Source organism: Lichenostomus cassidix, chromosome 2 (genome assembly GCF_008360975.1).
Source record: "Lichenostomus cassidix isolate B80296 chromosome 2, HeHo_3.0, whole genome shotgun sequence".
Lineage (NCBI taxonomy): Eukaryota > Metazoa > Chordata > Aves > Passeriformes > Meliphagidae > Lichenostomus > Lichenostomus cassidix.
This window is the reverse complement of record NC_139482.1, coordinates 95,320,380-95,608,737: the sequence shown is the minus strand read 5'-3', so window position 1 is coordinate 95,608,737 and position 288,358 is coordinate 95,320,380.

Sequence of the window (288,358 nt, the reverse complement as noted above, 5' to 3'; positions counted from 1 at the left end):
TCAAAATAACTATCAAAATCACAGGATTCTAAGGCCTAAGGTGACCTTAAAAAGTCTTATGATCCATTTGACTACTCTTAGGAAGGATTAACTATAGCTAATCCATTTCTGACATGTCTAACCTGTTCTTGGACCTTCAGCGTCAGAAAACGAAGTTTGCCATTACTAACTTCTTTCCAAACATGATTATTCTTAACTTTAAAAATCTATGACAGTCTTTTCTTTCCTTACTTGAAACTGAAATGTACTTGTTCTGTCCTTTACAGATATGGAGAATAATTCTTCCCATTTCTTTGCAGTTAGTTTATTAAGAATTCAAGAACCAACTTGCTTCTTTTTCCCTCAACAAATCCGAACAATTTCAATATATTAGCTTTTTTTCCTTATAAGAAATCCTTTCCAGACCATGCTGTTAGACTTCTTTCAATGCATTTATATTTTTATAGCAGTATTGCACTTTAAACTGAGCCCAGTAGCTCAGGAGAGGTTTGTTTATTTATGAATAAAACAGAAACTTTACTTCCTCTGTCTTAGATATATTTTTGTTTTTTTGGTGTGGTTGTTAAGAGATTGGTATTTGTTATACTTAGATATATTGATTGAGAAAATCACCCATTAGTCTGCGTTCTTCTCACCTTGTTTTCCTAGATATGGCCTCTGCTGTAACTTGGTAGAGTTCTCATGTGGTTCATATATGAAGCTGCTATGCTACGTTTGAACCAGGCAACACACAGCAACTGGGAATGCAGGGGAGTCCCTCAGCTGGGGTGACACAGGTTTTATAACTAATTCCTTGTTCTTGCAGGACTCTCAACCAGTTTTTTCAGACAAGCCCACTCTCCACAGCCCTTCTCTTTCATGAGTGCTCTGAAAATAGAGACACAAGGTGAGCAAAACATGAATAATTAGTCACAGCTCTCCAGAATGGTCTGTCAGAAGCTGCAGAGTTGCTGAGCACAACTTCTCCTGAAAGGTCCTCTAAAACCACAAACCTGTGACTACCAGTCATTGCTAGAACAAAACTAAGAACAGTTTTTATTTTTTCCTTTTCCAGTTAGTGACAATATCTTCCTTATGAAAATGAGGTATTTAGGGGTGACTTCATGACTCATAAATGGACAAGCTGTCTCAAAGCTTCTGAATTTGTGACCACCCCATCTGTTGCTTACCTGTTTCCCTCCAAAGTGAGTCCTGACTATCCTAGACCAGCTGATAGAGGGAGGATTTTTTTGTACTAGTATGGGCAAATACGCATTGAAACAAGAAAGATCTATCAAAGAGGCAAATTTTGAACCACAGAGAAAATTTAAGAGGCTCCAAGTATACTCTTTGATAAAGAACTTGGATTCATTATATCATTACTGATCTTATTTTCTTTTTTTTTTTCTTTTCAATTGGAAATTGTGTTCAGAAAGAAAGCAATCATATTCTTTAAAGATTTCTGGAGTCCTTGAAAGAATAACCTTGCTGTAATGCCTGTGAAAAGGGCACTTTATAAACCTGTGCAAAACAGCAAAGCATTGTCCTTGCTTAAATCTCTTGTAACAAGTTTAAGATGTATTGATGACTAAAAAAAATTGCCAGCAGGTCAAACTCTCATCTGCTGTGATTTGTTCCTGTCATGTTGGCCAAAACTCTCTCACTGTTGCTCCCAAATATCTCCATATTGATTTGCTGTGTCTTATATGTAGATGTCAATCTCTGTGGGACAGAAATTAAGTTTTTACACTCTGTTTTTGCTTGGGATATCCCGTGAAGAAGATCAATAGGTACTTTGGTAATATGAATTATAGAAATCCCATGGCTGTTTTCTGTAGTTTTGCTATGTAGCCAATGTCCTGACAAATTGATCCCATCAGAAATGCTTCCAGGATGAGAGATTCATTCAGTTGTATTACAGATGATTTTTTACAGTTATCTTGTCTGCATCTAATGCAATTTGTTTCAATTAAACAGGGAAATTTCTCATCAAGCCCCTGAGCAGCTCAGTTTAATGCTGAGTTTAGCCCTGTTTCAGCTGAAGGAGGGAGCAGGAAATCTCAAGATGACCTTTTCACTCCAAATTATGTAATGGTCTACATTTGTCTTTTTGCTTTTAAAATAATTTTTCATTTTTGTTTCAATAAACTTTAGCTAGTGAGTTGCTACATTTTCATTTTGTAGGCAAAGATGCTGTACTGGTGGTTGGAAGGGCTGTTTCACTATTTGGTCTCTTTTCTGCTCAAGGGAGTGTCACAGAGATTTAATCTCATGGTTTCAAAGATGTAAGGCTCCCTAATGCCAGATTCTCAGATACTTTCATGGCTGACTCAGCCCTTCACTCTTTTTAGAAAAATAAATGTTTTTTCTTTTTAGAAAAAAAAAAGCTGTTTCTGTGTATGAATTTTTCAGTTGCCACATTAAAATTCCAATGCCGTAACTATTGGGACACTATACCTTTTTTCACTCCATCTTACTGCATGGCTTTTTCTATATAGAAAGTCATAGTTAAGTATCAGCCCTGGTCCAGCAATATATGCTTCTCAAAACATAGGAGAAAAAAACCCCCTTCTCTTGAATGGATAAATTTGGTAAGGTGCTTTAGTAGTGGAATAAATAAAAAAAGCTAGTATATTATTGGAAGCTTTAGAAGAAAGGTAAGAAGCTACAGTGACTGACCTTAAAAGAATCAATTTTTTAACAATCATTTATCAGACAAAATGTCAGAAAAGATTAAAATAAAGAACTTTGATTCTTCTGCATTGGATTTTTTAGACTCTTAAAGTCCAAGTTTATTCTGCCTGTCAGGAGTACAACTAATGAAGGGCTTTCTGAGGACTTTTGCTGTGATCCTTTGGTTTATAAAAGAAGAGTAAAAAAGGAATATTCTGCTTGCTCCAATAGTGATCTTCAGATATTCCTACAATGCCTTGGCTCAAGCTGCTTTGCAGCTGCTGCACAAATTTGACTTGGCATGACTATTAATGATTTGACCTTCATTCCAAGTTTACTTTGTGCTCACAAGAGCAGTGGGTAGTGATGAGGAATATGATTTCATTCCTAGTGGCAATTAGGTTGCTCCACAGCCATAGTGCTACTTACAAGGGGGGTGTCTTGTCTAAGCACCAGTAAACTTTGCTCAGAACATTTACAGCATTTATGGACTGTCATTCTTGCTCTCTCTGTGATCCTCCTTTTGTTCTCAGCAAGAGCTTTAAGTGCTCCAAACTACCACTGCATCAAAAAATGTCCGCAGTTTGTACCAGTAAATAGCAAATCTAGCATGCTCCTTGTGAAAACTAAAGATAGTTTTATGCAGATAAAATAAGACTGTCTATACTACATGCAGGATATAGAACAGTCACATAGTCACCTCATGGGAGCATAATTATCCTTTAAAGGATGTGCAATTCTACTGAATCCCTTAGAACTAGTTGCTGTGAAAGAAGACATGAAAAGAAAAAGAAAACAGAATAAACAGACTGGTGTTTTTAAATGGCCTGGCAATTTCTAATTCTCAAAACAGCAAAAAGATGTCTCAAAGTGAGAAAATGTTACCCTGTGTTTCTGCACACCAATAGGAAAGACACAGGAAGACACAGAGCATTTCAGCTGAGTTATTACAAAAGATTCTGTGGCTGACATTTTTGATATTTTTTTATAATTTAATGTAAAAAAAAAAAATTCTTCCTATTGTCTGTTACATATAGCTGATCAGCTTGCCCTGATAGCAGCAGGATGAATAAAACCAATTGCTGTGATGAACATTTATGTGTTTTGGGCTTTAGTCCAGCTGGACAACCTCTTTCAACCTGTGTCTTATCAATGTGTGGCATTCCTACAGGAGGATGTTTTGAAGTTTCTGTTTCTTCAAGGTGCACAATTTAGCGGTTAAATATTTAATTCTTCTCTTTGTTTAAAAATATGTGTATGACCACACATCTCTGTATTTATAGCCATGTCTGCATCTATCTTGATATAACTATACCAATATCTGTGTATATGTGTGTGTGTATATATATATATCTATATATATATATAGGTATCGAGGTGCATTTGTATATATTTGTACGCTTGCAGTGCAGACACACATATACAGATAAAGACTTTAGAGGTTAATATTTTTTGTCTGTTTTATATTCTATTGCAGAGATCAATCTTGTTTTGAAGATTCTTCCACAATATTGCTCTGCTTTGAAAATAACAGTATGTGACTACATTTCAGACCTTACAGAAAATGGACTCTGAAATACAAAGTCAGGAGAAGTGGATGGAATTTTAATCTGCTCTGTGAGAACATAAGGATGTTTCAGCTGAGAAAAATAATTTGATTTTCCTGTCCTGATGCCTGTCTTTCAAACAAGAGGCTTTTAATGACTTCTTTTTGGTTCATATAAGCTTGGTCCATGGTTAAAATTTACAGTTCCTCTGCTGTATCTAATATATACCTTTGCTGGATCTGGAGCACTGTGTGAAAATACTCAGGATAACTTTCTTTGACCTCCAATCTTCTGCCCTAGAGTTTCTTACTCAGCCTTTCGGGAAGCTGGTTTCAAATCACATCTTTATTTTGAAGGTGTCTGTGATTATTCATTAATTGTGAATATCTCTCTCTTGTTTTCAAATTAACCCCTTTAATCTGATCTCACTTTTATAGAGGTTTAGTGTTTACATTTCCATTTTGTCTGAGTGGCACAGTGGAAGGGACACAGCTACTACAGTTTATATAACTGAAAATAACATCCTGTGGGCGCTGGGGAACATCTAATGCAGATAGTGCAGTATATAACTGCAGATGAGCTAGTGTAACTATTTTTTTAGTGTAGAAGAAAAGGCTTAGCTCAGATGAATTTCATTTCCTTAACTTAGATTTTTCAAGGAGAGGTCACAAATCTGAGAACAAATGTGATACATGAAGGAAAATGCCTGTTTCTCATCTTAACAACTTTGGAATTATCTAAGTCCTACTGTATGAGACACAAGGTATCTGCCCATGTTGTGATGGCTTCTAGTACATCCCTGCCAGGCAGTGAGTGAGTTCATTCACCAGGTCAGTCCTGTCCTGACTGTGCCCTCCACAGGAGCACACTGCAGTTGATGCTGCTGTCGCTGGGATCACAGTCCAAGAAATTTTGACTGTCCTGAGCCCGATTCCCAGCTCCAGCCATGCCAGCCCAGAGAGTGGTACTGCTCCTCCACAGAGAGGGACATCTGCCAGCAGCTCCTCCTGAGCCACAGAGGCTTCATTTCATCAGGCTTAAGGTTTTGCAGAGAACCTTTCATTTAACATTCCAGTACAAGTGCATAGGGAGAGAGAGAAAGTGGGGAAATGCTCTGAGGAGTGAGGTACAGATGCTTGGTCAAGGGAGGATGTGGTGGAGACCACACTGGGTTTGAAAACTGAAATGTGCCAGACATTTATTCTTGGCAGTGCCATCTTGGTAGATTTTTCTCTTCATCTTAACAAAACGTTTTCTGAAATATTGATAAATGATTTTTAGTAATCTGTTAGCCAATTTGTATGTTTGAGAGAGGGTCCCTCCTCCCACCAAAAAACACCATGTCCTGAAACCAAAACATGTTCCACCCCCACCCTGAAAAAAAATAGCCTACAGGTTTGAGCAACATATGTGCAAAGAGGGAAAGAAGACCACTCCACCTCTTGTGGCATGCTTTTTCTACAAGTACATTTTTTGTGTTGTCTGTTGTTTCCAAAACTTTTCCTGGTATTATATTGCATGTTTGAATTGCAAGGTCAAGTGAAATGTAGGAGTCCCCTCAGGACTTCTGAGAAACCTCTCAGGAGGTTTTCTAGACCAAATCTCTCCTTTATGTACCACACATCATGGTTGAGATATAGAGCAAGATATTCTAGACCTTGAAAGGTCTCCCTCTCCACCTCTGGTATTTCCAAGTACTAAAATTCCTTCAGTTTTCCCTTAACATTTGCACCTTTACCTGCCTTTAAACATTTTTCAGCCATGTTTTCTGCTGAAAGAGTGCAAAAGGGCAGTGAGAAAAAAAAATCTTAAGTAACAGCTGAAATCTATCCCAAATATAGCTACTATGTCATATTATATGCATGGCAAATATTGCTACATGCAGAGAACACATCTGCCTCAACACATTGGAAAACTGATTCTGAGACCTTGGTTGCCCAAATTGTGACTTAGGTGCTTATCCTTAGTAGTTGAACATATTTACAATGCTCATTTCAAATGCGGAACATAAACAAGAGATTGGTCATGAATGTTTCTAATATCAAGGTATTACAATAGAATAATTTAACCTGTGAAAAAAAAGAAAAACCAAATACAAGTTTTAAAACCAATCGACTGAAAAATTTCATAAGATGAAAAAAAAAATGTTCCATTGTTTTCCTTTTCACTGCTAAAAAAATTGTAGTCATATCTGTTTTTTTTCTAGTGAAATGAAAGTTTGTGTTTTTAAACAAGTTAGGTATCGTAAGCAACCTGATAGGAACTTGTTGTCTCTTGTTAATGATTTGGTGAATTCCAGTATATGAGCTCTGTAGAGTTGTTCTAATGAACATCTATTTTTCTATGGAATGGCACAGAATTGACTCAAGTTAATTGGGAAATTTTTGCTTGCTGCTATTAAATAAAATTTACTTTAATGAATAGAGACTTAGTTGTCTGCAGTGAGTGAACAATATAAGCATTTTTCTGTATTACATAATATATCCCCCTCTTAAAAAGAATAAATTTTTGAAAATGGAAAATACCAAGAAAATAGGATTCTTTTTTTCCCATAAACATAAACTTCTAGGTCTTTTCGGAAGCAATTATACTATACAGATCACTTGACCCCTGATATCTTTCAGTGACAGTTTTTCTTGGAATCAGAAGGTGAAAGATCTAATTTTAATGAGTTTGTATTTGTAAAAGTCTGCACACACATAAAAAAAATCTCCAACTGTCACAACAGCCAGTAATTGGCAGAGAAATGCTTTGATAAAAATGGGAAGACATCCCTGCTGGTTCAAGACAGGTGGACATCAACTTGAATCCAATTTACATCTTAAAATGCACAATAGAAAAGATTTGCATTACATTGCCTAGATGAAAGGGAACTCAGTCTGAGAGCCTCATTTGCTTTCCCCTCTTCCTTTTCCTTTCTTGCCCAAACACTCAAACTCTCTGTAGAGAAGTTTTAATGAAGATAGCTTGTTCAGCTCCTGTTTGAGGCAGCTATTTACTTGACTAAGGCTCAAATCTGAACTCATGCTGGGCTGAAAAAGAAAACCCAAACTGATAATTGGGCAAACCTGAAATTGGATAACCTGCTTTAACCTCTGCTTGAATCAAGTAAATCCATCTTCTGTATCAAGTTATTTTTATTTGGTTGCCTGGTCAAGGTCCCTTGCAAACACTTACTGGGATTTAGCAAGAGACCTGCAGTGGAATGTGCCTGCTCTGAAAGGTTCAAAAAAGGCTCCTGATGGGCAAGTTTGGACTATCTAAGTGATCCTAGCTGCATGTTTAGACGTTTGATCCATATTTTAATTGTTAATTCAGATACAAACTTTTACTCCATCCTAAAGTTTTCTGAGTAAGAGTCCAACAGTATTAAGTGAGGGAAAAGTAGCTTTATTTTTTTCCAAAATGGATGCAGAAGAAAGGCAGATAGGGAATAGGTGGGTAGTCTGAATTTTTTTTACCCTGCAGTTCTTCCCCATTTGTGTCAGAACTGATGGAAAATGAAAGCATGCTCACAGAAGTTTAGAGTATTTTGTGTGTATATCTTCAGGTACAAATTCCAATCTTGCAATCAGCAGTGTGAACTCTGTAAAGGCTACTCCAAATTTATATGCGTACCTCACACTGACATTTCAGTATTTGTTAAATATTTGATCCTGAGTTGGCATTCCTTTTTTAAAATAACCTTTCCATTACAGAAAAGACTCTGTCTCTTTGAAAACACAAAGCAATAGATCACCAGTATAAATATGGTCCATTGTTTTTGATTGTAACTTCCTTCTTCCATGCAGCATGCAATTTTCTATTTTGTGGAGTTCCTTTAATGTGTGTCTAATAATCTACATTATTATACATTTTGTCTGTTTCTAATTTTAGGGAACTTTTATCTAATTTCATAATGCATATGAAATAGAGAATTGAAATGAATGGAGATGCTGAGTACTTTGGGGTGAAATATTCAGCCACTGAGGTATCTGAGTACAGACTATTTTTGAAAAGCCTTCAGAATCCTTCTTTTCTCAGGAGGAAATGTCTTGAATAGAAAATGTTGGTAAATGTATATTGTGTCGCATGTTTGTGTATTGGTACAGCCCAAGATTTATTTTACAGCTTCCTGCTTTAAACACTTTAAATGTGCTTTCAGATCTTCCCATCAGGAAAATCAGTTAGACTACCCAGAAAGAGCAGCAGGAGTGCATGGTTTCATCCAGCCTATCCACATGGATTTCTCTTCAGTGGAAACTAGAGTTTGAAGGCAAATATGGATATGGCATTTTTAGTTGTCTTAATAAAGAAGCTGCAGGAAAACACTCCTGAAGATGGGAGTATGTTTGCAATTCAAGTATTTGAGTTTGGTCTCTGACAAAAAAGTGAAGAATATTGCAGTCACTGAAACTAGATATAGAGTACTTAGAGTACAGATTACACTGCATAACCAATGGTCAACCCTTTTTTTAAGTGCTAAGGGAAAGGCCCTCATCCCCATTGGACAGGAAGAAGAAGCCTCTTTGCTAAGATCATAGTTTTTGTTCTCACATTTCCTTCAGTGAACATGTTTTGAGGCACAGCTCAAAACTCACAGCCCTCCTATCAAATATTTTACCTCTGAAAACTCACTCCTGATTTCTTATTCAGAGAAGAATGATCCAGATCTAGGATAATGGAGCTGCCTCCCATTGCCCAATCTGAACCTTATCAATGGTACTGAAGGAAGGCAGACTAGCAAGGATACATTTACCTTCACTCTTTCCCAGGTCCTTTCTTACACTATATAGATCCCTTTATAGATCCTATAGGCTGTAGGGGAATCTCTGCTTCAGCATCTGGAGCAACTCTTCCCACCTGGAAGAGTTCTCACATGTTCTCACTTCTCTTTTCTCTAGCTGCAATTACTGCTGCACAGGTCATTTTTCCCATCTTAAATACATTAGCCCAGAGGTACTGACAGCATCGCTGATGGTCTCAGCCTTGTCCAGCAGCAGGTCTGTCTTGGAGCCATCTGGCTTTGGCTCTGTTGGACATGGGGGAAGCTTCTCTCAGATTCTCACAGAAGCCACCTCTCACAGCCCCTCCTAGACCTAAACTTTGCCATGGAAACCCAATACACTGACCGTGTACTTGAGGAGTTCAGTTGCAGTTCCCAGATGTTATTTCACTGTATTTGCATAATTATTAATGTGAATGCAAGTGGTGAAACATTAAGGATTAGAAAAAGCAAAAGTATACTTTGTTGTTAATGTTTTATACTTTGTTTAGTCATTAAAATTTACTTGCGAGTGTTGGACTAACAGGCTGTGACTTTCTGTGAGGCCAGAGGCGTAGAGCACTAAGGAAAAAACCAAATTGAAAGCATTTGCTGATACCTTTGTTGTGCCTCTGCATGGTAATATGCCTATGTCTGCAGCACTCCTTGCTCTGGAATATAATCTCTGGTTTATTTTGGAGTCTGAAGTGAAAAAAAGGAGGGGGAAAAAAAAAAGGCTTACTGCTGTCATTTCTGATGTTATAAGGTTACAGGCTACAACCTTGGGAGATTTTACACTAAATTTGATTTTTATTGTTTCACAAAATGGGACCTGTTTTCTGACAGTCAATAAAACTGCAGGTGATACTCCTCTTATAATAGATGTGAATGGACTATTACTGTTTGCTATAGCAGTTTAACTGCAGGGCAAGCTTATAAGGGTTTTTTTTCAGAAAAAACACACAATCTTTTTTTAGCCACAGCACTATTTCTTTATTTTCATCTAGTTCCCTGGTAATATTGGTGTATACCCACCTGAGCAGACCTGAAATAAGCAGAAAGTTCTCTGCTTCTGAAGTTTAAAAGAAACTGAAAATTGAAAATCAGTATTGGTGGGCTAAAACAAATGTGGTTGTAACCCGGTATATAAATAGGTAATCCCAAGATTTAAAATAATTTACCAAGACAAATATTTTATGAATATTATACAGTAGCAGTAATGTAGAAACGACTTCATCTCTTGGTGCTTTTCTTTAAGTCACATTTTCTAGTTCTGAAAATCTGAAATACCAGTATGTGATATTCATACTTTTAATCACAGCACCACTGAGGTTGGAAGCGAGTTTTGGGTATGGTCTAGTCAACTGTTCTTGGTAAAAACAGGGTTAACTAGAGCTAACTACTAAAGGTTTTGTCTGGTTGTGTATTGAATGTCTCCAAGGATGGAGACTCCACATCTTCCTTGACCAACCTGTGCCAGTGTTCCAAAACAGTCATGGTGACAGATTTTTCTTACATTTAAATGGAATTTGCTCTCTGACTTGGTCTCCATATATATATAATTAGCAGGTGATCAGTAGATTGGTCAGGCATCACTTTCCAGTGATGGTTCCATAAAGACTACTCTTGATGAGCTTGTTCATATGGCTTACAGTATTACTTGCTTCATCCCCTTCCAAGGCTCAGGGTTCTCTGTCTATTCTACTGTCCTTGAAGAGAGCAGTGCCATTTGCTTTCTTCTTGTCCTCAGGCATGTTTCTCAGTCATGATGGCTGTTCAAAGATCACCAAGTGGTCTTGCAATGACAACTTTTCCATGTCCTCTGTCAAGATTCTGTGATCTTCAAGCAATAGAAAACTAAAGTCTATTCTCTGAAGCCTTGGAAAATTTTCTGGTACCAAATTCTATAGAATAGTGTGAGTTTAATGCGTTAGTATACCAGTGACAAAATAATTCACTCCATTCTTTTAGTTTAAGTGAGTTAAAATACAGATCTACTAGAGGCTCAGAATATTTATGAAGCTCTGTATCAATACAAATGCTTTGCCTCATTTAAGAATAGGCAAGAGTAAAGAAAATAGCCATTAATATTTATTTAATGATTGTGATATTTCAAGTATTTTAGTAATTTTAATTAATATGTCTTCCTATATCTTGTAACATTTTTTGTAAAGTTCTTCTGATCATTAGTAGGTGCCCTCTAGATGTCTCCTTTGTTTTCTTTTCTCAAGTATTGATCTACACTTATTTTTGAAATGCAGAATGGAATGGTTACTGGTATCATACTGGGAATCATTAGAGATGACAAATGAAGAAAAAATAAGAAAAGATGAAAGACATGAAGTGTGTGAAAGAATCAGATTTTGGAGTTTGAGATCAGAAAGCTCAGTAAAGCATGTAAATACCAGTAAATGTCAGCTGGCATTGACTTATATTTGTGAATCTCAAATGATGAGCTCATCATCACAAAAGTTTAACACCTCTCTGGTGGCTTGGTCTTCACCTGCAGCTTTCTGAAGTTTTACCTCTTTTATCCTTCCCTTAATATTTCTTTTTTTTTTTTCCCCAGACTTTTTGTTCATCATATTGGGATATTACAGTATCCTAACTCCAGGTCTTAAACTCTAACTACAGCACTATGCCTGAAAGCTGCCCTGGTTTGTATCACCCTGTAGCACATTTTACCCTCTCTGATAATTATAGAGGAAAGGCAACTCTGTACTCCCTCCACCCTTGATGTCTCATTTCTTTATCAAACTCAGTAACTTCTTGTGGTGGGTGTTGATCTGGCAGTCACCTCTTGAAAATTCTCTTTATTCTTTTTCTGCTGCTATGTACTTGCCATGTTTTCATAGAACAGGCCCTCTGGCTGGGGAAAAGTTGCCAGTTAAACTTGTGAGACTGATCCACTGTTTTATTATTATTTCTTTTAGAAGCTTTTCAGTGTCTTTGATGTTACCCATGCATTTGCATTAAAAGCTGTGAGTGATTTATTTTAATAAAATCCAATTATCCTCTTTAGTTCCTTGTGAAAAATTAAAGGCTATTTCCAGTTTAATTGTGAATATAAGCTCATGGAAGGAAATGCACCAGTTACTAATGGAAATGTAGCACTAATAGTGCCAGCAGCAGCAGTGAGGGTTAACAAATAACTAATGTGGTGCAGACTCAACTTCAATAACTTGTGCAGAACTATTTGGGTCCAAGGAGGAAAAACCAGCTGTTTTCAAGGACCTATGTTAGGATAATGCTGGAATATCATGTTTCTCACAGAGTTCAGTGTCTCCACATTGCTCTTTTGCTGTGTAGACATGTGAAAAGAAATGATATTTCCAGGAGGTGGCTTCTGCTTTCTAGGGTGATTTTTTTGAACATGATCTCTTACAACTTTGGGTTTTCTGTAGTTTTGCAAGGAAAAAAAATGGGAGCTTCAGTCTCCTGAACTGTTAAATCATCATGGTCTCAGGTGTGTATTTTCAAAGCTAGCTTTCTTTCTTCCAGCAAATCCTTGATTTTCCTATACTGCTAACAGCAGGAGGCTATGCTTCCACAAATATCAGCTTTCCTTTATCTGAAATATAGGACTGGCTCCTTGGTACTGCTGAAGTTTTCCTACTGGTGCAAAGAGAGAAAGGGGTGAATATCTCTCTGGTGTCTTAAATTTGGGCTGGTGTGGACTCAAATCACATTATAAAATTAATTGCACCAGGTAATCACCTGTCCAGGTTGATTGTGTTATCTATGAATTATAGTAAACTAGTTATCTTAATGCCAAAAAGAGGTTGGTTATAAGCAGCAGTGAGATTACACCAGTTTTGTTTGGGACACTTTGAAAGCTGAGATCATTTAGTCATTGTCACATATCCCACCTGAGACCCATTTGTGTTCCTGTTTGAGCAAGCAGCTGTAAGCTGAGAAGCCCATCAGGCCTGAAGTACAAATATATGTGTAACATCAATTTGTTTTCTCGGTGGTATTAGATGACAGCCCTGCTCTCCCTTCACACCCCTGCTGCTGTTTAGTTTTTGTAAAAAAATCTTGCTGTGAACCTCAGCATTTTTCCACTACCTTCTTTCTCCTGAGACCAACACAGGACCTGTTAACTAATTGGTGTGATACGTCTCTGTTCTTATTTCAAAATATCAGTAAAGTCTTGAAATGGAAAAGGATACTTAATGATTATCACTCAGGAACTATACTAATGATGGGCCCAGGAATGGCATTCAGCATCACAAGAAGTAAGAGACCTTAATTAAACACTTACCAGGGAACCTTACCCACAAGACCTATTTTAATAATTTTGATTGACTGATTTCTAATCTGTTAAAATTATCAATTATAAAAGAAAAAGCCCCAAATACAATGCAGTAGAAGGCATAAAACCTCAGAAAATATTGACTTTCATTTCATATCTGGGTAAGATGATACAATTCTTCTTTATCAGATTTGTAATGGGACTGGTCCACATTACTGTCTGTCCACCATATTATTGTATATAGAATTATAGCATGGTTAGGTTGGAAGGGACTTTTAAAGCTCATCTAGTCCAACACCCTGCACTAACATCTTCAACTAGATCAGGATGATTACAGCTCTGTCCAACCTGACCTTGTACCTGACCTCATCTGTCTCATTGTCTAATTAAAAGCTGAGGGTACTGTTCAACATCTACCCTGTATTGCTTCAGCTAAATTAGTTTTTCTACCTTAACCAGTGTCTCTCTTAAGCATACTATTGGTACTTCCTGTATTCATAAACTTCTCATTGTTTTTACATCAATACTTCTACAGAAATTTTTAAGCGTTAAATATAGATAATGATATGCAAAATGTAATTTAAGTTTCCTCCTTCCTTCCTTTCTAACAACCAAAACTTTTTATAGAGTTGACCTGAGACGGATAAATCTTAATATCAGATTAGTGAAAGGATCCTGTAGAAAAGGTTCCATAAATTATTAAACATTTCATAAAGCCTTTATTAAACAGTCTTTATTGAACAATGTCAACAACTTCATCAGTAATTTGTCTGGTGGTACTTGTCAGTCCTCTTTGTTTTATATGTGGTGAAAATAATTCAATGTGTGTCAAAACCAGTGAGCTTTGCTGTAATCTCTATTAATCTTTTTCTCAAATAGTAGGCCTTTCCAGGGTCAGCAAGACTTCAAAATGGCATAAAATGTCAGTGAGGAAATACTGACAGAAAATGAATTTTCAAAACTCTAGATAGGTTTGTTGGCGTTTTTCTTCCTCCTTACCTAAACTTTTTGTGCAACTATAATTGGAAAATCTCATGCTTGCAAATCTTGCAGTTGTGTTCTGTTAACCACAGCACAGAACATCTGCAGAAATGCTGTAGGGGAGCAACTGAGCTTTGGATGCTGCTGTGAGCCTTGACATTCACACTAGCATTCCCACAACCTGCTTGGGAATGTCTGCTCTGTACCCAGGGGGATTTCCAACTTCTGCAGCCTTGGCTAAAGCAGAGTATGTCTGTAAAGATTTAAAACTAACTGTTATTAGAAAACAAAACAGTTATTTATGGGTAGGGGGGCCTAAACAGAACTTTTCACAAAATGCCCAAGTTTATGGTGTAGTTCTAAAGACTGGATATGATCCAGCTTTGTATCTGTTGTACTACAGTCTTTATCATTTATATTGAGGCTTATGGCAATGATTGTTTTGAAGATACAGAATCCAAATGTACTTTGGAAATGTTTAGATAAAACTCTCTTAACTTCTATGTACAAGAATAATTTAAACAGCAAAACTAAGGAACAGGAGTTTGGACATAAGCATATAATGATGAATGTAATTTATATGAGAGAAAACATTCATATGAATTAATAAGAACAATAAAATGACAATGCACTGATATATTAAGGTTATATTCTTGAAAAGTAGACAGTCAGTATCCTTGCAAGACCTTTCAAACTGTATTTTAATGTACCTACAAAATCAGTATTTAACAGCATGTCATCACCTGTGATACAGCGTAATGAATGACGTAAGTATTATCCCCATTGCTAGAAGGAAATGTCAGTATCTTATGTCAAGTATCTAACCAATACACATATTTTCAAACTGGGGAACGAAAGGAAAAAGGATTTCTCACATGAGAATCTGTATACCTTAGAAGTGAACTTCGATGTGACTGTCCATTTAGTACTGCTCAGATGGGGTGGTGAGCATTGCAGCTACTCCAGATATCTTGTAATACTTCTTTAATCTTAGGAATACATACTTTTATGGTGCCAAGATACATTATTTCCCACAAGAAATTTAGAGAGTAATGTGAAAATCATGGTTTTGTTAAACTAATTGAATTATTTATGGCAAAACAGTTAAAGAACAGACATTTAGTTAACATATCTTAGTGCCAGAGCAAGGAGATTAAAGGAGACACTTTAATTGAACAAAATAGAGATAAATATGCATTCTGGAGGAAAAGAGATTACATATGTCTCAGATATCAGGTACACAACAGTTCCAGTAGTTTAGAAAAGGCATTGCTAATTTTGTTGAATAGGTTTCTCAAAAATGTTAATTAGTCATTACAGGTAAAAGTTATTGGAAAAATCCTTTCTAACTGGATTATTAACTTTAACAGTTTGTTGATGCAGAAATTTCATATATTCTTCACTTTTCACGTATTCTGGGCTTTAAAAAGTTGCATTTTGCCTGTATTAATGCATGAGATGGAAGCAAGGTGGAAGCTGGCATTTGTGCTTCAATGTTTTACTTACTAGGAAAAGGCACTCAATTAACACAATCTGAAAATGAACCAAACACCATTATTTGGAAGATAATTACTGTTTTTAAGAAGGAATAAAATGAATGTAATATTGAGAAAAATCTATTTTCCCTCCACCTGACTGTGATACAAATATACGTATTTCCTTTAGTAAAGAAACAACCTTTTAATAAAATTACTGTGCACTTTGGGGTTATGTTTTTGTGGTGCTTAAGCAGTGGAGCCAGCCTCAGACCACACAAAAGTCAGACCAGATGGAAGTGAAAAGCAATGTCCCTTCCATCTGTTCTGCAGGACGAACAGTGTGTTGCTGGGTTTCAGGTGTATTCTCTTTCTTCATGGTGTCATCTCTTTTTGTACAACAGGGGGCTGAGTTCTCAGAAAATTTTTTTGCATTGTAGGTCCTTTATGTTGTCTAGTGAAGGTGACCTATTTTCCAGCACTTTAGACTGCGTTTTCTTCTCTCACTTCATTGTGAATGCTTCTCACTGCACACCAATAATGATTTCAGTCCTCTGTGAGAAGTTTAAAACTTCAGACTCAGTGCTAAGTGTGAGTGTTTTTATTTGCCTCATCACAGTTTTTCTTCACAGAGCCAAGTTGCTACAATATCTGAGAAGACAAGGAATCCATAAAATCTGGTATTCTTTCAGTGAAGTAAAAATAGCATAATATAAAATGAAAAATCAAAATTGCAAAACAGGTGAATCATGCAGAAAACTTGTGACTTAAAAAATTAATGAATTAACACGTGGAAGAATTAACTTATTAATATAAATGCTGTTTCATATATTGAAGCCAAATAACCACCAAGTACTACAGTGAATATTTAACTTATGTACATCATCCATCTGTTGAAAATAACAAACACACATTTCAGAATTAGTAGAATAGTGAGTGTTGAAGGGATGGCAAGAAATAACTAGTGGGATTACACTCAATGAACACTAAAATCTGCTCCCTATGATCAGCTGGTTGAAACTAGCTCAGCCAGGGGTGTTGTACTCCTTGCTTTGATTGCAGATGAAGGGCTGACATTTGACTTTAGTGGTTAAAATACAGTTAGTACAGCAGCATCACACTCTGAAATTTCAGATCAAACGTATTATGGCAAATGCCATTAACTGCAGTGCTTAAAATGACTTTAAGCACCATTTCCTCTGTGCTATTATATGCTGCTACAAGTGTGACAGGCAGTGACCCACCTTTGCATGCATCTGTGATTGATTTCTTTGTAACCCTGTTCTGCACAACTGTGCTCACTTGTGATTTTCTACTTCCTGAAGGATGTTCAGATGAATGTCTGAATCATCAGTGTGAATGTTCGAATCGGCAGCAAATGAGATGTAATTTAAATAGCAGTGGTGGTATGGAACACTACACATCGAAAGAAGTCACAGTCATAAGCAACTTGAGCATCACACCTAAAATACCTCAGCAAGCTGTGAAGGAAAAAGGGTGTTATATTATTTTCTCCCCAGGTTGCTTCTGAAGATGCTGAAAGGAGCAGCTCTTGTAACAGGAAGGAAGAATATTTATTTTCTGGAAAAAGAGAGTACATAGTGAAAGCATTTAATCACTGCGTTGACTTGAAATTGATGTGAAGATAAAATGACTTTTGAATGAACCAAACTGCTACCTGATCCAGCATCTAAACCAAGATATTTCCCTTAACTGGAATGATAAAAGCATTTTTTACCCATTATCACGAGAAAAGGCTTATCAAAACAGTTGTCAGAACTAAGAGGTCTGTCTTATGAATGGGCTGTGATCCAGTAGAGAAGTATGCTGCAATGTGCTAACAGTACAAGGGCTTTGCTATCAGCAAGAGCATTTCTGCAACTTCTGAATGACACATCATTAAAATATAACAGCAAATAGTCCCCTAAGTTTTGTGGAAACAAATTTGTTTCAAATGATCTGGTCTATTAAATTTTTTATTTTCCGTTACACATTTTTAGTAATTTCTAAGAATATAGTACAGCACCATCTGAATCTTCTATGTGGAAACCCACTGGACTAAAGTATACTTAGGAGGACTTTGAAAGTCATGTTGAGTTCAGAATTTGTACAATAATGTCCCAGGAAAATGTAATTTTCACAGCTGAGGAAAGGGGAAGCAGAAAGCAAACGGTATTATTTGCTCTATTTCTGTTCATAGAAGATGAACAGAAGATGGACAGTCATAGATGATCTCTGGGAATTTATCCAGTGCATCTATACTGACAGCAAGTACCAGCTGTAACAGGCCAGAAATATAACTCTATTACACAATTAATCTGGTAAGAAACAGCAGGAAAAAGAGCATTTTAAAAGAAAATAACTAGCTGCCTTGAGATGAGTGATTTTGAAGTGACCTTTCTTTCTTCTTCCTTTTTTTTTTTTCCTATAGCAGACAAACAATCCCTTTGAACAAAGCTTTCTGAAGTGTCATTCCAGGTGTGAAGGGATGGAGAAGAAAGCCCTTGAGCTTTGACTGCATGGGAACAGATTCACCAAACTCCATGCAAGAGTGAAATCCTGCTGGGATCATCACTGGAACTCAGGTATAACTAACTAACAAGGCATAATCTGTTATGTTTATTTAACATTATCTCTTCTCTTTGTGTATGCTGAAGATGTTTAAAGACACAATACTCTTGACACACCCATGATGAAGTGACAACAGATTTGGCTTATTTATGGGAATCTGCCCAAGCCTGAAGATGTACAGTCTGTCCCTTCCTGTCTTCACACCATGCATTCCCAGGCTACATTTGTTTTGTTACTTTTGAACACTTTTAAGTGTAGATAATTCATCATTTTGACTAGATTTCTGTTATGTTTTGGGAAAAATGAGAAAAAACAGAAGCTGCAGTTGATACATTTTACTTCTGGCTGTTTAGTCTAATGGCAGAAGTTTCTGTGAAAATTTGACTACTCCAACCATGCTCTCAGTGCTCAAGTGTTAAAACAGTAATTTTCTCTTATTTCTAGGATACCCTGGGCCATTCTATTCTTGTTTCTGTGTTTAGGAGGTCCTTATTTACTAATGGCAGAAATGTTTGATTTTGCTTACAATCTAACACAGAGCATAAAATTGTATACTTCAGCCCATATAAATGCCACTTACATTAAGCAACATATTTATTACACAGACTTCTAATAAACAGACATGAAAAAAACCACCAACAAATCTCTCCATTTTAATGTATCTCAGCTCTTCTATGTGATGGGCGAAATATGGTCTAGCTCCTTGGAAAGGACAGTGTTAAGAAAAGGAGCAGGATTCCACCTCATACACCAGACCTCTGGAAATGCACTACATAGCTGTGCTACTGTGCTGATACAGAATATAATCAGGTATAGGCAGATCTGATTTGGTGTTTTTGATGATATTTTCTCTTCAATTGTGCTGGATTTTTTGGATTTCCCACCTTGCTTGAAATATTGCTGGGTTATTACACTCTTCTTCCAGATGACTTTCCAGATCTGAGGTATGAGAGATAGCCTGTGCAAAGTAGCCCATTCTGCAGGAGTTAAGCCAGTGGTGGGAATAAAAAATTATTTAGTCAGAGCAAGATTTTTAAGCACATATTATATTGCAAATAAATTTTCTTAAAGATGTATAACAAAGCACAAAACATTCCTATTTCTTTGTTTACTTTTGTCCCCCAAAACCAATTGCCTTTCAGATTTTGAACTTGTTTGGCATCAGATGGAAAAGAGTTTCTAGTGTCCTACTCTGTTTTGCTGTAATAAAAAGCAGAAATAAACAAAAATAATAAGCTTATCACTGCAATAAATTCAAACACAAATTGGGCCCATGCCACAGCATGAAAGAACTCATTTGGTTCCACTGACTTGCAGCACAGGATGTGAGTTTTCACTGGGGAGTGAAGGAAAGAAGGAGGGACTGCAACTCCATAAATTGTCTTACAAGAATCTTTTGGGATCCTCCATGCTGTCTCAAAACTTACATACATTTTCAGTGAGAAAGTTGTAATTAATATGAGCATCTTATTTTCTGGCAGTCTATTGACTAGCAATGAGAAGCAGACCTAATTGTCCTTCTTCTTTGCTAGAGAATCTGTCTAGTTCTGAAAAAGTGGATGAAAAGGAAGGTGTTTCTTTATGTGCCATGAACATATATGTAGAATACAGATGGTACAGACAGCATTTCTAGTGGTCAGAGGAATGCAGAGATGCCTTTGATAGTTTTTCCTGCTCTCAACCAGCTTCTTGTGACTTACAGGTTTTGTATCTCATCTCTTGAGGACTTCCTGGGTTGCTTTCAATTTGTGTTTGAGAATAATCAGTTCTTAAGCAAACCAACATCCATAGTTAGCCAGCCTGTGAAGCTGATGAAATCTATCCAGAGATATAAACAAGTATTTTCTATTTCCTCTGACATTTTCAAGACTTTACAAGAGAAGTGGACATTCATGCCTCATTTCCAGCTGTGGCAATCAACACTGATGCTTATAAACTTTGTAGTTTTAGTTATAAGCTAAATAGGCTAACAGATTGGTATCTTTGTTACGTTTAACACTTTTTTGGTCGTTTGGTGAATAAACTCATCATACCCAGCTGCAGAAGTCTCCAGAGAAAACTGCAAGAAGAACTTCTTTAAGCATCTTCCTAGAGAAAGTAGTAGTAGAAGAGAGAATCACAAAATAAAGATTACAAATACTTATTCATAATAAATGTAACTGGACTGGAGACTTGTATTTACACTCAGCTTAATCATGAAGATTTTTTAAGATGCATTGAGAAGATGTATAAATGAGAAAGAATAGTACAATGTGTGCCAAAATTATGTCACATTTAGAGAGTTAGACTTCTCATTTTTGAATTTAAAGAAACCTAAAAATATGCTCTAGAAAGTGAAGTATCTAAAGTGATTTCAGGTTGCTTCTTCAGTTTTGGGAATTATGATGTACTGGGCTTCACAAGTTTGTTAATTCATACAATGTATTACTTTTACCTTTAAAAATATGTGTTGTAGTTAAGAAAAAGTTTGTAAAATATATGTAGAATTTAGTATGTATGTTATAAAATGATAAGAAGCATTTTCTCTTACATTTTAGCAATTATATCTGGCATCTTTCCTCTTTGTCCTGTAAAAGCAGAGTAAATACTAAGTTTCATAAACTTGTCCTTATTGTTAGCCTTCAGATAAACTGTTGCTTTAAATAATTCAAACATTGATACAAATGACACTGTGTAAAATTCGTAGGTTTTTGAGGATACTGCACTGGTTTATATGTGCAATAAATGTTACAACAAAGTGAGGAATTATGGAGAAATTTACTTTTTCAAACAGGCATTTTATCTGCTCTGTAAAACTTTAGTATTTAAAACAACTATGAATTGTGTTTGATTTTGGTGCTACTGGTATTCCACTCCACACAGCATCTAGGGAGATTGCATGGTGCTCTGCATGAAGCAGCAGTCTTCAGATCAATGCAGTTTGATAAGTTCTGCTCATCTCCCTGGGTGTAGCAATGGACAAATCTCACAGTTTTCCCCTGACTTACATACAGAAACTGCTTGTTTTAATGGAGAGGAGCCTGATGGAAGTGCCTGAGTTCTGCTGGCACTAGTAAGTTTCATCCTTGCCCTAAGATGAAAAATTCTATCTGTGGTAACTGAAAGCAGGGCTTTTCAAGAGACCTCGAATAACTGGTATGTCCTACATAGCTCCATTTCCTTTCCCTCTCTCCAAATGACTGCACACTTACCTTGCTGTACTGCTTTGTGGTAGTAATTAAGGGAAAAGTGTGTGTAGTAAAAGCAGAGATAGCAGGAGAAACAGACAGTGTGGACCAGCAAAACATGCAGAACAGGGACTCAGTGGAGCTTTTTCAGGCAGTCTGTTCAGCTGGGATTGTTTATTTTTTTTGTGTTTGGTTGTTTTTTTAAAAAATACAATTCTGTGCACCCAATGGAGGATGAATTAGGGTGGTATTTTTTGTTTGTTTGCTTGTTTGTTTCTTTTGGCAGAGAAATCTGACTCCCTCTGAAAACCTGATGATATTTTCCATTTGTTTGCTGTTTTGCTCATGTCTGCATCAAGGCAGACAGACAGCGTGATTATTGGAGCTGAATCCCTTCAGAGTTCATCACTGATGCCACCGAACAAGCTAGAACTAAATACAGCTGGACCAGAAATAAGCTGCTCTCACCAGAATGAAAGAAAGAGGATGGGTAGTGTGAGAACCTTGGAAGCTGGAATGGTGGTGTCGTTTTTGCTTGATCTTGTTTAAAGAAGTCCCTAATTGAGACTGATTTCAAGAGGTGGCTCCACAGATGAGGATGAGATTTTGTCCTGAGTACACGCCCTCCTTCCAGCCAGGGAGTCTGCAGATGCCCTGTAAGTAGACTCTTCCCCGGATTTGATTTAAATGGATATTTTGGTTTGAATAAATATCTCTTTTGTGTATTTGTGCATTTTTAAGCTGTGGGACTGTCTCATTAATTCAGGTAATTATCCAGAGCTGTGACTGAATCTGTTTTCTCTGTTGCACAGCAAATTAAGGCCAAAGAAGAGCTTCTGAGGAGCCACATAACCCAAGCAATTCCCTAAACAGCTGCGTGGCTGCAGCCTCCAGACAATTTGCCCTTGCCTTGCCTATGCCTGCCTGAAAGTAGTCTTGCCCTGCTGATTTAGATCAGAGCATTAAGCTTTGTCCTGATAACTTTCCCCTATGAGAGCACATCCCATGTATTATGTCTTTCTATAAATCTTTTTCTGGCTATAAGAAACAAGCACACTGAAAATGTTTCTGTCATCTACTGTGGCTTTGAATCAGATTTACCAAGAAGAGTATTAGGACATAATAAAGCGATACCTCGGCATGTTTTGGATAATCTGCCAGTTTGTGCTTTGTACTATGATGGCATTACATAAAATACAAAACTGGTACTAATAAACAATAAAAGTTTAAAGGCTTCGGTGCTTTATTCTCGTATTAATGCCTCTTTAGGGCTGGGAAAGACAGAGGTTTGAAGCTGGCCGACTCCCGTGAGCTGTCGCTGTCACCGCCCTGTTCTCTGCGCGCTCCGAGAGCGGCAGAGCAGCGCACGCCCTCTCGCAGTTCCGGGGCTGACCACAGGAGGGCGCTGCGCACCGACGCTGGCTCCCGCCCTGCTGATCCCGAAGCGGCGGGAGCGCGCAGCTCGCTCGGGAATGATCCCAAGGGGTTCCCGCCGCGCTCTGCTAGCCCTGCCTGCATTAGCTGTGGCAGGATGTACTGGACTAGAATAGGAGAAAGAGTGAAAAAGCACCTCCACTCAGTAATAAGAGCTCAGTTGCTAAGTTCTACCTAGCAACTACAGGTATTAACAAAATTAAAAATTATTAAGCAGCATGCTCATTGCAAATATGTCTTAAGAGTATGCCATTTTTATTCATAGGATAGTCTAATACACACCATAAACTTGCAGCTGTATGCTTCTGTAATGCTGATGAGCATCAAAAAACTATGATTTTCTGCTTGCATGTTCTGCTGCTTTCCCCAATCCCCCCAAAATGCAAACTTCTTAATTGGTTTTAAAAATGAAACCTCTTGGAAGTTCCTGTGGACCTGCTAAAGTGTTTTCTAGTCTTACCTGGTAGAGGTGGGAATATGTTCTTTTTTACTCAGATTTGCTTTCCTGTTGCCAATAAAATGTGAGTTCAGAGGGCTCAGCAGCAGACAGATTGCCTAGGGAGTGTAAAAGCTGCACATTCACTAAGAGAGCTTCACAGACAGTGCAGATCAGGAATGAAATATTACCGGATAAAGTAATTCACAATTTATCAACTTTAGCCCACGGGACACCCTCTGAAACCATCCTAACCTGTTTTGTAGAATAAGTTCTCCAAATGTGTACTGAGGAGGAAGAGATGCTGTTCAGTTTAACTAAAGGGTGTGCCCAGTGTCATCCTGCAGCTGCAAGCTTTCAGTTAGGCAGGCTGCCTTTGTGGGGACTTATATAGCTTCAAATTAAGTAAATACTTTAAATAATTTAAAATAAGTACTTTATCTCACTGGTCATTACAGTTCTTGAGATGCAGCACTTCATAGGAATGGCTAACAAAGGGATATGGATAAACAGAAGATTTATCCTCCATCATTGGTAGGATGCTATAATAATGAATTGTCATGCTGGTAATTAAACAAAACAAAGCAAAAAATCTTTCAGATGCATGAAATTTTAAATGCAGAACATTTGTAGGAGTTAAATTACTGAGCAGTTGGCAATCTTCATGCCTGCATTTTTCTCTCTTGCTATTTATTCTTTGGTAAGTGCAACTTTATTTTGCCCTTGAAAGCCATAAAATGGCATTCCTAGTATCCACAGATGTCTATTCATTACTAATAGCCAGGAAAAAACAAATCCTGAATGGTAAAAAAACTTTTAAAATATTTATAAATTATATTATTCTAATGTATGGAGTGGCTGTTTGTCTTTTCATGGTGTTTTTCCACTGTGACTCAAAACCCAGTAGTTTATGTTTTCCTCCTCTGTTTTTTTTCTCTTCTTTCCTCTCACACATACAATCAAAGATATTTAGGTTTAGAGGTAAAGGTTCTATAAAAGACCTCAGGGTTTTGTGTTGGTTTGGCTGTCTTGTGAAGCACAGTCCATCCTGACAGGTTTCACAGAATCACCGAATTGCAGAAGCATCTGAGGTGGGAAGAGAATTGTCTGGTCCAACCCTGCTGCTCAAGCTGTGCTGCCTAGAGCTGGTTGTGCAAGACCATGTCCAGATGGCTTTTGAGTATCTCCAGGGTGGGAGTCTCCATAACCTCTGTGGGCAGCATGTGTCTGTGCTCTGTTGCCCTCACAGTGAAAAAGGCTTCTCTGGTGTTCAAAAGGAATCTCATGTGCTTCAGTCCTGCTGCTGGGCACCACTGAGAAGAGCCTGTCTCCATCCTCTTTACACCATCCTTTCAGGTATTTGTGTGCATTGATCAGATCTCCCTGAGCCTCCTCTTCTTCAGTCTGAACAGCTCCAGTTCTTTCAGCATTTCATCATAGGAAAGGAGATTTAGTGCAGGTGCTTCTAGGAATACTGTAATGCTAGTGTCTCTGCAGCTACTGCTTCTTAATCCAGGGGATTGTTGCAAAAACTAGAAAAAGCACATGCAAAAAATAAGTAAAATCAGTATTTAAAATAAAAAATCTTGGTGAAAAACATCAGCTTCATTCTGTAGAGTCTGGCTGAAGAGGAAGAAAATCCATTTATTATTTTATTCTTGATCCCCTGCTAGGCCAAGGTAAATGTCATACAAGGTATTGACATTTCAATTTATATTAGGCTATGAACTAGTTCAGAGAGAAGGTAGGAAAAAACCACACTGAACTGTGTCAGAATAGTCTCCAGTTGAATTCTTTGTATACATATTTTACAAATATCTGCCAGCCTGTGAATTTTTAGCATATAGTGAGTAAAATCCAAAACAACAGCTCGTGCAGCAACAAACTAAGAACTTCAACTAACTGCTTATGAGATTTGTCATACAAAGCTGTCATGAGCATGAACGCTGTATCTGCCAACACATTAAATCTGTCACAGATAAACAAGCAAATAGTATCACATTGTCATGGGTGAAGTGGGAGCTTCAGACAAAGTTGATTAGAGAAGCTCTCCCATTGAGTCATGAGGTGCAGGAAGGCCCCTGTTGCTTTCTAAACTCCTTCTCAGAGAGGAGCCTGTGTGCAGCTGCATCCAATCCTAGACCCAGACTTTGTCAGTGGTTTAAATCCAAGGAATCATAGGGGTGTGATTGAACCTTTGTGTATCTTTGTCCTGTAGGATTAAGGATGGCAAGCCAGATATATTTCTATAAAAATGAATGGCTTTCTATGATAAATTATTAGACAAAAATATCTTAATCAGAATTATTTACTACACAGTATAGAAGCTGAAAGTACTACTATAGTATAGTACGCTACAGTGTAACATATTAAAGCAATTATAGTAAAGCTAGCAAAAAAGAAAAAAATTATGAAGTAGAGATTGATGTTATTCACCCACACCAATGACCTTGGGCAAATCTCCTTTGCTCAGCCTTGAGGGACACCCCCACCCAAGGAAGGAATCTCCACACACAGTCCCAGGGGTATTTTAGAAGAGCTTGCTGTTTGAAAGTGGGGCTGATCTTTCAGAGTTTCAAATGATTGACTGTCAGTCATATGTCTCCAGGCCAGCTGTGACAGCTCAGCATTTTTAGATAAGGACAATTTACCATATCTGCCACATCTTCACCTTGATATCAGGGTGTTTAACTTTGGGGTTGATGAATCAGACTGGTTTTAGCATAATTCAACACCAAGGGCAGCATGACACCCCCTCTTAGTTCACCACTGATAGCTTTGCAAAACAGGGCACTGTTTGAGTTGTTTTGCCACATTCCAGGCAGAGCGTCCTGCCACACATATGACTGTCAGGAAAATTGTAATTACAAATGAAATTGTAATTGCACAGTGTGCTGCAGCATCCTACTGTCTATCCAGACATGTGTAATGGTTAATGTACTTTAAAGGTAATGCACTATTTTTGAGCTTTGTTGTTATATTGTTGGTATTGCATTTTCTGGATATACCTTTCTGGATGACATAAAAACCAAGGCTGGGAGGACTGTACAAAAACCTACAGTTTCTCCAAACTGAATTACTTTTCAGGATTTTCATTGATACTAAAATTTATATTGCTTCTAATATTTTTTTTCTGAACAAGAGTTTATATACATATTATATATATATACACACACACATATATATATATACTCTAGACTTCATAATTCTGCACTATTTTTGAGAAGCATGCATATATTTATTCTTGTTACTCATTACTCTGCTTCATTGAGTAATATAAAGGATTAGGCTAAAGAACAACAATAACAAAATTAGAAAATCAATGAACAACAATAATAAAAATTGGAAACATAAAATTATTTTGTAATTAAAACCTGTTTAAAAAATTCTGGTTCCAGGACAGAGCTGCACAAATTTCATAGGGCATTGAAATGCATGTCCATTATTGCTACTGATTTTGGTATATTTATACTGGTTTAAGTGAATAGGCAGAGGCTTAATACATTAGTAAGTCAGGACCTTTGTGAAGAAGCCTTTTTTTTCTTCTATAGACAGGGACTAGAGACTTTTCTTCCCAATATATGAATGCAGGTGCAGTTCACATCAATACCCCAGCTCATTTGGTCTGTGCAGTTGGCTGGTACAGTTGTTCCTCTCTCCTTGGGGATATATAACTATAAAGCACAACGTCAGCTCTTGTTTTAAACAAGAATCTCTAATACTTTTCTTTGTGAGAAATAATCTTCAAGCAGTATAATGTTGTAAGCCTGGCTACTAAGGTTGAGCCTCTTGCTCTAATGTGTCATTCTCTGAAGTTCAAGGCTCAGTCGTGCTCCCTGGGACTCTTCAGAGCTTTTTTTGGGACACTGTCAAACTTTCACAGCATGTATTGATGTTGGAAAAGAACATCAATTAAATTCACAGTTAAAGCGAGTTTACAGCATCTGGCAGTAAGCCCACAGAAGCCTTTTTGTTTACTATTAGATTAATTTTTGTTTGATTTTAAGCTTTACTGCAATCTATTCATGACTTGATATCCTCCCTGTATCTTATACTAGCAATTTTTATGTCTTTATTTCTCCCACTGCAAAGTGAGTGTAAAATTCCATCTGGTATCCTGGACTGGATATTGAACAATCACTGTCACAGTAGCTCAAGTGAAGTAATTTTACTTTGTAGCTGGGACAGGTTAAAAAATCATGAACCATACCTTTGGCTTTGATCTACTGACCTTCAAAATATATAAAAATTATGTCCAGTTCTACGGACAAAACAGGTACAACTATTTGAGATTCATTGCAGGAAATTAACATTATAGTGGCTCAGATCAAGGAAAACTCCTGACTTGATCACATTCCTGTGTAAAATGAAAGATGAGGGATATTTAACAAAAATCATACTGACACTAAGTCCAGAAGGGGGACACAGCCCTATGAATAATCTTGAACAATTGTATAGGCAAAGACAATGAAAGTGAAAAATTTCAGGGAGGTCAGGCTGTATGTGACAAATGTGACCTTTTTATTATGAAACAGGAAAAGCAGATTAACACAGACGCTGAGAGCTTTACTTTTGGATCCTTACTTGAAAAGACATATTCAATGCAATATAACAGATTTGGTAAAAATATTTTGCAGTGAAATTTTGCTGCAGTGTAATTGCTATGTGCACCTACAAAATTTGTGTCTGTGTTTCCACACCCCCCCAAAAGTTGGAGCAATTAATATAACAGACATCACTTACATTGTTAGTGTATGAGTCATCCTGTTCATACTTGCAATGAATATTTTCTTTTACCCAGCTATTGTTCTATTTACCTCCTTTTCCCCCTTCTGCCCTTCCAATATCACCTTCTCTTAAACCACTTTATTTTTTACATGGGCCCCCTTGCCTTCCTTTCCTATTTTTGGTGTATTTTGGGTGCCTTTAATACTTTCTTTTCAAAATATATCACAGAGTGCTTTTACTTTAGCTCAGGGATCTACTCAGAAACCTGGTGAAATGCTTGTTGATGCTTAGGATATGGCACACAAATACTATCAAAGTCCATTTACTTCTGCAAGACTGTGCTTAACAAATTCCCTTTTGTGAATTCTGTCTGAGACATTCAAATGTGTGAAGGTACAGTGGTCTTTAGGGACAAGGGCCAGGCTAAGGTGACACAGATTAAATCATTCATATTTTTTGACAAATCCAGAAGAAATGGGTTAGTTCTGACTGCCCTTCATTCTCTTCTGTTTCTCTCCTTCAAGAGTCAAACTGCAATTTGAAGCTGGGAAATGGCATCTGGTTAACCACAAAGGCATTTGATTAACCACACAGTGTTACCAGACAATCATCCTTTCTTGAAGCAAACAAAACTAAGTTACAGAAACCACTTCTGTAACGAACAAATGGCAAACATAAAAGGGCATTGCAGTTAATGTGGATCTTGAAGATTGTTTATCCTTACTAGTTGATCTTTGGAAGATCAGCTAGTGCAGTGCTGGATGGGTTTTAATGGCATCTAAATCGCCATGCAATTTCTGAATTACAAAAATTAAGGTGGTATCAACATAGCCCCTATGTGCATATGGTCAGTGAAGATGTGATAAAGAAGAAAACATTAGCAAGGCAACATTTCTGATGGCAGAAGATGGATGATGATATTGACAGCCATTTAAATAGTTGTAAAATGTGCCTATCAAACAGAATTGTTCCAGCCCTGGGACCATTTTACCTGCAAAAGGGGGCAAGTAAATCACATGAGACAGATTCCATTGACTTTGAGGAAAAGGAAAGACAAGCTTTTTTTATTGCTATTGATGTTTGCTCTTATTGACTAAGTGTTTGCCACGGACTCAAGTACCACCAGACACATAAATACAAGAAGAACCTTGTGTGTGTCCTTTATCTGACTGGGGGAAACAATTTGCAATTTACATCCAAGGGATCTGCAGTTTTCCTCCAACACACAGAACAGTTTGAGAAGAGTGTGCTGAAAATTGGTTCAAATAATCCTCCTGTCCTACAAAGTCCTTGCTGAGTTCAAAGAGAATGTTTTCCTTTATAGTGCAGAAGAAAACATTTGACACTCTATCACTGTGATTTCACTGCCTGAATTATCTCTGAACTTTGCTAAGTCACAGCCTGGCTTAGTCTGCTAATGTTGTATTTTGTGAAGATGCTAGGGCACAGGGTCATCTTAAAAAAAGACTGATGCAGGAATTCCCTTCCTTGTATATTTTTATAGGGAAAAAACAATTCTAATAAATCTGTGCAACAGAAAAGGAATATGAAAAAATTGTAACAGCCTGGATGATTAAGAGGAAGAATATTTCTGAATGATCAAGATACAAGAGAAAATCCGTTAAATATAATTCTCAGCTGTCACATCCCTCTCTGGGAACCACAGAGGAGCTCATATTTCCAGAAGGGATAACAGACTTCAGCTGTTACATCTAACAAGGTTACTAATTTAGCTCTGGAGGTAGAAATCTGTAATTTGTTACCAGGGGTTTCCTGTCCAGACCTCTCAGGAGGGTCCTTACAGGGAGCCCAACTGGGGATTGACTAATATCAAACAGAGAATACAGGCTTTTGGCCAGGGCAACAGTTGAAGTTCTGGGAATAGAAAGTGTGTTCTTTAAATTAATAACCATCTTAATGAGTCATTATTTTACAGAGTCCTCAACTTATCTCAAAAGAGCTTTACAAGAATAAACTCTTCCTATGCTGTCTGTAGTAAAACAGTTATCATATATTTCATGCTATACTGATACAATATAGGAATTCATATATAATTTACATAAAAAACTAAATTTTGGATTTTGTGATTTATTCATTGTCAAAACTTCAGTACTTGGAAGAAATTAAAACTGAAAAGAGATTCTAAGTCTATTTTCCTCTGCTGATGAAATATTGTACATTCTCTGATGGAATGCAGTGAATCATTACGAAGCATAACATAAGACTAAATTTGTTAGCACAGTTGGGCAGACAATATGCATCTTTTGGGCACCTAAACAGAAGTGTAATACAACCTCAGCTACAACAGTGGAATAAATGTAAGTAGTTGACTTGGCTTTTTTTTTTTTTTTTTTTTTTTAATTTGCACTGTTGGTCTGATAGAGATAACAAGAATAACTAAAATTCTATAACAAGAATAACTAGTCTGGTCAGGTCCAAATGTGTTAAGATCAGTAAAAATCACAGGTTACTGTGAGAAAAAGAACATGCAGGTTTAGAGCTAGGTAAATTATCTGGGCTAAATCAGCTTTCTCTTCACAGGGACAGCTGGCAAGCATACCTTTGTGCTTAAAGAGGGAATAAGTAAATTTCAGAGGGAAAGTGATGGTGTTGCTACAAGGATTACAAAGACAAACCTTGAAATATGGATCTGTATCTACTTCTGCAAGGTGACACTCCATTGACTTCACTTGATACTTGCTTTAGTGGGAATTGGTCCAATAGATTTTAATGCAGACAGTGTAACAGAGGAAAAAATTGCTTTCTGCACAGCTGATGGTGTAATGTTGTTTTAAACAGATAGGATGCATTGAAGCACTTTCCCTCCTTCCCTTTCTCGTTCGCCTCAAATGTTTGAATGACAAACATTTTCTGCACTTAATCAGCTCATAGATGCAAGTGGCTATTTTAAAGTCACTTTTACTTCTGTCAACCTTTGCTTGCATATTGCTGATAGGAGAACTTTCTAATCACAGCATTCCAATCTAAAGAAAATCTGTAAGAGGCAGAAGTAAGAGATGGCTCAAATCACCTTGTAGCTAGTGTTTGTTCCAAACAGAACAGTCTCTGAGGCATTTGTCATTATAACTAGAAGAGTTTTATGGCCTTAAAAGCAAAGGTCAGGGACTGTATATACTTCAATGCTGCACATAATCATCACTTACAATTGCACCAGAGTGTGAAATGGTAGTCAGATTTTGTTGGTTTTATTTTAACCTCTTCTCATTTAGTAAAGTCTAGGTGCCAATACGAAGACTGCAATGAAACTTTAAGACTTCTCTTTCAAGTGTTGGGTCACTATGCTCTTCTGAAGAGGTTTGCACTGCTCCACCTTGGGGCAGAAAAATAAAAAAGTGAAATAATAAAAATCCCAAGTTGTTAGACTGAGTTTTTGTGAGCCTCCAGGTATGTCAAAGTTTCCCATTTAGCACACAGTCCCCAAACAAATATCTGTTAAATGTTTAATGGATAAAGCCAAAGAGGAATAGACACTGATTGAGCAAATGTGTTAGAGCAGCCTGGGGTTTGTATCAGTGCTGCCACTTTGTGAGCTGTTCGAGATAATGATATTTATGAAAGTAATTCTGGACTTGACTCAGTATTTGCTGAAGACAGTAGAGGCACTTCTGTCTACTTTAGTAGCATTTCAAATAGGTTCATAACTGAGTAGGGAGCAAAGGCAGTTGGAGAGAGACAGTCTCCCCTCCCTAGATGTCTTCATTGCTTTTATATGTGTGGGTGTTTATGTATATAGAAATATTTAAAAAAATTACAGATAGCTGTCTTTATTGCTTGTATGGAATCAGTTGCCTGATACCCCAAAGAATATACTGTATTATTCTCCTTGCTTTTTTGGTGTATGGGATTTACACTAATCCTAGTGGCAGCAAGTCTTAATTCACTGAAACCAGCATCATAGACATGAGGATTTGTGGTTCTTGATACTTGACAATTCACAAGGATGTCACTCAGACCACTCTGTTCTCACGTATGTTAATTAAAAGATTGAATATTTATGTAGAGGTTATACTTTTTGAGAGATATTTTCTTGAAAACATGAATGTCTTTCACAGAATCCAAAAATGGCCCTGGAAGGGACCTTGGAGATCACTGAGTTCCAATCCCCCCTGGCTTGCACAGGAACACCTTCCACAAGAGCAGGTTGCTCAGAGCCCTACCCAGCCTTGCTTTGAACACTTCCAGGGATGAGAAGTTCACACCCTTTCTGGGAAACCTGTTCCAGTGCCCTCTGTAAGAGAGGTGAGGCACCTTTAGAAGACTTGTAACTGTACAGTACCTGCTGCTTGGCAATTGAAAGACTTGACATAAATATTTGCATTTTAGACCTTAGCCAATACTTGAATTTTACAACCTCCCTTGTCACATCAGCAGAGCCATGGACTGAAATTCGCATAACCTTGAATGCTTCAGCTGGGCTTGTAGCAGAGATTTACAGATATCATTTCAGCAAGGTGTGGCCAGAATCGCATCGAGGAATTTCTAAAAAACCCCAAAAACCTAAATATAAGCTCCTTTCCCTAATAACTCAGAAGATACATAGTAAGATGACCTAAAATCTCCCGTGAGAAGAGTGTTGAAAGGAAAAAAAATTGTCTTTTGGTAAGAACGGGTACAATTCAAACAAATATTCTTGGAGAAAACAAATTAATTAGGAATTTTGCAGCAGAAGAGCCACAGTACCTGGCAGACCCCTGCTATCGAACTGCATGATGCTTTGCAACACAGACCATCCCCCTAATTGTGATGATTTATTTTTATTCTAGAGCAGTTAAAACTCATTGTTATGCTGCCTGCTCAGCACTGCCCTTGCCTGGAGACTGCTATGGCTTAAACATCAAATATGTTAAACAAGAAATTGTAAATAGTGGCATGAAACTTTGGAAGAACTAATTGGAGTGTAAAAGAAGCATTATAATTTAAAAGTGGAAACTGTAAACATGAGCGCAGGTAACCTCTGTAACAGAAAAGTGGGAGGGAGAATAGAATCTATGGGATCAATGTGTTGCCTCATCATAAAATAAACATGAAACCCAGAAAATCACATCTATTTAAAAATATTTTGGAAGCTATATATTCCCTGAATACCTCATTCTACATTTTTGTGATAGAAGATAATTTTTTCCTGTGAAGCAAAAGAGCCCTTCTCCCTCCTCTTCCCAAAGCAGCCTCAGGGAATAAATATAGCAAAATCTTCTGATAAGTCCTACAAAGCCTCACAAGCTTTCTCTCTGCCTTGACTTTGCAAAAGGGTCAGCTAGTTTTGCCTTACATAGATATCAGCTCAATTAGTGCATGCAGATCTGTTGATGGTCTATCAAATTTCTCATCACTGCAACAGCTTCCCAATCAAAAAGATTACACAGAGGACATCTTATAAAAATGTAGTCATAATGTAACCTGGTATTTCAGCTCATATGGAGTGAGAAGGGTTGACTAAATGTTTATTCATGAAGGATGGTGCCAACCCAGGTTGTGTGAAATGACAGATCTTCTTTTGGGTGTTGTGGGCAACCATTATGTGTGAGGCATTTTAGGGCTAATCAAACTGTGCTTGATTCCCAAGCACCCTCAGGACTACTAATGGAACTGGAGGGTAATACTGCAGCATTGGTGAGAGTCATTCTGTACCAAAAGGAAAGGAGTTTTCCAGGTGGTGAGATTCCCACTATGGCTGTTGCATCAGCCTCAGGGTACCACACAGTGCAGATGAAAGAAACTCATTGATCCTTGGTGCTGTCCTGAGTCTTTAGGTGTCTGCAGAAGCAAACCAGTCACCTCTAGTATTTGCTGCCTCATTAGTTTGTGGCTTGGATTTGAGGACAAATGAGTTTGTGACACACGTGGAAAAGTTAACTTGATATTTTGATGCCATAAAATTGCCAACAAAGTTATAGTTTTTTATTGTAGCAAGGCTGTTGTAGTGAGATGTATCTGTTAGCTATAGACTGTGATCTTTTAAAGGGTGATTCAAAATTATCCTGTGGATGTCAGAAATATAATAAAATACAAATACATTTCACCAGAAATATTGCAAACTACAGCAATGAGCAGTTCTTAGTTTTACTTTGATTAACACAAAAATACACCTCAGTAATAGTGAGGTGAGGCAGGAAATAATCCTGGGACACAGGTATGAGAGACCCATGTCTGCTTAAATATGACATTAAAGTCATATAGTCATGTAAAAGAGTAAACAAAGAAAATATCAAAAGAAATTTTAAGCTATACAAGAGGAGCCAGAAGCAGTGGTAAGAGGAAGAGCAACACAGACACAGAAGTGATTATATTGTTAAGTAAGCACACGCTTGAGAGATTAAAAAAAGGTACTCAAAAATAAAGAGATAAGAATTAAAAAGACCAATATTAATGAACCAAGGGGAAAAATGGAAATAATCTGTGGTAAAAATTAAGCTTAGAAAAGTTTTAAACATCAGATGAGACTGTTGAGACTAGGCAATGTAACAGGGAGGCAAAGGTGAAGACAGATGCAAAGACTTCACAGGAGATTAGTAGTGCAGTTATTAATTTTTTAATTATCTGGGATACAAGAAATGTGGGACAACAAATATTTAATAAATGACCAGCGTTATTTATTCATAGAGGACAGAGCCAATGGAAAAGGAGAAAATATTAATTAATTTTTCTCTTCAGGATTCCCAGCAGAATGTGTAGAACAGATGTTGAAGGTAAACAAATCTCTTACACTGCAATTGGACTTACCATAGACAATTATAGTCGTGGAAGAGGAGTAATATAAAAACCTGTGTGGAAATCATAAAAAATTGGTTTACAGTCCGTAAACCTGTAATTCTATTTTTTTCTGCAATGTGTTATTTTATCAGTATTTATTTTGTAATAGTTCCATGTACAAACCTCTGAACAAACACTTTGGTCTTTGTCCAAATGCCTAATACCTCAGGCCTTACAGTGTCTTTCTGGGCCAGTGTTTCTGAATCCTTCTGGAATGAAGCTTGATTCTGCTGTCTTTTCCACAACTCCTTCCACCAGCTGTCATTCCCTGATTTATTCTCCAATCTCAGTTTGTATTCTTTCTTCCTGGGATTCTGCTGCTTTCATCTTGCTTTGCTTCATCCAGAAGCAAAAGCAGAAAGGGGTTAAATAAAACCCACAAAAAATTTGCACCAGACACAGCTATATATCACAGCTCACCTGTAATTTACTCCAAAACATCCTTTACCAACCTGTGTAACAACTTGGCTAGACACTTTATTCAATAGAATGATATAATTGACTGATTTAAACTGAAACAGAATAAAATTGTGAAAAGCACAACTCTAGGCCTGGATATTTATCACTGTCTGGTCCAGAATTGAAAGTGAGAGAAAGACTGGAAAAAAAACTTAGAGTTTTTCCAGAAGTTTTTCAGAGGTTTCAGTAGCTTTTGAAAATGAAAACCAAACATCTCAATATTTAAATAGTTGCCTAGGTGCTAGTTACCCATCTGCACACGGCTGCAGTTGCTGGAAGCTTTGGATCAAGTTCCAGGTATCATATGTGAAACACAGAATAGTTTTCCTCTCTAGGAATCAACTTTTCAGAACTGAGACACTTCCCAATATTGAAGTCTTTTGGATCTTGTTGCAGAGGGTACAGAAAAGAGAGGTGTTAGATTTTTCCCTTGTAGACTACTTCCTGATGAATAGGAAGTACTTGCATATGAACCACTGCTGAAATGATTTTTGGAAACGATTCCCTTGTGAGCAACAATTTGAGAGCTGGAAAAATTATGAGATTATAAATCAAAATCACTTCTGTTACACAGGCTGTCAGAGAATGAACTTAGACAAACAGGTATCAGTCACATTTCCAGAGTACAAGTGAGATTCCACCTATTTAAAAATCATAACTTCTTTCTTTGGGTTCATTTGATTTGGTGGTATTCCACAAATATCATTCATGCCTAAAAATAGAGAGTTTGGGTTGTTCATAGAGTCATTAATTGCATTGATATTATTAATTATTGATTATTCTCAGGCACATGGGAAAAAGAAGAATTTCTTCCCTGGAGAAGTTAGATGTTCCATAAATTCTGATTTCAAATGAACAAAACATCTTTTTCACTGTTCTTAAATAATGGTACCCATTTTATATGGAACAATAAATGAAGCATTCACAATAATTCCTTCTTTCTCAAGACCAAGAAATCACTGTGTTCTGGAATAATGGGTATGAAAAGCTCACAAATTTGCTGCCATAGCTCCATTGCTCCATAACACACTTTGCAAGAGATAGGCAGAAAAGCTTTAAATAGCACATACTATGTCATTTGAAAACTAAAACTTGACAGAGGAAGAAGTCCATAAGACAGGGTTTTATATAAGTTTTAGAAACTTGTTGAAGTTCCTAATTTAACTGTAGCCTTTTCTTCAGCAGTGAAATCAAGTTCAAAGAGGACCTTAGAAACCCAGCTCAATTTTGTTCTCAGCAAAACCTGGAGGAGGTCAAAGAAACACTTTTCTTTAGTCAGATCTTTAAGAACAAATCACAGTGTAATGGAAAGATGTTTAACAGGCAAGGAAATTCACTAGAACTTTACACATATCTTAAGTATAATAAAAAGAATAAGATTTTGACAGGAACTTGTCTTATTTTGCATCTCTGAGGGGACAACAACAGACAAAAGACCAATTTTGCAGGTGCCATCAAACAGAGACTTTCAAAGTGATCAAGTATTTAAGAATCTGTTCTATTGGAAGACTCATCCAGCTAGCTCTATGTCTCTTTTGTACAGTTCTGTGAGTCCTAGAATTTGACCAAACTTTTCAGAAGAAAAAAAGGTATGCTTTTTCTCCATTCTTTTATTGTATTTTGATTTTGGTTATCTTTTTATCCTTTCCCTCTGAGTACTTTTCCTCATTAGTTACAAGATAAGTAGACCTAGCAAGCATAAATATATTTTAAAATTGTCAAGCAGCCTCTCTGCTACCTTTTAGTTTACTCTTCAGTACCACCTTTTTGATATATACTTACTACCAAACTATTGAATTAGGTGATTAAATTCAAATTGTTGGTAAGATATTATTTACCTTATGTATGAAGTATGCTCATGTCTTCATGGTTCCCTCATTTCTCTTCCAGCTTTCAGTAGTTCAATTAAATAGTGTTTTGGCTATTTGTTTTCCAAATTTGCCTTTGGCCCCTATAATTGCTCTATTATTTATCAGACAGGACAGTATTTCTACTGCCTTCATGTTTAGTAATATATATGAACATGTACTTGCTTCAAGAAAATTAGGCATGTTGAATGTATGAATGTTTTTACTGTTTTGAAGGAAAATAGAGGATGCCATCTTTTTTTTTTGTCTCATAACTTCCTTTATTTTCTGGGGATTTTAAGGAAGTAAATTTATACTATGGAAAATAGCAGTTCTTACTTGATGTGTGGACATAATTATTTGAATTAATTCCTACATAGTTCTCATTTGGAATTATCAGACCTACCTGAATGACATTACCAGAATGACAGTAGCAGAGGCAGTCCACTGTGAATGATTTGACATCAGCTTTTATCAGCTGACAGCTGAAAGGACTGCCAGGTAGAAAGGCATAGAAATGTCAATAGACTTGAAATGGAGATCTGGGTTGCCAGATGATTTTGAAAAGTGACCACTGGATAGGGATGAGAAATCTGGAATAAAAAAAATATATATCATGCATGAAGACAAATATCAAACAATATCATTCTGTGGTAGTTTCTGGCTGAATAATAATTACTAGTGAGTTCTGAAAAGATGGCTGGTGATGCCTCGAATTCTACTCATTGATTACTTGCCTGGGAGATATATTCCTTTTTCAGTTCTGCTCAGTGATAGCTTACTTGCTGGGATGGATCCATTTTGATTTTTTAAATCAATCCCTTGTACAGCTCCCACTGTATACAGTAGCATTGCAATAATACTCTTTATCTCAGGGAAATGGGGTTGGAGGTAGGACTGTACCCTGCAGATAGGTCAGCCAGCCTTCTCAGAAAGATTGTGTCAAATATTAGTTTCTTCAGTCCTTGAGGTCTGCAAAGAATATTAACTCTAGCAAGGGAAGGTTCATACAGATTATGAACATCATACAGATTATAAAAAAAAATTAATTTGTGTACATAAAATTCCCAAATGATAGTAAAAGGAATTTGATGTGACTTTGGTATTCACCACATCAGACTAGAGAGGCACTTTTATATCAGGCAGGGGCTGCAGGAGTTGCTATGTATAGCTCCAGGGACACCAGCTGTGCCCTACATAGATAAAACTCATGTCACCAGGCTACTCAGGGATGCTGCAATGTGCTCACAAATGGCTTTATTTGTGGGCCTAGTGATAATCTACAAACTGGACATGGCCTGGCAATGTGCACTCACAGCCCAGAAAGCCAATCCTCTCCTGAGCTGCATCCAAAGCAGTGTGGCCAGCAGTGTGAGGGAAGGGATTCTGCCCCTCTGCTCTGGTGAGGCCTCACCTGGAGTGCTGCATCCAGCTCTGGGGTCCTCAGCACAGAAGAGACATGGAATTGTTGGATCAAGTCCAGAAGAAGTCAGCCAAGAAGATTAGAGTGCTGGAGCACCTTTCCTATGCTGACAAGATTAGAGAATGTGGATTGTTCAGTCTGCAGAAGAGAAGGCTTTGGGGTGACCTCATTGTGGCCTCCCAGCATCTAAAGGGGCCTCAAAGAGAAATGGAGAGGGACTTCTTAGAAGGGTATGTAGTGACAGGACAAGAAGGAATATCTTCAAACTGAAAGGGGGGTAAATTTAGATTAGATATTAGGATTATTCTTGTTTGTGAGGGTGGTAAGACACTGGAACAGGTTGCCCAAAGAAGATGTGGATGCCCCACTCCAGGAAGTGTTCAAGGCCAGGTTGGATGGTCTAATGAAAAGTGTCCTTATAGATGGCAGTGGGGTTGGAGCTAGATGATCTTTAAGGTCCCTTCCAACCCAGGCTATTCTGTGATTCTATATTTGTTGAAGATGTCCAGAATATATTTAGTATTACAGAAGCTCAGTATTCCCTGTTTCAGTTGACATGGTACCTTTCAGAGTCTGTCTAGGCTTGCCTTGAATAAAGTGACAGCATCTCCAAATCCCATTTGCTATTGATTAAGCAGCAGAGGAGCAGATGACCTCTATCAGCTGTTCCTGAGACACAGAAGAATGCAAATACCACCTCTGTAGGTTCAGGCTTCATGAGTCCTCCTCTTGTTGACAGCATGGAGATATGGATGCTATGCATGACAGCACATCACAGCTTTTCTGATCTAAACTTGTATGAGCCTTGCCATCTGACCAGACAAAGATCCATCAATTGTTCAAGCAAGCAGAAAGTGCTCAGTGTTTAGCCATGAAAAGATAGCGAAAATACTTTCACAGGCAGTGTACATGATACCTTTGTGAGACTTCCAAAAGTGCAACCTGCCACCTCTGATGGTAGGTTTTGCTCATGATTTCCTGCAGACTGCCTGTTACCCAGGTTTGGCTTTACCTGATTTCAAACCCTTCCTAGCTGTGTATCCATTGTCAGCATTGTGCAGCACATCTGAGGGGAGGGAGCAAACAAAGAGGGAAAGCACCCAAGGGGGAGGCCATCAGTTTGCAGAAGTCTAATATCCTCAGGATGATCACTGAGGGAAGCAGATAAATTAAAAACCTTTCCCAGCCAGAATTCTCCTGAGGGGCTGTCCGTGCCTGCCCCACTCCTGCTGCTCATCACACTTCACTTTCACAAGCAGCAGGCAGCCCTGAGATGCCTTTCTCCGTGGAGACCTTTTGAAAGGACTCATCCTTTCCAGCCTGGCAGCGTGTTGTTTATTTATGGTGCTGGTGCTGCAGCAGGCGTGGGGCCTCTGCAAAAGAACACACGGCTCTGTAAGATAATAAAACAGCCAGAAGGCTTTCTGCGTGTTTGTGTCACAAAAGGCTCTTCAGAGAGGAACAGTTTTAGTGTCTGAGGAATGAAGTGCTATTTCAGAATCTGGAGGCTGCGGGTTCTTTTAACAATGGAATGATTCGTCCATATTTTTCATGTAATAAAAAGAGCAGCACAATATGCCTCCTTGCTTGCCTAGAGACCATTTGAAATTTTTAATGCTTAAACCAGAGAGAGAGCATGGAGTTCACTGCCAGGTTGACATGAACACAGAAATACTTTTTTCTCTTAGCTGGGGACTGAAAGGTATGATGGAAAAGACTTTCAAAAGAATTGTGTTCAGGAGGATGAACTGGGGGGTTTATATTCAAGAGCTAACCCTAGTTAGATGCAGTTTCAGGTACCACATTACCATGGCATGGCTTTGCCTCCTACTTGACTACTTCAGTTGAAAAGTCTTTATGATTTTAATCCTAAATCTGAGAAATTAGGTTTTAGTGCTGCTCTTTTTTTTAATGCAAAGCTGCTTTTGTCCAGACCACATTAGATTGTCTATTGCAGCAGCCACTTGAGATTCTGAGTTTTAAAGAAAAAGAGATGAAATATTTTTTATCATAATATGGCAAAACCATTTTATTAAGATATTTTGGAGTCACTGTGGAACACTTGATGTAATGAAGTCAGCTTGAACATAGGATTTAATCCTCAGAAATAGTAAGGCAAGTTAACCAAGTGCTGAATGGGCAGTAGAGAATTTCACACAGAACAGAAATAATGCATTTTTAAAGTTAAATTTTATTTTCAATGAGCTGACTGTGCAATCAAAAAACTCTTTTGAAGAACAAAACTACTTTTTGAAACTGTATTTAGAAACATTGAAACTTTGCTGAAATATAATATGGGCATTGAAATAATAGTCTGTGTCAATCAATGCATTGCAAATCACTTGTAGGCAAAATTGTGTTTATAGTGGCAGATCCTTCCAAAAGATCATGATGTAAGGAGCCATTATTTTTTAAGTTTAAAATGTTCTATTAATTTTTACAGTTAACAACTTTTGATTTTCAATTATTGGTATTAAATGGTATTTGAAATTAAACAAATTTCCAGGTTGAATGCTCGTCCTACTATTTGCTGAAAGTTGGACAATTTTCTGTGTGAGGGTTGGTCACTCAACCATTCTGCGTAGACTCTTACATTTCCTGTTCCTAAATCAATTCTCATGGCAGGTGAGAGAGGCTCTGGTCCATTTTGGTAAATAGGGTGATTGGCACTGCTCATCAACATCCTGGTTTTAAGGCTTATTGTACATTGTGACCAAAATGCTTTTTTTTCATTTACAGAGTTTGTTCTGCAACTTAGGCTAAAAAATAAGTTCGTACCAAAGCATATGCTTTGCATTAATGGAACAAAGGTACACAAATAGATTTAAAAGCCAGTATAAGTTATTACAGTTATACTCAAGTGTGGGGATTTTCATTGCCTACACTAACCTCTTGCCATGTAAGGTACAGTATTGAATCTCCACACCCTGCATCATTGATTGCAAACCTTGGAGAATAGCACATCTTTTCACCTCCACATGACCAGAATCACACAGTGCAAATGCCTTGGGAACTTCTGTCCTCTCAAGATGGATTAACATCTTCTTTCTTTTCATTTTAGGTTTATATGACTCAAATTTGTTATGATTTGATGCTAGGGCATGGCATCACACAGTGTGGTGAAATATATTAATTCTCTCTCCTCTTCTTTCAATGTTAATATTACTGTTAGGTATCTCAGTGAGGTAATTGCTGGCTAAAGATTGCACTCTACTGATGGCTGCTCCTGCCTAAGGTGCATAACTTTATGAGCTGTATGTGAAGAACAAGATTCATGTCCTGTCTCATTACAAAATATGTGCTTTTTCTTTTGATACATTCCTCTCTAGTTTATTTGTATTTCTTAGTCATTATGTATCTGAGATATTTGTTTCAATTATTTTCAAAATAACTTTTTTTTAAAGAGATTATGAGTTTATTGCATTCATGATTATAATTTCAAAGGGGAAGTGCTGCTTGTGAAGTTAATAGCCATGTGTTTCATCAGTTTCTTTATTTTATGTATAAAGCTGGGGACTTAATTTTGAATAAGCTTCCCAATGCAGCTACCAAAATAGCTGTAAGGGCATAAGTCACTTTTATTTTTCGAAAATAAACTCCTATTGTTAATAAATCTCAACACCATAAAAACATCAGGTTATGAAGAATAAGAAAAGACTAAGCAAAGAATTATATTTCTATATTAAAACATTATTATTATTATTATTATTACTAATAATAATGAATTGGAGGGAGAAATGCAGTTATTTTTAGTGTAGCCCTGAGGAAGAGATACCATATTGATAATGCAGGTGAATGGAGTCCAGTGCTATATGGGCAATGATCAACCAAGTCTCTGCAGCTTCCTCTTAACTGTGTTTACAGCACCTCAGGCTGTGAAGTTTTAACTTTGAGCAGTTTGTTCACTTCAACACTATTCAGCTTATGAATACCTGAGGGAACCTTGAAACAGAACTGGTCATATTATTTCCAGCAAATAATACTGGATATGAATTTCCTCTGCTTTGTGAATCAGTCCTGCTTTCCTTTGTGGAAAAGTTCTTTAAATGACAACACTGTGCATTTCAGGTATCCTGGTTCTCTTCTGTCTCTGTATTATAACATATGGGTTTTATATCTAAACAAACATCTGTGGAATGGAGAAGTGACTCATTTGACTAAAAGCGTGAAAGCATTTGAGAGGCACTAAATAAAAACTTAAGCAAGGACAAGGAGGAAGTAATCATCTGCATCACAGGTCTAATGGAGTGGCACATTCCCCTCTATCCATTTGTATAATTAAAATATTTTCTCCATAAATTTAACTTCGCTATAACCACTGGGAGCTGAATAACAGCAAGAATACCTGAAATGACCCAATATGTCATCTCCGTGGTTTGGCTGCAAGTGCCTAACAGACTGCCTGGAAACTGTAAATGTGGGCTTCACAGGAAAAGAAATTGCAGTTTTAAGATGAAGCACAACAGTTTTCTAATTGTTGTGTCCCATTCCCGTTACCTCAGACACATGAAATTCTGATTACTTTGTTTACTGATTGTTGTATTTGTAGTCTTTAAGACCAGTTCCCAAAGAGAGGAAGAGCTGGTCAGCTGGGTGCCAGGCAAAGAGAGTTTAAGGACACAACAAAAATTGTGAATGTATCAGACTTTTAGGGAAAGTTGTCTGTATTTTAGGGTATACAGAAACAGTATAAAATATTTTCCACACAAGTGTTAACAAAACTGAAGCTTCTCTGAACTCAGTTTCTCTGAGTAACAAAGCCCTTTACTACCTCTCTTTACTATGAGAAAAGAAAATCTTTAACCACTGTTTGACTTGATTTCTGAGATACTTAAAACTAGGCTTTAAGTTAAAAAAAAATATTGGTAGTGATCCTTTCTCATTTGTTTCTTAAATTATTTGACGTCCTCTTATAGTTTCCATTTTTGATTAACTGAAACAATGCATGAAGCAAATACAGGGATAGGGAGTTTATACAGAATTTCCATTCTTCAATTTTACAAGATTTAATCCAGCAAGACAAATCCATTTATAGCACAGACTAACTTCATATTTTCACTGGTGCAGAAATCAATAGCCCGTGGCTATGAAAACAAAAGAGAAGCCCTTTTAATTCATTAGCAGGCCTAGGTTACTTCTTACAGTGTGGTCAGTCTACATTAATGCTCTCTGGAAGTGAATCAGAAAAGGTAGTTTCTGTAGTATACCAGATTGCATTTGGCAGAGAAAGAAATGTTTTGGTTTTGGGATAAACATCTCCATCACATCGCTAACAGATCCTGTGACTGAAAGATGTAGGACCTGAAGAAGTCAAAGGAAATCTTCTGCCCTCTTTATGACTTCTCTTATCAGGTACAGTGTGCCTTCTTGATGGAGCAGTAAGAGCATTTCCTCCCATTTCAATGTACTTTAACACTCACTGAAATCTAGAGGAGCCCTTTCAGAGTTCTCTCTTCCTGCACATTTCCCAAATCTGCAAGTGAAAACTGTGTATGTAATATATTAATTTCCTGCTGTTTTTCTGTTGGCATTTTTCTATAGTAAGTACCTAAACGGAAGAGTGGCTATTTTCCTGAAGTGTCAGCTCTGGGAAATTATATGTTATGATTCAGATGATAATTCTAAGGTTGGCAGTGAGCGTGGGAAGTAATTCATGCTTAGTATAATGATAGTTTTTTTTTTTATTTTTCAGTCAGCAGATGTAAACTTTCTTGCTAAAAATCTATGAACAAGCAATGGGAATCTTTATTTTCTGTTTCTTCTACTGTTTCAAAGATTAAGCTAAAATCAATTGTTATTGTTAAATAGGAATGCCACTCAAAGAAATGGCCCTTCTAAATGGCACTGAGGTGAAAGTTTGGCATCTAACATCCTCCTGAGGGTCACGTTAAACTGGCTGCTGTGATGGGTATGACTGTGACAGCAAGTAGCCATGTCCAGACATAGCTCATCCAAGCACTCTTGATACTGTTGTTTAGTTATTACTAAAACATAAATCTGCATTTCTTTTAGACATGAACAAGTCCAAACATAAAAATTTATTAGATATTGCATATATAAGTAAAAAATAAAAAATTTGTGGGAATTTTTTGTCTTTAAATAAAGCTGTGAAATATTGTCTATTATCATTAATTAAATTATATATATTATGAATACTTTGTAGCTTTTGCTCTTTTGATGATGAAATACCTAGTGTTTCCTGTTGACTTGCTTTGTACAGGTTCATGTGTTTTTATCACATATTGTTGCTCCTAAATTATGAAAATTCTGACCTAGAATAAGAGAAGCTCCCTTGTGGAAGATGTAGTTGGGACTACCAGCTGCTGTCTCTAGACTTAGTGCTTTGTCATGGATTTGCATAGCTCTTCTGTTGGAAAGTACTACGTCCTTCTCATTTTAAGTTGAGCTGTATTTTTCCACATTCACTTCATGACCACTTGCACAGCAGTAGTTTTGGTATTGTGTACAATATGGTGCAGAAATGGAAATAAATTTTGGCTGGAGAAATTTTCAAACTGGCAAATGATTACAAGAACAATGACAACAAATTGAATATCAGATCCCAGACTACCACATCCCAGACTACCACATCCATTTTCAGTGTAGAAACATGCTGATCTTTGGAGAATTGATCACCTGTAGCTGGACTACCTACAAGTTTTTCTATTTTTCTTGCGTTTCAGCCCAATATTCTGTTGGAACAACAATGTATTGTATTTCTACAATTTCTGACAGTAAGATACTCTAATGCTTCAAATTGTATTTCTATGCCTCTGACTTTGGTATCTTATACTGAGCAAATAAGTGTTATTTTCAATATTAGTAGAATATTAAAAATATGGAATTAAGATAAAACAACATAATATTTTTTTAAATAGGATAATTTCCTTTTTTACCCAGAGGAAGATATCTTTAAAGATATAGTTTTATACTTGCTTGTCTAATTTTACTTGCTCCAGAGAATAATTTGCCCAAGTTCATTTTAAAGTAATCAGGATTATTTTTATTAAGACTATATTTAATTCTAGGCATAATGAATAGCTATGCCTTGCTTATCAGTAAATAAATTACACTTGTTCTGTGTCAATCCAAGAATGAATTTCGGAACAGTTTGATATTCAAGTACTTTCTATTAAGGAAAAGAAACAAATACATATGAGTCTCTAGCAGTGGGTACAAAACTTGATGGCAAAGAGAAAAAGTATGACTAGAAGCTTAAGAGCAATATAAGAATTTGTGAAGGTGCGTAAATTCACAGTCTTGAGCAGTATTTTAGCAGTCCAAATACAATTCTTAAATAATTATAACATTACTTGGCAGACAATTTCAGAAAATAATTGTTGCAGACTAAAACCATAGTAATTTTATTTGTAATTTGCATGTCAAATTTAGAGAAAAGAATGTTTCATCATATTTAACCTGAAAAGAAAATGGCCCAGCAAAAAAGAAGGAACCTCAGCCTCAGAACAATGTGCCTGTCTGGTTGTATATGTTTATTCCTCACAGTTATATTTCACTCAGAAAAGAAAATAGCTAGTATTATAGATTTGATAAATAAAGATTTTCAAATGTGTTGGTATGCAATAGGTTTCAAAAAGCCTGTGTTATGCTTTCATTTTGAGTGAGTTGCTCCACAAGTCTCCTCAAGCACAGTCCTTTGAATTTCTCAGCAAACAAGGGTTAGAGACATGGGAGAAAAGGATGGGGCTGGAGGTGTATCTTCCCAAACCCCCTGCTGATGGTTCCCTGACATGTGCTGTCCCAGTTTTATACATTAGGAATTTGGTCATTTCAGACTCTAAGCAATGTCTCTAAGCAATGCTAGCTGCCTCCCTTTCTAACACTTCCAAGATGCTTTGAGGCTTTTCTAGTGTTTTGTTGGTAACATAACTGCAGAGAGGCACAGACAACTGACTATGGCAAAAAAACCCCTGCCTATTATTTACTAACAAACTAGATATTAATCTCCTTTGATTAAAAAAAAAATAAAAATCTTTAGACTCAAAATGGAACAGAATAAAGCTAAAATACCTTTGCTTAAAAGCAAAAATTTTATATAGGGAAGTGCTTCTTCTATGGATTTGTACAGTATTTGTCATATCGTGGAGCTTAGAATACAAAAACTCCCTCTTATCTTTGGGTTACAAGTGTTTTGCAGTTGCTTCTCCTAATCATGAACAGAAAATCGTGTTGTAAAAAAAAAGTGGTTATGGGAGAATAAAACTGTAAAAAATGCAGTTATGGGAGAAAAAGGAAACTTATGGGGGACGCTTGTTTCCTTCATATTGATATTCATATTCTTCACACGTGTTTTCCAAAGCATTCAGCTAAATTATTTGCTCAAAATGAACATGGGAAACACAGTCACAAAGAGAACCACTGGATGGAGCTGTTTGTTGTGAGTTTTATTTTACTTTGGGACACTAGACACCTATAGGCACAAACAAACAACCCTCAGGGAAAAAAACACCAACAAAAGAGGATGAGGTACAAATTACAGAGGCAATACACAATAAATAAACCAGACCCTGGACCTAATTAGACAAACTTGAATAGAGAGAGCTTGACTGAAGGGGACAGGATGGAGTATACTAGGAAACTGTGAATAAAGCTGAAAAGTAAAGTTTCTCTCAATCATCGCAATAAGATCCTATTCAGGTGTCTATCTAGATGTTTAGTGCTTAAGAGATTGTGTTTGCATGTATTTTTCTCTTCTGTCTTAAAAAAAATCGCAACACTTGCAATTTAGTGAAACAGGCACTTTGTTTTTAACTGAGAAATGAATGATAGGAACAATAATGAGTAATATATTTTCAAAGTTACACTAAAATTCCAGGTCACTAGGCTTGCCCATGTTTTCTTCAGATGCAAGTTCACTAACTGTAGTGTAAGTTGTTTAAAATAAAAAAGAAAAATCTGTGAAATGCAGAAATAAACTCTTAATCATATGTTCATTATTACTTTGGGAAGTTTTGACTTTTGTATTTCTAATGCTTGGAATTGCTAGAATGATTTGTAAGTTCATGAAAATGGTAATGGTGGTGTCGTATGTGGGGGAGATCTAATTCATTTGTTTTATCCATCTCACAGCAAAATGTGGGGAGGTAATTGCTCTGAAAAATAATGGAAAAGCCCTAGTAGAACCTCTAGACAAATTCAGTTTATTTGATCTATTCTAGAGTTGTTAAAAAATCCCAAGAATTAGCTGAGAAATTTAACAGAATTATTCTTAAAATGGTAAGTTAATTCCCACCACAATCAATACTTCAGCTTTAAAAAGGTGTGAAAGAGCAAGTATTAAAAAATAAAACTCTTAGAAGGATAGTTCAGAGAGGTGTTCATAGTAATTATGGATGAGAAAATCTAAACCCTAAGACCAGAGAAATTTTTTTGTTTGTTTTGTTTAGGGAAAATAAAATTAAAATGAAAAGAACCTCATTAAGGGGTTAGCATCTAAAAATAGAACTTCAAAAATGTGATAGTCATTGTCCATATGATTATTGTACCTTTTGAAAAAAGGAAGTGAGTTATAAAACACAAGATGGCAAAAGTGAAAGAAATATTTCTTTGAAGAGATCTATGAAATATTTATTGAAATTCCTTCTGTGTACTCAAGAAAGTACACAGGGCTAGTGACAGAGATTAAATGTTTGGCATCTACATTGAGATATGTTGAGGTTTTAATGTACTAAATATTGATTGTGTGACAAGTCCTAGAAGTTTGTTTCCTGCAGTTTCTTACAAGGGGAGGGAGAAGCTAAAACATCACAGGAGATTCATGTACATAAAGTAGGGTGTTAATGGCTTTGTTGAAAAGAGAATGCTCTCTTCAGTCTGTGCATGTCACTAATAATATCTAAATGCCTATCAGAATTGCTGAACCTTTTTGTTCACAAGGGTTGAGAAGTCTGAGACTCAGTTTATGGTTACTTTTAGGATAGGAGCTTCCAAATAAAATGCTGCAATCTAAAGGAGTCTCTTAAGAGAAGGATTTTTGTTTTGCTTTAGGTAATTTTTTCAGCGCTTGGGAAGTAAAAATTCTGTTTTTGTAAGAATACACAGTTCAAGAAAATTAATAACTGGCATGACTTGCAAATAATAAAAGTATAAGAAATCACAATTGAGCTGAGGCTGACATTCCTGGTATGGTCAGAGAGTTTTACCAACACAATTCCCTTGCTCCTATGATCCATTCAAATAAAATAATCTTCTTGATTCATCTTGACATTTTCTCAAGGTTAACAACTGAAATGATGTGAGAAAAAATGGCCAGCCCCTTCACTTCAAGAAGTAATTTATATCTCGTAAATCCATTGGCAAAGAACTCAGTTCTGCAAGCTGTTGCTTTCAAAAGCTGCAAGTTGAATTTGGCCTGCATGAGTGCTTCAAGCCACCTGCACTCTTTCAGTCACTGGATCTTGTCTCATCTTCCAGGAATCATTTGGACTCTGAAAAATTGGCTTCTATGGTTGATCAGACATCAGGCCCCCCACAGTAGTCTGCTGTCAGTGAGGGAATAAAGGATGCATCTCTAGGAGGTGGAAGGGGAGCTTGCTTGTAATGGTTGGTCACGCATTGTTTCCATTGTTCCCCATCTGCAGCGCCCTGTGGTTCCCTTGTGCCACAGCCAAGATGATTCTATAGGATAGGGACTTAGAAAGTGCTACTGCACACCTCTAGGTGGTTTAAAAGATACAGCCTTACACAGCTGGAGGGAGCAATCCTATGAACAAAAATGAGAATTGGAAAAATGTCTGTTGACTACTTCAATAAATACGGAGCTTGCATAAATCATAAACAGGCTTACTGGAGTTCTATTTTCTGTTGTTTTTTACTTAAAAAGTAGAATCCTTATTTATCTTCTCCCAATATTTTTAAATTCAAGAATTTAAAATTTTTTCCAGATGTTGACATGCAAATAATGACACTCAGTATCCATATCAACAATCTTTCTGGTGCTGACAAGGTTTTCACATGTAGGAAAGTGATCTGTTAACTCACACATCTGTTTCTAAACACCACTTTGAAAAACCATGGTTGAAAATCTATTTTCAACATGAAAATTAATCTAAAAGTGGTTTTTTTTGGAAGGAAAAACTTCTACAGGATATAAATTTTGCTGTTTCTGACAATAAAGCATGGTACTAGGCCAGCTGTTTGTTCTTTTCAGTCAAAGTTAAACCAGAATAATAATTCCAGTAAGGCTTGCTGATTTTTCTACAGAAAATGCCTTAACTTATTTCAGTTGAGATTCTGGTGAGCAATAGTAAAAAAATAAAAAAGTAGTGGATATTTTCTTACAAATGCCACAGGGAAAAGATATACATAGATTTTGTGGTGGAATATTTCTATATGCTGACCTGGACTCTATACAGTTTGTAAGTATGAGTTCATAGGTCCTCTGCATGGGTGGAGGAGCACAACACACCTACCTTCAAGATCTTCTCACTGGAGATATCCTTGCAGTGCAGTCTACCAGCTGAGCTGATCCATTTCAGCTCCAATTTGCTGGCTGATCAACTGAAAAAATACATCTTAGTCCAACAGGCTTATTTTGACTAAGTGGCTAATGAGCTATTAAGTAAACATTTGAGTTTTCAGACCCTCAAACCAAATTGAATTCTGCAAAATAGCTCCAGTCCCTTTCCCAGAGAGAGGCATATATTTGTGCCAGGAGCTGAATGCAGTTCTCAGTAAAACAATAAAGTAATGTAAAGTTATAGGACTTGCTAACTCCATCAGTCATGCCTGCACTGAAACGACCCATTGCTCACCCATGCAGAGATCTAAATATCTTAGTAGATATTACTGTCACTCATTTTTTGATAAGTCCTCCTGGCAGCAGGAAAAGGTTGTGCTTATAGATCATTCCTTTATTCCACAGGCTACAATTTACTTTTCTTTATAAGCAGGAAAATGGGAGAAACAAACAGTAACTGACTCATGTTGGCTGTTGAAGACTTGAAATATTGGTGCTTCCTTTACTTGAGCAGTTCAGCCTGCAAAAAAAAAGAGGAGACTTGGGTTCTTAATTCACTTTTCTGTGTTTGACTGCTCTGTGATGCTCATTATTAAAGAAAAAAGAAAAAGGAAGTTGATGAAATAAAAAAATCCAGCCGCCAGGAATCACAGTTTTTAATCATGTTTCTGTAGACATATATAAAGCAGGGAGAGTCAGAAAAAAAAAATCTCCTTCTGTCTCATTTCACAATATAACCTAGAAATCTAATGAGTCTAGAATTTTTTAAATTCATTTTCTCATGGCTTTTATACTATAGAATATTGTTTAGAACATAAAACTTTATATTTTTTACTACTTATTTAGAAATCAAGATATTTCTTTTATAATTACTCTTCAGAACATGAGACACTGTTCAGGCCAAAAATATGTCAGGTAATCCAAAGGATATATATCCTTTCTTCATAGACTGAGCATAATTTCAAAATATCTATATTCACACATAGTATAAAAACATACAGGATAAAGTTAAGAATCACTCACACTGGACAAATAGGATGGATTAAATCCCATTCTTTCCTGGATCTCTGTGACATAGTTTAGCAAATTTTGTAAACATTTCTTGAGTCATCAACCTATATTTATCCACCTATATTTACTAAAGAATGATACATATTCATAAAACATCTGGAAAGGAAACCCAAAGAGCTGTGTGACACAACTTATTGTTGATGCTAAGCTCTTCAGTATAAGATTCATCTTCATATTCAGGAACGCTGACAATGAAGGATTACACAAATGTTATACAACTAAGTGGCTGGGTGGTAGTATGAAATATAAAGGTCAACAGATATAAAGCTAAAATAAGACAGGCAAGGGAAACCTCCTTCTGCCTCCAAGTCTACCTTTATGCATGTAGTGGTGGTCTTGCATTTTTTCTCTGCAGAGAAATCCTGGTGTTTTGACATATAATTTCACACAAGCACTGGACCAAGAATGGTTATAAAACAAGTTAGAGTGATTCAGAAAGCAATAGGTAACAAAGCAGAAAACCTGTCTGACTATACTCAGCAGGGCACCGTCTTGAAAATTGTGTGCTATTTGTTCCCCTTTTGTTAAAAGACATATACTAGATCTCAAAAAGACACAAAAAGAGCACCAAGGTTCACTCTGTACTTTTACAATCAATTGTGAAATGAGATAATTCTTTCTTCCAATTCATCCTTTGGAAAAGAACATCTGAAATTTAAATTTCTGGAAAAGTTTTGCTTTCTTTTTCCAGTAGCACTTCCTGACTTAGTCTTAGAGACTTAGAGAAATCTTAGAAAAAGAATTTGATGTTCTTATTTCTTTCTCTTTTAAAGAAAGTAGGAGACTAGATGATTCATTTTCCTGTTACTCAGCTAAAGTCCTTTGTATAAACTAGTTAAAAGCTAATATGACATTCCTGATGTTTTTGAAGTAAAAATTAGTAGAAAAAAGTTAAATAGTATTAACTGAAATACTAGAGGTTTCAAGAAGAGAGGTAGGAATGCCAAATCAATTTAAAAAATAACCTTGGAAAGTTTGACTATTATAAGCTATGCCATCTCTTTGTACTTCAGAAAGGACAGAGTCAAACACTAAACATTCTGAAAATTTAAGCTGAAAACCTCCCTGCCACCAAAAGAAGAAAAAAAAAAGTTAAAATAGCAGTCAACTGTTACTTTTATCCTAACACAGATATCTCCTTAGAGAATACATCCCTGTTTTCAGCTTTGCTGTTACCATAATAAAAACCCCCAAACCAAAAAACAGAAGTGAGAAATGCAGTTCTAGTGTTTCTGCACTTCCTTGTGCAGTTGTATTAATAATGTGTTAGCCATTCTGTTCCACACTACAACACCTAAATTCCAGCTTTTTAAGAGTATCAGACAAGAGTATCATACATGATCTGTACTCTGGCTATTGCATGAGGACAGAATCTGTTATTCAAAGTTTAACAGATTAGAGGCATTGTGCATTTTAATTCTTACATACAAAACCCAAATATCTTTATAGGAATTTTAGTTTACTTTGCTGTTTAAAACATGACATATTAATTTTATTTTTTTTTAACTTGGTGAGAAAACTTGACATTATCATAAAACAAACAGAGAGACTCTGTCTTGGGTATGAATATGTGTCTTTTGGTGATGTGAAAACCTCTGGCTTCATATCTAAAGACATCATTTCCCCCACAGCATTTCTAAATGATGGGTAGTATTTTCACACAGAGCAGTTCTAATTCTTCTGCTGAAATTATCCATTCAGGGTCTCTTCTAGCTACCTGGCATGGCTACAAAGGGAACATACTCTTTGTGGCTGTGGATATTGCTGATGATGTCCAGTTTTTCTATCTCTTTGTCATAATGATATGCATAATAAATAACTAAATTTTCACAAGTAAGCATCAAAAAATCCTATTGCAATTCCAGAGATTTATTAGTGTAAAGAATTTGTTCAGTAGGTTTATTTATATATTTACTTTTTTTTTTCTTCAGAATATCTCCTTCCCCATTTTATATTTATTGTTTTTCCTTTTCACAAGTCTGTACTTTAAAAATTTATGGTTATTTGAATTTTTAATTCCTGGGTGCAGAATGTAGTTATAAATGCCATTTTGTCTGTCATTTTGTGTGTTTTATTATTAGTGCTGGTTTATGCATTAGCTAATCCGCTGTGTGTGTTTCTGTGCAACGTCCTTGCTTTGAGCTAAAACAATGCTGTTAAAGTTACAAAATAATCAGGGTATATATTGATTGAAAAAGTGAACCCTTCCCATTTTCTGTGAGTGGACAGTAAATGAAGAGTTATTTTATCTGTGGTTTGTTTTTTCTGGGTAGAACAATTGCTGTGTTGTGTCTAAGCCTCACTTAGCAGGAAATCTGCCCACTAGCAGCTTAAAAGTCTTTCATGGTCCTGATATAAAGGTTAGTTTCCTTCTTCAAAGGCTGGGTAGATGCTGTGAGTCTGGATTTTCAATACTTTTATGGCATATTTTTTCTTGGTCTGTAATACCTCAGTCCTGAATACTTGTCTTTGTTGTTGCTGCTGCTGCTGTTGTTGTTGCTGTTGTTTAGGGGGGTTGTTTGTTTATTTTTGTTTTGTTTCCCTGAATAGGCATCATGATAATTTGTTTATTTTTTCTAGTGTCTCATAGCCATTTTCAGAGTTCATGGGCCAGAACAATTAGAGTCCAGACACAGGACTGGAATGACCTTGTGTATTGTGCATTTTCTATTTTGCAGAGCTGATTGAGAGATGGCTATGACTGAGGACCACTTACAGATCATGGCAATCAAACATATGAGCTGGCCCCAGGATATCCTGAGGCTAAAGGAAAGAATTCCTGAGAAATGTGCCTTGGAGTGATTAAAATACAGTGTTTGCAGACAATTATTTTCATGGTGAAAAGGTAGGTGTACTGGTAATAGAGCTTGACAGACACTTGCTTTTGCCAGTGATTATGAACCTGCAACATATGGCCAGATGCACTCACTTTGCATTCACTTGCTGTGAGGATTGAAAAATTAATTTTGAAATCCAAAGACCTGCAACTGACAGCCTTCTAATGATGAGTGATGTGGTTATCCCAAATTGTCAAAAAAAAAATTTCCTGAATTCTGGTCTTCTGATTCATGTCTTAATGCTTATGGAAATATTGCTTTTTACAGTGTGTCTGTGTATATTTCCAAAATTATTCTGCTTCTGTTCCCTAAAGCTGTGTTTTTATATTTTTTATATAATATTTGAATTCACACAGGAGGGACTGAGAGTAATATATTTTGGATAAAGGTATTCAGTATTTAATCAGACCATAGTAAAAGTATATAAAGAACTTAGTTCCCTAAGTTTACAATCCAGTTGTTAATCATCAAACCTATTCCATTTTCTTGACTTCTTTATGCTTTTCCAAAACAACTTTTAATATTTCCACTTATTTTCAATTTCAGTTCTTTTTCCCCACATGAGTACAACAGTGAATGTGATCCAAGGTTCTTATTGTCATCAGAGTGTTATTAGGGGCACTATTGTCATCCTAGTTAAGAGTCTTGCTTTGAGTAAGATAGTTTTATATATTGAACTGAAAATAAACAAACACGAATGATGTCTATGCTTCAATCATAAAGCATCTCTGTCGTGCTCTGGTGGTGGAAAATAAGGACTCTTACTAACATGAATGCACCTAAGATTAATGCACTGAAGGTGAGATTAATAATCTGAATTTTTACGCTGAAAAGGCAAGGTACCACTGTAGCATCAGCAACTCCTGACCCAGGTTCTCTAGACAGCTACTAAAGAGTTATGCCATCCTTGAACACTGCAAGGAAAGGCAGCAGCATGATAGGAATCTTCTTCAGAAAAGGCCAGGGACACTGCACTGGATGGCAGCCTTGAGCCTGAGTCAGTATGATACCACTGCAGAGAAGGGAAAACACCTCCCTGGAATGCACAGTCCTCTGCTCTAGGAAGCCTTAGCAATGCCTTAGCTGGAGTGTTTTGTCCTGTTCAGCAAGTGAGAATGGGTAGGGCTCTGATCAGTGTGATGTATTGGGTTTCCATGGCCAGGGTTTGGTAGTGGAGGGGGTACAGGAGTGACTTCTGCGGGAATCTGCCAGAAGCTTTTTCCATGTCCAGCAGAGCCAATGCCAGCCAGCTCCAAGATGGACCTGCCACTGGCCAATCAGAGATGGTGGTAATGCCTCTCTGGTAACATATTTAAAAAAAAAAAAAAGTTATTGTGCAGATGTAGCTGTGGCCAGGGAAGAGAGGAGTGAGAACATGTTAGAAGAGCAACTCTGCAGACACCAAGATCAGAGAAAGAGGAGGAGGATGAGGTGCTTCAGGTGCTGGGGCTGAGATTCTCCTGCAGTGTGTGGTGAAGCAGCTGTGCCCCTGCAGCTCATGGAGGACACAGGGATGCAGAGATCCACTGTGGAGGAGACCCATGTTGTAGCAGGTGGATGCCCAAGAGAGTGCTGTGAACCTCTGGAAAACCTATGTCAGAGTGGGCTCCTGGCAGCGACCTGCAGACCTGATGAGAGAGGAGGCCATTCTGTAGCAAGTTTGCTGGTAGGGCCTGTGACCCTGTGGAGGACCCATGCTGGAGCAGGGTGTACCTGGAAGACTGTATCCCATGGAAGAGTGCTGCAGCAGTTCGTGAAGAACTGGCTCCCATGGGATGGACTCACATTGGAGAAGCTCATGGAGAACTGTCTCCTGTGGGAAGGACCCTGCACTAGAGGAGTGGAAAGGCTCTTCTCCCTGAGCAGTGGGAGAAACAACCTGTGATGACATGAGCATAACACTATTCCCATCTCCTTGCACTGTTGGGTTAGGAAGTAGAGCTGGGAAGGAGGGAGGGTGGGGGGCAGCTGTTCTAAAGATTTATTTTACGTCTTATTATGGGGATCTGATTTTGTTAGTGGTAAATTCAAATAATATCCACAATTCAAGTCTGTTTTGCCTGTGGTGGTATTAGGTGTGTGACCTTTACTGGTCCTTATCTCAATCCATTGACCTTCCATTAAATTTTCTCTCCTCTGCCCAGTTGCAGAGGGGCGTGACAGAATGGATTTTGTGGGCTCCTGGTGTCCAGCCAGGGTCAACCCACTACCCGTGCAAAAGGAGGTCAAATAAATTGGGGTTGTTTACTTTGAAACAGGAAGGAAAACATGAATGCAGCTTCCAGAAGCTCCAGGTTTGCAGTATTACTGTGCTATTTTTGGCCCAAAGGCCTAACTTTTGTCTGTGTTTTAGTATGTCCTAATGGATGTAAAACATGCATACTATACAGTAGCTTACTAGTAAGCCCACAGTTTTTTTCTAAATGCACATATCTGTGAATATATTCCTACCACTTGTAAAAATTATACTTACTGTATCAACTCATCAAAGAGTGAGACCACTATATTTTATATACTCTGAGATCTTAGTTCCCTAATTTTCTGACTGTAAACAGCTCCAATGCCCTGCAGTTGCAATTGAAGCTACTAATAATGGCCAGAATTGTTAAAAATATTTTGGCTGTGCACTGGAAATTAGACAGTCATTACAAAGGTAGATGTGGGAAGACAAAGAGTGAAGGAGGGAAAATGTGAGATTCAGCAATGTTCTTCTGACAAGAAAGTGATTGTGTAGGTGGACTTCCAAAGGCTTGTCTGAATATTATTTGTGCAGTGGGCTCCTGATGGGAATGACAGAATTCATTTCAATGTCTACCATGAGAAAGGTAAAGAAAAAGAATGAGAGGAAAAAAAAGCAAAAAAGGCTTCGTTCATTAATCAGCTTGTTAGACAAGGATCTGCTCTATAATGAGCTGCCTCTGAGACCTACAGAAAGAATTGGAAATAGTTTTACTAGAGAAGACTGATAGCTTAATATTAAATACAGCACACTGGGCATTTTTTTCACTAAGATGTGATGGCCAGAATTTGGGTGCTAGTAATATGACATTTTTTTTGGTGCTATAGTGTTGCATAAAATAGTCATGATACAGCAGATTATTTCAGAAAACAACTAAAAGAATTAAACAGGAGGTGATTTGGTCACTACTTAAGTCTACCCTTCTCACTCTTGAGAAATCAGAGGTGAAGGTATATACAATTCCATTGTATGTGGTCATTCTGGGCTCTGAGCTATTCTGCTCCCAGAATATGTATGCAGTCTGAGAGATAAAAACTGGAATTATCTTAAAAGTGCTTAGTAAAACCGCAAATGTATCGTAATTATATATATATGTCTGTGTAGCACATACAGTGACTCTTAAAAAATTTATCCACAAGAAGAACATTATGTATTTGGTAACTGAAAATGCACAAATATTTTTCATTCAAGAGTGACAGTATTTTTTCAATTATGTTTTCTTTTCAAAAAATTGTATTAATAGCATACACTGTGTTATCTGAACTGATCTTTGTGACTAAAGAGGTGTGCTTATGTAGTCTTGGTTCTAGCTGGTACAAGCAAATTACCATTCCAGTATCTAAGTTTCATAAACAACACTAACTGTGGGTGGATGAAAGGCATTTTCCAATGGAGTAGGCAAATATGGAAAACATTTGCCTGATTTAGATGGAGTGGAATTACAGATACTTAAAGGTACTGAAGGGCTGGATTTTTGTACAATTGGACTTTGAAAAACACTGGCACATCTTAGCACCTGGGATAAATTATTTTGTGGGGTATATTCATAGACAGTGCTTTCAGGGATCTTATTGAGGGAACTGCAGCAGTGAAAAGTTTGTGTCTGTGTCTTCCCAATGAAAGATTTCTCTTTTATTCTATAATGGTGCTTTATGTCTCATTTTTGTTTAGAAAAAAAATCGCACAAAGAGATAAAGTTATTAACACATGGTGTAGCTATATACTCCTAGCAAAATAATTTCTTTTTCAATAAAGCATGTTGAAACACTTCTATGACATGATGTGGTCATTTATAGATGCAGCCTTTTTCATTATTAAATACCAGAAGCTACATAAGTGGAATTTTAATTCTCCCCTTACTCATTGCAGTATCAGCTTTGTCTTCCCTTGCCTAACTTTCCACCAAATTTCAGCTTTCAGTGCAGAAGTATGGTACTACAAATGCTGAGAACTGCAAGAGAAAACTGTATTAGGGTTCTGTGGCAAGACTTGGGTAGAGGAGAGCTGCAGCAGTGGCTTCTATGACGAAATGTCTCAGGTGTGAGAGAGCCAGTGCTAGCTGCTCCAGGACAGACCCACTGCTGGCCAAGGCTGAGTCCATCAGCAATGGTGGTAGTGCCTTTGGGATAACGTAGTTAAATGGGGGTAAAGATGAGCACAACAGCAACTGCAGCCAGAAAAAAGGAGTGAGAATATGGGTGAAAGAAACAGTCCTGCAGGCACCAAAGTCACGGAGGAAGAAAGGAGAGGAGGTGCTCCAGGTGTCAGGGTAGAACTAGGGCTGTTGGGCACAGAAATTTTGGAATGCACGGAGACCATAAGACCTGCCTGAAACCTAGAGAGCAGGAAGAAATAACTAGAAAGGATTGCATGGAGTCAGCCTCTCATCCAGTAGGACTTCATTGTAATCGGAGTGCCAGGCTCTCTGGATGACACTGGGTGGAAGCTCTGTGTGCTGTGCATTGCACATGACAGTCCATTATCCCAGGGGCTGTTAGCCCAGCTGAGAGAGCAGCAGTCAGTGGAGAGGTGGCTGTTTGGCAACCCTGATATGTTTAAAACCATTACTAAATCCTTTTATCCAAAGCTGTAGCACAGCCCTGCCAATCAATCTGTACGATACTGTCTGTGTGCAAAGCCTTATTGGACAGCTGTCTCTCAGTATCAAAGTGTTTCCTGGAAGAAGACAAGCTTTTGTACAAAATAGAGATGTCCTGAGTGTAAACCCTTTCTGTTCAGCAACACAAAACAGAACTGATGGCAAATGGGTTTAGTATCTGATGAATGCACAAAGCAGCACTGGGTTAAGGTGACCCCACACTGCCTTTTTACTGGTGTGGTTTAGTGCCCACAAATGAAATTGCTTCTTAGAAACAAAGAATGCTTTTCTTGTATAAAAGCATCACCCACAGAGCATGCCTACAAATGTCTGTTTTAATTTGTCAGATTCAATGCCTGCATATTCAAGGGAGCTTGAAAGTGCTGTCCTTTCCCACAGGGTTTCTGGCCATCCTGGCTGGGCTGGGAGAAGCAGTCCACAAGGAGAAGCTCTGCAAAGGCTCTCAAGTTGGCAAAGGGACTCTAAATATGTAGAAATCACAAGAAATGCTTTGTTAGTTGAAAAAAACTTCCTCAGGTCCTTCAAAACACCAAAGACCTTTCAGCTTGACTAGTTAGGAATTGTCATAAGATCTGTCTGTTAATAAAATTACTTTAGTATGACTTCCAGAAATTGGAAAACTTAAGTATAGAGCAATTATTCCCCCCAGACTAAAATATGGCTTAAAATAAAAAACTTGGAAAATAACTTCCTTGTTATTTTTCATGTTTCACAATTCCCTGCATTTTTTCTCTTCTAAGGAAAAAAATAACATTTAAAATTATTATGTCAACTAAAGGTACCAGCGAAACACTTTCGTCAGCATTAAGAAAACCAAATATTATTTATATTGAGAGCAGAATAAATTTTTATTGGTTCAGTTTTGGCTGTGTTAATTTTGTAAAACAGGTTTAATGCTGTAAAACAGAGTGCTGGCATGACAAGTACAAGAAAACATTCACCTGCTCTACTTAAACAGGAAAAAATTTTATGGATTTCAGTGCGTGTTGTTATAAATTATGCTAATTCATCCTTCAGAGGGATAATTAATTTATGTGACCATGTTTTCAAAACTTCACTTGATGCATAAATATACTATTATGTACTGCACATGTCCCTTGTGTCTGACAGTGGTGTAAAACCCAACAAATAGCAATTATCTAAGCAGATTCATTTTATGAATACAATATAGGCCCTCGAATCTGAAGCCATAATGAAATCTTTCACAGTGTTTTCCTAGTGTTTTCACAGTGGTTTCCTCGTCTTCTTTTTACAGTATCATGGTAGGAAATTCTAAATTCTATGCTACAGATAGTAATTAAACTAATCAGAAGCATAGCATTGCACATGCTGTTTTAGTCTGTGCTTTGCAGGGTACACCTGTTTGGAAGCACAGGTTAAACTATAAAAATCTTAATAATTACTGAGACAAGGATGGCAGTTAAAAAGATAATCCACATTTGAATAAGACAGTGTTCAACATTCACATACCACTATCAGAGATCCCTCTAAGGCTTAAGGACATACAGAAAAAAACAGAACTTAATTGGAAAACAAGTTGGACTGAATAGTAAGTGAAATTAAATAGTAAGTGAAAGTAAATCCCTTTTTATTAATCTATTCTGCTAATTTAATCTCTTGAGTCTAGGTTTCAAATTGACATATGAAAATATAGCTATAATCAGTAAAATATCAATATGCATATTCAACGCCAAGTACGAGTTCTTACATTTGAAGCAACTTGAGTATAAATGTCTCCAATAAGCATTTAATTTAAATTTAGGAAGGCAGTTCGTCTGCTAATTAGAAACCCATAGATTGGTAGAAGTGTAGCTATCAAACATTAGTATAGTGCTTACAAATGACAAGTTCAGTAGCCATGTAATCAGTTTAAAGTTACGTAAGCAATAAAAGATCATGTCCCCAGGGATTTCCTCAAATTTTTTTTCTCTTACGTACTTTTGTTTTCCATGACAGTTTCTACAAAACTTGAGCACTATGTATTAAAGAGAATATTGAAAGCAAGAGTTTGCCTACTCATGCTTGTGTATCAGTATTTGGAAAAAGGCAGCATATATTGCACGTACAACAATTAACTATTAGTACCTTTATTTTCATTGAACACATTAATCTCCTACTTAATCTAGCTTACTTTTTTTGCATGCGTGTGTATTTAGTTTAGTTTCAACTTTACTTTCTCGTTATGTATATACTTTGTTTATTCATATACTTGCAGTAAAAAATTTCAGCAGAGCTTCAAGATTCAGAAAAAAAAAACCCTTCAGATGAGGAGCTGTCATGGGCAAGTATGCTGGTTTTAGCTGGGGTAGAGTTAATTTTCTTTACCGTGGCTAGGGCAGGGCTATCTTCTGGATCTGTGCTGACCACAAGGTTGATAATACAGAGATGTTTTTGCCTTTGCTGAGCAGATTTTGCACAGAGTCAAGGCCTTTTCTGCTTTTTGTACAACTAGTTTTGATCTGAACTGACCAAATGGATACTCCAGACCATATGGCATTGTGTCAGTATATAAAGTTGGGAAAGGAGGAAGGGCAGGTCTGGCATTGGTCAGCAAGTGGTAAGTAATTGCACTGTGCCTCACTTGTTTATTAATATTTACAATTATTACTGTATTTTACAGTTATTTTCAGTTATTGAATTAATCTTATTTCAATGCACAAGTTTTACTTTGATTCTCCTCCCCATTCTACTGGGATGGGGGGGAGAAGGGGGCAGGGTTGAGCAAGTGGCTGTGTTGTGCTTAATCTCCAACAGGGCTTAAAATCATGATAGCAGGAAACAGTGTTATTTACCTGCTCATTCCCCATCATTTTCCTGTAGAAAGACAGCAGAGATGTGAAGGACAATAACATGCTATAATTGGCTCCCAAGCATGCTGTGCTATGCCTGCAGTTGGATTCAGCACAGTCTAATAGGCACAGAATTTCTATTTATGTATATGCACATGACATTCCAAAGCATGGTGTGGTTTAGTGGTAAATCCAATGCAATGAATGTAGTGATGACAGTGTGTGCAAATAACTTTCCTAGGAGGGAAAGATCCATAACACATTTTGTAAGGTCCATAATGAGAAAAAATGAGTTAGTTCCTTTCACTATCAGTCCCATAGATGCAGTTACAAGTCATGGTTATACAAGGAATATGCCATATATATACATGCACGGACAAGACATATATAGATATATATATATATCCTATATATATATATATATACACACACACACACACACACACACGTAGGGGTTGCGGAGGCTCTGGAAGGTCTGAACAGGAACTGTCAGTGCTGGTGGTGCCCTCTGCTCTGCTTGAATATAATTAAAAATGTAAGACAAGTTTAGATTGCACACAGTTGAGTAATTCCATCTGGAAATACATATTTATTTACATTCTAGTACTTCCTACTTAACTTTAGGTGTACTAGAGAGAGAAGGAAGGAAGGAAGGAAGGAAGGAAGGAAGGAAGGAAGGAAGGAAGGAAGGAAGGGAGGGAAAGAGAAAAGAAAGGAAAGGAAAGAAAGAAAAGAAGGGAAAGAAAGGAAAGAAAGGAGGGGAGCAAGGGGAGAAAGAAAGGGGAGAAAGGAAAGAAAGGAAGGAGAAGAAAGCAAGGAAAGAAAAGAAAGAAAGAAAGATTTTGTTTCCCTTCAGTGTTTTTTCTTCTCACACTGGGCAGCATCTCTGAACTCATTTATGAGTGGTAATGAAGTATGATAAGGCAGAGGTTGCTACAGCTTGTACTCATTTAAGGGAAAACGAAACAGGGATAGAGCTGAGCCTCTCAAGACATTTGCTCTTGAGATTGTGAAATTATGCCCAGTGCTGTTGTAATAATAATAAATAATAATAATAATAATATCTAAAAAACCTTATAGTCTGCATTTTAATATTTGGTTATACAATGTTTCTATAGCCAGGGGAACTTCATGAGCTACCTCTCATCCTGTGTTTTTATGAGCTTGTGATCTCAAAATGAATTACCTGCTTTTACTGCCTCTGACCAAGGTAGGACATGTTGCCTGATCTTTGGAGATTTGTTCAACCAATCTAAATGTTTAGGTAAGTAAGAATAATTTTTGGGCCTTTTTTCTTCATCAGTTAATTTATTTTCCTTCGCAGATCATTCAGAGCCTATTTCTTTCTTAAGGAGTTATCATTTACATTCCTAGAAAAGAATAAATAAACTATCCCTAAAATATTAGAGGTAAACACTGCCATTTTCTTTGCAACAAGTGAATGCAAAAGCCATCAGACTGTGCTATTATACTTCCCATAGGAATGCCAAATGGTGTTTTATGAATGTCATTAATATAATATGCAAATGATCTGCTTGGCTTTTGCTTCTCTATTTTTGTTAACCTAGTCAATCAGTCAGATGTTGCTAATGAGAAAGTTGATGAAAGCTTGTCCAGCTGTTGAGAAGGTCAATGAAATGACAGACCCCTCTCTCTTTTCACTCACCCTACAGCTAGAATACCATATATACCAATGTTGAAATGATGACCTGAAGTCACCTGGGTATTGATAAGGGACTCTGAAGCACGTTGTTACAAAATTTCCTATAACATGCATTTATCATAATGTGAGGTATTACAAAAGTATTTAACTTTACTACATTTGTATTAACAAGGAGTGTTCAAAATAAATGCAGTGAATTTTGAAGGCTTCTTATAGTCAGAAAAAAACATTTAATCATAAAGATAATTTTCTAGAAAAGGAATTTAAATAGCAGGCAGTCCCTTCAATGTACAGTTTTTTGCTTTTCAGTCTTCTTTTTCATTAAGTTTCCTCACAATATTTTTTCAATCTTTTTTTTTCAAAGGAGGAGAAATGAAATTTAGGTTCTCATCTTCCTAGACTCTATACTGCTGTGCAGACACAGAAAAATTGCTAAGAACTCCTCTTTGCATATGACAGTGTTCACATAGAAGACCACATCTTTAAAAAACAGTGATTGGTTGCTGTCTGGAGAGAAATAGAAACCTCTTTTGCTAGGATCCTTGTAACAGCATCTTCAGCTGAATCAGGATAGCCGTCCTGAATCACTTTTCTACTTGGTTTTGTACTTCAGCTGCCCAAGGTCCTACAGAACCTCTTCAGCCACACTGTAATCCTTCAGTATTGATTGTATTAATCTTAATACAAAATACCTCCTAATTACCTTATTGATGTACAAAGAACTTATTTTATGATGCTGCATCTGTGGTAACTGTTTGTACTTACAGTTATGTACAATATGGGCAGGTCTACAATTTGGAATCACCTGAGATTCTCTGATAGTCCAAGTCTCCACCCAGGATATTAATCTACATATTTAAACCTAACAATTGGTTTATGCACAGCTGAAGCTGCCTAGGGAAATCTCAACACCTTTCCAAAATTCCCAGCTGTAGTGTTCCTGTAGCAATTAGTTAAAAACTTTGCTGTGAAGGAGGCTGGGAAGTATCTCAATCATTTTTTCTTATCTCAAGCCAGTCCATAATATCTATTCAGTCTCTACAGAGACCATCTGGGGATTTCCTGGACCAAGCAAATAACAAAGTGCATTGGGTGTATAGACAGCCCTTGCTCTGATACCAAATTACACCAAATTATAACCATAGGCAAATCTGAATTTTAATCTTATTTTTCCTTTAGGACTTACATTCTAAAGTTATTATCACTGTATGTTTTCCACTTATATTTATGACTTGGAAAAAAAAATCCTTAGGGGAGAAAATATAAGACAATACTATAAGCTTTGCTTAGAATAATTTGAAAAGTAAGTGGTTTTAAATGTTGAAACTAAGAAAAGAACATCACACACTAAAAATATAATTAGATTTGAACAGTGTTTCCTTGCAGTGAGAATATAGCAGGGGATTGTAAGAACATCATGTGGTTTCTGAGTTTTGTATTTCAATAATTTTATACTAAAATTTCTTCTTATATGATTGCATTATACAGAAATATCACCAAATGAAGAATGCTTTTTAGAAGCTATTATTCCAGAAAAGCTTGAGTACTACAACTTTAGTCAAAGGTAGATAACTCAAGGCTAGCTCAGCTAAGGAGAGAGCTAATAAAGTGTGTTTTGGCCTGGAATCCTCCTTTTCTGATTAAATAGAGTTCCTGTGAAATCTAAACCAGCAATGTAATATTTTTAATATTAGTTTTCAGCCTTATATCTTAGTGGCTTTTTTAATGGGAGAGCTACTTCTCCTGAAGGTCTGAACCTTTGGACTGAAGTATGTTTTCTTGTCTGTCTGAACTTCTACAAGGAATTTCTGTAAGAAATGGCCTTGAATATACTGTCTGAAATTTCCTTTACATCTCAAGGAAACTATGGCATTGAAGATTATCTGTCCTATAAAAGTATTGTTCAGTGCAATGCAGCTGTTGTGTTTTAGCCCCAGCCAGCAGCTCAGCCTGACATAGCCACTTGTTGAATCAGAACTACAAAAGTGAGAAAACTCATGGGTTGAGATAAAGACAATTTAATCATTTAAAAAAACCCAACCAAGTAAAACACCAGAAACCACAGTAAAACTTTAAAGAGGAAAATATATTAAACCAAGAAAGACAGCTGATTCCAAAACCCCAGTTGCTAACAGACTCATGCCCAGGCAGTCCCCAGACACTGGCAGCCACAGATGACCTTCTTCATGGCCAGTTTTATTCCTGAACACAATGCTGTTTGGTATGGAATATTCCTTTGTTCAGCCAGGATCAGCTGTCCTGGCTGTGTCCCCTCCCAACTCCTTGTGCCTCCCCAGCCTCTGCTGCTGGGGTGGGGTGAGATGCAGAAAAGGCCTTGGCTTTGTGTCAGCACTGCTCAGTGGTATCAAAACCATCCCTGTGTTATCAACACAGCACAAACCCAAAATACAGCCCCATACCAGCTACTGTGAAGAAACATAACTCAGCTCCAGCCAAAACCAGTAGAGCAGCTTATGACATTCCTTATCAAGTTAAGTTTAAGATGAAGGTCACTTCACTAAGAGAGCTGACCCTGCATGACTCCTGGAATCCATCTTGTTTCCACACCTCATGTTCCACTGCAGTAAAACCTTTCTAAATTGCCTACAATCTCAGTAGCCTATTTGCTCCAAGGCCTCCTACTTCTGTCTTCAAGAAGTGAGTAGGCATTACAGTGTTGGTTGTTTCAAATTGCTGTGAGTCCAATTCCAAAAGGCTCATTTTGCACAAACTGATGTGTTATTTATTTCCTCACAAACAAGATATTAATCCATTCAGCTTTAGTGGGGACATAAAAATGGGGCTATTCTGTGGGTGTAGAGTTATAGCACTTTGCAGTCCTTGGATACATGACAATAAATGTACTACAAATTCCCACATTGTCTAAGTCACCCAATTATCTCTGGACTAAATACTGTGAATACTTATGCAGTAGGAGACTTCAGAGTAGTATCAGAGTCACCCTTTTTATGTAAGCAAAGCTTGTTTTAAAATCAATTGAAGTAATTGAAAAATGTGTTCCTTAGATTTCTATGGCCTTTGCTTTATGCCATAAAAAGAACAGATGAAAATATGATTACTTATTATATGAACATCACTCTTTATGTGATTTGTTTAGGCATTTGTTATGAGGAATATTTATTTTTAGTTTTCATAAGACTTTAAAAAGTAATCTAAACAGAGATCTTTCAAATATCTCAGTTCTAGGCATATTTGAAATATTAGCACATTTGCCATGAATACAAACAAAAGAATTTTTCTGTCATAACAGAAGCAGAAAATTAATTGATTGTAACAACACCATTAGAGAGATATTCTGCTTGTGCTGTCAAAAATGACATAAAGGTATTTAAAGCAGTCGATTTCAAGCCCCATTTTGATTGATGGGAGAAACAGGCATAAAAGAAGCCTGGATTTGTTTTGATAGCTTTTTTCTTCCTTTTGTGCCTCAGTGGCCTGAATTTCTGCCGTTCCTTAATAATATTGCTATTATTTTTGAAAAAGAGGAATAATGCAACAGGGTGCTCTTCCCAGGCTCATAGCCTTCAGGAGGGCCAACTCTAGGAGCTGTCCTCAGAGATGACATGCAGATATTCCCTATCCCTGGTCTTCTCTAGCACTACCTCTTCCAGAAAGAGAGCAAAAAAAAGATTTACCATAAAAAGGCTGAATACTTTGTGTAATGATGAGTGTGGCTTTTCAGCTGACACTGCCTGCCAATAGATGATGAGCACTGCCTGTGTAAGCAAGGTGTCACTGCTGAAATCTTCAGGTGGAATGAAAATAGCTCTCAGCAATTCAAAAAATAATTGTCACTTCATTCCTCATTGCAAAAGAAAAAAAAAAAGGAGTAGAAGGAAAAAAGAAAGCTGTACAAGGAAAAAGAAAAAATAATGATAGGCTGATTTAACAGGTAATACAATGTAATAATAATATTTCTATTGAAATGGATTTCATGTCCAATTAATTCAAGGTCAATTTTAATAAATTTAACTTTTCTTGGAAAGAATGAGAGCTGTTCTGCCTTCTATTAAAGTGAGTGATTCTAAGTTTCTTCTCCGCTGACAAGTCATAGTTATATTATGTGTCATGACACCTAATTGACAGTGAAATAATGTCACAAGATTTTATAAAAAGCAAATTGAAAGATGTGTGATTAGCTGATGACATTGCAACTGAGCTGAAACCTAAGTGAAAGTCTAGTCCAGACTAAGTTCATTTACAAGGAGAGTGAGAAGTCCCTGGGAACATTTTTTCCAACATGTTTATAATTAAACTGGCAAGACATACTTCTTCTTCTAGACATATTTTAAAGCTATATCCTTAAGCAATAGAAAATGGAAGCCTTATGGCTTCTGAAGAAAACTTCTTTGTGAGATCTTTTATCTAAAAATTATTATTAGTTTCTAATATCTGATTTTTTGGCATCATAGGATGCTCGAGCTAGCTATGGAGGCAACCCCCTGGAAGTGTTAAAAATCCATATCCTTGGGGAGAGAAGAAAGGGACACATGCTGTGTGACTATGAGAGTTTTAGGCACAGACAGGGAACGTTTGCTGTGGAGCCAGCAGGTACCTAAAGCCACAGGGGAAGCAGGGGAGGTGGCTGTGTCCAGCCTGAATTTAAGAGGTGTCCCCATGCCGAGCAGAATGGGGTTAGCAGGGACTGACAGCTTGAGAGATCAGGCAGTGGCAAGCAGCCTGGAAGGTGAGTGTTCTGACTGAGTGGGACTGCAGGCACCCATATGGAGCTTCTCATAAAGTCTTTCCAAGCTCCTTCCACCACAAGGCAAAAGACATGCTGCCACTTCCAGGAAGTGTGCCTTCCACCCCAGCCAGACAAGAAGGTTTTTTTTTTTTTTTCTTTTTTTGACTTACCTGTTTTCTCAGAATTCACAAAGTCAGACAGTAAAAACTGAATTTATTGAACGTGGGCACCATTTACATGTGGTAACAATCTCAGAGATGGAACTCATTCTGCAGGTGTTTCTCTTGAAATCGAGAAGATTTAAATCAGTGGAATGTATACACTGCAAAAACAAATAAACCATCAATAACAAAAATATTACAGTTTTTGAACCAAGAACTAGATCTACAGCTATGTATGGCTGCCACACAAAAATGCCAAAGGCCACACACCAAGAGCCAACTGATGGCTTAATATCAACATTTACTGAAACAGCCTCAGAACAGGCTTGAGTTTCTTAAAAATCAAAATGGTGGGAATATTTGCTAGCTGTGGCTGACTCATTCATTGAAAGGCTGGCTGTTCTAGCAGGTGATACTTCATTCCAAACTCAAAGAAAGGTTATAATTTCAAATTCTTTTATTGATTCCAGTGTGATTTGGAACAGCTTGTACTAGAATTCTGAAAACTCTTGAAACTGGTAAAGAAATTCATACTCCATGATGCAGCTGAGAGGCTGCTCCGAGGTCTGTAATGTCTGCAGTATTAAAGCTCCCCCGCTTTCCCTCATTTGTTCCTTTCCTGCTGCAGAATATTTATACTGCATGGGGCAGATCAATGCATCTTTCTGTGATGTCCCTCCATGAGCTAAAAATCTCCCTGCTGTTGGCACCCAGGACTAGCACAGTTGCAGCCTTATTTATTCCAGGGAGAAAAGTCTGAAGGAAATTTATTTTTCCCCTCACTCCTTCAACTCCTCATCAGCTAAGCAGTCACAGGAAGACCTCCTCTGCAACCCTGTCTTGTGTCTGCGTTGTTAAGCTCTGTTCTGCTGCCATGACCCTTTCTTTATCCTAAACACTACCAGTCAAAAAGGACCACAACCCACTGAACTGTAAACACAGCAGCTACTTGGTTACAGCAATGGGCACCACAGACATCCCATCTGATCTCAGCTGTAAAGATGAGAAAAACTGTAGTGATGCCCTCAGTATCCCTGCTCCCTTAAGTCTTCTTCTGACCAGGAATACCTTGTCCATCACTTGAGTACAATGTTGTTGATATTCCTGACTTTTTTCCATTTCTCCGTATTCAGACTCAGATTCTTATGGTGACAAGTACTTCTGATGAAGATTTAATACTACTTGCTGTGAATGGTACTGGGAGCTGGGCGTGATCTGTGTCACTATAAAAGAGAAAGAACCCATCAATAGAAGTTTGATCAGTAGATCAAATCCCATTTCAGTAAACCAATGGTTTATTATTTAAATTAGATAAGGAATGTTATCGATATTAATATAATTTTGATTTATGCTTAAAATTTAACATGTGAATCCAGTCTACTGTATTATGAGTCTGAAATAGTTATGACATAGAAGACTTGTAAGTCTGTTTCTTTTGATTTATAGAGAATTTGGTGTAACAACAAAAGAACCCCCAAAAATCTAGAATTGTTACACTTCAGGGATAATGACTCAGAGAAGAAAAAGTGGTTTTGTCTAAATAGATCAATAATCTTACATCAAGTCAAATTATATCTGTGTCTCCTTTCAGTTTGAAAGAGAAATCCTAAATAAACCCTAGCACACTAATGGATGGTGGTAGAGAAATGGAAAACCACAGATCATACAATAGATTTAAATGTCAAGGTCTTAGAAACACATTTTACTGTTTCTGAAAGAAAGTTTGGCTCCATTACCCCAGCTTTTAAAAGCAACAAGTTCATTTTCTTCTGCTTAACTCACATAACCTTTTAACATCAATAAGGTTTCAGTGGCTTAAAGGAAGAACTTGGTTCTAGCTTTTATACAGAAATAATGAATAAATAAATAATGAAACTTCTATTCATTGTATTCACTCTGTTTCTGCTAATGAGGAAATGAAAGTTTTTGTTGCAGAATGGAAAGTTCTTTCTGAATGATAGTAGTTTGCACTGCACTTGTTCAGGGATGACCTGGGAAGATTTCTGTGTGTTGATGTAGAAAATATACAGAGTAAAACTGCATGTAAGAGAGAGTGTTTCCCATATTTTCCAATTTGTTTCAAGATAGTTTGCACTTTCTCATTTAACACAGGTCTGTAAGTTCACTGTAAAATTTATAATAGTGATTTATATGAGTGATGATAAAGGTTACTTCCACGGAATGTTTTTGTAAAGTACTATTTTGTTCAGTTATTATAGACTTTCTCTATTACTCATATAACATAAGCAAAAATTAATAAAATGTGATTAAATAAATGTAAAAAAAAAAGTAGTTAATTTAAGAAAGACATTGAGGTGCTGGAATGAGTCCAGAGAGGAGCAAGGAAGGTGGTGAAGGGTCCAGAGGGTGAGTGCTATGAGGAGCAGCTGAGGGAGCTGGGGGTGTTTACCCTGGAGAAAAGGAGGCTCAGGGGTGACCTTACCACTCTCTACAACCACCTGAAAGGAGGCTGTAGCCAGTGGGGATCATTCTCTTTTCCCAGGTAACAACTGACAGGACAAGCAGAAATGCCCTCAGGGTGTGCCAGGGGAGGTTCCAGCTGGACATCAGGAGGAATTTCTTCACAGAAAGGGTTGTTAAACATTTGAATGTCCACCACCAGGTAGGTGGTAGATTCACTGTCCTTGGGGTGTTCAAGAAATGACTGGACGTGGCACACAGTGCTGTGGTCTGGTTGACAAAGTGGTGTTTGGTCAAAGGTTGGACTTGAAGTTCTCAGAGGTGTTTTCCTACCTAAATGATTCTGTGATTCCCTGTGTCTACTTAGGTTATACAAAGCACTCCTGTAATTCATAGTTCTTCCCTGGAGTTAAATATCACAAAGTTATTATCCCAATGGAAGTAAAAGTGAATCATAAAATGAAAAAAAGATAATTAACCCGAAATGAATGAACTTCATATCCTCCTGTGCATTTCTTTTTGCCTTCAATGCTGCTTAAATGGAGCACTAGAGTAAAAGCAGGTTGTGACGTGCAGTTATTACCCTATTATTGGTAACTTTAGTATTGCTATACAATTTCCTGGTTTTTGGTGTAGTTCACTTAATTTCCTCCTGATACTTAAATCAGTAGACCTAGGACTGCCTTTTTATCTGGCATTTTAGAGTCTTAGTACTAAATGTTAATTTTGTAAAATTATATAATTTTGTAAAATTAGGTCAATTCATGTGGTTACCTGAACTTCAATTATTACAAAATGGAAGTGTTGTGTCACCTTGTGCTGATGAAGAAGAATTAAAATCCGTGAGGGCAAACTCCCTCACAAGTGAACAAACAAAACATGTCTCTCCCCTCTATCCCTGAAAGATGTTAAAAATATCTAATCATGAATGTCTTCTCTAAACACATGAAGGAAAACAAGGTTGTCAGGAGTAGTCAAATGGATTGATCGAGAGGGAGTAATGCTTGACTATTCTGATAGACTTCTGTGATGGAATGACATGACTGATGAGGGGAGAGCAGTGGATGTGTGGATGTCGAGGCTGCTGATGCTGTCTCCCATAACATCCTCATAGGTAAGCTCAGGAAGTGTGGGTTCCATGAGTGGATAGGGAGGTGGGTCGGCCAAGGTCAGTGGCATCCTGGGCTACATCAGCAAGACTGTGGCCAGCAGGTCAAGGAAGGTGATCCTGCCGCTCTACTCTGCTCTGATTAGGCCACATCTGGAGTTTTACATCCAGTTCTGGGCCCCTCTGGACAAGAGAGATCTGGAGCTTCTGGAGAGGATGCAGAAGAAGGCTGCAAACATGATGAGGGGTCTGGACCATCTATGGGGAGATACTGAGGGAGCTGGGACTGTTTAGCCTGGGGAAGGGATGACTGAGAGGTGACATTACCTGTATGCAAAGAATTGACCCTGAGATGAGCTCATTTGTTTGGAGCATGGTGCTAATAACGCCAAGGTTGTGGGTTTGATCTCCATATGGGCTATTCACACTGGAGTTGGGCTTGATGATCCTTGGAGGCCTCTTCCAACTCAGAATCTTCTGTGATTCCGTGAAACATCATAAGGATAGATGTCAAGAGGATAGGGCCAGGCTCTTTTTTGTGGTGTCAAGTGACAGGACAATAAGCTCAAAATGAAACAGAGGAAGTTCCATATGAATATGAGAAAATTTTTTACTTTGAGTGTGCCAGAGCACTGGAAGAGGCTTCCCAGAGAAGTTATGGAGTCTTCTCTGGATATAATCAAAACCTGCCTGGATGTGGTCCTGTGCGACCTGCTGCAGGAGAACATGGAGAACAGCAGGGGGGTTGGACTAGATGGTCTCCAGAGGTTCCTTCCAACCACAACCATTCAGTGATTCTGTGAAATCATTTTACTCAAGAAAATTCTCATAAGTGAAGTGGGAGCTTCAATAGGATTTAGATGACTAACTACTATTAATGCTTTTGACCATTTATTTCAATGAAGCTAATTTCAGAACTATTAAGATATCTTCAAGGGGAAAAATATTCAAAGCAGACCAGGAAAGGAAATTTAAAGCTTGCTGGAAATGAGCTTTAACATTTCCTTCTGAATTTTAAACACTAGGCTTACATGTCAAGACCTTCTTATGGTTCTTCTATCCTGACTTTGAGGTGTCCAATTAAGAAGCATGTAGATTATTTTCTGCCTTTCAAAAAAGTAGTCATGAAATGTGTTTTCCCTTCTATAATTCAACAGGCATGGGATGTGTACACTCTTGGGGACAAAAGAAATAGTGCTAAATAAGGTGGCTGATTATGCCTCTGTGTTCTGCACATAGCTAAATTGACCATAGCTAATGTCGTTTTCACATGATTGGCCAGAGGGTAGGTGTTTTGAACCAATATGTTAAATGTTCCACTTCATAAACTGGAAACATGCCTGGTGCAGCTGATTGTGCCAGCTGGATGATCTTCAGCATGGGCATGTGTTCACTCTTTGTCTCATGGCATTGAATTGGCCAACTGTCTGCTGTCCCCTTTCGAGGTAAAACTAATAAGTGTGATTACAGAACTACTTTATTCCACTGATCTTTACCTCAAAAGCAGAGAGAAATCCTATGCCAAAAGATAAATTTCTGCCCTTGGCTACCCTGTAGGTTAACAATCCAATTAAAAACTCAATTATGAAAAAATGTTCAAAGTTTTGGTGGTGATGCATTTGTCTTTCCTTTCTGAAAGTGGAAATTTGAATGTCCATGTATGTCACAGATGAAAAACAAGTACTATAATTTGTATCCTCTAGTATTTATTTAATAATAATAGTGAAATATAGAAAACTGCACTTAAATATGAGAAAATAAAACCTTTTTCCCTTTCAGTGTGAGGCTGTTCAAATATTAGGATAGGTTTCTAGAGAGGTTGGGGAATCTCCATCTTTAAAAATACTTAAAATCCAACGAGACAAAACCCTGAGCAACCAGCTGTAGTTGACCTTGTTTGAGAAGAGCTCTTGAACTGAATGAGAAATCTCTTCAAAGCTTAACTGTTCTGTGTTTCTGTGGTTCTGTGACACTGAACAAGATTTCAGGAAATAGAAAGGGAGAGTTATTAATTTTATTTGATGACTGAACTAGGTTTTTTTAAATTTTTTTGGGTTTTTTTCTTTCGGAAAACACTAGTAGTTGAAATTTGAGCTGCACAGGTTTGTTTCTTTACAAGTGGTTGTATCTTTATGGGTATTACATTTTAGACCTCCAATAGATGTTTTGTAAAAAATTGAATTTGCTAGGAAAATAAAATACAGGTTGTAATGTTTTATAATATTTTATGCATCAAAATTAAGTAGATGCTTTAATAACTAGTATTCTTTATGCCATTTAGTTTAGAGCCTTCCATGGATGCAATAAACAAACCATGGTGTAGGAAGACTGGCCCATGACAAGCAGTCTAACTGGGTTCCCTAAAAGAATGTTTTGTTTCTTAATAACAGTCACTTCTATTTGCATTTTCTCTGTATCAAAGTTTTCATACAGACTGAAAGAATTTTCTATTCCTACATGAAAATGGCAAAAGAATGAGATGGGAAGACAGTGTGTGAGTAGACATGAATGATAGTTATTGAGACACTAAGTGGCATCATCAGTTAAACAGCATGCTCTGATCAGGTGCTGTCATTCTAAGCTCTTACACAACTAGGTGCTTGGGAGAGTGGAATTACTTGTCAATAATGTCCCCATGTTTAGCAGCACGGACACAATCGGTGCTCCAGCTCCCGGTGCAGAATGTTGCTTAAAGGCATGAAAACAGGGTTAGAGGTAGGATAGTTGGCAGGCTTACTTCTGCAGTTATTCTGATCCACAAAGGAACCTTTCCAATCATCACTGCAAGAGTGACTCAGCTTTTGCTGCTGGATTGGCTCTGGTGCAGGAGGTCCATGACTGGGTGAAAGAATCCTTCTTCACAGCAGTCACCCTGCTGTTGCTGCACACCGTTAATGCCATGCTGTTGCAGCAAGATGCTCCGCCTAAACAGGAATGCAGCAGCTTGAATTTGATCTTGTTCCTTAAAATTTGATCTTGAATTTGATCTTGTTCCTTAAAATTTGATCTTGAATTTGATCTTGTTCCTTAAAATTACAGGTGGGTCCTCCCACTTGTTCGCTAGTTATCAGTGATGGCTTGAGCAAGGAGGGGCTGCTGCTTGGTGGAGCAAGGAAGATTTGCTGATCAGTGATAAGATTAAGCAAAGAGGGTCTGCTGGTTTCTAGTGTTGAAGAATGTTGAGACAACTTGACCATCAGACCCAGCAGGAGGACATGCAAGACAGGTTACCCTGACTGAGCCTGGCAGCAGCAAGGGTGTGCAGGCCCTGATAGAGAGGGGAGAGTCAGTATGAACCAAAGAGCTGACATGTTTTTCAACACAAAACATATTTTGCTGAGTAAACCTGACAACATATAATTTAAAATGTGAATGTGACTGAGACTCAATCACTTTATGCTGTAAAAGGCCAGTCCCACCTTTGCACATTGAGGACTTCCAGGGTGCGTCCCTTAGGTGTGTGAAGATCCTGCCCTTGAGTGGGGATGCCCCTCAGTGTTACTCCTTGAGGCTGAGGAAAAGCAATTTGCCCACAAGCACTGTTATGGGTAACTATCATCAATCTCTACTTAATAATTGTTTTGCTAGATTAAATAAAACTGTGTCACTATAATTGCTTTTATTTAATTTCTTGGAAATTGCTTCAAAAATGTTTTGCTGTACTAGTAGTTATAAATAGCTGTACTGTGTAGTAAATAATCCTGATTAAGGTATTTTTGGCTAATTATTGTAATTATTTGAATAAATTTAAATAAATTATTTATTACATTTATATAAATATATTTGTTTTTCCATGCTTAATCCTGTAAGACAATATTGTATAAAGGTTCAATTACACCTTTATAATCCTTTAGATGTACACTGCTAACTAAGACTGGATCTAGGATTGGATCCAGCCACACCCAGGTTCCTCTCTGGAAAGGAGTTTAGAGAGCAAGGGGGTCCTTCCCACACCTTGAGACTCAGTGGGAGTTCTTCTCTAATCACTTTTGTCAGAATTCCCATTCTGCCTGTGACAGGCATGCATTGTTAATGCAAAACCAACAATGACAATGCAAAAGTTTGTCAGTTTCACTACATGGAGGACCAGCAGAAGAAGAACACAATTTTTGTAGAGTCTATGGCCCATAACCTGAAGCAGCAGCAGTGTGCTCAGGATACCTTCTGAGATATATACTGGTAAATTGAATCAGACCTTGCCTTGAAGATGGTCCTGAATTGCTGCAAAAATTAGGGACTTGTAAGCTTTTTGTGTTTGCAATGGTTTGCACACCATCCATGAGTGAACTCCGGGGCCAAAGTGCAGTCATTCAGGAAATTAGGATGGGAAGGTTCCAGGAATTGTGCATGGATCCACCATACAGAGATTGCCTCCTACAAAAAATTCACTATGCTCTTTTGAACATTGCAATATAGGCAATATAACAACATAACATTTAAGGAGTTCTAGTTTGTAATTTTAGAGCTCATATTTTATTGTCCTTAAAGATGTGTAGGGATATTCAGGATGAATACTTTACTAGTCATTTGTCCTCTTTTCAAGAATAATTAGATTGTAGTTAGGGTTTTTTTTGCTGAGTCTGATGATGAAATATATACATCTTATTTCATGAAAATAAGGAGTTCATGCTTTTGAATTACAACAGCTCAGAGTCAAAAAAAGGAGCATTAAGAATGTACTTCTGAATTTTAAATATCAAGATGCCCCATGGAAACTGCTCCTATGTTTCTTTTCTGTGTTAATGGAGCAAGGATTATTGGAAACAGACAACTCACTCATAAGATGATGATATATATTTGTGTTGATGCCAACACATCACACCATTGTAAGACTTCACTGACTGGATGATTAGCATGTTGCTCATTTTGCTTGCCACAGGTTTATTGGAGAGAGACAGAGGAAAAGAGATTCACTCTAAAAAAGCGACATAAGATTTTGAGGAGGAACATTAAACAATTTAAACCAGCATTGCCTTCTAGCAATTTAGTTGCTTCCCTGCTGCAATATCTCCCAGCACTTTCTAAATATTGTATGAGGTACTTAAAGGTGAGGACACAGCTGTTGTGAATATCCATATCCATGAATCATTATTAATGACATTGCTTACTGACAGAGTTCTCTGGGTGACTATAGCACCTGCCTCAAGTGGCACTGACAATCTCTTTAAAAATGCATCAGTTCTTTTCACTCTTTACATTGCGTAGGCTTATCAAACATTATTAACCCTGTTATTTCTTGGACAGACTGTAATAAATGCTCCATCACTTTTTCTCTCTCCCAGGGCTGCTTCTAAATCTGCTTTTGCAAAGTGTGACTGAAACATATATTTCAAATTAGAAGTCTAGGAAAGTAAGAAAGATAGCTGGAGATTAGCTTATCGTGAGCTTCAAAGTAATCACCTTTATAGCACCCTTTAGCATTGGTAATGCTCTATAATACCTTTACATTTACTTCCTGATATCCTCATAAGCTGCATCATGCTGTCATGGACTAGATTTCTCAAGGAATGATGTCATGAGATTGACACTAAGAACATAATATGTCTCACCAAGCTTGGGGAAGCAAACAGAAAGCAGATATTTTCCAGGAAAGACTTCCTGGGTGGATCATATCGAAGCTATCCAAGAAAATACATTAAAAAAAAATTAAATAAAAAATAATGAGAAGTATTTCCCCTTTATTGCAAATTCATGTCTCTGGAGGTTTTCAGGCCTGCTATTGTTAGAATCCATAGAATATGCTGTTAGATTCCATAGAATAAAATATTTAGTCATATATTTTGAGTTGTCTAGACTAATGTTATGGGTGTCATGGATCACAATACATTCATGTGGCTCACTGCCTTTTGTTGTTTTCTTTAGGTTATTGCATGTATATGTTTCCTTTTCTTTTTTTCTTTTTTTTTTCTTTTAGTTCAAAGAATTAAGCTGCTATTTTATTGTACCAAATTAAGCTCTTGTTGCTGTTTCTATATCAAGTTCCAATTTATATTTGAAAGAGTATATTCTTTACATTTTTATGGTAGCCAAAAAGGATTTTCCATAAAAATTATTTTCTCTAATACTGAGGAGTAAAGAGAATCGATTTCATACCAGAAAATTCATTGCAGTCAAAGCTAAAGATATTTGAGTTAATACTGAGGCAACTCCAATTATTGATATTTTGTATTCCATGATTTTCTGCTTCCCTTCAACTCCTACCTTGCAATTAACATTTTCCCCTAAACTCCTACCTTGCAATTAACATTTAACATGTTCAGAATCTGGTTCAGACTTTCAGATAGTTTAATGCTTGGTGATGGATCACTTTTATATTTAGAAGTCACTCTGCTGCTTTAAAAATGTGATCATTATGTTTTCTTGAGTAGCTTTGTGTCTTGTCATGTTATAAAGAGTTGAACTCCTTTCCCAGAGCTAGTAGTTTCTTTTAATTTCTCTTCTGTAGGAAAATAAAAGCTCTTCATGCAATTTGCCAATTATTTGCATTGTTACAGAATGTGGTCCCAAATGTTATTTACTGAGCAAGAAAAGTTTGTCTTTCAGTCTCACACAGATGTTCTGCCATGGACATTTTAATCTACATTAACCCAGTGGAAGACAGTTTTTCTTGTCAGGAAGGATTTGAAAGAGAAGCTATTGATGACCATAATGTAAAAATCTTATAGGGAAAAAAGGCATGATCCAGTTAATAACTAGGACCTAGGATTACATGCAAATAAAATAGCATGAATGAAACAAGGGACCCTGTATCACTTATTAAATATACTGTGTAGCTATTCAGTGGGAAATACTGATCTGAAAACAGATACATACTGAACAACTATGTGGTGGAATAGGAGGTTGATAGGGAGGACCCAAGGATGAATATGAGTACTCCATATTCCTCTAACAGCTAGAAACACCCCCCAAAAAACCCCAAACAACAAATCAAACAAAAACCCTAACCCCCTCAGACCCTTGTCTTTCAGTGTTTCCAAATAAACACACTCCTGAACAAAGGGCTTCATTATTAAGAATTTTTCCTCCTAAACAGAATTTTCCATCTTCTTTCTAAAAGTGTTTAGAATTCTCATTAAAACAACTTTATTTTTAATAGATTATGCTTTTAAAACAAAGTTTTTGGAAGTCTTTCTTCTGGTGGGATATTACAGAAGTAAGGTGGTAAGATATAGGATAATCCACATTTTATTTTTTTTGAAGACTGATATTTTAAAAAAATAATGTATTCAGAATTTTGTAAAAGACCAGCTTCTAAGATGTAACATAACATTGCATTACATTGCAGAGCATAGCATAACATAACATATGAACTAGATGCAGATGCTTTGCATCTAAAGGCAGCTATTAAAATAGCTGAATTTTGACAAGGAAACAATATTTCTGTGTTTTATTTCTATATATTTTAGGATTTTTCTAAATTAAAAAAATATTGCTATTACATTTTGGACTGAAGGAAAAGAACTTAATTTTTTCCCTTGACTACGTGCATATAAAAAAAAATGTTTCTCCATTTATACAAACTCATACAATCTCATATGTATTTTGATAACTAAGAAGTACTTCCTGCTGTTAAGATGCCTGTAAGATGGTGTTGATCTAAAAGAGAAATGTGTTGCAGTACATATTGTTGTGTTTTCTTTGAAGATATTTTTTTTGTGTACTGTCAATCTATGTTTGTCATTTTCCTACTATTTTTCTTAGAAAGTTGTACTTGCTAGCATCAAATAAAATTCCAAATTTTGCTAATGCTGTGATGTACAGAGGGTTTTAACTGAAAACTTAGACATTCCTATTATCAGTATTTTTCTCCCACAGAACACAGAAAAAAGAGTTCATCTTTTCATTAAATATTTTTTGACACATTGAATGCTTCAGGTATGAGAAAGTTTCTGATGTCTTTAAGCTTCTTCATTTAAAATAGGATCTAAAGTCCATTGAGTTTGCTAACTTTATACTTACATGCTGGATATGTGTGCACAGGCCAAATTTGAGACTTACCATGTTCCTACAGATTCCTATGCTGAATGATCCAAAGCACACCTGAAGACTCTGAGATCTGTGTATGGTCATTTACAGTCAAATAAAAGGTGGTTATATTTTTGGATGTTATACAGATTTTTTTAAAATGGCAGATTGCAATTTATCAGAAATTTTGGAAGCCAAGGAGTTTCCACAGGCATGCAGGAGCCTTTTCATTACAGAGCTTGACTTTCAGAGGTTATGGCTTTTTACAGACATAAAGTGAGTTCACTTGCTAGGATTCCAGAAATGGAGAACAGACTTTATGTTGCATGAAAACTTTAAAATCTTTCTGTATCAAATTAAATAGGTATATTTACAAATTTTATCTTCTTTATCTTGTTATGTGCTTTTTTCTCCCCCCTTCACCCAAACATGCCCATCAGTGAAAATTATTAAATGCTCATTTTTTTTACAATTGAATTTTGTACTCTTGCTCTTTTTTCTGAGGACTGTGTTGTGACCAGACAGCTTCTGATTGATAAACGAGGTCCTGATGAATTCTGTTGGTGTAGAACTTTAACACAAATTACAGAAATTGGAAACTATTTTCAGTTTTTGCTTTTTAGTGTTTTGCAGGTGAAAGATTATAAGTGAAAGTGAGAGTGCAAAATTTTTTGAGAGCTATAAGTAAAACTATAAATTGTTCTGTGAATGATTTTCTAAAAAAGCCAATACACATATTATTGCTTAATGGCGAAAAGAATTTAGACTTAATGATTTGATCTTTTACCTGTAACGGAATTTAAAAACATTTCATGAATTCCTGTGGAAGGGAGCACTATCATTTGAGAAATTATATCTGTGGCATATTTCATTTGATTCAATACGGGTATTTATGTAAATGTTTGCATCATGTGCATGAAATTTAAGAAAATATCTCTCTGCAATAGAGGTTTGTATCTGGAAAAGAATGCAGCAACACCTTGGAGAGACAACAAGGAGGGACTATCTGTAGGGAGACCAGAATGTGTCTACTGCTGATGTTATAGCACTGGAAAAGCCATTTCCCAGTCTCCTACTGGGACTTATAATTACCACATTCTCAAAAGGTGAGAAGTTCTTCTACCTGTCTGGCTCAAATTGTAACTTTTTAATGTGGGTTTAACAGAAAAGACCACACTGTAACAAGAAAACTGTGCAATTGTGTTCTCCCGTGTCTGCTCAGATGTTTTCTATAACTGTGGATGTCAGTTAGTGCAGAGCACCAGCTGTTGCAGAAATCTGGAAGCCCTCATGTCTGTGACCCCAAGCTGTCCACCTGGCAGCTCTTTCCAGAGCAGCAGTTTCTGAAAGCACCAGGTCCCTGTCCCCAAGGCAGTGTACATGCAGGGCTGAGCTCAGACCAGCAGACCTTGGGAAGCCAGGCACTGCATAAGATGGCACAAAAACTGATGTGAGCCCAGACAAGATATGCCTTTTTGTCAAGAGACATGGCAGCGATGAAACAGCCAAGTTCTGCTGATTCAGCATTTTGTTCTCATAACCCATTCTATTTAACTGCTCCTGACCGTACTTTCTTTCAGCTTTCCTAATGCACTTCAGTTTTAGCCCAGCAGTTAACCTGATCTGTCCTTTTTTTTTTATTAGGGGATGGAAACCATCTAATGAACTTTTAAAAGCCATTTTGTCCCAGTCTTATTTTAGTACAGGTAACCTGTATTCTTCCACTTCTTTCCAGTTGCACATTATTTTGTATTATTTGCTAATTTTTTTTCAGTAAGCATTATCAATTAAGATTATAAGACTTGATAGTAATTTTTCTCTCCATTTGGTATATTTTCTTATATCATAAAAGCTAAAATTTTAAGGCTTAAGTTTACAAGAAATTTGCAGAAGACAAGGTAAAGGTGAATGATATTTGCATGGGCTCCCACATTCCTGACAGATGTGATATTATTAATGTCACCATGTACAAGGACTGTCAGTATTCTCCCCTTTAGTAAATGATTTACATGGTTTTGGTTATATTGTTGCTACTTAGCCTGGGATTATTGGCTGATTCTTTTACTTCTCTTTCTATGAAGGGTCATGTGAGAGCTTGTGCATCCATCTCACACCCAACATGTCAGTAATAATGCCTTCCTAACATAAACTGACTTTTTCTCACATTAGTTGGGGGTTTTTTACATTAGTTTGAGGTTTTTTTATTGTTACTATCATGACTCAGTTCCCTTCTTCTGTTTGATTCAGGATTCTGAGTTCTGTTTTGGAGAGAGATTCTCCATACATGTAGAAAATATTTTCCCTTCCTAAACTGTGTGGTATTCAGCCTTTTGTGGTTGTAGGCCTGTTATATGGGACAGAGGATCATAAACCAACAAATTATTGAACTTAAAGTGTCTGATAATGGGCTTGTTCTCTTAGATGCCTTGAAAAACCTCACAGATATTTGTGTACCACTGAACTATATGTTAGAAGAAATGCAGTCAGATTAATCCACCAAAGAAAACCTGGAGTCCTGGAAAAGACAAACTGTCTTTTGGGTTCCTATTCTGGTAAAAGAAAGGAATCAATTAAAATAAAAAAAAATTGGAAGGTGAGGCAGAATCAAGTGGTGAAAGGATATGAACTGCAGAGGAAATAATATGTTTTTTATGGTATGGATGAGCTGAAAGATGATTCAATAGTGAAGGGATAGAAGGAGAGTTATCAACTGATCTGATTTTTAGCCTTTCTTAAAAGTGCTCAGATAATGATATGAAAACCTCTGGTGGTACTTGGTAAGGTGTTCATGTGGAGAAAAGGAAGCCCTAAAGGTTCAAACATAAAATTGGACTGCCATTTTTACTTTAATTGTGTCATAGTTCTAAGGCCTTCTCTGTCATAATAGAAGGCAAAATCTGCCCACTGTTAGTGAACCAATGGCTTTGGCAGTCCTCACGCTACACAAATAGAGATAATGGCTTCTGTAGTTTGTTTCAGACTCACAAAATTCAGGGTATCTTGGTGCAACAGCATTTTCTGCTGCTTAGCTCCTTTTCAGCTGAAGATGTGTTGTCCTTCAGCAATCTTGGAGGATCACTAGATCAAGGACATTTTCACTTTTTGTTCAGAGCAGTGTGAGCAAACAGAGTGTTACAAACAGCACAGAAGTGCAGCAGACAGACTGCAAAACAGACAAACTGTGCAGAGACTGCCCAGTCATCCCTGGAAAATATCAGGTGGGGCAAGAGCAAAAATTTGGAGAGATAAAATGTGGTCTGGTAACTGGAACGAACAAAACCAAAATCAAAGTATGGCAGAATCCTGATAAAATAGTCATGAAAAGAAGGACAACTGAAAGGAATAACGAACAAAACAGAACCCATAAAACTGACTTGCCTTCAAAACAAAGAAAATTGAAGGAAAATAAGGGACACACGTGATAGGGCAATATAGTAAAAAAGAGTAATCAGAAGAAAACACACCTAACAGAAATCACATGTGAGTACATATAGAAATGTGTACTAAACATAGGATAGGACAAGCTGTCACAGTTACCCCATACCTCTTGATTTATTACATGTTCTTTATTTGAGATGCCAATTATACTTCTAAATTGAACATATATATGTATATCTTTATTGAGATATGTATACTCAGCTACTCAGTACTCAGTTACTCCAGCATCCAGCATCTACTCACATTTATATGAAATATGTAGATTCTGGAGAATATAATCAATGCATTTATTTTATAATTTGATTATGTTTTGACATATTTTCTTCCCAAATGAGAATCTAGAATAGAAATATTCAGCAGACAAAAGAGGAAATACAGGAAACAGGAACATGTGAAAAACAGGAAGATGTCAAATTTAGATGTTTTCCTTGTTAAGTTAATGATACACTATGTGTGACTCAGTCACTTAAAAATGCTGAACAATTGAGAATAAGTCATGAACTGCCTCCTTAATAACATAAACAATAGTATCAATAATAAGAACATCTAATTTCCAGTGGGGGTTACTTACATGAATGTATGTGGGTCTGTATAAATATTCACATACTTCACTCTCACTCTTTGACACACACATTTCAATTGACACATAATTTTAAAGAATTACAGAGCCTTTGTTTCATATATGATAGTTTATTTTGCCTAATCAAGTATTTTTGTTTTTCTAGGTTGACTTTAGTCACTGTAAAGAAAGGAGCAATTCCCTAAGCATATAAAAACCTAGTTGCCCCTCCTAAAATGTTATGCTCTGCTGCATTTTGTTCTGTTGGTTCATATTGAAAATGCATCCAGATCTGTACTTGAAAAAGGATCAATACTTCACCTAACAACAACAAAGATTCCTCAAAATTCAACTTCTGATTAAGTCTGTTCATTAGAAGTGATACAACATTAGTGTAAGTGGTGGAATATTTTAGGTTGTCCTGGCACAAAAAAAGTATCCCTAATGATTTATAGATAATTCCTCATGATAGAATTTGAATCATAGAATCATTAAGGTTGGAAAAGACTTCTGAGATCATCAAACCCACCTGTTAACCCAGCACCCCAGAGTTCACCACTAAACCATGTCCCCATGTGTCTCTTTCACATGTTTTTTTATCATTTCGAAGGATGATTTTGCTACTTCCCTTGACAGCCTTTTCCAAAGCCGTGCACGAGTCAGCTTTGTGAATCTGTGATGTAAACCTCATGCAAAATAGCTTCAGAGACATCAGAGTAGAAATTTAAAGAATACATATTGCAAAGCCAAATTCTTGTTTAATTTACTATAATTATACATGAATATACAATAAGTCCATCTATTTAATATGAAACCAATAACAGAATCTGGCCTGTAGTGTTAATATTGTCTCACTGCAAATGGAATATTTAAACATAAATCAACCATTGAACAAATGCAAATTTTGAGCTTGATCTAAGTCTGAAAAGAAAAGCTTATTCAATATATCACTAAGAATTTCAGAATGATTAGCTTGAATGTTGAACCTTACTATCAGCTTAATCTCCCTATCTTTAGAAAGGTGCATATTGCAAATACAATTTTAAATATTTTATGATTGCATAGAGAAAGGTTAATATTGGTCCATAAGACTTTAAGTCTGTATTTCTCATGCAGAGGCTTTTCCTTTGACATGGATTCACAAACTCATCACCTTAATATTGCAGTAAGAATGCCTTTCCTAATACCTAGTTTTATGGGTCTCAGGAGCCTGATTCTCATGGTAGGTGCTTGGCACTTTTAGAGTTAAGGCAATAATACCACTTTTTTCTTTTTTGGCTTTTGAAAATTAATGCCAGATCCTTAAACATCCTGGTTGTATAATTTCTCATATTTAGGATGTGCTGTAGAGCAGGTTGTACAGATGCATCCAGGATGAATGTTAGGTGTACCCTCAGGCTGACTAGTTAATCTAGTTAAAAACTTGTTTCAAAAGAAGTGTCTGAACCCTGATGTATATGGCAGAAAAATACTTCTTTTTTATTGTGCTGCTTTTGGGTATACCATACTGGGAAGACTCTGGGTGGTATGTTGAGACTGGTGTTTGATGAATCATAAAAGCTGGCCTGAAATGCTTTGGAAAAATGATGCATTCAATATATTTTATCTCTTTTTATAACTCACACGCTGTCTGCAGGCGTATTTTCACATTAAACTAACATTTAATGACCCTGGAAGCAGAATTCCTGATTTGTTCCAGTAAATAACTGCTTTAATACACCTGACAGCTAATCTTTACATTCTTTACTCCTCTGTTGTGCCTCAAACTTCTACTGTGGTGGACCTTCAAAATAGAAAGGCTCTTGTTTAGCAGCTTTGTTAAATTGCCTAATCTCACACTCAGAGCAAATCAGGGCAGGACAGTCAGAAAGTACTCTATTATCTCATGGACACAGGCAGCTCTACTCCCATTTATTTAAATACAGTCCTGAGATGCTACCTTATGGTTTCAAGAAGATTAAGTTTAGATTTATATGTTTTGACATACAGTGGATAATTTAATATTGTCTTCCAGTTAATGAGTCTGATTGGTGTTCAAAGGATGAAGAAGCAATGAGTTGAATTTCTGAGTAGTGCTCATGCTGAAATCTGCTGTCTCTGGTTTCAGTTCAGATTCCACCAAAATTAGGTGGAATGGTTTCATGTCGTTTTTATCTGAGTGAGATTTAGACATGTTCAGCTAATTATATTTCTGGTAGTTAAAATTAAACCCACCAACATAGTTTCATAGAACCATAGAACTGTGTAATATGCTGCATTGTAAGGGACCCAACAGGATAATCAAGTCCAACTCTTGGCCTTCCCAGGACAATAGACACAACAGATGGTCCTAGTCTTAGCTGTTTTAAAAAACCTTGAACCTGGGATACAAGCCATACATTGTGAATAACTAAATAAACAAACAAACCCCAAAAGAATACCAACAACAATAAAACATCTGAAGAAATCCAGCCCCACAATTCAAATAAGCTTCTGCAAATGAGATTTAACTCTTGGAAACATTGGCAGTCCAAATAGTCCACACCTATATCAAAGAGTTTTGACATAGTGCTGAAAGAAATCTTTGGGATCAGTTGGGGTGTGTCTCACAGAAAAGATAATGAAAATGTACCACTTGAAACTCATATTCATGGTAGTAAAAAGCCCAAGCTCTACGAGTTAGAAACATATGCAAATAATATAAAAAAATATTAAAACATAGCTGTTTTCATTGAATAACAGAATTATAGCATAGTTTGGATTGGAAGGGAAATGTAAAAGTCATCTATTCTAAGACCCCTGCAATGAGTAGGGAAATCTTCAACTAGATCAATTGCTCAGAGCCCTATCCAGCCCTGTGACCATGAATTTTTCTAGGGATGGGACCTCCTTCACCTCTCTGGGCAACCTGAATCTCATTCTAAAAAATTTACTTTCTTATATCTAGACTAAATCAGGCCCCCCTCCAGTTTAAAACCATTTCCTCTTTTTCTACCACAATAGGATGCAATAAAAGGTTTTTCCCCATCTTTCCTACAGGCTTGCTTTAATTTCTGGAAGATCATAAGGTCTCCCTGGAGCCTTCTCTTCTCCAGGCTGAACAGCCCCAACTCTCAGTCTTTCTTTATAGGAAAACAGGTTCTCTCATAGGTGAGGTGTTCCAGCCCTCTGATCATTTTGTTCTTATGTCACCTTTGAGACGATAGGATCTAGTTTTGATTCAGCATCTGAACTTGAATAATTTGGGCAAATAAGTTTCTTGAATGTTTTTGATTGAGAGATGGTAACATTTTTGTATAAAATTTAAGTGATTCATCGTTTTAAAAGGGCAAAATAATTGTAATGATCACCTAGATGGAGATTTTGGTTGGACAGCAAAACCAGAATGTCTTTCAAAAACTGTAATTCACAGCTGAACCGAACCATAGTTTTATAAAGACACATAATCTTGATTAAAATTTTTACTTTATGAAGGTTATCTTTGGCCTAGATACTTTTTTCAGGATCTCTTCAAATTTCACTGTACTTATCTATATCAAAACAAACATAATCAGCATAACATAGTGATCGTGATCAAATGCAACTTCACTGCACTGAACAATAACAATTTTATTGAAAAGACAAGTTCAAATGTTCTCATGTCAAAGCTTTGTTTGATCCATGACTAAAGAAATACTACTGTGTGAAGTTTAATAATTTTCCCAGTGAAATGCCTGAGCAATTAATGATATTATTTTGGTCTTAATACTGTATTTCTTCCTGGAGTAACTTTTCAGTCTTTAGCAATGAGGGTTAGACAAGATCAAACTGAGTGATGAACTTTTCTCAAAGTAACTAGACTAGTCAAGCAACTATGGTTTTCTGTGTGCACCCAAGACCTACAGCACATCCTCTAATGAATATTTCCACTGTTGTCAGTGGAATTTGGGTAGGAGTTACATTCTTAATGCTAATACAGGTGTTGGAATTTTTTTCTATTTTGTTCAGATGACTTTACACAGTTCATGTGGTAATTTTTAGAATGGCCTTAAAGAATCATTATTTCATAGCATTTATGTGTTAATCTTACATGTTATTTACTCTCTGACAGTAAAGCCACATGTTATTTATAAATGGCTTTAATGCATGCGAAATTTTCAGGAGTAAAGAAAGATACTTGGAAATGCTTCAAATTTTCCATACAGACAATATTTGCAACTGAATTAAATCTTTTTCATCACGCTCATTATTACACTTTTAATGAAGCCATCTGTAAAAGTCTTAGTATTTAAATATATTTTCTATCAAAATACAATTATTATAAATAGAATATTTATAAATCACATCTCAAATACTTTTATACACCAGAATTAGGGTAGTTTATTAGGGTTTTCATATTTTGAAATATGAAATTTAATTTGACACCTTATTGTGTACAATATTGCAGTATTTTACAGGTTTTGATGCTACTCTTGATATTTTAGAGTTCGGAGGGAATATAGCTTACCAAATTAAATAGGATAGACCCTTTTACTTCAATGTAGCAAAAATGTGCAGAGGATTATAAAACTTGGAATAGTTTCAAGCCTTCTTTGTGCCAATTGCCACTTTGTTGATTGGCCTTAAACACTGATATTGTGGAACTGGCATATAAAATAGTATCACCATTCTATTTTAGGAGAAACAGACACAGCTGTAAGAAGGGCAAGTTTTTCAAAATCTCAGCTGCTTCTGAAAAAATGTGAATTTTTTCAATATATTTATTCTTTTACATTCATATATTTATGCTGAAATAAAAAAAAAAAAAAATCTTTGAACAAAGAAAGATTGGCCTTTTCTTTTTGTATGGAAACTGTCTTTACGTTCTTTTTCAGCTAAGAAGACAAAGAGAATCCAGAGGATCTAGTGAAGTTCTAACTAGTCATAATAAGAAACATTTGGCAATAACTGGATTACCTGAAAAAGATACTTAGCTGTTAAAAATATTTTTCATTCAGTTGTCCAAAAGTTTTTAATGCCCCATGATGTACATTTACTCAGAAGATGTTTATTAGACAAGCTAATATAAAGTGCAAAGAATACAGATAATTTGTAACTTGTCTTTGCCTAAAGCTTTTGCATAAAAACTTGATTGATTGATAAAGTCTGATTGAAACCTTTTTATGACTAAAATGGTTCTGAACTTTAAAGGAAGCTTTTATGGATAGTGAATATAATTTTTATATAGCACTTATATGTCATATATTTAAAACAATCACTTGGGAAACTGGTCCTTGTGTAAAAAAGAAGTAGATAGAAATCTCTCAAGAAAATGTGGTGTTTATTTTTTGTTTTCTGAGTTTAAATTCTCTCATATAATATTCCTGGCTTTTTAAAATGTAAATATGTTGCACAATCCTCAAAACAGCTGAAAACTAATGTTTTTTTTAAATTTATATATTTCATACTTTTATGTATTTAACATCATTTGTAATGCTGAGAACACTTTAAATATATTCACTGATTTAAAAATTATATGCTCTATTACTGCTGAGATCTCTTATGCTATTATAATATTTTGACGTGAAAAAAGTTTTGTTTTATACATTGGTAGGCAATTATTATCGTAAATGATATAGCAAAAGTGAGTACAGCACAAAATTATGCTAGAAAAACTTTTCCTGTTTCAGCTTGTGTCATATAACATCACAATATTTGTGAATTTTAAAACACATAAAAGTTGTGTAATTTACAGTGGGTAGGATTTCTGAAGCAAAGTAGAGATAGATATAGATATGATAATTTTAATTTTTGAGAGCAGTAATTATTATGTTTTTCAGTTAGTTTCCAGATTGACATGATATTAAGATTGCCCAAGGCGCCAATGCCAAAAGCTTGAAAGAAAAATTGTTAAAATAGAAAAGATTGGTATTTAATATATTCAATGTCTAGGCTACAATTTAATTTAAATTCTTGCAAATATTTTTAGCAAGGGATTTTTGTAACAAAGGTCTCCTTTGCCTGACTTTAACTCACTCAAAAATGCAACTCTTTAATAAAAATGATAATATTATAAAATTAAAAATTGGGTCAACCTAACTACCTACTTTAAGATTGATACGAATACCACCCTACAATACATGCAGCCGGAAAGAAAGGCACAATGAGTGCTAAGCATGAACCTGAACTTCCCATGGACATTAATAAAACATGGAGAAGAGTGCTTACCCAGACATTCAAAGAATTGCAGTCATGGCCTTGTGCTGCTCTTACAGAATAATGTATCAGAATTACAGCTGCTACCTCTTCCCTGCAGCATAGTCTTTATTCATGTTGTAACCATGCAACAAGGGTAGGATCCCTGCTTTCCTAGCAAACCCTAGGAGAAAATTCATTCTGGAGAAATTTTTCTAGTTTTGATTTTGATTTAAAAAGCACTGGGTTTTGTGCCAAGATAATTATGGAAAGATCTTGCTATAACAGCCACAATTGTGCCTTATTTTATGAAGTGTTTATGTATTATTTTTGGATGGATGCAAAGCAAATTATGAACTACAGTTGTGCTTTATGAAAGATTTATGGAAAATAAAGTAAAAACTGACTGCTTGGGCTTCCTGTAATCAACATTATTACATATACATTAATATTAAATTATAAATATTACATTATTAATAATGAAACAAGTACTATGACTCAAGAAGTAGTATGAACATGTGAATATGCTTATTTGAATTCAGGACGTCCCTGGATATATTCATTGGTATTTAAGGGAGACAGAAAGTACACAGCAAACTATTCCAATCTGATTGCCTAAGACATTGAAATACTACAAACATTTGTTGGATTAGTGACAACGGTTTTTTCAGGACCCAAATCCGTGGCAGAATGGAAGAAAAAATATCCTTTAATTTTTCAAGAGATATGTGGGAGGAGACGTTACTCCTAGATTCCATGAGGTTGTCTAATTGGAGCATTTTGCATCAAAATTAAAGCCGTAATATTTAAAAATATTCATTTGCTACTGTTTCCAATTGCCTTTTTTTTTTGTTTCAAAAAGACCAAAGTAAACAGTAATGCATAATACCTGCTCCTCTACTTCACTCTCATCGGACCCCACCTGCAATGTTGCATTCAGCTCCGGGGTCCCTGGCACAGGAAGGACATAGATTTATTGGAGTGAGTACAGAGGAGGCCAAGATGGTTAGAAGGATGGAACACCTCTTCCAAGAGGAAATGCCAACAGAATTGGAATTGCTCAGGCTGGAAAAGAGAAGCCTTAAGGGTGACTTAATTCTTACTTTCCAGTACCTGAAGGGAGCCAACAAGAAAGATGGAGGGACTTTTTACAAATGACAGGACAAGGGGGAACGGCTTCAAGCTGAAAGAGTATAAGCTTAGAAAGATTAAATATTAGGAGGAAAACCTTGACTGTGAAGGTCAACTGGAAAAGATTGCCCAGAGAAGTTGAGGGTGTCCCATCTCCAGAAGTGTTCAAGGGCAGGGTGGATGGAGCTCTGAGCAACCTGGTCTAGAGGAAGGTAGTGCCCTTGCCCATGGCAATGAGGCTGTAACCAGAAGATGTCTAAAGTTGCTTCCAACACAAATCATTCTGTGATTCTATGAAATCATGAAAAAAATTAAAGTGCACTGAACATGAATGGATTAAAATGACTATGTCTAGCACAATGAGCTTGGTATCTTTGTCAACATGTAAACTCCATTTGACATTAATACTAGTGATCTGACACTAGACAGAGAGTATAAAAAGTCTGTGAGTAATGAAAATGTTAAATGAATACAGGAATGTTAGGGATTTTTGTTTAAAAACATTGATGCTTTTAAAACAATATAATCATAATCACAGTGCATTTCGCAATCATCAAATTGCTTTACAAATTACAAACTTATTACCCCATTACACTGGAGAATCAGAGCTCTCAGATGAGGGAATAAAACATTTCCAGCTCTTATTAATTTAAGAGATTAAAAATGTGTATCAGAAGCTCAGCTGTGTGTAAGGAGCCCATGAGACATAAACTGCCTCAGACTATTTCATTCATAGATATTGATGGATTTCTCAGGGAATTAGATATTTCTCAGTATTTCAAGGGATGGAAAAAAGCTGCAAGAGACACTGATTCCATCTTTTTGCCCATTATGAGAAGTGGAGAGTTTCTTCAGATGGAATGAACTCTGTACTGCCAGTCTTCATTGTACACTGACAATTTTCAAACAACTACTTGGATGTGTTCTTCGACTTTGTCACTCATGCCTTGGAAGAGGTCCCAGTAGCTATTCACAATGTTACAGCTTCATCCTCTTCAAAATCTGTCATTAGAACAGGCTTTTGCCATCACATCTATAGAAGTCAGTTGGCACCTATGGAGTCTCCTTGTTCCATGGGTACTTTGTCTCAAGCAGCCCTAGGGTGCTCAGATTCATAGGCGTAAGCTTCTACCACTCCCTTTTCAGAGAATTTGCTTGAGCCTTTCCATTGCTCCCCGTTTTTCTTCAAGGAGGGATTTTCTTGAACTACTTTGCAGATGTCTTCAGTATTTATGGAAACAAGCATGAAAGAAGACAAAGAGCGAGGATTCCTGCCACAGGCAGATAATTCAGGAAATTAAGGACTGCATGTGAAGAAAACAGCAGCAAAGGATATGAGAAAGTGGACTGATGATGGGACTAGTGCTCCAGTTCTCAGACACTCATGAAGAGAGGTAAGAAGATTCTGAATTGTCTGATTGGAGTCTCTATTGAAACTCTTGAACTCAAGAGAAAGCAGTTCATAGAAAGGTGTAATTGTGCTAAAAATATTCAGCAATGTGTATTTTCAACATAAGTCACAATAATGCAGACATGAGATAGAGAGAGATGGAAGATACTCTCAAAGATGTAAATATTGTCACAGAATTTAGATGTTTCCTTGAAGTTTTGTGTTATTGCAAGTATAACACCACTATCATAGGAACCTACACATTCTGTCAGAGGAAGATGCTTGCACCAGAATTTCATTTCAATGTGATTTAGACAGGAACTGTTGTCTACTCTACTTTTCTCTCAGGAATTTAGGTCTTAAAAGCATGATTTTTACATGTGAATTAATTTGTTTCAGAGACTCTAATTTTTTAGTATGTTAAATATGTAAAATTAAATGACAGCAGTTGTTCGCAAGTGTAGGCCAGCAGCTGAGTTCTGTTCCAGTGTGTTTCTTCATTGTACAGAGAAGTTGCACACTCCATATTCAGAATAATATTCATGAAGGCTGAAGTTTGGGCCATTTGCAGCAGCTGTGTTCCAGCTATGATTCCTCAGCTGGCTTCTTGACTCTTCCCTGCCTATCACTTGTCCATGAACTGCTACTTCATGCCATTTCAATTTGATGAGTATATATTTTTTTTCACTTTTATGTACACCTGGTTTTACATGGCTTTTTCCCCCTGTTTTTCTATGTCTTTTTTCACATGACGCTTCATTCCATTTATTTTGTTACCTTCAGCTTTGCCATTCCAGATGAACCCTGCAGATGCTGACTTCAAGAAAAACATTCTGAATTAATGCTGTCTCATATTACAGGCAGCACTGATCAGCCTTTAGCGCCATAAGTCACTAACAACTTATTCCTATGCCATGCTTGTGTTTTTAGCAACTAAGTGCTCCTGAAAAGCTAAATGTTCAGTTTCTGGAGGATTAATACCTAGGGAACAATCCTTTTTGCCTCATTTTAAATGAGGCTGTAGTGGAGCATATATGATTTGGCCATCAGATATAAATCAAGTGTCCAGATGTTTTGGCTTCAGGAGCTGAAAACAAAGTGATTGAATTCTGCTTTTAGAGTAATTTATAATTCTTAGTAACACCAAAATATAAAAAGGCTGTATTCCTACAGCACTAATGGTACTAATTAGTGCACTTTTCCCTGTGGTTGGATTTTTGGACCATTTTACTAAAGCTTGCATGGTGGCTTTGCCTTTGTGATATTTATTTGAAACAAGGGTGGTGTATGTTTGAAATTGATTCGTGTGGCAGTCATTGTACTGAAAGCAGGACTTCTCTATAACAAAATAATTACAGCAGGTAGAAATTAATGAAAAGTAAAGAGGACCTGTAAAGAACTGAGAGATGTGGGATGTAAATGCTAATTTTGCATAGAAACTATGTTTTATGATCTAAAGTTGTTGCTTTGAAATGTGCGACTTCAGTAAGTGATCTGTTCATAATCAGAAGAGTTTCTTTGGTCACCATATATTAATTATTAAGTTGTTGCAAGACAGGCTGCAGGATGCATGCATTGCATTCAGAACTGAGATGGCAATGAGGAGGCAGTCAAAAAAAGTATTTTAGCTAAAATAATAATGTATGGACTGACAAGTCATGTACAATTTTAATGAGGTATTTTAAAAGTAAGAATTTCCAAAGAAGGGATTCTGAAAGGATAGATTACTAATTTATTTTGTAGTATTTGTACACTGATTTATTTCATTAACTCACCTCCTGTGGAAGGCATTTGCTAAACAATTAATTTTGACTTTGAGGAAAAAAAGCATAACATTAATGGTTTATAAATTAGAAGCCTCACCATGGCAACCTGGAAAGGAATCAGTTCTTCAGAACTGTCAGAGCTCCCACCGCTGCTCCTGTTGCTCAAGAGAAACCTGCTGTCTCAACTTACTGTGCTTTTAGACTTATTTCTGAAGGTCACACCACAGTTTTTAGGGTCACAGTCAAGGTTCTTTCCTCTTAAGAAGAAGGAAATTAATTGCTACTCCCGGGAGGGGGCTAAAAAAATCCAATATGTGTTGCTGCTATTGGGGTTGGAGTTATAGTATAAAAAATAATTAGAGTATAGAATTCAGCACCTTGGGAGATGGCAAAGAACTGGCAAAATTTCAACAAGTACTTTGAAAAAAATAGGACTTTTGGTCATACCTTGCTTCTATGTAACAGAAATAATTTACCAGCTGTGGTCTAGCAAAGAGATAGCGGTGATAGCTCTAAAAACAAGAAAAAAAAGACCCTGGGTTCATTAACAAACTGTACAGATATGTGATGCATTGCCATGCAGGCTGGATGGCAGATGAAATTTGTAGACTCAAACTGAACAACCTGTTGAATGACAAGAAAACTGTAAGATGAGATATTAATTTTTTCTTCCTTTTTAATGGATATTGGTGCTGGTTGTGGAGCTTTGGAAGAAAATTAACTGCAGAAATGTCATCATAAATCTTGGCTTAAGAAACAACCTAAAACCAAATAATTGCCTTTCCCCCTATGTAGTATTATCCATGGGGTTTTTTTATGCAAGTGCAACACAGAGAGTGTTCATAGAAAGGGGGTCAGTGTTCCCCATCAGGTAACTGCATATCTTAGTCATATCAATCAAGTGAGTGGAAGCCAGGTTGCAAAAGGCATATTTGGGGAAAAAAACACAAATGATTTATATTGCTTGGAGGATTTATTACTGATGAATGTAGAGATCCCAGATGACAGTCAATAAATACATCTGTAAAGAAAAAAAAGAGAGTAAGTGTAAAATTATTATTCTCCTTTTATTTATAGGTAGCTGAAGTATCTACCTGTGCAGAAAGAATGCCTTTCTCAATGTCAGAAGTGAAATGTGTGACATTTCCAGAGATGAAATCTTGATTTTATGTGTCACAGTAGAGCTTAAAAAAAATTAAAAAAAATATCCATAAAGTTCTATAAATATGAAATTTCTTCAATACCCAAAACACTTTCAGGTTTCAGTATTTTTAAAGACAGGCTTAGAAACAGGGAAAAGAATCCCATTGTTAACAAGGGCTGTTGCAAAAAATGGGCTGATTTACACATTTCTTCAGAAAGGGCCAAGAGTGCACTGTAAAAGATATGTAATTTACAACAGTCTGTAGGCACTTTTCTTCATGTCACTCAAAATTTCCTCATGCTCCCATTTTGCTTTATATCTTGCAGTAGCAGTCAGGAAGGGAAATGAACTTCCAAATTTATCTGACTTTGTAGTTGCACTAGATTCAAGTGACTCCAGTGATTTGATGTGGCATGTTGATTACAGTCACATCAAAAGGAGAATAAGACTCAGAGGGAAAAATGTTTTTTCTTTCACAGAACCTATGTAACTTAGTGTATAAATCAGAAATAAGCATACAGAAGTTGTGTCGTTCTATAATTATATTGCATTGCTATTAGATCTGTTTGACAAAAGCTGGAAATAAACTGTGATTGTAACAAATAGTTTCAGTGAAATAACATTAGTAACTACATCCTTATTTCACCTTTTCTGAAATATAATAAACTCTGAGGGTGGAGGGTATTACAGCTGTAATCCATGATTCTTTGAAAGTTTCAGAATAACTTTCTCTGCAGGAGCTCAGAAATCCCACTTTTTACATATTTCCTTTTGAAATAGTGTAGAGAATAGCTAAATGTATTTATGGCCTGCAATGTGTGTAATAGGAATCTTGGAACAGGCCAGTAGCTCACCAAGAGATTAAAAGAGCAAGACTTTTGACAGGGTAAGAAAATTTTTATTTATTTAACATGGACAAGTTGTATGTTACCTTTGAAAATTGATTTAAGAAGTGATACAGTGTAGCACATGCAAAATGCTGCGGCCATTCTAGATTTTAGGAGGCTGCTAGGCAAGGCCAGATTAAAGAGAAACCAGTGTTTCAACTTCATTACAACAGTGTCAGAATAGTGTCCAGCAGTCTTTGGAATCACCTTAATGAGGGATGTTATTATATCCTACAGTATTTTCCTATTTCCAGCAGTAAAATCCATCCCTGTCACCAGGTAATATCCTCTTTTGTTAAAGTCTTTATAACTGAAGAGATGAAGACAAATATATGTAAATTTCAGAAACATCATGAAATTTTCAGGTTGTAAAATATTTGGTTTATAATTTTGAATTACAAGGTGTCACAAATGAAGATTTATGAGCTGTTTTCAAAAAGTGTGTGAAGAAATTTATGACTGGAGTATCTATGCTAATATGCTTGATTCATCAAGACTAGATATGTTATTAAAATTATCAAATAGATCAACAAGTGTAATGCTGTTTGTTTATAAAATTAGAAAAGTAGTTCTGTAACTGTGGAGATTATGAAAGTCTTCCATTGCATTTACCTATATCTTTTCCAGCCTTTCCGTTTTAAGCCTTAGTTGTTCTGTATGTGTATGCCTGTGTACATTTACATACGTATAGAGATATATGTATATTTACGAAGAAATTATTATACACCCCCTCTCCCTCCTCTTCTGTCGCTGTTGAGCAGCTAGCAGAGTAATGAATGCATCAGTTCTCAGTGGCAAGAAGGAATGACCTTTATTGTTTTGATTTCATCACATATATAGAGTTCTCAAAAGTCACCCAGATTGGTCAGTCAGAAGCCTTCCCCCAGGCCTGATTGGCCAGGCCTGCACTGCCCAAGTTCTGGGACACTGTTCCAACAACATCCAAACTTTATCTTTATTTATAAAACACAAGAAAATTTCTCATGGGAAAAACCTGTGCTAGCCACACTCTTCCTCCTGAAATATCTAGGAATTATTTTTAGTTTGGAATCATACTTGCTTTACTTAATCAGCTTCTAACTTTGTATTCCAGAATGGCTATATTTTTGTGACTTCGGGCAATTTCTACATGGAATTTCTCTCTTTACCTCTTGAAAACAATCTGCTTTCAAAAATGGTCTTGTCATCACAGATATGCCTGATATTAATACTTCTGTAGCACATCTTAATTATTTCAGTGCGACAAATACAATGAAATATAGGCACTATGAGAAAATAAACTATTGTGGTAATCCCTTAACATATAAGGTAAGTATAGGTAAGTACAGGTAAGTCCATATAAGGACTATGATCTGATTTATTCACCTGAATACATAGGAAATTTATATATTTCCAGATGTGAGATACCTTGCAAAATCAGTGCTATCGAGTCTGCAAACTTTGCCAGATATTGTTGGGAAGTTATAATATATTTGAGTCCTAAAAGAGCATTTAAAACTTATACATTGGGACAGATTTCACTGTTTTTTAATATCAATACCGTCTCCACCATACTGTCTTCTTTCTTGCTTTCTGCTTAATTAGAGGCCAGTAAATGGACGAAAGAATAGGTATGAAAATATACATATGTGATCATGTCACTTGGCAATATGTAACATGATAGCTGGTTTTAATTCAGCTTCATTCTTTTATAAATTTGTACCTGATGGTACATTTATTGAATTCCATTTTTAAACACATGAGTCCATGTACAAACCTTTTGCTAGCTATTTTGCCCCACCAAGAAAAAAGAAGCTTCTCAGTATTGAACCGCATCCAGTCCCTGAAAATTCATAGTTCTTTAAAGGTGGGGACATTTTCAAATGTGGACAAACTGCACAGAAGTGCTCCTAGTCAGGTGATGTGGTCACACATCTTAGAGTGCAGCCAAAGCGAGTTACTTCCCATTATGCTTTTCAACTTAGTTGAAAAGCATAATTTTTTTCAACTTAGTCTCTACTTTATTTTACGTAATGTATATATAACTGGAATGCATGTTGGTGATCACAACACGGACCTAGAAATGGGAGAAGATGATAAATTGTGTGTCTTCAGTGTCTGTATTCTGGACAAAGAAACTGTTCTGACTCGTAGACTACTTAATCACAGGCAGAGAGCAGGGAAGAGGATTCTGCTAGAAAGCTAATTGATGTTAATTATACCAAAATGCAGCACCTCTCAATACCTTGTTCAAAGAGAAAAATATGTTGTTAATCGTTCATGACCCAGTCTTCCTGCCTGAATGAACTCTACTGTGAAACACTGCACCTGTGGATTTTATTCTCTTGTTTAGGAAAAGTAAAAGAGAAAACACAGAAGGGACAAGATGTGAACATACAATTTTGGTCTGACCTGCTCATACAGTTTCTATGTTTTATATTATGAAATATGAATTTGTTATTCACCAAGCCCACACTTCATGAATATTGAAAACAAAATGCTGATTAGTTTGTTTTGGTTTCCTTTCAATAGCTCTGGGTTGAGTTTCCAGGCAGAATTGATAATACATCTTGCAGGCATCTTTACAACTTACCTACTCCGTCATTGCCAAACAGAAAGGACCTGCAGTCTGTTTTAAACATTCTAGAATAAAAAATAATAAAAAAAAAAAAAAGGCGCCAATTAAGGGTGCATTGTGAACCAATTATCTGTGTTCTGCTCTCAGGAAATCTGGGTGCTTTGGGCCTTTTGAGTAACTTCTTACATCATATATTCCTTGTATGACATAGTTCTGGAGTAAAGAAATGCCCCAGTTATTACTGAGTTATGAGGGAGATATAATAATTCAGCAGGCAATTCACATTCCATGGCCTTTCTGCAGCACTTTAAATGAATATGTCTTCAGGCAGCAATGTGAAGTCATTCCACCATAAGTCATGTGTCCCTATGGTTACATAGATGCGTCCTCTCCTGGTCTCAACACATTGCTACATAGCTTATTTGAAGTACCTTTGAATGAGAGAGATCAGCTTCAGGTGAACACCAAAGGGGCAAAATTACTGATACATTGGCAAAAAATTTTAGACCATTTCCCCCTATGTGACCTGGGCTGTGTTTCTCCTTAGCTATTCTTGGCTATGAATTTTCTTGCTATGTCTGCAGCTTACTCAGAGAAAGTGTGAATGGAGGTGGCTGGGTTTCCCTTCCTCTGCTCATATCCATGACAGGCTGCAGGAACAAGACAGCTGCAGGGCTAGAAGCTTCTCTCTGATTTCACTCTATGAAGCATGATTTTTTAACATCACCATGAAGGAGGAACAATATTTTGCCAGAATTTTGATAATAGTTTTCTACATGGAAAGATTCTGTACTGCGGGGAAGTGTTTTGTATTGTTTAGCTGTATCATCAACATCATCATCATCATCATCATCACGGTTTTCCAAGTTACAGTTCAGTGCCTTTCCCAGAAGATGGTGGCTGAAAAAAAATCTACAACACTCACTACCAGGCTTTCAGTTCAGTGAACAATACAAACCTTAACATTACTGCATTTTCACTGAAGCCTTGCACTAGTGTTCCTTTCCCTGTGTTCCTCTTTTCCCTTTCATCTTTTCCTCCATATTTCCCAGTATAAGAATTTTTGTTCTGCATATCAAACATAAAAAAAACTTTATTAGCAAAGTTGGTGCTAACAACAATTTTTAAAAAAATCTGCTTATGTCAATGTCAGCTCCTGAAAATGCACAGTGCAATGCTGCTATTCATTCTGATCCAGTCTAAACTGGAAATTAATTAAGCTTTATGTGTGTGCATGTTTGCACAAGTATATTGTGTGCATATACAGATAGCCAGCTAGCTAGCTAGGTGGACATGCATATATCTCTTTTTCACGGCTGTGAACTTACTGACTCATGGTGAAAATTGTCCATGGTGAGAAACACTGTTTTAAAGAGAATGAGAATGCAGACAAATAAATTTTCACCTTTAAATTTCTTACACCTATTTATGTCTAACCTACTTGGGTTTCACACAGCTTATACACAGAAGAGATTTTTTTCCTCAAGTATTTAAAATAATGTTATCAAAAAGCTAGCCTTAACTTTTTAGAATTTAGAAATCAGCAGTTCTCCTAAATTGCTTTAATTCTCTGGAGATCCCCTGCTCTACCTTTTCCCCTCTCTTTGTTCTTGCTGTCTTTATTATTTCCCATTTAACTGAGTGATAGCTTTAATAAACACTGAACTCAGTCACAGGTTGAAATTGCACGTGGAAAGGAAAAGGCATTCATGAACTTTGTTTTAAATGCCAGCCTTCAAATCATTGGTTGAACAAAATTCCTTTAATATTTCAATGCCTTGATATATCTATGTATCTATCAGTCTGCAGTTTACTGCTAATGGCCTTCTTCCAAATAGTGATTTGTCAAGTAAGCCTTTCACAGAGTCTTGCAAAGCTCTTTCAGAGGTGTGTATAAGGCTCTCTAAAATGCAGACCAGCCAACAACTTCATGACTGAAGGAGTGGCCTTAAAGAGAAAAAAAATCAAGAGATTATTTAAGATGAGAATTAATTCTGTATTACATAGTCCACTCTACTTAGACAAAGAGAATAGTGCCATTGAACCATTGAACTTTATTATTTTTGGCCTGGACATCAGTTTTGACTGTGTATGGTAATCCAGAGCATGATGTCATAGAAGCATGGAATGTTTTGCCTTGGAAAGGAACCTGAAAGATCACCTAGTTCCAACCCCATTGCCATGGGATGGGCAGGGACATCTTCCATTAGACCAGGTTGCTCAGAGCTCCATCCATCCTGCCTTGAACACTTCCAGAGATGGGGCATCCACAACTTCTCTGGGCAACCTGTTCCAGCACCTCATGACCCTCACAGTCAAGAATTCCTTCCCAATATCTAATCTAAATTTATGATTTTTCAGTTTGAAGCCATTCCCCCTTGTCCTGTCACTACATGCTCTGGTAAGCAACCTCCATCAGGCTCCCTTCAGCTATTGGGGGGGTGCAATTAGGTCACCCTTAAGGACTCTCTTTTCCAGGCTGAACAATTCCAATTCTGTTGGAATTTCCTCTTGGAAGAGGTGCTCCATCCCTCTAAACATCTTGGTGACCCTTCTCTGGCTCATTCCAACAGGTCCATGTCTTTCTGGTACTGAGGACCCCAGAGCTGGATGCAGCCCAGGACACAACTGGCTTTCTGGGCTGCACATGCACTTGGCCAGGTCACACCCAGCCTTTCATCCATCAGCACCCCCATGTCTTTCTCAATAAGGCTGCTTTCAATACTATACCCCCTTCCACTTAAGGAAGTAAGCCACATTTTATTTCTGGCTTATTAATTTGAGAACATACTGTGGCTTTTATAAAATAAATACCAGCACAAGAAATTCTACCAAAGAGCACTTCAGAAGAGCTCTTACAGCACATGGGTGCTTTTGTCAATTTAATATATGGTCTCCTCAGACCTTACAGACCTTCATGTTTCTGAAGCACTCAAGTAACAGTAAAACACTTTCTGACCTCTGACTACAGATAAAATTGAAAAGACTGCTAAAGAACAATTACCTGGGTTTAAGATTCAGTTGTGAAGGGAAGAGGCAGCTTTCAAGAAGAAGGACACTTAGGGTTTTCCTCTCTTTTCATTAGCAATACACTTCAAGGCCTGTCTGAAGACACAAATAGAGAAGAAGAAATATTTCACCAAGAAAAATTCCTTGCCTTGATATTTTCTTTATTTCAATTATAATACAAATTATATTTATGGAATGAAGAATGCAAGCACTGGTATTGAGAACCCATGGAGCAGGCTGCATATTTCCTCTGTTAGTTCTATTAGTTTAGTTATTACCAAGATCAGAGCAAGAGTAAAGGCTTTTATTTTAAAATTTTTGTAAAGAAATTGCAGAAATTTCCCCTAAAATAGACTAATAGATTCTTTGGGAAAAAAAAAGTCAGATGTGCACAAACATTACTGAGAAATTTAAAAGTGAAGTGTTTGTATCTTAATTGTGGTATTTCTGAATGCTTTTCAGCTTTTGTGATTCTTTCACTTCCTGTTAGAATGAAACTGAAATGTGAACCATCCCTCCTTCTGCCCTTGTTCTTTTTTGACATAGAAAGTACTTAAATCTACTTCTGTTTAAATAAAAAGGAATCTTAGTTACATGGGGAGGAAGGAAAAATAGGGTGCTATATCAGGTTCACAACCTGCATAATTGACAAAAGAGGACTGAAGAACATGTGGTGCAAAAAAATTGCCCTTCAACTCTAGTATAGCAAGTTTATCTATCCTTTGAAAATTATGCTGCTAACATTCAGCATTGAATCTACTATTAATAATTATTACTTATGTATGTAATGCAAATACTAAAAATGTACTTTGGTATCCTGCACACCATGAACATTTTTTCATCTATTATTCATTAGTAATTCAGATCAATAAAACTTCTTCTAGTTGTTTTTCTTCTTTTTTCTGCATGGATCTATCACTGTTTTGTTGCATAATTTGTTGAACATATATCAACATTTATTTCTAAGCTTGTAAACTTTCTGATGGCTTCCATGAATTAGTGTTACTTCTCTCACATCTACTGAGAGTTTTCCTGCAGTATTAGCTTTCTTTTTTGATGGATTAAGGAGATGTTGGAACTATAAAAATTCTTTTCCCTGTCACATGAATTTGAACATCCTCATGGCACATATAATTGCACAGAAACTAAAATGACAAAACTGTGAAACATTGTATATTACAGTAGAAAACTTTGATATCCTATTTTTGCTATAATCAGTATAGAAAATTCTACAAATGTAGGTTTTTTTTCCTTTAGTAGAGAAAGTAAAAGGCGAGGAGAAAGTGACATTTAAGAGGGAAAGTTTCCCAAGTGTAATTTTTTTCCTAGGGCACCACATAGCTGTTTCTTAAACACATGATCTACTTCAGAAACATTTTGTCACTCACCAAGTGAGGTGTTGCATTTCAGCGAATTAAAGAAACAACAGAGTATCCCCACATGGGTGTTTAATCAATTTAACCAGTCAGCAATCTTGCTCGACCAGCAGGTGTTTGGCAAGCAAGTGCACAAAACAAGTCCCATTAATGCGGGATATAGTTTATCTTATTTGAGTGCAGAGGGAGTTTCATTAGCATGTGGAATTCTTTGCAGTTGAACAGTCAAGTAATTACTAGTACCATCTATGCCTTTTATAAGTATAAATAATACCCATGGTTTCATTAAAACAATGTACCATATTTGAATCAAATTAAAAATGGTACAAAAACTTAGAGCTGGTTCTTGTTGGCCTAAAAATATCTTTTCTCAGTGGAATTTTTTTTGTCATCACAATACTTGGAAATTTTTAATATTCAGAATTTTTTCCCAATCAGAAATTAAACTTCTGGTATAAAAAGAGACTTTCCCCCATCCCTGATGTTAGCTTTTCATCAAAACCAATTTAAAACATAATTTATAGTATTTTTTTGTTGGGTGATTCGAGGATGTAAGCTAAATAAAGTGCAACATTTAATTTTAAAAACTGTGCATTAATGAAGGTTAAGATGTAGTGCTTTTCAAAGGTAAGATTCCAGACATATACAAAATTTTCTATCCTTTTCTAAGACTAATGCTTCAGCCCTTTATCTTTGCATTGGTCAGATAATTATCAACCCTGTGTTAGGGTCTACTGTCTTTTCCAGCTGCAAGGCTTCTTTTTCTTTTTTATTTTTGTTCATTCATTCATTCATTCATTCAATGCAACAAGTAAAAGAAAATTTTCATTGCTAAAAAATATTCACAGAATATAGATCTGGGTTTTTCTACACAGGAAAATTTCTTCAATATCACCTAAGATTTGGATGTGAGTAGATGTACAAATATTACCACATGAATCCTTACCACGCAGGTTGTATCTAAAAGGAGGAGATCTGGGGGAGTAGTGGTTCATTCAAGGTGGTTTTGGGGCTTTATGCAGAGCTGGATAGGCAACTATCACTAAACAAACATATCTTGAAAAGCATTTACTGTGTAAACAATTTTTCCTTAAAACACCCTCTCCCTGATGAGCAGACATTGTGAAAGCCTTGTGAAAGCAGACATTGTGAGAGCAGACATTGTGAAAAGATACTGAAGAAGTTGTTTCAGATGTCTTCTTTTTAACTAGTTTATTGTGCCAGTCCTTAGTATACTGGTTTATGTCTGCTACACTCTGTGTCTGTCCCATACAGAAGGAAACCATCAGGGTTTTATTTTAAAGGCTTTTTTACCTCATGATGACTTTGTGTTGATCAGTGACAGTGCTTAATTTTACAGAGTTTTGAAGCATTGTAGCTAATTTTAAGCTACAAGTACTCACAGATCAAGTAGGCAACAACTCCTCCATATCCTTTAAAATCCTCAATTGACTTTTTAGGTTGTTCTGTGCAAACAGCTTAAATTCTCCTTCAACTTCAGAAAAATTTAAAGCTTTCCTAAAGCCTAGAAAGTTCATTTATTTGAAATTTCTCAGTAGGCTGAAGAAATCCTATTGCTATTTGTACAGCAGATTTTCAGCTATCTATGCCTACTTCACAATATTTTGTCCAGTTTTTCATTATAACCCTGACAAATACCTTGAGCCTGAAAATCTTTGTGAAACCCTCTCTCCTATTGCTGGTAACACCCAAATGTTTCTATTCTAGGTACCTTTGTTTTTATTATACCCATTCACATTGTTTCAGTCTTCCTCTCTACCAGTCAAATAACTTCTGAAAACACCTTTCTGTTTTTATCTGAAGTGATCTGCGCTTGTCTGCTTCCCACATTTTCCATTTTTTGGACACACCCAAGCCTCAAAGAGAGACAACTGATCTCCTGTGTCAGACACACTGACAGTGCTACAGAATAGGCTGTCTTTCATGGCTGTGACAGATAAAACCATGGAATCCAGGTTTTTTCTCCCCAGTTCTTTCAATAAGAAATACAAATAATACAGGGAACTTCAAACAGATTGTGAGATGGGTATTTCAGTGCTGTGGGGACCATGTTGCTGGTCAGGGTATGTTTGAGAATTATTTTGCAGTCCATCCCCTCTGCTTCATTTAGAAAAAAAAGGATTGTCTACCCACACTCTTGCAGACCCATGTGCCCTACATTTACCAGGACCTGGAAAAGTCTTGACCTAAAGACATTCCAGCAACATGAGATCCAGTTAGAAACTGTGGTTCCCCAGAGTCCATTTCAGTTTTTAACTAACAAAGTAATATGATGTATCTTTTTTTTCTTTGTAGTCAATCTAAAATATTTGCAAAGGAATAGGAATTAAACACATAATTTCTCCTTTTAATCTTAAACCTAATCTCTTTGAAAATACCCTACTTTTAACATAGCCTGATCAGTCCAAATACCTATTTTTCTGGAGTGATCCAGTCTTTTGAGTTGTTAGTGACAGCCTTATGTTGTCACTCCTTTCCCCATGGTTTCTCCTTCCCTTTCTGACTGTTCAATAGTAAACTTGTAGGCAGTTTTTTTGATGCTTAGGAAGCGTGAATATTTTGAAACTTGAACATCTGCTAATTAATCAATCTATATGGAAGCCAAAATAAATTAATTCTACTCTAGAATTAATCCACAATTAATTCTACAATCTAATAGAATTGTTCTACATCTTGAATATAAAACATAATATGGTCAAATTTATGGTGACTAAAAGGTCATAAGATTTTCCATCAGTTCGACAGGCATCTCAGGAATGGGGATCACATCGATCACTCTCAATGGTGAATGCACATATCTGGGACTTTAAGTTTGGTACTTTTCTACAGGAAAGAAATACCTTTTATACAGAATTTCAGAGCATTCAAGTGTGCAAGAAATCCATCTCTCTTCATTATTACTAAAGAAGAAATTTCACTCATGAATATTTCTTCTTTTTTAATGTTAAAATAAATCTGAAATGTCCTGATAGACTTGGAACTAATTATTGCTTTCGAGAGCTGTAGGGAGAGCATTCTTGGTCAGGCACAGTCTTATTGTAAGCTGGTGCAAATAATTTAGAATTATTGCATAGTTTTCTTTACTGTAAATAGATAGTGAATCTTAGAGATTTTTCGCTTAGGTATAATCTGATGTATAAAAATAATGTTATGATCATTGTCTCTGAAAGGCAAAAGAATAAAAAATTAAATATGAATCTCTCTTGGTATGGATTTTGTTATGCCTCTTGGTCCTTCTCTCTTTCTTTACCATTTGGAGAAAATTGTTTTGATTGTTTTGTGTTTGTAAAAATATTTGAGGAAAATGCAATAAACAATTATAAAATATATACGATTTTAAAATAAAGTTCCGTTTCTTCTTGAGCTCAGCCTGCTTTTTGAGTTTATCTTGTGCTTCGGTGTAACCAAATTCTTTTGTTTAAGAAATGCAGTGGGTATGTCTGAAGAGAAGCCAACATGCTTAAACCATAATAGCACTTTTCTTAAAACAGGTGTATTTTGTACAATATTAAAAATTATTTTTTTTCTTAGATTCCCTTATAAGAAATAAGAATGCCTGCAGGTTCCTTTTGTACATGCAACTATTTACTGATTGCCAAAACCAATATAAAATCCAGTAGTGGTGAACTAGAATATTCTAATAATGTTAAATTATTCAGGTTACCAGAGGACAGTTGAATATATATTCACTACAAGGTGAAAGATACCACAGAATACAATTCAAATATTTCAACTTATTTTAGGATAGCTGTCCATTTCCCGCTCATACTGGGATGAACTGCACTAATAGTGAACTTCATGTTCACTTTTTATCTTTTTTGGTTTTAGTGTTAATTGGAATGTTAAATTCTATAGTAAAATATTACTGTTAAAAGGGACCTAAATTTTATACTTTCCAAATATCATTCCGCTTATTTTCCTCTTTTTGCTTCTATCCTACTCCTACTATTTCTTTTCTTGATTTGTTTCTTATTTATTCTGATCTTATGTGTTCAAGACAACGGCTTAATGGACAAACCCAACATTTGGTGGGGGTGTTAGAATCTAAATGAGGGAATGGTCACCACAACACAGTGTCCTCTGGCAGGTATTGAAACACTTATGCATAATAGATACCTCTTGAAACACAAAGAACTCCTGTGGCACCTTGAAAGCTTGTTATGCTGTGAAATGAATTAAGTATCATATACCTCACCAGCAAGCCATATCTCTGGAATTCTGAAAGGCCTTTGACATGGTCCCCTCACAACATCCTTCACTCTAAATTGGAAACATATGGATTTGATGGATGGACTGTTGAGTTGATGAAGATTGAGAGCAGACCTGCCAAGAAGGTCTTGGGAGGGGTAGGTCTATTGAGTGAAAAGCTGGACACAATCCAGGAATGTGAACTCACAGCCCAGAAAACTGACAGTGCCCAGGCTGCATCCAAAGCAGAGTGGCCAGAAGGGTGAGGCAGAGGATTCTTCCCCTCTGCTCTGCTCTGGTGACATCCCACTTGCAGTGCTGGGCCCAGCTCTGTGGTCCTTGATATAAGAAGGGCATGGACCTGTTGGAGCCATTCCAGAGGAGGGCCTTGGAAAAGATCAGAGGGCTGGAGCACCTCAGCTATTAGGAAGAGCAGAGAGCTGGTATTGTTCAGCCCTGAGAAGGCTCTGAGGAGACCTTGTAGAAGCCTTCCAGTACCTAAAGAGGGCCTATAAGAAAGATGTGAAGAAGAAATTTTTGCAGTGAAAGTGATGAAACACTGGCACAGGTTGCCCAGAGACTCAGTGTTTCCCATCCTGGGAAACATTCCAGGTCATGTTGGATAAGGCTCTGAGCAATCTAACCTAGTTGAAGATGCCCCATCTACTATATTTCACTTACATTTTCGTTTCTACATTTTACACAACAAAATTACTAAAAAATTATTTATGGAAAGGTGTTTCTTTTCTGCCAAGTTGAAATGGATACATTGAAAATAAAGCTTGTATTTTGGACACGCAGACATTCAGGCAGTGGCAAACTGTTTTTTGAATGCTATTTCGTGAAAACTTCAGATCTTTTTGCCCAGGCAGTGTTTTCAAACCAAGTGGTTCATTTCATTGTTTGAATCAAAAATGTAACACACCAGAACAAATACTAAGCACAAACTCTTAAAATAAATTTGGTATACTGAGCACAGACTGCTGGGAATAATCTTTTGTTTTAATTAAGCCCACTTCCCAGAAAGAGAAGAACCTTATTTCTGGCTTAAGTGTACCAAGTTTCTTGATCATGCTTCTCTGATAGATCTGTTGTTAGGACCCACAGGTTTATCCTTCTGTGTTTGTATACATCCAACGAAGCCATGTAATAATTCTTATTTTTGATCAGTTGCACAGATTGAAAATTCCTCTAGCAACTCACACTGATATATTTTCTTCTCAAAATCCACGTGATTACTAGTGGACTAGACTGTAAAATGGTACTAGGAGTGGAGTCATGTATTTTAGAAAAAGTTCTCTGGGAGAGTTGAATGCTACATTGTCTGCTGCTATTAGATCTGACAGAATAATTTCACTAATTTATGTTATCACCTCTTGTGATCTCAATGTTGTTGAATGTGGCACTAGTTACAAATCAATATCAATTAACCTGAGTATAGATCTCTGTCCTTGAATTCAGTAAATCATTCATTATATCTGCTTTAATAATAGACCTAAACAGATGTAGCTGATACATACAAAATGCAAGTGTAGGGCTCTAACAGTAATACAGACTGATATGGTTAGCTGAGTGAGATATTCCCTGCATTATTCAATTTCAGAGTAATTTAGAATTACACATATATTGCTACTTCTTAGATAAGGTAAATGGCTACCAAGATCCTGTGAGAGATATAGAAATACAATTATGGTTGCAGAAGTAAACTTGCCCAGAAGCCTTTCTGCATCACTTAGAAAAAATATTTTAGAGTTAAGGAACTTAATTCAGTAAACTTGGAGATAGTGGTAAATTAAGACAGAAACTCACATGTTCAAAAGTATTTTTCCCATCAAGTAGTATGAAAACCCCAGATCTTTCCCTTCCATTTATTCTGGGTTTTTTATTTCTTAAATGGAAAGTTACAAAAAGGATGTTTGCACCTTTAAGCAATCTTCTTTAGCTAATGTGCTTAGGACATCTTGATACAGTAAAACAGACAATATCAACAGATATTATAATTACAACAATCAATTCTTATTGCCATTATCCATAGGTGGTGATTATGTTTCTTTTTACTCTTAAAATTCCTTGATTTTTCTTATACATTTTTAAGTGATATTTTTATGCTTTTGTATTGTTATCTTACAATAGACAATGAGCAAAATGGCTACTTACCTGCTTTCCATTGCAACCAAATAGTCCTAAAATAAAACCTACACATATATATTTATTTACAAACATCAATTACTCAGTGTTGTTTCACTCTAATTCATCCCAAGGGATCTATTAACAGGAACCTGGGAACCTCAACTTCTGGGGCAAGTTGTAGCAGATACAGGTGGAAAAGTAAAAGTTTTCTATCTGTACAGAATACAGGTGGAAGAATAAAATAAATTGGGTGAGCTGCCTTATATTGAAACCAGATATTCTAATTTCATCAAATCACAGCCTAGCATGACTATGCTTTAACCATTTTAGTTTTCCTTCTGTGGAGGAAGAACATGCATTTTTCAAAAAAATCTGTTTAAATTTTCTGTCATTTACACATTCACTAGTAAGTAAACACACAGAACTGTCTCATGCTTGTGCTCCCAAGAGGATCTACCTATATAGGACATTTGATAGATAACAGCTTCTTAGTTATTATTTTATTCAGAATGTGAAAACTGTGTCTGGTTGTTTCCTCCAGTAATATTAAATTAATTGTGGGTCTGTTTCTGTATCGTTGGGTCTCTCTCAGGTGCACATGCAACTGATTCTAGGTCCCACCTTTCCTTGTTAAATTTTAGAACAATGATCTGCTGCTTCATTTAAGAGGAACTCCAGACTGGATTGTGACCTGCCATTGGTCCGTATGGAAGTGCATAGCCTGAAGACTTCAAGGTGTAATGGAGACAAGCTACAATCTCTCCTTATTAATTCCTCCTGACTTGCGATATTATAGCAGTCATGAGCTGTAGTAATGCAATTTTCAGATCTCCATGTGCTTCCTTTGTTCCCCTGCCTTGTATGCTATTGGTTCATTTCAAAATACACACTCAGCTGTACCTGAAAACCTATTGGTATGTTCCCCCTGTCAATTTTCCCCTCCTCCTCCTGGGACTGGCTCTTAGGGAGCCAGCCCCCGCCCCCTTTCCTTCCCCTTAAAAGACAGCATCTGCGTCACCTCGAGGTCTTGTATCTCTGGGCTGGCAGCCCCTACCCCATCCCCGCTCCTCTCCCCTTCTCCTTTCCTGGTAACCCTCTCCCCCATACCCCAAATAAACCTCCCTGCCAGAACAGAGATGGATTCCAGTTCCTTCCTTCATACCACTATTAATTTCCTGCTGAATTTCTGTGATTGGGAGACTCCCGCCAGCCCACGGGACCCTGGGGGCCACCTGCCTGGGATCTGGTGGAATTACATGGACCAGGGATTTTGCTCCAGGCAGGAGCCAGCCTGTGCCACCCTCCAGGAGCCTGCTACAACAATGAACCTTATTTTCAGACACTTATCTCTCTCTGAGTAACATATAGGTTGTTTAGGTGCCTGACTCAGCTGCTACAAGAACAGGGCATTTAAAAACTGCTTTCAGTGATGATGAATGAATTAACTTAAGCCTTCCCTGAATTGGTTGTAGCTTGGTAATTCACTGTCTGACTGTTCTTCACCAAGATTTTATTTCATACTCACTTATTCAAGATACAACCCTTTCTTTCAAATGGGTACAGAGCCCTTTGGAAAGCTAGAAAATTGACCTATGCAATAAAAGGTTTTTAGAATATCAGATAGCGTGCTGTCTAGGAGTTGTCATTTTTTAACACAGAAATTAATTAGAAAAGAGAACTGGAAAGGACAGACCTATTGAGTGTCAATTAGGTTTAAGATTCAATGGCAGGATGTAATATAAGTCATTTTGTGTACAAATGTAGTCATTGATTTTCTGTTTAACAGTATTGCCTTCATCCTTCAGCAATTACTGTATCTGCTACTAATTTTTTCCCTTTAATGCCATCTATAGAATCAGCTTTTTTTTTCTTTTTTTTTCTTTTTTTTTTCTTTTTTTTTTCTTCTGGATTCTCTCTTTCTGTGCTTATATTGCTCTGATTTTCATACAGAGGTATTGTGATCTGCAACATCCCTTTTTCTAAATTCCTTGTATTTCAATAAAACAAAGGGCTAAAGCCATATATCAAGAATGTCACTAGTCTGCATCCTTGTATTTCAGGAAAGTAGTTCACTTGCAGCACAGTGAAAGAGAATCTTCAGTCTCTCAAAGAACACATTACACTTGATTCCAGTGTTTACACTGGCAGTTATTAAAATAAATATAACAGATTTTTTTAAAATTTTTGATTTCCTAATGAATTCTGCCAGGAAATATTTCTTTTCTTTTTTCCCATACAAATGCAATTTCGTTGTTTCAGCAAAAATATTTTGATTATTTAGTGGTTTTGTTGGCCTGGTTTTGATAGTGTGGGGTTTACAAGGGTGGCCTCTGTGAGAAGCTGCCAAAAGCTTCCTCCATCTCAACAGAGACAATCCCTGGAGGCTTCAAAATGGACGTGCCACTAGCCAAAGCTGGACTATCTAGAAATTGTGATAATCCTTCTGTGATAATATATTTGAGAAGAAAAAAGTTATTGTGCTGTTGTAGCTATGGCCAGGGAAGAGCAGGGTGAGAACATGTGAGAGGAACAAGTCTGCAGACACCAAAGTCCATAGAGAAGGAGAGGGAGGAGCTGCTCCAGGCACTGGAACTGGGATTCCCCTGCAGTCCATGGTGCAGACTATGGTGAGGCAGCTGTGTCCCTGAAGCCCATGGAGGATACCCATGACAGAGAAGGTATGGGCCTGAGAGAAGGCTGTGATCCTTGCTGGATCAGGCTCCTGGAAGGTTTCCTGTGGACACATGGAGAGAAGAGCTCATGCTGAACCAGGTTTCCTGGTAGGATGCTGTGGGGGACCCAGCTGGAGCAGCCTGTGCCTAAAGGGAAACACTCTGTGGAAGGGTAACCCCCATTGCTGCAGTTTGGGCAGGACTATTGCCAACATGATGGACTCATGCTGGAGAAGTTCATGGAGAGCTATCTCCTGTGGGAGAGACCCCATGGGGGAGCAGGGGAAGGACTCCTGTCCCTGAGCAGTGGCAGGAACAATCTGTGATGAACTGACCATTACTCCCTTTCCCATCCCCCTGAACTGCCTTAGAGAGGAGGTACAGCTGGAAAGGGGTGGGGGTAGTGGTGGAGGAAAGGTGTTTTAAAGGTCTTGTTTAACTTCTCATTATCCTGCTTTGATTTAGTTAGTAATAAATTCAATTAATATCTCTAATTTGAATGTTTTTCTTGCAATAGTAATTGGTGAGTGATCTCTCCTGGTCCTTATCTCAGCCTATGAATCCTTTGTTGTATTTGCTCTCCTCTGTCCTGTGAGGACAGAGGGAAGTGACAGAATTTCTTTGGTTGGATCCTGGCATCTAGCCAGGGTCAACCCACTACACTATATGGAAAGTTTAACACAATTAGAAAGGATTTGAAGGGTTTGCTGTGCTTAATCAGGACCTCATTTTTTAAAGGTTTTTCTACATACACCTGTACAAATGTCACCTTGCAATCAAGAAGTAAGCATGCATCAGAATTTTAATTTATGAAACAGAAATACAAATGACTGTAAGATTGATTGAGGTACAATAAAGATGGAAATAACTATTCATATAAACATTGCAAGTTCAAGAAGCCTTACCATGAAAAATTATTAAGACTTTGCACTCCTTGCACTCTACGACTTTCAGCCTCAAATATATCCACCTGCTCTAAAATAGAATTTAAATACATAACTATACAGGTGACTTCTCTTTTGTCTCTTTTCCTTTTTCATATATGCGATTGTTAGACACCAAACCTTTTTCTACAGGTTTTACATTTTGAAGCTCTATGAGGACCAAGAGATTTGTGGTGAGCTCAGTGGTCTTCTGATGATCCCTGGAAATATTTTAATTTTGTACAGTTGACTTCATGCCATGTATGCAGGACAGTAACCAATAACACTCTGTGTCCCTGTTAAGCTTTAAAATTGAAGTCACGCTTTCGGAACACTGCCCTAAATTTGGTTTCACACTAGTCAAATTGCAGCACACAGGTGGCCTCAGGAATTTTGCCTGAGCTACCGCTAATAATGCAAACAGCATAAAATGCCCATAGTTGTCTACAATCTTCCTTTTGGCTCTTCCATATCTGAAAAACCATCAACTGTCTATTATTCTTTTTTCTGTGCAGGTTTATATTGGGTCATATTGGCACAAACCCCTATAATCCTAGCCTTTCTCCTTCTCCCTTCTCTCTTCTGTCAATCTCACCCCATCTCTCTCTCTCTCATTTGGGGGGTTTCCTTCCGCTACTTGTCTTCATAGACATTTGAAACAATGGTTATGAATGACAATGGGATATATTAATCTGCCATCACAGGCTGCTGTGTCCCATAGAGAAGCAACCATGGGTAACTTCCAGAATATTTCCAAGTTTTGTGACCCTTTTGATAGTGCCAGATAATTATTGTCTTACCATACTTTTTTCACCAATCCATCTGAAAAATTACATTTCCTGGAATCTCCCGTGTGTTTGTTTTCTGCTTCTTTGAGACCTCCCTGTTAGATGTTTTCCTCATCCATGTCCCCTCTGCCTGCATTGTAGCTATCCAAGAAATTGCCTAAGGAGTGTCTTGCTTTCTCATATTATCTTCTCAAGAAAAGACAGAGCAACACTCCTTGAGCCCAGCTATATCCAGACCGTTACTATTCCAGACTTCTTAAAGTCTCCCTCAGGCACTTGAAGTGAAGAAAAAATGTATTGGTTGCAGGAAAAAAAGGCCTTCCTTAAGAAAGTATTTAAAACAAAAATTGAAAAATACTCAAACAATTTTTAATATTTTTTTCATACCTCTCTCTTAGTGATGAAGGATATATTTATAAGTTTCTGAGCCACTGGAATGCTTCTGAAAATGAGACAGCATTGTGTACTTGATGATTACTATCTTTAAGAATTTCATCTGTTGGGAGGATCTATGACCAGTGTCATTAATAAGAGCTAGTTTAAGAGTATTTATCTCCAATGGAATAAAAATATTGGGGTTTTGCTTCACAAATATTAAGTATTTATTAGTTTTCAATGTCAACATGAAAACAAAGTGGAGGCAAGGATCATGCCATGATCTTGTTAGTGTGTTTCATATTTGGAAAATCTGCTCAAAGTTAATGGATACTTCTTTTTTTAATACATCCTTGGAATTATTTGTGGAAAGACATTTTCCTTTGATAAGCCACTAGCAAAGTTTTTATGGATGGTCTTCTGTTTTCTTTGCTTATTTTTTTTGCTATATTGCCCACTCTTCACTCCATGAAATCACAAAATGAAAACAATTGATGAACTTGCATTCCCAGCATGTCACATTTATTATGCAGACAGGTAAGATACCAGTGACACTTCCAGCAGGTAATAAGAGTCATTCTATCAGCAGATTCTATAGCAGTACTTTAGTCATATTTTGTATTTTGTACCCTAACAATTCTTTACATGAAACAGCTTTCCATTCACAGATCCCTTCTCTCTCTTTCCTTGTTACCTAAATGGCTATTGAAATCTTAAAATAATTAGAGAATAGAGGTACAACCAATCCACCCAGAAGCCAAATAATGGCTGTAAATGACAAGGTTTGCTTTCCTGATTTATTTAAAAGTGTAGTGTTGCTGCCATGCAGCTATTCTTTTGAGAGATGACAACCTATGACATTGTGTAGTAACAAGGGTAAAGAGAAGAGATTCTTTAGACATATTGTCGGATAAGAAAGCTTTTGTGTGTGTTTTTAAATATTGAAAAAAAGGATCACCAGCATGACTTAAAATTATTAGGTCTGCTCCTGCTAATTATAGCTCTTTGGAGAGAGACAGGTAATTATTGCTTTGTCTATTTGTCATAAAGCTTTCACTTTGTGTTTGTTAGCCTTTTCCTAGAATTTGTCAGAACCAGTGTTTTATCATAGTTCAGTTATATTGACCTACTACAGTCATGAAAATAATCTGTTCTACATGCAAGCAGAATTCTTGAAGAAAAGCAGTAGATGGACTAAGAGACAAAGAGGAAATTGCCTCACTAGATTAATGTATAAAATGAGCAATTGCAGATGGAACACATGTTATTCACTGAATGATTAATAATTAAAGGCAAAATTTAGCTGAGTTTGTCATTGAAGTTGAACTTTTGTTTCACGAAAAATCTTCAACTGAATGTGCAGCTGAAAGTGAATGTGGTCAGAATGAAAGCACCACCAAAGTGAGACTTCTATCCACAAATTTCATCAAACCAGACTGAACTCCTCAGGAGAATGGACCAAATCTAGATAAGGAGCAGAAGGCTGGTTTCTGATTAGAACAGGAGCCAAGGAGTTGCAAGGCCTGGGCTGTCCTCCAGAAATGTTTTTTATAGTTGTAAGCAGATCATTTAATCTTGGTTAAATCACTTAAGTCAATGAGGTGGAGACATACCCTTTAGAAGAGAAAGGGAAAAACTACTATCTATCTGAAGGGAAATGAATCATTCTCTTCAGTCCTTGTGTTGGGTAATTGTGAATCAGGTACCGCAGGGTTTTTGCCATCTAATAACTCTCTTCAACATGTACATTAATAAATTAAATTACTTGGTAATTTAGATTATTGCATTTATCAGTACATTAGATTAAGACAAAAATATTCTAGGCCCATATCCTCTCATTCATCTTACAGCAAGAAAACAATTCAGTTCTGAGTCCACTGATAGGAAGTTTCAAAAAATAATTATGACATAGTTTCTAATAGTTCAGTGGGTTACTTAACAAACTGGAAATATATTCAACTTCTGATTCTCTGCGCAGGACTACATCCTGTTCTTTCCTGTTCTCCTTAGGAAGGGATTGGAGGTTTCCCTGCAGAGAAACATTGTGAATAGCTTGCCCACTGTATCTTCCCCACTCGCTAATTAAAGACATACATATTCACTTTCCAGAAAATCATGGGTATATTCAGAACAAAAAAGGAGCAATTCCTTTTGTCTTCATAAAATTGTTTGTTTTCAGAGGTGTCTCCGAATGAGGTGTCTTCTCTGTCTCTTTTTATTATAGGAATCCTAAGACCTGATTGACTTCCATTGCAGATAAATTTTTTTTCATTTATAGATTGATGTCATATAGTGTAAAATACCAATTTTAGCAGTTTGTAATTTAAGAATATTTCTCTTATAAGCCTAAATTTCTGGGCAAATTGATTTAATTAACTATAAATCTGGCAGTGTTACCTTTTTTAGACCCCTAAAAAAAAGCCAAATGCTGGAGGAGCACAGTGAATGCCTAATGCTCCCTCTGCTACTCTCTGTAGTGGAACTGGGAGTAGTGATGCAGCAATTGTGTTGGACTGAGCTCTGCAGTCTGAGATGAAGAAGGTGAGTTGTGTCAGATACATTGGCTAGGAATATTATAAAGGTACTTTCAATATGAACTGTATTAATTTGTGTACTATTAATGACATGTACGTTATTATGTGCTTAATATATTACACACCGTTAATATACAAATAGATTACATTCTGTGCATACTCCAGCCAAGAAGAGGATGGAGTTAACACTGGAAAACCATCTAGTGCAGCTTGCTTTTCCCAGAACATTTCCCTCAGAAAACACTTAGATGCAATATATATGTATATATATATTATATACACACATTTATATGCCTATATGTGATATATATGACTTGTATACATAGAGATGAACATGCACACACACACACGAAAAAGAAAAATTAGGGGTATAGTCTGAAGCAAGAAGAGATGTTTTGCTCAGTCCTTTACCAGTTGTATTTTACCCACTTGACAGGAAAATAAGACATTGCTATCACTTTCTGGTACTCCCTGGATGAGCTGCAAGACTGGTGGGAATTGTCTCAGGCAGTTTCTTCAACGTTACTGAAGTTGATACAGAAATGCATATGGAGTCCATAAGCACTAAATGTGATGGAAAAAGAAGACAGTTCTCTTCTGCTAGATTTAGTTGGCATAAAATGAAACTGAATCTATCAGTGAAGAAATGAAATATTTAACACTCAAAAATATCACAGGTTTAGGTTTTTTATCAGATTAGACTAATAGGATGTGTTCCTGTTTTCTGGGAAGAAGGGTGCTGTGAACTTAGTAACACTGTGTCTTCAAATGGAGAGGTAAGAGTTTCTTGTGAAAACACAGAAGTATCAATTCCTACAGCTAGAAAGAGGGCAAAGTTAATTAGAGGCAAAACCTTCTACTTCATAAAGCAAAAAGTGCATATTTGATATGCAGTTAATATTATATGAGAAGTCACCACTGAAGCCACTATGAGAGCTTGATTTATTTATTTTTTTGGCATTTTGTTTTCATAAATATTTTAGCAAGCAATTTTTTTCTGCCAGTAGAAGGTATATAAAGATATTTTAACTGACTGAGTAGTTATAATCTCAAAATGTTAAACTAAACTAAATTTGTGCACTTAGGATTTCAGTAGAGACAAGATCCATGTTTTCAATGTTAGTTTCAAACTGTGTTTTCAGATTTATATAAGTGCATCAGCTGAGTACTGCACACCACCTGACATACAATGTTGTTCAATAAGAGAGATTGCTTCTCCACTTGTATTGTGGAAAAATGCCTTTTTTCAGGTAATTATAGAATGACAGTAAAAGTGGAACCTCTCAGCCAGAGACCTGTGCTAATGCTGCAAAAAAATTATGAGATTGATTTGGAAAATGGATTTATTTTCATTCTCTTTACACTAATTTTTTGTTTGCTTTCTGATGTGAATAAAGAGTCTATGAAGGTCTCTGTATAAATCAGTGATACAGACTAATTTGGAATCCTTGCTTGCAATATGAATTGCCTTGCTTTGAGAAGGAAATTGAAAAATTAGACAAGTTTAGAGACAGGCAAGAAGTACATTGATGAGCATAAAATAAAATCCAGCTTTTTATAAGAAGAGGGTTTTAAAAATTGTTTGGATTATTTAAATAAGAAAGTCAAAGCCATAAAGATGGCAAGCATATAAGAACTTTTATATAAAGACATAGAGTATTATAATTGTAAAAAATATCAAATATTTCATTAAAGATTTGTCATCCAAGCTCAACATAACGTTATTCTATGAATGAAGATATTTATGATTTCTATCTAACAACAGAATTTTTGATCAACATTAAAATACATTCACAAATATGTAAATTTTTATTTTAGAGCAAACCTATTGCAAAGAATATCCAGATTTTATTTTTATTCAATATTTAGGCACATGCCCATTTCTTTCCTTCATTGCATGGTTATCAAAATTTTGATAGATTCTTCCAGATATCAGCAGCCTTTAACCTTCAACAAGAGACCTGCCATCCACATCCTAAAAAGCCAACTTTGCTGATGTTTTAGAGGCAGAGATTGCATTGTAGAAATGGTGACTAAAAGTTGGGGGAAGAAGTGACCTGCAAGAGCATCAACACAAGCACAAGGCCTGATAATGCTGGTTTCTCTCTCTAACATCTCTTTTTTCCCTCATCCTCCTACTTCATCTCCTGTTACAGGAAGAGTTCAATCCCACTCTCCCTTACTATGGCAGCAACATTTCATTTTGATTACACTAATGGGGAAGTTGGAAATGAAAGAGTAATACCGAACAGGCTAGAGACATTTTTATTTTGTTGCAAATGGCAACCACTGCCTTTTCTGGATATTAAAGTGTCAACTAAGGTGAAATAACCAGTAAAAGAGATCTTGGATTTTGTTGATTGGCACAATATTTATGTGAAACATTAAGACATAGGAGAGTTTCCAGTTTGGTACTATTTTATAATTTCAGCATTCACTGAGATTAAACTAAGGCTGATCTGATTCTTTGAACAGGCTAAAGAAAATTATGTGGCTTTAAATTTTTTCAACTCCATATTATTCCTAAATTTAAAATTGAGTTTCTAGATTAAGCAATATATTAAAATATCCCACAAGAAATGACTTTTTTTTAATCAAAATGACAGAATTGTTTATTCATGGGAATAAAAACTTCCATGGAAACTTAATTATATAAAGATATGATTTTCAGCACTGGAGCTCTCTGCTTGAAAAAATGCAGCCTCATTTTAATATTACAAAGTGTTGTAAATGGAAAAAAAAAGATGAGATTTCTCTCACATTAAGTTTTTGATATGTTTTTGTACTTTAAGATTTAAGCAGTCTCCAAGACTAAGGAAAACTTTTAATTGATATTCAGGGATTCCTCTTTTCAAATAAGATATTAACACTTGTCATAGAATTAATTTACTCATTTTGCTTTGTGAGCAGTCCTCACAGTTTGCTCTCCATAATGAGCTGAAGGTGTGCCCATGAGAAAACTATATCCTGTTTTCTGAAGTGTTTGTGAAACATGAGCCGCACCATGCTGAGGACATTTTCTTGTTTCTCTTGCAGCTCTCTGGCAGAATTCTACAAGGAATTTCAAAGGTCATATCTTCATGCTGCTGCACGTGAAAGGAACAATCTTTTTTTTTTTTATTTCCATCCCAGGTATAACTGAATTAATATATTTGGAGCTTCTCTTAGAAGGAGAGTTTGGGGAAGAGTCCTGCTGACATCAGAATTAATTCTTTTAATTACAGAAGGTACTAAGAACTCAGCAAACTAACATTCTACAGATTTAATAAGGTCAGAAAGCATATGCCTTGTATGTACTTTGAACCTATTTATTTTTATACTTTTTAAACCTTCCTAAGTCTTCATTATTTGAAAATTAGGTAGCAGAAACAATAGGTGGGTCCTTAACAGTAGCAGAGAAAATTGCAATACTGATATGCCCCTTATCAGTGAATAAACATTTAGAGGATTCAGAAACATTTGTAAACAGAATCATATTCCTTTTTAAATTAAAAAAATTCCAATTACAGTGATGAAGATGATCACTGTAATTCTATTCCAAACAATAAGCTTACTTGGATTTAATCACAGTTCTGAAGATTGTAGACTACTACTGTGATTTCACACCATAAGTTACAAGTCATCTTTCCATTTTATATGTACCTATTATATGCATGTGTCCGTACTAAACACCCTGTCTTGGTGTGCTGATTTTCTGATAGTTTAATGTTAGTGTCTTGCCTTTTTTCTTCTGAGGTTTTGAAGACTATAAACCAGATTGTTTCCTGGATCCAAATATTTATCACAGTAGCTGGTATGGGGCTGTGTTTTGGATTTTGATGGAAAGAGTCTTGATAACCCAGAAATGCTTTAGGTACTGCTGAGCAGAGTTTACACAGAGCCAAGGCCTTTTCTGCTTCTCACACCCCATTGCTGGCAAGAAGGCTGGAGGTGCACACGGAGTTGGGAATGGAGACTGCCAGGACAGCTGACCTCAAATGACCTAAGAGACATTCTCTATGGTATGTCATTATGTTCAGCATATAAATCTGGGTGAAAAGGAAGGAGAGGACATTTGAAGTGATGGTGTTTGTCTTCCCAAGTCACTGTTATGCAGGATGGAACTCTGCTTTCCTGGGAATGGCTGAACACACCTGCCTGCCTACGGGAAGTGGTGAATGAATTCCTTGCTTAGCTTTGCTTGTGCATGTGGCTTTTTCTTTCCCTATTAAACTTTATCTTAACCCATGAGTTTTCTAGCTTTTACACTCCTGATTCTCTGCCCCATCACTCTGGGGAGTTCTGGAAGGGGAATGAGCAAGCATCTGTGTGCGGCTAAGTTGTCATCTGGGGTGACAATTGTGAAAAATTTGAAGCAAAGGTTGATGGTTTAATGATCTAATCCAGTCACCTTAAGCATGCATTTTTCTGTCTTCATAAAATGTATAACTAGGTTCTCTAAACCCAGTGGAATTAGGACAGAAGTCTACAGTACTAGCATAAGGAAACTCTTTCAAACTGTGCTTGTCTGGTACACTGTAGCATGATGATCAAATTATATTTTTTTTCTGGATTTCTTTATGTAAATTAAAGCAAAAATTTTCAGCTAAAAGCTTGCTACACAAATGCACAAACATGTGCATACGTGTGATACATGTTGCACAAGTACTTATCAAAACCTCTGTGAAGAACTTGCAGAACACTCATGCCACCATTGGCTTGATTCAGTTTTTGGTATGAGAGCATATGCTGCTATAAACACTTCCAATGTTTTCTATCTGGTGAAAAACTCTAGAAACTAATGGGGACATCTGGATATTTACATGAAGACCATATATAACATGGCAGAACTCCAATCCCATTTTACAACGAAAGGTCAAGTTGAGTCATCATGAATCTCTTGCAAAAGAGCTCTCGCCTTGTGCAGGAAAGCACTTATGATACTTCCATGGGCTGCACTTTTATGAAATATTTGTTGAAATTCATTTTCTCAGAAAATAAGAAGAATGTAACTGTACCAAATAAACTCTACTGCTGTTAAAATTTGTATATTTCAAGGCTATTATTCTGACTAGAATTAAAAATAAGATTTCAAAATGATTCCAACATTAATATAAAATATTATCACTACTGAAAAATTATTATTTGGTTGGTTTTTATTCCAATTCTGTGTTTTGTTTGCAAGGATCAAATACATTATGCAGGAGTGATTTTTATTTTCTCAACTAATTCAGACTGTAAGTGATATAAAACTTAAGGGCTTTATTTGATTTTTAATTCAATACACGATTTCTAACACAACCACCACTCAAGTATCAAACAGCTGCTGAAGAAATTTAAAATGAGCTTTAATATGGCATCTGGAGTATCTGCAATAACAACTTATAGTTACTTGCCTAGGTTATCTCTGCTGTGGTTTGTTCATGATCAGCACCATAAACGTTGAAACTACTTCCCATAACTAGAGGATGGCAAGTTCCCTTGCAGCCTACATCTTTCCCTCTTTGCAACTCTTGTCCCCCAAATCTATGCTCAGAGTTTGCAACAGCATGTATAATGAATATTGATTAAAGGCTTTTACAGTCCTGAGCAACCACGTGAAGGAACTACACATTGTGCAGAGTGAGAAGAAATTCACTTTAAACACGTAAGCCCAGACGGCGCAAAAGGTAAATTGGCTTTCTGAGGAAATTATGTCTAAAGGTTTGAGCCATTCAGGTTGTTTTCATCCCATGTGAATGTGACTAATGCAAGTGCTTAGGCAGCCAGGAGGTAAACAGTATCGGGGAGCTGATCCAGCTAAAAGTACTTTTCTGGGTAACTTTTTGACTGGACCGATTTCTCTTATCTGGTAATCTGTTTGCACTGCTACATGATGCCTGGGCCAACTGGCAATGTGAGGGCAGAAGCAAGTGGCCAGGGTATTTTGGGAGCAGGTGGCAATTAAAGGAACTAGATTAAAACCTGCAAATATTGATTGAATCACTATGATCTTGGCTGTCAGAAAAGTTTTAACATTCATTATCTTTTGTGTATGCAGTGTAGTTACCACACAACTGATTTCCAGTTACATGCTAAACTTTAATTTAAAAACAAAGACATAGGGTCTTTTTTTTTTTAAACTTATTCAGTTTGCCATTTGATTTCCCCTGAAGTAGTAGGGAGTTGAGATGTGGGCATTGGACAAAGGTAAATTTTTTTAGGGTGAGGTACAGAGAGAGTCTGCATCAGAAAATAACTTGGACAACCAAAAGATGCTTCCACATGGAACAAACTATTATTAAAGCTGTCTGTGAAATGCACAGTCCATGTGAGGGTATTTTCTGAAAGTATTGCTATGCTTGAAGCAGATACATGATTCTGCTGATATCAATAGATTGCACAAATGTAGAAAGTGTGTCTTGTCAAAGAAAATCAACCTTCCTTATCACCACCAGATCCTAGTACGGTATTTTTCCTTTGAAATATTTCAGTATTTTCCATTCTCTAACTGTGAAGAATACCAGACACTGAGATTTTTCTACATGTCAAGCATTTTCTCAGTTCTGTAAGTTATCAGCTGTTTATGATAAATATTCTTTTTATTTTCTCTCTCCCATGGTGTGCAGAAAGTGAAGGAACTTCACAAAGGATGTGTTTGGATGTCTGGATTCTCTTAGTAACACCAAAGGCCACTTATCAGAGAAGAAAAGGAATAGTAATTTCTGGCTGGTTCATATGAACTATTTAAATATCCATCTTCAGATGGAGTGAAGTTGTTTATGGTGTCTCTGAAGTGCAATGTTTGTGAGAGCTTGTCATGGTTTAGCCCCAGCTGACAGCTCAGCCCCACACAGCCAGTTGTCCCTCACAGGATCAGGGACAGAAATGGAAGTGTAGAAGAGAGAAGACCTCTGGGTTGAAATGAACATAAAGTTTAATAGGTAAAGCAAAAGCCAAGTGTGCCAGCAAAATAACCCAAAGAATTAATTCACCACTTCCCATGGACGAGCAGGTGTGTTCAGCCATTCCCAGGAAATCAGAGCTCTACCACACACAGTGATGACTTGGGAAGACAAAACCATCACTCTGAACACCGTCCTTCCTCCTCCTTGCCCCAGGACTCTATGCTGAGCATGATGCCACACGGTATGGAACGTTGCTTTGGTTGATTGGAGTCATCAGTCCTGGCTGTGTCCCCTCCCAGCCCCATGTGCTCTCCAGCCTCCTGGCTGGTGGGATGGTATGAGAAGTGGAAAAGGCCTTGTTGATGTGTAAGTGCTGCTCAGCAATAACAACACCACCCCTGTGCTACCAGACTGTTTCCAGCACAAATCTAAAATGCAGACCAACCACTGTGAAGAAAATTAACTCCACCCAAGTGCAATCTGGAAATGAATTCTTGTATCATCAGGTAGAATACAAAGGAGATAAAGCAATTTTTCTTGAAAGTTACATTTTAATTAAGGGGTACAACTAAGTGGGCAGGATGGGAGCAATAAGAAAGCTTTTATAAGGAAAGAAATAAAGAGCAGCAATCATTTTTAAGCAAGCCAAATCAATTTTATCTTGTGACAAACCCCAATAAATTATTTTGATTGATACTGATGTTAATGGACACAATGTTAATTTTGTACCCCTTTTCTAAACACTTTTGTGCAGACTTTTTTTCTCGCTTGGAATAGATTTCTCTGTGAGTCTATGCATTAGGAATTTAGTTGCCTAAAGAGGGCTTACACTTTGTTCCTCTGAGCTTAAATGTTTTCCTGGACATATAATCTATTTTGGATTTAGGACTTGCTGCCCTTACATTTCACACTTCAAAATCAATCATTTTATTTTTAATGTTTGATCTGTGTCTGCGAAGAGACTCTTCTTGTTCCAAGATAAACAAAAGATAGCTGTATCAGAGAAACTTGACTGGATTTGTACAAAACAATCAATAGTCAGAAATATGCCCACAGACAGTCTTATGAAAAATTTCTTCTCCAGTACCACCTGCAAGAACTATGTTCTCTTTCATGATTAATCAGATAATTTTATAAGCAGTTTATGGATTTAAACTCCTACAAGTAAATTGTTTGATGTATATAATCCTTAAAGGAACATATGGAAAAATGGAAGAGAATGCAAATTATAATAAAAAACCTTTTGTGGATTAAAATAGATTGTGTTAAAACATGTAATTTCAAATGACCACATCCAAAATTTCTTAGCCTTCTATAGGAGCATGCATTTTCCTCATGCAGAAGTATTGCATTGATTGTAATTCTGAAACTGATAATTCTCAATGTAAAAAATTAAAAAATACAATTGGCTTACTAAAAAGTGCTCTCTTAGTTACAACACTGAATGTAAAATATATCTCATGAATATTTAGCATCCTCACTACCAAAATATACATCAAGACTTATATTTGTTATCCAGCTACCTCATTAAGTGTTTTCCAGGGCAGAAACTTACAAAAATCTATCCAGAGTCTGTTTACATTGACTGTCTTGGTTTTTGGATCCAGTCTTAAATTCTAAATAAATAAATATATAACACAGAATTTATTAATGTTTTCTATTTGTGAGCTTTCTTTCAATGTTCAACTGATTTCAAAAATCTGATTTCCAATCTGTAAGTGTTTACTGTGTTATATGAGTGAATAGATACAAGTATTTGACCTGAGTTGGAAATCCAGGGCCTTATAGGAAAATAGAAAGTAAAAACTAATGTGGTGCTGTCCAACATCATTATTTCAATTGTATCCAAGGGAATTAGTACTTCTCTGCAGGTCTAAGCTGTAAAAAAGAGTCCTAAATGGGTGAGCACAAAACTTATCTTCATTTAAAGCCAAGTATGGAAATATTTTTTTAACTTCAAATATTTAAAAATTATCATAATTTTTCCATGTCTTTGGGCTCTTGATAGCTTGTTCAGGGAGATCTCATGTCAGAGAATTCTGTGATTGGTGTATTGGTGTTAAGACCCAAAATAAGAAGATCTTTTGTTAAAGGTTAATGAAACTACAAACTGTTAATCCTTGAAAAGTAATCAAAAGATAAATATTCTTTTAATTAAGAGCCACATGAATTTGCTTATTATCTGTTGGTGATGGTTATGAACTGATAATGGAAAACACTACCAATTACTTTTCAGTAACTAATATTTATTTTGTAACCAGGAAAAATAAAGATATTTACAAATGAGCACTGGTTTATTTCAGAATTTAATGTGCGGCAAATCTATGGCTACTGTTCAGCCTGTGATGAAATTATTGTGTTCTAAAGGAGAAAAAAGAAGGTGCATAATTTGATGATTCATTCTCAAGAAAAAAAAAAGGACCAGTTTTTATGTTTGGAAAATGGGAGTGGATTTTTTCTGTTGCTGGGAAAGACAACTTGCAATTAGAAATATAAGCTGTCTTTTTCTCTCTGTCAACCTTAGAAAAACACCAAAGCAAGCGAAAATTACACTCTTTGACACAATAATATTTCTGAGAAGGGGTGGATATATGTATTCAGAGGAAGAAGGGAATACTGAAGATGCTTCAGTATTTGGCAGACTTTCTCATTTCTGTATTTTATGTAATTCATCACCAGCCACCTCATTTCTGTTTCATCTGTCAGTGTTTAAAGCAATCAAGCAAACAAACAAGCGAACATGAAAGAGTTTGAAAGAGTTTTTGAAAGACTCACTTTGCCCACTGTCTGTGTGAAATCATAATGATATGCAAAGCAGACACAGGCCTGTTAGGAGATGGAGAACAGTTATAGCCTTGTTAGTGTGTTAATTACCAAAAGTCAAACAATTTTTACTGCATATGGGTAGATAAGTAGAAATAATTCACAAATTATGGGTGATAATGTGGAGAAAATCCGTGTTTAATTTACTTCTCTGTTCCATGTCACAGGCAATTTGTTCCCCACCTACAATGTAACTTCAGTTGTATTTCCTGCTTTTTGACTATGAACAACCTAATAATTTAAACTTCAATAATATTTATAATTTCTCTTATGGTAATATTTAATATTATGATAATATTTTTTGGCAGAGTTCTTCAAATCCCTTTTAGTACTGCTTTCTCTCCATTATCATTATTTTATTGTAGTTCCCTGAAGTTTCAAAAAGTTTTTATACAAGTTTGATATATATCCTTTAATATAGAATCCATAAAATTTCCTAAAATCTTATGAGCACTTATGTTTTTCTTAAAGGAAAAAGAACCACAGTACTACAGTAAAAGTACATACATTGTGATGTGAGAAATGGGAAGTCACTGTCACAGGAGGGAGTATTTTGCAAAGAATAATTTATTCAGTGATATTTTTTCCATTTTTGAGATATTTCTGGAAAAAGATAAATTGCAGTTTTTCAAATTAATTATTTGAAGCTGTTTGCTGAAAAATCCCTGTGAAGAAATGTAACATTCATAAGCACATTGTTGTCAATATTTAGTAGTCAAAATCTGAATTTTAAGCTTTTTTGATATCCTATTGCACCTGGTGCACTGCCTGCTGAAATCAAGATGAACCATTTCACTGGCATTCATGGGCATTGGAGCATGGGGATGTTGTTTGTTTTATATCTTCCAATAGATAAAGTGAGATTTCAGGGTCAAGTTTCTGCTGCATATGCCTCATTTTTCAGCCTTTACATATATTTACACAAATTTCTGGCATATTTGCTTTACCGGAGGAAATATTGCTGTCAATACTGTTAATTTCTCTTAATTTCATGCCCTAGGCTGCTGCTGAAGTTTGAGGACATAATGAGGTATGTTCACTTTAAATTAACATTCATAAACATATATTTAGGGTTTTTTCTGTGTGTGGTTTTTTACTTACCCAGCCACACTTGTAAAGATCAGCATTTCACTTGTGCTATGAGGATACTACTGAGAAAATTATTGGAATCTGTTTGCCATCATTGTGTGAAGCCCATGCTGCTATTGCACTTCATTACCACCTAGGGATGTTGCTGTATTTAATGGGATAAATTGACAAAAATGTTAATAAACCTCTGCAGAGAAATTCATCCATCAGCTGAATTTGCCTTTCTAAAATGCCCTTTGTGAAACTACCTGGGGATATACAACACAATTAATATAAAACAGAGACAGCAATAAAACTTTAAAAGGCTTAATTCTACAGAATATTTTTTTTAAATGAGGTCTTAAACATGGACTGTCCTCTGCTTCAAAGTTCTTAAATAAAATGGGCCACAGTGCCAGAGTCTGAAAAGACACAGCCTTTTGCTATGTTTGTAAGAATATTTGTATACTGAATTTTGATGAATTAATGGAATATGGAAAATTAAAATCCCTAAACAACCCCTTGATTTGAGTGGTCAAAAGCTTTAATTAGGAGAAACATGTCTTAATTGCAATTTAAAAAGATTTGCAGAACTGTCTGATGTCCAATGTGTGTCTTTTCAGTCGAATTGCACACCAACAAGAATTAGCTTGGAAGCCAAGAACAGAAAATTGTAGCATACAAGTTAAGGCAGGGAAAAACAGACCTCCCCCCCGAGCAGTGTGAGCTAATATCTGTGTAGCTGCCCTCAGGAGCCCAGATCTCAAGTGCTCCATTTCAGAGGTGGTAACAAGGCACCTTGATTACATGACTGCTCCAAACTTCTAAATAAATCTCAGAACTGCTCCAGCTTCCAGGTTAGAGAGTTACCTGAAGGACAAAGAAAATTTCCACTGATATAAAAGGTGAAAATATCTGACCACCTTTTCTTTGCTATGTCTTTAGTAAGCTTCTGAGGCAAAGGCTAGGTTTCTCAGCTGCAACATGAATTAAAAATTCTTCCCGATTTTGAGCCCAAAACAGCTAAGAAAAAGGAAGTTCATTACCTAGCATCGTGTAGAAAAGGATTGTAAGGATAGTGCTATAAGGAAATTTCCAGTTTCCTTCTGAAGTCCCAGGGCAGCACTCAAAGAGAAGTGTTGAACCCTGCTCTTATATGCAGACAGACTGAGATTGCTTTCCCCAAAAATGCTGCAGCTCGGTTTCATCTGAAAATACAATCTTACTGTATTGGAAAATTATTGTATAATTATGACATTTAATTATATAAAATACACACAGTGATGATAAAAATGAATGAAGGAGTTTTACAAAGGGAAAAATAGGGCTATGCTTAATGGCAGTAAAAGCTGAAAAATGGTTAGAGTTATTTTCACATTTGTATACAAACAAGAGAATTAAGATTTAAAAACACAGCATTATGTTAGACCTGAAACATGCATGCAGAATCAGATCTAACAAGTGACATAAATCCAAGGAGTGGAATATTCACAGCTGCTGAACTGTCAGGGACTGATGTGATCCACCTGCTTCCCTGTCAATGCATGTGAACACATCAGGAACACAGAAACACCTTAAATATGCTGAAATGAAACATGAAAATATTTCTAATTCCCCAGACATTATGTCAAAACTGTTCAAAAGACATAACTAGTGGGGAGGAAATTACCTGGGTGAGAGAGAGGAAGAAGCTCATGATGATTTTATTTTACCACATAGTTTTCTTTCTAAGCAAATGGCAAGGTTTTGGGGAATAATTTCAGTAGATAGCTTTAAACATAGAGGTTCAGATTAGTAATTACAGTCCTAACAACAGAAGCTCCCTCTTCTGAAAGGATTTCTGCCCTGTTTCTGTGACAGGGAAAAGAAGGCCAGGAGCTGATCTAAGCTCTGCCAGCTGGCTAAAGATACTGTCACCACATGGAGAAGATTTTTGGGCAGGCAGTTACAGCCCATTTTGTGGCACAGTCACAGACCATTGTAATCCCCTCCTCATCTCCCAAGTGCAGTGAAGAGTTAGCAGTATAAAATATATTTCAAGCTCTGCACTTTTAAAATGGATTTTTTTAAGGCATATTAACAAAATTTATAAAAATATTTAGATGAGAGAAAACTGACACTGGGCAACATATTGCTGTATTACTTTTTTCCTCCCTTTGCTCTTAAATCTTCCAGGAGTCAACTTTTAGACTGAAGTCTTATGTAAGTGTCCCTCAGGCTCAGACTAGTGAGTGATTTCTATTTCTCATCTGACAGAACAATAAATACCTCTGCAACACTCTGTAATGCCCTTGTGCTTTTTGTAGCATCTCTGTCATTGTCAGTCTCAAGGAAGAACATAAAGTCCTTTTCTCTTTGTCTCTTCCTTCCATTCTTCCTTGTCCATTATGTCTCCCATACTTTACCCATATTTTTCTTTCTAATCGGGCTTTTTCCCCCCTCTTTTACAGGAACACCCTGAATGTGCTTGCTCTCTGCATTCCACCTTGCACTGGATGGGAAAAAAATATAATGTCAGATTGTCAGATTCAAGTTACTGCAATTTCTAGTTCTGTTGGGCATTTTGTTGACAGTAAAGTTCTTTTTCCATACATATCAATATTTGACCTGATATTTGAAGTAGGAAGCTGCATGAGACCATAAGGCTGAGATTTCCAAAGGCAGCCATTCAGTTTTAGTGGGCTGTGAAGTCATTGCAGCACTACCAGCACCTAGAGCCAGTCTGGAGGTGAAAAAACCTCCCTCTATTCTCTCGTTCTTGACCAACCCACACACTCTATTCCCTTCAGCAATTGGGAGTCTGAATTTTTTTTCATGTTTAAATTCATCCAATCTTCTTCAGAAACACTATACACATGTAGTTTTTATAGATCTCTCTGGGTGTGGGTGGCTGTTTGTTCTTCTCAACACTGTTTAAGAGGAAATGCTTCAGCATATGTTGTAAATGTTCCAAATTAAGAGAACATGGAACAAATCTAGAACAGGATGGTATATAGTGTCAGCTACTTCAAATGGATTTTAATTTTGGACTATTTAAGTATCAAAATACAAGATCTTCAGGGGCCTGTGGGATCAAGGCTGTGTTTGATCATCACTTGATATAACAAATATTAAATATTAGTATTTATTTTCAATTCTACAAGACAAAAGATAACATATGTAAAATCTCAAAAGATAAAATGCTCACACTGTTAAAACAGTATGAAGGAAAGCATTGGGATTTCTTCCTTTTTTTCAATAATCTGCTCTCTTTCTCACATAAACTATGGGTTTGTTTGTTTTTGTGGATTTTTTTTGTTTTTTGGGTTTTTTTGTTTTGTTTTGTTCTTGGTTTTTTTCAGGGAATGTATTTCTTTTCTCACTGTAGATATTTACTTGTTTCAATGTATTTTTCAGCTAGTTGGAAAGCTGAATCCTTAAATATTTGGGCAAATGAATAGCTTTCCTAGTGTGAGGAGTTTCACCAAAGTTCCCAGGTAATATGTTGATTCAGCAAGCTTATTCATGCAGATAAAATTACTATAACACACAACATAATCACTTACAGGCTTGAACACTGTATTTTACAAATGACAAATAGCAAAAAACATAAATTAAAAACCATATTTTTAGAATAGTAACTTCTGGAATCTAAACAGGGGTTACCATACATTTAAAATTAAATGAAAGATATTACAGTCATTTTAAAATGAGGAAAGAATCAAAATATTTGCTACCTTACTGCTTATACTTACTTTGTAGGTAGTTTACTTTCAGAGTCTGTTGAAGTGTGTTCCCAGGAGAATATATTAGAGGTAGAGTGAAAACATTTTTTGCTTTCTAGTGCTTTTGGTAATATTTTTGGACTCCGTATACTCAATTCAGAGTAGATTTCTGACTGCTTTTCCAGTGATTTTCTTTCACACACATCTCCTTACCTCAGGAGAAAAGCATGAAGAAAACAAACCAAATCATCCACCCTACCAATGTGGTAAGGGAGAATAAAAAGACATAAGCATTCATCCTTCTTCCCTTTTCCATTCAGATCACCTATACAGTTTTCCAATTACACTGTGGCCATGTTAGCTCTTTCCTTGCAGCTCTGTGCACTCTTTGAGAGTTCCTTTATAGTTGCTATATCAAAAACATGGAAAATTGTTCTATAACTCAGTTTATAGTTTCTGCAAAGCCTGCACAAAAAAATGGCTTAATGTCTAGAGGAAGGCAAGCATTTATCATGTAAAGTTAACATCTTTGTTTGCAAAGGAAGACTTTTTTTGTCCTTTATGAAACAAAGTTTTTGCTGAGGCTGATAAAAATATTTAGAGTAAATTGTGCTCCCTCTGTGCTCAACACCTGATTTCATCTGCTGCCCTGCAAGAGATGGCATCTTCTGTGTAGTCTTGCAAGAACTGCAAAGCTCAGCCAAAACAGAGCTCAGTTGCCCTGACAATGAACATCTGGTAAGGTGCTTATTTGTTCTATTGCTCTTTGAAATATAATTAAAATATCACAAACCTCAATAAAATTTGTTTTCAAGCTGTCAGTGACCAGAGCATCTTTACTAATATACTCCCTGTGTCGTGCCATAGTGTTATTATATAAGTTGTTAGACATTGCTTGGATCATTTGTAATGTCATCAGGCATAACTGTCCTTTGACATTTGCCAGGACACTGCAGTGCTAATAGGGAGTACAGTTCTTCCATAAGGGTCAAAATACATGCTCCTTCCAATTGACTGGGTTTGCACACACTTATGTTTTCCTTTTTTTTTTTCTCTGAGAACAGCATGTGGGAGATTAACACCTGATATAGTCTTATTTTCATTTAATCTTCATGTGGTTTGTACAAAGCTTACCTATCTTCCTCCTGCTATAAAAGGTGTTTTCAAGCTACCAAACACCTTGCCAGGGTCTCAAAGAAAAATTAAAGTTTAACTGAGGCTGATAGGGCTCAGAGCCAGAGATTTGGTTTGCAGGCTCCAACAGAAGAAAACATTTAAACATCTGCTTGAAGACTCTCTACTCAAGAAAAGACTCCACAGATCTCAAGCATCTCATGCATTGTGGCTCCACTTATGTTCTGCTCCACTTGAAAGTGTGTGCATTTCCTGAACAGTGTGGAAGCAATCTTTTCAATTAATTCAAGAGGAATGTACACTTTCCTGAAAGGAGTGAAAGAAAGTGTGATACTGGGGCATAGAAGTTTCACTGTTAAACATTATTTGACAAATTATAATAATTTTTTTCACTTCATGAAAAAGTTATTAGAGGAATACTTGTACTTTTTTGATGACAATGCTAAATTGGTTTTAGGTTTTTGATGTAAGCACTTCCTTGTCCAAAACTGCTCTTGATTTTGTTTGTCTTCAGGGAAAAAGTACTAAACCTATTACAAAAACAATCTCTTATGTTTCAGGAAGCTTATTTAATAAAGGTTTCAGTGAGATAAGGGGAAGGTAAATAGGAAAATAACTTTTCTTTGGAGGTGGGTTAATCCTGAGAAATTGAGTTAGAGAAAGAGAATGTAAACTATAATGGAATTAGTGTGAGACTAATGTGGTTCATGTCAAGTACCATGAAGAAAATTAGAGGTGTTATGCAAAAGCAACAAATACCACCTCTTCTCTAATGATCCAGGATAATAATGATATGAAATTGCCATTTGGTCTTGTTGCATCATGGGCTTGTCCAAGATGACTTGTGATTTTTCTTCCTTTTTTCTTTATTTTTTCCCTTCTTTTGGGACTAAAGTCAAATACAATTCAGATAGCTATGACTTGGGAATATAAAGAGGTTTTATTACATTTGTTTTTGATTGTGAGTGAAGTTTCTTTCACAGTGTTTTCACGAGGGCATCATGTGTACACATAAAATGTACCATTGTAAAGGACAGCGTGGTAAAAACTAGTAATTAGCTGGCATTTTACTTACACACATTAAAATTTGTCTACAATTTACTGTAGTTTGATTAACCTCAGTTTTCTGGCTTATATATCTGTTTTGAGGAATGTATTGTTACTGTTCAAGCCAAGAAAAAATCAAGGGATTTTTTTGATTTTTCTTCTCTTTATGTTGAGTTGAAAATTCCTTGTTTTAAATTCTATTAACAAATCATGACCATGTAACTAGTGTCACTGCAGAAGTGGACCCATAACACGCAGAGAAAAATGGGAGTGTTTAGGAGAAGTCTGTGGGGTATTTTAGACCAAGTCAGTAACAGTGAAAGAATAAAATACATGGGACCTGCCAAAATATTTCAGTATGTGTGTACTAATTATACTAATCATTTATTATCATGTTTTCTGCAATTGTCTTCCAAGAAGAAAAGAGATAAGGCAAATATACTCTTGATAATCCAATAAGGGGCAGAGCTTTTACCAGTAGTTCTTTTTAGGGTTAAATTTATTATTAAAGTATATATCAGAAACCTTTTTCTTTCTAGAAAAGTTCACCTAGTTTATTCAAAGATGATTTGCAATTTATTAGAGGTGAAATTAGCATAGTTATATAAATCAAGATACTCAGGAAAAAAAGGCTATTGTTTTCTTCATTTACTCACCCTTCCTCAATCATGCTTTTTCAGGAGACAGTCTCTATTATGCACAATTGCTATAGAAAAAAGTCTCAGACTGTCAGTCTCCCAAGCAGATGGCAATGGTTTGGTTTATTGCACAAGAATATCTTATAAATCACTTGTGTACATGGCTACAATAAAGGATTCCGAAGGCTTCAGTTGGCAAACACAATATCATCATTACTACATTCTTGCTAATGTTGTCAGGCAACAATCTCATTAATGTATTAAGGAAATCTCAACAAAATTAGTGGGAAGTTTTGCTTAAACTTCAGTGGTGTAAAATAGACCAAAGTGATTAGAGTAAATCTAGAATTAATTTTAAATTCTGTTTTAAGTGACAGAAAAGAAAATTTGCTTCTGCCTGTAGAGAAAAAAGCTTTAAAACAGTGTTTATATTATAATATCAAATCAACTTTCTCATCACATAGTAAAAGATAACAACTGATTAATAGTAATTTCTTTTTTCTGTGAAATTTAAAGAAATTTCTCAAATAATAATTAAAAAAGAAATTTTTCAGATGATTATCAGAACAGAAGAATGCAGCAAATGCTTAACTGCAGATTTCATCATCATCCTTTCTTCCCTCATAACGGTCCATTGTACACAGGACTTCGATATCTCTTGTAAGGAAACCAAGGCATAGATGGTGAATTAATTAAATTTGCAGCTGTCATGACAATTAACAGCCACACAAGCAGAACTTTCTCCTTCTCAGCTTCAGTGTCTATTACAATAAGCCTCTTTGCCTTTTTAGCTGTGTCTTATCAAGAAAAATGAAACAGTAAGCAGTGTACTGGGAAAGAAATTTTTTTTTTTTTTTAAGGTTTATTCAGAGTAAGCATTACATTCATTAAAAAGTTTGGCATATGTGCAGGTATTTACCAGAGAAGTGCCTGAGTGCTCCCCAAAGGATCCAGTCATTGAATACTTTTGTAGAATCAGAACTATAGAGCAGTTTTTGTTGCAAAGGACATTAATGATCATCTAGTTCCAATCCCTCTGCCATGGACAGGGACACCTTCCACTAGACCAGCTCAAATCTCTATCCAACCTGTCCTTGAGCACTTCCAGGGATGGAACATCCACAGTTTCTCTGGGCAACCTCTTCCAGTGCCTCACCATCCTCACGTCAAAGAATTTCTTCTTAATATTTAGTCTGAACCTAGCCTCTTTCAGCTGAAAGCCATTCCTCCCTGTCCTGTCACTACATGCTCTTGCAAAAAGTTCCTCTCCAACTCTCTTGTAGCCTTCTTTAGGTGCTGGAATGCTGCTGTAAGTTCTCCCTGGAGCCTTCTCTTTAAAAAATCACAACTCTTTTGGCCTGTATTTATAGAAGAGATGCTCCAGTCCTCTGATGACTTCTCTGGCTGTCCTCTGGATATGCCCCAACAGCTCCCTGTCCTTCCTGCGCTGGGGACCCCAGATCTGGATGCAGTACTCCAGGTGGGGTCTCACCAGAGCAGAGCAGAGGGGCAGAATCCCCTCCCTTGCCCTGCTGCCCACACTGCTTTGGATGCAGCCCAGGACACAGTTGGCTTTCTGGGCTGCAAACATTCACTGCTGGGGCATGTCCAGCTTCTCATCCATGAACCCTACCAAGTGCTTCTCAGAAGGGCTGCCCTTGATTCCTTCTCTATCCAGGCTGTATTTGTGCCTGGCATTGCCCGGACCCAGGTTCAGGGTGTTGAACTTGGCTTTGTGAACTCCATGAGGCTCACACAGGCCCACCTCTCAAGCCTGTCTAGGTCCCTTTGGATGACATTCCTTGTCTCCAACAGGATGACTACACCACACAGTGTGGTGTCCTTGGCCAACTTGCTGAGGGTGCTCTGAATCCCAGTGTCCGTGTCACCAATATTAAACAATGTCAGTCCTAATATTGACCCCCGAGGAACACTACTTGTCACTGATCTTCACAGGAATATTGTTCCAGTGGTCCAATGGACACTAGATAGAAGTAAGCTGTGAAAAAAACCAAACCAAACAATCCCAGTTTAGATGGCCTGAAGATTATTTTAATGGATGTCAGAGATGATTCAACAGAGTGGGATTAACCTTGTTGAAAAATATAAAATTGTTAAGAAGGATGAAAATATGGACAGGCCCAAGACAATTTAGCTCCTAGGGATGGAACTTTTCTTAACTTCACATAAAAATTTGTAGTACTCTTAGCATGTAGCTACAAAATAGGAATGGCTAAGGTTTGTATTAGGTAAGATTTTGGACTAGATCACCATAATGCACTGCCTCATAAAAACTGCAAATACAGGAGATGTCAGATAAGCATGTAGCTCCTACTCACTTAAATGAGATGTTCTGAGCTTGCGTTACCTTGATCAAAACTATTATTACAGTAGTCTCTGAAATACATTGTGCATTGCAAAAACCTCAGAAAGAAATATGTTGCATTATTTCTGGACTCAGCTGTTTTGTAAAATTTGGTATTGTTGTTTCTGAGTAGAGGCAGATAAGCTAAAACAACCTTCTTTATATGGAATCTTATCTGACCAGAAAAAGTAATGTACTTAGCACTCTAACTCAACGTAAAAGTAGGTATTTTTATCTATGATAGACACAACTGCAAAAATACCAAAACTTAAAATCTAAAATTTGTTAAGCAGAAATGTAGCCAAGCAAGTTTTCTGAGATGTAATTCCTACATGATAAAACTGGTTTACAAACAAAAGAGAGTCTGATTGTCATAACCCACTGGTAAGGGTGTGATGTTTATTATGAATTCTCATCATGCAGAGCAGAGACATATCTCAGGGAACTCTTATGCTTTTATTGTACAGTTGCTATGACTTTGGCAACCAACCCACTGTTTTGACTCAAAGGATACTGGCTAACAGTAGTTCTTGCAATACATTTCCATAAAAAATGGACAAGACCTTAATTTGGTACAGTACATTTCTCAACTTTCATAATAAACTCCTCAAAGGTGCTGGCTCACAAACCACCACACACAACCAAAAGTGCTGGTACACAACACACAATTACAGAAGCCTCCTAGTCCCCCAGCCAAGTTCAGTATGAAGTATAGGGCAAAATGTGAAAGCTGTGCTTAGCCCACACAAAGCAAGGGACAAAAACACAGTGTATCACCAGTCCCCAGGTCCCATGTTGGTCCTTCTGTGTGGATGGTCCAGAGCTGGGGGAAAACAAAGAACACAAAAGAGAAGGAGAGGAGAAAGGGAGAGAAAACAAAGAGTCAGAGGAAAAAGGAGAGGGATGGGATATGGTACCTCCCTTTTATAGTTAACCTGGTGCATGCCTCTTATGTAAACTAGATTTTTCACAGTTTTGTTGGAGGGCTCAATAATCTCCCTCAATTATTTCTTGTATCTCTAGACAGTTTAATGCCCTTGGGTCCCTGAGGCAAAAAAACAGGAACAACTGGCCTCTTTATGGAGGAGAAAGAGGACAACCTGTTGGTCCAGGTCCTGAACAATTTGACAGGGACAGTTCAAGAGAAAACTAGAACATGTGGGATCACCTGACTCTCTTTTAATGAGTTTTCTGGACATTGGCTACTACTGCACTCATTTTCCTGCAGCAGTTCAGCTTTATTGCTATCAACAAAGCACTGCTATTTTATCCACTGATACTCTGCCTCATTGTTGAAAAGGAACTGATGCAGTCAAAATTTATACTTTCTGAATATGTGAATAAAAAAAATTGTGGTGACCAAACATTTCTTATCTGAAAAACTGTCTGGAACTTTCATAAACAACAAAAATGTTTGTGGCAGTTCTGCAAGTTTTACCGTGTAATTTTTGTCAATGGCTTACTGTGAGATTGTACTGTAAAAGTTTTCATTGAATTACAGTACGACTTCAAAACCAACTGCAATAGATTTTAAATAATATGTGCTTATAATGGAAAGGAAAACTGAAATCCTGAACTCCTGAAGACTGGCGACAGTTCTGCCACTGACTTCAAGTGAATTAATATTGCACTTGGATATTCTGCACCATTTAGGGACCATTTTGGACAAAACTAGTCTGCACCCAGGGTTCGTGACTGATGCATTTAAATGAAAATTAATTAATTCATCAAGTCTGAGTCTAAGATGTGGCTACAAATGGATTTGATGCTAGTAAGTGAATAGGCACACACTCAAATAAGAGCTTTCCTTAAAAATTTAAGGATTTTACTACAAATATTTCAAATAAATTAATTATCATACATACAAACAATATTTTCTCAAAAGGTATGTACATCTCTTTGCTTGATGAACTAAATCATGATTTTTCCATTTTGAAAATGCTAGAGGTGAAGTATCAATGAGGAAGCTAGTAGAGCAAAATCTTTCTCAGTAACTCTAGAGGAAAATGTGTGAGATAAAGCAAATCTCCTCCTGAAATGGAAAACAAGGATGACCTTATTTTAATGATTTGAACACAAAACAACAACAAAAATTATTCAAACTTAACTGCATTTTGAAAGTGAGGAGGAAAAAATACTCTTTCTGCACAGTAGGAAGTTCCTCTGCCTTTCATATTTCTAATTCCAGGCAGCATGCTATCTGCTCCAAGGAGCAAGAAAACAAATGCCAAGCTTTAATCAGAATTATATTGGCTGTGTAGGGACTTTCAGATCATTTGCCCATTCCTAACAATGTCATGCAGATTCCCTTCAGAATATCAATGCAGAGGCCTTTGCCCTTGCTGTGAAGAAAAGGTTGCAAAATAGTGAAGATGAGCAGCAGGTCTGTTTGAGGTTAACATTCCTTTTTGTGATGGCGAAAGGAGGAAAGGGTAAAAGTTCCGCTCTAATTTAATTCCTTAATGAAACTAAGAATTAGAATCCCTGCAGTGTAGTGGTAACCTTTTCTCTGGCATCAAGCATTTTTTTCCTTAAATATATCTTGGATAATTCTGTAGACTTAGGGCTGTCTGAGGTTTGGCTTAGAGGCCATTAATAAGATATACTGTAGTGAATTTGATGGACCTTAAGCATCTACCTTTATCAAAAATCTTTTTTACAGAAAGTAATGTTTTTCAATAAGAAATGTTAGATCATTTCAACATTTGTTTATTTCTTTACAGAAAATGATAACTTTTACCTGCTTAATTGTTAAAAATTTAAAGAGATGTTTTCTGCTTCTTTTTCCCTCAGTGTCCCTAAAATCCCCAAGTCTTCCTTCTCTTACTCTGTGCAATAAAAAATGCCCAGGAACAAGTGGTCTTCAGAGGGGTGAGATACATTTTGACCATCATATTTTTTGGGCAGTAAGACAGATGGAGAAAACATGACAAGGAAAACAGCTCTGCTTTTATCACTTCTGATTCTGAGGAAAAGACAATTGTCTTGGATGCATTGGAAAGCCAGTGCTGTATCTCCCCTCACTTTTTCTTAATTTTCTGGCCAAAACTTGTTCTAATTAATTTATTTTTAAAATGGTCATTATATAGCTATTTAGTTTATGTCATTATTACTATGGTATAATAATGATACATTATTATCATTGAAAAGTGCTAGCCAATATGATATAATAATAGGAAATAATTGTGTCTTTCATCCATGTTTATTTTAAAAGGTTTTCTTGAAAGATATATGCTCTCTTTGATTGTTTAACTTGCATGTTCTTATCAGAACCTCTTCAATTCTGGATTCCTCTTTCCTGGACATGACTGAATAGGTCTGGAAATTCTGGAATAGATTTCATCATGGTCTTTTACTGCAAATGCTACAATAGAAACATATTTCAGGGAGCACATAATACAATGAAATGTTTATAATTGTTTTACAATAAACTACTCATATTTTCCTAATTTTTTTAACTTCAAATTTCCACTATATGGTCTGGTACCAGTGTAACAATTTGACTTTTATTTTCTTTTCTGCTGCCTCCCTGATCATCCCATCCTGATTCTTCCAAGTCCTCTGTTCTCTTGTAATAAGATGTTATGATATCTACAGTCCAGATGACTTCACATGCTAGATTTGTAATTTTATTTATCTTTCTGTTTAATTTTCTTTTACAAATCCTTTCATTATGTCCTAATATGTATGTATATGCATCTTACAGTCCCTTCCTCTTTTAGGGATTTTTTTTCAAAGAAATATATTCTCCTTCTTATCAAAGAACAGCTAAGCTTTTTAATGATTATTCTTTAACTTATGTTTTTGAAAACTAATGTCTCCCCATGTGAAAAAATAGCTACTGTGTCATAGAGCTGCTTTATGCATAATGACACATGGTCTCATCTTGTTGTAGCTAGACAATTTACATGGGTAGCATAATTTTATACTTGCATTTTGAATACATTATAACACATTAAAAGGGTGATTCAAGTATTTGCAAATAAACATTGACAAAAAGACAGCAGTGAATAAATACTTAAGCTAAACCCTTCTTCCTATGGGAAATATTACTGTTTCTGTTGAATTTTATTATTCCTGATCAACAGGATAACTGTCTCTTGCAAACTTGTAAGAGGTTGCCAACTTTCCATTTCACAGGATGTTACTAGAGTTGTTAACAACTGGGATTATATTTTTGAGTGCATGATCCCAGAATCACAGAATTCACTAGGTTGGAGAAGACTTTTGAGATTATTGAGTCCAATTTATGACCTAACACCTCCTTGACAATTAGATACAATGCGTTAGGATTTAATATTATGAGCTAAGAATGTTAGAAAAGAATTTCAGATTAAGTTTTTCACCTTTTTGATGTATGATAATAACCAATTGCTCTAGATCTTTTAAATGTGAAGTCTGTCTACACATCTAGTCTAACTATTTAACTGTGATGTTAGAGGGCAATAGGCAGTTTCTTCATTATGTGATGCATGTAAGCATACATTGAAGATTCCATTGGCTGTTTTTCCCATTAATTATAACACATCACGTATCAACATTCCTTTTCAGCATCCTGCCTACATTGCCTAATCAATGGTGAGGAGCTGATATGTCACAGGAGAAAAAGACATGCACAAGGAGCCAAAAACGCTGGAAGTGATGCATGCTAGCTCAGCTGGCTATCATCCTTCACCACTTGTAGAGAAGTAAATTCACAGGAGAGAGAAATGTGTACCATTGTGAGAGACAGTGATTTAATTCTGAAACTGCCTTGAAACTCCATGTTGGACACTCCTTATCTCTTGCCAGGGCAGTGTAACTTAAGTTAGGGGCTGAAAGCCAAAGCTGTATTATGGATGTCTCCTTCCTGCTGAATGTCTGTTTTTCAGGAGATATTTTTATAGTTGTGCTATCTTCTTTATTTCTTTTATTTCTACTTTTATTTCTTTTCTGAGTTGTTCTGCATTTAAATGTTTCTACTAGGATACCTAACATCCCCTGAAATAATGGGAGACTAGTATGCACTGTGTGTCTGTGTCAACTTAATCAAGCTGTAATTTTCTCAGTATCTTTGTGCACAGGGCATGCAGAAAAGAAAATCAGAAAAAGTCCAGCTGCTTCACTGAGGATACTTGGCATGAGACATAAACACATGAAGTATTAAATTTGTTAGTGGCCTGCCAAACATATCTCTGATTGATCAGGCAAGAAACTAAAGGAGTTGTAAGAAAATTGAACAATGCTTCATACTTGATTTTCCTCACAATACTTTCTTAAAGATCATCTGTCTAGGTATCCTTCAAGCACATTTTCCTTTCCTTGTTACCCCTTTTTTCCCTATAAGATGCATGTTTATTGTTAAAAAAAGAATTCTTATGATTAGTTAGCTTTTATCGTTTCGAAAGGAAGAACAGTTTTCCTGTGTTTCATGTCACAAGAAGCTTACACCTGCAAACATTTACTGCTTATTATGTGTGATTCCATTATTTTCAAAGACAAATAAAATTGAGTAAAATTACTCATGTATAATAGAATTTAGATGTACAAAAATCTGTATTAAATTGTCTCAATTTCTTTTTTTGCTGTTTTTTCTTTTCCTCTGAAAATTGATATTATTGCCTTTTAAAATTGGTCTAAAACATACTCTTTTTTTGTTTCCAGTCACAGCTTTTCTGTTGCCCTTACAAATAAAAAGTACAGCTCAAGATATCTATAGCTATTTTTCATTTTATTGGAGCAGACCATAGTTGCTCTCATATACTGCATTCTGCACTATGTTTTGCTTGTGTTTTCTGATAGAACATTGCCAGAAGACTACCACCAATATCTGTTATATTGCCTTTCCCTGATCTGCCCAGTCTAGTTTTTATTTTGTTGTTATCAGGCGAAAGAGCAGAGCTTCTATCAAAGAAACATAGTTCATCTGGCACATGCTTCCAAACTGTAGGAGTTCTCTCTTCCCACATCAGTGAGAGATGAGGTTTCTTTTTCTTTCCTTGCCCTTACTAGATCTCTGGATGTATTTTAGGAAATGTCTTATCAGTGGATTGCATGCAGCTGGGGTGACAAATGTGTTTTAACCCCAGCCAAGAACTAAGCCCCCCACAGCCATTTTCTCACTACCCCCTGGTGAGATGGGGGAGAGAACCACAAGAGAAAAAGTGAGAAAATTCATGTGTTCCATAAAGACCATTTAATAAATAAAGCAAAAACTGTGTAAGTAAGCAAAGGAAAACAAGGAATTCATTCACCACCTCCCATGGGCAGGCAGGTGTTCAGCCACTCCCTGGAAAGAAGGGCTCCATCACCTGTAATGGTGACTTGGGAGGACAAAGAGCATCCTGAATGTCCTCCCCTTCCTTTTTTAAAATTTTTCTTCCTTTTTCTTCCTCCAGCTCTATATGCTGAACATAATGCCATATGTTAAGGAATGTCCCTTTGGCCAATTGGGGCCAGCTGTCCAAACTCTGTCCCCTCCCAGCTCCTTGTGCACCTCCAGCCCACTTGCTGCTGGGGCAGTACGAGAGGCAGAAAAGGCCTTAACTCTGTGTAAGTGCTGTTGAGCAGTAACTTAAACCATCCCTGTGTTATCAACCCTCTTCTCAGCACAAATAGAAAACACAGCCCCGTACTGGCTACTGTGAAGAAAATTAACTCTATCCGAGCCAAAACCAGTAAAGTGGTGCTGATGTAGCCCAAAAGCCTTGCCTTTAGTTGTTTTCCAACTTTGTTGTCTGAAGTCACAGTAATCTTCTCTCACAAATCTTCTGCAGATCCATCGATATTGTATGTACAGAGCCTATTAGAAGTATCCATCCAGTGTTTCCTTGGCTTTAACAAGTCTCTGCTTTCCAGCAAAAACTTCTATGTAATTCAGTGAAAACTTCCTCTAAAACTGAGAGGATTTACTATGTGAACACTTGGAGATATGTTTTGGACCTGGAACTACACAGAATTTGTATTAAAGGCTATGGTAATCGAATAAAGAATTTTCTTAAACAGCAGGGAAGATCCAAGTGCTTGAGAAGGATAAGTTTTGAATTAAAAGTAGATTTTATAAGTAAGAATATGGTCTCAAAGTAGCATGATGATATTCAATGAAGGTAAGTATATTATATCTTTTAAATCAACCGGGTCCCCTGTCCCCAGCAAATACCAAATTTAAAACAGGCAGAAAAGTCCTGCTAGGAAAGGGAAAATAACTGATCTGGGTGTTTTATCTGTTCAAATATGGTATTTGAGCCAAAATTATATAGTTACAGATATGGCAAATATCACCAAGGCCACATTTAAGAAAAGGAAAAAAATAATTTTTTTATTAGTCATCTGCCTTTTTTGATAGAGAGGTTTACAAGGAGCTCTTCCTAGGATGACAGAACTGGTGAGGTAGAAATAGGGAAGTTTAGAGGAAAAATAATGTTAATCTCCACACAGTAAATTGTTACCATGTTTACAAAATATTTGTAAATACAAAGTATTTTTCTTATCAAGATATAATTAACTTGACTTGTAGAAGTGATTATTTTCAGAAACTGGGGTAAAAAACCTGCTTGCAAGGACAGCTAAGCAATAGAACAGACTACTTTGTGGAGTCTCAAAAAGTAGATGAGATAGAGCTATTTTTCACAGGCTAAACAGAGGACTGGCTGGAATGCTTTATAATGTCTTCTAACATCCCATGAAATACAGTTTCTATGCATAGTCCAGTCACTAATGCCAATGGTAGTTTCATCATCTGTTTCAATGATTAAGTAATCTACATGCAATTAAAATTCTCCTCTGCATGCCAGTGAGATACACACAGCAGCTACATATCATTACCTTCCTTTCACAGATGGAGAAATCAAAGTAAAGGATGGAAGACAAAAAAAGCCGGCAAGACAGCAAAATTTGATTTTCCAGAACTCAGAATTCAGTCACCTTGCTTTCTTCTATGAGTAAGAGTGAGTCACTCTTAACAATGTGACTTAAGGCACTTGCCATAACCATAGATTTTACCGTTAACTCGCTGAACTGTAGAAAGGGTTAAAAGATATGAAGATATAAACTAAAAGTAGTGTTTTCATTAAGCCTCTGTGGAGCTATTGTTCTAACTTCTCTGGAGGCTTTTGAAACTTTCACCTAATAATAATTGAAGAAAGCAGCAATGTCTTTTAAGAATGCTTTGAAAAATGTACTCCTGCACTTACAGCACTAAAAGTCTGTATTTTTGAAAGCTAAAGTAGGGGAAAGAACAGGTGGGATGACATCTCTTGTCCACATTTGGGAATTCAAATGAAAAATATACTGCTTTGCCAATGATAGAGTTTTATGGAAAATGTTTTGTTTACTGCTTAGAAAACTGATGACTGAATCAACAAGACGCCCAAATAATACTCCACAGTTTGCACCTGCTTGTCTCGTTTTGATGAATGTGAAACTATGCAGAGTAAGCATGACCAGGTGTAATGCAGGAAGACATATGCTCAAGCACTCTTTTTAAAAAATTCTTCTTTCCTCCTTCCTTCCCTCCTTAAATCAGCTTTCACATGCTTTTTTTTCTAAAGGAATCTGACAGAAGATTTCACAGTCCAACTCTTTCGCTCCGATAATTGTGCATCACTGTAAGCTCTGCATCCTTCATTTTACTGATCTAAATTACTTGCTCAAAATACCACTTCTTTATGTGACTGCAAAGAACATGATACTTTTTTGCCTCTGTACTGAAGAGCTAATAATGAGAAAATATTGTGTATATCTTTGGCAACTAGAAGCCCCTAGAGAAATCTGAAGAGCTCTTTCCAGAAGCATCTTGTTACTTCTGGAAAACATTATAATTTTTAACTTTCTCTAAGGTTTTTATTTCTCTTTTGCCTGTTTGTGTGTGTGTGCACAGATTTTCTTTTTGAACCCCGGATTAAATTTGAATTATTTTTCATTAAGTGCAGTGCTAAAGGAGATACCAAAACCAGTACCTTCAACCAAAACCAACAACCCTTGCCTTCCCAATTTTAAATATAACTTTTCCTTCTCAGATTGACAACCTGCGTCTATAGGAAGTGTTTGCTCTCCAAGCATTCAGTTTTCACTACTGAATTAATTAATAAAAACTGGGCTTCTCTACATTAGGAATACAGGCACTAATTCCATCTCATTGATGAACTGGAGTTGTTTGGAGAGTTGAGGTGCGACATAAATCTCTAGTTATGAGTTTATTACTGCTGGGATATGCACATGTATATATGTGGAATGCAGTCTTGGGGGGAAAAGAAATATAAAGGAAAGAAGTGCATCCATATATTTTATCTGAACTTGTGCTAAGCACTCCATAGGTAGAAAAAGAAGACAACAAAAGGGAAACCTCATTCAGGAAAAAGGATATTGTTAAAGCAGGTGTGAGAAATTAGTATTTATCACTGACAGTTGAAATCTGCACTAACATTTAGAATTCCTTGGCTCTGTCACATCCCTGGAGAGAAAGGGATGGGAATGTCTCTATCACAAGAATTCCATTTTCATTGATATGGTATGTACTAAACATGTAGCCTCAGTGAAAAATGTGAGCAAAAATCTTATTAAAAAGTTATTAATTAATAAATGTATAAATGCATAGAGGCTTAATATATTTACAACAGTCTCTACACAGAGGCTGCTAAAAAAAATGGAACAGCAGTCCATTTAGTACTTATGTCAAACAAGAATAACATATGAAAGCATAAACTTCCAATCAAATTGAGACAAGAAATTCTGTGCTTATTATTTGAAAAACCCTGACTGTAACAAGAAGGTTATACGGACTCTAGCAGCTTAATTTGAATCTGCATCTAATTGTAACAATAGGAATCACTCCCTTTGTGACAGAAGTAATGAAAATCACTCACAGAATTACAGAATATTTTGAGCTTGAAGGGACCCACAAGGATCATCAAATTCCAGCTCCTAGCCCTGTACAGCATGGCCCCAAGAGTCACACCATGTGCCCAAGAGCATTGTCCAATTGCTTCTTGAACTCTGTCAGGCCTGGTGCTGTGACCACTTCCCTGAGGAGCTGTTCCGGTGCCCAACCACCCTCTGGGTGAAAAAGCTTGTCCTAACATCCAACATAAACATCCCTTGACACAGCTTCATGATGTTCCCTGGGGTTCTGTCACTGGTCATCAGAGACAAGAGATCAGTGTCTGCCCCTCCACTTCCCCTCATGAAAAAGTTGAAGACTGCAATGAGTTCTTCTCACAGTTTCCTCTTCTCCAGGCTGAACAGACCAAGTGACCTCAGCTGTTCCTCATACAGCTTCCCCTCCAGACCCATCACCATGTTCGTAGCCCTCGCTTGGATGTTCCCCAATAGCTTCATATCTATTGTGGCACCCAAAATTGCACACAGGACTTGAGATGAGGCCACCCCAGCGCAGAGCAGAATGGGACAATCCCATCCCTTGACTGGCTGGTGATGCTGTCCCTGATATTATCAGTGAGCTGCAGGAGGCAGTGGAGCAAAACACTCATCAAGTGTATAGGTAAAATCAAACTCATGGGAGACAGGTTGATGTGCTTGGGGGTAGGGACCCATCCAAAGAGGCCTGGACAAGCTAGAGGAATGGACATATAGGAATCTTGTGAATTTGAGCAAGGACAAGCATGAAGTGCTAGCCCTGGAGCAGAGGAGCTCCTATACTGGCAACAGGTTGCAAAGAGACAGGCTGGGAGCAGCTCTGGGAAATCCATGGTGAGCAGCAAGATGAGCCTGAGTCAGCAAAGGAGGCCAACAGCTTCCTGGTCTATATGAACAAGATCACAACCAGGAGATACAGGTGGTGATTTATCCTCTACGCATTCTGCCAAATCCTGAATACTTTGTTCACTTTTTCTTCCCTGATACAAGAAAGACATCAACAGATTGGAGTGTATTCAGGAGAGGATCTTCAGGGTGGAGATAGTGGGAAAACTTGCCCTGTGGGATTATGCTGAGTGACAAGATCTGGAACAAGGACACACCAAAGTTCAGCCTCTGAAATGCTTTCAGGGGAATTATCAAGGAGATGGAGCCTGGCCTTTCTCAGCTGTGTGTGGTGGGAGGAAGAGGGGCAATGGCTGCAAATTGAGCCAAGAGATGTTCGTGATGGATACAAGGAGAAATTTCTTCGACTTAAGGACAGCTCAGCAGTGGGCCGGGCTGCCCAGAGAGGCTGCAGTTTTGGGGCTTTTCATCACCCACAAGGACAAAGCCCTGAGCAACCAGGTCTGAACTCAGAGCTGGGCCTGCTCTGAGCAGGAGCTCACTAGTTCCCTTCCAATCTGAATTTTCTGTGGTTCCACAACTCTATTAAAATCCTGTTTACTAACCAGGAAAATGCAGATGCTGTAAATAAATGTGAAAGCCATGTTTGTGTAAGATTTTGTTCATTAAGTTGTACAAGGGTTAAGAATCAAACCTTGAAAAACTTCCTGTTTTTGCTTTATAGGAAAAAGAATCTATCTTCTATAAAGGACATTACACATAGACATTTATGAGGACATTTTTAGTTTGTTTATTTTTCTTCCTGAAACATGAAAAAGAGGAAATCAGCTTGTGGCTGCTCTTCTGTGGATAAGTATCTGCTGTTATTTTTCTTAAGGATTAGAAGCAGGAGGTAACAAAACTAATGATCAAAGGTACAGTTAAGTATAACAAGCAAAAATCCTGAGGAAAGAATGTCAGGATGGCTAAACCTTAAGAGAACTAACTTCAGCCTTAATTATTGCAAAGCATAGCAATAAAGACTTTATTTCTTTCTTTATACTAAAACAATGTCTTTATTTACTATCTTTTCTGTTTTGTAGTTTCAAATTCCCTTACAATTCTTTCCAGAGAAAGACTGTTCGTCACTGAGGTCTCATAACATTTGTTTATGGACATTTTTTTCAGAATTTTTATGCCAGAAGTCTCAGAACTGTGCCTAGAGGTGGATATGCTAACAGTGACCATAAAGGCCCTTTGCTGGTCAGAGAGACAGTGTAGGCTTTTGTTTTCGCAAGTACATCCCTGTAACCCAATTTTTTTTTTCTCTATTTTTTAAGAAACCACAGCAAAGTCTCTTAGGAGGTATCATTTAGTCTGATACTGGAGAAGTGTCTGTTTTATTTTCTTTTATGCAGGCAGACACTGTAGGCAGCCTGTGTCTGACAGAACTGAACTTAACACAGTTCTGTTCCTTTCCTGAAGGCAACAAGACTCACTGCAGATCCCCTGCCCTGAGCTGTCCACTGAACATTGTCCATCTGAATTGAAAGAGGAGGCAAATAAATACTGTAACTCAGAGGTTTCATTTAACATTTACTTTGAAGTCACTCCACAAAACTATTGTTATTTTGAGGTTTGTTTATCTAAAGTGCAGGCAAGGTCTGTAAAAGCAAGAGTTAGAAATTCCTATGTATCACATTTTCTATTGATTGAAAGAAAAGAATTGTAAACTTCTTGTTCACTTGCATTCTAATTAATCCCCAGAACACTTGCTCTCTTTCGTGGGAAAGTCTTCGTTTGCAGGTTAGCCAGTTTGGGGACAATTTGATATGCAAATTTTGGGCAAACATATCCACAGGTTTTGTGCGGGTTGCAATTTTTGACTTGTAAGTCAGATCTTTTGGCAACATGCTTGGAAAGCTGATAGTCCAGCAAGCAGATTTCTGAAAGCAAAAGTTGAAGTAATAATGATTTATTAGTATGATCACTTTCTTCAGGATTCCTTTTTCTTGCAGAAGTGTACAGAACAAACTTTTTTCCTCAAAAATTTATGTTGACATAGCTGTATTGAATTTCAAGTATAATCATACCTTGAAAAATTATTTTGTGCTGATAAAAACAAGATAGAAGAGACATGCCATTTCATTAGCTTAGCCCATTTGAGTTCCTATGTAGATATTCTATTGGCTTTGTGAGAAGTTAGGTTCCAGTAATAATACAAACATTGGAATCATCTGATGTGACTTCAGCGAAAATATTGATGAATATCTGGCTAATAGGTAATATAAATGAGGTTTTAATATAATTTAACCAAAAATGTGTCACAAAATCTCTGAGAAATTGATGTGTAAAATAGATGTGATAAAACATAAAAGTTAAGTTTTGATTTATTGCAGAGTTGTATCTTTGGTCAGCCATTGCACCTCTATGGAATACATTGAAGGTAAACATGATAAATAAGGTAAAAGACTAGAGTTTTTTGTTTGAAAGCAACTTTTTTGACTCTAAAAATACCTATTTTTTAATCTTTATTGAGTATATTTTTTAAATTTCCTATAATGGTTTCACAGTAGTAGGTTGGAGATTAACAAAAATAAATTCTTCTAACTGGAGGCATTTAGTCTGAATATAATCTGATGATCAATAAAGGTTTTGGGTATTATCATGTCAGTCTTAAAGCCTTTAAAATTTTTTTTAACCAGTTTATTGAGACTGCAGGAAGTCTAAAGCTCGATATTCTGATTTGTCCTAGAACCACAGACTAAATACTCTGCTCTTCCATGATTCATGTATTGACAGTGCTTTCCTCCACAAGAACAAGGATAGGTTACATGAGAATACAAAGTGCCTCCTGCTTGCCCAAAATGTCTTTTTCCACTGCTTTTCCATGTACGTCCATGTGGAACATGCAATGGAAAGATAGTTAATGATGCAAAGTCCCCAGGTCTGGTAGTGTTCCTCAGTACTGCTACTGTCATACATTTAGGAAGGGTTGTATCTACCTTGCCATAATAGCAAAGCTGGATGAATATTCCTGATTTATATTAAACCAGTTAGTTAAAATCTGAGCCTTTGCCCATTCTCTTGGGCAGGCTCTAAAGGCTGCTCTGAACTCCAAGCAAGTTCCACTTCAGGCAGATCTGTTCAATCTGCAGAGGGAATGTGTCTATTGCAGATTTTGTCAGACACTTTAATGACACGTCTGAATGTCCCACCTGGGAAATCTGGGCACTTTGTATAATGAACAATTTATTTACAGGTCCTGATACTGACAAATACAGCACACACTATTTGTATGGATTTATGCTTTTATATATCTATATCTATCTATCTATCTATCTATCTATATATATGTATGTCTATATGTATATATGTATACATAAAGGTGTAGGTTGAGAGGACTTCCAGGCATAAAGTAGGTTTTTAGATTTGTATTCCAGTTCATTTATTGTCTTAAATACTTTGGGAGAGAAAGCAACAAATCAAATCAGTGTAGAGAGTTTAGTTTATAAATAAAGGTCAGAGAAGAATATCAGGTTTTACAAAACCTTCAGATGTGAACACTTTGATTTGATGAAAGAAAAAAAAAGAGCACTATTTCCTCAGGACTTACAAAATAATACGTACTTCTTGTTAGTGAATCTTCATTAATTCAAACCATATTCTCTGAAGATTCCAGATTGAAATTTATTTCATCATAAGTACCTATAAATTTTTCATGTCCAGTACACAACATAATGCTTATAGAGTAAATAACAAATGCTAATGAGGCAGTAGCCATCTCTCCACCCCACACACTGATATTATTAAGCTGCAAAATAGGTTATAAAAAGTTATTTTATTTCAAGTACCATTTTTTCTGAGAAAAACCATGTAAATGTTGATGCATAGTGAATTAAAGTAAATTAATCTGATTATACGAGTGAATTGAACAAGCTGTGCAATATAAATATTTTAATCACTTCTTGATCCAGAAGTACCTCATTTACAAATGAGCAATTACTTTCTACCTCATGGGAGTTGTCTTTAATTATGAGGCAGTCTAGTTGGTGCTATACAAAAAGTACATGTAAATATCAAACATCAGACCCTTGAATCTGTCATTTGTAATATGAACACCATTTAAAATCCCTTTGTGCAACCTTGTTTTTGCTTTACACTTGTGATTTTATTTGTTGTGTTTTCACCTGAGCAGACCAGTCATTATGAAGCTTTCATTTAATCTGTGGACATAGAAACACTTCCCAGTGGAAGTTTGAATATAGGTCTATTAAATTTAAGCTGAAGCTTGTTTTTCTCCATTCCTTATAGACCAACCTTCCAATGCTTTAGGCCTGAGACCTAGAGGTTAAAAACAAAGTTCTGATAATAAAAGTGAATTATTATGTGTTGTTTGTCACATGTGAGATATGTAGGCTGCTAATCTTACTAAAGGTTTACTTGATCAGCATACAGTGCACTTAGCTCCCGTAACTAGAGTGAAGGATATTGGAGCCTATGCATGGAATGATGTATGCAGAAGGAGACCAAGCAGTTTTGTGTGTAGGCACACTGTGGTGCACTGCTCTGGCCATTTTTTATTTGTGGGGCAGGAAGAAGCCTTCCAAGCCCAACAGATTAGGTAGTTTCATTAGGTGCTGTTTATGTACTGCATTTGTTTTCTTGATGAAAATTAAGGCCTTCTGTTCACTTGCTGTTGATTGTTTCACCTCTGTGCAGTCTGCACTGCAAAAATAATGGGCTGAGAATCTTGAAGGCAGAATTGTTTGTGTTCCAATTACTAATTTTTCGTAAAGAAGAAAATAAGACTTTCTAGTGTGACATATATATAAAACACTGCTTTTATATAATGTAAGAGTGAAACTCATATGTGCTTTTGAGGTAACACTTTAGTCCACAGAGCGTTTCAATTTTATGTAAGATACATTTGAATAGACTTACTCTTATTTAAACAGTATGGATACTTTAGAGGGGTAAAAAAAAAACTTCCTTGGGTCATTTCGGAGAAGTGCTACTCATCATACTTCTCATGTTTATACCAAGAAAATGAAACAGAAGAAACCGAATGATCTGTTAAAACATGAGGTGCTGTGAAATATGTTCTGGTTTTGCTATCCTTCCAGCAAATGTCAATTAAACATAAAAAATCATTGTTTTCAAATGTCACCAGAGATTATAATTACCACAAATCTATTTTTTATGCTACTCTAAATTTCCATAATGTACCCTTACTGACAGTGACAGGAGAAAGTGTGTCATTATTCGTATCAATGGATGAGGAAGGATCCTTAGAATCATTTCCCCTGTACTTCACTGAATTTACTGCTTCTGCCACAAACCCCCAGTTGTTTCCTGCAATATTTATTTTCAAGATCCTGACTTTGATTTTACTCTAGTGATATCCTATGAGGAATCTTCTTCATTTCCTTCTTTCTACTTCAATCTTCAATTGAAGAAATACTGCTTTTTTAAGCACATGGCTCTTTTGAGATGCAGATGAGCGACAAATGGCAGTTTCTGTGTTGATCTTTGTATCTTTGGGATTCCTGCTTGGCTGTGGCCCATTGAAAGATTTCCATCATACTGCAGTATTGTTTTGTAGGAATGAGGCATGAAAGCCTCTGAAATATAAATCAGGGTGTTAAAGTTACCTCTGGGAGCCATTCTGTGAGAGGAATACATGTTCTTACAAGGGATTAAGTGCAAGAGAATGGGCAGTGTTACAAGTAGATGGGAATGGACAAGGAAAAATGGAAAATGCAGAATGTGCACAGTCTTGCTTTCACACATCCCACTCCCTTGTAAACATGATTTGTTTATAAACACTAATGAAATTTGCAATAAAACTAATCTGAAAAAATTTCAACTCATTAATGGGAAAAAGCTGGCAAACGAAAATGTAAACAAATGAGTTTCCAACTGAACATTTTGTATTCCTAAATTAATACCTTTAAAAAGCCTGCCTCCATTTCCTTCAGTAAAAGAAATACACTTGAATATGCAGTTACCAATCCGAAGGCCACTGTAATTTATAGATTATAATTATCAATATTAATAGATTTAAAACCAATATAGCTCTCTTTAGTTTAACCTTTTGAAATTAAATCTATTCTTATTGAGTATGAAAAATTTTATCTTTCTTATTGCTTGCAATGTCATCCGTGGTCTTACCAGTATTATTTATTAAGCTGTAACTTAAAACTCTGAATCTGTCTACCTAACTGACACCTTGGGAAACTATTTATAATAATGAAGAAATTTGCCTGAGTATCCTGTTTGTATTTCAATCATTTACTGCTAATAACAGACAAATAAAAACAGCAATAAATACTTTTGAGTCTGTATATTAAGTGACAAAAGAGTTGTAAGATATCTGACTACTCCAATTTTATTATATTATACCAGGTTTGATTCAGTAAAATAAGCCTGTGGATAACTTAATCCCATGGAGAGATCCAAATATTTATAACACATAGTCTTCATGTTTTTAACCTGGAGCTTTTATAGCTGAATTCCAGTATTTCTACTGGATTGCTTCTGGTGAATCCAAAGTTTTGGCTTTAAATTTTATACTGCAGCACTCTCTTGCATCCTGTCCTTCCACATGATGAGTCATGGAAGTCAAATATATAAAACAGCTATCAGTTCAGTCTGTCCTTTGTGTCAGTGAGGACAGGCCAGCCAGTGAGTGCTCTGTAGTTCACTGACAGAATTAGAAGTGATTCTCTCTCTTTTTGGGAGTGGATGTTATTGGGTGATAGGGCTGAAAAGATGATTTGTTTCTTTTATTATTAAATAATCAATGTCAATACCTGTCCAAATACATCTACAGTCATACCTGTATGTCTATGAATATCTATAGATAGACACAGAAAAGATTTAACCTCCTTTTCCCTATCTTGCCAGCCGTAGAAACTAGAGCATGCTGCATCCATTATGTTCCTGTTCAGAACTTTGTGCTTTCCTTTTCCAAAGCCTTCTGTAAAGTATATTACCTCTTGACACTTGCAGAGCGTGAGGCCTCTCTACTCTCAAAATACAGGTATTGGTGCATTGTAACTATGTGTCTTAATTTAAAATCAATCATTGTAATGACTTTAATTCAGTGTAGCTGCACACACATAACTCATATGAAAATCTAGGCAAGGTATTAATGTGTAAAGAAATGGTTGCTGTTGTCAGGCTCCTAAGAACATATTGTGTCCTGGCATCACCAAGTTTACCTGGAAGGTGTTCCTAGTTCCTTCGGTGGTATTCCTCAAGAAATCACTACTACTAGCACTGTTCTGGGACTGGCTGGGGTGGAACTGAATTTTCTTCATAGCAGTCCAAATAGTGCTGGTGTTTTAGACTCCTAACTCTTATTATTAATATTTCAACTCTCACTTCTTTGCATTTTCCAAGGTACATATATAAATATATTTATTCTTCCATAAATATATTATCTCTGCATGATCCAGCTGCAATAGACACTGGAGAAAGTGAATATGGTTTTAGGTTTTCTACTGGGTAAAATCATTACCCTGGAAATGAGGATTAGTAAGTTACTTCATTGATGAATGTGTCTATACTAGAGTGTACCTATAATTCAAATTAACAGGAGTTTTAAAGAGAAACTATGTGGCTTTTTAAAACCAAAAATATTTCTGTGTATATTTTTCTTAACATCTTGCTGAAAAGATGTCTTCTTGCTGAAAAGATAACTTTCATATACACTTAGAGGGAAAAGGAGCCAAACACTGACTTTGACAGTATCACTTTTTGTCTGTGCAAATGTGTATGTCATTCCTGTGTCTTTTTATGACTTTGTTTCTCTCTTTTGTACACTGATATGTATGGAAAAAAATTGAGAGAGTTTAAAGTATCTTTGCCCACAGGAGAAAATTGTAGCTAATGATTTGTACTCTATAAACAACAAAAGGCAAGATGACAGCAATGCACAGGAGCATCACCTTTTCCCTGAGCTGTATGAGCCTGTGGCACCATCCTGTGAAAAGTGTGGTGTATTTCTTGTCACACTTGAAAATCCATTGCAGAACTTGTACACTAAGATATTATCATGCAGTACCTTCCTCCATATTTCTTTAGAAAACTTATTTTCCACAGGTTTTAGGATTAACTCAGATTTATTATCCACTGTCTAATGAAAAATACAACATGCAAAGAGGGGACTTATTGTTTATTTCTATAGGCTTGGTTGCCTTCTGATCACATAAAATGCAGCAAAACTCCATAAATAGGAAATATGCATCTCTCCTTTATTTTATAGATTGTTCTTTATTCCATTGTTTGATTAATAACTTCTCACCTTCTGACAGAATACCGTGGTTTTCTCTTTTACTTTGTTGTTGTTACTCTTAACAAATGCCAGATACCTTCAAGGCTAAAACACAATGTATGCACATGGAAAGAGAAAGTCAGAATAGGCAAAACAAGGTATCTTGGATACCTACTGAGGATGAAGTGTCACCATCAAATGGCAGAAGGCTGAGAAAGGGAGGGTTTATTTTTGGTCATTTTCATTTGCAAAAGAGTTGGAAAACCAAGACTATAAAGTTGGCAAAGTAGTAAGGCTACAGAGTTAGAAATGTTATGGTAATTTGCATTTCCTTTCATGTTCCAGTTGCTACTTGCTACGTGCAATTATATGTGTTTTATGTAAAGAGCTGATAGAGAGATATCTGAGAATCCTTTATGTTTAAGTGTTGATTCATTTGATAATTGCTTTACATTTAAAATCATTGTATAACAGAATTGCTGCTAGATTATTTCTGATAATCTAGTAATTACTTCCTTGAAAAATTGAGTAAATTGAATATTTTATACATGTTTATGCAGGCACTGTAAGCAACTAGTAGTCTGATCATATTCAGAGTTAAATAAAGTTACAAAAATAAAAAAGAACTTTGGAATCCCTTTCTAAGTCTTTTTGTCTCCTGTAATGTAACTTATCAGAGAGGAGGAAGTTCTGTAATCTTTGTTTATCACCGTGGAACTAACTTCCTCAGGAAAGAAAGTCAGTTAAGCCTTGATATCTCATCAGTGAGATAAAGCTACATATGGTGATAACTGTTTTTCTTTAGAACCTTTTTTTGAGAGGTCATTGTGACCTGGTAGCAAACAGGAATCCCAATCAAAACATTTTGTTTTCTGTACTGAGAACAATGTTTTATTCATTGTTTTCTCCCCAGTAAAATGAATATGTAGAAAGACAATTCCAGACCACCGTTGCACTTTTTTTCTATTAAAATGAGTGCAGAATAGCCAGACACAACCTTTTTGGTTACCTTGTAAGGAGGTATTTAAACTATGTTGCATTTTGTCTTTATTTCAAGAATAAGTTTTTTGCAGTGCCACTAGGTGTCATCATATCTATTATGAAATCCTGTATGACAGCTCTTCCCGGTAGCTAGCAAGGAAAGTTGATGACTTAATCAGCTGCAACAAAATTTCAGTTTAAGAAGAAACAGAGGAGGTAAAAATATAAGATAATATGAAATTGGAGAAGTTAATTCCCAAAAGCTCAGTTACACAGAATATAAAACTTTCTATAAAGCAAAAGAATTGGAAATTTAAAACTAAAACTCTTATTTCATTAATTTTGCTGCTGTTGAGTACAGACATGCCTTCTTTTAATCTCCATCTGATACCTCCCGTTACTGACTATTACATCAGTCAGACTCCCAACAGCACAAAGGCAAATAGCCAGAATGTGCTTTACTTTCTTAAGTACAAAGCTGTGACATGAAAGACCAGGAGGCTTGCCTGGACTGTTAATCCTGGAAGCAACTTCTCACGGCAGGGACAAGCCCTTCACTCTAAATATCTGTAATATACCTGAGTTCTTGCATATACTCACATAGCTGTTCATGCCCAGGCATTTGCCCACAGGCTGTGCTGTTTAGTGCTCCAGAGATACAAGAGAGCTCTGCCCAGGTGCTTTGATGATATCAAGCTAGCAGGTGTATGTAACACCTCCCTAATACACTAATACAGGACTTGGTTCCCCTGCCGCAAGAAGAAATATTTTTTTGCTGGTTTTCTTTCTCTTTAGAGGTAGGTGAAGGTAAGGCAGTCTGCTTTTGTAGGATAGAAAACGTGTCAGACATAGGTTCAGAAGCTGATTCAGGATGTTACAGGTCCTGCTCTAAATACATACACTCACAGCACACTGGTTTCACTCTCAAAAAGATTCCTTAGCTATCTGACTCTATGCTAGATTAGCTGGGCATAATTTTCAGCTTTTCTATGGATGACTAGAGAATCCAAGAGCTGTAAGGGAGTGTGGAAACCAGTCAAATATTTCTAATTGGTCAGAATATACATTTGATTCTGGTTTCCATGCTCTGTGCCTCAGAATAATCTAAATATTTCTTGTTGAACATCCAGACTCTCTATTGGTGATGTTCTCCCCTAGACACTTTCTCAGTCAAAACCTCCTAATTATGTTTCCACAAGAAAATATTTCATTCTGAGGCCTGTTTTTTTGCATAAGAACCTTGCACAAGAATCTCTTGGCTAATTACATCTATATGCCTTACAGGGAGAACAGAGACCTCAGACACTGCATAATGTGGGACTATTTGCTTAAAATTCAGCAGAAGTTTAAAGGTGGCCACTGGGAAAATGAAATACTCAAATATTGAAGATGTTCAAAGAAACCAAAGCAATTCCACCCTCACCCCCATACTTACAGTAATTTAACATACTTATTAGTCTCTCTTCTGTCATGATTCTACCTCTAAGTGAATTTAACTAAGTGTACCAATTATGTTATCTTAAGTTTTTATTATTCAAAGCTGAAGCTGTCTAAACTCCCAGCGTGAGGAACTTAGAAGGTGACATTTCACTAATGACTGCTCTGAGAAACTGACAGAGATTGATAGAGTGGTTTTAAAGATGTCCCCATGAGAAGCATTTTATATAAAATGAAAATGACACTGAAAGTTTTAAAAACTAACTCTGTGTTGTGCAAGTGGTTTTGTTTACAAGAAAGAGCTGGGATAGAAGAGCACTTCAAAGTAGTTTTCCAAATGCATGGTGTTTATTTTTTTGTTTAGAAACATCTTCAGAGGGTGTTTTATACAACAGTTTTATGCTTAATAAAAACCCACTGAAAACGCCTTTTCACCATCCTGCATACCAGAAACAAGCATGTTATAGGATGGGCTGTGCATTGGCAGCTCAAAGAATCAGTACTGAATGAGGAATTTTCTGTTAAAAGACCTACAAACTCTAGGGGTGTGCTATATGAATAGATACATACAGCACACCCTACCCTGCCATGTGTTGGGAAGTTAGAGTCTTACCTCCCAATTTACTTTTATTAAATGCATTATCTCACTATAGATACTAAAACCCTCAAGGTTTCCTTAGCACAGGTATTCTATTTAAGACTTTGCACTTCTGTGGGATACACAAGGACCAGGAGGATTCTTTAGGTTCTCCCTGTTGCCCTCTTCCTCATTCTGGCAGGCACAGCCTCCAAAGGTTACTGCACTGCAATCTGCACTTTGAAGATATGCATCTAAACTTCACACATCCTGATATTAATGGAGTCTCTCTGCACCCAAAAACCAAACAGATGAAGAGACGATCCTTCATGGAGAGAGGAGGAGCAGTTCTGAGGTTCTGGGATAGTCCAGCCCAGCCCAGCACTGCTCACTAGTTCAAATGTGCACTTATAGGACACAGTGAAGAGTGTTTGGTCTTTGTGATTCAGTGTGATTTTTATAACCAACTGCAAATGAAAGTAATTGCATATTCAAGAAGAGTACTCTGTGCCTTTAGGTACAGGTAAATGTGCCTCATGGGAGGTGAGCAGTGTTCATTTAAAAAAGGGTATGAAACCCAACATTATGTCAGCTTGGTCCAAGTGTACATTTCCCTGCTTTGACAGCACCCTTCTCTCAGCACAGTAATCAATTTGCCATTGAATGCTGCTTGACTCTCATCAGAGAAAAGCAACTTTGATATTTAATCTTTATACCATTTCAGAAGTAAACCTCACCACTCCAGATTTAGTAGTTAAAGTAAAATTAAGCAGGATATGAGTGCTGATAGGAAATCTGCTGTTCTCCAGCTTGAAAGAATTCATTCTAACAGCCTCATCATTACTTCAGAAGAAATTCTCTTCAGAAGAAATAATGAGAAAGGAGGTATTTTATTCTTCCTTGACTTAGATATGATTTTCAGGTCTCTGTTGGTCTAGACTCTCTTTTAGAAAGAAAAGTGTGTGAGTAAAAGTATAAATGCCAACTTCACTGATTCCCCTGTATCCTCTCTGTTCTTGAAAAATAATTAAAACCAGAAATAGAAGACAGCGCTTGAGATGGGAATTGCCATCTATTGAGCATGTGATCATCGTTGTACAGTTCTCTATGGTTTTATGCAGTTAATAAAAATCTATTTCATTCACATGATTTCATGTGGAGGATACATATTGAAAGGTGGCTTAGAGAGATGTTAATCATAGAAACAGCTATCTGTTTCTCAAATCATCATCCTGTCAGGTGCAGTGCAAGTTTAAAAAAAGCGATATCCTTTTCTTATGGGTATATCAATGCATTAAACTCTTCTTTGCGAGAAGCATTGCCAGATCAATAAGACATTTTATCCACATTTTCATGGTGGTCCCTCGAGCCTCCAGTTTCCATCCTAGCTATTAATTGAGCCAAATGACAGCAGATATGAAAAAGATTTCCAGTGCCAAGTCATTTTATTAATCTTATGTTGAAACCTCTCAAACTGAAATTATTCAGTTGCTGAGGTGCAAGGTTTCCACTTTATTTCTTTTGGAAAATATCATGCCCCCTTAATATTTTTTCATTATTATTATTATTCTTTTCTGCCCATGGAGAAACTATTACAATGACAGAGACTTTTTAGGTCATGTGCCTAATCCTGCAATTGAAGGCATCAGAAGACATTTTTACTTAGGCAATTTCAGCATGGCTTTCCAATCATATGAGACCTCCTGGGATTTACCTTTATCAAATTATGAGATATCAATGCAGTGATGTACATTGATGTGACTGTCTATCCATTGAAAGTTCATCTTTTGAGTCTTCTTGTCAGCTAGGCTTTGCAATAACATACCCAGGATCTCTGGCTCCCATGCATCACTGATTTCATGCACCTGCCTTCCAGGCTTCCTAGCCCTGGGCATGTAAACTTCTTTGGTCCTGCTGACAAGCCCTGCTTTCAAACTAATCTTCCTCTAAAGAATACAAATATACCTTAACACCAGTTTATAAGAAACAAATTAAATGGAAAAGCAAAAGCCATGAGACTTGGTGCATATTACCGGTAAGGAAGGAAATTTGCCTTTTCGAGTTTACAGCTTGTTACTGTCAAGGGATTATATATGAGACACAGTGATAAGGAGCACTGTTTCTTCTTGTGTCTACCAGGCAGAATGGTACATAGGAGCACACATTTATCACAAAGATCACTCAGATCATTTGTTTCTGAGTATTACCACCAGCTACATTTAGATCTGGCATGTTTCACCTGTACCGTCTATGTTTGCCAATATTATTCATGTTCTGTGCATTGACATAGAATGGATTCAACAAGGTAGAAAACCTGGAAATATCATATGGGCCACCTTTCTGGGGAAAAAGTGACCAAATAGAAATAACAGAACAGAAGCAGTTTTGGAATGAGAGAAGACACAGCACAAACATGAGAGAAGATATGGCATGATAGTCTCACAGCTGTGTATGACGTACTATACGGGCAAGGCATGAATGGACAGATGGCTCAGAAGAAGGAAGGTGGAAAAAAAGGCAGAAAATCCAACTCTAACAGTTCAGCAGAGGAGCTGCCATAAATTAGACATTATTCTATTCATAAGCAAGTCGGTGTGACAATGTTTTGGGACATGGAGCAGTCTGAGAAAAGGCCTCTGTTTGTCTGACAAGAATAGGCTGTGCTGCATCGTTTTTCTCTGCCTGGGCTGATATAGCTCAGTTGGTGCTACATGCCAAAGAAACAATGTGCTTGAATCCAGGAGCAATACTCCCACAGCTCTGAAAGCAGAGCAGGAGGTTGCCGTGGTTTGGCCATTGCCTTTGAAAAGCACTTGGGAGGTGCAAAGGCTGCAGCTAGCATGAAGCTCCTGGGTGAGGTGAGAGCACTATGATATCTCTGAGTTCTTCCCTTGTGGTCTTCCCACAGCCAAATAATTTTAAATTATAGCTACAAAACCATAAATGTTTCTAGCTGTCCAACAGATTCATTGGTTCAACATCCCATATTGTCAATTTTCTCAGTAATTTTTATGTTTTTCTATAACCTCCCCATCCACATGAACTTTGTGATGACAATTTCATCTCTCTCCAGTAAAAAAAAAAGACATCATAGTCTTTCCGTGTCATGTGAATGTGACAACACTTGATAAGAAACATAAAAATAGAAGAGAAATATAAAAATAAAGCTAGGTATTCCATCATTTTAAGTCAGTGTTAGGGCTTCTGGTTTTTATTTTTGTTTTTTTTCCCCAGTGCTTAGGTTTGGCAGTGTTATTAAATGGTATGTTTTGTGCTTCATGATGACAAACTGGAAAAACAATCAGTGTTAGCTTCTGAAGAAAGGAACACAGTAGTATCAGCTCTTGACATGACTGCTTATTATTTTCACTTTGTTAAATTTTGGTGTTTTCAAATATCTGAGGGCTAAAGATGTTAAAATTGGTTTTGGATTTGAATCTCAGTTGTAAAAATATTTAGATAATAATATTACCATTACTATCACTAGTATCACTGCTACAAATGTTAGTATCCAATGGCAATAGTCACAACTCCATAAAATTTAAAGTTTAAAGGAAAACTATTGTTAAATTTAGAGCAAAGATGAAAGTTAAAATAAAAAGTTCAAGTAATATCAAGGAAAATTAAACTGTGTAAAAACACAAAAAAAACAACCCTGTATATTTTTCTTTACTATTGAAGTACTGATTTCTCTCTTGTTCCTGTTTTTAATACTTCTAGTTCACAAAGAAGAAAACTCAGATAATTTCCATTTCTACATACTGTTAGTTTGTAGATGGTACAATAAATTCTTCGTCTTTAACAAGAAGGTTATTTCTTGAGTGAAATGCAAATAGGATTCAGCTTTACCTGTAAATACACAAATGGTATTTTGATAACTGAGAAGCCCTAAAAGGCTTCACCATAAGCTTCAAAACAGTACGAGGGAGTCTTCTGAAAGAGTCACACTACAGCTTGTGCAGTATGCCAGCAACATGCTCAATATGCCATTTTCTACATCATTATTTTCTGGTTGTGATTTTGTTTTTCTTCTTACTGTCGTCTTGCCTCCTCCCATTCCTTTTTCATTTGTCTCTAGGCTTAGCCTTTCCATGCTTCCTTAACTTCAGGTTTTTACTTTTGCTTCCTTGATTAATTCTTTGTGACTTTTCCCTTAACTATCCATATTCTCTAGGGGTCCTCGGAGGGCATAATTCTGAACTTCATGATCAGAATGACTAGAATGACCTTCAATAGCATTAGGTTCATTACAAACTTTGTCAATACTAGCTTTTCAGCTTTTGCTACAGATTTAACTGTATAAATAATAACATGACGCTGGGATTTAGAAAAGCTAAGCTTATTTCAGAAACAATAACAACATTAACAAATGACTACATGTAGGAGTTAAACTTTGAAAAACAAAATTAGTCTGATAACCTGGACAGGAACAATACTGCTAAATCTAGCTAGACATTTAAATGAAAACATCTTCTTGAAAATGATAAAATTAACCTAAAATCATGAGATTTGTTTTTAAACAGTAAGTTTAACTTCTCCTTATTTGACTCAGTGCAACCTCTTGAGCAAAGAAAAGGTTCATTAATTGCTGTTTCAAGAAGTGAGAACTGATATTGTCAAGAAGTTATCCAACTCCAGGACTGGGAAATGGAGAAAAAGCACCAAACGACAGCACCAAGATATCAAAAAAATTACAAAATAAGGTTTACACCAAATTTTTGGGTTACAGATGGGCCATTGCACGTATCTGACACAGTTCAGTAAAAACTGTTGGAAAGAGCCCAACTCCAGTGCTGCATCAGTGGACAAATGTTAACATGGCACTTTTCCCAAGCTGATGTTTGTTACCTCTTATGACTGTACATGCCCCTGGTTATCAGTTTTGTTCAGCACTGGCTGCTTCAGAGAGACATACCCTCAAAACACTAACTCATGAATGACTGCTTTCACATTTAAACCTGCCAAACTGGGCTATAAAATAAGTCAAACCTACTTTGTGAAGTTATCAATGCTACTGTTCCTGGTAGGTGTGAAAATAACTTCAGGGCAGCCTGGCAAATCAGTTCCAGCTGACACAAACTACACCAGTATGAAAAATCATTATTATAATATAATGTGAAACACTGTGTTTAGATTTTAGATAAATTAAATTTTCGGTCATTTGTCTACACCTGTTTTCTTATCTCCATATATAACTTCCTTTTCTTCATTATAAGGAGGTTTGTGTAGCCCTCTGTAGCAATTTTCTCTTTCATTTTCCACCTTAAATGATGCACTTATCTTTTTCCTATGAGAAGGAGTAGCTCTTTGTTTCTAGCATGACTCTGGCTACCCACAACAGAGATGTTCTTTTGTCCTCAAAGATGTCTCAGAATATTCAGACAATGGCACTTGGGATGCAAGGCCCCATGCCCTGCTTCAAGGTTATCCATTGACATGTGTACCTGGCTCACTCAGCACTCCAATGGACAGACCTTTCAATTGGCAGCATTTTGTGCTCAGTTTCACTCACTGTTTTGTTATCTCTTTAGACAAAGTATTTAGGCACATGCTATCTCATGAAAGCAGCTTGTGACTTCTTTGTTTTGCCTTTCACTCAAGCCACTGCAAGAAGATATTCTGCTGCAAACCTCAACTCAACTATCTTTTAATTTATGGGAGTAGATGATAAAAATTTAATAGAGATGTTAGTAACCTCTCCCCAAATTGTACTGTAATTTCCTCCTTGCTTCTGTGTTTCGTTCCGCTTTTGGTGACAGGCCCATGCTCACCATGTTATCATCCTTTTCTCTGCTCTACAAATGCTCTCCATGCTCATCTTCAGCAGTTCCGGGGGCACAGCATGTCCAGTCTGTCCTGCATCTTTCCTCTTCTAAATGCAGGATCCTTTTCACTTTGCAACATCCTCTGGGCTGTCTCTGGACTGATGACCTGTGAGTATGGTAGCTGCCTGCTTCAGTGGGTTGGTCTGAGCTTAATCAAGCCTGAGGAAGTTGCAGAAGTCAAGGGATCATAAAAGAAACAACTTACAGTAGACAGATTAATCAGAGCATGTATTTTTATAGCATTTATTAAACAGCAGACTGCCTGCGGTTGTTGCACTTGTCCTGTCTTAAAGCTCTTTCTGAGGAGTTCTACCTGCATCTGAATCTCCTTTTCACTAAAAAAAAAATGTTATTAACTGTAAATAAAGGCCAGAGATGTGCAAAAATGTCTGAAAAACTGAGTCTTGCACACATTTAAATGAAGTCATGTTGTGAGGCTGATGGGGAACCATGGACTCCATGCAAAATTTATAAACACTTCTTAAAAATAATTGCTTATATATAATGAAATAAAAATTGAAGAACAAACATTAGGAAACCCTAACCACATTTAGATCACATTTCCATTTACATTAGAAGCAAGATTTTAGACTCCACATAGAATTGAACTTTTTCTGCTATTTAGTAAACAAATTGCTTGTGTTCAAGAATGTTGTCTGTGTTTATTTTTATTTTTTCTCTGTGGTGTCCCTTCTCTATGTATGTGAAATAACAAGTAGCACAAGCAAGAATTCAAATAAGATTTTTTTAAAGAGAATTTTGGTCTGTGACATAAATTATGTTTGATATGGCCCTTAAGTTAAAGTTTGTACTGCTTCAGTTGTTTAAGTATGAAGCCATTTTTAGAAAATGATTCATACAAGGATATTTAATATTTCTTTACCTCATGGGGTATAGACAAAAAAATCCTCTGTAGGGAAAAGCCCACTTATTTCTGCTATAACTATTTACATGTACTTATCAATTATGCATTACTACATACCATGGGGCATCTATTCTCCTTAAAAACAAGAACATCACCACAAAAAACTTAGAACTGTATCAAATATGTCAGAATAATGGTTTAATTTCAATACTATACATTGTCCTTATGCTTACCAGGAAGTTCTTGGTTGATAATGAAACTGTACTTGAAGAATTCTCCACAAGTTTCTTGTGTCATAAAAATACTTGTTACCTCTTCAACTTAATAAATATTTTGCTTCCTTTTTATGATAGCTGGTATAAAGAAATGGAAAATTTGGTGTTCTCAATATCTTGCTTTCTTGATATGGAATTCTTTCTTGTAGAATAGATATTCTTTCTTTTAGAATAACCAGCTGGCCCTTGGAATTTCATGGGCTACCCATGGGGTCTAGTTTGACCAGACTCACTCCACTTGGTAAGAATATGTGTAGGTTGAGAGCATCTGTGTTACAGTCATGCAGTCAGGAAACTTTTCAATGCAAAAGGAGATCAAAAGTAAAGGCAGAACTGGTAAGGGGATATTTGTTGGGTCACCAAGAAACTGCAGGCACAGCATTGAAGAGGCACAACCTGAACCTTGGGCTGATATGAAGGGAGATACAATAGGAACATGATGATTTGGGATATCCAAAAGCAGCTTGTGGGACAATGCAAAACTTCTGAAAGAACACTTAGGGGGAATGGAGGGGGTGAAACAGAGGAAATTCAGCAGAAAAGCATATAAAAGGAGCTTGACATGTCTAAACTGGGGCTGGTCAGTACACTTCTCTAAGCCTGGTGTCAGATCACCACAGTCTGTACTATCTTCTCATTAAATCATCTCTTAAATATCTCTGTGTAATTTCTCTCTATTTCCTGTATCAGGCCTGTGAGGGCTGATTGCCAGCTATTGGTGAGACTTATGTGAGTGGATTTGGTTCCAGCAGCTGGAGTCAGACCAAGCTGCCCTGTGGCCTGTAGTGTCAGCTGACGAAGCGAGTGGAGATAGCCCCAGCCACTGGGGTGGGACTGAAGTAAATACTGGGGAAATTGAGGTGAATAAAGTGAGGGAGAGGCTCAGCAAAGCAGCTGGAGCAGGACTGTGAGTCACAGCCTGTGTACCTGGTGATAGCTGCCGGAGGTTACCAGAGTTTTAGCATCTTCCTCCAGCCTGGTATGCGTGGGAGTATGTGTGACTCACCAGCCAACCTCATGCTGGACCAAATGGTAAGTAAGAGACCCATGTGGAGAGTAAGAGCACCTGGGATCCAGGCAGGGCTGCCCAACAGACAGAGAGGCCCTGCCAGTACCTGGAACCCTGCAAATGTGGGGATGGTTGGGAGCCTAGAGAGTGACAAGTATGTGCCTGCATTAGTGGACTTCAGTCCAGAATAGCTGGAGAAGAGGAAGAGAGCTCGACTGTCTATATGTCTATATATGTCTATATGTCTACGTTTAATGAGTCCTGATCATGTTTATGTGGGTGTTGTTAAAGACAGGACCTTGCCTCTGGCAGTCTGAGCAGCTGCCTGTGTCTGTGTCCTCTGTGTATGTGTCTGGGTTACATGCTCAACTCTGCCACTGTCTGAACCCACAAATGGCAGGAAAAGCACATCCATTATCTTGGGACAGAGAACCCCAGGTGAGCTACAATGACCAAGTGGTATCCCTGGCCCCAAAGGCTGTCAGAGTAAACATCCCCTTAACATCCCATGCCATATTTCTTTCTTTTTGAGAGAGGGAATTAGCTATGTGCAGCAGCTGCAGAAGAGGCAAATGCTCTTGCAGCATTTTGATTCTTCTCTAAAGATACTTTAATTTCGTTTGTGGCTTATATTCTCAGGACAGGAAAGATTAAAATTTGCAATAGGCATTATGAAGAAAATCAATCTTGTGTTGTAACTGATTAAAAGACTATTCCATTTGTTCTTTGAGGAATGATAGACATGAATGCTTCACATTTTAGGTGAACTTGAGGCAAAATAATATGAGGAAAACAGATGATGCATATTAGAAAGGAATTATGTGTATATGAAGCAGTGGCAAAAAGATCACCCACTGTTCTGGCCATCTCAGAGAAATGTAAAATTGAGTGCTACTACATCAGGACACCAGGACACACAAATCTGCTCCCCACACACATTATATGAAACTCGGTATAAACTCAGGAACTCAAAAGGGTTACTTCAGCATTACCAAAGTGCAACTATATATAGAATTAAGCTCACAGGATTTGACACATTAGCAAGCATCCTGTCTCTGGCACTCTGTCTCAAGTGCAGGTTTCATTTATTTAATGAATAATGATTCAATTTTAATTACTTTGTACACTACACCAAGTTGGTTTTTTTTCTGGTTTCTTTCCAAGAAATAATCAAAGGGAGAAATTCATGAAGCACTGGTCAATACTGAAGTCATTTCTAGTCAATTTGCTCAATTCATATTAATTCAGTGATGCTAAGCCCACTGGCAAAACTCTTGTGTGTTTTTTCAACATTGGGGAAGTCTCAAGAGAATGACAATAAAGAGGAGAGCATATAATTTGCATGGTTAATCATTCAGCAGCCATGAATGATGCCAGGTTGCCTTCATGGTGAGACTGTGGATTGATTGTTCCTATTATAGTCTTTGTACACAACTCCACACTTGGATTCAATTTTCACTGATTCATATATGAGAAAATGTGAAAGATTTGTCTGGGATTCAACCTGTTATATCAGCCACATTTCTTATAAACAGCACTCTCAAATGATGAATGTGATTGCAAAAGAATAGGTATTTAAATTTTATTTTTTTGAAAGAAAAAATGGTCTTTAATTCCCAAGAATTTTTCAAAGGATACTTTCAGATAGAGAGAGAGAGGGGTGGAATTTACAAGTTTCATGTCATTCCAAGCAGATTAGATAGAATATTAGAACTTTTTTAACAGGAGCCAAGGGGAAATTTCTAAGAAGGAAATATACTTCCTGAAAAGAAAAATCACAGGGGAGAGGATACCAAAAGGGCTTTTGGAAGATGAAGAGTAATTGCTTGAAATTGAGGTTAAACGACTGAAAGAATAGGACAAAGAGCTAGCAGGAACATACCCTGTATGACCATCCACTTTCAAACTTTGCAGTCAGACACTACATAACAAACTTGTGATAAAATTACCAGATACCAGCACTTCCTTAATCTGGTCTGGCCTATCTGGAATATATTCTTTTGAGGCAGAGTGTGGGGAAACTTGGAAAGAAAAAGAAATTAGATGGGATTGTTTTGTTCTATTTCTTTGCTTTGAGAATCGGTCTTTTATAATACCAGTATGAAACCAGGAATATTTTCAATGTCAATAAGTTGTTTCAGATCCAACATCTGTTGCCCTGTTTGGTTAAAAGAAGGGGTAAGGGGTGACATATACAGAATGATTTACCATAGGCTCTTGCTTTGAAAGGAGAAGACAGAAGAGAGAAGAGGAGAGAAAAGAGGAGAGAGAGAAGCGAGGAGAGAGGAGAGAAGGAGAAACAAGAAAAGAGAAACACAAACCCCCCCCCAAACCTAACAAGTTTACCTGTAATAAAACAATAAAGTGAAAAAACACATATCTCCTATTTTTTTCTTCTTTTTTTCATAGCTCCATCTTCAAACTGAGTTTTTCCTGAAATTTGTTTCTGAGAGGTATTATGTGCTTCTCAATGTTTGCACACTGTAACTAATCCTGAGGGTTAATCCTATAATAAATATAATGAGTAATAAAAATTATCTCTGATAAGGCCTGACAACAGTATTTGGAGCTGAACCTAAAGTTCAAAAGTGTTTGAAGGGCTGGATATCGGGAGGTGGTCAATTCGATTAAATAAAGCTGCTATCAACTCCTAAGAAGGCAGAAAATAAAGCAAAACAAATTTGTGCTTGTGAATAAGGGAATCCTGAGTTCATGGGGCAACTCAAATTGTTTAGAAATGGATCTTTCTGCTAAAAGTATTAAGTTTTTGATACATGCAGACCCTAGTCTAAGTTCCTTATCTCTATTACATTTTTGTTCTTACTTTTTCCTTTTCGATTTTTTTTATTTAAGTACAGCTCTGTTGATAGCAGAGAAAACTGTTATTGATCATAATATCATCAGCAACTTTTGAGCCTTCTGTATATTTTTTCTTCACTCAATTCCATTCCAAACAAAAAAGTGCAATGGGTTAATTAGACATTTCTTTTCAGTTTAAGGAGTTTTAAATTTTATTTCATGTTTTTTGTACTTTTTCTGTTTGATATAATTTTTAGGGACCAATCCTATTTATATTTTTATTTAAGCTTTATTTCAAGGACAACAAAAAAATCACATTTCAAAATAATGTGCAGGCACTACTTTATTGGTGGGAGATTCATCACATGTCGGACACAATAAGAAAAACAAATCAGAGATGCAAAGGAAATTCTGTGTCCAGTTCAGTATGATTATTTATGTTTTTAAAACTTTTCTTTGTAAATAATAACATACTTGTATACACATGTGACTAAACAAAGGTAAAGAAAAATCATTACTCTTGGATCTCTCTGTTGTGTCTGTATGCTGCTGCTAACTGCCAGTAGGAGACACCAAGCTATGACTGCAGTGTGTAAGCACTTCTACTGAACAGTGCTGGAAAAGTACAGTCAGATGTGCAAATAAATCAAATGCCAAAGATAAAATTCACTTCTCTTAACTACAGTTAGTAGTCTTAACTACAGCAGTTATTACAGAGGTTTTATACTCAACTGTCCAAGAGACTGATTATCATATCCAGTGGGGACACTGTCCCTATTTTTCCCTTGTGCCTACAGATATAGCTAGATATCTAGCCTTAATGAGATGACTGAACTTTAGATGTTGAAGTTAAGGTCAATCTTAAATCATAAATAGGTCAGTAGCAGACTTTTTTTATTTTTTCAAATAGTGCAACTGAAAAGCAGCTGTGATGTCATTTTGATAAAAAAGCCAAATTGTGCTAGGGTTGGGTCTTTTCATTTGAATTAATATGGTGTGAAAAAAAGTACTCCTGGAAACAATGATGCATGTGTTTAAATCAGTTGTTGCACATACCTTGCAGTAGATACAGCTTTATGAAATCCAGAAAAATGAAATAGCCTAAATGGTCTGAGTCTCAGCTAAAATGTGTCAAGTAATAAAATCTGTATAAAGACCCCAGTGCCAGAATATATCTATATATAAAAATATATATAATTGTACAGGATATGACAGGTTCTTTGTATTTATATTTGATAAAAGGTGGTTTCTGAAAAATAATGCAGCATTATTTAAGGATAGGGTCTTTCATGGAAAGAATATGCAAAATTAAATAGACTTAAGAGTGCAGATTTTCTCCACTCTTCTTTCACTTGTCCTGAAACTGGAGCATGGAAAACTTAAGATTTCTTTAAAAAAGTTTCTTTGCATATCACAAAACTTCTTATATTCCTATGCTTTTCACTCTTGTCCCAATTTTCTCACTGTACAGGCCACTTTCTCTCTTGTTTTTCTTTCCCTGCTGGCATACCACTTATGCAACATTGCATAGAAAGGCAGAAAAAAATTGGAATAGACTGTCCTTCCTTCCTTCCTTCCTTCCTTCCTTCCTTCCTTCCTTCCTTCCTTCCTTCCTTCCTTCCTTCCTTCCTTCCTTCCTTCCTTCATTCCTTCCTTCCTTCCTCTTTCTCTCTTTCTCTCGTTCTTTCTCTCGTTCTCTTGTTCTCTCGTCTTTCTTAATTCTTAGATATCCAATGAACAGTTCAATGGAAAAGTTCACTGAGAATTACCAGGTAAGCACTTTATGTTGTCTCTTTCTTCCATGAAATCTTCCACAACACTTTAATGTACATGTCTCTAAGAGCAATTCTGAGACTATTCCAATGTACAAATTCCATCTAAATACTTATATTTTTGATTCTTTAGTGTTTTCAGCTTTTTTAATCTTAACACTAAGATTCATTGGTCAGTAGATCAGAGCAAGTCAACCATGAATGGTTGAAAGGAAGTGATTCTCTCTTCACTATAGTTTACCTGTGCAATTTGCAAGATTCGATAGTATTTTAATCCAAAAAACAAAATTGCAGAAAACAGTTGTCTCAGAGTGGCTTTTGCTACATTTATATTTTTTATTGCGTGCATATTGTGTGTGCTAGTTTACTTTTTGTGTTGTTAGTACATTTTCTCTGCAAATCGCTGACCTGAGAGCCTTTACTGTTGACATTTTCTGCTTCAGGTGGTCTGGCAGTATCCATATTTAGCATATTTCTGGGTACAAAATAAGATAAAGCTGGTTTGGAATCCCTTTTAATTAGCTGCAGTTCTGCAACGGAATTCATTACTTTGCAGATTGTATCTAGAGCTGATGCCCTGTTACATTTCTTTTAATTGTTGCTTTAGCTGTCCTGAGATACCATCTGTCTCAGGTACTTTTACCTGTCACTATTCTAACAGTGTTTTCTCTTCACAGGCCCAGCAAGGTAGGCTGTATTTTTTTGCGCACATGTGCATGTGTTCTTATCTGTTTCTACTTTCTTGTGTTCCAAACTGCCCTTAAGAGTTTGAAAATCCTTTAATAGCTTTGTCTGAGCTGAGGTTTGAGTTTCTGAGGCTGGCAGCTTGAGATGATTGTACTCACCATATAGTCCTTAGATTTTCTCATCATGTATAGCCATGAAAAACTAAGCTGCTCTTCTAACATAGGTGCAGAGCTGCACCTGTGTGTTCAGTGGAGCTAACACAACTGATGTATGTTTTTACTTTTCTAAATATATGATGAATAACAGTGAGTTCAGAGCTTCAGTTATCAAAATCTGATTATGATGACCTGTGCTAAAAGGTGGCTTCTATGCATCAATGAAAATAGCTCTCCTCTCCAGTTTCCTTTGACTGACAATATAAGATTATACTAATAAAGCAACATGATGCTCCCAGATATGCTTTCCGGGTATCAGGTGTCAGGGACATCTCTGACAATATAAGGAGTTTTCACACAGGTAGAATTCAAGCTCAGTAGAGGGTTGTCTAGAAATTTATTTCAATTAATTATGGTCAAGAAGTCATCAACCCTAGTTCATAAAAAAAATCAGAATAAAACAAACCCAAATTAATAGGGCTTTACAACAAAGCAGGGCATAAATCCTGTGAGTGTAGAGAAGAGACGTCTGTATCAGACTGACAGAGTATTTTAAGGAATGGAGATTAACCCTCTTTTGGTGCACATAGCTCACCCCTATTCCTAAAAACTGCACAGGTTAGGTGTCACAACTCTCTATATTTCTTTAGAGCCCAAATTTTTATTTGATTGTAAGGCCAGCTGATCGAGTCTGCAGTTGAAAGCCTAAACCAATACAATGTGAATATTTTACATTGTGAGTTAGTTCAGATTTGAGCTGCACAGACTACAAGCATAACAGCAATACTGAAGTTACATCATAGAATCATAGAATGATTTGCTTTGCAAGGGTCCTTACTGATCATCTAGTTCCAAACTCCCTGCCATGGGCAGACACAAATTGCACTAGATCAGATGGCTCAGACCCTCATCCAACCTGGCCTTGAACACTTCCAGGGATGGAGCATCCACAGCTTCTCTGTGCAATCTGTCCAAATGCCCCACCACCCTCACAGTAAAACATTTCTTCCTAATATGTATTCTAAACCTACTCTCAGTTTGACACTTTTCTCCCTTATCACATCACTACATGGCCCTGTAAAAGTCCATCTCCATCTTGCTTGCAGGCCCCCCTCAGGTACTGGAAGGCTGCAGTGAGGTCACTCCAAAGTCTTCTCTTCTCTGTGAGGAAGAATCCCAGCTCTCTCAGCCTTGTCTTAATAGGAGAGGTGCTCTAACCCTGTGATCATCTTAGTGACCATACTCTGCACTGGCTCTAACAGGTCCATGTCCTTCCTGAGCTGCGGAGCCCAGATCTGGATGCAGTAACCCCAGATCTGGAGAAATATTTAGAAGCCTCTTTATTATTGCAATCAACTTAAATTTTATGCATAGATGACTTTGTGAATTTGGATGAAGGCAAGTCAAATTGACTTGTCAAAGATGACTTTTAAAATTAGTGGCAAAATGACAGGTTAGCCTCGGTTTCCTGTGTCACTGCCTTGTGGCTTATTGCTGGTCTGAAGTTTCTATGATAAGAGGTGATAGAAAGGAAAATGTAGAAGTCAAGACAATGTGGTTTTTTCCCATAAGAGGTAGATATGACTGCTGAGCTGCTATGTGGGATTTCTGTGAAGACTTCCATTTAACTTCAGTTGTGTATTTCAGTGTTTCAGGGGAAAACTAAAACCAGTGAACTCTAATGTGAATTGAATTTTCAGTGAATCAAATGAGGTTCTGCTGATGTCTTCTTTCACTTATGCTAGCAAGACTCCTTTTTATTTCAGCAGTTTTAGATTACTTTATTCCCAAATATGGATTTATTCCCTGGACAAAGTGGGGTTAATTTAGTCAAAAATTTGCCAACTGACTCTAGGTTTGATTCTCATATAGTTGTTTTCTGCTCACTCATTACTTATTAGTTGAAAGACCTGCTTTGCAAATGGAACAGTGCTCTAAATTTTCATTTTTGTTAAGACTATCACTTATTTTTTGAGGCTTTTTGAGATGTCCCCTGAAGCACTTGACATGATTTTTTAACCAAAATAAGTCTTAGCATGTCTACAAATATCTATATATACAATAAAAGAATCCACACATACATGTAAGATGTCAAGCTTGATTAAAACACTAATGAAAATAATGGTGAACTCTTAGAATTTAACTGCTACAGTAATCTGAATGATAGGGTACAAATAAATGTCATATGACTTCTCAGGGCATGATTCTGTTCATCATCAACCATGAAGGAAGACCAAAATTTAAACTAGAAATCAATTATATTTTTGTCTTTCCTAACACGGAAATAACTAGTGATAGGGATTTCAGGATTTCAAAAGGTCCTGGGGATCACCCTTTGAATATTGTTTTCCTTGAAGCTGACTCTTTTCAAGCAGCTAGAAAATGAGATATTAATTGCTGCTATTCCCTTTTGGAAATTCCAATCTGAATTACTCTAACTTCCATTCCAGAAGCCATTAAGAGTCTTTGGCAACCAACACTTGGGTATCTGATCTCAATTCCTTAGTCTACAGCTTCCTTTGCCTGTACTTACTTGCATTTTACTGCCACTGTTTTTCTTAATTAATCCATTTAATTCATTTTACATGTGAGCATAATTCATCAGAGTTTGTAAATTATGATTTAGAAGTCTTTAATTTTTCAGAGTAGTGACTTTAAAGGAAAAGGAAAAAACAATGTAATGAGAAAAATAATATATTATTTGTAAGGGGATAATTTAATTTTCTGGGATGACTGGTTGCAATTCCTCTTCATATATAAGGAAAGCTCACTAACTACTCACTAATGTTTCTTGCAAATGATATCCTGAAAATTAATATTGTAATATGTAATCCCTACAGATGTGGATGTTCATCAGCTAATATTTTAAAGTAATGCCCATTAAGATCAATGTCAATTAACCAGAATTCATTGTTTGAATATCGATCAAGCATATTTAATTTACCATTAGTGTTAACAGAATGATGTATTAGTCAATTAAGATAGCATTGACTGAGAATCTTAATTAGATATTTAATTCTTTAGCCAGATTTAAGAAAAAACAAACCATTGGTTTCAGTGCTTTCCCTTTGTTTAGAATATCTGATTATATTCCAAGGAGAGTTACTGACTTATGCATCAGTATGAACTGCCTTTTATTTTCCCTACTCAAAGAGATTTTTCCTATGTTTTCATTTATCTCCTGGAATTAAGCATTTCCCTCAAAGATTTTCTAAATCTAAGCTAAACAGGCACATTGCAATGAGCTACTGCCTAACAGTGAGCGGAATGGCCTTTTCCAGAGCAATCAGGAAATAATCCCCAAGACAGTCAGTCACTGGCTGCTGCAGGAGAAAGAAGACTTGACTGAAACAGAAACTTATGATCCCCATGTATTTGTGCAGAGGCTATTGGACAGTTTTTAAAATAAGCTGAAACCCTCCCTGTGCTTTATATCCTAAGCAAGCTGCTGCTTCATTTAGTCTGCAGCCTCAGTTCCTAACTCTATTATCTCTTGCCACCTTCGCTCAAAGAGTCATGCTTATTTAACCTCCACATTCCTTTTCTGACACTCTTGCAACAGATTGAAGCAATTCTTTCCTTATATGTGGGGTGGTAAGAGACACTAGACTTTGGGTTTGTGGTATTTGCATAAGAATGAAAAATAAGAGGAAAAAAACAGAGAGAAGAAACATCAACAGATAATCTAATTCTAAATACAATATTTTCTGTTAGCAACAAGAAACAGAATAGGTGAAGAAAATATGCTCTTTCAACTGGATTGGGGTACATAACTTTGTGCCTCAAAAAAAAAGGCTTCAAAAATGAAAGAAAATATTTCAACATTGTTTATATTCAATGTTTAATCAATATGAAATATAACTTATTTTTAACATTTGATTCTGTGAACTTTAATATTTGGAGGTTTCATTGCAAAATGGAATTAAATAATTCTGTCATCTCATGAAATCAAAAATTCATACTGCTGCATCTAGGAATACTCATAGTTGAAAAGAAATTAAAGACTCATTCAAAATGGAGAAAAATGCTGCATTTGAATTTAAGTCTGTTTTATATAAGACTTTAATAACCAGTGCCAGTCAATAAAGCCTCAGATGAAGCAGTGAGAAATAGGAATTGCACCTATTTTTAAAATTGGCAAACTCCTTTATTATATTCAGCTAAACACTGCAGGACCAGCTGCAGATTTACAGAATCATGAGTTCAGAATCAGGATGTGAGTAGCTAGGTTAATTGTGTCTCATGTAACATTTTTTCTCTGGCTAAATTTAAAGGGTAACTGCTTCAGCTTCATATGATTTATTGTTAAGTTACCTCTTGTTTGAATAAAGGTTTGTCATATATTGAATCCTGAAAGAAGAAAATTAAAGATCACTTACGAGCAACTTTGTTTCTAAACATTTTTTTCCCTAGAGATTTTAATGAGATTCTCTTTGCCCTTTAAAACGTTCTGCTCTTCCCAAATGGATAAAATGGTTGTTTATCTTTTAAGGGACATGCACCAGAGGTACAAGTGTTACAATGCTGCTACTGATCTTGTGCTAATCTCATTGCAAAGGTTTTGCAAGGGAAAATCATGTTATACTTGTCCTGTTTCCTGTGCTTTTCCCCAAGTATGATTTAATTGACACTTTCAACATGGTATTCCAAGTTGGGTGAATCTTTGATTTAATGATGTATGGCAGTTCTTTCATTCTGATGAAGGTAAATTTTATTATGAAGTATCAAGAGTACGAAATGGCAAGGCACTGAAGAGCTTATAAAAAGTGTAAAAAGAATATAGTTTTTCCTAAAAGATTACAAACTTACATAATGAAAATTAAAGATTGTAACCATTTGAACCATCTGCCACTAGGAAAATGCTCACAGGAGACTCTTGGTTCCAATTATTTCTTCACAAGTGTGCTAGAAGCTGATTTTGTGATCTTTTTGAATTGTAAGTAGCACAAAGCTTTGAGAACAATCCACGGACCTCTCTAAGCACTGATTTAATATCTCCATGAAATTCCTGGAGTTCTTAATGATCTTTTGGTGTTCTTTAAAAATGCCACACATGCAAGTAGAAACACTATTTTAAGATTTCCCTTCTTGCTTCATCTGTCTTCTATTCATATTTGAAATAATTAAAACTTATTAGAAGGAAAAAAAAAGAGGAAGAAAAATGGGTTTTTTTATGAAATACTTTATTTTTTCCTTAAAATTTCTAAAAAATAGTGAATCCTGATTTGACTTTTCCTAGTCCTCTCCTCATGCCTTCAGCCTAAAAATTTCTGACTTTTTTCATTGAGCAACACTACTTGCTGAAGAATGGAGGTGTATTCACCATTCTGTAGGAAACAGGTGTTGAGAGAGTGAATTTTAATATTTCTATAGGATTGGTGAAATTTCTCTTCATTTGATTAAAACAAATTGATCAGATCATTGTGATGTGAGTGATTTTTCACTTTTTTTCAGATTAAAGCAAGTCATTAAAGAGCCTTCTTTTGCATGTCACACACTATACACAGAAAGAAAATGAAAAGAAAAAAATCAAATCAAAACAAAAGAAGCCAAGCATTTTAAGGACACAAGAATATGATGCTGGATTATTTTTCAGTACTTCTCAAGTCTCCTCATTCTTATTTCCTATTACAGAGCAGTTATTATATTCTAAAAATCAGTTCATTAAAAAAGTAGAATACCTACATATTGCATATCTTTCATATATTTTCATGTACAATGAACATTAAAAGTGCACTACTTTCTGAAATTGAACTTAAATAAACAAAAGGCAAAGAGGCAAAAAATAAAGCTGAAATTAAATACAAACTTGAATATTTTGAGCTCTTTCTAAAATAGCTAATTTTGAGGTACTCGAGTACTGAGATTTTCTTTCAATTCCTTATTTCGTGTTGCAGTGTGCTAGTAGGATTTAAGGTATGCGTATTAACGCAAGCTGTATATGGTTTACGTTCTAGAAACCTCTCCCTAGCTGAGTATATTATTGGCTTCCTGAGTCTGTACCCTCCTCTGCTGTAAACCATTGGCTGTAACCCCTTTTCCTCTCCTTATCTCCTCCCATCGGGCTTTCCCTGGTTGGCTCTTCGGAGCTAACCACTCCTCTCTTCCCTCTCCTTTTAACCCTCTGCAGTCCTTTGTTCTTGGTTTGAATTCTCTGGTTTCCTGTCCCTTCACTATACCTTGCTCTCAGTCCCTCTTCGCCATCCCCGGAACTTCACCTGCGTTGCCGCAATTTTGTTTGCTCATTTAGAAATTTGTTCAAAGCAGATGACTAAAACACCACCTTTTGAACCTCAGAACACTGAAAATGGCCACTGATATACAGATATTGATTTTTATTTGTGCATACTGATGAATAAATTATACTTGAACCTTAAATAACCATGAGTACATTGTGAACAAAGAGTATAAATAGTACAAACCTCAGATTCATTTGGCATAATTAGAGTGAAATTACTCCTGTATCCGAACTCCAAGAAGAAAAAAACCTTGAGAATTAGTAATATAATACCTAGGGAAAAAAGTTCTTTTCTTTTGGAATGTGGCATTATCTGGAAAGAAAACTTAAAACTCATTGAGTTAGACTTGCTCTACTGCTAGGGTGGTATATGTATTCTTTCTGTTAACTAGAAGTGTCATTTTTAGTCTGTGTTCCATCTTTCCTATGAATAAAATGTCTAATTTACTTTTTTTTAATTAAACAATAATTATTTAGAGGTTTGTTTTTAAATTTACTGTATTGTTTTAAAATTATTTACAGTTTCTATATCCTTAGAGTCAATCTTCCTCTGTCCCTACAATTCTTTATTTTACATCCATGCCTGAAATCCCCCCTAAAAATGTACCAGAGAATTGGCTGAAATGCTTCCAGTTCACACAATCTCTCTCCAAAAATCATGTTCAAATATGATTTTTTTCCAAAGGTTTCATATATGAGGTTTGGGTTGTTTTTTTTTTTTTTCAGGAGGGTTCATGACTCATCATATACTGTTATTAAAGAGCATTTATTTAATTTTGTATTCTCACTCCATATTGCACGGATTTCAACTTCTGCCTGTAGTTCTGATTTAAATGCTCATGTTCAGAGTCGACCATTAACACCAACATTAACAGTTTCTGTACAAAAGGATACCTAAGTTATTGTTCTTACAGCAATGAAACCTAAAGCTGTCTTTTCAAAAAAACATTAATAAACAAGGAAGGAATATTTAAGAAAGGGATGGAAGCCAGGTAATTAAAAAAACTGTGCAAGATATAAAAAAAAGTATTTTTAGTTGAAACCACTCCCTCTTTTGCTTTGGTGGTATGAACACTCAGAGAACAACAGATTATTAAATAATACTCTAGATAAATTTCAAAAACTTAGAACAGTCAAGAGAAGATTTCCATAGCCTGTGAATGTAGAATAGTGCATTTAGTTAAGAAGAAAATCCAGATAACCTAGTCAACAAGTAACAAAATAAATTTATGGAAAAAATATGTTGAAAAAATCTTTCAGTTAGTGATTCTGTCTATGTAGAGAGTCTAATCCAATAATGTCAATGAATCAATGTGGAAAACCATCGCAAGTACCAGGAACAGGTAATATACAAATCTATCGCCTGAAACCTGACATCTCGGTATCCAAGTTTAACATCTCAAAATAATCCTTGCTAGCAAAGTTACTGCTTTGATAAGGAATGGCAACATTGTGAAATGACAATAAGTTGTCAAGCCATGTGAGAAATGGAAATTATTGTTGTTGTTGTATCCATAAATGCTCCTTGCTCATATTAAATTGGAAAGCAAAAAATAAGCAATCACTTTCTGCTGCACAGGTGGCTTATGAAGACTGCCTAACCAAGGGAAAAAACTTCAGGGAGCTATCTGGTAAGGGTATGAAGGTCTAAAGCTACTTACATGTTTTTACTGTATGTAAAATTGAAAGGGTATTCTAAAATAATTTTATATTTTGTTTTGTAATGGATTTAGAGACAAACATAAAAGATGTGTCTCATGTTTGAATCACCGCTTGAAAACCACAAAATATTTCACATTTTCAAAATAAATGGCCACAAATTTTATTATAAATAATAAAGGAAATAATGAAATATAATCACAGGAGAAACCACAAAAGAATAAAAAAGCTGTTTTAAGAGGTATGTGCAAAAGAATTTGAAAGCAGGGTTGAAACACAGTCATCCTAGTGAATGACAGATAATCCAAGAACATTGGTGCTGGAAGAGATATGCCAAGGCCATCCTGGCAGGGCCCCAACATTGCTGCTCCTATATTTTTATGATCTGGACCACCCAGGGTCTTGGGTTCAGCTAAAGGGTGAAGGGCCAAGGTTAGGGTTATGCCTAGGGTTAGGGTGGAGAGATCTAAAGAGCCTTGAGCTCCAGGCACACTGGTTCTTGAATGAGCCTGCCAAGGCCATACTGGGAACACCTCAACATTGGTGCTCCTCCCTCTTTCTGAGCTGGATAGCCCAGGCCATGGGCTCGGGTAATTAACTAGGGCTAGGGTTAGGGTTAGGGTTACGCCTAGGGTTAGGTTTGAGAGCTCTAAAGAGCCTCGAGCTCCAGACACACTGGCTCTTGAATGAGCCTTTCAGCTGTACATGGCAAGGACCCAACCTTGCTGCAACAATGCCTTTCTGATCTGTACCCCCACACATGTGGGCACTTCAGCCCTAGCGAGAAGCTACCCTGTGGCTTATGCTTCAGAAAGCTGTCCAGCCTACAGCTGTGGGGACTCTGGCACTGGACAAGGCATTTTAAGGCCATCATCTCCATAGGCTGCTGTCAGAGAGACTGCATGTTGCATGTCTGGAAGGATCTTGCAATGGCAGTGCCTGTGTCTGCTGGGAGGGGCTGGCTGGTCTTTGCTGAAGGTGAGGCCTGTAGAGTTCTTCTGTGCCCTCATAGCCGCTCCAAGGCCTGGCTGAGGTGTCAGGCTGGACTCTGGGTGTGACAGTGGTCATCTGGGCCCTGCCTGGCCATGCGAGCAGCAGTCCCACCTAAGGGATGACACATGAGGGCAGTGGGGCTTAAAGGGCACAGCATGAGGTCAGAACATGGTCACAGCCTGGAAGTGTGCAGGGAGTTTCAGTTCTGCTCCCACTGTGACTGAACACATCAAAGGACAAAGAAATCGAAACATTCAGATAAATCAGAGGACTAGGTATCATGCTCAGAAAACAATCCCTGTGATATACATTGTTCCTGAAGGATAGTCTGGCAGAGAAGGAAGAGAAGATCTCACAATATCAGTCCCTGAGACTGAATTCAGAACCTTTTAAAGAAAGTAGCAGCCATTGCTGCAGATCCTTTAGAGATTCTGACCACAGTTTTGAAAAACACCTCAATTATTTAAGTATTTTCCTCAGTATGAAATTTATAAAAAGCTCTAATTTTGCACATCCATATTACAGCATTCCTGGAGCCCTGATGCTTTGTCCTGGAGCTTTGATGATTCTGATCAAAAGATGAAACTTCATTAATCTATAGGAAGCAGTGACTGCCTGTGGGATTCTTCAGTTGATTATTCATTCTTAGAGCACAAAACAAAAAGAATACTACTGTACAGTACATTTTCTTAGGTGCGTATTGTACACTTTATATGGTTGTTATAGTGATGAGGTTTAGAGTCTAGTGTCTGTTAAATGATAGGTTTTCTTTGCCTTTAGCTGGAATGAGAGCAAGAAGTGTTTCTAATGCATTCATATTACAATTTAATCTGTTTAATTTAATTTCTTGACTTCATTTTGATACTAGATATATATATAAAAGCCACCTGCTCATGTCAAAAACTATTCAGCACCAGATATTCGAACAGAAATATCAGCTGTAGAACTGAAAGAAAAAAAAGATTACTTTGTTTGATATGTGTACAAAATGAAGTTATGCTCTAAGTATTTGATTAATAATGCAATAGATGGTGAGAAATAGAATCCTTAAGCTGTTTGAATGCATTTCTGAATAAAAACATCCTTTCAGTTTAAACAAGATACTTTTGATAAAGATTTCTGTGTTTATTATTCTTGAATATTGCCATTATTTCTTGCAGTTATGCTCTGCAAGTACCCTCAGGTATCACTTTTTATCCTCAGGAATCAAAAAGAAGGTAACTTTGTGTATGAACTTACATATTTTTGAATTTTAAAAAAATACTGCTTTTGAAGATTTTTCTCCATAAAACTAATATTTCTGAATATTGCTCAGACTACTATACCTAAAAATCACAGTGGTGAGCCCTTTCCATTTAGATAGATAGGTAGATTGTATTTTTACAACCCTAATTACATCTGTGAACATGTGAATTCATAGTCATCATAAATGTTTTTTACCTAAAATGGTTCATTTTAATAACCCTTAAAGTCTACATCATTGGACATGTAGTACTAACTACAATCTATTTCAAAGGTCTGGAAATCAAAACCAGTGCTGCCAAGCACTGTCTTGCCAATGTTGTCAAGCTTCCAGGATGTATTTCAAGCAAAGATGTCAGGACAAATAAGATACTCGTGAAGATCTATACTATAGATGCTTGTGAAAATGGAGTCAAAGAAGGCCCCAGCTGCTTGCAGGAATTTTGGAAATGCTGTATAAAGTTTTGAACCTAGAAAGGTCATAGTTTTTAGCTGGTTTTGTGAAAACAAAGGAAGGGAAGTAGGAAGGCTCTGCAGCGGGATCTGGACAGGCTGGATCAATGGGCTGAGGCCAATGGTATGGAGTTCAACAAGGCCAAGTGCTGCGTCCTGCCCTTGGGTCACAATAACCCTAGGCAGTGCCACAGGCTGGGGCAGAGTGGCTGGAAAGATGCCCAGTGGAAAAGGACCTGGGAGTGCTGGTCAAGAGCAGCTCAACATGAGCCAGAAGAGTGCCCCGGTGGCCAAGAAGGCCAATGGCATCCTGACCTGTACCAGGAATAGTGTGGCCAGCAAAACGAGGGCAGGGATTGTCCCCCTGTACTACTCGGCACTGCTGAGGGCGCACCTTGAATCCTGTGTTTGGCTTTGGCCACTCTCACTGCAAGAAAGATATTGAGGTGCAGGAAGTGTCCAAAGAAGATCTACTAAGCTAGTGGGTGATCTGGAACACAAGGCTTATGAGGAGAAGCTGAGGGAGCTGGGGGTGCTTAGCCTGGAAAAAAGTATACTCAAGGTAAGATCTTATTCCACTCCAGCTACCTGAAAGGAGGTTTCAGTGAGTGGGAAATTGTCTACCAGGCATCTAGTGACAGGACAAGAGGAAGAAGTTAAAAGCTGCAGCAGGAAATATTTAGAGTGGATATTGTGAAGTTTTTTCACTGTGGTCAGACATTGGAATAGGCTGCTTGGGGAAGTGGTGGACTCACCAGTCGCTGGAACTGTTCAAAAAAGTATATGGATGTGGCGCCTGGGGATAATGGTATCTTAGAATTTTTCTTCAACGTTTGTAAATTTTAGAGAGAATACACAGAACTGAGTCACCACCCAAATTTCAGTGATCATTTTGGTAAATTGAAAATGCTAAAAGTGTAGGCTCTGGAAGATTTTTTCCCACTTTATCAGTCTTTTGCATGGATTACTATCTCAGAGCAGCCGTTGTGTCTTCTGTGTGGGTACACCAACTTTCACAAATTGGTCTTCAGCTGTAGTACTGACCAGAAAATGTCTGTCCCTGCTTTGTCCGGTTTACATTCTTTACTTTGGATGAGTTTTTAAAATAAATCCCCAAAAAATAGTTAAATATGTTATGCATTCCATAGAAATTGTTGGTGTAAAGATAGATAAAATCTAGAAGATAATGGAGTCCTACACTTATGGCTGAAGAATTGGTTTGCATGTCATTATTTTCTAGTGCCTTCTCTCTCATGGCATGTAATTTTAGTGGAAAGTCTGCAGTAACTTCCCTTCTATCATGATAACCATTTACTGGTAGTATTTATTCTGTAATTCTGTGGGAATTAAAGAAAAAAAGGAATAGCACCAGTCAATAATATGCAAGTGCCTGAAAAATCTTCTATAATTTAAGAATTAAAAAAAAAAAAACAACCCAACATATATATGAAAAATGTAACTATATAAATGTATTCTTTAGTGCCTATTATGTTAAAAATATAAGCCTTCGAAGACATAACTAGCTGACAGGCATGAGGCATTTTAGAATGTTATTCCTCAATAGCTGTAGACTAATTCTTACTAAACCAATATTAATGTAAATCAGAAATTATACCTCTAGTATCTGGGAAATTATGCCGACCTGATGTCAGTGTAATTGAAATGAGAATCTGGCTAATTTATGAAGTACAGCTACCCCAAAAGTATTTGCAAATGCTGTAGAAGCTGGAATTAAACTCATGAAACCAAAATAATACAGACAGAAGTCCAAATTCTACTCCTAAATAATTTCACTGTGCCTTGCTATTGCTGTGTTTTGTTGTGTATACTACTGAAATATTCAGGTAATATCACATAAGGCATAAATGAAGAAAGTCTAGTTTTTGATTGTTTTTCTTTGTAAATGTTGAGAATTATTTAATATTTTGATTCAGTTGCAAGTGATAGAAAAAACCCTCTTTAAAGTAAAAAAAAATTGAACTCTCAGCATGTGGGTGAAGTCAGCTTCATAGTTGCAGAATGAAATTTTAACATTTTAATGCCATCTTCACTCATTGTAATCCCTCAGTAATGTGGTGCAATAGATAAAAAATCCAGGCAATATTCTGCAGACGGCAAATGTGTAGTTCTATCAGTCTCTCTGTATATGTTCTGGATCTTTTCTGGTGAACTCAGTGTATAAAATACACATTTATTCTAGTATATGAGGTTTATCATTGCATTTTGTCTCACAAAATTAAGATAATTGAAAATTTTAGGTTTATCCACTTGTTTTTTATTCAAGTAGTTCCTCTAACTAAATAAGTGTATAAGTGCATCCAGAGTAAAAATGCTGGCAAACTGATATATATATGTATATATATGTATATATATATATATGAGGCGTTGTCCCCTAAAACAGCCGAAGCCCCCAATGCCACAAAGGCGAATGGCTGTGTAGGATGCGCTGAGGAGGTGCCAGGTCTGGGGAGCGCACGGAGCGGCGTGGAACTCAGGCGACAGAAACTCGGCAGGAACCACGGTGAAGCAAAGGAACGTACTGGAAACCGTTTCTGTTTTCCCAGGGAGGTTTATTAGGATCTTCGCGGGGTTCCAGGGGGGGGGGGGGGGGGTGGGGGGGGGGGGGGTGGGGGGTGGGGGTGGGGGGTTTTGTGGGGGGGGTGTTGTGGGGGGGGTGGGGGGGGGGGTTGTTTGTGGGGGGTTTGTTGGGGGGGGTTGTTGGTTGTATATGTATATGAAATACGTATATAACTGTGTTTTGGAAAAAGCTAATTGCAAGAGAAACTTACAGTTTGTTATCATAGGTTGGATAGTGTTCTTAATGGCTCATATATGTGTGACATTATTTTAGCTTTTAGTTAGAAACTTCTATTAGGACAAATATTCTAACAGAATAACAGCTGTTACTGTACTGGAGGCACCAAGTCTAAGCATTTACTTTAAATAAAATACTTATAAGTAAAATAATTGTAAATTAGATTTGGGAATAAAGAAAAGCTGGTTTTCATCAGGTTGGTTTCCCCTGTTACAGTTTCTTGAGCTGACTTGCAAATATCATTTCATTAGCATGTTAAAAAACATTGAAAATATTTGCATCTGCAAAGAGCAATTCAAGATTATTTTAGCAGGAAGCAGAGAAAAGAAAATCTTTGGAACACAGCAGAGGAATAGATGAGAGCCCATGGAGGCCAACCACAAATTTTAAGTTTAATTGCTTTCATCTTTTATGCTAACTCTAGAAGAAAAGTTCCTTAAGTCCTCAGTGAGAACTACTTGAATAAATGAACATGAGCTTTTGTAGCATATTCCAGCAAGGATGTTATTCTAAAAGAAAAATATTTCATTACAAGCTTTTCTTTTTTATTTTGAACAAATGAATAAACAAACAAATAATTGGGTAGTTTAATAAGTACTTCGGCCACTCTTCATATCTTGTTCAAAGATAAAATCCTAACATTTCCTTCTCTCTAGATGATTATTAGTATTTCATTAAATATAGCATCAATATCTCATTTTGTATAATCATAAGCTGTCCCAGGTTTTCATTGCAAATTACCAAATTGACTTTTTGCTGGGTGGGATTTCTTGTTTTTCTGCCAACACTCTGGAGAGGGCATGTGGAATGCTCTGTGGCCACACTTCGTACTTGAATTGACAAAATTTCTAGACTCATCTGCTTCCCTCTTAGTTCTTGCACTGTTAAGAACAGTCTTGCGGCTTTAAACTTCATTGAGAACCATACACTTCTGTATTTTGAATTTGTATATGTACAAAAGAATGTTTAGGTCTACTTTGATTTTTTCCCCCATTTTATCCAATAGGGTTGAACCATGGATGTGCACATAATATTTTAACTTTTTCTATTGTAGTAATTTTATATTAAGCTCATATGTGCATTAAAAGAAATGGTGCAATGAAGCTATGCAATATAATTATTGCAATATCAAGATTAAAGACTGCAGGAGGCAAATAAGCAAATAGATAATGACAGAGATGTATATCTAGAATGGTTTTAATGCCACTAGAAGCACAGTCAATAATTTCTCTCTCTTTCTCTCTTTCTCTCCTTCTTTCTTTCTCTATTTCTCTCTTTCTTTCTCTCTCTCCTTCATGGTATAGTGTCCATAAAAGCTTTTGGAATTGACAGCCCAGAAGATTGAAATTCTCAATTTATCTGCAGAACAAGTACCATGCAGTTGAGGTAATAATACCTCCATATACCTCATCTTGACCAGGAGTGACCAGACAGAGGTTGGGGTTTCATTTCTATTAAGTCCCTTGGCCTTTGTGCTGACTTTTCCACTGAGAAGAGCAATTAATGCCAGCTGAGACATGGCTTTTTTGAAGGAGATGACTGCCTGCTATGATCAGTATTGATACCAGAGACAAAATAACATTTCCAGACCTCAAAAGAGACAAAGCAATAGCAAGAACTACAGTAAGCATAAACATAACAATAAATATCTTTCCTTTCTTTTCATTTTTTTTTAATCCAAAATCCTCTGAGACATTTCATCTGTGTTAATTGATATTCAGCAATCACTTCTATCAAGAAACAAGGGAAAGTAAAAATAAGCTTATGGGCTTCCTGTCTTCCTTACTAAAAGCTAACTGAAGTTTTCATAATAAATTTATGTGAAAATATCATTAATATCCTTTTGAGTCACCCAAGGAGTTTTGTCTGAAATGGGTACAGAATGGCAATTTCTGTCTTTTTCTTAAGAATGAGAAATAGTAAATGTAATTAACTCATGGGCAGTTCTGCATGAGTACTCATCTGTGCTCACCTTTGACCAGCATTGGATCACTTTTCTCTCTATTGCTTAGCTGCCGGTATGTCAACTGAATCAATCAAGCAAATGAAATGATTGAGTATTCTGTCTAGTTTCTGGTGGAACATGGCAGATATGTGAAGAGGAGAGATTATTGAGTATCCTGGGAGGGTTTGTGAGAAGAAGGTGGGAATTATAGCAAATTTATTGTGCAGAGAAGTGCCAGCACTAGAGTCAAACTACTTCCTGCCACAGGCAGCAGATGATCACACATGGAATGGCGTGCTGATCAACCTCCTACCAACAATTAGAGAAGGTCTTGACATAGATTTGAGACTGTGGGCAGCTGGGGCACTGATGACCTTGAGATTGTGGAGTTCAGTAGTGGGCAAAGAGGGAGAAGGGCAGTGAGTAAGATTACTGTCATGGACTTCAGGGAGGCTGCATGTGGAGTGCTGCACCCAGTTCTGGGATCCTCAGCTCAAGAGAGACATGGAGCTCCTGGAGCAGGTACAGCAGAGGGCAACAAAGATGCTTAAGGGACTGGAGCATCTCTCTTACAAGGATAGGCTGGGAGAATTGGGGCTGTTCAGCCTCAAGAAGATACGACAGAGGGGACCTCATCAATAAGTGTCTGAAGAGAGGGTGTCAGGAGGATGGAGTCAGGCTCTTCTTGGTGATACCAAGCAATAGGACAAGAGGCAACAGGCAGACTCTGATGCATAGGAAGTTCCACATGTATATGAGGAAGAACTTTTTGACTCTGCAGGTGGCCATGTACTGGAACATATTGCTCAGTGGTATAGTGGAGCCTCCCTCACTGGAGATATTCAAGCACCATCTGAACTTAATCCTTTGAAATGTGCTCTAGGATGATCCGCTAGGATGATGATAGCCGGGAGGTTGGATCAGATGATCCACTGTGGTTCCTTCCAAACTTACCCATTCTATGATTCTTTTAAAAGTACAGCATTGCAGAGTGACAGCCGTTCCAGTCACTCACTGTGACTGAAGGGCTGAACAATGCAAACTGTGGCTAGCAGGGGAATTTTTGCTCAAAGATTCTGCCAAGACAATAATATGGGACAGAAGGAGTGCAGCCTTTAATACTTACAAGAAAAATGTGTCTATCTTTAGACTTGAGAGGTGGTTATATGTGTATTATATGTTATTCATACTATTCTTTGCAATACATTCAGTAAGACACTCTTAAATGGAAGAAAAAGAGAAGTAAAAGCTCATAATAATCTATATATTTTAAAGGAAAAAAGAACATCCTTTTCATTTTCCTTGAAGCAATTCTTCATCAGGTTAGACCAAAGGTACAGATAGCCCAATAATCTGTTCCTTAGAGTAGGCAGGATCATATGCCCGAGAAAGGAATAAATCGGGTGTGCAGTTCCCCGGGATATCTGACAGTAAATATATTGCTTCTGGACTGCCAGGGCTAGACAGAATGATTTTGTGGTTTTTTAGGTTTGAGTGGATTTCTCTTTCATGTATTTGTCCTGTTTTCCAGCGTAAATGAACTCTGACACTACTTGAGGTTTTCTCGCTCTGGGAAGGCAGGGGAGCCCTGAAAACCCCACTAAAAGAAGGTCCCCGCCGGGTGCTTCCACGCTGCGGGTGCGGAGCGGATCTGGGACCTGCAGAACCCGAGCTTGGGCTTACTCCCCGAAGGCAGGATAGCCGGAGCCTCGGTGATTACAGAAGATGCAGTCTCTCAGCTTTCAGCATCCAGGGTTTATTGGTAGGGATGACGGGGAGGAGAAGGCAGATGGGACCGGGACAGAACAAGGGCGGACGAGGTGGTGGGTTCCGAGGCGCTGAGAGCCCCGAGGGTCCCCGTTCCAGGGGTTAAGAGGGACCGCAGGATGGGAGGATTTACACAGGAGAGCCAATAGAGGCAGAAGGGATACAGATTGACAGGCGCTTCAGGGAATGGAGGTGGGAGGAGGGAAGATACAAAACTTTAAAAGCCAATAATAAGCTGCGGGTAAAGGAACGTTCTGGCTCTTAACTCAATATGAGATAGGGGAAGGCAAATATGCAGTGCCAATCATCTCTGACTATGATGCTTGCTTCCACTAAAACCTGCAGACACACTGCTATATCTCCCCGTTTTTTCTTTACTAAAAGAACAAGAAGAGAGTGGAAAATTAAAATTGCGAGGGCTAAAATTATACAGCTGATTTTCAAATTGACCCCATGTAGCAGTGAGATCCACTCAGGTGAGCTTAGAGTCTGAAATAACCAGCAAACCCCCCTGGGTTTTAAGAAACCTTGTGGTTAGGGTGACAGAAAATCATCCCCCCGATAAGCTTTGAGGCTAGCCCCATGAATATGGGTCAGGAATCAGAGGTATTGGCTCCTGAAGTTCTCCTCCTCTTTATCCCATATATAGTTAATAGCTAGAAAGTTCTTTACCCTCAGTGTTATTATTGGTTTATAAAGTTCTCTATCTGCCCCCCTTGCACCCCTATTCCCCCGTTTATCTGCCAGTTCTGTATCCCCTGCATCCCGGTTGGCTCTCCTCTCAAAACCCCTCCCATCTTTCCATCCCTTTTAACCCCATGTTTGCTTCCATTAGGTGCTCTCAGCGCCTCAGAACCCACCGCCTCCTCCCCCCTCCTTCCGTCCTGGTCCCTTCTGCCTTCTCCTCCCCGTCATCTCTTCACTTTGGTCCTTTCTTCTGTGTAAATTCTTCACATGGCTAGTTTCTTTACTTTTCACAACTATTATTTATACCTTTTGAGGAAGACACAGTCACATTCTATGCACGCTGCTGTTGCAACCAGAGCTGCACATAGTGTTGAAGGACTGGCTGCACTGTCAGTTTGTACAAAGAAGTGAAAATGTCTTCAGATTTGTTATTCCTTTCCTAAAAATTTCTAACACTTTTTATTTCCTGGATTGCTACAGAGCATAAGCTGTCATTTTTTCCCCAGAAGTATCAGTTATAACCCCATCAATGAGTGCATCATTCTACATTTATTTCCACCGAATTGCAATTGCCTTTTTACCACTCAGCCAATCAGTTACATGACATTATTTGGCTGGCAAAATGATTTATTGGTTTCTTTGCTGATGGCAAAATTGTAGCACATCTTTTGTAGTTTAGTTAAAAGGAAAAAAAAACCAACAACTACAAAAAGCCCGCTGTTGCCAAAGACCATGCCATTTATCTAAGCAAGGAAGTACAGGGTGCTGGAGTTGACTCTTAATTCTCTGGGGATTTGTGAATATTCTGTGTGTGCAGTTTCAGCCTGGCTGTGTTCCTGCTATCCCAAAGAATGAGTGAAATCTGCTGTCATGAGAAAACCATAGACCTTCATTAAAATAACTTACAGTTTAATTAAAATAACCGTATACCACTGTGACTACTTTAGTGAGGTAAGTTGTTCTCTTGCTTACATAAAAGGATAGCAAAGCTGGCACATCTGTGTTGCAAAAACACCCCAGACACTAGAACAGACATATGCTTGCTGACATCTTGGTGGACTCTCTCACCCTCCCACATACTCAAAACATGAAAATAAAACCCTGCAATGTTATTCAAGGAAGCAAGTGGATAGATATTTCATGAGGCTGCATAGCCAGAACTACAGTGGGAATAAGAGCTGATCCAGACAGAGAAGAAAGGAGACAGACAGCAGGCAGTCTTTCAATACAAGGAAACTTGGTCCTAACATAACACCCCAAACTGCATATATTTTCCCAACTTCTCTCCTTTCATCTGCACAGCTTCAGGAGATTTAAGGAAGTAATGAAAAAATGAGGAAATCAAATCATTCACTCTCACTTAGCAGCATGCAGTTATGGATCTTAGTAATCAAGCAGTGAAGGATTCTGCCCTTAACAAAACTCAAACCCCTAGCAAAATTAGAAATACTTTAAATGCAGTTATTAATAGAAACAATAACTGAAGTGACTTACTGCTGAAGCGAGCTAGCTGAACAACTTTGCAGCTCAGAAAATGACAGCCACTCAGTGCCTACGATTGCCTTAGGAAGTGCACTGACAAAGTCCATGGAAATGTTCATTAACTCCGACATGTGTTCATTAGGTCAGCTCAGTCTCTCCAGACATACTTGATTACTCTTCTGCCCATTGCAGACTTAACAAAACCGGGGAGGGAAAGTGATATACCAGATGTTGGGCAAGATTCTCTGGCCCATTAAATCTGTGATAAAATATGTCAAAACAGGCACTTCAATTAAGAGTGGAGCCTGTTGATGGTGAGAAATATTTCTATTCACAAGGATTTGCCAAAGTGGCTTGTCCTGTATGCTGTGGTACTCACTCTGGAAAAGTAGCAGGGCATGTACCCCTACTCAATCCATAATGCCATACTGCTCTGTATTTCAGTGATGTGTAACTGCAGCCAAACTATGAAGTAGAAAAATTTCTCAAATCATGCAAAATTATTTAGAACAGCTCATTTAGAACATGCTTGAGCGGGTGCTAAGGAACTTCAGAGAGACCCAGCAAAGTGACTAAATGTCAGAAAGATATATTGGTTCAATTTAAAACTAGCCATAATCCTCATGAACTAGAGATATATTTTATGAGCCATCAGGTCTCCTTAACTCAGTCTGTTTTAGACTATTTTATGAATGTTTTTGATAGGTGTGGTTACAGCAGAGACAGATTTTTTGGTTTTGGTTTTGTTTTTCCTGAGAGAAAAAAAGAGAATATATGGCTTCTGGAGGAAATACCATAGATCAAGCTCTTATTCCCATGAATCAAGCTTTTTTAAAAAATTTTGGTTTTTAATTTTTTTTTCCTGGAATACAGGCATCCTCTCCTGAAGTTCTGAAACATCTCTATCATAATGAAATTAAATTTCATTTTTCTTTCTATCAATTTTTAATCAAGAAAATTCTCAACATGTATCTGTGTGAAATGTCCCATTGACAACAATAGAAACAAGAGACTGACTAAAATATTATGAGATCCATTTTTTTGTTGTAATAATTTTGATGTGCAAAATTTCAATTTTCACAATTAAATGTATGTTCTGAAAATTCAGTTAACCAAATTTCTAGGAAAAGTAAGACTCTCTATCAAATGTCTTTTCTTCTAGGTGACTGAACATTTACTTCCAAAATTAAAAGTTAGTAAAAAAATCTCTGGTTATTACAAAAGAAAAATTTGTCCTTAAATATTTGTCAAATTCAATATTTTCAGACCTTCTTTTAAATGATGTATTCAAATACCTGAAAATTGCAAACACCAGATCAGTTATTTACTTTCTTTCCTTAAAACAATTTCATCTTAGTTCAGCCACTCATGTAGTAGAATTAAAAGTTTTTTCTTTAGTCTTTTAGACTTTAGGAAAGGGGAAGAATACATTATGCAGTCATATTGAGCTGTGGAGATCTTTGGTATTGAAAAGGTACTTAAATGTTTAGAATTTACCAGGACAGTGGAAACAGGGCAAGAAAAAAACCCTCTGGGTATTTCCAAAAGGAATACACAACACCTATTTTGAAATTTCTAAAAAAACCACCCAAAACCCCAGAAAACAACCCAGAATTGCATGGTCCATTTAAAGTTATTAGATTATCTGAAGGTCTGTATAGAAACCTAGACTTTTATTTCATGTAGGAGAGTATTTTCACTGTTACAGTGAATGTGACAAGTAGAGAAATCTGACATGTGTCATAAAATAAGATCGTCTGACAGTTCTGTTCAAATGGTGACTATCAGCAGCAAAAAGACAGCTATTGCTTCATTGTTTGACATTCAAATTAATGTTTTGCTATGGTAAGCTGTCTTTAATTATATTACTAAACATACTGCTCATTAATTCATTAAAAATACTCTACACTCTAACACATGGAACTGAAAATATCTCAGCTACAAAAAATGTGATTTCCAATGATGAAAACACATCTCCTGTAGCATCCTAGAGATATTTGAGGATCCTAAAATGTCAGAGAAAGAAATCTGTCATAGGTGATATAAAAATGTTGAGTAGTTTGGTACTTGACAGAACAGGGATAGAAACGATCTCTACAGATCAGTTCCACTACTCAGTGAAGTCTCCTTAGTCTCTGGAGGAAGTTTCTGACCTAAGTGGTCAATATAATTATCTAGGTTTGATCTTGATTTGATCACTGTCCTAAAAATTTCCAAAGGGAAATAGACATGTAGAAAAGTGCATATACACTTTTTTATGGATGTGTTTATATGTAAATCTCACCCTCTGTGTGCAGGCTCACAGCTAACATTGTTATAAAGTGAATATCTATAGAAAAACTTAGGTCCAAAGAAGCTCCTGGAGGTGGTCTGGAATTTGCTAATCAAGACTCCAAAGTCAGAGTTAATTCCATCTCCAAGAATGGCCTAAGCAGCTTCTGTTAGCTCAGAAAAGACCACAAAATAAAATGACCGTAACATTCCTGTGATTACCGTTTTCCAAATTGTGTAGAATTCCGTTTGCCTTTCAAACACATGTAATAAATTAAAGTACATTCTCTGTATTCTATAAAGCTTTCATTTACTTTAGAAATATAGATTCTTGTTTTATTGCCCTCACTAGGAGTTTTCGTAAATGTGTGGGCCTTGAATTATGCAGACTTACACGACTGCATTTTTTGCACCTGTCAAACTGAGTTTGCTTTGTAAAAACTTATTCAAGAGTCAGCTGGTGGAAAAGTATTTTACTTAGTTGTTCAGATGACTAGGTGCTTTTATTGAAGCAGTTTTGTAAATAGTATTGAGCAGCTCAGAAGTAAACAAACCAAATTAGAAAATTTACTACTGATTTTATCTCATTACACTTATAAACTTTAAACTTTTTGGGGTAGAAAAAAACTCAGAGTAATGTAGGTAGAACTTATATGGATTTTTCTGGCTTTTTTTTTTTTTTAAATTGAGGTTAGGATAACAATTATATACGTATGCATACTTATCCCTTCTCTCTGCAGTCACTATACAGGACTACCTGGAAGGTTAAGGGGGCAGTAACAATCCAACATCAGCCACGCAGAGCTCACACAAGTAGCGGACTGCAAAAGGAGCAGGCAAATTGTCTTGGATTCAATGTGGGCATACTCACTTCCCAACTGGCCCCAAGTAAATTTTCTGTCCTCTGTCCCTAGAGCAACTTCTCATTGTTCTCCCCAGGGGGATTCTTTCCTGTAAACATCCTCATCCCTGACCTCATTCTCTCAAATGGGTTACAGAAGGGTAATGTTAAAAATGTACTAAAAGGTGATTTGATTCACCAGGGTTGTTTTGCAGAATGGCCAGGAAGGAGGCAGCACAAAGTGGGTTACCAATCTGTGGGGGTGGTGGTGTGGGTTGCTAACCCACCAAGGCTGGGTAGCATTGCAACAGTGCTGTCCTTGACTGGCTCTCGTGGGGTATCATTTAACATCTCAGTATCTTGTGGTCTCCATTGTTAAATTAAGAATAATGCCATTTTGTGGGAATAATGCAAAGCTTAATTAAGAGTTGCAAAGTAATTTTGTGGCTCCTCAGAGAAGAACTCTAATGATACAAAACAACATCAGGTGCTGAAATTGTAAATCCTGTAATGACAGAGCCTGGGACTCTTGAGATCTTCCACGAGGTGATTAAAAGAAGTACTGTGAACAATTTTAATGAGAGCACTACTGGTAACAAAAATAATAACAAGGTACCAAGGTATCAGTTTGGGACAGATATTCCTCCTGACAACAGTTGAAGAAAAGAAAATTTCAGTGTCTTGGCTTTCTTTAAAAAAGAAAGTATTTAAATTCTAAATCCTAAAAAGTATATTCTTAGCCTGCATTTTGATTATAAAGGAAAATACACACATGGGTAAGTTATCCTTGTGAGTAACAAAATTAAAAAGTAGTTCTTAATGACTATGGTGCTGTTCAAAAGTTGTCTCAAAACTTGGGTTAAGCTCCCAGTCATTGTTCTGCTGAAGTCAATGACGGTGATTATTTTCCCCTTTGCACTTATATAAACCATGAGTGCCACAACTGAAGTTTATGCTTTCAAATACTGTATTTACTGAGTCCTTAATTTAATAAGGAGGATATTTTTTCTTGGCTTGCTAATTTAGCATGCTTTCTCTGAATGTTACTTGAGAAAAATCTGAAATTATAAGACTTGTCCTTTGACTACTTTAACAACAAACTAATGTGTTTACTTGAGCCTATCAACTCACTATACCATGCAAATGAAACAAAATGAAAATTATTCATATGTTTCCATTTTACAGGAAAAGTTGACATACCGAATTTTGTTCAAATAACCTACTCTTTATATCCATTAGGCCAGCTCTAAATTGTTTAGTAAAACCAAGAGATTTCACATATCTCTAATCTGAAAACTTTACAGACACTGAGAAACACTTTCCTGTAAGGAAAAGGAGATGTATGAAGCATTTTTAATAAAGTTTCAAGTGTTGCACAAGTAGTAAAAAAGAGAAGTGAAAACGTATAAACCAAACCAAACAGAACACACATTAAAGTTCACATAATTTGTATTTCACTTTGCAAAGTGTTCCATAGTTATTCCATTTACCACCCACCAACCAAACCTAGTGAGGAAGAACAGCATTTTGTGTAACAAGAATTACAAGACAACTTACTACAAACTTCAAAGAAAATATGAAAATTTTAAAGAGATAATTTTGTTCCTTGCCCATCTTAAAATTACAATCATGATTTACATTACAACTGCACTTCAGCTGTATTTAGTACATTTGGAAAAAAATGATTAATAAAACATGTGAAGTTAATAGATAGATTAAAAGGAGAAGTGAATATATTACAAGCCAACCATTCCTTAATAACTAATACATTTTTAATTACAATTTTCTGAAATGTAGAAAATTCTCCCCCCTGTGCACACACTTTTTTTCTGACAATATGTAAATGAATGAAAAAAAAAATATTCATAGCAACAACATCTATCTTTCTTAGTTTAAAAATAGCATATTATGAGACTATCTTCATTTATTGCATTGACCACTGTTTTGCTTTGGATTGCAAACACCTGCACGGCTAATCAAAAGTAGCAGTTATCCACATGAACTAAATAAAATATATAACTTTAGCAGTATGTTCAACTACATGTACAAGCATATGATATGGAACATTTTGGGCTTAAACCTAAAATTTTATTGCTTGAGAAACACTTTAAAAAAATTTAAGCATCAGACAATTAGAATTTAAATTCTTTCTGCTAAAAATGCTTTACCCAATACCTAGTTTAAACCTATAAAACAACTCTACCATTGCTTTCCATTTTTGGTATCTCTGATGTGCATTTCAGGGACATATGCTTATTGTATTTTGGATAACCAAAGAAACTATCAATATAATTACAGGAATAACAGAACATTTTAAATTTTTGTTTTAATTCATCTCCTTCCTTAGTTTGTTATAAAATTATTATTAACAAAGCAGCACTTTTTTGTTGTTAATAACTGTACACAGTATTAATATGTACATTATTTTCTCTACAGTTTAAGATGAACAATAATACAAAATTTGGAACTATTAAACTTTAATTTCAGGGAAATTTTCACCAAAAATTTGGAAGGAAATAGCTTTTCCTTGCTTTTTAAAGACTGAAAAAACTGTACACAATGGTTTGTGAAAAAATTTAGGCAAAAATTGAGAAAAGCAAAGAAACTTTCTGTGAAAAAAAGAAACTTAACAAAACCTCAAACAAAAGCAAAGTCATACAAAAGATAAAATTCCCTTCTGCTTACATTCCATACTCTACACCAGTGCTCTTGAAATGACTCTGTAGCACCTTGTACCATTGGAAGTTGTGTGTCCTAGCACAGACAGGAGGATGTTGCCAGTGGAGCAATGGGCCCAGGATTATAAAATAACACTCACTTTATTACCTCTGCCATTGGTCTAACATTTAGTTAGTGCCCATAACTCCATCACCTGTTTCTCTGTTCCACTAGTGTGGATCAGAGAGCTTTTGTTTGTTGTCTCATCTTACAGTAATTAGGATTTGCTTGATGTCACTGAAGAATTCTGGACAGTGAGGTAGAATGTCAGACGTGAAAGAACAATATACCATTTACCCTGCAAATCTGTCTCTGACTGGGAATACTGGAGGGTGTTTAAGAAGTGCACACAACTTTCGTCCCATTCTGCTCTCCACTGACATTTAAACTTCACAGCATCTTTGATCATTCAACATTACATGGACTATCCCCTTCAACGTCTTTTACCATCTATTTATTGAGTTATTGTTCACAATTTGTCTCATCTCCTCTATCCTGCTGATACTGCCTGCTGCTGTGACCCCTCTGACAGGAATCTCCAGAAGTTCCCTGCCCTCAGTATGGAAAAGTGCTATATTTTATTTGTTTTGAAATGAATGCCTTCTAGTTGTATTGTTTTACTCTAATTAGAGTATTGCAAGTTTTGATGTAAGTCAGTTCTACACAAACCTTATGCACCACAGTCCTGATTTTGCAAATATTGATTAGGTGCCCCTTCAGCCTTCTTTCCAGACAGAAGATTCCCAAATGTTACTTTTGTTCTCTCCTGGTAAGGGAATGTTTCCACATTCTTTCTCATTATATTTGCCCTTCTCTTCATTTTCTTTAGCTGTACTGTATCTTTCCAGAGATGCCAGGAACAAAAGTAAAAATACACACAGAGCTTGTAGCTTGTAAGGATTTCATTCAATGTCAAAAGGACATTTTCTGTCTTGTTTTCAACAATGCCATACAGATAATTAGCAAAAAATACAAAAAATACATATGACTTTCAAACTGGTGCTTTCGGGGCTAGGATCTCAGGCCAAACATGAGAGTTATATTGATGGAGTCCTTGATCTCTGGAACTGAAAGGGGCCCATTGCAATTCCCTTAGCAGAACTGCAGTGCAAAATTTAAAATGACAGGACAGACTGAGTTAAAATCGCAGCATGTTTAGACATATTCTCAGAGGTGGATGTCTGAGGAACAATATACACAAAGACACAGCATGAAGCAGAGGTTTGTGAGTGCTGAGGGCCATGTACACCCTGTGTGGACAGTGAAACTACACTGGTAGCTATGTTTAGGCTATCTGTCCTGCAATCACACTCCCCAAAGGATGATCAGCAGAGTTTTTGGCAAGATTTATCAGATTCAAAGCTACATTTTAAAAAGGTTTAGATTTTATTCTTATGTGAACATGAAGAGACTCACAGGTGGCAAAATCCCCAAATGATGGGTCATACATGTATTTCAGTTCCCTGTTTATTTTGTTGTTCACCCAAATGCACATGGAAACACAACCACAAAGTTGCAAAACTTGGGAGTTTTCAACAGTCTGGAAAATCAATTAAAATAATTTTCTCTCCCCTCAAGAAGTGCATTTTGCCTGTTTTCAGGATAAGGATAATTAAACTAAATCTAGGTTGACACATTACTGCTCACTTTAAGTCTTTACCGTATCCAGATGGTGATTGGTATAAGATATATATTTCAAATATAATGTTTCAGAAATGCCATTCTTTTTCCTGTCTCTGGGAAAAAATAAATCAAAATATCATGATTCTTATGAAGCATAGACAGTAAAAGATGCCCTTTGAGTCTCTTGGTACTACTTTTGAGTTAATAGCTTAACATTTTGAGAAATTTCTCTTTTAAAAAAAGCTGAAAAATAACCAGTAGTTTCCAAAATAATCAAGACCTTTTAAAACCATTAAACTTTTAAATTATTAAGGATCTGAACCTCATTTTGTCAAAACATTACTTGTTTTGAAAAAAGGGAATATCAAGATTAAATATATTTAAATTAGATTATAGCATTAGCTTATTTTGAAGTTATCTTTTAAAGGAAAAAAAATCATCCACATGGATGTTTTCCTATTTAAAAGACAAAGTTGTTTATTGTCAGGTAATTATCCAGACAGAGTTGGTTGGAATACCCTCTACTGTTACAGAAATCACATTTGCATAGTGGCAGTTTTTTTTTTAAAGATAGTAATTACACAGACACTAGGGCATTTATCATTGGCATTTGTGTAGTTGCTACACGGTTAGATGGGTGGTTCATCAGAGATTTGCACTGGCAGATGGCAAACCTCATAAAAATTACATGTCTGTCATTTACTTTACTTTCTTTTCAAATCTTCTTCATTGCCCAAGGAGAGAAGAGGTGGGTTTTGCTTGTAGATTTTTTTCCTTTGCAAAACTAGGGTCAACTCTTTGCTCAAAATCTGCCATGAAGCATTCCGTTGGCCACATCCTTAAACCAATAGAGAACCGAGTGTGTAAGCAGAGGCAGCTGCAGCGGGACAGGAGCTGTCCTGTGACTCTTCCTGTGCTGGATGAGTCCATGGTATTCCTAATTTACAGGGTTGGGCTCACAAGAAATAACACCTCGGCTACCCGTGAGTCGAAATCTGGACCTTTATGAGGAACAGCTAATCACAGGACGCCAGCCTTGGCAAACAAGAAAAACTCTTCAAGATAACTTGGTCTAAGTCTAAGCATGCTAGTGGAGTGCATGAGATGATAGTGATCATGTTCTTAAAAAAAAATATGTCCTGACTAAAATTATTAATCAGTCATTAATCTCAAGTTCCAGTTAAACAGGACTTACACCAAATAAAAATAAACAATTGAAAATTCAAAAATTATTTTTTTCTGTATGTAAGTAGACAAAACATGAAGTAAGTTACAGCAATAAGGAACTGAAATACAACTATTACAGGACATGAACTAGGACATATCAGATTGCAGGAGGAAATCTTAAACTCAAGATTCCAGTAATTTGTGTGAGGTTTGTGTTTGGAAAATTATGTTCCTGAGAAACAAAAGAAAACATATGTTTCAACATATTTATAGATTCCATATACTTCTCTTTCCTAAAAGGAAAAAAATAAGTAAGGTTTCACATAAGATTAAAGAGTTTATTCTGTATTAGAAACCAAGAAAATGCTATGTGGAGACTATGCTTTCCAAATAAATTTTTTGTTTTATTTACTTTATACTAATGACAATGTAACAGTCAAATTCTTAAACCTGTTTTTAAAATGTTGGACTAAATGAGCTAACTTGCAGAACTCAAGGAAAATTAAGCAAGATTTTTTGGGGTTTTTTTTAGAAACCTGCCAAAACTCTTAACATGCTTACTAATAAAGAGCATCTGTATAAAGTGGATGGCTGGAATATGCTCTCTCTTAATTGGAAAACTCTGCATTTAGACTTTTACCTTAGGGAGTAGTAAGTGAAAGAAATCCTGCACTAGCTATTTTATATAAAACCATGTAGACGGAAGCTTATAGAATGTTTCCTTGTCTTCTTGGGTGTTTTTCCTTTATTATTTTCTATATGATCTTATGCTTGTCCATTTTTTGGGGAGGATGTGTGTGTGCGAGGGGAGGGACTGCTAGGCACATATGCTACCATAGCAACTGCTACCAGTTACAGGACCAAAAATAAGCAATAAAGTCTAAACCTGACATTTTGGCTCTGTTACCTGAGCCTGGCTTTCTTCAAAGCTCTCTTGGGTTGTTCTCAGTCATTTCTAATAATTTCCTTCATTGTATTCTCCAGAGGCTCAACAGATGACCTAAAGGAAATCCACCCGACATAGTGCCAGGATATCTCCCTTCAGAGTCCAGTCACATCAGTTTTACTGGTTCATCACTACTGTACAAATTCACAACTGCATTTGTACACTAAAGCCCCTAAGTGTTAGAACATGAATTATTCTCTTTCTTCCTTTGCCTGGAATTCCCTGTTTTTGCTGAGAATGGCACAAACGATTATGTTCTTAGTACATTTCTGTTTAGGAAGGAGGAGACCTTCATACATAGAAAGTTTATATTTTTAATTATTTTAAATGACAAAATATTTTGTATTTCATTAATCTGAAGTGATAGAGCAAAATAGAACAGAATAGAATAGAATAGAATAGAATAGCATAGAATAGAATAGAATAGATCTTGGTTTCTTATGTGAAAAGAGCACAAAGGTGCTCTAGCGTGAAAGAGATTTCTCTGTAAGGGTTACTTGTAGGCTATGCCAGCTCTTCATAATTTTCCTTGCCAGAGTGGACATCACTGGAGCATGCTGCATGCCAATTTCTGACATGGACTATTAAGAAACTGTTCTGCTTGACTTTAAATCATAATGAGAGCTAATACCCTCCCCAAATCTGCCCCCATCTTGGAAACAGAAAGAGACTTTTTCCACGATGCTTCAAAAACTGCTACTGCTGCAAGTGTTCTTAAAGTGTTGCCAAATGTTTGCTGTTTTCATTGGTTTATTTTGTCAGTGCACCCAGTTTGGAAACATTGAAAAGAGAAAAGCTACTTTCTCCTGAAGAGACTGGTAGAAAATGCTGTCTTCTGTTTCAATAGGATGGACTGACTTTTACTTGACACTGATAATAAACAATACATACTTTTGCAATCAGCCTTCAGGGATCGAGCAGCTAAATCACATGCTCACATCTCAAATACGCAGGAACCAGAGTCAAGCAGGAAGGTTAAAGTTAGCATTTTAAGAAGCATTTGAGAGGTTGAATGCTTGAATTTTGGACTGAATGATTTTTCATTTCGTGTATACTTTAACAGATGCACTTGGTTCAATAGAGTCCTCCTGGATATCAGCATTAATACTAAATTATTCCATTATGGTCACTACAATTATAATGAATGCATGAATCATTAATGCCAATATTTCTTCTATAGTTTCTTACAGCAGCAGTTGGGTATTTCCAAGCTAATGCAATCCTAGTATATCTGGTACTCCAAAAAGATAAATTCATACAGGAACCAATGCAGAAAAAGGCTCCTAGGATGATTGCAGTGATAAAGAATAAATCTTATTGTCATAGACTAAAAGTGTTTCACTGGGATTCACCCAACTGAAAGCTCCGTGTAAATACCTCAGTAGAGCAGTCAACTGGGAAAAAGAGTTGTAAAAAGTCAAGGACTATGCTGGAACAAGAATACATTACACTCGACTAGTAATGAATACGTTTAACGGATGCTTTCTAAATATCCAGTCAATGGCATTTTTGTTTTACTTTCCAAACAACATGGTGAGCGCAATAAAGTCACCCACCTTTGAGATGACTTTTATTAAGTACTTGCAATAACTGATCATGACACTCTTTGGTACAAGCTTTACCTTCAAGGCCCATTCTTGTGAAGACTTTTTCTACAATTAAAGTAGTGCCTTGTCTTACCTTTTTCTCTCTGGAAAAAGCTAAAAAAAACAACTACAACAAAAAAACCCTGAAAAACCAAAAACCAAACCAAACCAAAACAAAAAACCAAACCAAACCCAAAAACAAACAAAAAACTCCAAGCAACCAACCCTCACCCCCCTAATAATAATAATAATAATAATAATAATAATAATGGTAAAAAAGTGCCTTCCACATATCTCACCAAAATGAGTGTTGTTTGTTAAGGAAACCTGGACACACATTTTTAGATGGGCTCAGCACAGGTTGTTTGGGGTAAGGAGGTGTCTGGACTGGGAGGACATTGCAATTGCTGCTACTATTGGGTTGAATAAAGGGAGCACCCATCCTGGTAGCATAGCAGGGCTGCGGCTGGGTCTTCCTGCATCTCTTCTCTATTCCTTTATTACAAACTTTCTTCTCACTCCAAAAAGTCTAAATGACCAACGAGGTAACATATCGTACTTGTATTATCCCTGTCTGCTTCCTATCTTTCTTATATTTTCTCCTACCTTAGAGCCAATTCTTTCTTTTCAAAACCCAGCTAAACTCCTCTCTCTTGTAAAAATCAGGAGACAAAGCAATTATTTAACCTAGTCACCACTAGGCTATTTCCTGTCTCTAGCATTAATTTCTTCTTTAGTATCTCACAAGCCTAATCCTCATCAGCACATTATTCAATTGCTTTTGCTGTTTGGTCATGGCACTCTCATTTCCATATGAGTGAACTGCTTAATTAGGTCATTGTATTTTTCTTTGCTAAGAGATTTAATTGCTGTGTATGTGTCAATAGTATTTTACAGATGTTTACAGTAATTATATCTAATTTAATTGGTTCATTTAAGGGCTGCCAGGACAATGAATGATGGTTAGCAACATAACATTTTTGAAAAGCTGGAGTATTTACTGGATGTTCTTATTAAAGATATTCCAGGAAGTGAACTTAGAGGTTGCCTGGAAGCAAAATGAAGAAATAGACATTCTTGAGGTATATTTTATGTAGGCGAGGGTGTCCAACACTTCACACACAATGTGGATTGCCTGTGATGAAGACTGATGAAAACATAGAAAAACATGTTGCATTTTTCAGGCTTTCAATTTAGATAGTTCTTGAAAGAACAGAAACAACAAATTCCTGTGCCTTTGTATCCTGCAGCACACAGTGGTGTTCTTGTAAAGAATTAAACAAGTGGAAGCTTTTTACACATGCTCTACTGGACAAAATTCTCTACTTGAGGAGGAACAGAAGCTTTTAAAAGGATGTAGTCATGAGTACTACACTGGGAATACAGGTAATGGAAAAAGAGAATGGGGAATAAAGCAGGTTCAAAGAAATAGCAGAAATTAAACAGGAAATTGAACACTGCAAGGATTAGCTAAGTGAATACCTGCCTTCTGACTGCTGGAAAGGAATATTTCTCTTTCCACTCTGAGACTGATAATTGATTATTAAAGGTGGCATAATATTTTTCAGTTATATTTTACTTTAACTGCACTGCAGGCAATCCTCATGTAAAGAAATAATTTATTCTCAAAGCCCAAGATGTTACAAATGATTACTTTAATAGTAATTGAATTATGTCCTATTATCAGTATCATGTAAGAATTATATTTGAAAACACTCTAGTGATGATATGTAAGCTTGCAATTCTACTTAAAGTGATATATGCTTCATTTACATATCAATTGAAATCAGTGCTAACCCTAATGAAAACTGTACACACTACTGTTCATGCTCTTTTTGAAGTCACTGTGAGTCTTGCAATCCATTGAGTATGGCATTAACATCCACAACATGGCCATTAGGAACAAACATTACATTTATACATGCAGTAAGCATGTTATATTACATATGCTCTAAACTCCTCTGTATAATACCATGACAGAAATCTGACACAAGATATTGTTACTAATTATCTTGACCCAAGTGATTGTGTTGTTTCACATGCATGTCAATAAGCAATTGAAATTAAAATCATATCTTTGCAAAACCTGAAGTCTAGAAACTAAGTCAAAAAACATCATGGCACATCTACAATCTAGAGTTTATGAGCATAATTCATATTCTAGTATGTACAATAAAAATAAAGGGTGGTGGGAGACATCTTTTGTGAAATGGATTAAAGATCACAGAGTTAAGTAATCTGATGTATAATTCTACTGCAGTCAGAATTTTATGGTAGTAGGAATAGTGATAATGTGCAAAAAATGGTTCCAAATCCTGTAATTATTTACAGGAAAAGGGGACAGAAAAGGGGACAGAGTAGAGAAGATGACTGGTATAGATTGTCCGAATTTCTTCATGACTAGTTCAAAATGCGTTATTCATGAATCAAATAACAATTTAAAAGTTCAAAAATTGCAAGAAATTTTGCATAACTGACTCAATGAATGCACATGTAAATATTTTGAGCAATACTTTTATTGCTTTTATTTTAAACACGTTTAAAATGGTATTTTTCTGAATGTTTTCTGGATCTAATCTAGTTCTGCTGTCCATATTTATTATACAAATATTCTGGGATGAAACAGAAAACCCATTCTGTATGCAGCCTTGGTGGTGATGTCAGAAGCACATTTGTGTGTAATAACACAGTTTTAAAATCCCGTCTGCAGGTACATGGATAGGTATTATTTTTACACTTCACAGTGAGGCTTTTTGTATTTTCTAGATGAATGTATAATTAAATGATCTGGCTTTAATAAATATACTGCTTTGAAATAAAAGGCAATTTTACAGATACCATATGATTTTAATATATGCACTTCTCCCATCAAAACCAGTGGAACTTAAAACCTGAACTGTGGTGAGAAAAGCAATGTGTCTCATATGTTTGTCAATTTTTTTCCTGATACTTCATAAGCAAATTCAGTGGGGGAAAAGATACAGAAAGGCAGAGAATCCTTTCTTCAGAGATTTCAGTGAAATAAGGTTGGCATAATCTTTATTTTTCTTTTTGGACAAAAAGAAAAGAAAATACAGCCTTCTCTTTACATAACTGTAAACCCAATAAACATGGCCTTATTATAGTCTTCACAAAATTAATAAGCATACTGATAGCTTCTTATTGTTATCTTGGCTTTATTTTCTCTTTCTTATTGTAAATTATAAAGGTAAATTATTGGAAAGATTGTATATCAAGGGAATAACAAGTGTGGCCTAATATCTAGCATAGGTACAATGGAGATGGGTGGCTGTGAGCCAGAGGAGTGAAGCAACAAAAGAGGAAATTTTAAAAGGCCACAATCTGTTTCAAAGCCCACATCTATTATGACTAAAGAAAAGTGAAGGTAAATGCCAGCCTTGTCCTGAGAAAAGGAATAGCTTAATGATTATCTATTCAACATTCACACTTCTACAGTAACAGTCTGTTTTGAGACCAACACCAAAACAGGCCATTGCAAAATGTGGGATAGTGCTTGAGAGTTGCTTGCTTCCTTCCTAGTTCTGAAAGGTTCTGGTAATTGTAGCGGTCAGCATTAGAAATATAATATATTCACTCCTTTTTCTGAGAAACCTTTCTCTGAGAAAATATTTCAGGTATGGCTAAAATAGACTTTAAAAATGTGTTAACTCTTATGTTTCAAGCTGACAGAGGAACAAATTTTTTACTCCCTTGCCAAAGTGAAATGTTGAGAAGACATTATTTTCATTAGTTGCATTAAATTCTGCTGACATTTTTGGAGATCCCTACTTCTTGAAAACTCCTTTCTAATATTAATGCAGCATTTTACTGGGTGTCAAGCTATACTTTAAATATCTGCAGAAGAACAAAAGAAAATGGATTCCTGAAAGACTGAGGTATTTTGTTACTGGTTCTCAGTCTGGGACCCAGGTTCAATTTCTTCCTCTGCCTGAAGCAATTTGCACTCATGTTCCCTGTTCCCAGAAGAGTACTCTTGCTATGTGGATATTTAGCCTTTTTTGGTTAAGATCTGTCAAATTTTCTTCTTAAAGCTAACTCACTCAGGACAATCCTGCTTTCTGATTAACACATGGGGCTGTATAACCTGCATTAAGCAAGTTAAGACAGCACTACAGTGAAAGAAACTAGTCTCATTTCCTCCTCCCACCAGCACCTTTGTGTTTAGATTAGAGAGAGTGTGGCAAGGGAGCATAAGAACAGCTTCCTAGACCACAAGACTTGTTTCATGCTGCAACATTACCACCAGGGCAGTGGGTAGTGCCTCTCAGTTGCAGTGTTAATAGCTATTTTAAAGTCAAGGACAATTTAGTTATAATGTACTTGGAGAATAGGATTGTCAGAAGCTCCTTGTGATGTTATCTTTGGGCAGTCCTTTTGGATCTGTAGTACCACTTAATGATTATATGTTTGGTACAACATAAAGAAGGATTTGGATTAGGAAATACGGAAGTAAAGGATTAGACCAAGGCCAGTGAAATCCAAATACATTTAGATCCACTGAATGCTTCAATAAACACTTACAGGGGATGTTATCAGAGTGAATCATGTCTCCCCACCTCATCCAAAACTAGTAAGTGTTATGAATCTGTGCAGTTTCATGAAGAGAGGCATTCATGCAATCATTCTTGTTTATCCTTTATTTATGATTTATTATTGTATAATAAATATCAGATAAATATATAAATATTATTCATTATTCTCTTGTTTATAAGATTGAATTAATTCTCAGTCAACTCCATTAGATATGTCATTAGAGTTCACTCAAATTTGATATTTTGTAAAGCTCAAATATGTATTTCCAACTCCTTTTACCTTCCAGTATGGAAACTGTCTTCTAAGGATCCAGCCGTTAACAACACTCTCAGACAATAAAATCAAATAAAACTTTTAGGGCTTGCAATGACTGTGCAGTAATTGTCAATATATATTTTTAAAGAGTCTTTCCATATGCATTAATACACTCAGACTTTTCATTCTGTCCGAAGAAAGGAATATCATTAAGATGTTAATACTTGAGAGATACTTGATTTTGCAATTAAACTTGAACTACTATAAAGTAACTGGAAAATATTAAAATAAACTGTGTTGAATGCCTTGTTGGAAACATTCAAATCACCTTTTCTCTTGTTAATTTTTTCCTAACAGTTGTGATTAATGATTTATCATGTTTTATTAACAGACTGAGGAGGTTTTACCTATTTCCTGAGATGCAGTTTAACTGTTCTCAATTAAAAAAAAGAAAAAAAGAAAAAAAGAAAAAGAAGGTTTTATTTAATCTAAAAGAATCTACCATTACACTAGGAAAGTACAATTTACAAAGCAGAAAAAATTCTAATCCTCATACTTTTAAAAATCTGCTTTTTTTTGTTTTTTTTTTCTTGCTAAGTAATGGTCTCATTTTATTTAAATAATTCAGTGAAAAACCTTAAAAGTAGCAATGCTTTCAATCCTTTCAATCTCAGAAAATTAAGAATTAACTTATGTTTACCATCTCTTGTTTAGCATGGGAATGTTTTTTAAATTATACCTGTATTTGCTTAGGTTTGTTGAGCAGATGTGGGATTAATTATATGTTCAAGTGCCTTGTTGAGCAGAGGTCAATTTCTTGTTAAAATCAGATGCTTAAGTGGGTGTTTATACATGGGAGTTAGTAACTTGATAGCGTATTAAAATATGAATGTAGTATGATTATTCATATGTAAAACATTTCACTGTAGATTACCAGCTCTAGTGATTCACAAAGTGAGTTGTTGTCCAGTTAGTTGCACAGTTTCCTGTTTCACTCATGGAATAAATTTACCTCAAAAATATCTCCTCTGGATTCTAAACAGTGATAATATAAACAGATGAGAGAATGTATTTGTCCTCAGGAAAGCAGGAAATTGAGGATATTGAGCTACAACAGCAACAGCAAAAAGCATGAAATTGTGCATCATCTCACACAAACAAAGTTATGGTACTCAAGAGAAAATCAATGTTAAAACTCATTTCAAAAAAATAAAGGAAGTGACTTTCACTTGTTGCCCATTTCTTCAGGAAAGTGCCAGTAGGTGTTCTTTTCAGCTTGCCTGCAAGGCAGATGAAAGGCTCCTCAGATTAATTACTGCTCAGTTGTGACAGGCTTGGGAGATGGTTTCTGTTCCAGAGCCTACCTTTTTTTTTTTTTTCCCGTTTTTTTTAATGGTGGTTTTCCTTCATTTCTGTCTGATCTCTGACTCACCACTGTGGAATGAAAAGAAAAGCTTTCTGTGCACTGCCCAGACTGCCACAAATGTTATCCTGATGGTAGCATACGATTAAATATAGGGTTTTTTTCTTCAGCATTTGTATTGCTGCTTGTAGCAGACCCTCTGCTGAATGGAGAAAGCCCAAGATCTTTCCCAAAGCACCTTGACGTGCAGTGAAATATTGGTATTTGAATTAGAGTCTAATCAGGAGCAGCAGAGAAAGTGACGTGTTTCAGAGCTGCCTTTTTTGTAGCCAATTACTCCAGGCTCCTAGTGTTCATGTCTTCCATGTACTTTCTTTAATTAGCACTTTATTAGTTTGGCTTCAGAGAGATGGTTCTGGAGAAAACTTTCGTGATGCTGCCAAACGGTCACAAGCAGGAGGTGATTAAATTTAGTCCTAAGCAATAGGCATCTGCACGCATTCTTTGAATCTCAGTGTGCTTTAAAATGATGTGTTCCCAATAATTTATGCCCAGAGGGATGTTATGCTGTCAGTAAATGAGTGTGAAAAACTGTCTCACATTATTAGCACTGTCTATATGCTATTCATTTAGATCTATTTCAATAATAGGATTCTTGACTCCTCCCCATTAAGCTCAAGTTGATTTATGTTAATGGCAAATGAAATATGAAGTGCAAGGGACTAATTTTTGGCAGATTGGAAGGGGAAAAAACAGCAATTTCTGTTCAGTACAATTCTTTTTTATTGCTTCCATTATGAGTAGGTCTGTTGTCTTCATTTTACAGCTATTAACCCCAATATTGTCTTCAGAGACAATTATTAAAGAAGACTGTGCTAGTCAAAACAGCAAAATAATTGAATAAACACAGATAATTTAAGAAAACACAGACAGGGATTTTTTCTCTACTTCTTGAGAAATGGTAGATTCAGAAGAAGATGTTTTAAATCCTGTGGGTTTTATTAAAGTGCAAATGACAGCAATGCCAGTGAAAATTTTTGTATTAATTAAAGGCTAGATTGCTGGTCAGGCTATTTAGCCCATCAAAAGCCAGCTGTGTGGAATGTCTCCAAGGGCAGGGAATGAAGGCTATCTGAGGGCAAATGGAGAAAAAGCACAAGTAGGGACACTTAGTAAATAGTATGGGGTTCATTCTACCTCTAAGTGATGGATATCAAGCAGGTGAATTTGCTTGGGTTTTGTTGCGGTTGTTTTTTTGGTTTTTTTGGTTTTATTTTTTTAAATCACCAAACTGTGCCAGCAGGTCTGCGAAGAGGCAAAGCATTCCTCCTCTCCTGGGAGGCTGAGCCTGAGTTTCTGGGTCTCTGGGTGGCACTTGATGACAGCTATTTTCCTTGTTACTATTGTTCCACATCTTCCCTCACTGGAGCTGTAGAATGGAGGATGCTCAGCAGGACCACAGTGTTCTAGTTGCTGGAATACCCTTTTGAGCAGTTTACTTAAATTTTTCAATGCTCTTGCAGAAGTTATTGAACATGCTCTTCCCATCTAATTGCAGTGTTGTTCCTGAACTGGTGATTCGGCTTTGCTTGCTCATGAGTATGAGTTCTGGCTGAAGTTGTTGAAAAGGTGATAATTAGCTAACAGTTTGCAAAACCTGTCTGAGAGTTCATAGTTATACTATGGCCTAACTGATTTAAACTAAGGAAAATAGTAAAAGAATGCAAAGACAGTAAATTTCAATCACTTTATTTCTTAATTCATAGCTAAAAGAAAAATTTTATTATAGCTAATGAAATCCATACACAAATTAAGAACTTGATTCACTGTGCTGTAGATAAATAGCATGCATGAATTCAATAGACTCATTTGTATTTTTCAAGGAGAATGTCCAACACAGAGGTCAGCAACCTGTTCTGACATACACCTTTAGACAGTCATTTGTATCTGTGCAGAGAGAGTACAAAATACAGTGGATGGCTAACCTAAGGGCACAGCCCTGGGTTTATTTACAACCACCTCTTGTAAAGAAACTGATTAATGAAGAATTGTATCTTAATATGAGCCAATAACATCTTGTTGTTTACAGACAATACCTTAGGAAGACTAGGAAAGAGAAAACACATGTTCAAAACAGCCAGAAGATGCTCCTGGGTTGTATAATACCCATTAAAAAACAAATATTTTTTTCTCCAAGACAGCATATTTTTGTGAGACTCCACAAAGCCCAGCAAAAATTCCAAAGAGCCTATTTTTTAACATCAGTCAACATTAATTTTGCAACAATCACAAACCTGAGTGGTTTTCCACTTTTGCTGCCATCAGTCTCATATAATGAAGGAATTCAGAGACTTGTGTTGCCACACGTCACGTATTTTCAGCTGGTAGGTGGCAGAACCTCCTTGGAAATGAGCAAGGAGTAGCATTTAGCTTCACTTATCAAGAGCACCAATAGCACTATGACTTGCTCAAGTTTGACAGTCACTAGTGTACTTTAGCTAACTGCTGCTCTCATGCCTCATAAGCAGGGTTGCTGCACTGTGCATGACTGGATCCACAAACAAACTCGTGAAAAGCAGAAATGTAAAGCTTCTGCACCCTATCTGGCGCTTTTAAAGCTGTACAGTGTTTAATCTCTTTTGAATTGCAGTTGGGTGGTTTAGAATTAACCCTGCTTGTAATATGACATTTTCTCCCAAGCCCTGAAAAGGAAACCAAGCACAAACCTACACACCTTTTGAAGCCCTGGCTGAGTCCTGCAACACACTTGCACTATGAAAATTTAAGGTGAAATTGTCTTCTTGTACTGTATCATCACATTTCTTCAGTATTACATGCAAGAAGTCAGTGAGTGTACACAGTGAAGAAAACCAACAAAGTTATGTTTGCAAGGTATGAAATAACTAGGTTTTGACTATTAAACAAATGCTTTTTCTCTGTTCCGTAACAACAATATTATATATTTTATTACTTCAGTCTACAATGTTAGCCTTTACAATTCATATTCAAGAAGAAAACCACTTCACTTTGTAGATAGTCATCTGCATATCTTCTGTCTAGCTTTCATTTTTACTTTAAAATTCTTTCCCTTAATTGGCTTGTGACACTTCTGTAACAGGCAGAAAATATTTCATTTATTGGTGAAATGCACTTAATTCTAGGGGTAAATAAAGATAAATAGTACAAAAAATCAACAATATCCCAAACAGAAGATGAGAATGACTTTTTTTTTAACTCAAAATGATGGGGCAATATTTATTCTTCAAATTATTGAACTTTTTGGAATTTTACCAAGACGCAAGATATTCGGCATGAAAGACAGCATCTAAACAGGTTGTCGTCCATGCATCAAGCATGTATTATTGAATAGGAAAGAATACAATAGTTTTATGTATTGGCATGAGTCACAAAGTATTTTTAAATGCTTGGTCTTTTAAAACTAGGATTTCAGTGTGTTAAAATTTATGGGTAGTGGAAAAAATGTCTTATATAAGTGAGAAAATGCTTCTTATGACTGAAATGGGTAGTTGGACAGAACAGATTTTTAGAGATTTTGTCTTTTTGATTTGTGTGATTTTGGATTTTCTCTTGTTTGCTTTTGTTCTCTGAGATGCTTTTGAGAGAGAGATTAATTAAATTACATGAACTTAAAATATATGAACTAATCTTTCCTTAGCTACTCAAAGCCTGGAATCAATAGTATGAGATATTACAAGGTACTTAAATGTCATTGGCTTCCTGAAATAATTTTCTGTACATATTTAAAGTTAATGGTGATCTAGATTGCAACACCACTTTGTAATCTTCTTAAGTAGCAGCATCAAGTACTTACGTGAGACAAAGAGACAATACTACACAAAACATACTTGAATAAAGTTCAAAGCAAGAATTCTAGAAAGCAACATATTTTACTCATGGCATTGAGGAAAGTGAGAAGCAAGTGGTGATGACCAGAGATTTCAGGTGACATAGTCAGAGCAGCAAGCTAAAAATGAGACATTCAGCAAGTATAAACAGTGCAAGCATGGCCATCATCTTTCAGGAAGGTAAAAAAGAAGTATTAAGTAAGTGTATTAGAAATACAGCTGACACACAACTGTAAGGAAACCTCATTCATATATAATTTTCCCCGAATTTTGTAAAAAACAACGTTGTCTGTATAATGTTGAGCTAGAGACTTTCCTTTTGTTGGAATATTCTTTAAAAAGCAGTGATGCAGAAGCAGAATAGCTATTTATGCCAGGTTCTGGAAGGACAAAGACAAAAATGGAAAGGAGGAAATAGGTAATTAAGATCATCTTGCTGAGGAGTGTAAAGCATGTTGTACAATTACAATCTACTAGCAGTTTAATACCCGGAGGTTCCAAATGGATTTACCCACTGATGTTTCAAGGCCTACCCTTTTTTACATAAAATATTAAAAATCTTGCCTGATTACTCCATGGTCGGTTTAGCGTGACTTTAGTTTCAGAATGTTTAGTTTCAGAATGTTTCAGAATGTTTTTCCCTATAATAATATGTTTGCAAACTGATCTGGAAAATTTACGTTTCCTCCTCTTCCTGCTTCTGCTTCTTCTCTTCCTCTTCCTCCTCCTCCTCTTCCTTCTCCTCTTCTTGCTCCTTCCCATGGGGCGCAGTCTTTATGAATGGACAGCTCTGGTGTGGGCTCCCCACAGAGTCATAATTCCTGCCAGAAAACCTGCTCCTGTGTGTGCTTCACTCCATGGATTGCAGTTCCTGCCAGGACCCTTCTCCAGTGAGGGTTCTCTATACTTTTAACAAATATTACCCTACAGCAGATACCCACAAAGCTTCACAATCAGTCCATGTGCAGCTGCATCTGGTCAGAATACTCCAAAGACTGCATCACGGACAGGTAGACACCATGGGCAGTTTGAGTAGGTCCTGCTGAGAAATGTATGTCTAGAAGCAAGAGGTGTACTGGAGGAATTGACTGCTGGACTGGAAAGGATGCCTGAGATGATATTCATCTGGAGGTTGCTGCTGCTTCTGTTCCAAGCTGAACACTTGGAAGAGGAATTACTTTTCCCTGCTTTGCTTTCCCACTTACTCTCTCAATTTTTTTCCCTTTTCTCTTCTTCATCCTCAGCCTCATAAGAAGTGTGCAATTAGCTTATAGGTTTGGATATATTCACAATTGTTTGTGTATCTGACATCATTGTGGATGTCCACAGCATGCAGTGCAGTTGAAACTAAAAGAAACTTCAGGTACCATTTGAACATGAAATGTTCCCACAGACCTCTTGACTCAAAATTCATGTTAACTTTACAGACATTCCCTACAGAGGGTCATATTTGCCCTGATATTCTATTAAATTATGCCAGCTCCTAATGGTAAACAAATCTTCCTCTACAAGACATCTGAACTATTAATAGTATCTTTATGTTTTATAATAAAAAATTAAAATTATTTTATTTTAGAACGGCCCTTACCCATACACAAGAGAAACCTGGTGAAAGTTTAGTTCTTGAATGAAACTAGTTTATTCAAAAATTTCCAGAAAAGGATACAATGAGCAATGTCTGACTGCGTTTAAGTTATTTACTTAGGTTCCTTGCAATTCTGAAACCATAACTCTTTGTGAATCACAAGTACCAATAAAGGATTGAAACATTTGCATTAATTAAAAAAAAAAAAATGTTGGCTTTAAGATAGCTATTCCACTTGAAATGTCTGTTCTTTTCCCACCCATCTTCTTTCTTTCTCAGATTTTGGCTAAAAAACTACCAGAGAAAAAATCAGTACATTCATTATTTTCAGCAGCCATAGGAAAGGATCTAGCTTTTCCTTTAGTATTTGTTCTTACATGTCCAAAATAATTTTATTTTTTGTTGTTGGAAGTTGGAACAGTTTGTCAGGTTTTTTTCAAATGAAGTGAATAAAAGGTAAATATAGTTTGTGAAATGTTTTCATAAGGGACAGAAGGCAATAACCTCAACAGTGCTCATGTTAATATTTGGGTATCTTTTACAGTCTTTTACAGGCAGTATTGCTAATTGTAAAATTATTTAAAATGTATCTGTCTCTCATACAGATCTCTGGTACCTTTTAAGGTGAAATGAATATATTGATACAGAATTTTGTGACTTAATTGTTATTCTTCTTGCTCTGTAAAGTTGTAATATATGGAAAATACTGCAGATTTCTATTCCCTGATGACCTATTGAGTACATGAAATATTGAGAATCTTCAGCTGGCACTTTAATAGCTTGCATCTAATCTACATTTGTCAGGCATTTGGTTGTGTGTCCAAATTGAATAGTGGTGTTTTTAATTGTGACTTAATCAATCAGAGAAGAATAAAATACTGAGCAGCTCAATGCCCATTTTTTACATACAGCGTTACATTTGGTGGATAAAAATGTGGCCATAAAGCTAGACTTCTAAGTTTCTAAGGTTTGTAATCACTAACAGACATTCTGCAAAATGGTTGAAAGCTACTTGGAGAATCTGAGAAAACAAAAGTAGCTTCTGTGAAAAAATGTCCTAATTTCTCCAATTTCTGTTTCCATATAAGTTTAAGATGTGGTTGGTTTAGCTGCTTAGATTTTCACCAAGGTACTGCAGCCAGCTCAGTAACACCACTGATATTCCGTCTCACCATGTGACACATCTGTTCTTTTTGCTGAGACACTACCTGTTTCCTGTTTTGATATCATCACAAAAGATATTTGGAGCAGCTAGTAATGTTTAACATTAACCTTCTTAACATGAACAGCTCTTACTGTTCTTTTTAATACTTTAAAATATAGATAACCAAGAGGTGGCAGTAGTCCATCCTGTATTTACTGTGTTTTATTTTTACAAGTACATGCTTGCCTTTCTTTGATAGTCTCAATTATTTGAAATCAGAAACATGAAATTTTTTAAAGTTCTCAATTGCCTAGCATCCTGAGTATTCGATCAAAGTCTCAAAGGTCTCTGTCAGAAGTGGAGGAAAGTAAGTATTTCCTTTTGAGGCTTCATGATCTGAAGACAGTGACACAGGTGCTTACAAAGACTGGGCTGATATGAGTGACACCAAGCTAAGCCTTTGATCCTCATGCACGGTGGGAGGCCACTGAGATTAGTTCACTTGCTTGGTGCTAGTAACACAAAGGTTGTGGGTTTGATCCCCTTATGGACCATTCACTTCAGAGATGGATCAACGATCCTTGTGGGTCTCCTCCACTTTCGAATATTCTGTGATTCTGTGATGGGTATATTGTGTTCTCCCAAGCTTAAGTATCCCCCTATATAGTGACTTGTAAAGCCCTGTGTTGAGACTACATGGAGTTCAATGGCTTTGGCCGGTCCATGTCTCAAAAAACCACTCATGGATCAGGGTTAAGTATGATTTCTGCTTATGATTATTGCTAAAATTGTCCCGTGATTACCACAGGGGAAGGTATGGAAAAAAAATGAAGATGGCCAGATGACAATAGGGCCAAGGTCAGACATTAAAAATGAGTTTTTCTGCTCCCACCATAAGGTTTTTCCCTGTAGGGGTTAGTAGGGAAGTGTGTGGCTGGAGAAGCAGAAATTTATTTTCACTTTGGCCCTGTTTTTCCTCCAGCTTTTCTGCTTTTCAATGAGCTCTTGGCTGAGTGTAAGAAAGGGCTTCACATGGGGAACCAGCTGGTGTGAAGAGCAGTGCAAAGCTGGCTTAGGTATGTGAAAGCTACCAGAGAGCTTTTTTTAACTTATAAAGAAACTCACACTTCACCAGGGAAATAAGGTGACAGGCTGGACTTTTTCCCAAAACACATAACTCTTCCCTTTGGCCTTTGAAAATTGAGGGCTGTATGGATGAGCCATAAGGAATAAGACAGATCTCCTCCATGTGAGATCTCTGGAGAATGACAAAACTGTTCCCATGTGTAGGGGCCTAAATACTGTCACAATTGACTATACCAAAACACAGTGAAGGCCACAGCAGGAACTTCCCGTAAAATAAGCCACCATACTAGGAACTTGAGATAAATGCAGACAGCAAACAGGAAGGCACTAATTCCAGGTGTAATGGACATGAACATTTGGTTAGCACATGGGACAAAATTTCCAACTGTGCAGATTTTCACAACATATCAAATTTGATAATTTGCAGTCTTAAACAGGATTAGATACTTCACTCAGCTGTTTCTGTGGCAAAAATCAATTTTATCCATATCTTCAGAAATATCCAATGAGAAATGAACTGACTTCTTTCCTCTACCAAAGAAAGGCCTCTGAGGCACAAATGATGCAGCAGCAGCCAGGGCTCTGTCAAAAGACAGATAATTGTACAGCCCCTAAAATAGAGAAGACATGGTCTTTGCTTTCTTATGGGAAAGGTCCAGGGCACTCACACATAGGTCATTGGGTCTTTTAAAATATCGATCACAGAAAATGAGGAAGAAAAATCAATAGACCAATAAAAAGGAAGGCAGGTTTGAAAGAGGAAATGAAGGGTGTGCTAATTCTGGAGACTGGATTTTTTATAAAGAGTTGCACAAGCCATAGAGCTGCAGGTTGCATATATATGTGAGTATATATATATATGTGCATATGTGTGTTTATATATATATAAATATATACACACACATATATATATATATATATATTCAGGTTAGCCAGTGAGATGACCATCTGCAAAAGAGGTTGAAAGGGGAATGTGAATTACAGACCTGTCAGCCTGACCTCCATGCCAGGGAAGGCTATGGAACAGATGAACTTGAGTGCCATTGCAACCCCATGCAGTACTAGAGGCTGGGGGAAGAGTGGCCAGAAGCTTGCCCAGCGGAAAAGAATCTTGGGGTGCAGGTCAACAGCCAACTGAACACAGGCTCGCAAAATACACAGGATGCCCATGTGGCCAAATAAGCCAATGGCATCCTGGCTTCTATCAGGAATAATGTGGTGAGCAGAATCAGGGAAGTGATTGTCCATCTGTAGTCACCACTGGTTAAGCCACATCTCAAATTCTATGTTCAGTTTCTTTGCATCAAGAAAGACATTGAGGTAGTGGAGCATGTCCAGAGAAGAGAGGGGAAGCTGAGGAAGGGTCTAGAGTGTAAATCATGTGAGGAGTGGCTAAAGGAGATGGGGTTGTTTAGCCTGAGAAGAGGAGGCTCAGGGGAGACCTTATCACACTCTTCAAGTACCTGGAAGAATGTTGTAGTCAGGTGTGGGTCAGTGTCTTCTCCCAGGCAGCCAGTGACAGGACAAGAGGAAGTAGCTGTGTCAAGGAAAATTCTGGTTAGACATCAGGGAGAGTTTCTTTGCTGAAAGGGTGATCAAGGATTGGAATGATCTGCCCAGGGAAGTGGTGGAATCACCATCCCTGGAAGAGTTCAAGGAATGACGTGACACTGTATTCTACTACGGTTTAGTTGACATGCTAGTGTTAGGTCAAAGGCTGGCCTCAATTATCTTGGAGGTTTTTTCCCACCTTAAAGATTCTGTGATTCTGTGATATAGTTCACATGATATTTGGCTCAGGCTGTGAAATGAGAACAATTAGTGAGCTGGTGATGGAAGTTGTTAATGCAAGTTATCTGGCAGAGTTACACTTTGGCAATTTGATATTTTTTGTTAGTCTTAGCATAAACCACTCACTTCCTGCTCCATTTAGGCTGATGTCCGAAGTGTGGGGAAATTTACTGATTTCTGTTTATGGCCAGATCAGCTCCTTACAGAATGTGATAGCACAATCTGTGACACCATGGCTCCTGGAGTAGGGGCCTCTGTACAGGGCATGAGAAGAAAAGGCTGTACTGGGGCTGGAGAATGCAAAAACCTGCAGTAGGAAGCTGTGTGTAACCTTTGTACCCTCAGCCTCTGAACACATAAACTTAGAGAGGACAGGAACTGCAGGAGTAGGGAATAATTATGTTGTGCAAAACTTGTACAGTAGATTTTCTTCTAACAGTGCCTGCTAGTACCATGAGCTTGCCTTGTCACAGGGAGGGGGTTATGAGAGGACGGGGCTGTCAGTTTATGACAGTGCTCTCCACAAGACATGTGGTGTTAAAAATCTCACAGTAAGTCAGGATTTAATTTGTTCAGCGTGGGTTTGTTTATTTCACATGGAAATAGGGCCTGTTAAGTTGGGGTTATCAGTGGTGACGTGTGAAATCATAAAGCAATATAAAATCTCCACCTGCAGAAGGTAAATCAGTGGTTTATATCTGCTAAATTGTTTCATTTTATTTTTTTTTCAGAGTTGGATTATGGGTCACGGTAGGTGGAGACAAGCTGTGTGATCAAAATATTGTAGCCTTGGCTTGCAGCAGGTTCTCTCTTCCTTTTCTGAGTTTTTCTGGATGGAGATTTATTAGAATTGAAACTGCCCACAAGATCAGAACCATTAAAGTAGAAATCATGGCTTGCACAGTGTAAGTTATTGCAAATAGTTCCCAGTAGAATTAATAAGGTTGTGGCTTAAGTAAAACATAAAGCCCTTCATTATATGTTCTACTAGCTTTTTGGGAAAAAGAAATTTGGATCAAATTGAAATGAGTTTTTTCTTAGCCTGTGTTTTTAAATTAACACATTTTAAAATTTGTACTTAAAAGGTATGTATAAGGTAATATGTTTTTGTCTTCAGATGGGTATAAATGCAAATTGCTATTTTTCAGTGTCAAATTAATCCAGATTTCCTTTCCTAGCTAAGTTTTTTAGAATTCTAAACTATGTTACACTTATTTTTGTAATCTCTTTGGCAAAACAGTGGTATTAAAATGGCAATATAATTCATATTATCACAACTATGTAACCATCAAATCCTATTCCACAGGGAGCATGTGATGAAACAGCATTCATCTAATACCTAATGATAATCCTATACAGATATTCTGGTGTGTTCTCTGTAGCATGTTTATGATCTTGTTGTGTCTGGTCCAAGTTTCTTGACATTCTGAGTACCCCTTTGGGGAAATATGACATCTTGCAGTAATGTACGCTGTGCATGTCAAAAAACATTGCCAATCTGCTTCTGCTACTCTGAGTTATAAAACTGGATGAGCAGGCTGCTCATTTTTTAACATATGCAGGATGGTGATGTTTACAATACCAGCTGGAAAAGCAAGTACTTGTACAAAACAGTGCATGGAGACAGCAGAACAGGAGGAAGAAATGAAAAAAATCATAACCCTACACTCAAATTTTGTATATGAAGCAAGTCCTGAAAAGAGGAGAAAGGAGATCTCTGGTAACATCCCTGAGCCCTCAAGGCAAAAAAAAAAAAGTTTCTGAAATACTTTAGGTTCTGAAACATTTAAAGAGTGGAACTATTGCTAGTTCCATGTTTTCCCATTCATTGAGGGTGCCATCCCCCAAAAAAACTACTCTCCCTTCAAAAACTAATGCAACCAAACAAACCAAACCAAAACTTACATAAGAATAAAGGAAAATAACTGTAAGAAATAAAATAACTACTGGGAAAATACATAAAATGGACTGTGGCCTGGTTAGCTTCATGGAGCTTCTTTACTAAATATTAAGAAATAAATTGCTAGATAAGGTAAATAAAATCTTGTAAGTCTTTGAAGTAAGTAAGTAAGTCTTAGCTCCAGAGGGTTTGATGATTTCAGCACTGGATCACAAGTTCAGCTGGTTCAGCTAAGGATCAGCTCTAGCTTGCTTATAGTATAAAATAGGTCATGAAAATGTCTGTCCTGATGTGATTACACTGCTTAGAATATTTCTACAGGCTCATCTGGAGCTATTCCAGAGATTTCTATACTTCACAAAACCTACTATCTTTATATTGCTCTAAGAATATTTAGAGAGAATATAAAAGAGCATTGATATGATATTTTGTGAATAAAATTACATTTAACTCAATGCGATTTTCAGAAGCTATTCAGTATTTAGACAACAAAAGAAGTCTGAGTAAAAAATTCTGTCTTAAACAGCATTTTCTCAGGCTTCTGTTTATAAAAGGACATAGAAGTTATTTCCTGAGTGATGTGTGTTTACTTTGTTAGTCTAATTTTTGGCTATACATACCTTATATTTTGTTCTGAATTCAATTAGAAAGAAAACATGAGCCCATGCATTAAATTTCTAGTGCTAACCATTTGAATTGGATGGAATGCTTAGGAAGAATGATAGACTGAGTTTGTGTATGTATAGACCTATCTGCCCTGTGTCTTATTTTTACCAGCTTCTCTCTGTACTACAGCAGCAATCTCCTTTTCATGGTGCAAGACCACGGTGTAAGTCAAGTCGCCTAAGGAAAAAAAAAAAAAAAAAGCAAATGGAGCAGGATAACATATTCCTTAGTCTGTGAGGATGTTTAGTTTTTTGTTTATTGTTGTTGTTGTTGCTTTGTTGTGAGCTGTTTGTTTGTTTGGGCTTTTTTTTAGCAGTTAATTTTCTTTGCAATGATGGTATGGGTCTGTGGTTTTGATTTGAGCTGGAAACAGTGCTGACAACACAGTGATGCTTTCATTATTGCTGAGCTCACACAGCATCAAGGTTTTTCCTGCTTGCCCCACCCAACCAGCAAGGAGGCTGGGGGTGCTACAAGAAATGGGAGGGGACACAGCCAGGAGAGCTGATTCCAGCTGACCGAAGTGACATTCCATACCACATGGTATCACACTCAGCACCTCGAGCTGGGGCAAGAAGAAGAAAGGATGGGTTTTTTTGAGTTTTCGAGTTTGTCTTCCCAAGCTCTGATTTCCTGGGAATGGCTGAACACCTGCCCACCTATGGGAACTGGTGAATGAATTCTTTGTTTTACTTTGCTTGCGTGCGTGGCTTTTGCTTTCCCTATTAACCAATCTGTCTTTATCTCAACCCATAAGTTTTGTCACTTGTACTCTTCTGATTCTCTTCCTGGTCCCAGTGGGGCTGGGGATGTGAGTGAAAGGCTGTGTTGGGTTGAGCTGTCAGATGAGGCTAAACCTTGACACACAACTAAAAGCAAACTAGATATTTACTGTACTATTTAATAGCAGAGTTTATAAGTTAGGTAGGAAATATTTAGCATGGCCTGTGCAAGAAAGCATTGTCTTTAATTTTAAAAAAATGGAGTTTCTTTTAGGAAAGAAAAAAAGTTGTTTAGCACATTTTGAAAAGCCAAGAACTTCATGTAACATCTGAATGAAGAATTAGGCTTCTAATTTAAAAACAAACAAAAAAGTGCCAGCAAGTCTACCAGCCATATATAATATGTTGCAAGTGCAGAAATAATTCTTCTGAATTATAATGGTCAAAGCACTTGCTGATCTTACACCATCATCTTTGCAAACATATATAGCAGTAGAGCAAAATCAAGCTATTATCATTCAGAGATAATCTAACTTAATAAGTCTGTATGGGATAATGTAAAAACTGGAGAAATATTTTTGACTTATTACTTTAAAAAATTGCACAGCTCTGCATAGGGGTATTTTCCCTGTTGCATTCTGCAAAAATACTACAAAATAAAACCCTCAGATAATTACTTTTTTTGTCTTTGCTCTAAATGAATTGCTATATAACTATCAAAAACATTGAAAATATAATTCTATCAAATGGTCATGAAGGGATACAGCTTTAGGGTCAAGTTGTCTTTTCAAAGTGGGAATAGGGTGGACACTAGAGACAGAAGAGAAATAGTAAAATATTTTTACTTTTTTTTTGATTGATTTATGAAACCAAGAACTACACAGTGAGATTCAATAAAATCGCATAGATTAGTTAGACAAATATTGGCTGTAATTCAAGTTCATATTCCATACTTCATAATATATCAATAGAATAAATAGACATGACGATGACTGAATCAAAATATGAACATTGGTTGTGACTTTACACCAACTGTCGTCCCTGAAAATGAAAGACAACATGTAATATGTTATAAAAATACAGTTTCTTTTTTGTTTTTTTATTTTTGCTCTCTACATGTCTTAGGATAAGATAAGAAATATGAACAATGGAATATATATACAACCAAATAGATATAAAATCCAAAGAAATATGTACAAGGTCATCAGTCATACAGAAAATTACTAACTTAAGAAAAATATGGGTGATTCACTCTAAAAATTAAAAAAACCCTTGAAGAATATAACCAGACCAAAAATCTAAAGCCTACAGAATAAAATAATCAGACAACAGAAAATACTTCTAATTAAAACAAAATTATTTATTTGGAAGAGTAAAAAAATAATATTAAAAATATCTATTTTCAAAGAACTTGAAAACTTCATTTGCATTATCTCTGTCTGAAAGCACAAAAAGAATATTACTTACTTTGCATTTATAGACATATCTTTGAGATGTGCATGGAATGAATTTCACAACATAATATTCACAAATTATCATTCAAATATATCATATTATTCACAACATATTATTCAGGCTGCACTGAGATGAGAACTTAGATCATCCCAAGACTGCAGTAGACAGGATATTGTAGTAACAAGACTGAGTTAAAGTTCCACAGATTTTTATATTTCTAAAACTGAAAAGCACACTTGTCTCAGGCAGCAGTAAGTTTTCAGGGTTGTCCATCACCTAGCAGTCCAATGGCACATCATGGAATATTTACTGTATTTTTCCCTGTGCAAATATGCCCTTAGCCCAGTTGAGCCACTTGAGGTAAAACAAACGTAGTGATCAAATACTCCAATGTCAAACTTTTTACAGTGTAATATTTTTAGGGACAAAGAAAAGAAGTATTATAGTTCAAGGTATGCAATCTATATGAATATTTTCACTTGAACTTTTTGAAAATATTTATGGCAATTTTTTACTTCTTCTTGTGATTAATTTCAGGATTTTTACATACATATTTGAAGGATCAGATATGAATATTGTGCTTTCCCTAGTGGTCTGCAAGAACCAAAAATAGATCTTGATTATACAGAATGTTTCACTGAGGAGAAGCATCTGTCAGAAGAAAATATATGCATCTTTATAACAATTTAATATAGACTTTTGTGCATTGTGTGGAAAGCAATTAGAGTTTTGTAGCTGACTGATAGTTCTATAAAGTGCTCGTAAAATATGAGGTAGAGTAAGACTTAGACCTTTCCATTTATAATAGTAAACTGTAAAAAACTACGAACAAAAATGAGTCAAAACCCTATCCTTACTTAAAATACTCTCAGCAAAAAATTATTGGACATATAATGAAAATCAGACGCAGAAAACTGCTAAATACTAATTCAAGGCTTATAAGAAATTAATATAATTAAACAATGAGGAATTAGTTCCTGTTTTTTAAAGCAAGATGCATAAGTTTGATTTTGTTCTTATTCTGTATTTCCATGCTCAGCAGTAACTCAGTCAAATTCCATGGATGCAGCCTGCAATGTAACAAGATGAGTACTTAAAAAATTGCTGGTATATATATGATCTGACTTAATATGAGTGGCATAACTTACTGCCTTGAAGCTTAAAGGGAATGCAAAACACAGAAGGCACTGTATAAACAAGGTAAGAAACCTCAAATGTTCAAGCATCTCACAGGACATAAAAAAATTCTTTACCATATCTCACCTACAAAAAGGGAGATTGAAGATATTTAGATGATGGCCTGTAAGTGACGTATTTTAACTTTATGTGTCTATGTACTATATACATGCATATTATACATATGTGTGAAAATATTTGCATATCTGATCCCATTTTTCTTTCTTGTGGGAAATTTTGCGAGTAATTTTTGACTGCAGCTGAAAGGTTAGAGATATGTACTTAGAGAGGGAAAATAGAACATATTGAGGGAAAGGGAAGCATGAGGAAAAACAATGATCAAAATCCAAAATTTTAAGAATTAAAGGGGCTTTTCAAACACTAAAGGTTAGAAAAGAAGATATACAAGGAGCGAAGAGGTTGTTTTTATTCAAAAAGCACTAAAGATAGAATTAAAATTTAAGACAGAGCACCAAGATCTTTGATCCATCTGACTATTGCAATATCAGTTAATGCTGTATCAGGAAATAGTCCTTGTCTTTTAAACTTCATTAAGAAAAGAGAAATGGTTAGCACTTCAAAGCTATGCATTTTTTTTCCTTAAAGATCACTTTGCATCATGTGATCATGAAATCATTTTGCTAAAAAAATAAAACAGAAACTGAGAGGATTTTCAGTGTAATCAAAGAAATGTTTCTTTTGTTTGAGACAATTTTTATCACAATTTTTCTTTTACAGGTCATTGTTTCTAAACTCTTCTCAGTTTTTGTATAGAATGAAAAAAGGTTTTTTTGAAAAAAAGGAAGAAAATTTACTAGATTTTTTCTAAATTAATGTCTTTACCTCTCCCATCACTGAAACTTATTTTTCAGAACATAACAGTAATACAGATGATTTTTAATTTAAAAATGCACCTATTTAGCGAACAATCTGGCATTTTCCAAAGTCTTAGAAACAAAGTTTTATTTGGCTAATTTTGATATGTCAGGTAAATAACAAATAATCCCTGTCTTAAGACCGTAATTCCGTTGAAGAAACTGTGCCAAAATGATCAGGAGGAAAGAAAGAGTGATTTATGTGGCACAGCTGTCAGCCTTTGAGTTCTGAGGTAAAGGTTCAATAGTTCCTACAGTATAGTTATCTATTTTGGTATACAGTTTTTAATCAAAGGAGTTGAGCTTCTTGCAGCTAATGCTTAGGAAGCAATTCTAAGTGCACAAGTTTCACATTCTGTTAATGATGACTTAATAAAGCCTAAAAGTCTGTGAGACAAGAAGGCATTTTATAAGATAATAAGAAAGTATATGACTAATAGCAGGTATCAATGCATCAGTACCTTTATTATTATTTGCTGATATATATTTAGCACAGCTAATAATAATGACAGAACTTTTATCACATGTTTAATGTAAAACGTTTCCAAAGACTGATAGGAAGACTTCTGAATGATCTTATACTGGAGGACAGTTCTTCACGACCAGTAGTTTTGTATGAGCATTGGCGGGTGATGGAAGTTTGGAAACACCCTCCCTGGGGAGATGGAATACCAACACAAATGGGATCAGCTGCAGGGCATGCAGGAGGCTGCTGAGCTGTGAGATGTCTCTGTGTTCCACACAGCTAGGTTTTATTTTCTGACTTAAAGCAATCACTTTGATTTGCCAGATTATTGTAATTCTCTTCATTACTTTTGCTTCCTATCTCCTCAACTACTTATGATTCATTTCTTTACAGGTTCTTAAAACCTTTGTGTGCTGATTTCTATATATATGGCAATTTTATTCAAATTTTAGAATAATGGGGATAAAAAAATAACATAATTAAAATATCCTACAGCTTCACAGAAGGTCAAGATATATTGTAACTCATACCTATTTTATAGCTTAGTCATCCACTGTGCTGCAACCACTAAGAATCTAGAATCGACCCAATATTAAGTTTAATAATAATGGTGCAAGAAGACATGCAATACAAAAATGGGTTTGCAGCATTTGATATTTGCAGGGGCTTTACCATGAAAACCAGGGGGATGGTACTCCTTTCTTTTCAGACATTCTCCTGATTATATATACTCATTTGAATTTAAGCTAGGGAAGTGCCTTGCATTTCAAAAAGAGTGATTTTCTTGGCAAAGGATGCATGTGCTGCAGCCTGTATTCCAGTAACCCCTGTCCTTTTCAAGAAAAGGTTTTTGCCCCTGAAACTGGGCTGCAGAGCCTTTTTATAGCAATAGATTTTCTACTGTTGATATACTGTTTGAGTTCTTTAGTCTCTGTGCATCAGATAGCTGTTCCATGGATAAGGATATCATGTTTTCTGCAGAACTTTTCCATTTTGAAAACAGTGAACAGTAAGAATCGAAGCAAATTACCCTAAGCTTAAGCAGGGGCAAAAAAGGACATAAATAAAAAAGAAATTCCAAATACATTGTCTAAAGTCAACAGAAATTACTTAATTATTTAAATTATGGCAATTGGCCCATTGGTGCACACATCGCCTGTGTGTGTAGAATAAATCAAATAAATAACAAACAATTGTAACTGGAGACCATATTAAAGGAAAAAATTTCCATTCCACCTGTTTTATTAAGATATAAAATAATGGCAATTTCCAAATGCACCACAAACTTTTCCCATTGAATTAATTTTTCTTTGCCACTCTAATAGAAAATAGCACATTTTCCAAAGATTCAGCTTCATTAGCATTGATGAGCACTATTACTGGGGTATTAAAGAGGACATATTCAAAAGCATAGGAGAGAGAAAGCAATGGAGAAATAGTAACATTAAAACCAAACACATTTGAATGAGAAAGAAATTGTGAGTAGTACTTAGAAAAGAGAAATGAAGTGTTTCAAAATACAGTGAATAATCTAGACCTGATTCTTGTTTTTGTCAATGTGATCAGCATTTTTATCTGAAAAAGTATTTTTTATACTGAAAGTTTAATATATCTGTTGGCAGAAGAAACTTGCAATTTTTGTTGTTTTTCCACTGGCTATACCTTATTCAATAGAGCATTTTGAGGTCTTTTAAAAAAAATCGTTTGTTGTTAGATTGCAGCTGTTTGTTTTGTGTCGTATTTTGGGGGTTGTGTATTTGGTTTGGTTTTTCTGTTTCTACCTTCCCTGAATTCTTAACAAAAAAATTAAAATAATATTTTCGGGTATTCAACCATCACCAAGTGCTTTGAAACTCTCACTGCCTTGTAGTGCTTCTGAGACTGTAATCCTGGCCAGAACTTTTCAGAAAGAAGAAATGTTGATGACTTGCTCCTGGAAACGGGTCTGAGTATGCACCTCCATGTGGTCTTAAAATGCTATGCTTACACTAAGCAAAACCTAATTCCATCATATTGCCCAGACAATTTTGTGCTCCGGACAGGAGTAATTTAGGAGCTGCCTTTGGCCTTCCACCATTTTTACAACTACTACCAAAGTCAAAAGATTTATTTTCAGGGACATGAAATCGTAGAAGCATTACTTGAAATACTGACAACACCAAAGTCAGTATGGTTTTTCCTTTCTTTCTTCACAGAAAGAAAGGCTGAAGAAGTCGGCTAGCATTAGAGTCTGGTCTGATTGATCCCAGTAAGCATTAGAGTCTGATCTGATTGATCTCAGTAAGCACAAAGTTTGAGCAAATTCAATTGGGAATTTAAACATTAATGTCATCAAGTTTGAAACGGCTACACTTACCTATAGGAACAAAAGATCATAGGCTCAGCAGTCTCCAGACCTACCTCTTGCTCACAGCAGGACCAGCGCTGGGGTCTGTCCTGGTTACTCAGGTTTTGTATCTGGATGGGTCTTGAAACTTGCACAGCTGGACACTGCTTTGCCTCTCCAGGCAGCCTGTTCCACTGTTCCCTGTCCTCAGGGGAAAAATTTTTTCCATACATCCTGTCAGAACCGCTCTTGTTCCAGTTATTTCTTGTTGTCTCACAGTACATCAGCATCAAGAGCCTGTAGCTCTCTCCTCAGCAGCTTCCTCACAGCTGCTGAGGAGTTGCTGTAAGGTGCCCCTGAAGACATCCCTTCTCCAGGCTGAACCATCCCTAGTCCTTCACCCACTCCCCACAGAGCAAGTTCTACATCTTCCCTCCCCACAGTCCCCCCACCCCTTCAGCGTCTTGGTGTCTCTCTCCTGAACCTACTGCAGTTAGTTGAAGTATTTCTTGTACTGGGGCCCCCAATACCATATTCAGGAGCAGATCTTGATGCCGGGGCTGTACTCCTGCTGTGTCCTGTCTGGAGATTTGCCTGGGAAACACTAGCTGTAGCTCCTCAGGGCATGGAAACCAAAATCATTGCCATGATTACATGCTGGTCTGAACACCAGAGTGTTTAGACACTCCAGTGAAACTGGAGGCTCACGCAGGTGGCATACAAAGGTCTGTATAGCTGGGTGTTTAGCCTCTGAGTACCACCTATTCCTTTAACACTTTTCTTTCCAGAAATTGTGCAATTGCTGCTGAGATTGGCTCAGCTGGTTAGAGCACAATGCTAATAACACCAAGGTTGTGGGTTTGATCCCTGTTTAGGCCAATCATTTAAGAACTGGACTTTATGATCCTAGTGGGTCTCTTCCAACTCAGCATATTCTGTTATTCCAGTTCTGAATACCAGGATAATGAAGTCAATTAAGTTAATTAGGCATGTAAAACAGTATCTGTATGGGGGGGGTATGCTACATTCAAAATGTTTTTATGAAGACTGATAGAATGTTTATGGCTCCCTTGGCCCCTCAACTAGCTGTGGGGAGGTCTACAAGGCGATCCATAAGGTCCAGCTCCTTGTGGACAGGATTGCTTGAGTTAACAGCCCACCCAGGTCAAATTCTGATATGGCAAGCAGTACTTGAGCATGCAAAGGGCATGTCCCCTCCCATGTTGAGATTCAGTACACTGATAACCAGAGCTACAAAATTAAAATACGTCTACATGTTCTGTGCTATGAGATATAAGAGGGGCAGTTTTAAATCCCTGCATGACATTAGTGTAGGAATGGTGCGTGTCTTCATTAACAAATTTATTTTGCTTGTCAGTATCCCCCAAGCACTGTTAAAACAAAGACTGAGATGCCCTTCTGTTTGTTCTAAAATTCCATGGGGACAGAAGGATGTTCAGACTTGTATTTCCATTCGCCATTCAGAGGAATAGTGGCACAATCCCATCAGAGCACCATTGGGTTTCTAGGATTCCCTGCTCCAAATATTGTTTCAATACTGCATACAGTATAATACTGAACACTACAGTACTATGTAGTGTAGTGCTAACATCCTGAAGGTCCGTGAGCTTGTCTCTGCTGTGTTCTGTGGTTCAGCAGAGAATCAGCTCTCCCATTAATGCTGTGACTGTCTTCTTCCCCTTCTTGGGCTGCAGTTGAAAAGAAGGAGGCAAAGAGGTATAAAGAAGAGGTGAGTTCCCAACCACTACAGCACTACATGCCAAGACAACAGCTGCTGTTTTATGGTTATTCTTCTTTAGAGATTCTGGTGCAGGAAGTGAATTAAATACTTTCATAGTCTATGATAAGGACCAAAATTCCTTTTTTAGCCGCCTACCATCCCACTGCTGGTAGTGACTAAAGGCGGGCATTTGGGGTCAATTTTAAGAAACAGTGAATTATTTGAAATCTTCCTCTCTTATTCCTGCAAGAAATACTTCAGGAATTTTCTGAACTGGACAATACATCTGGATCATTGAGTTTAATACCTACTGATAGAAAAATCTTCCATTTGATTAAAGCCTTTTAAAACACGTTTGTTCTTTTGTTTTCCAAAACATCCATTGAAAATAAACTCCACAATTTAATTATGTTTGTTTGATTTAGCTGCCTCTTCCCAGGTGTCTTCCCACTCTACAGTTATCCAAAATTTCCTGCTGGCATTTGCTATGCAGCTGATAATCGCAGAGGAGTAAAAGGCATTTGTAGTGATTGTTAAAACTGAGCATTGGAAGTTATTGCGTTTTATCAGTGGGGGAAAAACAGCCCACAAACCTGAAGAAATATTATTTCTGCTTATCTTAGACTATTGAAGGCATAGAATGTTTAAATAAAGACTGTGAAAACCATTGCAGGTGATGGGGACTCTTTTCAATTCAGCATGTATTGTTTAACTAATGCTATCAAGCAGTGCAGCCTAGAGACCTAACTGGGCAGATCACTACATTTTTTGTGCTAAGCTTGAAATAGGTTCCACGGAATCAAAAGTTCAATTTCTGATAGTGCCTGTTAAACCTAGCAATTTAACTGGGGAAAAAAAAATGGAATAGCATGTAGTTTGCTGTGCTATGGGTCTTTCAGTAAGACCTCAATGATTTGTTATTTTATGTGTCATAAAAAGGATCCCATAGCTGTTTTTTGTAGCTGATGGAATTTACTCTGCTCTCCTTGGAATAATTTTTTCTCCTTTGAACATTATGCAAGGTAGTTCATACTGTTCAGCTGCTGCCCTCTAATTCCAGAGGGGGATATACTTCTTCAGTTCCATATGTTTACAACACATAAAAGATTTGAAGACCTTTTTGACACAAAAATATTTAAAATATCGATTAATATTATATTTATAATAGACACATGAACTTCTAAATGCTTTCAAAACAGCAATGATTCAGGATGCTGGATGATACTCTAATTTTATCAAATGTTATTAGCTCAAAACCATATTCTGAACTGAAATGCCATTATATGATGACTGAATCTGGTAAGTTAAAGGAACAGGTGTTTAGCAAGGTTTAACTATGTCTTTCTCATCCTGCATGCCATCTCCAAGAGAATTTTAAGACGACTGAGGTTTATGCTATTTTCTTCAGAGTATCACCTACAGGGAAAATAGAAGGAGTGCATCATTGCTACCTCATGGAATAGTTTTTCTGTACTTTTTCTTGGCCTCCACTGTGATGAGCAACTAACCCTAAAGCAGAACATAGAAAACTTGTCAATTCATCTATCGAGTTTTATTCTTACATGAAAAGAATACTTTAATGCCCTGTAGCTTCAAGTCCTGTAGCTTCATCACTTGACCTCATTTCTTCACCACAAAAAGTCTGAGCAAGAAATCATCTCAAATCAGTTATTTGTAAAAAAATGTTTTCATTAAAGAAGTTTCAGTTCTGACTAATTGTTTTTTCGTTAGGAAAAATTGCTAAAGCAAATATTTTTCACCAACATCTGCTAAACAGTAAGACTTCATACTATTCACATTGCTAAATTATTTAGAGCACATATCAGAATGTACATACAAAAACTTACATGGGCTCAGACAGAAATACACTTTATCAAACATGAAACTCTTAACTTTCTGTATGTAATGATTTCTACACAGTATTGATTTTATTCTGAGTAAAATATCTTTAGCTGTTCCTAAGACAAATGTCATTCTTCTAGTGAATATCTTGTGGCAGAAAGAAAAATTTGTTTTCTCCCTAGATGCAGTGATATCCTTGTGTAAACAACAGTGTGAGTTTACAAAGAATACAAATGAAAAATAGCCAGAAATTGACAGCTTGAGCACCAGTAAGTATTAACACCCTCCTTGCTAATTGCTGCCATCACAAATTAATGGAAGTCTTTTAAAATCTCCTGACAATGGTTATGTAACATTCCGTGGTTAAAGAAACTCAAGTCAGTACATAACAGATGCCATCATTAATATGCAACTACATATGCTTCCAGTGAACAAGTTTTTCTTTCCACACTCTTTTTCTTTGTTATTTGAAAATAATTCTTTAAAATTCTTAGTTTCTGCTTTTCCATCCACATGTTTTAATGTGAACTCTTTTAACCTCTGCCTTTTTCCATATTTGGACAGTATTGCAAAGATATGCTTAGTATCTATTCTTAGTAGAACCAGGATTATTTTTATTTTATTACAAGTTTAACAGCTTGTGTGTTTTTTTCCTGGGTCTTTTTTCCTCCCTTTTTCCTAGGAAATTTTGAAGATGGAATAAAACTTTCAGAAACCAAGTGATCTGCTACCCCAGCTTAGTTTCAGCATCTTACTTTTTCAAGTGTTAAAACCTATCCTGAATTTCTGAGTTCTGTTTCTTCATTGATTTTTTTTTCTTATTCCAAATCTTTCTGGCTTTCATTTTAAATAAAAGAAACTGTTTATTTATGGTGTTGCCTGCACATGAAAAGTCACCCAAAACAATACATCTGTCCTCACTTTCTTTCCAGCATCAATAATTAGGCATGGCATTGGAAGGAAGGACCAATTAAAAAAGGCTAGTATAAAACTGTATATGAATAAGAGATTATTGTTACAGGTTTTCTTCATTATTCACTTCTTCCTTTCTTTGTATATCTTTTGTCGTGCCCCCTCTCTTCATCTATCCATCTCTTCTTTCCCTATGAATGGGAACATCTTCAACATTGGTGTGTGATAGATTCTGTTCTCTCCTCACCCTGAGCTCTTTTCTCTCACTAACCAGGACAGCAGGAGTCTAAAACAAGGCAGAATCTAAAAGTACCTTCATCACAAGGATACACACACCCTCTTTCTCTCTCACAGATCACGGCTTGGTCCCTTCTGTCCCTTTGCATCTCTCAACAGTCTCCAACAGGGAATTGATGTCACTTCTCCTGGCAAAAAAAAAGTTGATGTACATCTGCCTTAGGGACTTGGGACTTATTCCTGAGCCACTGATGGGAATGTGACTGAACATCAGTGAATTGGAGGGGACATCTCCAGAAAGAGAACTGCACATGAAAGCTTCCACCTTGCATATAGTCACAGGTTCAGAGTCTCTCAGGTCACCAGAGTTGCTCTGGTCTTTTCATCTCTCCTGACTGGTTTGATGGAGACTCCTTGAGTGGTGGCTTGGAAAACAGATTGGGTTGGTGAGACCCACAATACAGAAATATGGCAGCCACTTCTCTTTCTCACTAAGGGAATGAAATTATTGTTTTTAAGTGGTAAAATACATCATTGAGATAGAACCCAGCCTCTCCTGCTGTTTGTGATTATTCAGTTTCAGGTGTGCAGGGCTTGTGTTTCTTTGCAATACTCCTCGTTGGTTCAGCTATCCAGCCTGTTACAGCCTCTCTGCTGTATTGTTGCTTGTACCATGTCTGCCTGTCCTGCTACTTCAGTGTCATCCACAAACCTGGTAAATGTGAAGTCAATCCCATTATTGAGATAATATACAGGGACACCGAACAGCATCTGACCCAAGAGAAAGTCCAGGGAAACTCTAAATCTGAGTTCTGCCAGTGGGACTTTGAACCATTCGCCCTTTGAGCTTTGTAGTTTAGATCAGTTTCTACCCAAATAATGGTCCATCTGTTTATCAGAAATCTTGGCAAATTCTTTATAGGGGTGTTGTGGGAGACCAGATCAAAAACCTTGACAAAGTCAAGGCAGATGACATCCACAGCTCTATCTTCATTCACTCAGCAAATTGTTTCATTGCATAAGGCAATAAGGTTGGTCAAGTATGATTTAATCTTAGTAATTCTGTACTAGTTTCTTTGAGTTGCCATTTTGTCCTTCATGTTCCTGAGAGGTCCTTCCCTGAGGACTTCTTCCTTAGTTTTCCCAGGAACTGAAGTAAAGGTGATTTCCTGCAGTTTCTCTGACCTTTATTTTTTTATCAATATTTGTATTTGGTCAAAATATATGCCCTTTTCTGACTACTTGGATTCTCCTGATGCCTGTGACTTTTCAAAAATGATTGGTAGGAATTATCCTGTCAGCCAACACTCTCAACACCCTTGGACACATCTTACCTCGTCTTTCGAATCTGTCTATATTGACTTTGTATGGATGATCCATGACTCAATTCTTTATTGTTGGTAGTTCACCATTTCCCTAATTACTGTTCCTTGGTGTTAGAGACATGGGACCAAGGACTGAGGTGAATGGGGCAACTACTATTTGGGTCCTTGCTTTAGCATTTGTGACTGACTTGCCAGTCCCAAGTGGTAGTAGCCCTTTGTCTTCCATGTATTTTTGCTTTATACAAACATTTACAGATGACTTTCATGTCATTCTTTATATCTCTTATCAGTTTGAGTTGCAACAGATCTTCTCACCTCACTGCACTGCTGCATGCCCACCTGATGTTTATATGTTGCCATTTTGGAGGCTTTACCTTTTGCCATCTCTCTTTCTTTTCTGTCTCTGAAAATCTGCCAGCACTCCCAAGCCCATTTGCCCTGCAAGGCAGACTCCCAAGTCATTTCTGCTCACTATATCCTGAGCACACTCAGATTTGCTCTTCTCAAGGGCTTTATTCAGTCCTTGTCTACTTCACCATCAGGATCTTAAACTTCACAAACTTGTGATGACCACATTGCCAAAGCTATCATTTATATGCAAGTGTCTAAACAAGTCTCTCTTACTTGTGCACAGTTCTTCTAGTAGAGCACCACTCCTACCTGTTAAGTATTTACTGGGATTGGTTTTGGAAATTGACATCAGTGCATTCCAGAAATCTTCATTGCTTTTGTACTGCTCTGCTGCTTTCCAACAAATATCATGTTGAAATCATTGTAAGAACCAGGGCCAGCAGGTCTGAGGCAGCTTGGAGGTGTCTGCAGAGGTGTAATCCGTTTTCTTCTGTTATCCTTTCTGTCTTTCCAAAATGGCTTGTACCTTTACATTGAAGGAGTCCCATCACATGACCTAACCAATCAGACTTCTTTACTTCTTAAAGCATTGTACATTTGTGAGATGGCATGTGCAATTTTATTCTACTCTGTTCCTGGCAGTTCAAGTGTTGTGGTAAATTGTAAGATTTGAGATGTTGTGCCACGTGCCCCTGGACTCTACGAGAGTGTGGGAGCATCCCTCAGGGCTCTGCTTCTCAGATGCTTTCATTCTGTTCCCTCTTGCTTCATGGTTTCAGAGAGCACTCCCCATAAAATAAACCTTTATCTCTACCTTGATAAGTTAGACATCCAGTTGGGAAAGATGTCTTGGCAAGGAGCTTTGAATTTTTTTCAAAGAGCATCTCATGGTCATGGGGGCCAAAGACCATCCTGCAGCCAGTTGCTGATTTTATGTTATGCCTGCTCCCGCCTTTACCCTTGCCTTGCCCTGGCAGGACTGACAGAAACCAACCCAAGCTCCTGTCACCTTTGGTTTTGTCCTTGGAGCTCTGCAGTTCTGCTTGATCTTTTGTTGGTCACTCTTTGCAGTATCATTGGCATCCACATGGAAGGACAAGTAGCAGTATCTGAGTTTACAGAGTTTTGGCATCTTCTCTATGATATGCAGGATTTTGCCTCCTGGCAAGTAGCAAATGTCCCCTGTTTGCATGTCAGATTAGCAGGTGAGTGCCTCAGTCTCCTGCAGAAAGGAATGTCCTGCTACTGATGCTCACCATGTCCTCTCCTTGAAGGGCATGACATATTGAGCAGGAGCATCTGGCCTGGTTACCCCTTGAAATGGATACTGTTTTTCTTCTGTTTGTTGCTTAACTCCCTGGTGTTCCTCATCCAAATTTTTCTAGAAGAGGGGGGAACAGATTCCCTGTTGACAAAGGTTATGAGTTTCCACTGTGAATTTTTCTGCAAGTGACTATTTTTTTACCTTCTTTCAGGGTCACATCAATTGGGAACAACATTGCAGTTCCATGCTCCTTTCTCCCACATCATTCCCACAGAACACACAAGCTAAGCATGTGTCTCCAGCTTTGTGCAAGTTTTCTGGAATGACAGGTTCCTTATTGCTGTATATAATTCCTGTCAAAATACATCTGAGCAAAGGTTCACTTACGGCACAAATGTTCTATGCCAACCCAACTCTGCCTCAGGAGGCTTTCCTGTGGCACTGGAGCTTGTTGTGGAGTCCCTGCTGTGTCAGTGAGTCTTGTGCCACTTGTGTAATCCATGCTGAGCATGTGAATGGCTCATTACTGCTCTTTGGGAAGATATTTCCAGCTGCATAGGGCACCTTTTGTCCTTGAGAATGGCTTCTTGAGGAATCCAATAACTAGTCCCTTAAGGTAAATAAAATATGCTGTCCACAAGACCAGAGCTGAGGCTCTGCACGTGGTCACAGAATCACAGAACTGTAAGGTTCGGAAAGGATCTCTTGAGACCATCTGGTCCAATCCCCCCTGCCAAGGCAGAGTAACCTAGAGCACGTGACAGAGGAACATTTCCAGTTTGGTTTTGAATGTCTCCAGAGAGGGAGGCTCCATGACCTCCCTGGGCAGCCTGTTCCAGTGTTCTGCCACCCTCAATGTAAAGAGGTTTTTCCTCATGTTGAGGTGAAAATTCTTATATTTATTTTATGACCAACGCTCCTTGCCTTGTCACTGGTCACATCAATAAAAGTTCCATATCAAAACTGTTCTACTTCATTTTCATTTGTTTCTGATTGAAATACAAAACTCTATTTATTATCTGTTTGCTACAGGAGCATCATATTTGCAAAAATAAGTAATCAGGTGAAAAGGAGTTCCAAAATTAAGACAGGTTAGATCAAGGACTATTTAATACATTACTGTTCCAAATTTTTGCAATACTTCTTATTTATACATTACTCCATTTTGTCTTGCTAATGCTGTTATAGGATGAGAACTTGACTCCTTTCAGGAACATTTCTTTTCTAGAAATATTTCAAGACCTTTTAATAAATTCTATAGAATGGTGTTATAACAGTTCTGACAATGACAGGCAGCTAAAGTTTATGATATATAAAATAGTACTTTAATAATGCTTTTAATTAAGAGATAATTACTCATATAATTGCAAAGCAATTTGGTTTCTAAGAAAAAAATATAAATCATATTTAAACTTTGGTAAACTATTAAGGCACTGTAGATAACCCCACCAAAAGGAAAGAGATGTCTTGAAATTGAAAATAATGAAGTATTTTCCCCTACTTTTCTTATTTTAGAAGAGTGCTTAAAAATTTAAAGGTAGAAAATGGAGAGGAAAGCAAGGACTTAATATTTTTAAAAGCAATGTACTCATCACTTAACTTTCATTCTTTCTGCATTCTTGTGGTGGCATTTATCTCTCTCATTCGGAGCACTAGATTTAAACATCTATTTCTCCAAGTGTTAACAAGTTGTTCAGAAAGTAATTCAGGACTGATAGATTAGGAATACACTTCTTATCAGTGACCACTGAGGCAGCCTAAACCACAGCTTATACCTCATTGTATGAGTAACCATGACAATAAATACCTGGACAAGGAAATAAATGCATGATGTGCATTATGCCACACTTAAAAAGAAAATGCTGCTTTTTTCCTGTACTTTATCCAGCACTTTGAACTTGCTAAGAACCCTCAAAGCTCATTTTATTCTCCAAAATGTGTGCCTCAGACATAAGGGGAGATGCATAAAGAGATATCCCACAGATTCTTTACCTTTTTTCTCTATACTGATATATTTCTTAGTAGGATATTAGATGGATGCAGTTTTAAATGAACTACAAAACAAAATTTCCCCATAGAGCAAAAAAAAAAAATTTAAAAAGGCAAACACATTTACTTTCAGAGGCATTCTTCATGCTAGGACTCCATTAAAAGATCATGCCAACTGGAGGGACACTTCTTTCACTAAGTAGCAACCAATATTTGAATCCAATTGCACAACTCACAAATTAAAAGAGTTTGTCTTGGTCTTGTAAACCATCAGTTTAAGGTCTCATAAGTAGCAGAACTGATTTGTAAAACTTTGAACTTGTGAAGCTTCGTGTTACTTTAGATGTCAGGAAGGATACTACAGAGCAGGGGTTATATAAAAATCGGAGTGATGCAAATAAAAACTTAAGAGTTTCTAATCTCCTCTATGGTGAATTGAAGGATAATATAGACATAGAAGCAAAAATTCCTCTGAATAGAGTGTCACATATTTACAGAATAATTGCAGTGTTGCCCTGAAAAATCTGATTAAAACACAGACTTACAATACTGCACAACAATCATCTTTTTCAATACATTTTGGTGCAGCCTATAGTCTGATTCGTGTTGATTCTCCTTGTTCTGCTTTTGGAGTATAACCTTCCTGGAACAAGATATCATTGTTATGTATTTATTCAGTGTCCCAGAAGCAAATGATTCACCTAACCCAGCCCTGTGACCTCAAGATCCCTGTTTCTGAAACTGAATGTTATGAAATCATATTTGTGCTCTAGTCTACAGCTGATACATGAAAATAGTTCTTCTCACCTCTGTGTAGCTGTCTTCCTCAAGGAGTGAGTAAATGGAAGAGATAAAAGACTAAGACTAACATTTGAGCAACAAGAGGTGTACAATACTCTTGATGGTCTGTAGTTTTCTACTTTCTCACCTCCATTTGTCCAACTCCTTTTCTTGTGCTTCTTTTACAGACCACACACACCCTGAGCACACACAGATGCCACACAATCACTTCCTAATATACTGCAACAACAAATGTGCAGAGCAGGAGCTTCACTTCACTGGCTTTCCAGCAGCACAGCTTTGTATATTCTAGCTTTGAAGCTACTTGTGTAGCAAAAAGTATATACTCTACCCATAACACTCATCTGCATGGCCATGGCAGACATTTCTTAATCATATCTCAGTGTGTGTAGATGACTTCTTTTGCTGTGTGTGTGTATTTATGTACTATGTTAGGTATTAGTATTTTTAAAGACTACGTGCCTATTTTGCTTTTTCCAAAATATGTAAATTTTGGAGATTCATTAACCTGCTTCACATAAAATTGTATGTGATTCTAATAAAAATTCTTTTTTTCTGATTTCTAGTGTTCCTCTAAAACAAACTTTTAAGTGTTTCTGTATTTCGTGAGGAAGATCATGTTTTATGTCATTCTGAATGGAGCAATAAGTTTTGGAAAGAGGTAGGTGTCATGTAGATAGTCAATTTGAATCCTTATCTACACAGCCTTTTAATCCCAATTGCAATATTCTTGTTATGTGTGTGTTTTTACACTATGGAACATATTGCCAATCTTAAAATATGTCTGTATAGGTGAGAAATTATCCATAGAAAGCAAGCAGATAGCACTGAATATGTCTCAGTTGTGACCTAAATTTAGCCATAACTCGCCTCCAGCTTGAAAAGTTTATGCATTAACCCACTGTGTCATCTAACCACTCTCTACCTCTGGCAGACTAATGAAAGATTCAGTGGTTTGCATGGCTTCAGTTCAACAATCTATTTCTGCAACTAGAGACACTTTTAAAATACTGCAGGTGGAACATGCTCACAAAATATATTGGTCATTAATGCAATGTGTTCACTGTGTTTTCTCCACAATGGCTTCCCCCCCTAATTTCTTAATTTTCAATTTCTAATTGTTTTGATACTGCAGTATTAGTAACATATTCTATGGGAGCTGAGAGGTGACTTCATGTTATTCCAGCATGATTTTGACCTCCACAGAAAAAATACATGGGGGTTCTTGAAGCACTAATTACCTATGAACAAATCATTTTACATAAAAAAATGCAGAGAGAAAATATAATTCCGATATTAAATTTAATCTGTTCCACATAACTCTGATTTAATCCTTTCTGTGTATGACACTATAGAAATATTTGGATCACTTTGTTAGCTATGCAGCACAGAAAATAATTTAGACATTCTCTCCATCCAACCAGACACACCACTGTAAACTGAATTTTCTTGATACTTAAAATCAAATACATGGCATGGAAAAGAACATCTGGTGTGGAAAAGAAAGAGCATTTTAAACATACTTTATTGGAAATAGTCAGTGGTTTCCTAAAGTCAGAGCAATTTCCCTTCATAAGGATCATAGACCTGGGATTCTTCTCAGCTGTATTATCCTGTGTCTGCTCATTGCTGACTTAAAAAGGAAGCAAAGAATGTGAAGTAATTATGCTGAATGTTATTTAAAAGTAGCCGACACTGCACATGAGGCCATGAAGTTTACTTCTTTCGTTTATTTCAAACTCAATTATGCAGATATAAAGAAAGTGCTTAAGGCTGTTACCTGTTTTATTCTCATTGATTTTCAAAAGAGCGAGGGGGTCTAAATTCATTAGAAGCTTATGGAACTCTAGTTTGTAATCTTCTGTGATTTTATAGCCCAGAAAATTTGGGCACATTTTATCCCCTTAAAAAATGGTTGTGCAGCACCTCTGTTGAAGATTTTTCTATCAAAAACAGAGGAGTGAACATGTCAAAATTCCACATTAATTCCCAAAATAATATGAAGTTCCCCCTAGGGAGAAAATTCTTCTGTTCATTACTAAGTTATATAAAATGCATTTATTTTTGCTGACCATATGCCCCACTCTGTGTTTGTGCTGAATTAGATTTAAGATTATTACCCCACTTTTTTTCTTTCAGATCAATGAATAGAGGTACATGTTTATCTTGGTGACTACTATCATAGGCTTATAAATCCACCCCTAAAAGTTTGTTTTTCTAGATTCTCAATGTCATAAATCCACCATGTCAGCCTGAGCTTCAAGGTTAAACCAAATTTGAGGAAAATTAATGTTGCTTTCAAAATGAGTATTAGCCAGCTTAAATGTCAAGAATAGATCAACGTCTTTAACAAATGTGAAGACACTTTGGAAATTATTTTAAGCATTCAAAATTATTGTATAGCTCCTCTAGTGTCACATGATGCAGAATATCTTCGTCCCAGCTCATCCTAAACTACCACTTGATTCTGAGAGATGCCACAGGTCTGACAGCCACACCCATATCACTACTGCATTTCAGTCTGGTGTCCTTTGCTAGGAGTACTCTTCCCTTCAGACAAGACAAGTGGGATGGTACCCCACAGTATTTATATTCTGATTAGTAAGAAAAGGAATAGAAATGTTTAATGCTTTTTCTATTGTTTTTCTAGCCAATTAACCCAAGAAATTGAGTCCTTTTCTTCCCATAGAATAGCTGTATTTGGATATTGTTGTAATACACTGGTTGTTTCCTATAATTCTCCAATGAAGAAATTGTTACAAATGCTGTTGTCAGGCCATTCACATTTTCTCAGTATGCAGCAGGTTTTGCATACACAGAATGTTTAATTAATTTTCTGATTAATGGGCTTCTTTTATTATGCTACTGCCATTTGGCAGCTGTTTTGACAAAACTGCCTTCCTCATTACAGAATTTCTACTTGTGAAAGGAAGTCAACCATAACAAATGGGCTTATTGAATTATCCAGCTCACCAATTATATAGTATAAAATTATTCATCCTGATATAATTTGATCAGGAAAAATCATTTATCTTTAGTAACTGTGTTAAATTAGATATTATTCTGCTGGATAGGTGCAATTTTGCAAGTGTCTGTACTTAGAGAACTTTTTTTAAATTTACTTGAACACTTAGTTACTGCCTATTTTCTGATTTCACTTTGTTACCAAAAAGGTTAGTTTCTGACTAATCACTCCATTGAGTCCAATTCATTCAAAGCTTAAAAAGCAACACTTAGCCATTTTAGAGCAAAATGCCAGATTGATACATATCATTGGCACTGCAGTTTTGAAAGATCTGATATAAATGTTCTTCTCTCTTTTTATAAATCAATTAATTCAAAATCAGCCTTGAAACTTCAATATTATTTAGTTGTGTGCTTTACATGTATTTTGGCACTATTCCAGCAATGTTGCAATCAACATTGGCAATGCAATTTAAACTCCAATTTTACTCAGTCTAACACATTCAAAATTAACCTCACTTTCTATACATTTGCATATTGTCATTACCCTACATAATCTCTCTTATAAAGACCCAAGGCTTGATGCATGTGAAAGAAAAGGGTGTAATGTTTAAAAAAAACAAAACAAAGGTGTGGCAGAATATTGTGGACTGCAGTGAACAGTTGGTTAAAAATAAATACTTATTATTATTGCTTAACTAGTAAACCATCATGATTTGTCTTATTCTCTAGAATCACTTTTTTAGTGTAAAATAACTCTGAAATTCTTGCTGAACAGGAGACATGTGGTATATTTGGGGTACGCTCATCTGACTGTAAGTCAGATCAAGGATTCTCCAGATATTTCACTAGTATCTGCAAATTTCCCAAAGCATAAATTAGTTCTTTATCTCCTCTACACAGCAGGATAAGCAATAGCATAGTGATTCTACCTATGTGCATGGAGATAGGACTTCCTTCCATGTCACCTCTTCCTTTGACTTGTTTATGGTTTTACAACACTTGCTTTTTCTGTCTTCTGTGACTTCACAATCCAGCTGATTTTTCAACATCATCTTGATTCTTCTCTACTTTCATCTAAGTGCAGTCTCTGCTTCTCCATCAAGGTTTACCATGCTATGTATAAGAATAAGCACTCTGTTATTTGTCAGACCCTACCAATCATTCCCAATGTCTCATTCAACAGAAATTGTCAACAGAGAGAAGAGTGACAGTTATCCCTTACTACACTATGAAGCCGCATTTACCTGGAGGATCACCCTATGTCCATTTACCTTTGGCTTCACTCCTGTTACAGCTGGATTTATCAAAAGTATGTCAACAGGTGCTGGAAATACCTGGGATGGTAGTGCTGTGGTTCTACAGTGGCTATTTTGTGTGCCTGGACTTTAGTTTGACTGGTGCCAGCGTCAGTTGTGTCTTAGGTATCCTTGATACACATAAGGACAGCTGAGTTGCTGAAGTCTGCTGGTAATGAGATAATTATCACTCTTGATAGCATGTACTTGTTGCACGATCAGATTTTCTCTGTACAGAGATGATCAATAATTTCTGTTAATTGAAAAATACTCCAGTCACCTGTTTCTGCACTCCGTTTCCAGTTCAGTGGTCACTCCTCTTTTGAAACTACCTGGATTACAGATCTGATATAAAGTAGGTCAGAATATCCACCATGCTTTTCACTGCAGGTAATTGAGGCTTGCAAGGCTTTGCACCATCTGCCCTTCCCTCCACTGCTATCCGCAATGGTTTGTTGCTTGGGTTTTTTGTTTGTTTATTTGTTGTTTTGTGGGTTGGTTTTTCTGTTTTGTTTTGGTTTTTTCTTTTCCCCCACTGACTACATGCACATACAGATTATTCTCAGTTTTACCAGAGACACCTTTGGGTCACATATCCTCATTCAGTGTCCCCCTGAAGAGCTGACGTTTATTAAGATTGATAAGAGTACTACCTTAATCCATGGCCTTGAATACCCTGGTAAGCAGTTTATACAAGACATCATCATCATCATTGCTGGGAATTTCTGGTCTCAGAACTTGAAAGTTTTTTTCTGGGACAAGCTGTCACAATGTTGTTTCTGGGGATATCAGTGTTTATGTTGCTGTCAGTGGCTGTTTTGCTGTGGTTCATGCAGCCTTGTAGTCCACATTTTCTTGCTTCATTCTCATCCACTGTACTTTCAGAGAGGCAAAAGTTCCTTAGTGTTGAAGGAAAATTACTAAATAGGAAGTTGGATAATGAACAGCTGTTCATCTCAATATTTGTACAAGAAGGGTCCATCCAGCTGGGTAGCTCAAAGAGGTGATGGGAGGGACAGGTGAAAGATTTTGTAGGGCCTGAGAACAGTGTTGCACTAGTACAGGAAATAGCAAAACTTTTTGGTGGTTGGGATTCTTAAACCATCTTTTATCTACAGGTGGCATATTATCTATAATGTTTAACTTATTTATAAGAAAATTTCTATTGTAGGCAAGTCTTACTGACTGAAATACGAAAAATTAATTACACCTTGGTAGAGTTGGTCCTCTCTCCCTCCACTATTTTTGCTTTCTTCTCTGTGAGTCTGTGTACACTTACTCACATGAAGACCCTGTATACGAAAGTCACAGAACAACACAACAGAAGAGCTGGTGCCTAGTGAAAACATATTGGCAATGAAGAGGGTGTGAGTATCCATGACCAACAGCTTTGGATTGTAACAAACCAGTTGTGTCATGGCCATGATTCAATGCTCCTTAGCTGCCTTTAATCAGACTGTGAGTTCAGTGACTGAGCCTGAGAAAACATATGAGTGCCTTCAGTGTCTCCCATAACTGCCATGTGCTTTTGGCATTATCATATGTTTTCTGTTGGTTATTTGCTCTTTTTTCCTTGCAGAGGATTTTCCTTTGATCTTAATTATCAGGATTTTTTAGTCTGGATCCTTGAGGATGGTATAAGCACTGGGCTGAAAGTCAATAAATAGCTTCAGCAAGGCAAAGTACAGATAGCCCTGGATTTAGACTGTTGAGGTGGACACTCTCTCACTTGTCCTCTTCAAAGAACTTCAGTTTTTTAAGTGCTTGTACCACGATTTTTTTCTTTCTTCATGCTCCCTTTCCTCCTCATCCTTAGCAAGCAAATTTTTCCCTCTTTCAGCCATCACATGACAAGTGCAGGACAGCAAGGGGATCAGGCCCAGCCAGCATGGATTTAGGAAAGGCAGGTCCTGCATGGCAAACCTGATCTTCTTTTATGTCAGTTTGCAGACAATAAGAAGGTGGGCAGGAGTGCTGATCTGTGGGAGGGCAGGAAGAATTTGCAGTGGAATCTGCAGAAAATGGATCAATGGACCAAGGCCAGTGGTGTGAGGTTTGACAAGGCCAAGTGCTGGGTCCTGCAACTGAGTCACAACAATCCCATGCAGTGCTACAGGTTGGCAGCAGAGTCCTGGAAAGCTGCTGGTGGAAAAGGACCTGGGAGTGCTGGTCAACAGCCAGCTGAACATGAGCCAGCGTGTGCCCAGGTGGCCAAGAAGGCCAATGGCATCCTGACCTGTATCAACAACAGTTAGGTCTCAGGGACTAGTGCTTGCCTGTGCTTGGCACTAGTGAGGCCATGCTTCAAATCCTGTGTCCGGTTTTTGGCCCTTCACTACAAGAAAGACATTGAGGTACTGGAGGATGACCAGAGATGGGCAATGAAGCTGGTGATGGGTCTGGAGCATAGGCTTATGAGGAGCAGCTGAGGGAGCTGGGGATTTTTAGTCTGGAAAAATGAGAGGAGACCTTATTGCTTTCTACAATTGCCTGAAAAGAGGCTGTAGTGAGGTGGGGTTCCACCCCTTCTCCTGGATAACAACTGACAAGAGAAGAGAAAATGGCCTGAGGTTCCTCCAGGGGAGATTTCAATTGAATATTAGCCAAAATTTCTTCACTGGAAGGGTAATCAAACATTGGAATAAGCTGCCCAATGAAGTGGCTGAGTCATCAGCCCTGGAGGTATTTAAAAGACCTGTAGATGTGGCACTTTGGGACATGGTTTAATGGCAGACTTGACAGTGCTGGGTTAACAGCTGTTCTCAATGATCTTAGAGGTCTTTTACAACCATAATGATTCTATGATTCTTTCAGTGGGCTTCAGCTGACTGGTCAGGTAATTTTGGATTTATACCTCCTTTTTATTTGAAAATTAAACCATGAAAAATACTATAACAGCATTTCTTAATGTGCATAAATAGATTTCAGGAGTTTATTCCAGGTGTATCTACTCTCATTATGTGTCCAATGAGGAAACTGTTTCCATATGAAGCTCTGGGAGCCTTTATCTCTCACTCTCAGCAAACACATGCCTCGACAAATTTCTTCACATGTGATTCCCATGCTACACCTAGCATTCCTGACAGTGACTGTAGGAAAAAACTATGTATTAACTATATACCTCACTATAAACTTGAGGTATAAACCTTGGTGGTCTTTGCTCAGTACTGCCGTCATACTAGGAAGGGAACAGTGAGAAGAATAAGAAAGCCTGGTGTAGCTATACTTCTGAGAAGATACACCTGGCAGCCATACAGAGGTGAGCAGCAGCCTTTGTGGGTTCACAGCTTTACAGCAGCAAAATGTAAAGCTCTGTAAATCAGAAGAAAAATGGTAGCTACAAAAGTTCTATGCCTTGTTATATACCCTAGGCTTGACCTCTCTGAATTCACCCCATCATAACTTCCATGATTCAATCTGAGATGGTTCAGATGAGTCCTGCTGGATAAGAGAGAAGGAGCAGGTCTGTTGTCACCATATAGAGCTGTTTGAAGGGACCCTCTGTGATCTGGCTGCTGCTGCTGCCTGGTACAATATATGACTTTAAGTGGCGCACTTGTTTTCAATCTTCAAGAGCAACAGTTCCAGGTCAAGCTGTACATAACCACATTGTGTCCACCCCCACAAAGAGTTTAAGTGGTGATTGAAACAATATCTCATCTAATTTCTATTTACCAGGTTAAAGGAAGTTTCTCTCTGGAATGGGCTGTCATCTATTTGCAGCAGGAAATAAATTTCTTTTAAAAATAAATCAAAAAGACTCTCAGGGCTGCCAGCACAGGTCAGTGTAAAATGATTCTATAATACTTAGTTATTACAAAGTTTTTTTCTGAGCACTTTATCTGAAAAATACTGAAAACCCCTCAAAAATAATTCACCTTCTCTAGCTAGTTTGTAGAGACCTACTTAACAAAGTGAAACTTTAAAGAACAATCTTCTCTTTTTGCCTTCACCAAATATTTCAGTTATGTATTTCAAAATACATTTTTATGGCAACTGGGAATTTAAAATAGTCATTTAAATGACCATTCTCAATATAAACTCTTGGATATGAGTACACAAAGCACTGTGATGAGATAGCCATGCATTTTGTTAAATCAGTTCAAATTTCAGAGTTCAGATAATGTTACATGTACATGACTTAAACTGCCTGTCCCCATAGAATACCAGCAAGGAGACAGTACTGGAAAGTTGTAGGTTTTTTTCCTGGACATGCTGTACAGAATTTTAGTGATTCAGCCCTAGCTGTACTAAAGAGATTTTTTTCATTATTTTTTGGTTATTCCTTAATGTAGTTATGACATTGCAAAGTAAATGAGGAAAATGGTAATAATATGCCTTCAGTACTTGCTTGAGAGAAGCATAAATGACTTTTCTCCCAAAAATCACAGAATTTCCTACGCTTTCTCTTAACTTGTAGAAGTTCACAGATTTTGGGGTTTTTTTTCTGGTATTTAAATATAATATACATGTAAAGGTTTATATGGTTAAAGGCCAGTTTCCCAACACATGTCTGTATTTGAAGTCTAACCCCTAGAATGCTAAATCACATCAGGGAAAGGAAAGCTAATGGGATGAAAATTATAAGAAGAAAAAAAAAACCCAAACAAACTGACAGATTTGTCCCTAATTGTCTTTGCTGTTCCTCATAAAAGAAATTGAAGTACCAGATAAATCTTTTTATAATGTGCAATATTTTGGTTTTGCTGTAATGCAAAGATAATGACAAAAGTTAGATTCTTTGCCAGTCTACATCTTACAGATATGTTTTTTCAGTGCTCCTTTCAATTAGTGTAATGGCCTGTCATTGGAAATGTGTAAGAAATTTTCCATCTATTACAGTACTTGTAGTTCTCAAAGTACTTCAGAGGTATAAACTAGCTCATCTGGCAAAGTTCAGTGGTAGCAAAATTCCAGAAAAAAAGGTGTTCCTAAGCAACTGACAACTAACTGTGGTGCACATGTATTTATCCCATATCTGTGTCACCCAGGTATGTTGTATCAGTAGGACTGACCCCCAGGAAAACAGCTACTTATATGTTTGTCACTGCTTGTGTTCTTTAGTACAGGACCCCATAAGTTTTCGGCAAAGAGAAGAACAAACAAGTGATAAACAAAAGAGCTCAGCATAGCAGCTTAAAATCAGAATTTAGACAAAAAGTTATAAATGTATGTAACCCAATTTCTTCTGCTGTGTATGTTGCAACAGTTGCCAAAGGCTAGCTGTTCATCCTCTGATGGCATTCATTGTTAGGTCTCACTTGTGTGGGACAGTGTGTAGTTGGAACAGCTTGCTCAGTGTGAAGTGTCTGCTCTGTTAAGGCCTAGATGGTCAGAAAATGGAGATGGACACTTGGAGATTGTGTGTCTTTCTTCAGTGCTGCTCTGTGCAAGTAGGGCAACATTAGCAGGTTGTCTTGTCAGCGGCAAGACAAGAGTGCCTAGAAAACAAAAGTGCCTAGAAAGATGGAGTGATCTGCAAACTTTTCACTGGCAGCTAATGGAAGTCCATATAATGATCTTGCACTTTACAATCTTCCATGCAATCATGTCACATTTCAAAATAACCATTAATGCTCTGTAATATTAAAAAAAAAATTCAAATATTATGGAGAAACACATAAGAGAGCAGCAGAAATCAGAGGTGTGTGCAGCCCTCTCACATGATTAAATAATAAGGAATTAGCCAAATTAAACCTCTTAAATATTTACATAAAGAAAAACAATGAAATGTTCCTCTCCCACGTGTGTTCAGCTGACTAAAATAGATTAAACTACACTTTGCTACATCATGATGCAAATTTGATAATACTAGTTAATTCCTGCAAGTAAAACTGCCACTAAAATATCAAGTTAATAATAATGCACTTTATCTATGGTTGATGAAAGGAGAGATTGGACAACTAAGAGGTGTCATAAACAGAATTAATTTTGGGACTGTCAGCCACTTAGTAAATTTTTAAATAAGAATTTCTCAATTTTCCTAGTTAATCTCTGAAGAAAATGGGCATTGCTGAGCTTCAAAAACCCAGCTGCTGCTATGCTAAATTTATTTCTTCACATCTGTGTTTTCTTAGTGTGGCTTTCAAGAAAAGCTCAAGACTGTATTTCAGAAGAATTAAATTTATCTGGATATTCTGTAGTACCAGATTCTTGTAAGGAGCTACACATACAGTCCCTTAGAAGCAAATTTTTTTTCAAATATCTAGGCAGAATGCTGGAATTGCAGTTGAAATTAAAAAAAAGAAAGTGTTTAAAAGGATTATATAATTATATATATATATGTTTAGTTTTGATCCCATACCATACATAGTTTTGCTTAGCAATAAAAGCTGTGAGAAAGTGGGATATTTGGAGCAATGGCATTTGTCTTCCCAAGTAGTTATTTCACCCAATGAAGCCCTGCTGTCCAGGAAAATAATGTCTATCCATGGGAAGTAATGACTTAATCCCTTGTTTTGCTTTGCTTGTGTGTATGGCTTTTGCCTTCCCTATCAAACCATCTTTAACTCAATCCATGATTTTTCCTGCTTTTACCCTTCTAACTCTCTCCCCCATCTTGCTGAAGGGAAACTGAGCAAGAGGCTCAAGTGTGGGGCTGAGCTGTGGGCAGAGGCCAACCCAGCATATCTGAAAACACTTCCACTGTATGCTTTAGATGTAGAAGAATGTGCTTGGCTAGAAGTTATCATCCCAGACAGAGAAACAGATGGACAAGGTGAATTGGAATGGATTGGATGGGCTGCAAAAGAAGGAGTGAGATTTAGGACATGTTTCCCCAAACAGAGTAACTATTCCACTATGAAACAAATTTTCCCTCCTCCATCATTAGGCAGGAAGAGAACTGTGCATTAAAGGCAAGACGCTAATTTATCTTCTTCTTCAGTGATAGTGATGTGGTCCCTAAATGCTTGAGATGGTTCTGATTCCACTGTGTCTAAATTATGTGCTTCAGAGGGCTTTCACAGTGCAAAGCTAGCTTCTTATTAGAACAGGAACTGAAACAAGGAACTTTCAGGAATCAAAAAAAAAAAAAAAAAACAAGAAGAAGAGAGAATGAGAAAGAATAGAAACAAAGCAATTGTAAGCATATATCCCCTTTCCCTGCTACATATTTGAATGATGGGTTTCAGAAACCTCCACAAAATATTTGTTATTCTCATTGTTCCTCCTAGCCCTTCTCCTCTGCTTGATGTTCTCACCAGTCCTTGCGAAATGTCATCTTTTCTGTCATTGCAGAAGTCTCCACCTTATCTCCAGTGCAGCAAGAAGGACAAGGAAAATAGACCCTTGTTAACAAACCACATCCTTTCAAGGGATTTATATTCATATATATAAACTGTGAATATGTGACCCAAACACTTTTTATGAACTCTTAAAGAGAATAATGCCATTATTCAGGAAAAAAAAAGAAAGTGCCCCTTTTCTATTTTTTCTGGTACGAAAAAGATGGGACAATTTCTAAAAAATCTTATTGTACAGTACCTTAGAAAGATTACAGGGAAAAAAAAGGACATTTGGGAGGTAGCTCTTGTTTGTCTGTTTCCTTTTTGCAGGCAAGAGTCAGAAATAACACTTCTGGCCTTATTTCTCTAAAGGAAATAAAAAATAATGGGGTAAGTTCAGACTCAGATCTAGCACATTCTTTTTTTAAGCTTGATAAATAATTATAAAGAAAGACAGAGAAAGTTAAGGTAGAAGCAAATTAAACTTAGCAGATTGGGTTTCAATAGCATAAACCAGAAATATTGTTCTCTTAAGTAGGTCATATTGGAGAATAATTGGCTCCCAAATTAAACTAGGAAACTCTAAAATGTTTGGTTATTTAATATATGGCTTTGCTTACTATCAAGGTTATTGCTATGAAATTGTATAAGTCTCAGCACTTAAACCATAAAAAGTGGATAACAGTTAGCATCAGGTTGAGAGAGTCAGGCCTGCTCAGCCTTGAGAAAAGACAACTGAGAGGGAACCTCATCAATGTCTGTCAGTATCTGAAGGGAGGGTGTTTAGAGGATGAATCCAGGCTTTCCGTGGTGGTGCCAAGAAATGGAAAAAGTGGCAATGGACAGAAACTGACACACAGGAAGTTTCACCTGAACACAGGGAAGAAGTTTACTTTGTGGATGACCATGCGCTGGAAGTGAGAGCTCAGAGATGTTGTGGATTCTCCCTTTACTGGAGATAATCGAGAGCTATCTGGAATCAATCCCGTGCAACGTGGTCTAGGATGACCCTGCTTGAGAAGGGTGCTTGGACCAAATAACTTCACCAGTGATTCCTTTCAGCCTTAACCATTCTGTGATTCTGTGGTGTTGATCAGGCTGTGGAAGATGGGACCCTAGTTTCATACAGATATAAAGTGGATGGAAGAACTGACAAAGATCTCACTTTGTTTTCCATAGGTAATTTTTTTTTTTTAGGTTATGAATATGTGTGAAATGTAAAACTTGTCTTATCTTGGTCTTTTTCTAACTTTGAGAAGATGAATATACACTATTTTTCACAGGACTGTAGAGCCTGAAATAACTGAGAAGCTGAAGTAATGTATTAAACTTCCACTCAGTCTATGATGACCATGTCTTTTAATTGTCTTTGTACATTGTCACTGTATTGTCTTGATGGTAATTTTTTTTCTGGATGGTAGCATTTAGAAACAGATGATTTCACCTCTCTGCACCCAGTAAATCAGCAAGTTCCTGCAAATTTAACTTTAAGATGAAATTATGCAAACTTTAATGTGGGTTGAGGTATTTTTTCAAGGTGGTAGTGGTTTGGGTTTGGGAGAAGGGGAGTGGATTTGTGTATGTGTGTGTGTTTTGGTTTTGAGCATTTGCCAAATTTTTTTTTATCTTTCCATGAAACTTTGGCAGCTAAAAGAAACCTAAGTTGCTTAATATATTATCTTCTTCCTTTTCCTTGTATCAAGTTTGACCCTTTATAGAACATCACAGAAATAATTCTGTTGAACAAGTATATCCTTAATATATCAATATAGTAGGCTAATATTTTGAAATAAAAGTAGACAAAACTCATAGTAACTAAAAAGAATCTTTTTTAAATCTCAAGGCAGATTCTTTTTTCTTTTATCTGTGGTGACAATTCATGTTTTCCTTATGATCCCCTTCAACTTAATCATTAAACCCTTTCTGAAAATGCAATTTGGCAACTAAAGGTTTCTAAGAGAAATTTAATAATATAAGGACTTTCTTTACTCTTTCTGCATCACTTTCTTTTGCTATTGTATGTTTCATACTCGATATGGTTAATAAAATCGTCATTAACATTGATGGGAATGTGTATCAAAGTACATTTATATGTCAGTTTACAGTGACTTTATATTTTATATCAAAATTATTCTATTCTGTGTTGTGAGTTGTGACTTTCTTAGAGATAGGCAGGAAACCAAAGTATGACATCCCTACTAGAAATGCAGAGGACAATAGCTCTGTGGTTTAAACAGAGAAGTTTCACTTTTCACTAGAATCAGATAATTTCCAGTAACCTGTTACCACTGCTAATCTGAAAGAAAAGTAACCTCCATACCACAGATATCAGCAGTTTAACAGTCTTCTAGGCCTCATTGGTGTTGAAACTTTTGTGTGAGATCTTTCTGATCACTTTCTATGAAATTCTAAATTAAACTCACTACAGAAACAAAATAGCATCTCTAATAACCTAATTTGTTTTGTTTTATTTTCACTGAATTTTGCATCCTAAATATTAGGTGAACATTATGTAGATAAGGAAGAAAAGCAACTAACATTTTAAAATCAAAGTTTTAATTTCTTCCCTTGTTTCTTTTTTTTCCCCTCAAAAAATTATCAGCCTCATTAATTGTCTATGTTCTGTCTTTTTCATTAGGCATCTAATCCTGTTCCCTTAAAATTACCATAAAGTAAAACACAAAGTAATAGGGCTTAACATCAGATCCTGGCTGGTTATTTATGGTATCCTGAAGACTTATTGGATGCTTTATTTCTACTTATATGTATTCTTTGACTTGGTGGAAAAGACCATGTTTGTTAAAGTTTTATAGAAAGCTGGCAGCATTTCCATTGTTTTATGGAAATGTCTTTGCTTTTCTAATAAGTGTAATACAGGGGATCTGTGTGAACATTTACAGAACAACAAAAATAGGTGTTGCCAAACCAGGCTAAGGAAGGAGATGTGATGGAAGCAACCACTGTAATAAATAAAGGAGAAAACCTGTTTTGGTCGTGTCATGTTGGAGTAATAGTGTCCTCAGAGCTGCACTAATCTCTATGGTTCAAACAGAGGAACTACATTTTCCAAGTTTTTAGTCCCAACATTTTTGCCATAGATTGGGGGGTAGTGGTATATTTGTTTTCTGCAGCAGCAATGTCTAGAGCAGCAGTAATTCTTGAGTTCAACACTGCTACATTGCTGGCTTAGATGTATTATGTTAAGCACTACGCAATGGGTAGTCATGACAAGAAAAGCAATACCACGAAAACAATGGAATTTATGTTTGGACCTGAAAAGGAAATATTTTGCTATAAAGCACTATTAAATTGCATGTTACTTTGTTTATTAATTCCAGTCAACTATCTTGCAATAGTAAATTTCTTATTTTTGTTAAAACTAATGTGATATTATGTACCAAATTGAACGGATTCATGGCTTTAAATAGATGATAATGTCATATAAAATGTTCTAATTTTCCAACCACTTATTAAATATATTTACAACTGCACAGTAAATTCTATGAAATACACTAAAAGTGAGTGATAGGATTTCCTGTTTTATAGGAGACTTTGCCTTTAGTGGCATTAGATTAATAAGATACAAGAAAACTGCACTCCTATTCTGAATACATGTAACTCTACTCTCCAGAGGTATCATTCATTTTGATTACACCAGCATTAAATGGTTCATCTGTTCTAAACCTTCAGTAAAAGTATATAGCTTTTTCACAGAATGCAACCAAAGGGGAAATAAATCAGTGTCAGAAATTCCCAATGTTTAATTTCTTACTAATCTCATGGTATATCTCTTCTGAATGGGGAAAAAAGAAAAAGAATAATTCTTTCTTTCAGATTTTACCTTTTACATCGTAAAATAAAAGCTACCTTGTCCAAAGTCCAAATTCTATCTTATAACTTTGAGCAAACACTAAATGCTGTCAAATAGAGAAGAAAACAATATTCCTATCTTCCCACAGGAAGCAGTACAAATGACTTGGTGACTAGAGGCCATTTCTATATCTAAAGTTAAACACATGTCAAATAGTAAATCAGATGTGTGACATGACTGCAAACTTATCTCCCTGCATATAGACTTATAAGTACATTCAATATGTGTATTTGCACTGCTGAAATATTCAAGTGTCCAGTGAAAAATTTACATTTTTGATATCCAAACCAAAGCCTCTGTTTATATTTTTGTTTGCTTGCTTTTTTTTTGGTGGATGCTTGGTGCTCTCAAAGCTCTGTGGGCTCTTTCGAAGTGTATCCACTGGAGAACCAAATTCCTGTTTGGCTTTACAAGAGGCATTTGGTAAGATGACTTATGACGATCACATGCACTTTTAGCCACAAAGTCACTGCAACAGGGCAAAGCTATCAATCACTGGTGGTACAATGAAGCACAACAGGTCTCCCAGAGAACAACTTATACTTCAGCCAGGCACTTGTCTTGGAGTGTGTTACCTTCTAAGGATGTGACTTGTTAGTTGGTAGCGACATAAAATCAGGGGCATAAGATCAAGCAATTTAAGTTATTTAAGAATATTTATGATTTTTTATGATTAGAGGATAACTATGTATTTTTAATTGTATGTATCTCTTTCAGTTAGAATTTACCTAAAAGGAGGGTTGTATGATCATACTACCTTGTTTGCTGTCACTAAGGACAAAAAAAAAGTATTTATTAAAAATTTTTCCCTCTGGGAAGATTATTTTAAAGCTCCTTTCCTCAGTGACATTTATACTTAGTCTAATATACCTAAGTCTGGCTTATTAAATGCTTGTTGTTTAATTAATTGATTCTTACAATAATAAAATATTTATTTGAATTATGTGGTAATTAAAATATTATGGAAACTTTCTGGAGTTCCTTGTTGAACAAGTTACTAATATCTTGTCAGCAGCTGTCATTTTATGTGTGTGTCTATGTCTGTGTGTATGGTTGTTGGTTTGGGTTTTTAGGGGGGGTGTTGCTTTGTTTTTTTAAAGAGGCTTTTAATTAAATAAGCAAAGTACAAAGATATAAGAAAAGAGTATTAAATACAATTTCTGAAGTGTTCTCAACAGAACACTTAATGAGTTTGGTTTTGCTTTTGGCATACAAAGCAAGAAATGAGAAAAATACTGTGGCCACCAACTCCATCAAATCAATATGTGCTGTTCATAAAACCTCAGGAAATAGGAAATCAAATGCTAGCTTTTCCAGATTAGTAGGGACACTTATTAATGTACCTACTCATTTGTAAAACAGTTCATATTTTATCTTACTAGGTTAATAGATAAAAATAGAGTACATATGGAATACTGCTGTGGTTGATCCTTATTAAAACTTGTTTACTTGTCTTGTTACTGAAGATTACTTTTTCTAGAGTTTCCACTGAATTTCATGGAAATCTAGATCTACATAACACAATTTGTCCATGTGAGCAGACTTGATCTTTCCTCATGTGAGCAGAATGATTGGCTCCATTATGAAACTGAACAGGAATGCAGAGAGGGGAACATACAGCATAAGGACATTGGGTAAAACATGGCTTTACAAAGGCTGTAAACTGCCCAGGAAGTCAGGAGTTGAAGCCTAAGAAAGCTATTAATTTACTATAACCTCAATTCTTGCATGTCACTGGATTAACTATTAAAACTGAAGCTCAGGATTAGAAAAACTTAAAATATTAAATTTAGGCAAAGGTAATCTTCAAGAATTTTATGGTGGTTCTGAAGAGAGTCCTTGATGAAAGTCTGTAGGGGAAGGCAGGTTTGATCTCCTGTCACTTGACATCATTCCTCACACAGAATAATATTTAACAAAAAATCCCAGTCCAATTACTGAATTTTAAATTTAAGGCATTGTGATAAATTCTAAAACTCCTTCAGTCTTGAAGAGAAGCAGATTTTGACATAGAAGCATAACCATTTACATTTTGCTTAGAAAGATTTCTTAACAGTATTTTTTCTGGTTTTAGTCTTTCTTCCTAAGAAATCCAGATGGGAATTCAGAGCCCTGTTTCACCCTATACCCACACCCACTCCCCTCATTTTACTGAAGGCAAATAGAAACATTTGGAAAATAATTGACTTTGACAGCTCAGCTATCTGCCTATTTAGGGGATGAGTTTATTTCTTCTTTCATGTCAGAATGTGAAAAACATTTTTACTACCTCAGTATTTAAGCATACTTCTCAATGCCCTGATGCAGTTCTGATTACTATACTACTGCATTCCACTTTTTCTATGCAAAGTACTCTGAAGGCCCACTTTGTTCTTGAAAACAGGAGGCATCTTGGGAAGAATCACTAAGGTTTCAGTTTGGAAGTAAGCAGGCTTTTATCCTAATCCCTTGAAGTCACTCTTAACTCAAGGCTGAATAAGGTAAAATGTTTATGAAATACAGAGATTAAAAAAAATGTCAAAGGGAATCAAGTTATTAATCTACTTTCATTAAGTTTAAATCATAAATGTATGTTTTCTGTTATCTACCTGATATCCTGACCCCCACCATTCATAAGTTTTATAATTCTGAATTGTATCTGCCTCAGGAAACAGCTATTAGAGGAAAATCTTTTGCAGTGGAGCAGCTAGCTTTAATAGATAATTTCTTTTTGAAGTCCTCCCTTTCTGAAGTATTATTTCTGCTTTTTTTTTTTTTTAATTCATATATATGTGATATCAGAAATAGCTAGAATAATTTAAATAATAATTATTTCCCTTTGAAAATGTATCTTTTTTGAAACACATGCTGTCCTTTTGTCCAGATTGTAACCCATTTCACAAGAGCAGCACATCACTTGTATTACAGCTCTGGGTAAAAATGTTTCCTTTTTCTAGCTTTTGCTCTACATCAGCCTCGAGTATGTTGGTGTGCCGATTATAAAAAAAAAAAAAAAGAAAATCTGGATGAGCAAAATGTGCAGTTATTATTGACCTTAACACCATTCAAAGATCTGTTTGCGGCTGCAAAAGGATAGAAAAAAGCTTCACTGGAGAAAAGAGATGCCCTTGTTTCCCATTCTTTTCTTCCAGAATGTTCTGGCAAACAAGAGCTCTGGTAAGTGCCATTTTCAAACTGTACCAGACACAGTTTTGCTCACGGAAAAAAGAAATTAGACAAACACATTTGGCATTTGTTGTCCAAGAGAATTTGGGGATGAGAAAACTGGTCAGAGGCTTCAGCCACAGAGAAAGGAAGGCAAACATGAAATAAAGACAGCAATGAGCCTGAAGGCTTCCAAAATGGGAGGTGGTAGGGCAAAATTCCTGAGTTTGTAGTTGCCTGTTAGAGCTCCTATTAAGAAAGGATAATCTCAGTGCTCTATATATTTTGTATTTTGTACTGCACAACAGCACTCAGAAGTGTTTAATGTTCATGGAATGAATGGGCAGAATTTGCCAAAATAGAGAAGTTGTTCTACCTTGTGGCATTTTGAGTTTTTGATTTCTCTATATACATACATGTGACACATCTTAACATTTAGAAAAAAAACAAACCCCACCAACCCAAAAAGTCCCATAAACTCCATGGGGGGCTTACTCCATGGAGTACAGATCCTGCATAAGCAGATTTTACATATAGTTGCTGTTATAATTATGCCTGAATCTGTCATTAAGAAACAGTGAATCCAAGCAGTGGTTTTATGGAGGTAAATGAGAAGAAACTGTTTTTTTGAACGTGTTCAATACCTGTGTACTTACATTAAACAATTCCTATATGGTCTATTACATATGCTGACCTTAAACCTGCAGATGCAATATTTGTCCCTTTTCAGTGTTTGAATACTTATGTTGTCAAAGCCAGTAATTAGTCCTTTAGGAAAGTTTTCCTAATGTAATATTTTGGCTGAATTCAGGGAGAAAAAATAAAAGGTGAACCGTACCAAATCTTTCTTCTAGTTGGTTCACTTTCATTTTATTTTCTTTACAAGGAATTATTTGGCTTTCTCTTTTTTTTTTTTTCCTTTTCCAAATGTGAATGTACACATGTGAATGGGGTTCTGCTCTCCCAGTAATCTACTGCTAAAAAAATATGGAAGGAGATAAACAATTATAAGACAACATTGCGGCACAATAATTCATTTTCTTCAGTGAGCTCTAGAGGGTAGAACTTATGGTGGGACATCCAGTCTGTACACTGCAATTAAAAAAAAAAATCTACTAAAAGGAGAAAGGAAAATGTAACAAATATTACCAAGATTTAAAGAATGTATCAAATTAACTTTCCCGTATGCATAAAGAGTTTCTTTCTTTCATGTATTTTTCTTTAAGTTGTGTGCCCTACTATGCTGGTTTTAATGCGAGATTACAGAATATTTGGGTGAAAGATTTGGTGCACAAATCATTTTAACAGTAGGATAGTTTTACTGTACTGTTCATATAGGATCATTTTAGTGGCAGCAAACCTCCTGAAAATAAAAAATCTGTCCTTATTTAAATAATTAAAGCAGATGTTTTTTATCTTCAATATAGTCTATAATGTCATCTCATAGAGATGACACAGACAGCATATTCTTCCTGAAAATATGTACCTTTTCCTTATGATTACTAGCTTTTGATATATTGCTAGGACTTTAATAAACTGAAGTTATTGAGAGAAGAAAATTCAGAATTGTTATGGTAATAGTCTCAGATTATTTCATTCATGTTGGTTATGATTATCTCAATATGAGGAGAATCTCATAAAATTACCTAAGAATTCACTTTTCTTACACTTAGCTGTCTTATTAAAAAAAAGTGAAAGAACTGAATTTTCTTGCTTTTAGAGTAATAATATTTTGTGAGTGAAAATATAGATATTCTACTTCAGTATTTTTCTGCTGCCATTTCCCACCCCACAATGTGGTGTCTATTACAAGAAATGAGAAAGGTGCTGTTTTGTTCCTTTGTTCATTTTATAGCTATTAACTCTGATTGACTCAGAATTCTAAATTGTCCATGAGAATACTTCTTATAAAACAGGTGCTAATAAAAGCATTCAGAAAAATTAGAGAATGTGACAGAGACATTTAATTTCCTATAGGCAGTTTTTTATTATGCTGTGGTTCAACAAGTTTTTATTATTTTGTTGGGATTTCTTTTCACCTTGGGGGAAAACAATCAGCATCTGCCCCACTTTGTCTGAATTCACATTACAAGGAGAAAGCTTGCCAGATGATAGTGAAAAAAATGTTTTTTCTAAGGTGTTTCCTGAAAATTAAAAGTCTCTTAAGACATGAAAGGAGACAAATGTGCACTTAGTCCAGGCTTCTAAAACAGAAGTGGGGAAGGTGGAGTAAAAACTCTTCCAAATGGATTTTATTAAGAAAATGTTCCACAAAGTGTAGGTGGCCTTGCAGGGATGGGTTGAGCAGGTGGAGATATTATATCACACAAGCTTGGGTAAGGTGTTGACTCTGAAAGCTGGATCTGTTTATCCAATATCTTGATTCTCTTCAAGCTAAGTTACAGCTTCAGCATTAGTGCAGTTTGAAAGAAAGCAATACTTTTATGCCTGGTCTCCAGGAGAGCTGTGATGGCACAGAATTCAATAATCTTTCAAAATGTTTTTTGTCCTTCCTCCCAAAACCAGACTGTAGTGCCACAGCGTCGGGTAGCATAGTGTGAGCACCTGTCATTCTGCGGTTTTGTGCTTAAAAGAGACTGGCAAAGTTTCCGTGAGACCTCCAAGTATTTTTGCCACAGTATCTCTGATCAAGCCCTCTGACAGTGCAGGTCTTCACCAGTCCCATTTGAAGTTTGTCAGTGCTGCTTCCGATGGGCAGCAAGGTGTCTGAGTCCTCAGCAGAGCCCTGCAGAGCACCTGCCTACCTTCAGTGGTACCTCTGACGGCTGAGTCACCTATCAGCCCTCCACCCACTGAGTTTAGAAGCTGTGTTCTTTTTTTAGCTTAGGTAGGGACAAGTGTGTCTGAAAACATCTTGTTGCCAAGTTTAAACGAAGGTCGGCACACTCCTTTTCTAGGTCATTAATAGATGGGGTCTAAGCAGCACTTTGTGCTGCTTGACAAAGACAGGATGTCTGCAGGGAGACTGGGAGGAAATTCATGTAGCGACTTGCAGAGAAGTCTCTGCAGGAAAGAGGTAATTCTTATATCTATTTTCTAACATAGAAGCCAAGGAGGGAAATGGTCTGAGCTTACTATGTGCTGAGTTAAGGGAAAGTTCAGAGCATGATGATAAAATGCTCTTCAGAAGTTTTCAGGGAGTTCATGGTGAAGGTTTAAACTGAGAATTTACTCCCACTTTCATGGTGCGTGTTGTTTGTACTGCTTCACTTTTGTGTAAATGAACATGCAGGGGTGAATAATCCCAACAATTAGTACTGTAAGAACACAAGACAAAGATAAGAAGAATTTCTTAGTCTGCCATCTAATTCATTAAGTTGGGTCAATGACATGCTAACGCTATGACATTTAATAATATATATTTCTGTTAGAGGTCATTCTCAGTGAACTTAGAATTCTCATTTGGATACCCTTCAGACAGAAAGAGTATAAACACAGAACAAAAACTCTCACTTACTTATTTTGTGAGCTTATGCTAATGCATTTGTGTACAGCAGTGACCTTTTCTCAGATCACTAATATGCTTTTTCCTTAATATGGCAGGTAATTTTGTCATAGCATGCTGTCTTAATTTTCAGCCTCTATTTTACCCTTCCATTATAAACTGGGTTTGGGTATGGTTAAGAAATAGGGGTACACAGAAGACATAACAATTAAATTGTGAATCAGGAGATGAAGAAGAAATTGAGATATTTAAGAGAGAAAACACTTCCATCAGTCATGCCTTGAATCCTATTATTTCAAGCCTCCTAGTGTCTATTCCTTTAAAGCTTCACCTAGGAGTCTTGTGATAGATATCTAGTGGATTTCTTTAAACTCATTTTTTTTTTTACTTTTGAAAAGAACTTTTGTTCATTAAGCAAAGATCAAATAAGAATCTATTAATTGTTCTCTCTGATTTAATTAAATTTCATATAGACATTCTGTTTCACTGAACTAGGCATTTAAGCTTATAAATGTATAGGCCAGATCCTTTTCACATTAATTCAGTGTGAATTTGAGTACATTCAGGTGTTTGTACTGTATTCAGTACAAACTGTGGCCCAGATCCACAGAAAAATACTCAAGTTTTTTTCTGATGATTGGGAAGGATTAGGCACCCTATTTATACAGCTGCAAAATGAAAACTGCTGTTATAACCAGCTGGTTGTCTAAGGCAAGCCCTGTCCGGTATCTTTTCAGCTTTACTGAGATATCTATTATCTGACATGAACCCCTTCCTGGGGGTTTCTAAGTAATTTTCTTTCACAACAGTGATAGCAGGAGTTTCAACAATTTAACCAATATCTCTGTGACTCTTAACACCCACCAAGGGCACAGATGTGCCACATTCAAAGGCTGGCTGTCCAGAATAGATTCACATTCATAGCTTCTCACTGAGCAGAAAGATGGTTTTGCTTGATGACTGGGAGAGTGGAGACCAATGTTCATAAATTTTTTTCTTAGTGACGATTTAAAAATCCTAATTCTCCCCACTCTCTCAGATCAGGCAGAAAAGGCCTGTTTTATGTTCACCTTTCCAGGGCTCATTAGAAATTAAACAAGAATTATGACATTCATGACTTCAAAACAGGAAATTGTTGGGATTTAGGCTAATGCTTTCTGTGACTGTAGTAACTGGGTAAAATTTTAGCTGTCAAAACATAACTGTTCCTGTCCTCAGTGTTTCCAATTGTATCTAGGCATATTTTCAATAAATTCCTTAAGTGAATACTATGAATTGGCTTTTTGATGACACTTACCTCTCTATTGCATGGGCTCTGGACCTTTATTTATGGTGACCTGCAATTGCATCCAGTAATAACTTAGTTAATTTGACTATTTTATCATGAATTCTTGTATGTCTTGATTTGGTTTGTCTGGAACTGCAGGACTCCCTCTGCATTGCCAATAAACAGAAAATGCTTAGTAGAAATCCGGTCTAAAATAGGAGCAGTAAATTTTACCTTTTATTTTTTAGGAGGAATCATCATGCTTGTGTCCTACCATTCCTTAGGGAAACTGAACAAAATCTTTAAACTGACTCTAATCCTGAATTTAAGTTTGCTCAGGAGATGCTTATCTGATTTGTAGCCTTTCTATAATGGCAAAATGCATCTTAGATCGTCAGAGTAATGTAGCAGTAAAAGGTGTTTTTTTCACTTGATCTTAAAAAAATAATCAAAATTAAAGCGAAACAAAGCATCATATATATATATAGATATAGATATATATATATATCTCCCTCTGTTCCACCCCAATTCCACGAATGCCAGTAATGAGCTCCTCTTCAGTAGGTGTTAGTGTCACTAGTTACACCAATCACTGCATGGAATTCCAAATAAAAAATGTGGGTACATCCCTAAACTTCCTTTTAAAATCTGAAGAATCCTTTAAATATCCATTCTGAACTACAATATTAGATATTCCTTTAAATTGGTACATCAGAAAAACTACCTTTGGTATTAGGATATGTGTTTAAAGATAAAGGGAAACAATTGCAAACTGACATAAGCAATGGCAGATTGAGCTAGTTTTCATTACAACTTGATTTCTTTTGTGATTAACAATCCACAGCTATCCATGACAAAAAAAAAAAAAGTTTTGATTTCTGCTTTTAGTATTTCAGACAAGCACAGCCTTGCCAAAAAATATTTAGTCACTTTGGTGCCAAGGTGCTTCGTCTTTTTAGTCTGCCATTTTCCATGATTTTTCATATGTTTCTCACTTTTGTTCCTTTCTTCTCCTCATTACTCCAAGGGAGTGGGAGGAGAGAGAGGTAGGTGGCTACTTGATCTGAGCAGTAGACCTCAGTCTGAGAAATCTAGATATTTCACAGCTCTAAAGAACAGGAGATACCAAATTTCTTCCATCCAGATTGGTATCTTGCATAATATGTTTTAGTTCCCAAGGGGATAAAGTACTTCTGGTATCTTAAAATTTCTGTAATACTGCTTTCATTTTTGAAAAAATCTCAGAATCTACTGCTGTCAGCACTCGCTTCATAGTCCAGTACTTTAATCTGTATTCTGTCTGTGCTCACGTATCATTCTCAATCACTCCAGTGGGAATGTCACTGCAACAACAGAGCTGAAGGAGAAAGCACTGTAAGCTTAGTCTAATATTCACTGAAGTTGGTCAGAAGCTTCTTGCTGACCTCAAAGTGAAGCACTGTGCAAAATCAACTATCTCCACTGCAGTGTCTGCATTCCATTAAACAAGGTCTTGTATAAACAAATAAATAAAGCCCTGGTAATAATACACACTCTGGTCTTGTATATTCGTAATAGGCTTCATTTAAAAATTCATTTTTTATGAATGACCCAGCACTGCTTGACCACTATATTTATGTGGTCTAATTGCATTTACTGTAATTTGAAAAGCACAATTATTATTGTTCAGCTTCATTCCTGTGGCTGCAGGATCCCTGTTTTTCATAACTGAAGTATCTGAAAGCCCATTACAACTCGATGACTTTTTCACTTCAATTTGCTGGCCTAAATATCCATTGCCACTGCAAGAGTGTTTACCAGTTTTCAAATATTTAAGAACCGGTAGGGATGATAATTTCTTTTTTCTTCTTTTTGATGTGCATTTACTAATGAATACTGATGGTTAAATATACATGTAAGGCTTGAAAATATTCACTCTGCTTGTTTAAATAACTGTCTGAATGCATGAACATGTACTTGTTACATGCATTGAGTGAAACTGCAGCGTCTTCTCATTATTTTTGGAAAAAGGACCATGATGACAGTAAAGTTTGTGTCAATTCTTCCATTTTGTCCATTTTTTGTTGCAAAAGACCAATTTTGCAAGTGACATTAGTGAGATTTATCCACATATGGTCATTAAAACTACGGGCTGTTGGGTAGTGTGATATGACTGCACATTCTATAATGCACAATTCAGGCAAACTTCAAATGAGAATAGACACATGGCAGGAGAGGGCAACCTTCTCACTAGCACAAAACCACAGGAGACAGCACCACTGTCTCCTTACATGGGCAAAACCACCGTCACGGGAGGGCTTTTAATTGGGCAGCAACAGGTAGCACAAACTCTTCTGGAGCAGAAGAAGCAGTGATGCAACTCTGCTTCCTTGTGACACATAGAAGTATCAGTGATGCCAATTGATTTTTGCTTTTTTTCTATTATATATTCATTATATATGTATTTGTAGCTGTGTAGGCTATTATTGTATTAGTAGCTAGTCCCAGTAGTTTTCCATCACTTTTCCTAGGCAGAAAGACCAAACACATTTCAAGGGGCCCTATCCTGTCATGGTTCTCCCTGCTACCAAGGTTTAAAACAGCTCTTCAAAACACATTTTCATAAGCAAAGTACAGCTAGCACCAAGGGGGGCTCCAGAAAAGGGTTGAACCAGAAGGTTGGAATTACCTCATCAACTGTGCTTCTAATTGGGAATTCTTGTCAATTATGCTAATTTTCTAAACTTATAAAACTGTATTCACCCCACGGCACGTGGGCTTTGGTGGACATTTTCTATATCTACCCCCTGGAGGCCTTCAATAAAGACCAGTTTTGTATCACTTCCTATACTAATATTATCTCGAACGTCATTGTTGTTTCATTTCTAGGTTCTTTAAGGCATCATCACAGTGAAAAATTAAGACTTTAGATGTTTTAATTTCATGCTATGTATACAATTTAACAGGTCTGTGAGCTATGGTTTGCAGCTGTGAATGAAGGACTCCAGAGCTGAAAATTGCTTTTGGGAGGATTTTTTCCTCATGAAGAATTCTAGCTGTTGTTTTCCAAAGGCCATACATACTGTTGGAGTTCCCTGTTTCTTCTCCTGCTTACTGTGTTCATGTTTACTACTTGTTTTCTCCTCTCATTAGGTCTTGTGTCTTAGAGACCAAATACAGAGGCAAGGATTAAATACACCCAAGATTATTAAAACAGAGGATAAGGAAGAGATAGTGGTTTTTTATTTGTTTTGTTTTGGTTTTTTTGATAACAATTCACCCTATTGTGATACCAAATTGCCTAGATGATGAGGTATATTTAACCAGATAGTATAAAGAAGGAAGAAATATATTCTTTATTTATTCAACAGTATGACAGCTGGCTGCTTCTTGGTCAAATTTTATTGTTACTGTCCCAGTAGTGACTAGGAGAGGTATTATTGTAGATGACTTTGATTTATTTCCTGCAAGAGAGAAAGTGTCTTTTAGCTCCATCGGCCTCTTGTGCAAAAGAACATTCAGACCCAGTACTGCTTTCAAGAGGAGCAGCAGCAGCAAAATATCAATTGTCAGAAGTTAATGCAGGCTCTTTTTGAAAGGCATGAGTGCTCTCACCATGCTGGTGCATATTGTTATCTTTAAGCTGTTCATGAAAAATGATGTTTCACTCAAACAGGAGAAAAAAACCCAAAAACAAACAAACCAAAACCCTCCTTTATTTATTATATTTCACTTATACACACAAAATGGAGTTATAATTGTACTTTTTTTCTAAATATTTACAGATCTCATTCTATACTACTTTGGATGTTTTCCATGTTCTAGAAGCTTTCATTTTGCAAACCACAGAATAGACAACTCATAAGCACTTGATAAAATACAGCTTGTGTGGGCAGAATAAAAATATTTGGTGTATATATGAATGTATAATCACACACAGAGCACCATATACCAACCACGCAGTACTATGGGGTGTTTATAGGTTTTTGATTGCCACCTACCATGACAATTTATCCTACAACTTAGTTTATACAAAACTGTAAAATGATGAAGCATGACTGGACACAGCAAACTAACTTTCCAAACCTGAAATAGACTCCACTGAAGGGAGCATCAGTAACACTGTCTTTTAATAGTGGGGCACAAGTGATTTTGCAATCCCTTGTACTCAGGTAATTTTGTTCTTGGTTGTTTTTGTTTGGTTTTTTTTTTTTTTTTTTGCAGTCATCCAATACTACTTTGCACAAATTTCTTGAGAGAATTATGATTATTAACTGATTTCCCTTTGCTCTGGTTTCAGCTGAGACAATTTCCTTCTTAGCAGCTGGTACAGTGAGGTGTTTTGGATTTAGTATGAAAATAATGGTTTAGTTGTTGCTAAGTAGTGTTTGCTTAAATCAAGGACTTTCAGTGTCCCATGCTGTGCCAGTGAGCAGGTGCACAAGAAGCTGAGAGGGAACATGGCAAGGATAGGTGACCCAAACTGTCCAAAGGGATATTCCATAGCATAGAACATCATGTTCAGTCTATAGACTAGGGGGAATCAACTGTCAGGGGCTGATGGCTGTTGGGGTAAGGCTGGGCATCAGCCAATGGGTGGAGGGCACTTCTACTGTTCATCGCTTGCTTCTCTTGGGTTTTATTCCTCTCTCTCTCTCTCCTTATAATTACAGTTATTATTAGTAGTATTAGAATTTTTCAATTGTTGTTATTATGTTATTATTTCATATTCTCTTTTAATTCTTAAAGTGTTTTTATCTGAACCCATAAGGTTTGCTCTTTCTGATTCTCCTTCGCAGTGTGGGCAGGGAGAAGAGTGAGAAGCTGTGTGTTATTTAGTTAACATCTGGTGTTAACCACACCAACCTTGTGAAATAAATATTACATTTTTCATACATTTTTCAAATTATTATTTATTTCTACAGAAGAACAGTAGAGAATAAACCAATATATATATGACTTTCTCAAAGTTGCAAAGTTAGAATAGAGGTGAAAACAACTTGTTTCTTACAGCTTAGAAAACAAAATACGGACATGTTGTTCTTAAAACATTTAGTGGATGAAGGAAAAAGGATAAGAGTGGTACATAATGAAAGCAATATTTTTTTATTGCTTCAATTAAAAATATCTTGATGACTTTTACCCTCTTCAGAATGAGAACAATCTTGCCTTACCTGGGATTTCCAGTGTTTGTAATGGTAAGCTTGATTTGCTCATAAATAACATAAAGAGCCACTTTGGATTTTAGAAAGTTCTGTGTATTTAAAAAAGTACAGATACCAATTTCTTACTTATGAAGAGCCCTCTTTACTACTTTTGGACCATTTTTACTATGCCTTTATTCAGCTTAATAAGCTTGGAACCTTGTGAGTTCAAGAAAAACAAAAGGACTCAGATTTTGGGACTGAGAACCAAATGACTAATAGAGGAGCAAAGCTCTTATTTAGAAGACTATCATAATTATCAGCATGCACATCAATTCACTCTTCCAAAGCAACAATGACTCGACAAAAAATTACTGATTAACTATTTTTGTTTGTTTGTTTTTTTAGACTTGAAAACCGCCCCCTAAAAATCCCTTCCCCATCAGCTGATCCAATAAATGTTATTATTGCCATCTGCGAACTTCTATTGTTTAAAGAACCAGGATAATTACTCCAGACATCTGCATCACTTTGCTTTCTCTCTTTTGCAAGACACAAATTTACAACTTCTATGCCACACTACACCTCTATAACAGAAGGTGTCAAAACAGTGTCCTTACATTCACATCTGCCATGTCTCTTAGACCTGTGAAGAGGGAAAGACAAATACCTTTTTTTTTAAAATTAGAATATTGGGTTATCTCAGAGTCACATTGCAATATTTTAATTTTCTGTCATTTATATTATTACTAGAATAGGAAGGAAACACATTTCAGGTAGATGGCCTGTGTGTTTTTCTTGATTGCAAGTGTTAATTGCCCTTTCTGTGCAGCATGGAGATGAGTCCTAGCCCAAAGCCTGTGAAACGAAACTGAACCACCTTTTTTTTTTTTGAGCAATCATTTCTGAATTAGTACCTTTTGTCAAGTAATAGCAAAAAGATCTGTGGGAGGGCAAGGTTCAAAATCCAAGTTCAAATATAATTGTAAAATTTTCAATGGATAAAATTATTTTTGTAATTCTGTACATCACTAATAAACTAATTAGAATTAATGATTTTCTTCTTGTGTGTTTTTCTATTCTCAAAGTGCCTTTGAATTAGGTATAGGTCTGAATGGTCAGATACATTTTAATAGTAAATTAAGACAAACAGGATTTCCTTTTTGCCTTTGGATATATTTGCAAAATATCTGTATTCGCCTTACTCTGTTTATACTGGCTGTTTTATATTCTACACTAAGCTTTGGTAAGGCTACAGAAAATAAACTTGGGAAATGTAATGCAGAATTTTATGGAAATATTTGACTTCAGAGTTGAACAAAGGTTTAGAACTCCTAGCACTATGTGAGATGCCATGTAGGTCAGTAACTGAATCCTTTCACGTGATTAAAAATTATTTTGAACAACTGAAAAAAATCCTCTAATCAGATCTTACCTAATTCCCATAATTCCAGTGGTAACTCAGTGTTAAGAGAAATCTTTTGTCAAGCCATTAATATTTACTAGGTCTGATTATTAAACGTAAATCAGAAACAGCTCTAGAAGATACTCGATTTACATTTATATATGCCCAGTATCTGAAGGGAAGTCAGGCTCTATTATACTACATTAATGTGGATGACTCACAGTAACTGTCATGAAGCTTTCATTGAAATCGGATAATAAGTAGGAATCTGGAAAGTAATAAGACTTCAGGTTTAGAACATCTTTCTTATTTAAAGAAATGTCTTATTCATTCAAACTGCAAAATCCATAGAGCTACATTACAGGAATTCTAGATCCATTACAGAAGTAATAGAAATTACAGTTTCCTAGGTATCATTGTGAGAGGAGTTTTAAAATATAGCTGGGCTGATATTTTGTTGTTTTAATTAAGGACACTTGAATGATAATATCTATTTAAAATCCTCCCTATTAGAAATCTTTAATTGCTAAAGCTTGTGTTTATATGAATTATAAATCTTCCTTTTGTACAAACACTCTATATATTAATTTTATCTCTTCTTTTTTGTTTGTTTGTTTTTATCCCTTTTTATTTTAATTTTTATTTTTTCTTTTAGGACTTTTTCTTCTCTAGTAACACCCAAAACTTAAACATTTATCTTGTCTTAAATTTGGATGAAAGAACTGAATGTTGAAACTCTGTTGAAAAAAGTTCACAGAGTCACAGAATAATCTGCATTGGAAGAGAACCACAAGGATCATTGAGTCCAACTCCTGGCCTTGCACAGGACACCCCAGGAGTCACACCACATGCCTGAGAGTATTGTCCAAGTGCTTCTTGAACTCTATAAAATACTTTATTGTGACACTCTGCTGTCATGTGACTTTTCCAGATTACATCTTTTTTTGTTCTCAGATGTTCTTGACTTACTCAGCAGGTGATGCAGTTCCTTTCTCCTTTACTGTATGAAGTCATATCCTTCCTGTGATGCACCTTTGTCTCTCCTGGCTAAAGTGTGATGATGCCCTAACTAGAAGAAAATGTTCTGAAATTACATTGCATTTAAATTTTCAGGTGTTTCTATCCAATTGAAAGACAAAATATTTCAACACTAGCTGGTTTTTTTGGTTGGTTGGTTTTTTTCCCTAATGGAAAAAAAGAGAATTTTTCCTATTAACCATTCAAGATGTTACTCTTCCTCTCCATCCACTTCTTTCACAAGAAAAGAAAAGTGATAATTGATATAACATCTGCAAATTTTTAATTGATGAGTGTGATATCCCAAAATATAAAATATTTGTTCTCATCACATAGATAAATAATTCTAGACTGAAAGAATTCTGTAATACTTACTTATGTGAATAATTCTATTGACTTTTAAGCACTAGTATCTGGATGTTATGAATAGGAAAAAAATTCTGAAAGATTGATTTTTTTCTCAACTGATATGACAGGTAGTACCTGAAAAGGTATTTGTAGTCAGCAAATTTGAGCCTGTGGAGTGTATCACAAACAGTGAAACCATTCTAGCCGTGCCAAGCACTTGAAGAGGGAAGAGAGAGAAAGACACTTTTCATTAAGACAAAGTGACTCTGTTGCTCTAGTTTCACAATGTGAATCTTCTCAAAATGGCAGAGCCCAAATTAAAAATTTTTCATTTGATATCTCGCTAGACTTTAGACTCTTTGCTGAGAATGTTTTAGTTCCATTTAAACCAGATGTCAGAAACTTCTACAGATACAAGTATATTGCTTTAAAGAATTATAAATAAGAAAAATATTAATGTAATGATATTTTATGTTGTCTGTTTTAAATTAAACAGACATTTTATGTTAAACACACAGAGTCCTATGTGATCAGACATATATGATGAGATTCCAACATCTCTTAAATATTTGATTTCAGCCATTGTATGAATGTCATAGTGGACCTGATAGATATAGCTTTTCCATTCTTGTTAAAACTATTCTTCATTAGAACTCAAAAATTAATGGAGGTGATGGTTAGAAGGGCTTTAGTGTAGCTCCATCTCGTTTGGGAAGATTTAAGATTCATTTTGCCACATATGTGGTGCTTTTCGATATTAATTTAGTTCTCTCAATCTTACTGTTATTTTCTGGGTGTCCTGTGCCTGTAAAATCCCATAAAGACAACCAGAATTTTTTATTTCATGCTCTCAAGCATACCTGAAGTATTCACAGAATCACAGAACATGCTGAGTTAGAAGGGACCCATCAGGGTCATCGAGTCCAACTCCTAGCACTTGCAGGACACCCCAAGATCACACCATGTGCCTGGCAGCACTGTCCAAAGACTTCTTGAACTCTGTCAGGCTTTGTGCTGTGATCACTGCCCTGGGGAGCTGTTCCAGTGCCCAGCCACCTTCTGGGTGAATTTCTGTTTCTTACCTTCCATCTATTTCTGTGCAGAGCACAGACAAAATTGAATAAATCAGGACGTAGGGGTTTTTAAAAATAAAATTACTCAGAAGGAAGCCCCTAGATGCCATTATACATCTTTCTAGTTCTCCTGACATTCCTTTAATGTGTGATCAGCATAATGCTGCTTCCTGTTTTCCTGAAAAACTGAAAATGGTAAAGGATCCCATAAGTCACCAGGTTAGGTATATCAGACATATTCAAATTTCCCTTCATCTTCTGTGGCAAAGTTTAGGATTGGAGTTGTGGCATCCTGACATCTACAGTTGCCTTGGATAAGAGAGTGTATGTCTCACCATATAGATATATCACCAAAACAGCCTGCCTAGGGAGGATAGGAGACTTTACCAATGAAGATAAAAAAATTGTGAAGATGTCACACAATGCCACTTAGACAGTGGTTTAAAAAAAAACCAGGATGCTGTTATTGCAAAAAAAAGAAATTATATTTACAACTTTATATTTACAACCTTATAAATAAATTTATTTACCTTATTTAGGGTAAAATTGCATAAATTAATTTCATTTTTTAATAATTAGTGAGAACAATTCTGTGAATTAACGTCTTGTAAGATAACACTGTACAATGAATCTGAAAAACAGATTGATTGGCAAACTGGTTATATTATGTTTATGACAAGTTTTGTAGCTAGAGGCAGGATTGGCATCACTTTCAGCCACCTTTGACAGACAAGGAAAGGTGTTCTAATATTAATGTCCTTGCTCTCTTTCTCTCTGTATGGTTTTCTAATTATTATAATTATTGGGAAGTGTAAATAAAAGTGAACTGAGGCAGGGAGAAAATAGGCTGCTGTAAACAACTTTCAGTGTAGTATTCAAGCCAAATATAAATCATATATGTGTATAACACATTCCTTGAGCTTCAGTGCAATGGCTAAGCAGTTTCTTTAAAAGTTTTATTTATTTTAATACAAGAGATCTTTGAAAATTCATCAGAGACAATAAAACTGTTTTTGAAGGATTAATATTTCCAATGAAAATTGCAGAAATTCCTTGAGTGCTATGAGGGATTATTAAATTTAAGAAACTTGAGAATGTACCTGTGAATTTATTATGATTGCTAATATGGAAAGAAAAAGTGTAGAAGAAGAATTCAAAAATGATAATAGGAGACTAGAAGATTTCAGACACTGGTGTTACAAGTAATTTTGCCACTGGGTCCAGAATTTTGTTCAGTGAGCATTTTGGAGAGTAAACCAGTAAAATAACTTTTCATAAGGTGACAGTATTTGGAAATATTTTTTTGCATATTCACATCCTGCCTGCTTCTGTATCCTTATCTTTGCTGGTGTTTTCACCTTTATCTTAAATGGAGATGTGCTTTTAACAGATCATCCCTAAAGTGTATTATTAAAGACTCTCATGAAGCCTTTCAGTGGATAACAGCAGTACTCACAGTGCAGCCTTCTGCAAGAAACCTGCTATCTCTGGTTTATCATTACCTTTCATTCAGGTTATGTACTCTGTTGTTATTTTTGTGAACAGCAGATATGACAGTCAAGGATCAGAATTATAATTTGTATCCTGGACTGTACCTGATAGGGAGTTTCCTTAGTGTTCTATAAGCCAGTCATCGAACTATGCTATATTTACTGGGGGAAGAGAAAAATGATAGGCAATGTTTGTATTTCTTACCCAATTATACTAATAAAGCAAATAAGCTTGATTTATAGCAAATAATGGGTTTTGTAAAACAGAAGAGTCCAAACAACTTTTCCTTCCTTCTGTGGGCACAACTCAGACTGGTGTCATATCTTGTGTTTTCATTCTCAGTTTAAACTTCCAGCAGCTAGGAAGGATCTTCATCCTGGAGCAAGGCTTGAATATAAAACATTCTCATTCCAAAAGTAATCTACATGAGGTCATAATCTTCCCGAAGCTTAGCCTATATTTCTGGTATGTATTCTGTAGAGATTTACTTGAGCTGAGTATGAACCCTAAATCAAGCGTACTTGAAGGGTGATATCAAAAAGCACAGCCCCAGAGATGCACTGCTTGCTGCAGTCTTCTCTCTCCTCTGGAGGACAAGTACATCTTCCATTATGAACCCAACATAAACACTGTGTATGAAAGTGTGAATAAACCCAAAAGGAGTCTGTTTCAGCTGTCACTGGACTTTTTGGGTGCTTGTGACTTGGATGTCTTAATAGTTGAAACAGGAAAATTTTGTTCTTTGTTATTAACACATTTCACTGGAAGTACTATTCAGGACTTAGGACAGTTGCTTTCCTAGAAATCTGTTGTAGGTCTCTTTTGTTCTTCCATTAAGACAACTACTTTGGACGAATTATTTCTGTCTGACCTCCATCCCAAAGCCTATGCTAGGGACTATGTTTCCCCTTTCTTTAGTACAAGACTGAATGCTGAGATGACAAATGCCACAAAAGATCAAAAATTTGACAGCATTGTTGGTACACCTAATTTTCATTTCTGTGTCCTTTCCATCATTTAGAACAAACATTACAGTCTTGAATATGGATTCGGGGAACCCTATAGCACATGGTTCTCCTTTCAATACTTTTGATGTTCTCAAGTAGAATAGATGTTCAAAAACAATGGGAGAAATACAGCAAGAGACAATATGTCTCTCTGCTTTTCTCTCTCAAAAGTAATTAAGTCACTTGTAAGTTGCTGTTTCTGTCTTTTTCAATAGTCCATTTGTTCATAGGAAATAATTTCTTGAAATATTTTTAGTGTACAATTTTGCAAGTCAAAGAGGCAATTACATTTTTGTGCAGGACAGTGAAGAATGTCTATACAACACCAATGCAGACTTGGTCTCCAGAATATTAATTTTTAATGCTTCAACATTAAAAACATATTAGATGTTTTCTTGTTTTCCTTGCTACCTTTAAAAGGAATGCTTCTAATTCTTTAGCTCAAAAATTTAAAATAGCTTCACAGAAGGACATTTGCTATACGATACAGTAAGTTATGACATTTCACTTCAGTTTTTCTTTATCCATGAAATGGATCCATAAATAATGAAGAAATCAATGCAACTCACATATTTCCTCCCCTCCCCCTCCCTCTCTATAGTTTAATAATCCAAAGGTTAGCTGCCTAAATATTTAATCACCTATAGCTTCTACAGAATAAATAGAAACATGTTCTTGTACAGAAAGGAACATCGTCTACCTTAGGCATGTGCCCAAGAGCGATGCAACTCTCTCTCTGCTGGCTATAGGAAACCTACAATGCATTTTTGGACAGGACAGTGCCTGAAAGCCTAAATGAATGGTGCCCTGGACATATTTGCATTTTGACTTAAATCATATCTCTGTGGAGAGACAGTCTGTGTTCTGTGTCATAATGTACTTCCTCTGAGACCTGGTGGAACATGCAACTGTTGTGTTCAACCAAAATTTTTGCTATAGTCTCTTCACTGGGGCTGTTGAAGCATGGTTTTTCTCAGCTGTCCCTTTCATAGAAAGATTCATAATGTTTATAAATAAAAAAGCATCTCTCAGTTCTGTAGAAATTTTACTAGATGCCATGCAAATCTCTAAGTAGTAGAGGAGGATGACTCACATGCCAGGTTTTGGAAGTGTACTTTGCTGAAAAAGCAGCACTACATGTTTCTCCCTACATTAATTATTTTAAAGTGTCACTTAGAAAAAAGGTAAAATATAGGACTTTGAACTGCTATATTCTAGAATATTATTTTTAGGTGCTTTTTAAAACGTTTTTTTAGCAAATGCATCTTCTGCCGTATCATAAAAAAATAGCTACTCTCTGTAGACTAGAAAGTCTTATTTTGGCCAAAGCCTGGAAATAATATATGGCTATGTTCTAACAGTAGCACACCCATCTCCTAAACTCAGCTTGTAAAATCTAGCCAATATCTTGATCTTGCATGGAGTCTTATATTGAAAAACCATCATCAAGTTTATGAGGTCATATAATTCAAAGTTAGAAAATCTTAAACAAACAGGTAATCATACTAAGCAAGCTATAGCCCTCTTTGGCATACAACTACAAGAGGAGGTAAACCTCAGGAATTCTGAGCACAAAAGCTATTTTGCACTAATTCCCTTTGTGGACAAGTGTTCAAAAGTAAGACTTAATCACTACACTCAGCTGTGTCAGAGGAAACCCAGTGCAGTCAGGTGAAACATGCTGGAGCTGCATGAAGATAATGAAGTCTCCATGAGGATATATTGCTCTGTGTGAATACATCTACTAACCATCCATTCATAGGGAATGTGAAGGTAAATAAAATTATCATAGCTGTTCCTTCCTTCTCTGAAGTCTTCCATACTCTGTATTTTTATTGGTTTTGCACAAAAAGTGACATGACACTGATGTGACTTCTTGAAATCTAGTTCTTTGAACAAGGCAAGGCACCACAGTTTGTCCAAGATAAGGCTTGAAGAACACTATAATGGGAAAAAGTCTGCATTTCTGTTCCATATTTCTGGAAATAGTCTACCATTTTAGGGTTTTTTTCATATTTTTTTTTAAGATTTCTCAGGGAGGCACTGAATCCAAAATACGGTTAAATAGTTTGAATCATGTGGAGTTGAAAATATTGATTCTGATAGTGGGAAAGGTCTCTCAATTCCAATGAAAAAGGAAGCCAATTTGCATTAATAAAAAGATGAAGAAATATAAAGAAGTGGACAACACTCTATCAGATCTAGTACTGTATCTTTTTAGTTTAGAAATTTATAACTTAGAATTATGCCACCATGTTCTCCCATTGATTCAGGCTTAATTGCAGGACTGGTGTCATTAATATAACTCAGTAACATCTCTATGTGGGACTATCCATAGAAGGCAAATCCAGGTGCTAATGGAGATTCTTAATAACTTAGTATGGTTTACTTGGAGTTTCCAGTAAACAATAACAATTCCCAAACTATTTGTTAATGTGATTGACAGACTTGAGTGAAATCAACTCAAAATCTAATGCAAAACTGGTGGGAACATTTTATAAAGTATGTAATTTATGCAGCCTCATAGACCTTTTACAGTTAAGTGACTGTGTGTACTAATAGCAAAAACAGATCCCATTTGCTTCTGGATTTTTAAATGAGTATTAAGTTATGAACATTTAAAACTTCCATAAATTCTTCCATCCTGGAAATAAATGAGAGATACTGAATTTTTGGGCTCATTAGAGCTAAGCAACTAATTTTGAATTTATAATATCATTGCTAAGCTGGGAATTATGATAAAATCCATGCTTTTGTATGAGAAAAAAAGGGCTGAGAAATTTTAACCTTAATTTAAACCTCTCATTCATGATGAGAACACCTGCATTTCTGGGTCATTAATAGTTTCACAAGTCAAGGACAGCAGTTTAAACTTACTTGGGTGGAGGAGAGGAGAGGAGAGGAGAGGAGAGGAGAGGAGAGGAGAGGAGAGGAGAGGAGAGGAGAGGAGAGGAGAGGAGAGGAGAGGAGAGGAGAGGAGAGGAGAGGAGAGGAGAGGAGAGGAGAGGAGAGGAGAGGAGAGGAGAGGAGAGGAGAGGAGAGGAGAGGAGAGGATATGCACTCAGAAAAATTCATGTTTTCCAATGCCATATAGCCCAGTGGTGATATTTTGTATTTTGATCACCATTAGCTCAGTATGTTTGGCTTAAGTAGAAAGTGAACTCACAAGACAGCTGCAAATTATCTTGTCACTTGTGAAATGAATAAATGTCTGGTTTAAGAGAACTGTTGAAGAATGAGAAGTTGTGCACTAAAATGTCCAAATGCAATAGAAATTTTTGTAAATTCACCAAGGTTCAATGGAAAAAGCATAAAACATATCAAGTGTATAAAACATTTCCATAAATATGTATAAAACATATTTGGTATAAACCATGTGATAACTGTTGGGGCAGAAGTCAGGGCTCCATGGAAAGAAGCTTCAAGGTGCTATTTCTTTGAAAAAAACCCTTCCGTGCTAGAGCACAGCCAATATAATATAATATAATATAATATAATATAATATAATAATACAATATAACTATTTATCCATTTCAATCCATACTTTCCATTGGTTCAATTTAAGAAATGAGATTTTGTTTCCTTAAATACATGAATAATCTATATGGTAGGAAAAAATGTTTCTGAAAATGGCCTGTGATTAATTTATAGTAATGAAGAGTTCAGCTGAACCTGGTAATGTAACCCTTATGAATAAATACAGCTATCAGCACTTTAAAAATCAAATCTTAGTTGAAAGGAGTCTAGATAAGGACTAACATGATATGAATCTTTATGCTAAAATTGCAGACAGCACTATTTAGTAGTATCAAAAAATACAGATATAGTGGACATTCCTTTTCTAAGCTATTTGTTGTGTGTACTGTAGAGTATGAATAGGCTTCAAATGGACAGAAATCATGACCAGAGACCCAGAAGAAGAGACTGTACTGCAGTCCTGAAGAAAGGGAGGGAGGTGACTAAAAATTAACACCCGAAGGGGAAAAAACTAATTAAAAAAAAGACAAAGCATGAATAAAGGGTAAATGAGAAACAGAAACAAAAAAATTTTACTTTTCTCATTCTTTATTATAAAGCAAATCCTTACAAGCCTTATTTTAACATCAGTTGTCTCCATTTCTATCACTGAAGGACTGCATCGGTGGAAACTGAAAGTTTTACCTAGAGAAAAGAAGGGCAAAGGATGATCAAAGGCCTGGAAAAACAGAAGCAACAATTTTCAGAAAACTGTAGGGGCAGAATTATGTTCTCAAGCATCCATCGGGGTATTAGTTTTTAAATAAAACATTTCAATTTTACACAAAGTTCACTTATTCTGGAAAAAAAAGAACACAAAACTTTCTGGAGAATACTTAATTGATTCTGTTTGTTAGGGAAAAAATAATATTTTAAAATCTTTTTAGCTTCAATAAAACTTTTGCTTGTGCCCTAAGTTTTTCCCCCCAATTTTTGTTATATGGTGTCAGTGTTATTTTTTAAAGTGTTCATTTTTCTTGCCATTTTTCCTCTTCTTGTTCCTTCTGTAGATTTCATTTTATTAACATTTGACTGTTCACAGTGTTTTTGTTCCCCTGATTTTCTGTTATTTTCTTTGGCCATTACAAGTGTTTAAAGAAGAGTTCAACTGTACAGAGACACTACTAGTGCCACAAATGTGTATAGGGCAGGAACTAGATAGATCTTTTGCTTTCTCTTGATCTCTTGTGCACAGAGAAATGTCCTTTCTACTTTCTTAGACCCAGAAACTTTCCTTATTTTGTGAGTACATTTTACTTTTCTGAAATCTAAAGACTTAAATTTGGTGCTTGTGCTAAATTTCAGGCTGAGGAAGTAAGTATGTAAGTGTGGCCAGAAATGTAGCCCAGTGAAAAATCAGCTGTGCTTTAGCTCGTTTGCAGTCCTACAGGAAATGGTGCTGACATATCCAGATTTGTTCACTGAGATGCTGTGAGCAGGCTTCCCCTGCTTGACATAATTGAAAATGCTAATTTGTGGGGTTGCTATGTGGACTCCACCACTGCTGGACACTTTTTGTCTGTTTTTAGCTTTGCCAGGTATGCTCTGACCTAACACAGATTTCAAATTTCATGACACAATTTTGTTTGAAATGTTTCTATCCAATTTCTTCAAGCTGACAGAAATAATGGATAGTCTAGTGAATATCAGGACCCTGACTCTGTGTCAGTCTACTATGTTTATTGGTTATATAAGGATAAAAATGGAGATGTATTTGGTTAAAATAAATCAGAAATTGAAGGAATCTCAATTTTGAGAAAATTGAAATAACGTGTGATTTCTATAAAATATATACATTGTTAGTTGTAAGGAAACAAAGAGCGAGACAGCTTTAGTAAAACATCTCTGTTAAGTTGTGAATGTAATCTGAAAATACAGACAGACCACCTTCCTCTTTTAAATTTTGAGTCAATCAGCATTGGCACTGGAATTGGTATATGGATAATGGAATCAAGTTTTATTTTTATGGTAACACTTTTGGTTAGAGATGCAAAAAAGTTCGGTACCTATTAGTTAATAAAAGCTTTTTAAAGGAAAATGAAGCATATGGCTCCCTTTACATTTGGATACACAGATACATCAAACTGAGCCTAAAAACTGGAAAGAGGTTAAATTGTTAATCCAGTACATAAAGCAGTTCACTGTCTTATCCTTCTGGTTGTTATTCAAGTGATAAATACAGCTGACTTGGACTTGCTTGGATAGTAACATTTTTTTAATCAAGAAAAAGAAAGGAAGTCATTAAACACTGTACATTTATAAAGGAGCTACGAAGAGGTGCAATAGAAGCACAGAATGGCAGAATGGTTTGGTTTGGGAGGGACCTTCAAAGATCATCAAGTTCCAATCCCCATGGCAGACACAGGAACACCACCCACTAGACCAGGTTGCTCAAATTCCTATCCAAACTGACCTTGAATGGGCCACCCACAACTTCTCTGGGGAACATGTTCCAGTGCCTCATCCCTCTCACAGCAAATTTCTTCCTTATGTGTAATCTAAACCTATCCTCTAGCAGTTTAAAACCATTCCCCCTTGTCCTACCACGGCACCCCCTGGCAAAAAAACTGCCCTCCTTGTCTCTGGCAGGCCCTCCTTAGGTGCTGGAAGGCTGCTATATGGTCTCCAGGCTGAACTGCTCCAATTCTCTCAACGTGTAAAAATAAATATCTTCAGGCAGTTATGCATGAAACCATGATGGACGTCTATATCCTGTTTAGGTTTTGCATAGAGATGAGAGGTGCAATGCACATGGAGGTAAACATGACTGCCTGTCCTGCTGGAGTGTACAATAATATTCTCTATATGCATATTTCTTGGGTAAGATTTTTGTTTTTTCTGCTTTCTCTTCTCATAACAAAAAAAGAGTTGGAAGGTGTAATAAAGCAATCAAAAGGCAGAACCTACATTTTTTTTTTTTTACCTAAATTTATAGTATCCCTTCGTGTTTGAATCTATGGAAACATGATTCATGGAATTACATAGATCATCTCCAATCTAAATCTAAAGCTTGATCTATAAGAGTAAAATTTCAAATGCTTATTGATTCCAGCAGGACAGGAGTTTCATCTTTTCAGCAAAAGAATAGTTTCTTCTGCCAATGCAGCAAAATTAATGGCTTTTATAAAAGAATATTAATCTTCTCAGTGTGTTACAGGTAACAGCTTTATTTTTTTCTTTGCAAAATGTCACATAATTTTGGGAAAAGGGCGGAGATGTTCACTGCTTGTTGTTGTCAGTAAAAATAACAACACCATCTATACAGGGATAAAAAATTCTAAATAACAATTGCTACTAAACCTATTATTACTCACATGACTTTCAAAAAGTAAATATGGTAATACTGCTTTCATTATTGCAAGGCTTAGTTTCATCACCAAAGAATAGAAATGCTTTCACTGGATAGTTGCCTCTAAATACATTCTGTGAAAGATCAGATTGAAGAAAATGCCCAACTTTTCAAATCAAATTTATATGTTTGACTGAGGAAGGTAAAAACACAATGGCTAATATGTGATTAGAAGATACTCATAAATAAACTTATTAATTGTTAGCAGGTTAAGATTCATTAATAGATACGTGTTATTTTTGCTAATTCTACTTTCACTTAAGGCATATCTGTATTTTGCCATTAACAGTCAAAACACTGGGATTTGCATTGGGATTTGCATTGGGATTTGCATTGGGTGCACTGTACATTTAGAAAGGCTCCTTGGGAATGTGTAGAGTCCAACACAAGATAACAGAAACGTCTTTAAACACAGTATTCTGCAGTTAGGAGTCACAGCAAATACAGAGAGACAGGCCTGCCACTTGTGGAGAAAAAAAATTTGTACAAGACCGTTTGTATATCTGATTTTCAGAGTAGGTCAGGGAGATAGGAAAGATATGAAGAGAAAGATAGATGTATCTTTATACTAATGATTTTACACTTCCTGTATTTTCAGACCCCAAAACAGAAAAAGATGTGGCAAACCCACACATCCCGTGTCTGATAAGTAAAAGCATTAGAACTGTCACATCTGGCATTTCTACTATTAACATAGTTTGTGTGATCTCTGTGACAGGCTAAAAGTTAGCTATCAATAGGATTAAAAATATACAGTGAATATTTCTAAGAAATATTATGGAGAATGAATGACCAACATCATAAAATTTTATTTCAGAGAAATATCACAAGCTTTAATTGATATACTGATTAAGGAGTACTGTCAGAGGGTTTGGTTGGAGGAGAGGGTAAAAAGGGAAAATAGAATTGAAAACTGGAAAAAAATAACTCCAGAAAACAGGGGAAAAGAAAGCCAAGTTGCCACAATTGTACTTGATGAGAAAGTTTTTTCAGATATAAATTCTTTCTGCAAAAACAAAACATGCAGAATTCTCTTAAGGGAGACAGATGAGAGGCAAGAAGGAGTATTTTGAGAGACAGAAGTGTAAGATAATTCAGACAACTCTCCTCTGTGGGTGAGACTTGAGGGAAAGAGATGACTCGTGTAAAGAGGAGCTCCGCCTTTGTGTACTAAAGTAATGGTTTTTTTAAATTTATTTGTTGTGTAGAAATATTTTAGTTACATAGTCACAGTACTCTGTTTTACCGAAGTAAATTATAGGACTGGGATTGGAACTTTGAAATTTGCCTGGTTTAACCTCCATTCAAAACAACATAGTGGAAGTAATAGATCCATCATTCAAGTGATGAAGACTGTGGCCCAAGGGAAGCATGTCATGTTGATTGCTGGGATTTGTTTCCTAAACTATAGACAAAAAAAGTAAAAACTCCCAAAAGCAAAGACTTGTTAGTTATTCCATGGAATGTTTTTTCCAAAGCAGAAGAAAACTCTTTGGTCATGGGCATTTTCCAGTCTCCTCTGTGAAGAGAAAAGCAATATACAGACAAGGTGAACATTGCAAAATATCCTTACATCTTCATGTTTCAGTGGCTTAATTGTGTTTTTGGAACAATAGAAAACATTGTAGGTTGTTTTCAGACCCCTTGGCAAGGTGGAAAAATGTAAGATATGCAAAGGCCTATGGCTTCTCTGAATCAGAAAGACTAAAGGAATCTTCTCAGCATTGTGCTAGAGATGAAAAATAATTTTTCACTTTCACACTCACAAAGGAAAACACCCAAGGAAAAAACCCAAAGAAGCATGATACTTGAGTGTTGGTTCTTATGGGTTCCCCTTCCCATTTGTATTCAAACTGAAGTCCTGCAGTATTTCTTTAAAATCACACAAATTTCCATTAATTGAAAAGCTTTGCTCTCATTAATATGAGTAATTTCTACACACAGAGTCTTATTGATGAATAAAAATAAAAAAAAAAATAAAAGGCAAAATTTAGAGTGAAATTGTATTAACATTTTTTTAAGGTGCTTAAAAATGATAGCCTCTGTGAATCAGGCTGCTGGCCAAAGACATTTTGTGTTTAATATCTTACACGCAAATTATAGATTTTTAGACTTATTCAAGTCAAGGCATATGTAGTATAGAAATGTCAGAGTATTTTTTTCTAAAAGATTGTGAGTTAAAATAGGATTTTTAAGTATTTATTTGAAGGGACTCTACTTCAAATAATTCAAGAAGACATAATAGGAACTGGGACAGTCCATGACAACAGGCCTGAAAAGCACTTCAAAAGACTTTATATATAGTAGGTCTTTTATCGTATAACTGGTAATATTATTTAGTTGTTCTAAAACCATGTCTGGAAATTAACCTTTGCATGTTCTTAAGAAACATTTAGTTCCCAAGCTTTTGACTCAGTTTCTAATCTCTCAGCTTCCCTATCACTTCCTCTAGTGCTTCCCATCTTCTTTTTCTGTAGGAGAACTGTGTTTATAAGGGGTTGGTTTTACATAAAACACTGGGAGATATACTTTGTATACATGAAATTTAATCCTTTGTTAAGGATCATCAAAACCTTCTTTGATGATCCAACTTATGACTTCTGAGGAGATATAACTCATTCTGCGTAGATTTAGAGGTTTCACTGCAGTTCTGTTGTGCAAAATGAATCAGGATCTTTTTCATCTGTCTTGGTCTGGGTGACAGTGCTTCTAAGCCCCAAATTCATTCAAATTCGAAATTCAGAGTAACTGTTCAATGGCTCATATCATGGAACACTATCAAAACGGAAAATGTTCCTTAATTTTGGTGATGAATTCTGAATGAATTTACAAGTTCTTTGCAAAAGGCATTGGATTTGCATAGAGGTGGAATCCTGAGTACTACCTATTGGATTTTGAGACTGATATGGTTATTAAATTTATTCACTAGAAAAATTTTTTTGATTGTGGTAATTTATATTTTGATTCAGTAAGGCAAATCTTAATTCCTCAACTAGTCCACAAAATATTTGGATACCTTTTCTAGGGCTTTACACATAATTGCTTGAGTTTTTCTATTCGAAAATATCAAAAAGACAACAACCCCACCCCCCCAACCTCCCCTTCATCCCCACCCTTCACCGAAACAAAAAATCAACAAATGCCTGCTAATATTTTAAATGGAAATATCTGGCATGCCATCTAGGATGCATACTTGCAAAGCATCACATGTGCTGCATCCTCTGTCAGAGGAAACAAACAGTGTTGTGCTGTAATTTAATGTTTTCACTAGCAGAGAGAGCAGGAAGCATTGAAAACCATGTTTTGTCTTTGTCTCAAAGGCCACATTTATTCTGTCAAAGCATTTAATTTCATCAAAAGCGCCTGCTGAATTCTGTATTAATATGCAAGGAGAGTTGCACAAGAGTTATGGCCTGTCATAAATTCAACAATATTCTACATAATGGCTTCAATATGCCTGTCATAAGCTTATCTTGTCTTGGCAATGTCTACCATAATGCAGAACTCAGCCCTTTTAAATAATTAGATGAATGTACTTTTGACAGGAGCTGCTGGTTCTAACTTTCAGAACTACTATGACACATATTCTCTAGTTACTGTCTGCTACACATGTATATCTTTCTCTCTTTTCTATGTTTTCATTTTTAATCATAGAATGATATATTTGTTGTAGGTAACATGCTTGCAAGGCTATTTATTTTGTTATATGGTATATGCATTGTATGCTCATGGAGAACTCCAAAAGTCTTCCAGCAGGAATTTATTACATCATTTCCCTTGACTTCCACAAAAACTGAAGGAGCTTGTTGTTTACTAGGCTTCTGTAGACGTGTGCTATGAGATACAGAAAGGTGAGCTGCTACTCTGAAGAGTATTGTGTGTGCAAAACACAAACCATATCTATATAGGGATTTTTTTTTTTAATTTATTATCATTTAGCTGAATGATTGAAAATGAACCCTGTTTGAAAACAGAACTGAAGATCTTCAAAAAGCAAACTAAAACTGACTTGGGAATATAGACTCTCACTGGAACACTGGAAAGGTATTGCCAAGAAGGCAACATTTTATTGATTAGTCCATTTTATATAGACTCAAAGTATGGTCTTGCTTATGTGTAATTCTGTGCTTGTGAAGGTTTGAGAAAGAGGCAGATACAATTGGAAGTAAACTCTTTGTGGGGTATTTCTAGAAGTAACAAAAATAAGTAGAAAAAGAACCACAAAGCCTAATGAATGATATGTCCAAAAAAAAAAAAAAAAAAGCAAGGAGAATATGAAAGGAAGCAAAGCAAGATAAGATGCTCAGATACATATAGACACTGGAAGATTGAGAGTCATAAGGCCAGCAGCAAAAGAGATTTCAGTAGCACGTTATCTTTCTAAAACTGTTTGCAATGCTGACATTTAAGGAAAAGGGAGGCAACTGTTAAAGAGCCAGCATTATCCTTGTCCAGTAGATCCTTGAACTTTTTGGAATATTTTTCCTCTGATACCTCACAGTGCACATCATGCAAATGTATAATGAGCTTCAGGGCACCAGCTACGGTAGGTTCATCCTAGACATCATCTATTAGGTTTTTCATAGGCCTTGTGTCCCAGGAAAAAGATCCTAGGAATTGAGATAAAGATCAACCACTTCAGTGAATTATTGTGTCTAGGGAATGTTGGTAGGGATCATCATTAGGTTACAGACTATGTTGAAAGCTTGGAAATGGAGATATAAAATAATATGGCTTTTCTGCTCTGCTCTCATGACCCTTCTGGGTCTATGGATGGAGATAAAAAGCCTTTATTTCCCTCTGAGGAGGGAGTATATGCACAGCCTAACATTTGAAAGCAGAAAAGATACCTCTTTCTTCAATGTGGCATAAAGAATGTGGCTTTCACAGTTCTGCAGACTGCAAATTTATTTGGTGTACTGTGTGTCCTTCAGACCTCTGTGTCTTCTGTGGAAACCATTTAAAAAATAAAAGTGTTTTCACTCTTTTTCTGGGGAAAGATTTTCTGAGATATTTTCCTTAGTAGCTCCCACTGGGAAATGGGGGATCGAAGGAAAGAAGTTTTATTTCTGCCACTAGATTTTTTGTGAGTTTGTATAAATGGATCCCAACATATCCCATTCCTCTCTCTCCCCACGTTGGAGCCAACCAGCTGTGGAAGATCCCCCTAACCATTAGACTCTTGATTAGTCAATCGAGATTTTGCATATTTTGCTCTTAGATGTTAAGCCTTGCTAGTTAATTTTATTGTGTAAATAACTGATTTTGACTTTAATAACTACAAAGAATTTCAGCAGATATTAAAAAAACCTTTGAATGTTAGGGATTTGGGCACAGAAATCTATGTCATAAATCTGGAGACACCTTTCTCTTTCTGTACTGAAGTCCACATGTAAAGTATATATTTAAAGTTTTTTTAATCTATCTACTAAAAGTCTTCTTTATTTCTATCGATGCATTTACTTTTATAAGGAACAATGGAGAAAACAGATTAGTTGGTTGATGAGGGAGTCAAGTTTCATATTCTGTAATGTTTTTCCAGATAAACAATAAGTTTTTTTTCAAGATGGGCGTTTTTAGTGTAACTCTACATATAGGTTTTAGAAAAGTAATCAAAATTTTATTATCAGTACGAAGCTGACCTTTTCATAACTGAACTGCTTAATCTCCCAGGATGATTTGTCCCTGCACTTTAATTATTTATCTTCAATATTTTTGGGACTCTAAGGTTGAAATAGAAAATCAATATCTCCCCTGTATATTAAAACTAAAACCCAGAAGTAGTTGATTCCTGGAATACCCTAAAAAGCTGCATCCAACATTTTTCAATATAATTACTGTCTTGATCTTTGCCATCTTTTCTAGCCAAATATTCATTAAAACTTAGTCTAAGAAATTATCTCAAGATGCCTAAAATTTGAACTGTACATTCTTAGAAATGATATTTGCTTGTGACATTTCTGACATTCAGGATCAAATCAAGCACTCTCACCACTGTCAAAGAAGAAATTGTAATGTTTTATCTGAGTATTGCAGTTTGGGTCTTTTTTTCTTTATCAAGACCAGACAAGCAGAGCACTGGAATCCTACAATGGCCCTATGTATACATTTATATACACACAGAAAACCTTAAACACATGCAACATATGTCTTACAACAGTTAGGAAGACTCCCACTGTTATTTTTTCTCCCAGTTGAAGAGCCATGCTTGTTTAATATTTTTTTCATGTCTCCTTTTATAGACCTTTGTTTGTGTAGCCTAAGCAGTGATCGTGAATTCTACTTTTTTGCTCCTGTAAGAAATTTGCCGTCATAACTTCATTATAGAGGTGACTTCTCTTCAACGAGATTCATTTCAGCTTTCACATACTACTTTTCCTTGACCTAAATTATTAATTTTTATTCTCTATTTGTACAAATGCTCTTTCTCATGAAGGTAAATCATGTGGACCATCAGTAGCCCAGGAATTTCCTCCAGACATGCTGGATTTAGGGCACAGAGAGAATGGTTGTGTCCCTCAGCTGAAAGGAGGCAGATACAGGAGCAGTGAACAAGCATGATACCTTTGCTTGCTTTTGCATGTGAAGCAACTGATGCCTGCAGAGGAATATGAGATGCAGCATGCATCAGTCAGTTCAGCAACCCTGTGTGCCACAGGACCCCGAATCGGCTGCACACATATGGTGAGTCAATCCTAAAGCAGAAACACATCTCAAACCACTTTGTTTAACGACTTTGATTGAAAGAAATGTCTCCTATTCAGCTGTGACTTCATGTGTAACAGAGCTTTTTTGTTAATGAGTTTGAGTCTTCTACAAGACTATCTCTCCAAATCAATTGAGTAATTTAAACTATTTACTTCAAGCTCTAATGTGGCTATAATTTCTACCAATTTTGTCAACTGAAAAAGTAGTGAAAATACTCTCTTTTCCTTGACACTGCTCAGCCACCAGGGTCAGACATAAAGGAGGCTTGCTGAAGCCATCAAAGATACATTGTCACAGTGTTTAATCCATCAGTGCAAACTAGATTGTTCCTGAGGTCATGAGGGGGAGGCGAGGGGCAGTGTTAAAATCCAGTGTTATTATGATTGTTGGACATGTCTCTGCCCAAATTAAGGCGCAAATGACACCATATGCCAAAGTCACTAATACAGATATTATTTAACAGTAAATTTGAGGTAGAAAGAGATAGACAAGAGGGGGTGAGGGGAGAGGAAGTGAGTGAGAGATGGATAAAGTAGAAAGATAGTCACAAGCCCTGTGGATCCAGCAGCGTCCTGTTGGTCTTCTTCACCTTAGGCTTCTTGCTGGTGGGTCCCACCAAACTACAGTTGAATGGATTAATATACTTTCAGGTACACGTGGGAATGCCCAAGCACCTCCTCTGGAGGGCGGAATGTGTTTTGTAATAAACTCTGGATCTGTTGCAACATCTGTCCTGTGGATCAGGACAGCTGCTGGGTTTGACTCTCCTTGAGGATGCATTTTTCTCCTTAGACCTGACAAAATTGTACAATTGTGTCACCTTTATCTTATCTCAAGGCAGGGTGCTTAACTCACGATCCAGTTGCCCAAAATCCAGGAGGCATATTCAGGTGGGGTGGGCTTAGGTTGTTGCAGCTTTCTTACACAGTTTTCCATAGTGAACAAAATCATCTGATCTTAAAAGTGTATAAAGCAATTATGATTTTTAAGTCCCTTACAGGGGGGAGGGAGAGAAGAAATAAACAAGGGGAAAAAAATCTCTTCACTAATGCTCTATGAATTTCAGTGTTCTAACTGAGTCTTTATAGAGCTGTATTCCTACCTTTCTATGTCACAAATTGTGAGAAAACGAGTGAGGTGTTTTATTAATCAATTTAAATTTTTGAATGAATAAGGATAGAGAAGGTGTTTGTGTGTACTAATCAGTATTTTTGTGCACCTGAGGTTATTATTCTTCTTAGTCTGCAAAAGAAAGGTAACCAAATTTTTTGGATATTATTGCAATTGTTACCACAGAGGAAGCAATCTTAAATCTTACTGGTATTGATCATGATGTATCTTCTACATAACTACAGAAGGCTGATACACAGAGAATTAACAGTTCACCTTTTAAATTAGGATATTATGTTCTTCAGAAGTCCCATATTCCATTAGGTTGATATATCTTTAATACTTCACAGTAAGGAAAACAGAGAAACCCAAACTATGGCAATAATTTTACAGGTATGTGTACATGTACATAAACACGTAAAATACATGGATACATGTAAGTGTATGTTTATATGTATGTGCAGTTATGTATGCAAATAAAGAATAACTTCTGTTTCAAACTTTTAATGTTTTTAATACTTTTAATGTATATTTGTTCTTCATATTTATTTCCAACTCTAAAATAAATTCATAAATTCAACCAACTTTTGAACATTTAATTCCGGTCTTTGGAATGACAGGATTACGTTTTTTTCTATTCCAAGGATTCAGAGTGATTGTAAAGTTCTATTATACGTATTTTTGCTGGGTGCAGGTGACCAGATTTTGCCAGCTGGAGTGCAGGGAAGAGAAGGGTGATGTCACAAACTTCCAGTTCCAGTGATCTCTGGAGGATCCACTGCAGGACATAGCTGAGACTCCTCAGTCAAGGTGGTCAGACATCTGGGGAAATGTATTCAGGAAAGGTTAAAAAACTTGCTGTACAGCAAGAGTGAGAAGACTGAAATGTAAAGGGGCAAGCAATGAATTGAGCCAGGAAACAAGAGGTGTTAGGGGGAAATCTTCTAAGTATTTACCTTTGCTTTTTCCCATCCTATTCTACATTTGATTGGCCATAAAGTAGACTCCCCAAGTTGAGTCTGTTTTAGTTGTTCATTGGTCTCCTTGTTTTTATTTCAACCCATAAGCTTTTCCATCTTATTTTCTCCCTCTGTCCTGAAAGCAACTGTGTGGATGTCTGGCAGCCCACCAAGGTAAACCCATCACAATATTTTCATCCACTGATTAATAAATGGAAGCATGGTTAATAAACAGTGTATTGAACTAGTAATTTCAGCCATGTTGAAATCTGTTCCTTCTGACAGCGCTACAAGTTTTTCCACTGAATGTAGTGACTACAAAATTGAAGAATATA